The 288,358-nt window shown below is 41.6% G+C and overlaps 6 protein-coding genes and 1 pseudogene across 12 annotated transcripts; 6 read left to right on the forward strand and 1 right to left on the reverse strand.

Annotated features, from left to right (window-relative positions):
• The first annotated feature begins 2,042 nt into the window (after nucleotides 1–2,042).
• On the forward strand, nucleotides 2,043–8,352 carry LOC146568946 (serine/threonine-protein kinase pim-1-like; annotated as a pseudogene).
• A 1,771-nt stretch (nucleotides 8,353–10,123) lies between these two features.
• Nucleotides 10,124–22,903, forward strand: map3k14b (mitogen-activated protein kinase kinase kinase 14b). Of its 2 annotated transcripts, XM_085285380.1 has the most exons (15): nucleotides 10,124–10,651; nucleotides 12,279–12,555; nucleotides 13,205–13,280; nucleotides 13,633–14,440; nucleotides 15,120–15,254; nucleotides 15,393–15,522; nucleotides 15,606–15,734; nucleotides 16,742–16,846; nucleotides 17,277–17,440; nucleotides 17,530–17,680; nucleotides 18,728–19,294; nucleotides 19,776–19,882; nucleotides 20,140–20,260; nucleotides 20,337–20,437; nucleotides 20,727–22,903. In XM_085285380.1, the coding sequence occupies exons 2-15, from the start codon at nucleotides 12,285–12,287 to the stop codon at nucleotides 20,889–20,891; spliced, it is 3,030 nt and encodes a 1,009-aa protein (XP_085141506.1). In that variant the 5' UTR covers nucleotides 10,124–10,651; nucleotides 12,279–12,284; the 3' UTR covers nucleotides 20,892–22,903. The 2 variants fall into 2 exon arrangements, with proteins under 2 accessions (XP_085141506.1, XP_085141507.1); XM_085285381.1 differs by having other exon boundaries at nucleotides 10,124–12,555.
• A 2,384-nt stretch (nucleotides 22,904–25,287) lies between these two features.
• Nucleotides 25,288–34,132, forward strand: arf2b (ARF GTPase 2b). 2 transcript variants are annotated; one of them, XM_085285383.1, is made up of 6 exons: nucleotides 25,525–25,812; nucleotides 26,295–26,354; nucleotides 26,493–26,650; nucleotides 27,453–27,563; nucleotides 29,964–30,088; nucleotides 32,225–34,132. In XM_085285383.1, exons 3-6 carry the CDS (start codon nucleotides 26,503–26,505, stop codon nucleotides 32,384–32,386), a joined length of 546 nt encoding a protein of 181 aa, XP_085141509.1. In that variant the 5' UTR covers nucleotides 25,525–25,812; nucleotides 26,295–26,354; nucleotides 26,493–26,502; the 3' UTR covers nucleotides 32,387–34,132. The 2 variants fall into 2 exon arrangements, with proteins under 2 accessions (XP_085141508.1, XP_085141509.1); XM_085285382.1 differs by lacking the exons at nucleotides 25,525–25,812; nucleotides 26,295–26,354 and adding an exon at nucleotides 25,288–25,394.
• A 3,052-nt stretch (nucleotides 34,133–37,184) lies between these two features.
• On the forward strand, nucleotides 37,185–58,181 carry grb7 (growth factor receptor bound protein 7). Its single transcript, XM_085285384.1, has 15 exons — nucleotides 37,185–37,314; nucleotides 43,261–43,429; nucleotides 45,061–45,178; nucleotides 48,424–48,580; nucleotides 48,655–48,776; nucleotides 50,933–51,007; nucleotides 52,050–52,187; nucleotides 52,282–52,392; nucleotides 53,285–53,383; nucleotides 53,467–53,550; nucleotides 53,636–53,752; nucleotides 55,561–55,618; nucleotides 55,723–55,810; nucleotides 56,638–56,731; nucleotides 56,821–58,181. The coding sequence occupies exons 2-15, from the start codon at nucleotides 43,266–43,268 to the stop codon at nucleotides 56,965–56,967; spliced, it is 1,572 nt and encodes a 523-aa protein (XP_085141510.1). The 5' UTR covers nucleotides 37,185–37,314; nucleotides 43,261–43,265; the 3' UTR covers nucleotides 56,968–58,181.
• A 15,010-nt stretch (nucleotides 58,182–73,191) lies between these two features.
• On the forward strand, nucleotides 73,192–214,147 carry srcin1b (SRC kinase signaling inhibitor 1b). 3 transcript variants are annotated; one of them, XM_085285386.1, is made up of 20 exons: nucleotides 73,192–73,475; nucleotides 129,900–130,207; nucleotides 149,351–149,377; nucleotides 167,808–168,009; nucleotides 174,376–174,505; nucleotides 175,887–176,058; nucleotides 182,447–183,384; nucleotides 184,682–184,771; nucleotides 187,443–187,483; nucleotides 187,759–187,782; nucleotides 190,511–190,671; nucleotides 191,423–191,598; nucleotides 192,001–192,131; nucleotides 196,599–196,746; nucleotides 199,643–199,940; nucleotides 200,244–200,589; nucleotides 200,806–200,948; nucleotides 202,138–202,287; nucleotides 202,400–202,492; nucleotides 205,827–214,147. In XM_085285386.1, exons 1-20 carry the CDS (start codon nucleotides 73,454–73,456, stop codon nucleotides 205,977–205,979), a joined length of 3,753 nt encoding a protein of 1,250 aa, XP_085141512.1. In that variant the 5' UTR covers nucleotides 73,192–73,453; the 3' UTR covers nucleotides 205,980–214,147. The 3 variants fall into 3 exon arrangements, with proteins under 3 accessions (XP_085141512.1, XP_085141514.1, XP_085141513.1); XM_085285388.1 differs by lacking the exon at nucleotides 202,400–202,492; XM_085285387.1 differs by lacking the exon at nucleotides 187,759–187,782.
• A 24,518-nt stretch (nucleotides 214,148–238,665) lies between these two features.
• On the forward strand, nucleotides 238,666–243,093 carry LOC146568951 (uncharacterized). The gene is made up of 2 exons (XM_085283447.1): nucleotides 238,666–238,808; nucleotides 240,816–243,093. The coding sequence occupies exon 2, from the start codon at nucleotides 240,961–240,963 to the stop codon at nucleotides 241,915–241,917; it is 957 nt and encodes a 318-aa protein (XP_085139573.1). The 5' UTR covers nucleotides 238,666–238,808; nucleotides 240,816–240,960; the 3' UTR covers nucleotides 241,918–243,093.
• A 1,926-nt stretch (nucleotides 243,094–245,019) lies between these two features.
• Nucleotides 245,020–282,256, reverse strand: fmnl1b (formin-like 1b). Of its 3 annotated transcripts, none has more exons than XM_085285390.1 (27): nucleotides 281,428–282,256; nucleotides 269,810–269,893; nucleotides 268,783–268,866; nucleotides 267,851–267,924; nucleotides 267,506–267,589; nucleotides 267,236–267,379; nucleotides 266,166–266,253; nucleotides 265,727–265,803; nucleotides 263,809–263,902; nucleotides 260,960–261,034; nucleotides 258,749–258,859; nucleotides 258,484–258,633; nucleotides 257,523–257,624; nucleotides 256,001–256,214; nucleotides 255,314–255,517; nucleotides 254,754–254,878; nucleotides 253,524–253,726; nucleotides 253,180–253,414; nucleotides 252,765–252,833; nucleotides 251,526–251,606; nucleotides 251,246–251,375; nucleotides 249,805–249,968; nucleotides 249,575–249,676; nucleotides 249,375–249,458; nucleotides 248,410–248,524; nucleotides 247,544–247,623; nucleotides 245,020–245,787 (listed from the first exon to the last, which is right to left on the reverse strand). In XM_085285390.1, the coding sequence occupies exons 1-27, from the start codon at nucleotides 281,578–281,580 to the stop codon at nucleotides 245,782–245,784; spliced, it is 3,132 nt and encodes a 1,043-aa protein (XP_085141516.1). In that variant the 5' UTR covers nucleotides 281,581–282,256; the 3' UTR covers nucleotides 245,020–245,781. The 3 variants fall into 3 exon arrangements, 2 of the variants coding, with proteins under 2 accessions (XP_085141516.1, XP_085141515.1); XR_014893673.1 differs by having other exon boundaries at nucleotides 245,719–245,787; nucleotides 247,544–248,007; XM_085285389.1 differs by lacking the exon at nucleotides 247,544–247,623.
• Nucleotides 282,257–288,358: the final 6,102 nt, after the last annotated feature.

The raw sequence follows: 288,358 nt of genomic DNA on the forward strand, positions 1-288,358 counted from the left end.
TCGCTATTTATCTTCCAACAGGAAGAACTGGAACTTCCCTCTTCTTTATCTAATTTTGGTGGTTTTTGATTCGATGTAAAGCGTCTTCATTTCACTCACGCTTGCTTTTTTTGAATTGACACAGATCTGTCGGTTCAGTTTGTCTCTGCATTAAAGGAGTCCATCATCATATCAGTCACAGCTCAAAGTCACAACATGTATTTTATTTGACATTTATTTTATATCAGAATTAGGGGTGGGCGGTATAAACGGTATATGATACAAATGATACGAACTTGGCCAAGAGATTTTGACCATACCACTGTACCGCGAAAGCGCATGTTGATGGTGTCATCAAGCTGTGCCTGTTTTGGTCAAAAGCATTGCAGTGGCTGCAAACAACATGATCTGCAAATTACGCCAGGTTACAGTAGTCGCGAAGAGACGAAGCACATTTTAGAATATGAGGAAAGCCAAAAACGGCGCTTCCTCCACTTCCGTACCATTGATTCATTAATGTTGAATTCTCTCGCAGCTGTTCTATTCCCGTGTTGTTGCAGTAAATTAATGACTAACCTCGTATTGTGGATGGATTATCTCAGTTGTTCTCCTGACTGAAGTTTGGTCCATTTACCAGCATCCTGCCATGCGATTACATTTGTCCCTAACCATCAGGAACCCTCCTGTTAACTTATATCGAGTGGAAACGTGTTAGCGTTCCTCCTCCAGCTTCACAGTGACTCCAGCTATTTTAGCATTATATTGTGCTAAAATTACTTGTAATTAATCTCTGTTTCTCTTCCACAGCATTTCTTTTATCCTGTCTTCCTTCTCTCACCCCAACCGGTCCTGGCAGATGGCCCCGCCCCGTTTCTTCCTGTTAAGAGCGAGTTTTCCCTTCACACTGTGGGTGTGCCGGGTCATATGATTGTGTGGGTGTTTTTTTTTTATTATTGTAGGGTCTACCTTTTAATATAAAGCATCTTGAGGTGACTGTTGTTGTGATTTGGTGCTGGATAAAAAAATGTTTTAGTAATAAAAATAAATACAAAAATAAATGAACGTGAACATATTCGTCTATAGTGGAAAAGTATGTATTATTTAAGCTTTTTCAGCAAGACAATGAACCCAAACACGCAGCCAAGGACACTCTTGACTGGTTGCACAGAAAGAAAAAAAATAAAGCTGTTAGAATGGCTCAGCCAATCACCTGACCTGGATCCAACAGGAAATCTGTGGAAAGAGTTCATAGAAAGGGCCCACAGAACCTTTAGGATTTGAAGACTGATTGTGTGGTGAATGGGCCAAAATCACACCTGAGGAATGCATCCAACTAGTTTCTCCATACAGAAGATGTCTTGAAGCTGTCATCACATATAAAGGCTTTTGTACAAAGTATCAAATACATTTAAGTAAACATGTTAAATAATTTTTCACTGTGTCATTTCTCATTATTACACATAATTTATGGGCATCTGTGGTTTGGTTTCTTTCTATGTGTGGACTGGATAGGTTGTTATCTACATATGGTGAGAATTTCATGTCAACAGAATCTTTAGAAATGTATTTATGCAGAAGAGAAAAAGTCACAGTAGGTAAGTGGGATGTATGTTTTGCTTTTTGTGTAAGGATGACCTCACCAAATTTAATGATCACATCATCAGCCAGGCAGATTTTCTAAAGACGTTTATTTCAGCCTTGAGTCTTTGCCTCCCAACCTGCTGTTAAAAGGTCAAATTAAGATTACAGGAGGAGGAAAAAACAACCTCTGAAAGGAGTAACGTGAACATATATTGCAAGATGGAGCCAAACCTTAAATGAAATGACAGATTACAAGCCATTAGAGTTCTCGAAATAAAACAGCAAACATCCACGAGTACATCAGAAAGGTTGCAACAACTGACAGCGTGCTTAGCAAATACCTTAGGCAGCAGAAACCAGAGAAACAGGAGGAGACATCACGGCAGGACTGTATGTACCACCGGCAGATAAAAGAAGCTGCTAACATCCAGAAACCCAACAGGTGGCTGGACAGAAACCCAGCACAGAGAATGTGTTGAATCATGGCAGCACATGAACAAGCTCTGAGCACAAGCTCCATAGAGGCTGGAGGTCTCGAGTTCAAAATGGGTGGCCGAGAATGTACAAGCTAAGGTCCTGTGGGACTTCCAGATACAGACGGACAAAATGGTGATGGCTAACCTGCTGTACATAGTAGTGGTGGACAAGCAGAGGAAGCCGGCCATAGTGATAGACATAGCTACATCAGGAAGAAGGAACACGAGAAGCTGGAGAAGTACCAAGGGCTCAGAGAAGAGCTGGAGAAGGTGTGGGGGGTGAAGGTAACACTGGTCCCAGTGGTAATCGCAGCACTAGGTGCAGTGACTCCCAAGCTAGGCGTGTGGCTCCAGCAGATCCCAGGAACAACAAGGATCCTCAAACCCCAGGCGCCTGATAGAAGACCAGAGCTTGAAGGATAGATCACCCACAGGGGCGAGAGGGGGATTTTTTTGTGTTCCTTACATGGTGGAGGATGGCTTTGCCTCAATGCCAAAACAGAAAAATATGAACAGTCAGAGGTTAAAGTGGGATTTGGAGAGTGGGGGAACAATAAGATCTGTTATAGTGATTCAGCATGGGGAAAATACGAATTCAAAATCATTTCTGTTGTGAGCTCCAGTAGATTTTCTTAGTGGCCAAGCTATGATCAGCTGACCTGCTGCTTTTTGTAGATTTACACCACTGAATTCAACGATGTCAGCAGATGTTACACAGCTATCTTGCTTGAGTTTCATTTCCTCCACTAACAGTATACTGTATGTTCTCTTCATGCTAAACTGTATAAAGTTGGTATAGTGAATGAATTCAGTGAATGAATTGAAGCATCATCAGCTTTAATGTAAATTAAACTCTACTACACTTGATGAAAGCCAACACTGACAACACTTTACTGACAGTACTTTACTGTGAATTCACCACGTTAATGCAAGCATATTATAGGGATGTATAGCCTTCCTAAAATTGTTAATGATAAGGACTTAGAAATAATATTTAGTTATTGGAAGTCTGATTTTACAAATCAGAATTTATCTGTTGCATGATTAAAATTTGCAGTTTACACACCATGGAAAATAAGCAGTAACTTTGTGGTTTGTAACCTCAGAAGAGAGATAAGATGTTCCATCTCACGTTCAGCACAGAACCATGGCTCGGTTTCTGAGTGTCTAGATGAGTCTTTAAAAAAACTGGACAGTCTGGGCAATGAGCTACAAGAACATTTTCTAATTTAAGTCCAAAGACTCGTGCTGACAGATTTCTTTCTCTGTCACAGCAGCTTTTTCTTCATCACATAGAAAAACAGTTAAATATGTAACTTCTTTACACTGACAGAAAGGGGAGTTTCAGGTTAAAGCGGACTGTTTGGGTGAATGTCTGAGTTTGACACCCTTGATTTACTCGGAAGGAGTGCAGGTGTCAGTGAGTTGTAGTCAGCATCTAGCTACAGAAGAGGAGCATAAAGGGAGTAACTACATGACATGATGTTTTACAGCATTTCTATCAGCTCAACAACATCATCACACGAACTGCTTGTGTGCTAGCTAAAGGTCCAGCTGCTTATTTCACAGAGAGAAAGGAAAGAGAGCTAACTTCACTGAGAGACGGAGACAGATAAGAAAGACAGAACAGGACAGGAAGAAGAGATGATAGATTTAAAGATAAGGACTGCTCAGTGGTGTTTGATAAACTGGATGTTAAAGCTGACATGTAAGTCCTCACACTTAAATCAGATACTGTTTTTCATATTGTGAAACATCAAACTGAAGTAGACTAACTGTGTTTTAAAGGTTGCATGAAAATCCTCTGCAGGGTTCCTGCACCTGCTGAATCCCGTTTTAACTTCCCATACTCATTTTCCTGTTTAGAGGCAAAGTCACCCTCTACAGTGAAGGCAACAGAAAGATTTTTTTTTACATTTTTCTTCTTTTTCTCTGCTCATGTTCAACTTAACCAATTTAAGCTAATTACTTTTAGCAGAATTAAAATTCATACTACTAATATTGTTTCATCATTACATTAATGTAGCACATGGTTCAGTTAGCTTTGTACAAAAATAGCTGGCGCATTGAGGCATTGGTTGTTGTGATTTGGCACTATATAAATAATTGAATAGAATAAAAATGTCCTCCAAGGGGTTACTTTTTCCTTTCTTACTGGGAGTACATTTTAAAGTCTGTCCTTTTTCACTTTTACTTGCGTAAAGAAGTTGAATCAGTACTTCAGATTTTACTGGAGTACTTTGTAACACTAGTATCTGTACTTCTACTTAAGTACAGAATGCCTGTACTTTTGCCACCTCTGGTCATCTCAAGAACTTTAATGGCTTGTAATCTGTCTCTTCATTTAGGATTTGGCTCATCTTGCAAGAAATGTTCCTTCCAGAGGATGTTTTTTCCTCCCCCTGCAGTCTTAATTTGACCTTTTAATAGGCAGGCAAACACTCGAGGCTGAAATTAGCTTCTTCGTCTGATGATGTGATAATTAAATTTGGTGAGGTCATCTGTACACAAAAAGCAAAACAAGCCCACACACTTCCTGTGACCTTTTCTCCCTGTATCATCTAACCCCACCCTCTCCACCCAGCTCCTTCTCGTCATCAAAAGTTGTTATGACGACCTGAGTAAACAGAAGAGCAGAGCAGAGACACAGCTGTGATGGTGGGGGTGGTCTATGTGTGCCTGTCCTACTTTACTTTGAACTTGGAAGGTCAGAGATGCCAGGCCACCTCTAGTGGTAGAAAGTAGAGCAGGGCGATATGACCAAAAATATTTATCACTCTATATACATTTGAAAATTTGCGATAACGATATAACTGACGATAGAATTGACACTAGACAAACTACTTTACAACTCCACAACTTTATTAGTGCAAAAAATCCCATCAATGTATTTTCACTTAAACAAGCAGCTGTTTTTTATGTGCATTAAAGTTATATAAAAATCTAACAGTGCAAATGCAAATTCCTTGCTGACAGTTTAACCAAAAGGCATTTCCAGCTGACATATCCTCAGCATTACCATGTATAATATCCACAAAACTTAAAAAGAGGTTATACACACACAATATTATGTTGAAGCACAGTACGTATCACTCCGCGAGGCTCCGGCTTGCGATAGCCGTAATGCTCCGACAATCCATCAAGCGCCGCTTCGTAGCTTAGCAAAGTCGCACTAAAACATTTGACAGATTTTCGAGTACCACATATACCAAGCTCCTTAGACTCTAAAGACAAGAGTTTATATATATATATATATATATATATATATATATATATATATATATATATCAGTCTTCCCTTTTGTTGACATTCCTTAAAGTGCAAACTCTTGTCTTTAGAGTCTAAGGAGCTTGGAAAGAAAAGCGTCTGGACTTCTTTAAGTTGCTTGAAGACGTTTCACCTCTCATCCCAGAAGCTTCTTCAGTTCTAAGGTCAAATGGTGTCTTTAGACTTTTCGTATTCCCCCTCTGCCTCCCTGGGCCCAAGAAGCAACAGGCACTGCACCCAAAGCACCAAGGGCGGCACAGACGGATACCTTAGGTGTTCTGCGTCACACCACACATAGGATAAAGGCTGCAGTTAGTTTGTGCCTGTCACATCCCCTAATTTTGGAAACAAATTGGCTGGGGTTTAATAACCTTTTGGGGCAGTATGTGGGGATGTGATCACAACTTTTAGTAGCGTGTAGTGTCTGGGCTCAGGGTGACGCGGGGGGAGGAGACTCACTAGGGCGTCACTACAAGGGCCCGCCACCCCGTGAGAGATTAACCACTGGAGCAGTCTCGGGATGACACCCAACTCTCAGCCTTTGACCAAGTGATAGAAATTGATGGTCGGACCTACGTGCACATTGTATTACTGAATGATCCTAACAGAAAAAAAAAAAAGAAAACCAGTTACCAATGCCTTTATAAAAAAACTGTTATATTTTATTTCACATTTGATAGTAACACACTGTTATTGGTTAATCGTTTGATATAATAAGAAAGTTTAATGTAAATAAATACATTAAATCAGATGACAACGTAGCTGACACTGTGTTTATAAGTATTAGGTCAACCAGAACTGTTCAAATTGGCAGCCACACATCAAGTCTTTATACAAACAATATTAAAATATAAAAAAATATATATAATGAAAGAAACAGTTGAATTAATATGAAATTATTGAATTATATGAAATATTATGGCTAAGTGTGCCACAGCGTTTCTCTTTAAACTACTTGGGGACACTTTTACTGGCAGGCAGTGATGTCACTGCAAGGCAAGATTCTGTTGCCATAGTCTGAGTTTATTTTGAAAGCTCACTTACAGAACTCGCTTAAACAGCTTAGAAAAGACAAGCACATGCATTTGAAGAAATATTCACTACGTTTTCCTGTTTGAAAGATTTTAAAAATTAAGATGAACAAGGAAACGAGAAAAAATACAAGTCCAGCAGATAAGAAAGGTCCAGGAGATCAAAGTAAGTAAACAAATACATCAAATCTGTGTAAAATCCCCCAAATAACAGAATCTACATTTCTAAAAATGTTGACACTCTGTGTAAAAATGAATCATTTGAATCCTGTGTTTGAGTGAAAATAGCAGAAATACAACATGTCTAATCAAAGAAAGGTTACTGGGGCACTTTGTCTTTGGTAAAATAATGTGACAAGTTTATTCTTGGACTCAGCAGTAAAAACAGACCAACAAGTGTCATGAAGCTCTAACACTTAGTAGACCTAGTATGGACTGGTGTTGCTCTGTTTTTATCAAAAGGATGAACTTGTTATTAGAATTTAACCAATCCTCATTAAAATGCCATCAAAATCCTTCCAGTCCTGATGTCGAGCACTCTTTTTCACTACTGTGTTGTTGTTGTTTAGGTAAGTAGCAAGCAGCTTGGCTTTTATACTCAGGTGAAGAGCAAAATGAACATTTAGGCTACAGCAGAGAGTCATTTGTGTCACAGCTGTAGTAAAACAACATGTGTGTTTGTCTTTTCAGGTGAATTCCAGGCCAGATACGTGGAGGAGCACCATCTTGGAGGAGGCGGCTGTGGAGCAGTGTTTACTGGCTACCGGATAACGGATCGTTGCCCAGTAAGTGTTCAGATGGTGGGAGTAAGACAGGCAGTAACGCAGATAAGGGTTAATATCGTAAGCTGAGACGTGTGCTGTTTCACACCTTTAGTGATGCCATACGGAGGAAATGCTCACCAATGCTCTGTGTCTTTTAGGTAGCCATCAAACACATTCCAAAGGACAGAATCCCCATCAAAGTGACGGTAAGTGTGCAACACTTGAACTGTTTTTACATTCCTGGACTGAGTGCAGCGTTCACCTGTGGAACGTCTCTTCCTCATCATCCACTTTGTTGGAATATATCAGGGTGAAAACGCGAAGCGGGTCTTGGTGGAAGTGGCCATTATGCTGAAGCTTGCAGCTGAAGTGGATGGACCAGTGGGAGCGTCAGCACCCGTGTCTCTGCTGGACTGGTTTGACCTCGGCACAGAGCTGATCCTGGTGCTGGAGAGACCCGTCCCCGCTGTGGACCTGCATAATTACATCACAGCAAATGGATGATGTTTACCAGAGGAAAAGGCCAAGGTAAGTTGACTGGAAGAGCCTTAGACTGTACAGCATTCAATCAAAATACAGAATATCAGAGAAGCATCAACCTGTTGACTCATTACTGTCTTTTTCATCTTTTCCAGGTCATTCTGAAGCAGCTGGTTGATGCAGCAAAGCACCTGGAGGATAAACACATCTTTCACCGGGACATCAAGAGTGAGAACATTCTGATTGAGACCGGCTCAGATGTGCCTCGTGTTCGTATCATCGACTTTGGACTGAGCTGCTTTGCTAAGGAGCGATCGGTGTGCCGCCTCTTCTATGGTAACATATTCAGCTCCTGCTCTTCACACATGTAGCAATTTGTGCCTTTTGTTTTACAAGAAATTGTCATTGTGTCTGTTTATTAGGTACAGCTATTCACACCCCTCCCGAATGTTACGGACGCAAAAAATACAGGGCTGGACCCACCACGGTGTGGCAAATGGGAGTGGTGCTGTATGAAGCGCTTCATGTGGGGGACTTTAATACCATGACGTTCCTCCAAAAGGAACTGAAATTCAACAAGGATCTGTCGCCACGTAAGAAAACGTCACGCTTCAACATTCACTGATGGCTTGGATCACTGGAACTATCATCTTCATCTGTTTTCTCCTTTCTTTCTCTCCAGACTGCCGGAACTTCTTGGACGCATGTTTAACCAACGTCCCGGAGAAGCACCCAACGCTGGGGGACCTCCAGCTTCACCCCTGGCTCAGATAAGCCCGTCTCTTTCACACACAGACACACACTTCATATCTTATCATATAAGTGTGATACATTACCTAACTTTCTTTTTATTAACTTTTTTACAGGAAAAGTGTGTTTTTAGTTTTTTTGGCCTATTCTAAATTTTGTTATCCTGGAGTTCCTGTAACCCCCCCCCCCCCCCCCCCCCCCCCCCCCCCCCCAGCCATCCCAGGAAAGGGGATCTCTCTTTGAATGGGCTTTCCCCAGGTTTCTTCCCATCGATCTGGCCCCCCGGGGAGTTTTTCCTCGTCTAGAGAGCTTGGGCTGGGTCAGGAGCTCCATCAAAATTGGCCTAATTTGATTAGTCAAATGTAATAAAATACTTTAATTAATCAAATAAAATTTAGTAAAAGTCTGAACATTTAATTTCCATCAAAATAAAACTTGTTTAATTCAACTTTGGTGAGAATACTCTTTTATTACCATTTCAAGGATTGTTTTTTACCCAAAAAAGAAGAAAACTGAAAATGAATCAGGTTAAAGTTTAACTACTGGCCTGCATTTACCAGTAAGTACAAACTCTCCACAAGTACCACTTAACTCAGGTTTCCCACGGCACCTGTGCAGAGTTTCTGTTTATGACTGCGCTCAGGCCTCTCCAGTTTTGCCCCAGAAAGTGGTAAAAAATTATTTTTAATAGATCCTGATTACATAAAAACAGGTTTTATGGTTTGCCCTCATTGGCACTGATTTATTATTTCCATCAGTGAATGAGAAATGAAGACGCTGAAACAGCCTCAACGAGGCTTTTCACTTCTATGTATAGCTGATTCGACCCACCAACAGCAGCGAGGACTGGAGTGACAGTAACCCAGTGACGTGCGAGGAAACTTTCTGCACAGCCTCACAATTGGTCGACCTCTGATTCCATTCACGTGTTGCCAGGGAGAGGGACCCTCCACCCAAATCACACACATAGCGCACTCCCTCCTATGGTATTTTACTAATTCACACAGGAATGCACCGTCCAGTTGTCAAGGGACAGAAGAAACGGAGCTTTTTTTTTACAAGTGTAACTTCAAATATGTTATGCAATCATTATTTAACTCTATACACAAACAGATATCAGTGTGTGTGTATATGTAAGGACATCATATCAACAATAGGGTTCAATTTATCAACAATTTGATTTTGTCTTCTTTTTTGGTTCTGAACAGTCTGTCACCAAATAACAACATGAGCCTCAATTTGATTCTTACGTTTATACAAAGTATGATTTCTACTAAGATTTCTTTTTCACCTTTTCAGCAAATTAACTCCAAGGTTGTGTATACAAGTGGGAAGAGAGTTCGTATGCATAACTGTACAAAACAATAATTACACAATTCTTCACAGCATCTTAATATGTGCATTGTTTACACAACATCTCTATTTAATTATTAAATCATCATCAGTACCTTTATTATGAAACTGCTGATTAAGCTGCATGGTTTTCTTCACCACAATACACAAAAGATTTTAAAGATTTCATTCAGTTTAATTTTATTGTATTTGTGCAGCTCCAATTCACCACAACAGACACCTCGGGGTGCTTTGTATTGCAGGGTAACGACCCTGAGATATATGAGTGAAATGTCCAACAAACAGACGAACCCCTGCGAGCACGGTGGAGAGGAAGAACCTTTCAGCAGAATCAGGCAAGGGGAGGGGCAGATTTCTATGTGGTCTCAGTGCATCATGGGAAACCCACAGCAGCATATCAATGAGGTCGCCTGAGATCTCCCGATCCACCCCTTAATGAAACCAGTTATAGGCCCCACATATGGGTGGGCTGAAATTTGGCGTTCTATTTTGATTTTTTCCAGCATTTTTGAGCCCTCACAACTTCTTAAGCACAGGGGACACGTTTCTATTGCTGGAAAACAATGCTTCTCTTGCTCTACATCTTTTTTATTGAAAATAAGAGCCGTCATACTGAGGCTTAGAGCTGAACAGTGGGAATTTGGCTTTAAACTGTGACACTTGGAGTGGGTTTAAGACCCAAGTGTCATCGAGGACAGCTACGGAATCCATGAAGCGTGTTTGAGGCTGGTGTGGGCGAGTGGGTGGGCCCGGGTGACAGAGGTGCAAGAGCTCGTAACTCACACACATGGTCAGCCAATCAGCAGGGCCTGTGGGGGCAGAAAGCCGGTAAGTTACACTTGGAAACTAACAAACACATAATAACACAGAACGGACAGACAGCAGAAGACAGAAGGAGTCACGAGAGGAAACCTCGATCTCTTCTGCAGGATTTCAGCTGAACCCGAGACCAGCTGACTGAGCTCCTAAGGTAATGTGCTCTGCTGTGACTGGATGTTTGAGTCAGACTTTGCTGAGCTGGAGGTGTCCTCACTGTCAGGTCACAGAGTAAGAAGGACGTTTGAGGCTGATGGAAAGTTTAGTGATAGTTGCAGCATTTCCAGAGTCTAACATGTTGATCTTGCATGTCCTGAAAGTCTGACTGGCTCTTAGATGAAGCTCATCTGTAGATAAAGCCTGGTTAATTCCATATTATCAAAGTAAAGCTCTTCAGGTATCCATTCACGCAGGCTCTGTGCGAGCACTTCCAGGACAAGTGTGGCCTCTGTGAGTGGGAAGAGTGTCTGTTTTGATCCCCCTGTATTCGCTGTCAACATGGCGAGCCCTGAGGAAGAGAGACTTTGACAGCTGGACAGCCTCAGTGGAAGGCATGCAACCGCCCCTCTGTGCGCTATTTATATTCACCTTGCCGGGCTTACAACCGGTGTCCCTTCATTCACACCCCGCCACGGCAAATGCCACCACATTATTGAATTACCACAAGTGCTTGTCAGCTACAAATCAGTGGTTTCTACTACGGCTGAATTAATCAGGGTTCTTGTGTTGCAGGAACCTAAAAGTAAGGCATAAAGGATTATTTTAGACTCAATTACTGCCTGATATTATAACCCGGTATTTGTCATATCATATCTGCCATATCTTGTGTAAATATGACAAAACTAGGGTTGTATAATTAAGGATATAAGAATGAAATAGTTTTCCTGCTTAACATAAAAATGTAGGATAGATATTTAAATAATTAATGAAAAAATAAAACATATTCACATATTCATACATATTTCTCAGTGGTTCCAACTGTTGAAATAAAAACAGAAAAGATATCCAACATCACACATTTCCGTACAGTATACAGTATATTCCTGATCATTTTATTATAGGACAACTCCTGGCTTTAGATGATGATTCATTTGTTTTACAAAAAAACGGATGGATCCATCTGCACATCAGGGAAAGAAATGAGCTGAGCAGCACCTAAAAAATCTGATCTATAGTGACCCCAAGTGGTTAAACTCCTTACCTGTGCAGGTGTTGTCCCTAAACAGTCGATTATAACGAAAAAGCAAACTCAGTCTATTATTTTGTTCTTGTATAAAATTAAAGCAGATTTAGGGATAAGCATTTGCATCTGCTGCCGCTCAAAAAGCTCACATATTAGTTTTCTTAGACAGGCCTACTGATCATAAAATGCTTCTAACCTTGTTAGAAGTCTTTTTAAAGCATTTAGCTTCCTTATACTCTAACTTATTAGCAGCCAAGCAAGACAAATATCTCCCCATTCACTACAAGGGTTGGGGACCAAATTATATTAAAATATTCAGGATGAAACCTGCTAACTTTGGTTATTCTCAGACATTTTATCGCCAAGAAACAACAAATGTATCCATCTTTTATCCGCGCACACGGTCTCTTAACATTATTCTACATAGTGCAAACACACACCTTTAAAGTACTAAAAGAACAGGGTCCATTCTGTGTGGCCAAGTTATCCACACCAGGGTTTTTAGTAGGATCTGACTTACTTCAAAATACTCCATATGAAACTTACTGTTTTGGTTTCTCTTCTTTTAAACATTTTTCCATCTCCTTCTCTCCTCCAGTTCTAGATGCCGACCGACAGCGACAGAGACATGGCCATACCTCGGTTGTTTAACTCCAGCACACCCTTCATCATCGTGGCCGGCGGATCTGAGATCTCGTTTCTCACCAAAGTGGACGATAATCAGGGATGCGAGGAGGAGAAGGACTCGCTGGTCCAAGCCATCGGCCCCCACCTGAGTCGAGTGATGCAGCGCGGCACAGCCAAGCATGTTGTCACACAGGGGCGTGAAGTTTCCGAGGAGAATCCGTGTGTTTCTATAGTCGCGCAGGCTGAGCGTAAGTAAGACTGAGATCAGATCTGAGTCAGGACTGTTTTACATTGTTTTCCTTTTTGTCTTAGCTACTTGCATCCTTCTATTACTTTGGTTTAAAAAAACACACAATGAAAGCACATGTAGAGTACATCCAGCACAGGTCTCCAGTCTATCATGGGGCTGCACAAGACTTAATGCAAGCCCTGAGGGGCCAAAAGACTTCATGTCAGCACAAGATGAGTACTTCTTTAATCAAAGGGCTTTGATCTTGCTTTTAAAGAGTAATGACTAAAACAGGCTTAAAGGTTTTCAATTACCTATAATTGTTTTGAGTTGTACATCAGCACTTTTCAGGTTTGCAGAACAGCTGCTTATGCAACCGAAGATCACTAATGTTCACTACCAAGTAGGTGTATTAAAGAAGTGGTGCATTAGCTCCTGTTGTGCAAAATGACATAATAGCAGCTAAAAGCTTCCAGAGAGGAATGCAGAGAAACCGAAGACAACATTTTTACTGTTACACCTCTGAATGGAAGCATGCAGTTGTAGCACATGGACCAGTTAAAAGGTCCAGGCTTTTTCTCCATTTACACATTTTCAAATCACGTTTATGAACTTTAATCCACAACGAGACTTCTCTAACTCTAACTCCTACTGTTTCTCTGTCCCAGGAGAAGACTTCCAGGAGTTCAGCCCGACCAACACTCAGTGCCCCTACTCTCAGTCTCGCCTCCTCCAAAAGCACAGGTAAAGAACACAACACACATTACCTGTGCACAGGCTTAAATGCCCTCCATGGCCAAAAATATAGGATACAGGTATTATATGGCTTCCATTTAGCTTGTACGTGAGGGTTCAGGGTTCTTTATGTGCCTGGGTATGAAGGAAGCTTTTGTGCTCATGACCAGCTACATATTTGTATTCATAGACAATAACAAGGTTTTAGCTGTGCTTTTTCTGTGTGCATGAGACAATGACCTCTTCCTGCACTTTAAATAACTCATGTGCTCCAAACAACATTGTGATCAGCTGGATTTTAAAGAAAGCATTACGCTTTCTGTGTGAGAAACCAAATTTTCATACTTCTTCTCATTTGCAGGACTCTCGGTAAGGAAGCGACTGTGAGCGACTCAGATGATGAGAACTTTGAAACAGCCACCAAATTCCCGCGCTACCACCTCCAGAGAAAACAGCGCCGGAAAACCAGAACCACACAGAGCCTGGAGGAAGGGGAGGAGCCTCCTATCATCCAGGGTCTGTGGGTGCAGGAGATTGATTGGCTGAAATCAGCAGACAGAGAGACGACTTCATCAGCTGAAATCATACCTCCTCCTCCTCAGTTTACTGACTCGGCCTCAGACCCCTGCAGAGACTCGTGCATGTGTGACAGCTGCAGCTGTGCAGACGTTTGTGACTGTGTGAGGAGATCAGAGGAGGCGTCGCCGTCAGAGGACCAATGCAGATCCGTAGATACAGAAGACACATCCAGCACCGACCACAGAGGAGGCTCGGGCTCTGATACCGACTCCGTTCGCACTCATGAAAGCGACTCAGACTCGTCTTATGACGTTGATGTTGGCACACAAGGCATCATGTCGACCTTTGACCTCATGTATGTGTCTGGATTTACCCCTTCCTCCAATGCAGGATGGAATTCTGACTCTAGAGGAAGTGTGCAAAACTCACTGGGAAATTCAGAGTATTCCCACAGCCTCAGCACTGAGAATACATCCCAGTGTTCCTTTGGGTTTGATGACATGAGTGACACAGTTTTAGATGAGCTGAGGGGCAAAGTGGCACACATACCAAAGCTGCTTGTTTCAGCTTTCTGCAGAGATTTCATCAAACAGATCCTAAACAGCTGGAAAACATCAAAACCTGCAAACGAAGGACTCATATTTCATGACGTAAGACATTCACATCCAGTCTATCCACACTGTTTTTGTTTATGGACAGTAGACAGCAGAAGCAGTAGTATTCAGTCGCTGCAGGCTGCATCAGTGCAGCATTTGGTTCAGCTTCTAAGGAGATGCACATCAGGTTACCTCGTAGCGTTTCACAAAGACTCGGATTTAAGTAAAAATTTCTCTTTAACCAACAATAATGAATAACAATGTTTTTAATTCATAATTTAGTAAAAAATGAATGAAGTGTAAAAATCTGTGACATCTAAACTCTGAATGCAGACGTTTCACCACTTAAAGGTGGAAACTTTTACTTCGTGTACAAGATGTGAATGTTTAGAAGCTAAAGACACATTTAAAATACAATAAAAGTTATGAGCCAAAAGAAATCAATAAAAAAATAAAAATAAATAAGGTAACTTACTGTTAGCAGTTCTCCAAATGGAGAAACCTTTGCTGAAGAGCGGCCTCTGCACCAGAGGGAACAACGCCAGGATGAAGAACTGTTAACAGTAACTTGGTCTAGATTTGAATACTGGTGGTGAGGTAGGTGAAGTGGCCTGAAGGGAAGGCTCATCTGGGATTTCAGCGCTTAAATGAGGAAGACTGGCTGTAAAAGGTTTTTTTTATGGGGGATTTGTGATGTAACTCGTTTCCCTTTTTCTCTCTTTGTTTCATCAAGCATCTCCAGCCCAGCAGTTTTCAGTACAGAGAGGGAGAGGAATACTTTGTCCTTCATCACATCCAGAATGGATCATATGGTGATGTGTTCTGCGTTCGTGACAGAAGCACTGGCTTCAAATGTGCTGCCAAGAGGGTAAGCCAAGATCCGCTGAGTCAGTCATTACAATCCAGATGTGCTCCACCCGGGAGGTTTAAACTCCCGAGAGCTGACATGCTGATTTTATTTAAACTGATTTCTGTTATTTAGCTCATTGTTGGCCGTTCTTCTCAGATTCCACTGAGTCATTTCAGCAGCGAGGAGGTGAGCACATGGAGTGCTCAGAACTCTCCTCGAGTCGTGGAGCTCTTTGGAGCTGTGAGGGAGGGGCTTAACGTCGTTCTCCTCATGGACCTGAAGCCAGGTAACCTAACTACACGCTACAAACTGCATAAAAACCGTCTGAGCAGTCTGAGAGAGTAATCATACTCTCCCAAACCCCATCAGCTTGTTTAGCCCAGCTTCTAAAGGAGATGAACTGCCTACCTGAAGATCTGGCCCTGCATTACCTTCATCAAACACTGGGGGCGCTAGAACACCTACACCAGAGAAGGGTGGTTCATTTGGATGTCAAAGGTATGTGTTCTGTTTTTGTATAATGACTTAGATCTGAATGATAATATGTAGAAATTAAGAGAATTCAAACCCTCTGGACATTTTAGAGTGACCAGTGTGGTCCTAATCATTTTATATATAGGATAAATCAAATGTGCAGGTGTATGCGGATGTATTCAGGCATTTTACTTGAGGAAGTAAAAAAATATCAGCAAATACTCTTAAAAATAATCATTAAAAGAAAACACTGAGAAGCAGGAGCTATAAGCGTCTGGCCTCTTTGCATTATTCACTGAGTAGATAAAAACAATAATGATGTCATGCTTTATTTTTAGGCAGTGCATTTTATAGCAAAATTTTTCTTAATTTATAGAAGTTGCTAAAAAATAAAGGACACAAATATATAGGTAGTACTTTTATCTTTAGTTCATTATACACATTATTTAGGCTCATTTTGACTTTAACTTGCAATGGAGACTTTTACTTGTTTTGGAGTATCTTTCTACTGAGATAAGACGTGCTAAACTCTACCCCGAGTTTTTTGTGAGACCCCAAAGTACCTTTGCAGAGATTTTATATAACCAGTAGAACATACAGAGAAAAGAGCTCAGCGAAGCCTCAAGCTGGTGGTTATGCTGTCAGCTAACATCTCCTGTGATGGTACCTAATCCTAAAGGGACACCTCACCCCTAAACCCTCGGTAATCCCTGCTCATACGATTGAGCAGGAGGGGTTTGCTCACATTAGGCCCCTCTATTGTGCTCTGAGCTCATGTCTAAAAGCTTCGCTCATCATACATCTGTCAAATTACCCACTCTCATCATATCAGATAGCACAAAGTTCCTGTGCTTTTTTTGTAGATGGTACCTCATTCTACCTCGAGATGGCCGTTCACGCTTTAGCCCCCCCATGCACCCATCACTCTTACAGCCTCTGACAGCCTCCTGCTTCTCAGTCAACTGTTTCATAATGAGCACCCAATGAAAACAAGCTGTCCCACTGAATCCTGCGTGTTGATCTTATTCCAGTTGACAATGTGCTGCTGTCTGCAGACTGCAGAGACACATTCCTCTGTGACTTTGGTCTCTCAGAGACTTTAGATGACAGTGGATGGAGCACCAAGAATTTCAGGGGTAAGTTGATCCTCAAAAGTCTGAAATAAACTATGGTGCAGTTTACAGATGACTAACCTTTTGGTTCAAACACCATGATTTTTATTGATCTAATTAAAACACACACACATATATATCACAGCAAACTGTCAGTCTTTTTAAAATCTACTTGTGAAATGATCTACTGCTTAGGTTCCCATAAATACACAAAAAGGAGTTTGCAATGAATAAATCTGCCTTTCACCACCATCTTTCAACCTTTAAACATTCATAACTTTAAAAGATAGCATGCAATATTCTTAGCCTACCGTGTTAGCATTCAAAGATTTGCAACAGTCTTCTCAGTATTTGATTATTAACCACAACGCTGGACATATTTTGACCTCTACATCGTTGTGAGTGGCTTTTTGAGTTTAAAGACTTTTAATTCATTTAACGTTTGTGAATGTAGGAGCTGCATTCCCCGGCACAGAGACCCACATGGCCCCTGAGGTGGCACGAGGGGATCAACTCTGTGCCAAGGCGGATGTGTGGAGCAGCTGTTGTATGCTACTGCACATGCTCAATGGATGCCAGCCATGGATACGTTACTATTCCCATCCACTGTGTCTCCAGGTAAAAATCTCTTATTTGCTGTTTGTGGAAAATCAGACAGTTACAGGCTGAATGGGACAAAACCACACTTGTGTATTCATCTGTTTTAGATTGTCAATGAGCCTCCGCCTCTGTGGGAGGTGCCATCCAAGTGTAACAACTTCACAGCTAAAGTGTTCAGGGCCGGATTCCAGAAGGACCCCGAAAGAAGAGCGTCAGCAACTGAGCTCAGGAAGAAAACCACCAAGGCCCTCAGAGCAGGTCCATGCACCTTATGATCTTCTAATCATTTAAGTGTGTACAGTTTATATTACATTAGAGTTGTGAGAGCAGTGAAATCATGGCCCACAAACTAAAATGAGTTTAAATCACGATACAAGCATTCAAAGCCTTTAGAGAAAAGCTGCATGTAATCACCAAACACATAAAATTAGCCAAAATAAAGCCCATCTTATCAAAACAGCTTTTTGAGACAGTAATCCAGTAATCCATGCCTTTGTTACATGTAGGCTGGATTATTGTAACGCACTTTATTGTGGGGTTAGTGATGCATCCATTAGGCGTCTGCAGGTTGTGCCAAATGCTGCAGCACGTCTTTTAACTGGAACAAAAAAGTCTGAGCACATTACCCCCATTTTAATTTCACTCCACTGGCTACCTGTACATTTTAGGATTGTTTTTAAAATTCTCTTATTAGTTTTTAAATCTCTTAGTGGCCTGGCCCCCCACCTCTCAGAGCTACTACAACCATATACACCTGCCCGTTCCCTTAGGTCCGCCAATCAGCAGCTCCTTAAGGTACCGAAAACTAAGTATAAATTTAAAGGTGACCTTTTGCTGTAGCTGCTCCAAAGTTGTGGAATGATCTGCGCTTGCACGTTACACAGGCCTCTTCTCTTTCTGAGTTTAAAAGTCTCCTTAAAACATATTTATTCGCTGAAGCCTTTGGCACTGTTTAAGGGGGTTGACTCAATTTTTGACTCAACATGTTTTATTTTATTTGCGTTATTTAGTTATTTATTTCATCTTATTTTATCTTATTTTTATTTTATTTTTACTTTGCTTATGCTATTTGCATGTACAGCACTTTGTGAACTCTGGTTTTATGTTAAAGTGCTTTATAAATAAAGATGATTTGGTAAAACAAATAAAACAGATTATATAATATCTCCAAGAGGGAGTATCTCCTGAGGAAAATAAAATAGGACCTGTATCCAAATCCACTTTTTGCCAAAGAAGGGACTCAGCTGTCTATAGATGCCAAGTATTTTAAGCATATTGTGACACTGCAAATTATTTTCTCCACAGTTGGAGGTCTGAGTTCTTGGTCCATGAAAAGCGCCTGTGAAAAACTGTATCATGTCCAGAACCAGAATGAAGACGCTCGCTGCTCTTTGTCCCATCAGATTCAGAATAAACCATCACATACTGGCTCAGCACCTGCTATGTACTGGGTGAGCCCCTGGAGAACTGCAGCAGTAGACGAGGACAGCAACGACTGGTCAGAAGGAAACTCAGACAAAGAATCTGAGTTGGAGACATTTTGCTTAACTGGGGAGTGGGACTCTGAGCCAAAACCACTGCAGGATGATTACATCACAAATGACAAAGACTGGAAGACTGGGTCTGATTCAGAGGTAGATATATACATGGCGGAGGACGAATATATTCAGGAGAAGTGGCTGAAAACTGACAAGGACTATGAGGGGGATTGGGAAGAGGAAGGAGATGAAGAGGAGGAGGAAGAGTGGGATTCTACCGAGTCCACGGAGTATCTTCGTGCTCTCCGAGGCCTTTTCCCTTTACTGCAAAAAAGTCACCAGATAGAAGAGAATTCATGGGGATCAGAAGCAGAGCTGGAATACCTCAGAGATGGTGAGTCATAAAACAACTCATTACTAAAGCCCCGAATCATATTATTATTATAAATGTGGCTCAGATGAGGTTACAGAGCTCTTTGTTCTTCGTGTCATATTCAAAGATACACTTTTAAATGGGACATATTATCCTCTTTCTGTTATTCTGTCATTTATTTGCAGTTACAATGATGGACGCTCGTAGTCTGTTTATGTAAACCTAATCCAAAAATTCCAGCTTCAGACTGCAATAAACACTCGTTTTCATGCATTTTTAAACTCTTGGTTCTGCATGATGTCACAGAGACAAGATATCCCTAATATGGTCATTTCAGGCACACATCCACATGATCTTCAAATGTTTTGTTTATGGGCACAGCTAATCAAACAAAGTCGGTTTAAAGGGACTGGAGCTAACTTGGCTTGTTTCAGACAAGGTTGTCAAAGCCTCATCAGTGTCCGCTAATAACAGAAACTTTTCACATGTTGTCCTTTACTAGATGTGACTAAAGGTACCAGAATCAAGACCCCGTCCCCTGAACCTCGAGATGAACCACCATCCTGCTTCAGCTGCTCTGACACATCGCAGATAGATGCCTCAGAGAAGGTGAGTACCCGTGCACGAGGGATGTAGCCAACCTTGACGTCACTTACTGGTTTGCAAAGTCTTCGCCATTTTAGCGTTTAGAAACCAGACATGACATGACAAGCTTTGCTTAAGGCGCTTCTTCACTGGCTTGAATTTTGAGACTGTTACGCTACGTCCATCTTTTACATAACAAACATGAGCATGCATGCTTCGTGTGTACATTTATGTACAAAATAAAATCCTCCACAAAAGAAAATCTTCTTTCTTATTTTTAGGACTCTGATCACTCGTCTGATGACCTCAGCTCTGGCATCTTTTCCTCCTGCAACAGTCAGACTGATGCGTGCTTGGAGTGGTTAGCTTTAGCCAATCGGCCGTCCTCACAGTGCTTTGAGGGTAAGATGGCAGGGACGCACCTCTGTGCTGATCGAGGGCTGTTGGCAGAATTTTTCTAATGCTCTGACATTTGCAGGTATCGATATCTGGATAGAGGACCCCGAGGGCAAGTGTTTGAGGATACGCGAACGTAGGCGGATCAAAGTGGGCCATGTTGCCATAGGCATTAGTGATCAGGTATGAGAGAGTTTTAAGATGTCCAGAAACCTTTTAGCCATCAGACCGAGGTTTCTGTTTTGTTTCCTCAAAGTGTATTTTGGTTTGCTTTTTTTCTCTTTTCTTATTTCCGGAACAGAAAGTGAAATGTCCCGAAGTACAGTTAAAGAACAAAATTGGGGAAGTTTAGATTTAAATCTGTAACTATCTAATGAAAGAACAAATATACTAAATTATCATTACCACTTTGCAAATACATCTGACACCCAGTCAGCCAGAATCCATATGAATAATTACACCTGTCGCTCAGATCTCAGGGAAAGCCTTCACTTTGGAGACTCTGGACAGGAAGACGGTGTCCTTTGAACGAGAGATCAGAGAGTCTGGTCTGTGGCTTCGCTGTGTTCCTGCTCCTGACAGATGCCAGCACTGGAGGTGGAGAGTCAGAGACGGCAAGCTCGAACTTCGAGAATGAGACGGATATTTTCTGTTCTCTGTTGTTGTTTTGGTCTTTTGCACTAATTTAATTTGTTTTTTCCATTGGGAAAAGCTTTTAAGCACTTTAAAACTTTTCTCAGTGCATTTACACATAGCTCAACATATATAATCCATTTTGACAGAAAAATGGGCAAAAAAGCTTAAACATGGGAAAAACAAAGATACCAATCAAGCACTTTATTAGGAACACCACACTGGGTTCAGGTAGGCCCTCTCTTTGCTACCCAACAGCCTCAGTTTACTTCCTGTGTTGCCAGAGTTGTTCTTCTGGATTCAGACTTGCTGGTTAGGACGACGTCGACGTAGGTCGTCTGAATTCAGTCTCATATTCATAAAACCACATTTAAGATGAAGGAACCATTAGAAGTGTGACTGGTGATTGTTGGTAATATGCTGGCAGAAAGAGACCAAGAAAACATTCCCCATGTTATCCCACTGACACCAGCAGCCTGGGCAGGTTGGCTCATGCTGATTTTGACCTACCTTTTACATGGCGATAGATCCTTGCTGCATTTCTGCTATCTGGACTGTATGTGATAATCTCACCATCCTGTGTTTAGATTAGATTACATGTTTTTAAATCCAGTGAATCACATTATTAACAGGAGCCGTCTGAGACTCCATATTCCTGCAGATCCACCAAGGCTGAAAATTCCCTCCATGCCACACATGAACTGAGTATGCACAGGATCCGTTTTTTGTTTTGTTTTTTTCCTCAAGGAATCCCAACACAATTTCTCATTTTTGTTCTTTTAGTGTGATATTTTTTATGTATTTTTGTAGCTGTAACACAAAATATCCAATCCTTCAAACAATGGTAAAGGATCCCTTCAAAATCTCCCAGATCCAGACCTGAAATGATGACCACTTTGAGGTTGTGCAAAGTCCCACAGCTGGTAAAGATGCACAAACAAACCGAATCAACTGCAAAAATAAACTGTAATTTGTACTTAATAACTACTTACATGTCCGTTACCTTACCGAACCCCAGTACTTAGCTTATACTGCTGTGTTAAACCAATGTCATAACCTACACCCAGCCTGAGCCGCTCCCTACCAGAAATCCAACAACACATTGTAGGAATCCAGACCTCAGCCCCTGTGTTAGGTCTGTAGTGTGAACACAATATATTGATGAGCACAGGAGTAATATTTCTGCAAAATAAAATGTAAGAGGGATTTACATGTACCTAGCTTGCTCATTATGCAAATACAACAGCTAATATGTGGAGATATGTTGTTTACCTCGTTTTAATAACTGTTAGTTTTGTCATGCTCACCTCTTTCCTTCATTTCAGCAAAGTGTTGTTGACATCTAAACGTTGAGCTCTGACAGGATCATCTCTGTTGTCACTGGTGTTAGCAGAGCAAAGCAGAGGAACGAGAATAAAAACAAACATTATGGTCCCATTATGGTCAACCATTCAGCACAGCACTGTAAATGAAGCTTCAGAGTTTCTGCTGCACTGGTGCCACGTGATTGGCTAACTGAATAACCACTATCACAAGCAGGTGTTCCTAATAAAGTGCTACTTGAGAGTACAAATAAAAAAAATTTGATTTTCAGGTTAAACTGTTTCTATGTGTTTTAAGTAAGGATACAAGTAGTTTACACTCCAAGGTTATAAACGTGCTTGAATAAGAAATGGTGTTGGTAGGGCTGTAATAGGTTGTGACATCTGTATTTTTTTATTTTGTGTGTTAAGATTGTTTCCCTCTTTCCGTTCTCCTGCTTTTTTTTTTTCCTTTTATGGATCACTAGGAACAAAAAAAAATCCGTTCTCTGTATCTCTGTTTACTTTCTGATGTGGAAGAAAGAGTTTGTCATGTCATCTGTTTCATTTAGAGTTTAAATGGCATGAAGCTCCTTAAAATGATGTGTGTTTTCCACAATATACAACAAGGCTGGAATCTCTTGGTACTTGAATGTGTCTTACATTTTATATTCTAATAAAAAATGACTCAGAGGCACAAAAGTTGCTGTCTTCTGCTCATTTCCAGCTATTGCCTTTCCCAGTGGTTTCTGACTTGGTGTCATTTGAGAAAGACCAGGATTAGACCTGCTGCACACTGTAAACATTTACAGCACTGATAACGAGGCCCAGCCCTATAAAAACAGATGCTGTTAAACACGTGAGGCTCTTACATATGACCAGGAAGGTGTATGAAAACGGTCGCCTCAGCCTGATCCTGTTCATTCATTAATTGTAATATAGGTATTGATCTTATACAAATTGTTTTTGTACAGTATAAACTGTATTTGATAAATATCAAATATAAAAATGTTTCTGTCTGGGCATGAAATATACAATTTTGTATTATTTGTATTTGAAATAGTTCAGCTAGAGGTTCCCACTGAAGAGAGATTCATGTTATTAAATGAAAGTAACTGTACATGCGACACTCTTTATGACTATAGCAACTAGCTGGCTAACCTTGGCTTGCTTCTCATTGACATCAATGGCAAAAGTGCCATAAACCCAGACCAGTGCTTGCTTTTTGTCCTTGTGTGGTGTTAACTGTTTGTTGACATTGCTAATTAACAGACTTTCTACCCTAAGGTTAGCTGATGATCTCACTGTTAATGCTGTGAACAGAAGAGTGGTATTCAGACAAGGTTCACATGAACAAGCACAGTCTTCTTTAAACTTTTTGTGGAAAATTCAAACTGACTCACTGATGTAAAGGTCACTACAAAGTCCCATTTTTTAGTTATGTTACAAACCCTTTAAACTACGAATAAAAGATGCTCAATAATTTATTATTAGACTTTTTTTTTAATGTATTGCTACTGTAAGGCCCACAAAGTGTAAAAAGATATATGCTTCAGAAAGTGTAGTTGACGTGGAAGTGCCTTAAATATGCATTCTTTCTAATGACCAGCAGGGGGCGACTCCTTTGAATGCAAACACACTTCCTGAAGTTTTTCCTTCCTTGATCTGTACCCTCAGTAAAGTCTTAGCTGGTTGTGCTATGTGCTTATGAGCACAATCAGCTAATTTTAAGTCATACTGAAAAACAACATGAAGTTTCCTCTTTGGCTCATGACTTGTTAATCATAAGATGGCAATCGTTGGCCTGTGGTGTCCACTTTTTTCAAAATACCAAGATGGCAACAGTAAAAACAAAACACTCATCTTGAGTCACCAGCGCTTCACTAGCCAATGGGTGATTACGATGACTACACCCATCTTTTATATACAGTCTACAATAAGGCCTCACATTTCCAGCTTGGTGCTTGAGGAATGTCAAGCTTCTGAGTTTTCTTTAAACATTCCTCCAATAGCAAACACAGCCAATAATAATTGCAGACATCAGGTGCTGTTAACTGCTGACAAGTGTGATTAATTACCATTCTAAAAGTTAAACCATAAATGATTAAAGACAGTGGTTGTGAGACTTGCAGACAATGAATTTATTCATGATAGCCTGCAGCCTTGGACTAATCATATAATAGATAAATGCTAGCATTTCTGTGTCAGCAATTTGAATTAACACAATTAAAATAAGTCAGGATCTAAAAAGAAATGTCAGGATGTCTCTTCAATAGAGTCCACAGGAAGGATTTCACTGGTTCAAGTCTTCAAAAAAAATGCAATTAATCAGATTATGAAGAACGAGATGGACAGTAAGGCCTAAAAGTTGGGATCAGCCAGGATCTTGAGTCCCGGCATGGAAAAACGGGCCTCTAAACAAGTAAATGTTAGAACTCTCCACCTCTCTCACACAATTGGAAAGAGTGCTGGAGAGGCCTTCGGTGACCCCAGTGATCACTAGGTTTTACTCAGAAAATGTGCTTAAAAGTAAAAGCAAATTAAACATCCATAAAGATGAAAAACGATCAAAAAGTAAATCAAAATGACCACAAGCAAACATAGAGGAAAAACAATAAACTAGAAACAGATTTTTCTAATGTTGTGTTTCTGTGTTTTGTTTTTTTGACTCCCTATAGTCCTTGTGTTTATGTGTGGATTTTTTTATTTATTGGTGTCTTTTTAGGGTTATTTATGTTTATTCATGGCCCCATGTACTTGTTGGGGATCTCATGGATCGTTTCCGCTTGACTTGTATGCTTTTTTGCATGTCTTTGTGGTTATTCATGTCATTTAATCGTTATTATCATTATTTGTCTCTTTTGTGGCCAATTTCTGTTTCCCCGTAGTCATTTCTCGTCGATTAAAAAAGGGGAAAAAACAGAAAAACTATGAGGGCCCGGTTCTCAGTGTCTGAAACTTGAATAAACTTGTCTACGGCTCACTTCCTCGACATTTTGTACACTGTGCGCACAGGGCTCTGCCGACACGCTGATTGGACCGCGGCGTCATCTGGGCGGGTTATCCGTTACACCATGCGTGCTACGATTGGACGCGGTATGAGAGTGGGAAGTGGCCGTACGCCGGTGTCTCCCTGGTTGCGCAAGACGCCATTTTGGGGTGACAGTGAGAGATAACGGAAAGATCGAGAAGCTGTCGTTTTAAAGGTAATAACCCACATAAACTCGCTTGTGCTTTGCCTGTAACGCCATTTATTGTACGGCGATTGTCGCGCGGTACCAGCGATTCGATTTAGTTTCGCCTGAGCATGACGTCACGAGGTTCTTTCTCAACTGTGACGCGGCATTTAGCTAACGGCTGTTAGCTTAGCGAGCTACCGTGTATCAGCTCTTTTAATGTTCACGCCACAGAAACCAGGCCTCAGTTTTCCAGGTGGATTTCGTAGCAGGTCGTCGTTATATGTATTAATAATATATGCTGTAACCGGCAGTGGTCTTTAGACCGTTGACGAACGGTGTCGCCTGTTCGTCGCAAGTTAGCATATGCTAGGAAAACTAGCTATCTAGCTGAAGCATCCGCCCTTAGTGAAGCGAACTGTATCCTGTTTCGAGTGCTGGTAATCAGGTAAAGAGACCAGAAAACTTCAGACTTTTCACAGAAAATCTGCGCGTTCACATAGCAGAACGTTTCAGCCTTTATTGACACGTACTGATATGAACTTTAACATTAACTTAGCTTGACCTTATAGTTGAAAGCTAGCGTCTTGTGACGGCTCACTCGTACAGGAACATTATCCTAACCTGCTATTGCAGAGTTTTCTAGCTGGAACAGGCCTCTCTTATCTTTTCATCAGTTAGCTATTCGCTTTATCCATGGTTGTACAGCTTAGCCTCAGGATATGCGATTTTTCTGCTGTTAAATAATTGACACATAGGCAGTTTTAACACTTCTGTAGTGTAGAAGTTAATGGCTGATATGGACGGCCAGAGTTAGCTCTTAACTTAGAGTCGTAGACGAAAGCCTCAATCATTCGTTTGTGTAAACATTTAACTTGTTCTCCTCCGTGTGTCACACAATGTACCTCTTTTTTTCGACTAAATATACAGCTGTCATCGAACTGCTCTAATGTGGTGTGCCTCTACGAACTGACTAACGATAAAACGACGGTAAATCAGTCCAGATGTCAGCTGTTTTCTCTATGATACATTTTCCCTGTGTTCACTTCCTCTCACCATACTGCACTGAAACCGATTAACAGCAGACCTTACACTGTCTTAACCCTGTCTCTGTCTCTGCTTTGACAGCTTCATCACCATGGGGAATGTATTTGCAAGCTTATTCAAAGGCCTGTTTGGCAAAAAAGAGATGAGGATTCTAATGGTGGGGCTGGATGCGGCTGGAAAAACAACTATCCTATATAAACTCAAACTCGGAGAGATAGTCACCACCATTCCCACCATTGGTATGAACATTTACATCTATCACTCCAGTGTCATTGTAAAGAAGCTGTATTTTTAGACTGCTATGAGAAGATTGTAAGTTGTTAGTTATTTCCCATTGTTATTTGAGAGGACAAAAAAAATCCTGTTCAGCAGATCTTCAGGTCTTTTAAACATTTGACTGTTAATTTGTTTTAATTACTAGGGATACACTGTTACGGAACTTAGGGCTATGAATAATATATCTACTTTTTGTGTTTATTTTTATTTTTTTTATTGCAATTTACTTCTTACTTTGTTTCAGGGGAAGTAATTAAATCATAATTAAAATTAACTGATCTATTTTAAAGTCTTTAACCAGGAGTGATGTAATAAATATTGGCCACAAAGGCAGGTGAATGCCATTACCAGTCAACAGGGTGACCAATCATTTTGTAGCTTTAAGCAGTTATGGTAATTTTTGATTAGTGTGGTTTTTTTTTTTTGGTTTTTTTTTTTTTGCGAGGGTCCAAGTTTACTGTGTTTTGGTCTACAGCAGCCAGATGTTTCCTTATGTCCGATTTTTGGGACATTTCATTTTAACAATGGTTTAACAAAGAATAAGTGATAAAATGAGAGTAACTGAAGACCTTTTTTTGATTAAAATGCAGTCAGGAAATGTTGACTTTAAAAATAAAAAAGTCATATTAGGAACAAACAGTGGAAAAAAAAAATATGTAGAAATCTTTACCTGCGTGTAGTGTTTGCTATCGAGTGGTCCAAAGCCTTTTAGTGACTCATCTATGTTTCCTCTCCTTCTTTTTCTTTTTTTTTTCCTTTTTCCAGGTTTTAATGTTGAAACTGTAGAATACAAGAACATCAGCTTCACAGTTTGGGATGTGGGCGGTCAGGACAAAATCAGGCCGCTGTGGCGCCACTACTTCCAGAACACTCAAGGTGAGGTGAAAGGGGGGGTGTGCAGTGGCATTATCTTAGCTGGCAGTTGTGTCAGTGAGCATTACTGCCCGTAGGTGGCCTCGTTGGTGCATAGAGGATATTAAAGAGACCAATGACTCACATGCCATTGTTCCATTCTCAAAGGGCGTATTGTGTGACTCCTCTACTGTTTCCTGATGTGTAACTCATCAGAATGTATAGCCTATGCTGTCTTGTGTTTGCCAGTCATGATCCGGCTTGTAAGCAAACTTAAGTTGAACATTTTGTGGTATCTTTAATCTGCAGAAATTTATTGTGATTGAAGCCACCTTATTTGCTGCTCCTGTGGTTTCCCTGCATGCATTAGATGAACATCACCTTCCACATACTGAGCACCCAAGTGTGAAACTAAATGTGTCAATCATTTCAGTGATGATCTAAGACGCAGCATCATTTAACAAACAGCATGTCTGACTACAGAATTTTCTTCTACAGCAAACAAGGAAAGTTGTGTTTGGGTTAGAGTGCCGAGTATTGGTTAATGATTTCGTGATTAAGGTGACAGAAAATCTTTCTTTCCATCATTTTTCCAGGCAAAAAGATTAAGGCTCTATGCAAAATTAGGCCTGTGGACCATCTCAATCTAGTCTGTCCTTAATGGTCTAGCCTCTCCCCAAGAAATGTTAAAAACAAACAAACAAAAAAAAGTAAAAACACATGATACTTCATTTTTTTTTATGATGACCTGTTATATCTTCACTCTAATGGTAAAGTTCTTAGCATGCAAGTGGCTTTTTTGACAATCTAACAGAAAATTCTGTTTAAAGTATGGCCCTGTTCTTACATTATCTAAGTCAGTATTGTCTTCTGGGGGCGTGGGGGGGGGGGAGCTGCCCATCACTGTTTTAGGTTTTTAACACTGACTGTTTTTACCCTGTAGAGACGTAATTTTCTCTGTCAAATGTGTCATGGTGCTGTGATGCCCTTAATGCTCAGACAAAGTTATTGTATTACAACTGAAATGCTTAGAATATCTAAAAATTGAAATTGTCTCTATCAGTTCTGTCAAAAACATAATGAAAATGGCGATTCTGAATTATAGCTTGATATCTTTATCCCGACATGAAGAGAAAGTCCAAACAGTGATAAATCTCAGTCAGGCCTCCACATTTATGACGTCTTTCTGTCCGAACATCGTGAGTTAAAATGAGTTTGTACAACTTTGTAATAATTAGTAAACATGAGTAGAAAGTTGCTGGTTGGTGTTGTGTGAAATGTTCCCAAGTTACCGCTTCGCTGTTAGCTTCCTCTGCACTATGAAAAACAGAGAACTGAATAGTTCAGACCATATAGCGGATTTTTGTCTCTGATATCTGATCCAGGTTCTGTAGATAGAATTAACCCAATATCTAACCAAAATATCAGATTGGCGTTAACCTAAAAAATGCGTAATTATCTATCGCTTAAGGTAATAAAGAATCAACCCTCAAAGCCAAGAAAAACCAGCATTCCTGTTCTTGATCATGATCCCTCAGCTGAACACCAGCTGAGTCTCAAGAATCCTAAATTTCAGGCAAACTGACCAAATTAACAGCATCACTGTGTCTTGTAGATATTCCTTTCATTTTTGTGCCCTTCACATCTTCACAGAGTCTGTAATGTAACAGGTCAGTGAGGCTGCATACAGATTCTAGCTTCACAAACAAATAGTATCTCAGTTATAGACCGGAGCTGAGCATGTGATCACGTCGTCCCCTGTTACATGAATATAAAAACATCCTGTTTGTACATTCGGTGAGCTGTGGGTATGATGAAACATTTCCTCAAACAAGCTGGCATACAGATCAGGAAGTGTGCTTCAGCCATAGGACATCTAACAAAATGACCTCAGTTTTCTTGGCTTTGTCTTTATTTTTTGTGTTAAATTTGAAGCAGGAAAACATCATTCAACACTGTTGTACTTTCATCCATCCATTCGTGTCATGAAGCTTTTTTTTTTAATACGGTCATTAAACTGTCGGTTGTCTCAAAATACAGCTTTCACATGATCTATGACAACTGAAAATGATTTGGCAGCTTTAAGTCATAAATTAATCTGTACTGAACTTAACAAATGACTGATGTGTTTAACAGCTTCTGGATTTAATATATTCTCACAGTCAGCAGACCTGCAGCTGCCAAATCACAAATTATTACTCATACTTTTTTTTTTTTAATGCCCACTCTACTTTACTGTTTTGGGGATTAATAAATGGCCAGGAGAGCTGGTCCAGACTGAATTATTACTGGAACAGAGTCAGAGCTTTTTATCTGGGACAATAGAGCACGTATTGTAACCAGAATATAAATGAAGACATGTTTCTGCATTTTTTTATATTTTTATGCTGTGTATTTTTTATTTTTTTATTTTTTTGTATGCAGGGCTCATCTTCGTGGTGGACAGCAACGACAGGGAGAGGGTGAACGAGGCGAGGGAGGAACTGTCCAGAATGCTTGCTGAGGACGAACTCAGAGACGCCGTGCTGCTTGTTTTTGCAAATAAACAGGTGAGTTTGCGTTTCAGACACACGTAGAGCCAAGAAAGGAAATGAGCCTCAAATTTACTTCTCAATTGGTTTGGATGAAAAAGCTTTCAGATATAAAGATCAAGACTTTATTTGTACAGGACCTTTCTTTAATTAAAAAAAAAAAAAGAAGCCTCTGCTGGTTCAGAGGCAGAAATACAAGTATCAAAATGGTGTGAACTTCCACCTTAAATGTTTCCCTGTCGGGGATTTATATACTTTGAGATAGGACTGGGGAGCGTGTAGCTAGCCGTGTTAATGTGGGCAGGCAGAAATATCAGGCGGCCATATTGTGGGAGACAAAATCCATAAATTGGTGCATCCTGCTACTAACCTGAAGGTTGCTGGTTTGAGGCCCTGTACTTGACTCCTGGCAAAAATAAGCCAAAAACAATAACCTGACAAAACTAATATTTAAAAAACGAATGCAGTCCATATGTAGAAGCTATTTCATTTTTATTTTTTTACAATGAAGAACAGCTGTCACTGCAGGATCAACATCTGCACATTGATTCTCTATTCTGAAACCTGCCCTGCGGTAGGTCACATGTATTGAGAAGAAAAAGAAAGCATTGATTAGATAAGGAGCTTTGTTAAATGTTAGGCTGCTGTTGGGAAGCATTTAAGTAACAAAGTGTTGCAGGTTACCTTTGTGGTGGCCATCTTGTTTTCCCAGTAAAGAGGAAGCCTGCCTCAATTGCAGCTCTTTTATAGGCCAGTCTGTATTAAGAAGGTGTGTCTTGAGAGTATTTAAAGGGAGCAGGAAATGGATTGGGAGCCATTTTGAGAAGTTGCTGTCTGCATGTGCATGATGTTGGCAAGAGATAATAAAACAATTACTTTAATTAAAATAGAGTGAAGTCTGATGTTTCCCTCACCGCCCCTCACTGTGTAACAGCTGCTCATTCATTTTCTTTGTCAGAACTCTGTCAGTCAAGAAAAATGCAAATGATGATAAATCTCAGACAGATTTAATAGAAGTAACACCTTTTTTTTTCCTCCCTAAATGAACCGTGACTAAAACCACTACAAACCACTTTGTTACTGATCTGTTGAAATCTTAAATGTGCTAACCAATAGACCTAACCACAGACATCAGTGACAGCGGAGAAAAACCAACAGGATATCGTCTCATCTACCTATCAGAACAGGTCATACGTTTGTTTCGGCGGGTTCCTCAGTTCATGTAGATTCCAATGTTCATCTGGTGTTTTGTGTCTGCATGCTCTGTGTCAAGTTCACACCTTTGAAGCTTGGCTGTGTTCAGTTAGCAGGGGGTTCTGTTCAAAATCTTGCAGAGAGGCTGTTGTTGGTCCGTCTTTGCAGACTTTCTGGTCTGTGTGCAGATTTTAGCACAGTATAAGTACAGGATGTGAGGGAACCAACAATTGATTAAATACAAAACTTTCCATTGCTTCTGGCAGGTGTGCACACTTTCATGAGGGTTTGAGCATGTTCAAGGCCTCAAAAATGGAATTCATTACTATTAATTATACTACTATAATAATACTATTAATAACGGCAGCATAATAAAACTTGTATTAATATAAAGTAGTGTATTAATAGATCCCTATAGTAAAATAATAAAATCCAAATGTAAATATTAATAGAAATATGAAACTTAAATCAGTATTACGACTACTACTAAGGATCATTCAGTAAATGAATAATAAATGAGCCTTAGCACATTCAGTGTTCAGGCTGTTGTGAAAACAACTCCCATGATCTGTCACCGCATTATGACATCACTAGATGTTTATTGGCCCCCACCATCATCTATTCTGGATAACCCTCCTCTCTGACTCTGAGAATGATAAAAATAAGATTATTTAATATCACCTGAAACAAATGACTTATACTCAAACTCAGCAGGAAAGTTTTACTGAGAGCCGATCCCCAAACACTTGTATTGGACTGGAAGTTTTTTTTTGTTCTCCCCTCAGCCACTGCTGTAGCCCCCTAGTGGCCATTAAAGAGAGTGCATGATTAAGGCACTTTCACATTGGCTGAATTGTTCAGAAGCTTTTCTACTGTTGATGGAAGCTTGTGGGATTTTTGGTTCAGATGGTTAAAAATGGTTAGAACTGCATCATAACTGGCTGTTTCCTCTCCCTCTAGGATCTCCCCAACGCCATGAACGCTGCAGAGATCACAGACAAGCTGGGCCTGCACGCCCTCCGCCAGCGCAGCTGGTACATCCAGGCCACCTGTGCCACCAGCGGAGACGGCTTGTATGAGGGCCTCGACTGGCTCTCCAACCAGCTGAAGAACCAGAAATGATCCATTCCAGCAGTTTTGAATTATTATTTTTTCGTTTGTTTGTTTGTTGTTTATTTTTTTTCTGTTTCGACACAGCGGCAGCACCGGATTCAGGCCCCCCTCTGCGCCCCTCTAACTCCTCTGCCCTGGCTCTTTCTTTCAACGCCTTCCTCCTGCTTTCTCTTCCTCCTCGTCCGTACTCTTGGGGCTCTAGCCTGTGCTGCTTGTGTGTGTGCGTGTGGCTGTGGGTGTGTATGCCTGTGTGGATGTGTGGGTGTGAAGGCGTCTCTGTGTATGCTGGCTGGGATCGGGAGTAACCCTGGCGTGCCTTTTACACACCTCCTGTGGAATCAGCAGTCTGGTTTTCAAGGCCCCCCCCCTCTCTCTCTCTCTCTCTCTCCATCCACCAAACTCAGTCTCTGCCCTGCTCGGCCTACCCCCCTCCTCACCTAATCTGTCTTGCACGGCCCCCCCCCCCACCATGACCCTGTTCTGCCCCGCCCTTACTCTTCAGAGGAAGCACGGTTTTCATACGGCAAAGAAAGAGCAAGGGTGCAACCCCCCACTCCTCCCTGTAGAATATATCTATGTTGACTAGAAATGCCCCCCTCCCTCCCACCTTCAGTGCTTAGGTGTTCATTTTAATCTGATTTTTGAGACCTCAAACCCACCAAGAGATTCAGTAAATTGCATCTTAACCTGTATCAGGTCGAAGCAAATGGAAAAAAAAAAACAAAAAATGGAAAATTTAAAAAAAAAAAAGTAAGAAAAGAGAAAATCCCATCCTTGATCATTCTGGTGTCATCTGAAAATCATGCTGTTTGTTTTATTAATATTATTATTATATTGGAATATAAAAGATTATTCTTAGCAATGGTTCTCCAGTGAACACTACCTTTCTCCCCTCCCACCACTAAGTGAGAGCGTGAAGCACAAAAGAAGAGAAAATTAAAAAATTAAACTCTACGAGAATATGCAATTCTTGACTTTGGGTTGCTGGCGTTTAAATCCTGGGATTAAATTAGGATTTTCCTTTTTCTTTTTTCTTTTCTTTTCTTTTTTTTTTTTTTTTTGGAGATGACCTTCAGTGTTTCCATGCCAGATACAAGGTGTTGGACATTTCGCACACTTCAGACTGAGGCAGGTGTCCTAATACATTCACAGGCGTCACATGTTATTCCTTTAAAGAGATGTTACATTTTTTTTTTCTGTAACTAGTTTTAGCATTTCTATTTGTACTTTGACTGCTGAACCAAATGCATTTGAGCAGTATGACAAATCCGGTATATGGAAGTAGAAAGTGCATCCTCGAGGGCCTCAGACGAGTTTTTTTCTTCTCACCAACGGTTGGCACATTTATTTTGAAAGTCTGAAAGCATCCAGCTGTGTGTGATCTTTTTTTTTTTTTTTTTTTTTCTCCTTCCTGGTCGGGATGAAGGATTGGCACCAAAAAAAAAAACAAACCATGATAAAAAATAAAATAATGAAGGCTCTCTATAACTGTGAACGGTCCAGACGTCTGGGTGTTTACAGGCAGAAAGACCAACACAGTAAGTACTCTGTCGGAGGCTCGTCGGCGAGCTGGAAGGACTTGGTGGTAGACCTGTTGAGGGGAATGGGTGTGCAGTTAGCTGGTCGTCCTCAGTGTTGAACCATGGGGGTTAGAGCTGGCACTTCTGTCAAGAATGATTGTAAATCTGTAAGTTCCCCTATAAACTGTTTCTGTGGGGATTTCCTGAACACATTAATAAACATGATTTGATCCAACAGCTGTTGGAGAGGCTTTTTATTTTCTCATGTGTTACAGTAGTGGATCTTTGCATTAAACAAGGTTGTAATAATGATGCAATCCCTGTGAAAGTTCAGGCCTTAGATGGCGCCCAAATCTGGTCAGCTTTGTTTTTTTTGTCCACATGGTTCACAGTGTGGTGGTGCACACTACTAGTGTTTAACAAGCAGGAGATCCAGAGAAGGGATGCAAATCCCTTGGAATTTTTTTCTCCAGGAAGGGTGTTTGGTGGGTTTTTTTTGTTTTGTTTTTTAAATGTGGAGCTACTCAGATGACTTGCTCAACATTTTTCTGGTGGTTTTATGGGCACAATTATTCATTTCAAGTCATACTAAGTAAAAACAAAGCTCATTTTTTGAGTTATGCTGATTATTACAGTTAGGAGGATAAACCACACTATGCTCGGTGGCTAACCTTTTCAGTTGTCATAAAGCGAGGAAATATCCATAGAGGCCAAAACCTTTTTGCAAACGAGTTTGTTTTTGCTGTCAAATTAAACGTTTTAATATGGGGTCTATGGAGGTAAGGATGAGTTGCAATGCAGGCAATCTATTCTCCAAAGTTAAATTTCACCTAATTTAAATATTTATGTAAAGTAGGAGTGATTGATATATTTTATCTAAAACATATGACTCTGCAAACTGAAGGTGATGTTATGCTGTCAAAATGTGTTGATGACTGTACAGAGGAGGGTTCCTGTCATTGATGCAAAATAAAGGAAACGCGTCTTAATATTAATTCATTCAGTTCGGCTCTCCTGGCTCTCCATATAGTAAAAACGTCTGTCTGCTGAAGTGGCTGCTGGCTGCAGAAACACTAACCAGGAAAAGAAAGATACTAGGTTGTTTTCTCTTCAGGACAGCGTTTCTGTTCCTGTTGGGTTTACTCAGACGCACTTCTTAAAATTTTCTTTCGCCAGCACAAAGTCTGCGTTTGACTGAACTGTGGGAATTCTTAATCTATCAGGAAATAACAGCAAACCTTTCTAAAAGAAGAGAAAAAGATTTAATAAATGAAGTTGCTGCATTCATGATGTGAAATTACTGTGAAGGCACAGGTTTGCATAATTACCTTGCAGAGGCAGAAGTGTTTCCTTTAAGTTTAAACATGAATTTGTTTATGAAATTTTAACTTTGATTGTTGAATGTCTTCTTTAAACTGTTTCTTGCTCTGACAGCAGTCTGTAAAAATGTAACCAGGACTAAACTGCTGGTTAAACTTTGAACAGAAAACTCCAGCCTCCAGATTTAACCTCTAGGTGGAGACAAACATACACAGTCACGTACATGCAGGCCTACTGCAGACTAGAGTTCCAGTCTGAGTGAGAATGAAACTATAAAATAGAAGCTATTGGTCATAAGTAAGGCAGAAAAAGCATTTTGGTGTCTGGTAAAAACAAACAAGCAAAAAACAAAGTTTTTATTAGTTTATATGAAACACAAAAAAAGCCCAGATTGTTCATTTTTATTCACTATTAAATTTCAGATGTTAAAATATCAAAATAATAAAAACTAAAGTGCCCAAATCTGTTTTTTTTTCTAGCCAGTTATTTTCTTGACTAAATTGTGAGATAATTTATTCATATATTTTTTTTTAAAAAGTTCAACTTTGATAAATGAAGCAAAAATACTACTTTAAAATATAAAAGCCTTGTATATGCAGTAAATGAAAATAAATCAATCCTGAAACTGCTGGATGAAGTTGGATGAACCTTTAAACCAGGGGTCCCCAATCCCAGTCCATGAGGGCCGGTGTCCCTGCAGATTTTAGATGTGTCCTTGATCCATCACAGCTGATTTAAATTGATAAATTGCCTTCTCAACATGTCTTGAAGTTCTCCAGAGGCCTGGTAATGAACTAATCATGTGATTCAGGTGTGAGATCTAAAACCTGCAGGGACACTGGCCCTCGTGGACTGGGATTGGGGACCCCTGCTTTAAACAGTAAAGGCAGCCAATCAGTGACTTTTAATATTAAACCAGCAAAGATTTCTGGTTCCCGCGTGGACAAAGAAGGCCACGTTTTCTTGCTCTTCTAGTTGGGCCTCTGCTCTAAGAAGATTAAAGAGACTTTTCTGGCATACAATTAATGCAAAAAGATGCAAAATAGCTACAGATAAACAGATGCAATGCAAACACAACGACACTCAAAAGTGACCACAAAATTATCCAAGCTAACTATAGTGCTACAAAGAGCTACTTAGAGACACAAAAAACTGCATAGAGCTATAAACGAGCCAAAAAAGGTGCAGAATAACTAAAGTAATGCAAAGCAACAAAACCTGGGTTACACAACTGCATGCAAAATGAGCAGAGAGATGCAAAAAGCAGACACAAAGTAAGGCAGAGCAGACAAAAAGGCCCAAATGATCACAAAGTGACACGAGGATAAAAATATCACAATGAGACAGAAAGAGAGAAAATAATAACAAAACTGATGCAAAGTGATTTAAAACGATATAAAAATACAGAGATGATACAAAACATGGAAAATTCTCAAAACAGATACAAAATACTTAAAATAAAAAAATGAGACCTCACAACTGGGATGCACAGAGGCACAAATAACCACAAAGTGACAGGGTACGGGAAAGATGCATAAAGGAAGTAAAACTAGACGTGGAAAAACTGCAGAGACACTCCCAAGGGACGTGTGAAATAAGTAAAACTATAGTAAAACAAGAGGCTCTGGATGCAAAATGACCATTTGATCTATGAATCATGGGTAAAACTACCCATCAAAAGAGATTTCTCCTCAAATTCTTTCCTTTTACCTGAGTCCACCCTGCTTTACTGGCTCAGAATATTCTGTGTTCAGGTTTGATTCTGTACTCTCTGCTTTATGTAAGTGTCTTGGTATTTTCCAGGAGAAATAAAAATGGCACAAGAGTACATGAACCCGGAAGGTACAGACATGTTTAAACTGTTTTTTTTTAATCCGTAAACGGCAGCAAGGGCCTCGGCGAGGGAGGGGGAGGGGCCACCGTGCACACCTGACGCACTGGCTCCTCCCCCTCTCACCTCTTTAGCACACATACGCAGTTATCGGCTTTCTGTTTGGCTGCCCTGGGTTAGAAAAACGCGAAGCTCAGCATCAGAGTAGGATATTAACAGTATGGTTGACAGCTGAAACCCGCCAACCTAACAGACGGAGTTTACAGGTAAGTCTTCAAAGATGGTAACTGGTTGTCAGAACAGGTGCAGGCTGGTTTTGTAGCACGTATGAAGCTTTATCTTAAGTCAAGGTGTCAGCCGAACTCGGCCGAATTGGCCGTTGGCTCAATTTAAACTAATTACGTATGTGTTTAATTAGACGGACACTTTGTAAAGACACTTGTACCATTTTTTTTTTCGTGGTTTCATTAAAGAGTTCTGGCGCCGTGCCTAGAACTCACCTGTGTCGGCTTGAGTTCGGGCCTTATTGGGGCTTCCAGGGTGCACAGCTCGTTATTTATTGTTTGCAGATGCGGTAAGAAGCGCGATGTGTCGAGAGAACTCAAAGATTCCTGAGTCCATGCTTGAAGGCTTTAAGGTGGACTTGAGAAATCAGTTTATTTACCTAACAAACAAATATTTCCCAAATAATGTTAAAATGACTCGTGTAGTCAACCGAACTTGACCGAATTGATCACTGTTTTTGTCTTAATGAAATACAGCTGTGTTCAATTGGACTGATGTTATAGGAAAGCACGTGGGCGATTATCCCACAGTTTGACTATGGAGTTCTGTGACGGCGCTTACGCCTCACCTGTGTTAGCTGTGATTTGGGACTTAATTGCTGCTGTCAGTTTGTACAGCTGGCTCTCTTTTCATTTACAGATGTGATAAGAGGCTGTGAGCTGACCCAAACATTCCCCGGGATAAGCTTTAAGGGTTTGAGTGTGACTTGTGAAATGAATTCCTTCCCTTGAGCGCACTGTGATTTCGCCAATAAAAGATTACATCTAGGGATGGGTTTAGCCGAACGTGGCCGACTTTATCATTGGCCTGGTTTCAACTAAATAACTGAATGAATTGGACAAAATAAACACGTTTAAGACACTTTTCTTAATTTTAGTATTAAGTTCTAGCGCTACATCTGTACCTCACAGGTGTTACGTTTGCTGGCAGTTTCACTGACGCCTACAGATAAATGTGTCACATTTCTTAACATAAGGTCGAAGCTTTAATGGGAAATTATGAAACAGTGTTTCTTAGTTGGCGGATAAACGCCTACACTGCCAATCAGTGATAAGTGTTTTCCCTCCATGTGTCGGCATGTTTCAGGTACTGTATCTACAAGAGGAGCCTTATCATTGGCCTACTGTAAACTGTACTGTTGGATTATAATTCATTCCGACTTTTAGTAGTTGTAAAGGAAGTTGGACTTATTTATCCTAATAAATCAATCAATAAAATGTCATTTTCACAAGTTAAATCATTACAAGTGAGAGATTTCATAGTAGAACGAGTATATTGCAATGTGTGTCAATGATAAATGATCAATCACATCTGAGGTAGACCTAAATGTGGCAAAAAAAAAAACCCTTAAAAGTCAAGTCTTAAACTGTGAAATGAATAATTTTGCCACTGGTGAAGCATTTATTCGAGGGAAATTTGATTATGGAGAAACAGGGTCACTACTTCGCTAATAAAATGGGATGATTTGCCCCTTATTAATAAGGAATGATACAAAATCAGATATATTAAACTAATGAGCTTCAGAGGTTTGAGACTTTTATCTGTTAGATATTTTAAAGACCCCAGAAAATTGTTGCCAAATGAATGAATTATGAAAATTAGCCAGATTTAAACTGTTATTTTAGTAGTAATCAGTCTGCAGCTGATACAGTTAAACTGCTCTGCTGTATTGTGAGAAGGCCCTTTCTTAACAGTGAAGTCAATCAGACGTGACTCGGTGAGGGTTTGTTTCTTTTGCAGTCTGAAATGAATACTTTGATATTTTAATGTGTAACTCGGGTTTGTGGTACTTTATTTGTAGTGATGGGGATTTTTCGCGTGCACACACGCCATTTCAAGCAGATGAATAGTGTTGGCAGCCCTTGACTTGAAGTTGCAGATTTCATTCAGCTGCTTTGAGGTCCACCGGTGCTTTTCTTCTTTAAACGCGTGTACACCTGTTCACACATGGCTCTTTCAAACTGGGGAGATTTTGCACCACTAACCGCTGCACACTGGGTGTCTGTGTTTGAACAGGGCAGTGTTATTGATCTGCTGTTTTGAGAATAAAGGCAATGTTCGGATACCCCGGCTCTGATGTAAGGATGGTGTTTTTTAAAAAACCTGCAGACTGGCAGCACAGCTCGTCACCTGCTACGCGATCTGCATGGCAATAACAAGGAGACAATAAACCCAGTCAGTGTGCTCTGGGTTCATTGTGTCTGTACAGCGTAGACATTCAGGGCTTTTCTGAGAGAGGACAATGTCTAATTGTTCGAATATGAATCATAAAAAATGCGTGTCAAAAGTGACGAGTCAAGTTTTCAAATTGGAAACAAACCTTGTTTCGAAGGCCTTTAATTGGCAGCTTGGCATAATTTTAAAATGAGAAATCTGATAAATGACAGGAGCGTGATAAAATTCAGATCAAATCTGAGGTGTAAAACTGACAGCAGCGAGGTGGTGGAGCAGGTTTACTGCCGATGGTACAATTGATGGTGGTTTGCTTGAAATGTCATGAAGCAAAACTCTGAACCACAGTGAACCTCGCAGTGAGAGCAGGGGAGACTTCTAGGCTGCTTCAAACTAGAGACGGTGTGTATGAGAGCTGTGATGGTGGAAGTAATAGTGAAATCTTATTTTGGGATAAAATTGTAAGGTACTGCAATGCTTCCTTTGTTGCGTCCTTTAGCAGAGGATATACTGGATCCTCCTTAATGCAAGGAAAAGAGCTGATGCCATCCAATAGTACATATGTTCGCTTTCTTACAGTGATCAGTGACACAGATCATGCAAATGTTAATTTGCAGTTTTGTTTGGTTTCGCTTCCCTTTCATGCTGTGACCCACTGATATGGTTTCAACCTTAAAAATTAGTATTAGTTTTAACCTGAATTTAAGTGTTGCATGAATTAATTGAACTTCAGGCACAGAAAGCTTAAATGAAGGCAGGAGCTGCTCTCGATCATCATTTCTATTTATTTGAAATTACAGCTCTGGCAGTGAAGTGGTATTTTTCACCAGTGGCTCAGGAAAGCCAGTAAAAACTCAGTGGGTAAAGTATCGAAGATTCACCTCCTGGATTTTAGTTTGACGTCAGCAACATGCAAGCGCAGAAAGATTCTTTTCTTTTTTGTTTTTGTTTCCTCACGTCTTTAGGAGTTATCCTTCTCACCTTTCCTTGATCTCATGACTTTTTTTTCATCATGATCAAGGAAAAGTGTTTAGGAGAAGCGTCACAGGTATATTTGTCTGGTCGGTTTGCTGCAGACGGCTTTTTGCACGACACTTTTTGGACCCGTTGGCAAACTGATGCAGAATTATTAAAGTGAGATGTTGCCTGATGTGACTGAATGTGCTCTGGCAGATTATCATTTAAGGAGAAAAGATCGGTTCACTAAAATAAAAATAAACTAGATTAGACGGAGCAACAGAAAGTTGTATCTGATGGTTCAACATAAATCTTGGAAGAAGTATGGAGGAAATGTTTTTAGCGTTTCAGAATAAACAAATGTCTTAGAAGATAGACATGTCTGTGTAAGATGTCTATCACATGGCTAGCGCCTCTCCACCAGCTAAATATGAAACTTAAAAAAAAGAAAGAAACCCTTGTTAGCGGTGAACTCAAAGTAAATACAATGATAGTAAAACTGTATTAACCCTGCTTTTCCAGCTTTTATGAACCTGTAACTCTGTTTTTATATAAGCTTGACTTGTATTTTTTTTTCTAGAATTTGCTTATAAATGATTAAAAATGATTTTTAAGAGGTTTGTATTTGATAAAATCCTAAAGTATCCGAGCGGGTACTTCAATTATTAGTGGCAATCAGTACTAGTTTGAGAAGAGATCTTTGAGAGAATGTTAAACTGTTTTTGTTTAAAATGGTTCAGCTCCAGGAAAAAATGCAAATGCCATCAATCCTCTTCTGCTGATCCTTTTCATGGGTGCGGGGGGGCTGGAGCCTGGAGCCTATCCCAGCTGTCTTAGAGCGACAGGCAGGGTACACCCTGGACAGGTCGCCAGTCTGTTGCAGGGCTAACACACGCACACAGACAACCATTCACATCTATGGGCAATTTAGTTACCAATTAACCTATCCCCAGTAACTGCATGTCTCTGGACTGTGTGAGGAAGCCGGAGAGAATTCACGCAGACACGGGGAGAACATGTGAACTCCACACAGACAGACCCCGTCCTGAAAATGCAAATGATTTAAAAAACAAACAAAACGACACTAAAACTTCATGCTTTCTTTTATTTGATACAAACCAAATCAGTGCTCTCTGTTGCAGCACGGTGTGGGTGTTTACGGAAATGTTCAGCGACCTATAAGGAAATCTGTTTTCATATTCAGACGGTGCGCCGCAGCAGTAGGTGTTTGTGGAAAATCAGGTTCACATTTATCTCGGGCTGTCTGCCACACAGGTTTATTTTCAGAAAGACAAACATGACTCAACCGAGCTGTTGTTCTAGTAGTATTGTATGCTAATGCGTGTAATTGTTATGTTATGAGAGGTATTTTGTTTATCGCCAATTTGCACAAACATGGTGACAAAAAGAGCTTCCGGAGATCAGCAGCAGATCTGAAAAACAAACCTCTATGTGCAGTAGTTTGTCAACATATGGTTAAAAACTAAACCTCCTTTCTAATATTACTGTCATGAATTAAAGAGAAGAGAGAAGCTTAAGTATTCCCTGAGATTATAAATGATAACGTGTGAGGTTGTGTGGTTTTAAAAAAAAAAAAAAAAAAAAAATTTTATTTGGTGATCTCAGTGCAGGCATACACATTTCAGTACTTGTTATTAGGAAGTGAAGCAGTATTATTTTTCTGCTCTTATTATCTTCATGTTATATTGAAGATTTTAATTCAAAACAAAGAAATTATATTTAACTGAAGTGTGGAGATAATTTTTGGACCAGCTGCTCGTCTGTGACGTGTTCACTGACATGTGGTGACTCGCGGTGCTCTGAACACTTCGTAGTCCTGTCGCTGTCTAAAGCCCACAGCCTACCTGAGCACTGATCATGTAACCAAGAGAACCGTTGCTTATTGAACATTTTCTCCCTTTCAGATCATAATCTGTAAATTATAAAGGCTATGTGGGGAAAAATCTCAGATCATCTCCGACATTCAAACTCACTTCCCTTAAATTGCGTCTCTCCCTCCTCTCCCCCCATTCCTTCCCCATTCTGATGCTCGGTTTGAACTTCTGCTGTTGTCTGTGTTAGTGAGGCGATGAGCAGGTGTTCCTAATAAAGTAGGTAGTACCTCTGAATGGCAGTGGCATAATATCTGTCTTTTATTTTGAAAAACTTATGAAAGTAGTTTTGGTGAAATGAATGAAAATGAGGCAGATACAAGAGATTGTTACCCTACAGGCTTAAACTTTTAGAAAAGGCCAACATAAGTAACACAGAAAATGGGCTTGAAATTGTATCTAGTCAATATGTTTTGACTAAACCATCAATATAGAACATAATCCTGAAACAATAGCTAATGAAAAATACTGGATATATACAAAATAATGTAAAGTTTGTCCAAAAACATCCATGATGGTTTAATCCTAAACTGGCTGTAGGTGCGAATGCCGTATGACAGCTGGCTCCAGCCCAACCATGACCCTGATTTGGGTAGTCAAAAATAAATGGATGGAAAATCTGGAATCAGCAGGAAGTGTTTACTGTTTCTATTAATATCGCTCCAATAATGCAGCACAAATGTTGTTATGCTTAATCTCACATTTGTGACGTACAGCTGGCTGATTAAGCTTTAAGTATACATTTAGCACTTGGAACACTCCCTCTGTCTGAGTAAAGGTCAGCAGTATTTTGCATGTGGATTTCACCAGCAAGGTCATTGCAACAAGGACGACATCGGCTATAATAATAAACCTGAGCTCTCGAGCAGCCTGTGACTAAGGGCTGACCTTCACCTTTGCCCTCAGGTAACATGATGGAGGTGGCAGGTTCATGGTCAGAAGTGTTTGAGGGCTCAGAGACGAAGGAGGAATCGTCCGAGACGCTGTTGGGCAGCTCTACTCTCACTCTGGCTCCTCTGGTATCAGACTCGCCATCCATCCGCCACTCCCAACCCATCCTGATTACCTCAAACAGGTACGACCAGCACACACATTAGTCACGGTGACTGCTCAATACACACACCATGGACATGAATCATTAAACTCATGAAGGAGGTGGATGTTGACTCAAGTCAGTGACTCAAGAGTCATCTGATGTTTAAAGAAGTGAGTTTCTGTTCCTCCCAGCAGATGTAATAAATACTGCGAGCTGTCAGTGGGTAGATGTCACACAGGTGCTGTTTGACTTCTTTTCTTTGCTGGGGTTCTTTATCACGGCTTGATGGATGAGCTAAGACAAAGAGAGCGACGTTCTCATGATGCAGAGATGTCATCACCTCGGTGTCAGCGCAGTAAAATGAATAGGTGTTCCACGTTAGGCAAGATCAGGAAGAGGAGACCGGTTCCTCTTTCCAGCAGTGGGAAAAAGAATATAGGCTCTCCCACTGCTGCAGTCCCGTCCCCCCCACACACACACACACACACACACACACACGATTATGAATCATTTAGCTTTATTAGTGTCCATGAGTGGGCTGATATCAGCCCAACAGCTAAAACAGTATTAGATAACAGCATCTGTCTGCCTCTTTCACTTTCCCTCCAGCTGTAAATTATCTGACCTGTCTTCTTCACTCTGCATGAGCAGAAGAGGTAAAGGCATGTTATACAGCTGGAAATCTCACAGCAAATGCAGCACTATGTGAGGAGTGCACTTGGAAAAGTGGCGCATAAATATTTACGTGACTTTAAAACTAAAGGAAAAAATCCAGCTGTGTCAGCTGAGACTTAATAGGGTGACGGGGATGATTCCCATGAAACCTGGGAAGAAATCCAGACTACATTCATGGTTTAATATTCGATTTAATTGATGTGTTGCTTACAAGTTTTAGCTGAGCTGTGACTAGACCTGGCAAGTTTTATAGAAATTCAGGTGCAAGGCTGAGGCGCCCTGTTTTAGGTTTATCATGGTTTTGAACAGTTATCATCTTAGTCTGCACATCTGGGTGAGAGGAATATTCCAGGAACTATGACACCATTTTTTTTTTCCCGATTGATCATGAGATGAGGCTTTTATAGACAACTTGTTCTTTAGCAGGTAGGTCTGCAGTGTAAGTTACCATGGTGATATATGTGGTAATAAGTGAGCACCCATGAAAACCCAGGCTTAAACCTCACTAAGTCTCAAATCCTGCTTGGTATTGCAAACCACCTGTAATCTCAGACTAAAGGGAGACCCAGCTAGGATCTCGAGCTGCTCATCACCAGATACCGATGACTGGCTGCTAATGAATGTTGTCTTGGTACCTTACCTGACCTCTCAATGTCTGATCAACGTGCAATATGAGTGCAGGCCTGCAGGGGCGACCTGTCATGTTGTTGAGTTTATGTGCACGCTGCAGTTAGCTACGTCAACTTCTGTCTCAAACACGTGAGACTTGTTGTTGGGATTCATTTGTCTCAATTCTCAGCACCAATAGATATGAATATAATCGACTTCATTGTGTCTGCATCATGCTTGTTACAGTAGATAATTTTTTTTATCATCAAGATAAATATAGAACATTACTAGGCTTATCATTTAACTGCACAATGAGCTTATTTGTCAGTTTTTCTGAGTTTGCCTCATTTTGATGTCGTTGTGTTCTTTCTGTCTGAATGTTTCAGGGCGAAGGGCGTGGAGTCGTTCTCTTCCTCTGTCCCGTCCATACCAAACCCGTTCCCTGAGCTTTCCAAATCTCCGGTGCTCATCAGTTCATTTCCACCACAGTCGAGTGACAAACATGTAAGTGTCCTTCCTAATCAGCTAATTCAGAGATCCAAGGTAACCCTTTAAATGTTTCCAGTAGTAAGTATTCTTTTTGTGTTTTTAATAGCTCTAAAGTCTCTTTATTTTGACTATTTTGTTAAAGTGACCACTGCATGTTTAATCCTTTCATTCCCCATTTTCAGTTTCCCTGAATTCAAACCTCATTTCAGACTTTCAGTCATGCCTTTTAAAAGAATACGTTTTACAATTCTGCAGGCAAATTATCATTAATCCACCTTTGAAAGCTGTCCCCAGTGGATCCTCCTGTTTTTTTTTTTTTTTTTTTTTTTTTTCTTCTACATTAGGTTGTAATTTCAGTTTCACTTGCGGCTAGAGGAGTTAGAAAGTACGACATGGAGAAACACTCTGTTGGTTTAGGTCTTTTATTTTCATGGGATTTATTGTACTTTTAGAAAGTGTTTGTTTGGGCTAATCAGAGCTTCTACTGAGTGAATTCCATCACACCTGCTTGGCTGACAGGTGCTATCAGAACACGGGGCCTTTACCTGTCTGATTGTGACTGACAGCAGAGCTATGTTGCCATGCCTGCATGGACTTATTTTGAATCACAAACACTGCCAGAGTAAGCATGTCTGCAGTTACATCAGCATGTCAGCGTGTTGCGCGAGCCAGCTGTGGACTGGATTTATTACTTCACTTTTTTTCTGAATATTCCACCAGAAAATATCGATGCTCTTACCTTTTGTCACCCTCGATTTGAGTGACGTCTGCGTGAGCTGAAATGCACTCGGCGTGACTTAACTTTTTGTTCCCCTGAGGCAGTCTTCAGGTCTTTCCAGGGTTCAACAAAATCAGTGTCCCAATAGTCAGTAGACTTCCTTCTCTTTAAATGAATCGTTTGAGGTTAGTGAAACTGAGTGTGACTCTGCGTGGGCTTTAAGATGAAGCTGCAGCCTGCCTTCTTTTACACATGGCCAGCAGCACAGAGGCGCCATGACTGGGACGGTGAACCCAGGTGGAGTGAAAAATTTATTTTCAGGTTCGACAGCAGACGCGCTTCATTAGCGTATCACAATCAAAAACCCAGTGAAAGTCTTTTTGTCACACCACCTGCTCAGCAAGCTTAAAGGGGAAGAAAACAATCTTTTCAGCTGCTCCCATCCATCACCAGCAGCTCCACACACAGCGATAAAATACTGAAACTAAAGCTGATCTTTGCTGCCATCTGTAAAATCACAGAATGGTGAGTTCATCCAGATCAAGAAGCTGAGCGAGAGAGTGAGTCCAGCTTTGAGGCCACAATTTGTGCACAGGAGTTTAGTCATGCAGACACAAGGAATGGCCAAAAGCACTTCCATAAATAATAAATCCTTTTTCCACTTTGCTGTGGAAGAACTTGACTGTCCTGCAAAGAAACCTGAACTCTGTTCCTCCAACACACCGTCTCTGAGCCGGGATGTATCCATGTTGGACCTTGGTAAATTTCTGACTCCCTGCAGCTGGTTAAACATCTGGTGCTGGCACAAAAAGCAGAGGATCTTTGCACAAGCTGATTAATTGGGTTTTAATTTAATTTACCATTTTGGTTTCCAAAAATTCTGAAAATGAAATGATCAACTCAAATGCACAGGTAACATTGAGCCATCAAACAATTAATTTAAAAAGTTTTAATTTAGTAATCTTGATTAAAAATAATGCATCCTGACCTGTTTTTGATCCCATCAGTAGCAGGAAAAACTAAACCAGCGCAGGATGCAAAGTCGTTAATGGAGCATTAACCTGAAAAGAAACAAACGAGGGATGAGATTGAAATGAATCTGGAAACACAAAAGCTCGTGAACAGAGTCGTGAGTCAGCTGCGTGTGGGCTGCAGAAGATTTTCAGCTTTCCAAATGGGCTGTGGCGATCTGGAGGTTATGAATGACTAGCATAGAGGATAATCTTCACTCTTTGCTTTCCATTAGCGCACATGTGCATGAGTGTAAAGGTGTTTGTAGTAAACCAGTGAAACCAGTTCCTTTTGGATTAAAAGATAAAATCATGAGCTTTGTGTCTTAAATACGGAAACGTATGTATTTATCTTTTTCAAATGAGCCGAGTGAATAGTCCGTGGACTGACTGGATGCTGACCTGTGGGGATTTCAGCTAAAAGAATTTTCCTCCCCCATAATCCCACTTGGTCAATGGGTACCTATTATTTATTATGTCTGACGCAGTCACTCGCCCAACCAGTCTGGACTTAATTGATTGACAGGCGCAGGTTTCAGGGGTTTCTGGTCGGGCAGGTTCGTTGTCTTTTGCTTGAAAGCGTGCTGCGAGATCCAGACAGTGTCAGACAGCAGCGCTCTGTCTCATCCTGACCGGTGAATAACCTGCACTCAGTTCACCTCAGCAGCATCGGGAGTGCATGGACACGACTGCTTCATCGGTCTGTTTACTTCAGCGTGTGCAGATGAAGATGGGAGAGGATTGGGTCTGAAGCCTGCGGTGTAGATGCTCAAAGTTAAGATGCAAACAAGATGAAGACTAAAACAAGCCTCGCTCATGTCACACTAAAATTAGGAAGAATTTAAAAGTCCTTCAATTTAAGTGTCAAGGCTTATTAAATACATTGTGGCTGTCTGACGTTGCACAACAGTTGGCAGGATCTTGGCTGCTTGTCTCGAATGCGCTGATGTTGAAACGGTGCCAAAACCAGCTGCAAGACCCGTGTAGCGCACTTGTTTGCGTCTCAGTGCTGTTTTTACCTCGCACTACAGTTGTTCCACAGGTATAGCCAGTGGTGCCAGCAGTGAGCTTGATATCATACTGTGCACGTAGCGTCTAGCACCTCAGTGGTGATACGAGCAGAGCATCTGCAGTCTCTCTCCAGGATCCTAAATGCTGCTTTTAAAAAGCAGTTTTCATTGGCTCATTCCAAATCCAACACTGATCTATTTTCCTCATCTGGTTATTATAGTTTATTTATTGCCTGATGTGGTTGTGATAATTGTCACTAGGTGGTACGGCAAGTGTGTAATTGGAGGTAATATGAACCTCAAAGCTGAGTCTCACACTGAATTCTTAAAACGGAGCGTTCTTCTGCTCCTCCCTTAACTCGGTGACCTATCACTTATCATATGAAGTTAGATTTTGTTTCTAATTTTGTTTTAACAAAGATTAATATTAGCATCAGCTGACTTCATTATGTGTGAAGTATTGGATAAAACATGATGTTTTTGGTAATTTTGTGTGTGTGTGTGTGTGTGTGTGTGGTTCAGGCGATTAAGGTGTATGGAGAGGACAGCCATAGCAGGTCGGTGTGGGTTTCTCCAGGAGCCACAGCCAGGGAGGCGTGCCACATGTTGGTGCAGACGGCTCACTGCAGCGACCAGGAAAACTGGGCCCTCCTCGAAGTCCATCCCACCCTCGGTCTGGGTAAGACGACGCGGTGAACGAACCTTTTAACTGCGGCATGTCGAAATTTCTCATACCTCATCCTGTCTCCACAGAGAGGTGTCTGGAGGACCACGAGGTTGTGTTGGAGGTTCAGGCGACCTGGTCTCTGAAGGGTGACACGAGGTTTATGTTCTGCAAGAACTACGCCAAGTACGAGTTCTTCAGGAAGCCAATGGTATGCAGCTAGCCGTTTGTTTAAAACCATGTGACAATGCAAATCTAAGGAGAGAACTCTAAGATGAATAACCCTTTTTCCTTCTTGCATAACAGCAGACTCTGAGCAGAGGTATTTTCAGCGTCTTTATTAAACAAGTCGGTGCAGTGGATGTTAATAAGGCCTGACGTCATGGTGGCTTGATTGTCAGGTTGCGTGCTGGTGCAGACACACTGACTTAATTCCTCAGATATTTCATTACATCGACTCTGTGCTGTCACCTGTGCTGTTAAACAGAAACGACACTTGAAACGCACTGAAAACAGTCCCGTCCCACAGCTCTCTAACGTGTGCCCACACTGCCTCCAGAAGGCTCAGCAGTGAATAAGATCATACATTTAGGCCTTAAACTTGCACAGTTGCATAAAGCAACAGAAATTGTGAAGCACAGTTAAAGATGATGTTAGTGAAAGTAAGAAAATACTGCATTCTCTGAAGTGTTGCTAAATTATGTCACATTAGTGGCTAACGCTAGCATCCATGCGCTCAAGCTGAATGTGGTTAAATATGAATGCCAGTTTCCTCTGATTAACTTGCAGCTGCACATTTCTTAAAGCCAAAGCACTGCTGGACCACACTGTCCTCACAGAGAGGGGGGAGCTGTCAGGGATGCAGACTGGGGAAACTGTCCTCTCCTCTTCAGTACATGTCAAATAATTGGTGTAACTGCTCCTATTATACATATACAGGGCTTGAAATTCATATTTCATAGTACAGTTGGCTGGAGTTCCTCCTTAAATGTGTAGCATGTAGTTGTGAGTGTAATTGCAGGTTATGCATTTTCCTCTTCTTGCCATAGATTTTAATATCTGCAATCTCTGCTTTTGTCTTTGTTTTGGTAGTTTTCTTTTTGCTGTCCTGTCACATCTGCATCTCATCATGGTAGATTTTACAGATCCAGAAGTGCATTTTAAGTTCAAACCCTGGATATACTCGGGGATATTTTAAGATCAGATTTTAAAATAATTTATGTAAACTTTATTAGCTTTTCTCTTTGTCCTCTTAGCCTCGTGTTATTTTCCATCAGTTGACGTAGGTTGGCGTTTTGCTCCTGCAGCTCTCTGTTGGTGTCTTGAGTCTGATCGCAAGAGCTTTTGAGCAGAGGGTGCACACCGGGTGTTGACCAAGTCAGATGTTGGTCCACCTCTGCAGCACATCTGGCCCATCTTTCTGGATCTGTGAAGTGTTGAGCTGAACACTGTTTGTGGGGATTTTCCCACGTTGTAAATGCTGCATTTGCTCAATGCTGCACTGAAATCAGTCGGTAACACAGTCCAGTGACTCCAGCAGACACTTTGCCTTTCTGGGATTGTGTAAAACGTTTCTGCACGTTAGCACCTGTCAGACAATGGGTGTTATTTTCTTTCCTCTGGTGCTGGAATTACCCATCCAGCCACATTTGTGGCTACAGCACTGAAAACAAAAGCTGCAGAGTAAATGTTCTTTATTTAATCTTTGCTCGGTCACATTACAACATAAATGCTTCACTTTGCAGACTGTTGGATGGTTTCAACAGTTTTTTTTTTTTTTAAAATCTGATGATGAAATTTCTTTTGTGGGTTTTAATTTTGTTTATGCATAATTATCTTTTATAGCAGTTATGCAAGTCCTGCGAGTGCAGTTATTCCTTTATATGAACGAGATTTTAATGCCAATAATAAGAGTTTGTTTCCTCGTTGGTTTTCCATCAAATCTTCACGCTCCGGGCACACTGGGTATTAACCGTCTGCGTTAGTGTTAAATTTAAGTTGATGAACGTGCAGAAACCTGCATGTTTTAAGCTAACAAAACCACAGCAGCCGTCTCCCTCTGGGCACTTTGAAAGTGCCAGTTTGGCACCAGTTTGATTTCTTTGTGCACACGACTGGAAATTTACCTCGGGCTTTTTCTGATCACCTCTCATTTTATTAAATTTTTTTTTCTCTCCACGTCTTGAACAAAGGATCATGATTGGTGGAAGGTGTGGTGTATATTTATCTTTGTGTAGTTTGTCGTGTTCCCTGCTCACTGATTGGTTGGATGATGAAGTCACAGGAGGAGAAGAAGCTTCTTTGTCATGTAAATGAGTGTCTGATCGTTTCAGGGGTATAATGACAGTCCTCTGCTTCTTCTCACAGCTCTTCTTCCCAGAGTCCATGATCTCCGACAGCGCTGATGTCAACAAGGGTATGACGTCATCAGAGCTCATTAAGGTAAACCATCCTGAAATCAGAAGCTCAATCACAACGGCTCGCTGAAAGCACTGCTAGATCTGTCAGCTCAGAGCTTAATGATGTTTAATGTTGCTGCTCAGTGGTTTACACTGCGAAACCAAAACGTCTTAAGATTATAATTGACAATGTAAAATGAAACGTGTATTTACAAAGGTTCAATCAGAATGATAGGGTACAGCCAAAAAAAAGAAATGGGTCCAGCATGAATATTACTAAAAAGTAAAAAGCCAGTATTTGTTTTTAATTAAGTTTTAATAAAAAAAAAAAACTCTTACTGATGCATGGAAAAACCAAACGACTGGTTAAATTGTTTTAATCACATTGAAATTCACATTTCAAGACTTTTTTTTTTCTTTTTTCATTAACTCAAAAGAACCAACAAATCAGACTCTCTGGGTTTCTAAGAGATTTAACTCACAGAAAATCTGTATAAAGTTTAAAGATTTGGGGCTCTGCGTTTGAACTTTAGAAAAAATTGCAATGTGTCGTCTGACCTGCAACGCTTTGAAAATTCTGCCAGTCTTGGCTGGCTGTGCTCTACACTCGGCACTGATCTGGCTTTCTCCAGTTATGATGAAGTATCAGTACCGTAGTGCTGGCGGAGAGTCAAAGCCAAGTTCTGATTTGATACCTGTGCTGGATTAAAAAGCCGTAATCCTCACTGTGAGGAAAATACTAGAATGAATATATATATTCATAGCCTTTCCTTTTTTGTTTTCTTTAGGTCACGAGCAGTTGTCCAAGCATTTCACTACATATCGTACTGTGTATGACTGTGTACGTGACAAATAAAATTTGAATTTGAATATTTTTTAATCTGAAAAGCATTGTCCTTGACTCTGCTCTTAAAACTATTTAAAACAAAATATGAGAGAGATGCTTTCAAAATGCACATTTACTCGTGCCTAAATCATCTGAGTACTTGGAGTCTCTGAGTGCTGAAGTGCTTTCAAAGTATGGAAGTATGTGATTTGAGGTTCCTGCAGTAATGCTGTAGTAATGAGTCGTGTTTACTCATCAGAACCTGCTCAAGTCTGGGACCTGTCCGGAGATCCAGGGTTTCCTGCATGTTAAAGAACCAAGTCGAAAGGCCTGGAAGAAGGTCTATTTCTTCCTGCGCCGCTCGGGACTCTACAGCTCCAGCAAGGGCTCGTCCAAGGTCAGCAGGTCCAGCACAGTCACAGACTTTAGTCACAGTAACTACATGACCTCTAGTTTGAGTAAATCGAGGTTCTGTGTGTGTCTTCGTGCAGGAGCCTCGTCACCTGCAGTATGTGGCTGATCTGGGCGATCTGAACGTCTACACTGTGGTGAACAGCCGTAAACTATACGGAGCGCCGACAGACTTCACCTTCTGCATTAAGGTGAGCTTTTTTTTTTTTTTTTCTTTTCATGTTTGTTCAGTCACCTCTTCAATTTAGCATTCCTCTTGCCTGTGTAGTCTTTGTGGCTCATTGAGTCAATAAAGATCACTTTCACTTGTCACACGAAGAAGGAAACGGGTGGATTAATGATGGCTCTGAAGCCATGACGGTGAACCTGCACGCACAAAATCAGAACTCCTTTGCTGAGATGTGGCATCATTCCTGTTTTCTTTACTGCAGATTAGCCGCTGAATTGAAAACACACATGGGGAAAATTTGGCCTGGAGGCTGGATTGAGATGGTCAGGAGTCCAGTTCCTGATATCCTGAAAGGAAAATTAAATGACACCCAAAAATCGCTACAAGCTGCAGCATGGTGTGCATGTGGAGCAGCTACATTGTCTAAATTTATTAATGATACTAAATATAGTTTGACACGGAGTTGTGGTGCAAATATTGGCTTTCTTGTCATTGAGCTGGATGTACGCGGGCGCCACCATCTTGGACTAGGGTTTGCGAAAATGGAGCACTGGCTCTCCTCCTGCTGCAGGTTCTGGTTGGAGGAGTCCTCCATCTCACAGTGGACGACCATGCAATGAGTCTCACAGCAGCTCAACTCATCAGTCAGCCAATAGCAGCTTCTTATGGCTGCTGGTAGCACTGCATGTTTTGATTTGTTAGATTTACACTGAATCGAATGACGATCTTTTTGTTTGCCATGGAAAATAAAAGATTGGGGAGCTGTGTGTGTGTGTGTGTGTGTGTGTGTGTGTGTGTGTGGCCCAGTCTCTCATATTGAGACATTTATTTCTGTTTTATTCTAAGTTTTGGCAGTTTCTTTCATGTTTCTGTGCACCTCCATTAAATATACCTTTTCACTTGTGTTTGCACAGCCTTCCAAAAATCCCATCCGTGTTCAGGACCTGAAGATCCTGTGTGCTGAGAACGAGCAGACACGAACTTGTTGGACGTCCGCCTTCAGATTGTTCAAGGTATTGTCCATATTTATGCAAGAAACGCCTTGTTTATCATTTTATTTTCCATGTGTACTTACAACCATCTTGTGTGCTGTCAGTACGGGAAGCAGCTTCAGCGTAACTATGAGATGTCCAAAGCAGCTCCACAAAAAGTGGAAGGATCCAAATTAGCAGATGGCAAAGTGAGCTCCTCACACACGATGCACAGAGTTTGAGCCTCTTTGGATCGTCCTCATGTTCATGCTCTTCTTTTATCTGTGTGGGCAGTCAAAGTCGGAGGCTAGCCTGGTGGCCATGGACTTCTCTGGGAAGGCTGGCGGGAGGGTCATCCAGAACCCGATGGAAGCCCAGAGTGCAGAGCGGGAGGAGGGGCTTGCATGGAGGGTAAGGATGGAGGGAGGTGCTGATGCAGGACCAGACCCCCATTTTTAATTTAAAGAAACTATTAATGGAGCACCTTTCCAGCACGTTAGTACAGTTTGGTCCTGGTTGGATAGTGTCCAGTGATTGTACTCACGGGTTTGCAGCTGACGTGTGCTACCTGAGAGCAGTGAGGCTGATCCAGAACAGCTCCGGCCTGTGACACTGACGGCGAGTTGGCCGAGACTCCAGAGCTGATTGGAAGAGTCATAAAATCCCTGTTAGCTTTATATGCAACGTTATGACCCCGTGTAAAGCACAGCTTTTAATAACATCACTGAAGCAGAAACTTTAAAAGGACACTTGTACGGTTTTATATATAGAAACAAAATTATTTTAGCGCTCTCAGATGAAAGTAACCCCCCCACCTCCCCCTCTGAGGCTTCAGAGCTTGCTTTAAAATATTCCAGTGATGGTTGTCAGCATTTCCACTGCTGCACAGCAAACGGTGACTGCTGATTAACTTGGCATACTTTATTTTTCTTAATTGTAAACTTCCCCTTTACAAACACAAGGTTTGAGCAGCAGCCGGGAGGAATGAACATATTTGGAATATCTACTCTCTGACATCCTACAGAGATGTGCTTCGAGCGGCCTCTGAATCACAGCTCGGGTTTCACTCAGTATGTCCAGATAATCCCTGTGTGAAACTTGTGAAACGTCTTTAATCTGAGCATCCATCAAACTTGCTGTAAAGGCTTTAAAAGGAAACCTGGTGAGGATGCTTATGTAATGTGGTTTCAGCTCGACCTCATGGCGAACAGTGAATGGTCACAAAATAACATCAATAATTGTCTTGTTGTTTTGTTTACATTCAGCCCAGAATGCTTGAAATGTCTGCAGCACAAACTAAATGTTGTGGACACTCTTAACCGTTCACCCGTCGCTGTGGCAACCAAGGGAAAAAATGTCAGACCATTATATTCAAACTAGAATCATAAAAAGTTTTTATTGCCTTGCTGAGAAGTTTTACTATTTAAACCTAACAGATGACAACACCATTAAAATAACTAATGGGCTAATAAATAAACATGAGTGGTGAAATGATCCATGGCAGCGTCAAACCTCCGGCATCCAAATGTGGACTTTTTCACGATATTTATTTTTTTTAAAAGTGAAAAATATTCACTTTGTGTACATCGATGCAAATTGGTACATGTGAGATGGGACCAATGGGAAAATTAATGGAAAAATCTAAATTGGTTGCTGACGGAGGAATTTAGACACCACAAGATGTCTTATTTTTTTTATTTTTTTTCCCCGTTCCACAGTGAGTGGGTGCTGCTCGCCGTAAACAGCAGTCAGAGTGAGGTGTGCCTGCGGCAGGAGAGCAAATCCTTCTCTGCACCGTCCATAGATTTTTCACTAGGCGCTCTTTGGAGGGGAAAAAGTCACTAAATCAGCAACTGAAGCCTGACAGCCACTGCTGTCGGGGAGAGAGAGAGATGTCAGGCATCCAAGCAGAGATGGTGCAGGCTTTATTTCCACATTTAATAAAAACATGCATATTTATACAGATCTCTAAAAGGGAATAAATTCTTTTCACAACAAATATCTGGTACAGATGTAGACCTTCAATTCTTCATGATTTTCTCTTCCACAGAAATTTAGATTCCCTGTGTTTGATCGGCGTTTGCTCTTAGCTTGATGTGATAAACCTAGACTACAGCTAACTCACCACCCAGCCTGAGATTACTGTGTTTTGTTTTGGGAGGCGAGGTGACTGATGTTTCAACTGGTTTCTCTTGCTTGTTTTTCCTTCTCTGCCACAGAGGCGAGAGGCCCTGAGGTGCAGTCTGCCTAACCTGAACTCTGCTGTGAGCCCTTCCTGTAAGTTCACATGAGTGGAGATGTGGGTCGTTGTCTGGGGGTGGTTGTGTTTTTTTTTTTTGTTTTTTTTTTTTTTATTTTATTTATTTTTATTTTCTTATTAGCCATCCACAAGACCCAGCTGTGGTTTCATGGTGGTGTTTCCAGAAAAGAAGCACAGAGACTGATAGAGAAGCAGGGGCTGGTGGACGGGTGAGTGATAAAGGCATCACATCTGTAAGAGTGTCTTGTGGACTGATCGTTTGTATTCAAGTAGTTGTGTATGGAGAGTATTTAGCATGCGAATGTAAAACTGAGGTTGTGCTACTGCTATTAATGTTAGCCAAACACACAGATGGGGACAGATTATCTGTCTCATCCGGACTGGGTTAGGTCACCTAGAAGGAACTGGAAAGGCCCACTGCTCTACTTAGCCTGCTGCCACCACAACCCAACCTCAGAGGGAACATGGTGATGCCCTTATTTCTCCCTTTTGTTATTCTCAGAGGGAACCACTGACACTTTCTGCTCATCACTGAGCTGAAAGGGTTCCTGTGCGAAGCGTTACCATCTTTACTTACAATTCCTAAGTAGTCCACAAAGCCTCATTGGTGCTCGATGGCTCACTGGAAGGCTTGCATGCTGCTACCATGTTTTGTTACAGCTCAGCTCCCATGAATGTTTCACCATATTTGCTGGGCGACCTGATTTACTTGCTCAATACAGCTTTGTGGGTTTTTTTTGTTTTGTTTTTTTTAAACATGAACAAAGTTTACTTCTTGCAGTTGCAATCTTTAACCTGTAGAGGTCGCCTCTCATGGTGCTTTTGTGCAGTGTACTAAAATACTCCATACAGCATCCACCCTGTCAGATTTAATAGAGGAAGGTTTCAGTGATGTGCTGAAGATCATATATTTGGGTTTACTGGCCAAGTTGACATAAAGCATGTCCTCTGTGTAGCTCTACCAGTGATCCCACAGGCTGAAGGATTGTCTGTCGTGCATTTCTCTCGCAGTTTTAACTCGAGCTGCTTTTTGCAGGATGTTCCTGATTCGTGACAGCCAACAGCACGCTCAGTGCTTCGTCCTGTCGCTGTGCTATCAGCTGAAGACCAAACACTACCTGGTGATCCCAGTGAGTTCCCTTCATTCAGTCCCTGCTTAAAAGGAGAAGCCTTCTGTGCGTATGACGCGCCCTAATTTTGATCATCTTCGTGTTTGCAGTTTGAGAACAGCGGCAGGAAGTACTACACCATGGACGACGGCGACACGCTCTTTATTGACCTCCTGCAGTTGGTCGAGTTTCATCAAATCAACAAGGGCATCCTGCCAGTGTGCCTCAAACACCCCTGCGTCTGCGTAGCACTATAAACCCACAGCTCCTTCACCTCACCTCTGCCCAGCTGCATCACCACCACCCAAACTCCCCACTCAGGTTGTCAAAGAAAATCTCTCACTGCAGTGTGATGAATTTATCAGGCTGTGGGATGAGGACTCGAGGGAAGACGGGCGAAAAGCATACTCTCTGCTCCTCCTCCCTTTGGTTTTAAACACATTCTCCACATCGTGCGGCTCCAGACTGTAGCGTTTTTTTTTTTTTTTTAAATTTTAATTAACGAGCAGCGGCCCCACCGGAGACGGTTTAATTAGCCGCGTTAGACAGACTTTTTAGCGCTTTGGGGACCATGTTGATGACGTGCACTTTGATTCGGATCCATGCTGCGGCTGCCATGAGCAGTCAGACTTTCACTGTGTCGAGCAGCACCAGCGAGAGGAGATGGTGTGTGTGTGATTCTCACCTGCACAGTAGAAGTGTGGCCAGCAGAGGGCGCTCTGACTCAAAGCTCAGAGGAATTCATGGATTTCTCAGCTCAGCGTAGGAAGAGAGCATGTGTGGATTACTGAGAACATTTAACCATACAATGCACCTGGTTGCAATCATGTAGCATGTAAATTCTCACTCTCCTGACTGCAGTTTTTTTTTTTTTGTACTTGTATTTGTGCCTTAAACAGAACCAGCTTTAATTCGTGTAACAGTAAAAGCTATTTCACTGCTGTATTTGCACAATGATGGTGAAGGGGAATCTGTCTTGTTTTGGTTTTACGAGAGTAAAAAGCTAACTGCAGAGGAGATGCGGTCAAAGCTATACATCAACTCTGTCGTAACCCTTTATTTTATAGGTTGATGATTTCTGACAGTTTTCTGTGTAATTGGGGAAAGTGTAGTTTACACCAAAAAGCAGAGCTGGTGTTGAGGTGGAGAGAAAATGCAATAATTACAAAATGTTTTTCTGCTTAGAATTTATTTGGAAAATATGCACCAGCTTTTTTTTTTTTTCTTTTTTTTAAATTAAAAATCCAGCAGGGGGGAGGGGGGCGATTGACTACACTTCATTTTTGGATTTTATCATGAAGATTTGTTGCTGAAATGTTTGCATGTATACCCACATGGGCATTATTCATTCAAAGACAAATTTAGTTTCCACTCATTTTATTATGTTGAACAGCATTTGTGACTTTTATTGACATGAAATGTTTTCAGATGTTTTATATGTTGAATAAACTTTCATATTAAAGATTCTGAATTTAAAATGATTATTTTTACTACTCAAACTTTGATCAGATTAAGTAAAGTCTGTTAAAGCATAACAAAGGGATGCCAGCCTGTCCAGTTTGGAGCAGAAACCACTGCGAGCCTGTTTCAGCTCCTTTAGTGCAAATGGACGTGACTACAGGTGCGCTGGAGAGGAAATGAGACTACCTCCATGGAGGTCATGGTTTAACAGGTGACCACAGCTTGATGATCGCTCCTCGTCCCTCCTGACTCTAGCTCTTTTGTTTTTTGTCCTTGTGGCTGGTGGGTTTGCATCATGCCTACAGTCCATTTAGGTTGCACATAGTCCAGCTCCTCCAGGGTGGCACATTTATGGGCTGTTACACGAGAAAAGAGCTGATGAAGGACCTTAACCCAGCAGCATGACTGGTACCTGACCTCCAGTGGGCTCCTTCAGCATGTTTTGGCCAAACTGTTAGACACCATGAGGTGACACGCAGACCTGATGTCCTTCAGTCAGACCTGTGCTAGCACACCGCTGTTCAGTTGGCGTCAGCCTGAGAACACACAGAACTGGCAGCTCTGTTATCGGCACCCTGATCTCATCGCAGACAGCAAATTCACACTGAGCATGTGTGACAGATGTGAAAGAGTCTGCAGAGACCGTAGATGAGACCATCATCCAGCATGACCCGTTTGGCAGTGGGTAAGTGACGGTCCGGGGAGGTGTATCCTTGTTTTTTTGTTTTTTTTTTTTTTGTTTGTTTTTTTTTAGGCTCCATTTGTTTCTTGTTCTGTTTCCCATATTTATGACACATTGAAAAACATCAACTATAGTTTTTAATCAATTTCATGCAAAAAGGGGTTAACCTGAATCATCTCGTGCGTTCATGCTAGGTATTAAGTGTCTGCCTTGAGGCTTCTGCAGCAGTAAATCCTATTAATCTGGGTCTGTTATCCACGATTCAGTGCAAACATCACAATGTAGTCATTCGAAGTGGAAAATTACAATAAAATCAAAGCTTGCGATGGTAAAAACATTCACAGCTATCCATTATGTTTGCCAAATGAATGGAAATTCATATCAAAGGGGCAAAAAAGTCGCAATTAATGTTACAAGACACTTTTACAATTTGTTAAAAAAAAAAAATCTCTCTCTCTCAATCACAGAGGGACCTGTAAAGTCATTGCTGAGGTTTAGGTGATGTCACAAAGTCAGCTTAAGATTAATTAAAGACTTCAGTAAAAAACAAACTAAAAAGTACTTCATTTTAATGACATCTGGCCAGTATGGAGCTTAAAGATTATATAACGATACAGAAACTTGGTGGTACATGGGGGGGGGGAAGGGCTCACAGACCCCTCAGAACTATCTGCTGTGTCATTAAAGAGGCCCACACTGACTAACCCTAATGTGGCTTTGTTTATGCATTGATTGATATGGTGTACAGTATCTGTATTGGCAGGAACTCAGATTCAGAAGTATTTCCTCTAGTTTATGATATATTTACATTATGTTTTGTCCATGTTTGATGTAAATATTCAAGATAAGTGACAGAAAATAAGGCAAAGCTGAATAACTCCACTTTATAAGGTAGCATCTTCTAGTTTCTGAATGTTAAACACATGCTGTGAGACACAGGTACTCATGTCTGAACAAAATAACCTCTATGTTAGCTGACACGTCATCACTTCCTTTGCCTGTGCCATCAGACAGTTTTGACAGCCCATCTGGATCCAACGTGACGCATGCAATTTGTCTGCATGACTGACGCCGCTCTACCTGCTCCCTGGTTCTTTTTCATACTCTTGTCTTTGGTTCGTGGTCAGTTTCTGTTCTTTCCCCTCTGTGACGTCTTCCCTTCGTGAATTCTTGCCATCCAGATACTGTAGGATCAGACTGAGGATCTCAATAGCAGAAAAGCTTTTAACAACTTTTTTCTAAGGGAAAATAAGTGCATACAACAGATTAACTAGTCATAGATAACTGTCCCACAGCAAACCAGTGTTTTAGCAAGTTGGTAAAACAATGTAAATGTAAAAAAGCTGCCTGGTGGAAGTTACGAGGATCAGTAAAGATCTGAACCTTCACCTCTGCTGTCTGACACTGAAGCAGAGAGAGCAGCAAGTTTATTCCTCCTGAAGTAAAGACTTAAAACATACATAGTAAAGGAGGGTCTGCCTGTGGTGTCCCTCTGCGGGGACTCTCCTGCTGCATGATGGGAAACCCTGTTGATAAGACGATTCAATTCTTTTTCTTCTTTGAAGAAAAATAGTGTTTTTGATTTATTTTATTCATATTTTTATGTGGCATGGTTTTGCTGACATCTTCAATATTTTCTTTTGCATTTTATTTCTGGAAAGACTTCCGGTGACTTTAGTGCAGAAAAGTCACGAAACATTTTCCTGAAGACGCTCCGAGCGAAGGGCCCGCTCTGACTTAAAATAGATTACTGTGAAGCTTTTAACAGCCTCCAAACTAGATGAACATTAAAAGACAAATCTGGAAGCCCTTTGGTGGAGCAACATGAAAGGCTGCCTTAAGGTTACTGTGCACAGATCCTCTGCTGCTGCAGAAGCTGAAGAGCTGATTTCTCCACTGACCTGCGCTCTCGCTCTGTGTGTGTGTGTGTGTGTTTGTGTGTGTGTGTTTGTGTGTGTGTGTGTGTGTGTGTGTGTGTGTGTGTGTGTGTGTGTGTGTGTGTGTGTGTGTTTAAATACCAGTGTGCTCGGGTAACCCTTCCTCTTACTGCCAAGGCGTTGCTATGGCAACAAATTCTTTTCTCTGTTGGCCTAGATGGGCAGGTAAATTAAAGGGTAAAAGAGACAGAAGGCAGACAGGTCAGGAAGGCTTCAAAAAGAGCCGTGTGAATGAGCAACACAATTAGGGCTACATGATAACTGATTTAATTTCTTTGGAGAGCCCGAGTGGAAAAAAGAAATGAGTCTCCTCAGCTCAAGTTCAATAATCCATGAAAAAGAGACGGAAGAAATAATTTTCTAATCTTTTCAGGAGGGGAACTGAGAGCACGCCTTTAGGTTTTAACACTCAGTGCAAGAGTCAGATATTTAAAAATGAATCCAGCCAAAGTGTGTGATTCAATGGGCCTGTGTTTGATAACTCCTGGTGCGGAAATCACTGAATTTGGATCAGCAGCTTGAAATGATAAAGAAACGTCTGCCATTAAAAGTGCATCTGAATATATGATCAATCAAATCCAAAAATAAATGATCAAATAAATAAAATTAAGCTCCTGATGTCCTGCAATTTTTTTGTTTGCTTTTTGTGTGCATAAAATAAAATTCACTGAATTCATCTATCATGTCTGTGTGTACAATAATCAACAAGGGAAAAACTGATACTAACTTTGATACTTTGTCTCTTTTCAAACTGTTGTCATTTTCTTGTGTCTGCTATGTTTCTAATATTTTTGTGTTGCATTAAAAGTTGCATGAACACACATTTTCTTTGCAGCAGCATAAATGCTTTTGTCGTCGTGGGAAACAGGAACCATATTTTAAAAAGAAACTACTTTGGTTAAAGTTTGGTTAAAAAGGAGCTCGAGTTTACCGACCTGTTTGTACTGTTTTATGCTTACATGTGTTTACTCAGAGTACCTGCTTTGAGCTCGTCTCCCTGCCCACCTTACCCACTCTCACCCTGCACAAGAAGACTTTATCTCATTGTCACTTATCTGACCAACGAACTTTTACTTTGTAGCTTTCTGCACTGTGTGCTGTGCTGGAGCTGATAGCAGAACATGCACCGTTTTCTAAGGTTGTAAAATGCAGTCATTAGATTTCAGTTGAAAGTAAATGACTTTACTGACCTTTCTAAATAATAATTACAAAGCTCTAATTCTCTAGTTTCAGCTTTTACTGCTAATTATCGTTCAGTTGAGTGAACTTTCTGTTCTAAAAGGTGTGTGAGAAGCTGTGAAGGACATTTGTTTACTCTTACTTTTAAAATGTGATGCACAAAATAGTTAATTAGCAAACTGGCTGTTAGTAGGAATTAAAATGCAGACTGTGTTGCTTGGCTGGGATCGATGCTTAGAAAAGAGGAGAAAATTGTAATTTTTCAGCCTTTCATGCACAACTGGAAGGCAGAGAGATGCTGATGCTTCTTAAACTCTTAGCTTTTCGTTTGAAATCGCTTCTCTTACAGGTTTGAATCGTGGCCTTTGTGAATGAAGCCGGTCCACTCTCACCTCGATGTTTAGTCTTTTTTTTCTTTACAGCAAAATGACATGCAACTCAGGTCAAGTGGTGCTTTAGAAATGCCCTCAGATAAAAAATATGGTCATGTTGGCTCCTTGTCAGCCTGACCGACTTTCAGTCAGTGCATGCTGGGATAGCTTTAAGGGACACGGTGACCTTCACTAACACAGGCCAAATGAAACTGCACATTAATTTGTAGCTGTGGCAAATGATACTGAGATACAAATATACAGGATACGGAAAGGAAAAATGTTTCACCCTCATGTTCAACACACTGAAATCCAAACTCTCACAAAAATGATGAGGAAAAAGAGAGAAACAAGTCTCAGACCTTTAAACACCCAGTGTTTGGTTTTTAATATGAATGAACATTCTAGTGGAATGTTTGACATTATTTATCTCATCCAATATGTTTTAGTCTATGACTTCTTTTTTTTTAACAAGTAAAATTTAAATTCCTGAGAGAAAATTATGAGAAGAAAACTCAAATCTAAGAGGAAAAAATAAAAAAATTATATTTAAAAAAACTTTTTCCTGAGGAAGGAAGAAGTAAAAACATGAGAAAATCCTCCACAGATTTATCAGGAAAACATTGAACACAGATTTTGAAGTTATGAAGAATAAATTACATATTTATATGAAAACGAGAAAAAATGAGCAAATTTATAGGATAAAACCCACAAAGTTAAAGGGAAAAACTGTCTTTGATCTACAGGGTTGATCTACCACGGCTGTTAGGCTAACTGGTGGCTAAATTGGCTGTCTCTCTGTGTTAGCGCTGTGACAGACTGGTGCCCTATGACAGCCCCAACAACGCTGAGTTGGGTGTTGAGACTATGAGCCACCCTTTGTCATTAGTCGTTTCTTGCCTTTCACCTTCTATTTACTTACTTATTTTTATCATCAATTTGGAATATGTTTTCCCAGCATGAATGAACATTTGCATCAAGCATTCCAAATTAATGAAGATCTAACACTATTGAAAATGTACAGTCCAACTAATAATAAGTTAGAAGTACCTGGCCAATGAATAGGGTAGGGAAGGATAGGTGAACGCTGAAATAAATGAGCTTTGTTTCATTTGTTGTTGCTGTCTGGACCTTTGTCTTCTTTAAAATAGTAAAAACTTGGTTTTTAAATTGCTGATTAGCTGTTCGCACTAAAAACTACTTTTTAATTAATTTAACTACAAAAATTTGAAATGCATTGCATTCCACATATTCCTCCTTTCATTCATTATATTCAGACTTATGTGTCTCTCTCGCCCCTGTGGGCGGTCTTTATCCTTCAAGCTCGGGTCCTGTACCAGAGGTCTGGGAGTTTGAGGGTCCTGTCTTTCTTTACGAGCGTCGCCATGATGGTAAATGGTCTGTATTTGTATAGCGCTTTACTGATCCTATCGTTCAGGTCAGTTCCTCTCACACTCAATGCTACTTCTTCAGTCATACTTGGGGCTTGGTACGCAATCTCAGGTGGGGGTGATGATGATATCTCCCCCCTGACCTGTTGTCATGGCACCCCCTTGCTGTAGCATATGTGCCGTACCTAGTCAATCTCTAGCTGTGAGAGCAGTTACTTCTTCTTAATATATATATATATATATATATATATATATATATACACACACACACACACACACACACACACACACATTTTCTGTCTTATTTCTTTATTGCTTTTGAGACAGACCCGAGCTCTTTTGTCTTTTTGGCTCGCGTATATCACTGCAGGTCCTAGTTTACCCTTTGGATTAAGCATCGCATTAGTGGGCTCACTGGAATACAAAGTGAAGCTTTGCTATTTAGCTCAGTTGTCTCTGGTTTGCTGCCACCTGTATCCAGCCAAACTGGAAGAAAATCTGTTGATATAATGCCTGTGACAGCAGAATTAGGCTGCTTATGAAGTTTTCTTTGGACCAGAAATCTAACACTGACAAAGCAGGTGATTACTGTTATTTTGTAGCTGCCAAACCCAAATAGAGGTGCTTCCATTAGGGTGAGGAAAGCCAGACAGCTCGTACACAGAGCAATCAGTTAGCAGCAAATTACTTGGGTAGATCATGTGTATGACTCATATTGTCAGCGTTTTGCCCTTTGGGAGCGCTGCAGCCACCAATCATGAACCCAACAACAAGCTAAGCATCGTAATCAAATAAAACCCAGTCCAAGAATACACCGTTGACACATTACAGCATAAAAGTCAAATGTTTTCACTGCTTATGCGCTTCAAATGCTTTCTACATGTCTTTGCATTCCTTACAAAGTCAACTCGCATATTTTCATAAAAATGGGATTAAGTCAACGTTAATCAAATTATTAAACACACTTTAATTTTTTAAGGTTAAATATCCTCAACAGGAAACTCAAATTTGACAAACCATAACCAACAAAGATGGATCCCTTGGACACTGAGGTGTGCTGCATTCGAGGTGTTTCCTGTCTTGTGGATGCCTAATTGGCTGCTACACCAATAAGGTACTTATAACTTCCTTTTGCCACTAGGTGGCACTTTGACTATGACTAAATATTAACATCTAGATGTCTCCAGATTTGGACTCAAACATGTGACATTTGGAACATGTTGGACAATTCACCCTGAGTCATAACAATCTCTGCTGTGATGAATGATTGAAATTCAGCATGCTACAACATCTTAAATTTAAAAGTGTAGACTTCCAGTTGGATTTAATGTACAGACCCAGGAGGAATTTTTTATACATCATAGATTTTACATGATATGCTTGGATTTCATAAACAAAGGTGTAGTTAAGTGTAACGCCACGGCTGCTTCATAAACATTTTGTAGGTGGTGCTGAAGTCATTTTACCACATAAGACCCATAGATGATGAAAGCTCTCATCGTTTCAGATGTATGTTGCCAATTTTCGAGAACTTTTTAAGCCTTTTTGACCCCTTGAAAAGAACTTCCTGTTTCATGGTGAATCACTGTTGAATGAAAACCTTAAGAAACATCACGGTCAGATGATTCTTCCTGACACTTTTCAGGAGGATGTTTCCAACCTATCTCACGGATGGCAGCCACAAATCCATGACTTCAGTACAACCAATCAAAATAAGAATTTGCAGATATCACCCTTATGGAGAATTCTGATGTACATTTTTCCGTTTTACACGGATCTTGTAAAATATGACGAATCCTTTCACTCTTCGTACGTCGTAAAATATTGAAAAGCTGTGCATGGATCAGTGTAGATGGAACAATGTCACCTCCGTCACAACCTTACGTTGTTTCACAATAAAGTGCTAGAGGAATACATTTTATCACCACCAGGGATTAAAAAAGTCCAGTTGCACCTGGGTTGTATGTCACCTAAAGATTTTTCAGTTTTGCCTTACAATAACTGCACCACAAATGTGCCGTACAGAAGACAGAGAGCTCTAAAAGTTATTTTTACGTGTACAAATAGAAAATTTTGGTGTCAGCATATCAGCGTGAGCATAGAGTTTACAGCACTGGTACTGCACTGACGATGTGACCCAAATTTTAGTATTTAGTCTGCCAAATGGAGTGAGGGGGGAAGCTTCAGATCAATCCTTATTTATCTCTTCACTCTTCAAACATCATACTGCACATGATAACTTGAACAGACCCTGAGCAACTGCTGCAAGCTGGAACTATAAGAGACAGAACAACTAGGTCATCTCCTATATTCACATATTTGCTCTCTTTTTTTTTTCTTTTTTTGTCAAATCATAACTGTTCACACTGTAATATTATCAGCATGACAAAGGAAATAATTTGAATTTGACAGGAATTTATTTTCACGTTAAGCAGAGCATCACTGCTCTCTCCTATCTGTGCTCCAACCAGTGGTCATCAACCCGCTGCACTCTTGGTGTCACAGCCTCGCTAATCTAAAGTGGAGGTAAAGGCAAAACAACTTTTTCATGTCAATATATGAAATGTAATACATTTAGAAAAAAACATAATGCATGCAGTTGTTGCTACTACAGATGTTTCTAGACACGGCCCCTCAGGACACGAACATGAACATGGTTGTGTTGGTTTTGTTTTTGCTTTCCATCCTCCTGTCTTTCTTGGTCATACTTGGTTTCATGGTAAAATAGTCTCCTCACATAAATACCTTCCACTCATCCTGAACCATTTGCACCAACATATTGATATTAAATGCACACAGTTAAATGAAAACAATAGAAATGAGTACAATGAAATTATCACGAAGCCACAAAAGCTTCACTCGATTATGATTTTTTGTTATTGAAATATACAGGAAGGAAATTCTTTCATCTCCTTTCATAAGTTTCAGTTATTTAAGATGATAAAATGTACGCCTTTCACTTTTTATGTGTGGATAATTTAAAAAAGGAGAATATCTTGTCACATTGTGCCATGTTGTGAATTTAATTAAAACTGAGCATTGTTACATCTGACATCATAAAATCCCACAGTGGTTGGGCTATAATAAAACGATTTATGACACAGCTGCTGCGCCACTATCATATTTAATTGACGTCTCTTAAAAATAAGGCTCATTTTTGGTTAAATGCCCGTTTCCTTCAACTCCTCTCTGCTCTCATCTCGTCCTCACCTCCTCCGCTTGTGTTTCTGGTAGGAGTTAATATCACATAAAGAGAGGAGTCGAGGATGTGCAGTTTGAGCAATGAGAAAGGCGGCTCATCACTTTGCTCCTCTGTCAGTTTTCAGTTTTCACTGCTTTGTAATTGTCCGCCCCACCCTCACCAGTTTCATCTACACCCAATTAGGCGGTTGCCCTCGTTTGAGTGTGTCCAGCTCTTCCTCGTGTTGACCTCATGTTGTATGACCTCCTGGACTGCCTTTTCCCTGCTTCTCTCACCTGGATTGTTTACACAGTGCCTGCCTTCCTGTGCCTGACCACGGACTCCCCTGACTGTTAAATTGACCAGTATTACATAAAAAATTTAGATATTGACTCAGTGATAACTGAGAAGCATAAAAAAGAACAGCCGACAATTTTGTTGGGCAGCAACAGAAAGTTGAAGTAAAAAATCTATAATATATAGCATCTTAATAATTCTTTGCTGGTACTGCATCCTTGGCTGAGTGTGTTTTAGTGTTAAAATTTGCAAGATTAAAAAGAAATGGCACATACTTGTACAGCACTCATTATTTCTCAACTGTTTATTTTTTGTGCCGGAGCTTTTCCATCCTAATTAATTAGTCAATATGAGCCCTGCTGCAGCAGCTCCCACAGTTCCAGTGGCTGCAACGCTTTCTCTTCTTTGTCTCTCTAAATCATTACATGACATCCAGGAGAGCCATTCAAATCTGTCCGCTCAGTCTTAGAAATGCATTAAAATAACATAGCGGGGTGTTTACCTGACCCACTTTTGGCATAATAACTCACATTCACGCAAGGATCAAAGTGTCTGTCTGCCCGATTCTTGTGAAGTCTAAAAATAGAAGAACTGAATTAAAACCAGAGCAGTGACAAACAAAAGGTGTTTGAGCCATTTAGCAGGGGCAGGGATAGCTCAGTAGGTAGAGTGGTGGCCCCATGACCGGGAGGTGGTTCAAATCCACTGCTCCCCGGGTGCCCAATGGCTGCCCACTGCTTCACTGAGTGAATGGGTTAAATGCAGAGATCAATAAAGTAGACATTCTTCTGAACCCAGATGGATGGCATCTAATTGAAAGGCAGCCTGAGACCGTTTCAATAATTTCATCCGTATTTAATGACAGACTTGCCCAATATAATATGTTAACACACTGATACATTAGTTTTATTGTTTTAATGACAAGGTGTCTTTGATTAATTCTGGCTTTATGTTGTTTTTTCCAGCAGGAGTTTGAAGCTTTTGATTCTCAGTTGCTAAAATACCTCATCTATCAAGCTGTGGATTTAATGACTGTGAAACATGCTTTAGTTCACTCTGATGTTCTCTTCTCTGTTTTTATATCCCTGTGTCTATCCAGGTTTGCCTCCTATCTGTTTAAACTCCAAAAATCCTCCTCCTCCCAAACTACTCAGGATACCTCAGCTCTAAGGTATTGTGAGTTCTGCAGACCTGTACTCATCCTGCATTTGCTAAGCTCATTTTTGGAAATGTCCAGTTATCTACAAGCATCTCTGAATTGATCCTGGACCTGACTGAGTCCTTTATGTGGGCTCTCTGACCTGACCTATAGCATAAAGCTGATAATGGAGGGCCAGAGCTGGCTGCTGGCACACTGCCTACGCCTGCAGCCAGCAATTAAAAACATATATAATTCATGGCTGCTGACCATGTAAAAGTCCACTGTGCTCGTGAGCCATCTTTGATCATATCTGTGGTGCGGTGCCATCAGATTTGCCCACACAAAATGTGGGGATTGTAAAGGCTGTAGCTTAAAGATGGTCATAACCACTGTGACGTTATAGTGACTGTATGCTGCCATCCAGCTTTGCTCCGTGCCCTCACAGGCTTCTCTGAGGTGGAGCACGTCTTTCACTAATAAGGAGGTTGGTGGAGTCGCTCCTGATGCATTCACAGGCGTCTCAATGTGTGTGAATAGATAGAAGTGCTAGAAAGCACTTAGAGACAGAAAGAAGTGGTGTCACGAGTGAACGAGGCATGTTGTATAAAGCACTTTGACTGCTCAATAAAAAAGAAAAGTGCAACACAAGAACCAGTCCATGTACCATTAAGTGACTTCCTCATGCAGTACCACAGTTCCTCTCTTATCATATACTTTCTCTAGTTCCACAAAGACACAGTGCAGCTCCTGCTGACCTTCTCTGCAAGTGGCCTTAATTGGCATGACAAAATAAAGTCACTTGAGTGAGTGCATCAGGCTTTTTGACAGGAAATCATACAGGAATATTTGGAATTATAACTGCTGCATTAATTTTGGTAAAGCATCTGAATAAGATTGATGACCACCGTGATGATAACCAGGACAGCAAACTAACACGACAACTAAACTTTCAAAATAAGAGCCTGAAGGGAAAGTAAAATGAGCACAAATTGTGACAATGAGTTGCCATTTATGCTCATGTGGGAAATTATCTGGGAAATAGTCTGAAAACATTTAGACATTTTCAGCATCATCAAATTGATAAATCTTTACCTTCATGACATTACAAAGGCCAGATTGTGCTTCATTCACTGGGTTTAGTAAGGTAGTAAAACATATTCCCCTAGCAGAGAATCTAAACTGCACTTAAGGATCAAAGAAAAAGAGTCATTTCGTCTTATGTTAAACCCAGAACGTGACCTACTCCTGACCAGATGACGCATTCGGCACACATTACCATAGTGTGTTATTCAAGGTTCAGTTTTTCTGCTGTGATGTGATGCCACCACGATTCTTTTCTTTTGCTGCTCTAAAAGTACAGGTAGACTTTCATGACACTAGTGTAACTTTCTTTGACGGCATGTGTTATCGTGACAGGGGTGCCACTTTTTCATTTTCACCCGTGAACCTTCAGCAGGTCTGTGTACAGCCCTGCTGTCACTGGACTTGAACTGGTGTCCCCTTTTCCTGACATATGGCAGTTAACAGGGACACCGTGAGTCCTTTTGAAGTTCTCTCCACCTGCCTCTTCATCTGTCTGCGGGTAATTGCTGCCGCACGGCGTGGCGTATGTGGGGTTACAGCGCGTGTTTCCAGTATCGCGATTCATTATTCAGCCCCCCTGGCCAGACGTAGCAAGAGAGCAGCTGCTCTTCCTCTCACCGGTCAACCAGGAATCCATGAATCTCTAATTATCCTGTCATCTCTGTCTGTCTCTCTGCCTTTCCTCTCTTTTTCCTGTCACTGCTCTGTATTTATTCCTTCTCTCTTCATCTGTCTGTTTTTCTGCTTGGTCTGTCATTCAGGCCTGTCAGCCTGTCACCCCCTCAGTCTCCTCCTCCTCCTAGTGTTCTTTCTTTTAACCACAATCCCCCCTCCCGCATTCTGCACTGCACTCTCCAAATTTTTGCTTTACATTTAAATATTGCAATCCAGTGTTTATAAAGTCAAAATCTGCTTTTAATCCACCTAAGAAGCATGTAAACAAGCCTTTTTCACCCCTCTGTAATTACATTTCCACTGTTTCTCTCTCCTCAGGGTGCATTTGTTTCTCGCTAAGCTGTGGCTGTGCGCGCTAATTGCTTCGCCACCTATAGAAAAGTGCCTCTGATGTCACCTCTCAATGAGCTTTCGAGAGAGAAATCAAGGCCGAGCATACATCACAATGTTATATGTTTCTATTAGCCACCTGTGACACCTGTGGGGGTGTGTATGTGTGCAGCAAAGTGAGGGCGAGTAGCTCAAAGGCAAAAAGCACACACTCCAGAGCATTATGACAAGCACACGAGCGTCCATCCATCCCCCCAAGGCCCAGTGAGTGCCATCTTTAATTTATAGCTATGTTTTATTTACCAGCACGTCAATTCAGGCCACTAGGCAACAAACAAGGCTCCGTGTTGGCGGGTGTACAGCATCCTGTCCACTCTGTCAGAGCACACATCCCACACTCGTCTCTTACATAAAAGTTTTAGTAAACTTTGTTCTAAGGTGCAGCAAAATTAAGAAGTTCAGTTTACACATCATTTACACACAAGCTACACTCATTAAATTAAATGCAATTATAACTGTGATCCTTTGATTTACATTATTGTATGTAATCATGGAACTGCATCATGTTACTTATCGAAGAAATTTGGCTAGCGAACCAACTTCCACTCAGATATCAGTGTTTCTGCCATTAGAAGCTTTGCACCTCAGGCTCGATTTATGTATTTTCTGGAACACAAAAACTCATAACCACTCACTGATTTATCTTATTAGCTAGTGATAGCACCCATGTACTTATCAGGAAAGTGTTTGCACAGGTCGAGGGAGGTCTTCCTGTAGAGTTTTCTAGGACTCAATCTTTTTGCAAAGAGGTGAGTCACCCCCTACTGGGCATTAGAATGCAGGCCTAAGGGTCTTGTGCACTGGCTTCATTATTCACAGTCAGAGGCTATGCACATGTTTTATACTCTCTGTTGCTGGAAGTGAGAAGTTAACTTTTTCCCTAATTTTCATGGCACCCCTGTTGCGATAACGCATGCTGTCAAAGAAAGTTACACTAGTGTCATGAAAGTCTACCTGTACTTTTAGAGCAGCAAAAGAAAAGAATCGTGGTGGCATCACATCACAGCAGAAAAACTGAACCTTGAATAACACACTATGGTAATGTGTGCCGAATGCGTCATCTGGTCAGGAGTAGGTCATGTTCTGGGTTTAACATAAGACGGAAATGACTCTTTTTCTTTGATCCTTAAGTGCAGTTTAGATTCTCTGCTAGGGGAATATGTTTTACTACCTTACTAAACCCAGTGAATGAAGCACAATCTGTCCTTTGTAATGTCATGAAGGTAAAGATTTATCAATTTGATGATGCTGAAAATTCTAATCTGCTGCTAAGTCTCTTTAATGCCGCTGGAATTACAGCTATTAGAACACAGAACACACACCAAGAATACCTGCTCAATAATTAAAATCAATTTCACTTTATCTGCCGACAGACTAAATCAATTTCCTCGTCTCCCTTATTAAGCTGCAGGACCATGACATTAGATGTATTCAGTTTAAAGTTCCAGAACTCGAATGTGTGCAGTCGTCACCTTAGAAACAAACAGCAGCGCTGAGAGCACACTCGGCGATATAATAATTCACTTTAATTAAAATGTTTATTTTACTGCGCTGTGCGATAAATCCCACGATTAACAATTTTCTGGAGCATTAATGTCTTGTCTTTTTTGAAACAATGTTGCATTTTACTGTTACAGTGGGAGAAATAATTGTTTGATACCCCGCTTGATGTTTCTTGTAGTTGGTCACCGGGTTTTCATGCTTAGGATTGAGGCTGTGCAGGAAATTTTAGGTTTAGTGGAGCCGAGTGCATAATGGAATTTTGTTTGTAGTATAGTCCTCTGGTCATTTGCTGGTGTTGGTGATTAGCTGATGAAAATAAATGTTAAAGAAAGGAAGCTTAGAGGGAGAATATTAGTCACGACTTATTTTAAAGTTACAATCTGTTCAGACACATGGAAATAATAATGATTTCATAGATGATAAATTCTAATCAGTGCTTATCATATTTACTTTCTATTATACTTCAGTGCACCTGTGTTTCCAGGTGAGTTCAGGATTTCTTTCTTACTTTCTCAGATGCTGTTTTCGCTCGCTTTCCTGGAGATCCTATTACCAGGTGTCACAGTGTGTGTGACGTACAGCCTCTCTGACCCTGAACACACACACGCTGTCTCATTAATTCATGGCCTTCAACTGCAGATTGAATTACAGCCGGTGCTGGGCCAGGATTTACTTTGACAATATCCCTTTGTAGTGGACACACACACACACACACACACACACACACACACACACACACACACACACACACACACACACACACACACACACACAAAGATAAGCTGTGTCTGCACTGTTCTTGATATCCTGATATCAGTGTTTTCTATGCCACGCTATGCTTGCTGTTATTCATTATTTATCACGACCATTAGTTTGTCTGAGATACATCAGCATCCCCCCCTTTTCCTTCACCCCCAATTTTCTGGATTCCTTTTCATCCTCCGATCGATCGCTTCCCCCTCCTCAGCTGCACAGGGAAAAGTGTCAAACCCACACAGTGATGCTGAATTACTGATGCTCCACACCACAGTATATTCCCACAGACACATGTGAGCGCACGATTCGGATCCTGTGCGTATCACGACGAGATCAAAGGCAGCGGGAACGGGGTGCAGTCCCTTTAAGAGAAGCAGGACGGGGAGGGCTGTGCATCCATAAAAGATGAGTTTATTCAGTGGCCATGCTAAGACATGGTTAGGAACGCCTCTGCACTCCAGCGTTCTCTCATATCCATCACAGGCGCTTCACACACTCATGCTGACACAGCTCCTGAAGAAGCCGAGACATGGACACGCTGAGAAGAAAGGGATAAAAACTGGACCTGAAGAAGAGAGGAAGCGGGAAGAAACAACAGCAGAAGAAGAGTGACAGGGGAAGAAAGAAGAGGGAATAAAGAAGATAAAAGAGAAAGTGTGCAGTAGAGGAAAGTGAACAGGTGCATCAAGGCGGAGAATGGGCAATTCCTCCTTCCCAGGCATGTCCCCTCTCTCTCCGTCCATTCTGTAGTTGCAGGTATTTCTAACTTGAGTGCCTTTCTCTGACGTGCTGGGGGATGCTGGGAAAGTACCGCTCTCCCTCTTCTTCTCTTCAGTGTTTTGCTGTCTGTGTTGTTTCCGCACATGTATCTTTGCCCTGCATGTTTTATGGAAGAAGACTTTTTTGAAGCTTCTCCAAACTTATTATTTTTTATTCATTTTCGAAACAGCTTCTGATTGAGTAACCGCATCACGTTGGAATAACCAGTTTTGAGTGCTGCAGTCCATTTTGTATGTATCAAAAGTGCCTTTGAAATGCATTTCAGTGCAGATATTGAGAGGACTCTGTGTGTATTTGGGGGTGTGAATGTCTGCTGGTGTCGGTTGCGTCTGGCAGCAGTTCTTGTTTACTGCCTGAGCGGATAGGAGGCTGTGGATGTCCTGGCTCTCAGAGGCTGGCATCTGGACCGGAGTGAAAGAGTGCTATTGATGGATTTACTGAGGCTGCTGTTGCTGCTGATCAGAGAGGAGATGGAAACAGTGATACAAGCAGGAAGAGAGCTGGACATTAATGCAGTGGCTGAAAAATATAAAAGCGGTGGAGACAAAACACATCTAGTAAGCATATGTATCACCACTTTGATTCTTGGGTAGGTGGAGGAATGATTTAAGTGGATTTTTCGCATCTGCATTAAACTCACACAGGTAGCGCTTGGGTTTTTCTTAAAGTCCCTAAATAGAAGTTGGCAGTGAAGCCAAAAACTAATCTCTACATTCCTCGTAGATTTTCAGCCATCTGGAGTTGGGAAGCTCTGCAAATGCCCGAAAGTCCACATACACTGATCAGCCACAACATTAAACCCACTGACAGGTGAAAAGACTAACACAGCTAATCTCACTGTAAGGCAGTGTGCAGCTGGTGAACCTTGGTTGTTGGCCTTCATATGGACGCTGCTGACAGTATATAAACATTGCTGCAGACCAACCCCACCCCATGTCAGCAGCACTCCCAGTTGGACAGTGCTCCCTGCCAAATCTCAAAAAATGGCTCAAGAACAGAGTGAAAAGGTTAAGGGATTAACTCAGACTCCAGTTTCCCACTCACAGAATTTCTGATCCACAGGAAACCCGTAGAGGTCCTGTATCTCTACTCCAGCTCTTTAAAGCTAGCCTAGGATATAAAGTAGGTTGTTTTATTATTGTGGTTAACTGCTTAAAATCTGGCTTTCTCTCCATACTCTAATCATTGTGTTGTTCCTCAGTGAGATAACTGATATAGCTACTGTTATATAGTTACTGGGAATCCCAAATGCGGAAAATATATAACACCGCTCTCTCAGCAGCATCGATGTTTCTAGTGAGATGATGGGAAAGAACGTGGACTATACCACCTGAGAAGACAAGAATAATGATTTATCCTTACCTTAATTAACTATAACCCAGTGGTTCTCAGCTGAACTGCTAAAACTGTATCTATCAAAACAGGTGGGCAAAGGTGGTCCCGTAGAACTTCTAATCATGTCTGTAGTAAAATTATTTGTGACCACGTTTTCCATTTAGTCAGGCAGAAATATATTTTTATTAAAAGTGAAAGGCACAAAATAAAAATAAAGACTTCATCAAGTGACCAAAACCAGCAGGGAATAGCTCCAGCAAGAAAATGGCGATACAGTGCTTCTGTTTAACGCCATAAACACGTCCGGCGGTGTAGTGGTGCTGCTCAGCGATGTGTTCTAATCTTCCACTAACAATGGTGCAGTAAGGCACAGAAGACTAAGCTGCAGACAATATGTTTGTAGGATCAATTCAGTGTTGGGTTTGTTCTTTTGTTTTTGCTTTTTTTTCTCTCTCTCTCTTCATGGGATTTGCTGGCAAGATGCAAAAACAAAGTCAACAACCCTTTAATGGCGTTCGCTCATCCAGATGAGAACATCACATTTCCTGTGATCGTTCCAAAAAGAGAAGACAGTCTGACACTTTTTCATTTTCAGGTTTTTGTCCATTTTAATGAGTTTCCAGTCAAATATAAGTACAGTTTGGACCTGATAGCAGTTTCAAAAAGCTTGGTGCTATGTTAGCTTTCATGCTAGTTGCTAGTAAGAACGCTAGCATAGCATTGAGGACACTCACGGTAAATCTTCATCAGTTTGACTAACAACAAGTTTTTAATTTTTCTCTGTGTATGTGTGTACTCCTCCTACTCCTTTTATACTTACAGTATACTTCCTGTTTTATTTTGTTGTCCTTGAGTGTCATATTTAGTTTTGACCTCCTTTCTTTATTCCACTGAGCTCAGTTCAGCCCTTTTGAAAGACAAAAAAATATTTATTGTTAACGTTAATGTTCACATGGCTTTTATTATATTTCCTTTATCCCACTGAAGTGCTTCTTGGATGGTCAAATTTCCCAAGTTGTTACGTTTTCCCACCAATTCTTTTAAACAAGAATGTAGAAATAACACGGATGCTGCAAGGCAGGTTTATTTTTACTGGTCGGAATATTAAAACAATGCATTGATAATTGTATATATAAGGTTACTATTTACCAGGATTGCTGCTAATAGATTGCTTGTTTAAAGAATGAATCACTTTATTAATTACTCTAGTTTACTCTGCATCAGAGAGCTGGAAAATCTGGATTTCTGCAAACTGCATATTCATGCAGGTGCCTGAGAGGTTCTGTAAGGGTGGTGTAAATACCTCCACTGTGGTGCCAAGTGTTGTTAAATGACCTTCTTGGTTTTTCTAAGATGACCGGGATGATCTTTCAGAGAAGATACTTATCTCTGTGATTCAAATTTAATGATAATGCACGAGAGGCACAGACTGCTGCTGCTGCTGACTGCAGGCTGGCAGAGTGCAAAATGGAGGTCTTCACTATCTCTAATCGCTATTGATTTACATGATACCCTCTTCTCTTTGCTCCCACTCTGCACAAATCTGTGTCGGAGCAAGAAAAGACCCGAGTCTCTTGAACGCGTTGGGAGACGCGGTTTGGAAAAACAGCCAGCTATCTTAAAATTCAGCGTTGGATATTGAGGCCTGTCACATCCCGCATGCCGTTTCACTCAGAAATCGCTGAGAGGATTAATTCTGAAGTGAGCGTTTTGAAACGCCAACTATACAGTCGCCCTTGAACATCTCAAACTTATCTCCTTTGTGCCGCATGACTGTGTGAGTCATGTCACCTCACTGACATGGCAGAGCCCTCCCCAGCTCCCCAGGAGGCTTTGACAGGGGCGGGGTTGCCGGGTGGCGGAGGTGGAGGGGAGCAGATCAAGCGTGCTGGAATCACAAGTGACTGGGGAGCAAAAGAAAAGGAGACGAGAGGCTGGAGGATCTGTCAGGGTGCTGAGGAGCGTCAGCCAAACAGCAGTTTTCCCACGTCAGCCTGATCAAACTTGTTGACATCTGGAAGGAGATGGAAGACAGACAGAGAAGGAGAAGAAGAGATGAAGGGCAGAGGGAGGAAGCTGCAGAGCAGAGGGTGCCGACATCAGAGAGCTGATTGATGCAGAGCCACCAGGTGAGGGTGAGCTGACTGTAATATTGACTCAGGGATGTCTGTTCTCCCGAGAGCTGCCTCGCACTCTGGCATTCAGAGACTCTGCTGCCTTTTCATCCTCGACGTTCAAGCGTTCGACTTCTTTTCATAAGTCAAAACAACATTTTTAAGAAATGTGTTTTCAGGCACTGAAACTGCAGCTTTATAATTGTGGAAAACCATCTGAAGAAATGTCTTCAGCTCACAGATGGCGAGCGGTAAAAAGTTAAATGTCTTTTCATCGTCTACAAACATCTCAGACATGAAGGTCCTTGACCTGCTTTCTCTTTCTCAATCCCTGGATTTACTTTTTTCACACTCCAACTTTTACACTATTTTCCGAGTCGATCTTTAACATCCCCGTGAGCCCGGTTGGACTGAAATGGAAGGACAGATATTTGTTCACTTATTTACAATGAATTATTTTTAAAAAAAGTGCTGAAGTGAAAGATACTCCAGAGATTAAAGAGACTCTTTTAACCCTTGCTTTTTGTCTGGACCAAATTTGAGAAAATAAACCTAAATTTGACTGCTTTTCTTAAAGTGACCCACAAAAAGTTAAAACATGGTAACATTTTATGCTGTTGTACAAGTGCTACAAGTTTTTCAGGCTGTTCTGTTCGCGCTGTTCAGATGGATTTTAGAGCCACTGGTTTGGGTCAAATAAGCAGTCGTAGTTTCTCAGAATTGTGACACGTCTGCGTGTATTTCTGTGGGACTGTGATGGCACCTTATTTCTCCAGGTTCCTGCAGCAAGATGGAGTTTGAAGGCTCCAATAAGTCTCAGAGTAAAACATGGTGCACATAAGAAACAGAGGTCATACAAAGGTCAAAGGGCGCCTCGAGAGTGTGGGAAACACTCATCCCTAGCCTACATGAACAGGGTGTTTTAGTTGATATTGAATATTGATTATATTTTTACATTGTCAGGGGCAGGGTCTGTGACCCAGCAGTTTTGAGTCGGTTTTGTATTTTTGTGTTCTTATATTGTGTTGAAAATATGTTAAGTTCTTGTGTTGCTGCTATTAGTTAGGATTTCGTTTCATTCTAGTTTTGTCTCCTGATTTATAAGTCTTTTCTTCTCCTCTTTGTTGTCATGTCTATGTCTCTCCATGTTTCCTGTTTTATTTTGAAAGTCTTGTCTTTCTGTTCAAAGTCGTTTTTTCCCAGTATAGGTTCTAGTTTTTGCTTACTCCCCCTGGATGATTCGCCTTGTTTTTATACTCATGTTTTCCGTCTTCTTCCGTGTCTGCATTTGGGTACGTTCCATAAACTCACCGGCGTGTCCCGCCGTGACATGCATCCTAAACAGAACAAATGAAAGTTGTTAATTTTAAAAAATGCTCTTCGTAGTCTTCGAAAGTAACGAAAGATTAATCATCAAGTTTTTAATGCCAGATATGTTGTTTACATATTCTGTAGTTTAGACTTTGTTGTAGACACATTTGTGACCAAAACAGCCCCAAACCAGACTGTGAAGGTGTAGAATATCACCAGTATGTAAGGATAAGACTCGGTTTTACTGATGAGTACTAAGAACATTAATACTGTGTATACTGACACCAGCCTCTGGAGTCAGAGTTTGTCTGACAGCTGGCTCACACTGAGCAGTATCACAACAGCAACATGAGCAGCCTGCCCATAAGGAAATATGAGATGCCAAGGATGGGAGGTAGTTGATAGCAACTCCTGAAATTCCAGAATAAGACCAACAATAAATTAATTTTGTAATCTCGGATGTGGAAATAAATAAAAATATGTCACACAGTATATCTGCGTGGCCCGCCCAAGTAACGGCGCTCCAAATCTACCTCAAAGCAACTCAACCCCATAATGCAGACACTACATAGTGGCTTAATCAGTACTAGCACACATTTCACCCTATGATGTGCTGAAGGGGCCGGTGTACTGACAAAACACCCTGCCTATCAAGCTGCCCTACTTGTTGTTACTGCTCAAAAACTCACAACGGCCATGTTTTCAGTGTTAATAGTACACGCCTATTATTTGATCCTACCCCGATCTCGTGCGTGTGAAAAAAGATTAGTATTATATGTTTTACTTCTTTATTACAGTTGATACTTGTTTCTTCTCAAGCCAACATGCGTTTTGTTTTTGTGCAAAAATACTCCAATTTGGATTCTCAGTTGAAGTCATATTTCAGGTCTTGATTTAGTACTTCTGAAAGTGAGCTCAAAGTGGCTTCTACGCTAAATATTTTCAGCATGTAGATGTTACCGACTCTTATCTGCATTGTGAAGGTGCGACACAGCTTGTATCCTAAAGTGTCTTTGTGAAGTATGAATCTTCCTGTTGTCTGAAGAGAGACTCTCCCCTTTGAAAACTGCCTTTTGAATGGAGTTCAGGACGTGAGCAGCACCTGTGGAGCTGGCAGGGAGTCTGTTTCCTGTTCAAGGACACTTTGTCGAAGTGAGCCACACTAAGTCTGCTCTCTTCAGTCCTGCAGAAATGCTGCCATTCATTCACTCGTTCATATAAAATGGATATTGATGGAAGTTCTTTTTATTGGTTGACTGTGTTATCACTGTAGAGCCTGCATTTAAGAGCTGCAGGGCTGAAACGGAGCAAGACTCTTAGCCAGTAAATGTGCATAATTAAACAATCTCGGCCTTCCCTTTGAGAGGAAGCAGTGAAACATTTATGACACAACACATCAGAGTGTAATTAACAATAAATCTCAGTTAATTTGGCTCTGTAAAGCTGACCGAGGATCTCAGCAGCCTGTCTGATTTATTCACAGAGTGAATGAGGCTTAGAAAGCTCATCAAAGCCTCACCTGAGTGGCTCAAGGTGTTCGAGACAGGATGACCTTACTTTGCTTGGCAGCTGAATTCTTGAGTCTTGCGGTGTTGATGCCTGAATAAGCCGCACAATGGCAGACCTCCGCAGTACTCCACCTTTAGATCAGCGCCACAAAAAGAAAGGATGACCTATCTGCTGGTGCTGTGATCTAAATTATAGCACAATTTAGATCATAAAGGCAGACCAGTGTTCAATGAAACTTAAACTGCACACACAGTCTGAACAGCAGTTTGTGGCAGTGATGGTTGACGTGACCTTTTCCTGTTTTATAATGCATACATTTAGTCTTTTCTGGTACCTGGTAGCACATGCTACTTGTTACCTGCCAAATTATTGTCATGGTGAGATTTGATGCTTCTATACAAACAGGAAAAACAAAGGTGACTATAAGAGCTCTGTGTGCCCCTCCAAAAAATTAAAAAAATGAGGTCCAAGACCTGGAAGTTGTCACTGTCAGATATCCAGCCTATTATTGTGTGTTGGGATGAGATTAGATGAGACTGTACAAGCTGGAAAAATATGCAACCAAATAGTGCTCTGGCCTCCAAACTGTGTGGGGAAAAAACAACCCAAAACCAAAAGAGCAAAAAGGAACCGCTGCAGAATGAAACTAGCATGCGACAGGTATGCTACAGCTATTTGCAGTCATTTGGAGAGATGAGTTAAAAGTAGGGTTTGGTGGTCTGTGCTGAACAAAAAGCGACGCACTAGAAAGTTCCTGTTTCTCAGGAACAGGTGCCCGAATGTGATGACCTGGAACCTCCACTGCATCACCCATGATGGAGAGGACTAATGTTGGAAAGTGGACATCACATCAAAAACCAGACATACAGTATTTATCTTACTGGCTTGCTTTGTCTATTACACGGTCAGACATTTACTTATATACTTACAACTACTTGCAGTTTTTACATTGTGTCTTAAAGGCCTTAATGTGACAAATCAGTTCAATTAAAAAAGGTCACGTTGTTTAAATGTGACCTTTTAGAGGCAGACCTTTTAGAGGGAAACCAAATGCTCACAAAATAAACCTCCAAATTGCAAATTAACAAAGAGATTTTATCCTCAGGTCTTGATTTGTGAAACACTGGTTTTGATCTTCCTCATGCTCCGAAGTTTGTTGAACTGGTTGGCTAAAGGTAGCAGTGACAGACAGATGGTTCATCCAATTACCTGCCAAGTATTTAATTGCCAATGATGACTCCTCAGATGGCTCTTTATAAATAAACCATCTGTCCAATCAGGTTAGTCATGATCAGGAGAGTCACCACATTAGACTGGGGTTTCTTTGCAGGGTGTTTCTGTTTTTGAGTCCCACCACACTGTTTCTAGGACACTCTTAGAGCATCAATCCATCCACTTTAAAATTTTACCGACCTGACCTGCTTTAGGGCCCGGGGTGCATGTGACTTTCATCTTGCAAGCTCGCCTAAGACTGCTGCATTAGGCCATGCATGGCAGAGAAGAGACGGAGGATCATTCTTACAGGAGACGGTTGTTATTGGATGCTGATGATCTGTCCTGTATATGAAGATAAATATAACTGGCTAAAAAAGAGGCATTTGGCGAAAAAACCAATCTCAGAATGACAAATAGGAAAGGCAGACAAAAAGCAAAGCAACCTTTTTATGTTTTTGCTGGCGACCGTGTCATCAGTATTTATGCCATCCGGCCTCCAGTTGCTATGTGGAAGACAAATGGTCAGAATAAAGCAGAGAATTGTCTCTTGGGAAGGAGATTCTGGTTGCTTTTGTTATAAATCAGCTTAATTGCAAACTACTGTGTCAGATTTTTCTCAGTAGCAGCCTGTTCCCATTTTCTCTTCCAATTGGCAGTTTCTGGACATAAAGTGCTGATAATGACCTCAGGCCTGCTAATGTGTGCACTCTGGTACGGTATTTTCACATTTAAACTCAGTGAAAGGTTAGACAGTCGACCGTTTATCACAGTTTTCACAATAATTATACATTATTGTGCAAGGCTGGACTTTTTAAATGCACATGCTTGTAGACGTGCTTGATTACCATCATTAGTCAGTAGATCCCTGCAGTATGTATCAGCCTGAGTGGCATTACTAATGTGGCAGATGTTTGGTGGTGGACATGCAGCTCTTTAATGATTCTGCATGTTCTGTGTTTATTTGAAAATGTGTTGTGTACCACATTAAAGAGGCGTTTTTGTCCACCGGAGCGTAAAATATGATTTATTTTCATTTTCCTGCTTTATTGGGCACAAGAGGAATGCTAACAGAGCAAGAAATGGCTGAATTCTTAGGGAAAATTAAGATGTGAAATATAAACCACACCAACAACAGCAGTCATTTAGCACACAGTCGACTTGCTGTACGATTACATTAGAACTCGCAACACACGCTGACAAATGAGAATGTCAACAGTGTGGGAGGTTACCTTTGAAATTACAGAGCCATGCAGCTGCAACAGAGTCCTAATATCTATGACAACAAAGCCCACGAGGACCTCAGAGACCACTCAGTAGGAGTGGGCAAAATTGTAAACCAATTTACACATAGAAGTTTCCAGCAATGACTTAAAAATTTGGTTTAAAGTACTTACTTAATAAGGCTGAAATTTTGGAGCTCATAACTGACAATATCCTGTTGCTTTTAAATCTAAATTATATTACAATATCTAGGATGCACCTACCTCATGTTTGTTCTGGATATTGCTCTCAAAAATATGAAACAGGAATGTAACAATGTGTCAAACTCCTGAATCCAGTTATGTTTACCAGTGTTGGGCAAGTTACTTTGAAAAAGTAATTAATTATAGTTACTAGTTACTAGTCACGTCTACTTAAAGCAAAAGCTTTATTGCAAAGGTCGTTTACTTAACTGCAAATTTTGCAAAGCTTTTTTGTTGTTGCAACATAATTTTGTGTTGACTGCTAGCAGACAGCCTCTACCAGCACATCCCGTCTTTTGCTAATTCAATCGATGTTAACTGGGCAACTTGATCCCCACCGACCAGCCTGCAGTTGTGTTACCCATTGTGGTGGTCTTCAGCTGCATTGTCCTATGGTCAAACTGGTTTCAGCCATGGTTTTGCACTGTACCTGTCATGGGTCATTTGACCCAGCGTTTTGAATTTTGATATATTTTGATGTTCACGGTTTATGTTTAAGTTCATTAGCTTATCTAAGTTCAATTTTGCCTATGTTGCCCTGTTATAGTTCATTGTTTATTAGATTCCCCTTGTGTCTTCACCCCTGTGTTCAAGTCTCCCTCGCCTCTCATGTGTTTAATGTCTGCGTATCTTATGTTGCCAAGTTCGTGTTGTCATGTCTGCGCCCCATTATGTTTCCTGTTTTATTTTAGAGGTCTGGTGTCCCGTGTTCATTGCGTTTAGTTTCACTGCCAATGTAACGTCGTTATGTTCATTCTAATCAGCTGCTTCCCCGTGTGTTTCCACTTCCCCTGATCACCTCCTGTGTGCATTTAGTCTGTGTGTTTTCATTCATTCCTTGTCAGGTTGTCAGTTGAGTTTTCGTCATCTCTCCATGTTCAGGGTTTTATTCTTTGTCTTTTGTGTTTAGAATTTAGTTTTGCCTCAGTGTGCTTCTGCCTTTGGTTTTGTACCTTTTCCCAGCCTCAAATAAACGGTTCGCCTTTTGTTAAATTATATTTTCGTTCCAGTTCCTGGTTCGCAGTTGGGTCCTCTTCCTCCCTCCACACGGTCTGCCAGTGCAAACCGTGACAGCACCTGTTCATGCATCTTAACTTAAGCAAAACTGCCATGACTTTGCAGGGGTGAATCAGGCTGTAGAGTCATCTACTAAGACGTTTGGTGGGTTGCTCCTTGGCTGCTTAAATCCACACCAAAGTTTCCTTTGCAACCCTGAGGTGCTCCTGATGCGTTCATTGGAGCATGAATGTAAGAAAGCACTTAGACATAGAAAGAAAAGTGCTTGTATGAGTGGGTGAAACGAGACATAATGTATGAAGTGCTTTGAGTGCTCCAGTACAAAAGCACTATATAAGAACCAGTCCATTTACTACAGGTAAAACTGCACACTTTAGCTCGCCAGGCTGAATGACCTTTGCACAAAAACTGCACTGCACCAAAACAAGTGTTAGGACAAACAAGATAAATGCTTCTTCGGCCAATGATTCATTGTTAATGGGTGTTAGAGGAGCTGAATTTCATTTCCATTCCATTGTTTCTGGTTCCCATGTTGCCGTGTCTTCCCCTTTACACGTGTGTTGCCTGAGGGCTGCATATGGGTAACTTCTGTGCTCCTCCTGTAGGCTGCACAATCGCTGACCTCCTTTCCTCCTGTGGTTACATTTTCAGCTCAAATATCACTGAACATAAACCTCTCACCCTGCTGTGTGCTGACAATGTTTGTTTAAATGATCATCACTGTCGCTGATGTTCTTCCTGGTGGTTGCTAACCAGTCACTGGGTTTTTGCTCCTTCCTGCCTGTCAAAGATTGTCGTTCTCTCAGGCTTCGTACTCATGCTTTGCAAAGCTGCTCCAAATCTATTAGAACCATTTCCACGTCCTGATTAGCTCTTACTGTGACTTGCAAATTGACTTTGGCATGTAAAATTGGTGAAATGCCTCTTTAACTCCCACCAGGGACTTGTTAAATGTTAACAGCTTGCAGACCTTTTCTCACAGCACACTTTTCTTGCCATTGTCCCTTTCCGTGGTCTTCATATTGTGCATGCTGGAACACTGGAGAGCTCGTAAATGTTATTAGCTATACCTGTAGCTGTAGAAGGTCAAAATGCCTGCCGTGAAAAGGGTCTATTAACTTTTTAACTTCTTTAATATACATGATTATTATATTAAAGTTCACAGTAAGGCTCTCTCTTGTTTTAAATCTCAGTTGTTGTTCGAGACAGAATCCACTGTTACACTTTAAAGGCTCCTTTGAAGCAGGCCCAGAGTTCCCAGCTGTGTATATTTAGTTGATGTTTGATTCCTAGCTCATCAGACACGTCGGCCAATCAGCTCGTCTCTGCAGCTTTCTCGTCTCCCTCAGCAGTCGGGGTAAATTTGAGAGCAGCATATGTTTTTACACAGGTGCTCTTGCATTCTTCCGCACCGTCTCTGGAGACGTAGCTCAAACGGTCTTTGTTGTAGCTTTGAAATGCTATAGGAGAGGCGTTTAAAACCATCATTGAGAAATGTGTATTCGAGGAGGTTATTTCAAGGTCTTCCTGCTGCTGCTGTCACATACTCTCCGGGTGCAGTAGGAAATTCATAGACTAATTTGACAGCGCTCCCTGAGAGACTGACTCAGATATTCATCTCCAGATTTTTACAGCTGTAATGTTTTGTCCTTGATAAGGACTGCTATTTCCGTGGTATCTCAGGTAGAGAACAGCCTATCAGATGGCATTGCTGTCTCACGTCAGGTCACAAAAAGCACAAAGGAATCTGCTTCCAGGAGACGCACACTGTCACAGGTAGTGAGTATGCTGCAGGAAATGCCTCAATGTGTTTGTCTGTCTGTGTGACATTGATTTGGACTACAAGCACAACACCGCATGTTGTTTCATATATTCACAATTAATTGGGCACGCTCAGCGTGTAGCCAGACCCACTCTGACACCATAAAACATATTGCATACTGTTTCTTTAAAGGACAGGATTATATAGTGAATTTTGTAACCTGAATTGCACAGAAATTGATTTTAGAGATGAGAGCGAGTCTTGGTGTGTGACAGTTTGTTTTCTACTCAAAGTGAAAAACAAAAAGCAGCTTTTACACGTCCGCTGCAGATATCTGCGAGAAAAATGAGTGCAAACAGAACATAATGTTAAAGAACAACATATTGAGCTCCAACACAATGACTCCCTGTTCCAAGCATAGACTGCAGTTAAAAGATGGGAATAGGTGCCCTGACCCTCCCTTCTCTCACCAGCAGAGGGCAGATCCTCTGGTTAATAAAGGAAGTTTGACTGCCGAGAAGTACACAGGAAACCACCGCTCATTTGGTTTGTGACCTCAGTAAAGCTGATGAGCTAGTTTCATATCTTATTGTATATAATGTGATATTAGTTATTTAAATTACGATGTTATTCTACGCTTCACATAGGATAAGTCGTTAAAGTAACAAGTTTGGTCTTGGTTTCAGTGGCATCCACTCTGACCAAAAAACTCCATGTAAAACATTTTTTTAAAATGAATAAAACTATTATTTTATTTGAAAGTTAAATACATTTCTAATGGACAGCAGGGGGCGTCTCCTCCATTTTCAGTAAGATATCTAGTTGTGAAGAAGTCACTGTGAAAATTTCTCTCAGTTTCCTTGATTCATGACCTCAGTAAACACTTAACTGAGACTGTAAAATCATCAGTAACAGCTTCAGGTCTGATTGAACATAAAACAATTTCTAAATTATGATTTTTATTAGTGCAGCCTGATGTTTACAAACAAATGGTTTATGTCATGGTGGCTACTTCCATCTTTTATATACAGTTTATAGTTTCAAGTTTTCTGCAGCTCTCAATCCAAGAAATGTCGGCTTTTTGAAACATGACATAACAATTAGAATCTGCTACAGCTGGCTTATTTGTGCATATTAACCTATATGTTTAAAGGTATAATATGGCGCTTTTGTTAGTTTGTTTGTAGAGAAAACAAAGCAGAAAATTATAGTATGGAGTAAAAAAGCACAAATAAAGACTACACACTGCTGTACAAGTCTGCAGAAAGGTGATGCACTGCTATTTGTCTGCTATGCATTGTTGTTGTGGAGTAAAACTAACGAACAACCAGCAGACACTGACACTTAATTAGAGAATTTCCTGATGACTAATGCAGTAGTTGGACAATTCTCTTCTTCTGACAGACTCTTAAAGCAGTCAACATTGAGAACAAGCTTATGGGCAGTTTCAGCTTTGCCCATACAAATATTTGTATGTATTTAAAAGCCATCTGAGACTTTAAGCCACATTCATCAGTAATCAAAATGTGTTTAAAATGCAGCTAAAATCTGAGGCTCTTTGCTTAACATCACAGCTGTAGCTAACATTTCAGTGCCGGTCTTTGCAGCACAGAAATGGATTGTGTTCATTTACGAATCCATTTCCATTCTTACATTACATGCTGGCATGTTTGCACAAGTGAGGAAATGAAATGGACTTTGAACCTGGCAGGTAACTAAAGACCTCAAACTCTACATTGATGATCTCAGGTCACCGTATCTCGGTCTGTGAAGAAAGAAGAGTAAAGAAAATCTTAACAGATTAACTTTAAAGAAATACTTTATCTTCTGAGATATTTGCAGTCTGTGTAAACAGCCTGCTTAGATGCCGCCATCTGCTTGCACACGTCATGCGGTTGTATGTGGAATTGTTGTGAGCAGTTTGTGTTTCTACATGTGCTATACGACAGCTCAGATCTCCCTCTGCTCCTTGGTATCTCTTAAGCTGGCGTGACAGCTCTGACACGTGTCCTCCGAAAGCAAACTCTGCAAATACCGCTCGGCAGCGCTGATGCCTAAATTACAGTGAGCAACAGTTAACGAGCTGCTCATTAGCTGATTACACAGAGTAGCCCTCCTTAAACCCTGATCAGACTGTGAAATGAAAAGCTTCTGTCCTCTGGAATAATGGATCTCTGAAATGAGGAGAGAGACTTAGAGAAGGACAGAGGGAGGAGGAGGTGATATCATTAGAAAAAGGCTGTGAGGTATAAAAAAGTTTAGAAGACAGACTTGGAAAACTTTGTCATAAGAGTTAATACCGGCAAAAAGAATCTCTAATGCATTTAAATCTTTTAAAATGATATCTGCTTGTTAAATGAAGACATATCGATCCAACTGTGCTGAAAGAGGTTCGTTTGTTTAAAAAATGCTAAATGTTGCAGTGCTTTGTCTCTCTTTATATATATAAAAAAAGCTAGCACTAATCAAACATGTTTTTAAGCTAAGTTTGCGAAAACTGATGAAGGTCCGGGCACCGAATATTTAAACTCCTTAAAGAAGAATCAGTTTTTGTCCAACTAAGAGGTAAGATTAGGATCGGGTCATATTGACTGACTTTCTCTTACCTGCATTTGAGCTCATTTTCAGTGGGTGTTTTTCTCACCACATGATGGAATTTCTTCTTGCCAATCACTTTTATTGAGAGCTATGTTACCCTCCTCCTAAATCTTTACTGTGCTGGTGTGTTTATATTATCCCAAACATAGCTGTAGCTAGCCACCGGGTAAAGATGACCATACAGCGCCCCAAAAACTTAAAGGAACACTTTGAAAACACATCAGATCTCAATGGGAAAAAGACGTTGGATACGTTGTTGGATACTGATTTGGACTGGGTAATGGGTTAGGAGTGAAAAAAATGACACATTGTTTGATGGAAATTAAAATGAAAACCGACAGAGGTTTGAATTCACAGATACTTAGAAAATCAATGTGAAAAATAAAAGATTTGGCAGACCTGTTCATTTTGTCGAAATATCATCGCAGGTATTCGGGAGTTCACATGGCCCTACATGCTTGTATCCATCCCTGACAATGCTCCTAATGAGATGATGGATGTTGTGCTGGAGGATCTCCTCTCAGATATTGATCAGGGTATCGCTGAGCTCCAGGACAGTCAGAGGTGAAACCTAGAGGTGTCGGTTGAACCGAAACATAATGTCTCATGGCTGTTCTGGAACCCAGTGGAACCCACTGCATCAGTGTAGGGTCTGACAGTGGCCCAAGGATTTCATCCTGATACCTGATGGCAGTCGGGTGCTGTTGGCCAGCCTGTAGAGATCTGTGTCCCTCCGTGGACCATCGATGATGGTCCAAGTCTTCCTCAGACCCTTTCTAAACCTGCTCTTATCTGTGAAAAACACAGTTCTGCCAATTGTGTTATTCTGTGGAAAATGGCAGTCGGGCTCCACGGTGCCAGACAATAAGCAAAGTTAACACTAAAAGAGGTCGAGCCCTCAGGTTTGGTGAGAGATATTCACACCAGCATCCTGCTAGAGGTCATTTTGCAGCTCTGGCAGTGCACAAAGGAGCAGATATCAGATCTGATGGGTTAAGGACCTTCTACAGTAACTGCCTCTCTCCTGGAATTTCCTCAATGCTCTTGTCTTCTTTCGTTGCTGCTTACATACAGAGTTAGTTACAAGTTATCATCTTTAGTTAGGAACTATCAGCTTTTTCATGGATACATGGATGTTAAGCACAGAGAACATCCACACTGATAACTTTATTGGAGCTTAAAGGATTTGAACTGTTCTGTGTTTGTTTGCTTTTAGGAACCAAAGGAGCATTTGAACCTGGCAAATGACACATTTAAGTTTATGCATTGTTTTGCATTTACAAGTAGAACAAGAGCTTTCATTCCAGGCTGTAATATTTCACATTCTATAGATATACTTAACATGGTGCACTTTCTGTGAAAAAAAGGTGACGCCGTCATTCCCAGTGTGGCTCCAGCCTGTGGTTGTGTCAGTGCCACCCCAGCCTACCCTTCAGCCATGATCTTGGCTGAGAGTCTTACCCAGTTTTCTTTTTACTGCTGGTCAGAAACAACTAGTACCGGTAGTTTGACTGTTACACAAAGTGAAAAAGAGATTTTTCAGTAGAAAAATAATAAAGAATGAGGCCGAACGCCTGATAAGAAAACTAATCAGTACTTCCAGCTTTGAGAAAAGAAAATCTGTTGAAATAAATCACACAGATTAGCAACTGCAGGCAATTCTTTTCCTATCAGAATCCACCTTTAATCATTTGGGGACTTGTGCTGCAGGTTAATTTATGGTACAGCCAAGTCCTGAAACCTCTTAGCATTTAGTCTTTTATATTTCTTTAATGAAAACATCAAACAGAGATTAAAACCACTGATGGGTGAATGTCATCACTCCCGCCGTTACAATGCAGTGTTCTGTTGGGAAATCTTTGGTCCTGGTGTTTACGTGGATTTCTGTTGTGAGCACAAATCTTTTGCTCTAGTTATTCTCAGTGTCAATGTTTGCAGCCAGATTTACATTTGAGGTTATGATGCTGCAGGATGAAGCAGACAGAAGCGCCTCAGTTTACTGCTGTTGCTTCACGGTGCTTCACTGCTTTTCTGGGGCTCTTATTTCACAGCTGTCTGAGACCGTAAGCACTTCCCAGGTTTTATTAGATGCTGCTGCTTAAGGTAATAAACAAAGTTTGTTTTGGCTCAGTTAACCATAGCATCATGTTCGTCCTCAGATACTAACTTTCAGGTTTCGTCTGATGGATGGCTCTGTCTTATGTTTCAAACTATTTTTGGAAGTACACATTCACGTTCTAAATGAACATGAAATTGCATCATTTATTTTGTGCTTTGTAAAGGTTTACCGGAGTTTCTCACTTTTCCACTGCAGTCCAAGCTGGCAGAGAGCACTGGGCAATGAGGCACTTGGATGCATTTGCTGCAGTCAGAATTGCAGGTCACAGGATGCCCAATGGCTTTTTTCCATACATATATAAACAGCTTAGAAATTATTTTTCATGTGTGGAGAGCTAGCAGGAAGTCATTTCCCTCAGCTGGGGAAAAGCTGGATGTAAAATCTTTCTCTCTTTCATTCATTCACCACATCAGGTTTATTAATAGTGATGGCTAATGTTGAGTTTTTGCAACCAAATGCGGTGAAATGACTGTAATCTTCACATCTATAACATGTAGCACACTTTCTGACATAAGCAATGACTTAAAGTGAGTAAACTGTACTTGTTTGAGCGGTTTTAATGTAACATTTGAACTTTAATTTACTTTTAGATCGAACTTTATGCAGTTTTTTTTTTTTACCTTATGAAATGTTAAGAATGAGGCTGGACGATTCTGGCAATTATAAAACCAAGATAATCAAACACAAGTGTTTTCCGTCACAGTGACGTCTTTTCAACTCTCCCTAAAAGCACAAACTCACTAAGAGTTTAGTTCTTCTTGAGCCAAGATGACCCAAAGAAAGCCTTTGGTCACCAGCATCCATCTAGAGGAAGTAATTCACAAAAGCTCGGGTGTCCGAGAGTCTCTCAGCTGGTCTGCTTTCAGCAGTAACATGACCAAGGAGATCTGACAAAACATGGAGTGATATTACATGCTCATTGGCTGATGACAATCCCACAGCAAAGTATAATCCTCCTTTTTCTTCTACTGATTAAGTCAACAGACTGCACGCCACGGATTGCCTGGTCGGTTGCATCACTCGATGAGTCAGGAGAGTGTGACCTTCACGAAAATCATAAACCGGGCAACAACGGAAATGGCTACACGAAAAACATCACTGTGGTCCGTGAGTCTAAAAAAAGCCACATGCAGAGCGGTGGTACCATCGCCTCCATGTCCTCCATTGTTGTGTTGCGTACAAATGTCGTCACAGGACTTTCTGCTGTATTTCTATAACAACCCTTTGCACATAAGGTGGTACTTCATTGTAATGAAAAACAACCAAAACAGAGTAGACAATGAGACCAGCAGGTACTAGTGGAAAAGCGCTATTAGAGTCACCACTTAACCTAACCTCAGTAACTGCGTGGGAAAAGACACGTAGCCACATGGTGGAGTCAAACCCAGGACCTTTTTGCTGTGAGGCAACAGCACTAACCATTGCACTACTGTGGCGCCCGGATTACAAAATAAACATAATTTTGTTGTCAGTAAGACGTGAAACCAACAGGTTAGACTGTATCATGAAAGTATTTACTGAGGTCACAGAAGCAAACAGATGTTTTCACCTCGCTAACCGTCAACATCACAAGAGCCATTTTAGCTCCTCCAATCAAACAACAGGAGTTAAAGCGCAGCACACGCAGGTGTTGGGGAACAGATAGGTGGATGACAGATGTAAATGGGATTGGGAGGATAAATGATCACATATAGTATATGTATTAGTAAGGTTATGGTTAACTCTCATTTTAATGTGTGGCTGCGAGCAGCATTCGGCTGAAGAGCCACATGTTGCTTCATAGAAAGTAGAGTCGCCCCCTGCTGACCTTTAGAGAGAATACAGATGTGTAAGAAAAGAGAATATAACTTTCTTATAGTTAAAACAGGTCCAGCAGCAAATAGCTTTACTACTTTCTCTCATGTGTGTTTGTATATAGAGCTATGTGATTAAAGCAAAACCCATAATTACTATGTATATGTTTTGATTGATAAGTGTAATCTCGATTACTTAAAAATTATTATTAATTACCTTAAAATAAATGGTGCATTATTAAACTTAAAGGACATGAGCATTTCTACAGGGGATTTTCTGAAACTTTAAAATTAGTCTGATTAAAAAAGTAATGAAATAAATAAACAAGGAAGGAGTTCGACCCAGACCTGTAAATGTTTTTGACCACAAGTAATGATTGTTCCACAGGTTTAGGTATCCAAACCTACTAGGACTTAATTGTTATAGATCTTGTTGCGAGTGAGTCTGGACTTGTGGCCAAAGAGTACCTTTAAAAGATGGCAAAAAAAAAGTTAGTCATGTTATGATGCTTTTCTTTTTTTCTTAATAACTGAGAGTTGAGTTCGTAATGGAATCTGATTAATTAAGAGTGTGGTCGATATCTGAGTGCAAACATGGGGATATGACTTTCTGCCACTGCTCTTCTCAATCCCTGCCACCCGTTAATCAATCAAATTAACTGATGGATGAGTTTGGTGTTTGTATATTCTCTCTATGTGGGTCACTTTGGCTCTGCTTCGCTCCGGTCTATTTGGGTCAGGTCTGGCAGGGCTTAGACTCCCATCTGATTAGGTCTTTTTTGGAGGGAGGGGGGATTAATCTATACATGCCAGGACCAGTCAGATTTTCCACAGTAGTGAATCTGCTCATAGTTTGCACATAGAAACAGAATGTAGCGCACTACACAGTAAACTGGGAGGGATTTTGGACACGGATAATGAAGCATGAGGAAGCCTGGGAAGCAGTTTTGGCAGATGCACTTCAGCTGGTCGAAAACGTCCACCGTTGCATATCATCGTCTGTTTTATGGACAACAGCCTTTTGAACTTTATTACATATGCATTTATTGTTGTGTAATATTATCACATCTAAGGCAGTTGTTTCCCTTTCACTCCTGCACTGAAACTAGTCGAGTGCAACTTTCACTGTACTGAACAGCAGATTTTCTTTTTGTTTTTGGATCACTGGGCTGGATGTTTGTTGCTGAATTTCATGTTGTTTGTTCATGTGTGGGAGCTGATTTAAGATTTGGATCTTCAAACACGGAGAAGTGTGAGGGGAAGCATGCCTATAAGCCTCCGCGATGTAATCAGCAAACAGTTTCTCGGTTGTATTTTCTCGGTCTCTTCCACTTGTCTCGCTACATGTCTTGCACATAAACACAGCTACAACCCCTCTCCTCCAAAACGCACACACACACACACACTCACAGGATCTCATCTTTTTCTGTGCAGCCCTCGCTTTCCTCAGCAGCCTTGGAGAATGATTTCATTGGGATGACAAGTGTGCCTCTCCCTCCATATTTCTGCCACCCGGGCCCCCAGCCTGCATCCAAATGCAGCATGCAGCACCATAGGTCCTCTTCTTTTTTTGCCTCTCCCCTTCTTCTATCCCTGTCTGCCCGATCTGATTTTAGCTCTGCTAAAAGTAACATTTCCTTCCAATCACAACAACGCCAGGGTTTACTTTCCTTCTTCTCCCTTCCCCTCACCATCCCACTTCATCCCCCACTGTCCACTAAGCAGAAAATGGGTGCAGGCGCTGTTGCAGGCTATTATCTGTTTGAGATATCTATCTTGATAATTGACCAGTGAGGGTAAACGTGATGGTGATCGGCGTGACGCTAATACATTCTGCCAATTTGACGTACTCATAATCCGCCGGGCTCCAGTTTCCATCCTGCAGCCATCCCAGCGAAGCGAGTGGTTTGACATGTTGGAGCTCTGTAGCATCATGGATACACACAGAGTAGGCTGAGAGTGTGGGGGTGGGTGGGGAGAAACTCTGGGGCTAAATTAGGAATCGGGAGCGTTTGAGTGGGCATGAAGGAAGAGGAAATTGGTCTAAACATGCAAAGAAACACAGACACATACAAATGGATGTAGCTCTGACAAACTGAAAGCCCAGCTAGAGGAAAAAGGCATATCTTAACATCATGACCAATTTGCTCTCTATGCTGCTGATTGCTCTTGCAGCAGTGAATAGCAGTGAAAGTGACTGACATAAATAGGCAGCATGCAGTACATCTGCAGCCAGTGAAGAGAAGATGTCTTTGACTCGTTCCACCTGGCACGACAGCTGGATTTAGCGTAAAAATACCTGAGCAGCTTAAAGAAGGCCTATTCTGCTTTTACTTATTTTTTTTATATATATGCAGCTGCAACGCTGTTATGTTCAAGAGTTCCTGAACCCACGCAGTGATTTCCGGTATAAAATGCCCAAGAGCTTGAAGAGAGCCATCTAAAACGGGCTTTCAGTCCTGAGAATTAACAGGATCAAACTCATTTTACTTCATGGGCCACGCATGTTAGTGGACCAGGCCAGTGGAACAACTGCAATATTGGCCTACAGCCCAGATATCCATAAAAGTTGGGATGCTGTGTAAATGTAAACGAAATGCAATGATTTGCAAATCTCATACGCTCATATTTTATTCAAAACAGAACACAGAAAACAAATGTTTAAACTGAGACATTTTAATATTTTATGAACTATATTAACTCAGTTTGAATTTGATGGCAGCAACATGGACTGGGCCAATAAGAGACTGGAAAATGGTACTACAAAGTAGGATCATAGGGATGTACTACGAAGTAAGATTTGAGGGTGAGCGAGCTGTGTCGAGCTTAAAGTCTGAGCTTTTTGTGTCACAAAAGTGGCTTTCTTTTTACCTTAATCACCATGGAAACTTATGCCGAACACATAACCTGGTCGGGAGCAGTATATTTTCCGAGTTTCGGTTTAAACTCAGCTGGAAGTGCCACATTTTCACTGGTCCATTTATTCACAGCGTGTTGTAAGTGTAGATTCACTGCTGGGGAAATATGTTTTATATGGGCAAGTTAAGCTGTACTAAAACCAGTGAACGAGGCAGAAACCGTGCGTGTATTAATTTAGTGATGCAGAAAATGTCTTATACTTGATTCTAATCTGCTGCTGAGTCTCTTTAACACTGCTGGAAATGCAGCTCCCAGTACACAGCACACACCATAAATACCTGTTCAATCAATTCAATTAATTTCACTTTGATTTGCCAACAACTAAAATACTTTCCACATCTCTTTATTTGGCTGTGAGACTTTAACCTTTAATGTTTAAATGGGTCCAGTGTAAAGTTTGAGAGCCCTAATGTGTGGTGCTCACCTTGGAAATAAACAGCAGCACTGAGAGCTCACTCGGTGCTAAAATAATTAACTGGAATGAAAACGTTTATTTTACCGCTTTTTCTGCAGCATTAATTTCTTGTCTTATTTGCAACAGTGTTGCATTTTACTATTTGATTTTTTTTAGCTTCGTTATAGACCTTTAATCACCGTTTTATCATCTGATAGCATCTCTGATGGTGGCGCTCATAGAGGTCATTTTGTGAGAAATAATACCTCCAAAACAGCCGTTTTTATGTGAGCTCACACAGAGCCTGAAGCAGAGAGCCCAGCTTAACAGGGAAAGTTGATAATCACAGTCAGGATAACAGTTAGCTTTAACTGGGGTTTTAGGTTTTTTCAAGCCAACAACACAAAGACAGTCATGATGAACTTGGTTCATAGTATAACCCTCGGGCATGATTGGGTATAAAAAAAGAGTTTCTTAGAGAGCCCGGGTTTCTCAGAGGCAAGGAAGGTCAGATATTCACAAAAAATTCTTCAACATATAATTATGAATATCTCATCATCTACGTAATCAAAAGATTCAAAGAATCTAGAGACATTTCTGTGTGCACAGGACAATGCAGAAAATAGTTTTTGGATGCTCGTGATCTTTATGGCTGCTTTAAAAACAGACATGATTCTGACATGGAAATCACTGCATGGGCTCAGGAAAGTCCAGTTCGCTCTGCTATTCACAAATGAACATTAAAGCTTTTGTATCGTTATAGATGTTGAAACATGTTTTAATCAAGTTGGTACGGTTGTTGTCCTTAGTTGCAGTAATAAGCTGACAATACACTTTAGCTGTTAGCAGTGCCGTTCATTTTACCTGAAACCTTGAATCTTGCTAATTATGTCCCTCCATCTATTTTCTATTTTGCTATTTTGTTCACTTCATTTTCCTCCGTCTCTTCCTCACATCTTCAGAACTGCTGCATTTATTTTTAGTTTCTTTATGTTGTTTTCTCTCAGCTTTTCAGCTCTACCTTTTGGTCACTTCTTCCACGCTTAACTTTTTCTTCATGGTGCACGAGCGCACAGCGAAGGTAGGGGAGGGTGCAGTCGCATTAAGAGATATGATTGGGTATTCCAGTGTTAACAATGCAAATGAACAAATGGACTGCTGTCACTGTTTGGTGCAGAGGCCCTTCAAGACAGTCCATTAGCCCAAAGTCAGATTACCAGTCCCGCCCTGGGTGGGACTACATAAGTGTTCCTTTTCAAGCATTAGTTAGGAAATTCACTTTGGAATTCTTAGTTTTGAAGATTTTCCCAAAACCTCAGGAACACGGTGGCAATATTAAATCTATTTAACTGCGGTGTACTTCGTTTATAACCCAATTGTGGCATTTTACTACTTATCTTTAAAAAATCACAATGGTAACATCAGTATCAAGTTCTCTTGCTCATTAAAACCTTTAACTGTCTACAGTAATGTGTCTTTAAAAAAGTCTTATGACTTTATGTTATACAGCTCAATATAAAATCTGTCTGCTCTAAAATCGGATTTTCACTGCAGGGATTGGTCCTCATTCAGCTGCAGGAGCGTTAGTAAGATCCCACACTGTTCTTGGGTGATGAGGCCTTGCTCTCAGTTGGTGTAAAATATAATTGCATAGTGTGCGGGGTTGGAACTGATATTAATGATCTTCAAATGTCTTATTTTTCCCCTCCAGCAGTCTCAAAGTCAAATATATTCAGCTTGTTATCACAGAGGAGTAAGAAAACTAGAAAATATAAAATTTTATGACACAGAATTGGATTGTGTGGTGGAAACAAGGCAGAGGTCGCACACGTGTAGAGGAAAGGAGACGCACTCATGCTTTATTATATAAATAATACCACATACAGATGGGGAAATAATTAAAAAATAATTAATGCTCGTTTACAAAGAAATTAACAGTCTCTAATCTTTACTGTAGTTTATTTTTAATGCAGAGAGACAGAAAATCAACCAAAAATATACACTTATACAAACTTAAACATTTATTTGCATGTCATTAAATGAAATCTGTATTTGAATCCTGGCTCTTGAGCTCTTACTCAAGATAGTTGACTTGCTCAAGTCTGGAGTGGTCTACAAGACCATCAGCAAGAGAAGCTTGGTGGGACAGTAATAACTGCTGCTGCGATTATTTGAAAGTGGAAGAAATATAAAGTGACCATCTGTCACGGTATTTTGAGTTTATTGTGTTTTGATTTAAGTTTTCATCAGGGATTGTGTTCTTGTTCTCTTGTCATGTTATGGTGATGATTATGATTTCTATTATTAGAGTTCCATGTTTCTGTTTATCTGGGTTTACGATGTGAGTTTAGTTTCATATGTCATTTCCTGTCTGTCTCTCAGTGTCAGGTCTGCGTCTTGGTGTGGTGTTCTCATTTCCTGTTTTATTGTGAAGGTCTGGGTCTCATGTGAGTGTGTTCAGTTTTACCTTTGTCTCGTCTTGTTGATTATTCCCAGCTGTGTCCACCACCTGTGTGTAATTCCCCTGTGGTTCTCTGTGTATTTAAGTCATGTCTTCCGTCATTGTTGTTGCTGGTCCGTCTGTGTATTCCACCCTGCGTCATCTGTGTATCTACCATGTCACATCCGTGTGCTCTCCCTGCTGTCCATCGTCATTCTCCTCTGCTCGTTCTCATTCAGGTTTGTGCTTTGTAGTTTAGTTGTTTCCCAGTATAGTTTAGTTCCAGCTCCATTTTCCGTTTGTATTTACTTTCATGTTCAATAAACCACCTTTACACCTTCACGACTGCCTGCACTTGGATCCTCCTTCATTTCCTCCACACGGCTCACCTCACTCGCCGTGACACCATCAGTCATCCTCAGTCTGGAGCTCCATGCAAGATCTCGCCTTATAGGGTGAGAAAGATCATGGAAAAAAAATGGTGGATCAGCCCATAAGTACACGGGAGGAGCTTGATTAATGGAGGCTGGAGACAGCTGTGACCACAGTCACTAAGAACAGCATTGGTAATGAATGGAAATCTTGCAGCACCTGCAACATCCACACGCTCAAGAAGGCACCTTTAACCTCCTAGGACCTGGCGTCCACATATGTGGACATCACATTTTGGGACATCTAGACCAAAATACTTTACATTACGAGGACATTATACTGCCACTGTTCTATCAAAATTTGAAACAAATGTCCTCATATGTGGATCTCATTTTTCTCAAAAAACAAAAATTACATTCTTTAGGTCCCAAGCAACCCAAATAGCAAAGAAAATTAAAAATGCATGCCATGAAAGAGTTCGGGTCTTAGGAGGTTAAATGATCCAGAGAAGGCTCGGGAGAAAGTGCTGTGGCCAGATGAAACCAAAATCGAACTCTCTGGCATCATCTTGAGCCGGAAGAGAAATATGTACGATCCAAAGAACACCATCAGCACAGTCACTTGATCTCCATGTTTTTAATTTAGCTGCTGTTGACTTCAGTTCTTGTTTTGATCTACTGTGATCATAAGCTCATGTAACTTCCTTCTCCAGCTACAATTAAGGCGGTGGTCTGACAGACCGTCAGAACCTCTAACTTGAGGGTGTTACAGAAATGAGTAACGGGCCCTTGGCTGATAGGCCACTCCTCTGCTAAGTTGACTGACATAAAGACTTCTTTTCAATGGGTTAACTATCGAACGTTATGGTTTTCTAGGTGGTGCAGTTCACCAAGAACTTCAAGCTTCAGTTCTTTCTGAGTGAAATTCTAATATTTTATTAGTAGCTATTACTTTGCGATAAATCTGTGCAATGCACCAATAACATTTACAGGATGAAGCTGTTGGACCAAGCTAAATGCTGTTAGCTTGTTAGCCAAATAAGACTAAACTTCTAGCTCAAAATATTCAACATGACTGTGGTAAAAATGTGAATGTTTAATCTTCAAAATGTGCAAAACCAATTCAAAATAGGACTGCACACTAACAAACTGATGGTAGATGGCATAATTTCCTCAGATAAATATGAAGCGGGGAAACGGGCTATCCGATTAGCATGAACTGAACTTTCAAAATGAGAATGAAGGGAAGCTGCCTTTGCTTCCAGCAAACCTTTCTACATTTGGTTGAGTTGACCCTTTTAACTTTAGAAAACTGAACTCTGACAACATGAAAAAGTTGGAAAGTTTAACCTCAAGACATCATTACCCAACGCTGTAGCCAGTACCCTCTCTAACACGTAGCATGGAGCCTGTCTTGATACGTTGCCAGACTTTTCCAGATGGGATAAAAGACGGTCTGAGTCACTCACAACATTTGCATAGTGTATCTCAACGTGCTGCCAGAAACGGGTACACAAAACTTCAAATGCAGTTGATGCCGCTTCACAAACAAGCCGCGACTCAAATCAGCCGAAATGACATCCGAAGGTATTACTGCGTCCTAAGTGCTCGTAAAAACAATAAACACGCATGTCTAAATAGCACAGCTGGAGAGACGGTCTAATCACTCGGAGTCACTGCGACACAAACGAGCGCGGTGGCGTCGTTAAAAACCCTAGCAAGTGGGGAGATAGAGTTGTAGCAGTCATTAAGGGCAGCACTGCTCTCTGCAATTCTGGCTTATCTACTGCAAGGTGGAGGCACGGGGAGGGTATTTCTGCTCGGGGCTCATGTGCAAAGCTGAGATACAGAACAAGAGGGAAGTGGAGGGAGAGAGAGGGAGAGCTAGAGCTGGTTCATTTGCAGCTCGTCCCTGTAGACTGTGGAAAGGATTATACTCACAGAGAGAGAGAGAGAGGGAGAGATGCACAGGCTCTGTCTTAGCACACACTGAGTACCCAGCCTCCAATCTTCTACACTGCACTGTGCACTCTCCCCATCTCCTCAACAGCACTCACTTCTCTCTCTTTGCTCCATCACACACACACACACACACACATATATACACACACACAGCACACACACGTGCAGACACAAACCCACCAGTGCCATGTAGCCTCGGCCAGAGGGGGACACCAACCTGCACAGGACCACGAGCCAGGTACGCTGCCTTCATTCATTCAATTTTTTTCGGCTCAAACTGCCACATTATGCACCAGCTGATTTATTTATTTTTTTTTTTGGGAGGGTGGGGGGTGTTGTCGCTTTTAGTGATCCAGCCACTCACTCTCTGCAGAACACTCTGCATGCACCAAGATTATCTGGCTTCTTTGCATAGCCCCCAAGAGAAGCAAAAAGAAGAGATATCAGAGCTGGAAAGAGAGGGAGCAGCCAGAGGGGAGGAAACGGGGGAGACCAAAGTGAGCAGTGCATGTGCAGGGACCAGCTAACCTGGCTTGACCTTCACGTGGACGGCAGCCCACTCACTCACTTTGAGCACCTGTTCAGCAGTGCGTGGGACACTGCCCACTAAGACTTCACATGTAAAAACCAGCTCTTAAAAGGCACATTTAGCCCCCCCTTCTCTCCTCCCCAACACTTTATGTCTTCTCAAGAGGGCCGAGTTAATAATCATTCGTTCTGAGCGTGCTCAGGGGACTCGCTGCGGTTGCTTGAAATGCAAATGGACAAGCGAACTGATTATTCATTCTTGTGAAATTAATTTGTATTTGTCACAGAGGCAGCGTGCTGGAGGGGTGGGTGGGCGGAAGGGTGGGCGGTTGACACATGCTTTCATTCCAATCTGAGGATTCATCTGAGAGATTTCCTTTTTCGCTTTTGCCTCTGCGAGGTGTGTCGAGTTTGCGCACAAACCCTCACGAGAGCAACACCTCTGACTCCCAGTTTGACTTCAGCTTTTTGAAGTGGATGTAGCACTCTGTTTGTATTTTTCTTTTCTGGTGACTCAGAGCGCGGGGCTTCAGAATTCACTTTGATGCTGGTTTCGAGATCAGCCTCGTACATCTCGAGACTGCAGGGGCCTTTTTCTTGTTGGAATATTTTGGAATGGAGTTGCGCTGGCCTGGAGAGGAAAAGGCAAAGCGAATGAAGTTTTAATCTGAGTCATTGCTGACGCTTTCCTTCTGATTTCTTTGATCTGTAGCACTTAGCAGAGAGTCAGGGCTGTCTGACAAATAGCTGCAAGATCAGAAACAAATCCTCGTGTTCGGATGGAGCTTTTCAAACAGCTGCAATTCTTCTTTGTGTTCGGGGGTTATGAAACACTTGGTATTAAAATTAAATGTGTGCAGTTTAAAAAGAATTTTAACATTTTTGACTTTCCTCATTCGCTGCATGCGCTGATTCTGACTCCGATGCTTCTGATGGTTTACTGTAAACTGGCCCGTGGTGTTCTCAGTCTTACAGATTCTCACAGACTCACGCACAAACGCAGGATGACCTCACACTCTGTCAGAGGTGTTAAATTTATTTATTTTTTCTCTCTGCAACAACAGGGAAAAACCTCCCTTTATTGCCACGTACAGTAGCGTCAGATTGTTCTTTTTTTGGTTTTAAACACAGGAGGCTGTGAAAAGATTCACTAACAAAACCATAAGTGCATAACAAAGTTTGAGTGGGAATTACCAAACATATGTACAGTGAGGCTGTGGGGACTTAAAGCACAAACAAGGGCCCACACTCCCACCACACACGCTGGAGCTGCACAGCTGCCATTTAACAAACAATTAGTAATGCAGTCTGAAGTGAAGACAGCAACATGTTTGAGGAAAGTATGGACTTACCACACCGTTGACTGTTTCCCATACGTACGCTCAACTTGAGCAGCTGCCAGGTGTATTATATTCTATCGATCAGAGACAGAGACGCCGCCCGCAATCAGTTTGCTAAACTTAACCTCTCTCTGAATCTACTGGAGAGATCCTCAATATTGTCCAGCTGATTGTGCTGTTGGATCAGAAATGAAAATGATATAAGGCTTTTAAAAGGTGCTGTAGTTGCATAAATGGGCATTGCCCATTGCCAGGTGGTTGCTAGGCAACTTGGTGACATTATAATATGTTATGTATAATTCAGGTTTCTGGACATAAAGAAAAAATCTTCGCTATGGAATTAAAAGGACAGGTTGCTTTCATAAGGTGTTGTAGGTGCATGCGGCAAAAAAAAAAAACAGGTCATATATATTGCTAGGTGGTTGCTAAGCAACCTGAGGGTGTTGTCATATAGTGTAAGTTTTGGAGATGTACATTAGAAGTGAAATAAAAATGATATATTTTTAAGATATTATACGTTAATTCTTTCTAAATATGGGTCATTTGACTCTGTTGATTTGTGTGTCACGGAGGAGCAGGGAGGACTCGGCGCAGACTGAAATCTCAGAAAAACAGGTTTATTTACACACTCCAGGTGCACTATATACAGGTGAAGGAGAAGGGGGCCAGGGTTCCCAGGGGTGCAGAGAGGGGTCGGGAAAAGCGTCCAGAGTCTCCAAACCAAGCACGAGAAATCTGCATACAGAGAACAAGAGTTAGCACGGAACTTTCACGGACAGAGCTCAAAACTGGCTGAGGCTAAAGTAGCACTGACGAGCGTTACTCAATAGTCCAGCGGCGAGGTGCTCTCAGTCACTGCCTTAAGTAGCGGGAGCAAACAAGGTGAGGAGCCACAGGTGATTGCCTACAGGTGGTGGAGGCCAGGAGCTCACAATGAGCTCCGCCCAGGCAGCGAGAGGAGAGAGAGAAAAGACAAAACATAACATGTAGCCACACAGGGCCAGCCGAGCAGGCACGGGGACCATGACATTGTGGTTGCTAGGCAACATCGCAATGTCATAATATCTGATATAGATAAGAACCTTAATGAGTCTAAAATGTGTCTGTTTGCCATTTTGGGTTGTTCAGCCTTTGATATTGTAGGAGTTGGTGTAGAAAGAAAAGCAAGTAGACAGACAGAGACTTCCTGTATTGTACACTAAGATATGTCACAAAGTATAGAAAATATTTGTGCAAATTCAGACTTTCATGATTATTTTAAGCCCGTGTGCCTATATAAATCTGTCACCTGGGAAACACTGGACTAACATACCTACACATATTGTGGTCTCTTCAGCAATCACTGGAAATTGTTGAAACTTTTAAATTACACACCAGCAAATCTGTTTTTCATGTATTCTGCAGTGACCTCGGTTCACAGCTGCAACAACTAGACTGCTTTTAAACAAAGGCAATCATTCCAAAAAGGAAAAGAAATGCAGGAACTTTGATTTACTGCTGGTTGATCTGATGATCTTGTGTCATGGACGCTTGATCTACTGCATATCTGGAAAACTTGTACAGGCAGAAGCCACAGCTCTCCTGAACCTTGAATCACAATCTACAGAAAATTCTTCAGCAGCAAAGGTAGTTGTAGAAGTACAACTTCTACAGGAAGAGGATTTTAAAATGACCTAATACACTTTGACTGGTATTTGACTCTATAGATGCAGGTTTTGTGACTTTGCCAGCTCAAGCCCAAACTACACTGTTGCTGAAATATTCATCGGCGGGGGCGTTTCCAGAGGGGATGCATTGGAGTAGAGTCATGTTAATCTTAAATTGCCTAATGTCATTGATTGAAAACATGGAAAAGAAAAGTGGTGGAAATGTAACTTAATGCTTTAATTGAAGTACTTTACCACAGAACACTTTCAATGTCCATTTGTCTGTTTTCTCAACTACTTCTTCATCCTATACTGCTGACTTCTACTTGTACTCGATCCATGTTCAATCCATCCACCCATCCATCATTTTTCTGTTTATCTGGTTGTGGTGGTAGAAGGCACCGTGCTCCAGTTCCTCCTGGAGGATCCTGAGGTGTTCATAGGTAGATTTCTGGGTCTATCCCTGAGTTTCCTCCTAGGTGTGCATGTTTGAAAAACCTCCTGAGAGCTACTGTTAGATTTGTATTGTTGATTGTCATTTATGCTTAGAAATATTTACTTCTATATGCTTAGAGTTTTGTAATTAGTTGTAGATTGGTAGAGGTTTTGATCCTTGATAGTCTGCAAACTTTGTGTGTATTAGACAGCACTTTGGGAGCATGAGAGGTCATACCGTGTCTTATTGTTTTATGGTAGGATTAACGTAGTTGCGTCTGTTCTAGTCTAAGTGCTCTTTGTTTAGATGAACTGCAGGACTTCCTCACCGTGTTATCTAGGATGAACCATCTAGGGGGAGGGGGAGGCTACCCTCTTCCTGACCAAGGATGTTTGACCCTTTGATCAGCAGTCCCCCCACACACACACACACACACACACACACACACACACACACACACACACACACACACAGGCAAGGTACTCTTTGTGTGTATGTAGACGTCATATGTTAATGAACTTATGCATATTCATGTAACCTCAATAAAAGGGCAGTGGTACGGGAGAACGGACGAGAGCAACTGGGGTCAAGCGAAGGAACGGTGCCTGTCCGGTTCTCTCCCGTGCACGAGAAACATGAAGAAGCTTGCCTACTTGTGTCTTGCTTTGCAGTGTAATTATATTGTCTTCAACGTTCCAGCGGATGGGTTCAAGCTACAAACCTATCAGCTACATCTAGGAGACATACTGGTCGAGATGCCAACCTTTTGACACAAAGGTGCAGAAACCCCTCCAGATATCTGAGTTCCTCACCCTTCCTTGCAGGAAGCTCTTGTCTGTGGCTGGATCTGCAGTCTTATTCTTTCAATAACTACCCACATCCAATCATTAAACTTGGAGTATTGTGCTACTGTGAATGCCAATCCACCTTCCTCACTCGTAAACGCGACCCTCAGATATTTGAATACCCTAGCTTGAGGCAAATACTCTCCCCCAACCCAGAAGAAGCAATACTAGTTATTAAAATTATATTTATTTACTTTTATTTAATTATTTACTTCCTACTTTGCACATTTTAAAATAAATCCACTGAAATATGATCCTTTATTGTTAGTCATCTAAAAGCAACATTAAAGTTATAAACACATGAATGAAATAATCGTTATGATCACGTATGTAATAAAAAGTGCTGTTGCTTTAAGAATATGTCTTTTACTTTACGTGAAATTTTTAAATACTTCTTGTGCACTTTATAAAATAGTTACTAACACAAAGTGATCTTTAAACTCTCTGGGCAGTGCAGCTTTTCCTATAATACATCTGTATGAGGCCACGAGCTGCACATAAAACCCAAAATCATACCTAATGTTTTCTACACCAGCTGTCTGCACTGTATCTGTTTTGATCAAATATTCCCATTTCCATCGGGCTCCTCCTCATTGAGTTACTCGCTTAAAAAGTCCCGGAAACGCCTCTGCAGTAGTGCACCAACTGTGCTTTGTTCCTCAGCTGAAAATAATCGCAGAAAACCAAAAACTGCCTGAGTGAAGTTTGATTAAAAACTTCAGTCATGAGGAAGGCTTTATCTTATGGTGAAAAGTCACTGTGCTAACTCTGCTGATGCAGACACTACACAGTTCAAGATGATTCCCGCGCTGATTTACACAATCACCTGTGAGTGCCTCGCTTCCAGACAGCTATGTAATTGGTGCCTAAGCACCGAGCACCAATCAATGTAGACATTACTGAAGCCTTTAGCCATGCAGCTGGTGTGCAGAAGTAGCTGCTGCTTGTGGACATGCTCAGTTGCCAGTCGGGTTTCAGTCATTAGCTCTACCTCATCGAATATGTAAGAAGGAAAGTCAGAGGTGACACCAACAGTGCTCCAGGAACATGACCCACCGAGCCACCGGGGCACGGCCTCCTGTTAGACAGACCATCATGGTGTTGTTGCCCCTATATCCGCAGGGAGGCTGACCTGGAGCAGACACTATGATCGGCCCTGGCTCCGAGCCCACTGAGCTGTCAGCCTCGCACGCCGAGGGCTAAGTGGAGACGGGGGACATGAACAGCATGGAGGAGATCAGGGATAACGAGCAGAGACGGAGGTAGACTGCAGTCTGTCTGAGACTGCCTGCATTAGTGAAGCTGAAAGAGAGCTGCAAGGCCACTGAACTGAATCATTGTGGGGGTTTGAGATGGTAAAGTGAGACCAGTTTGGGTTTTTCAGTTTTTTTTTTTTTTTTTTTTGCCATAGTGTGATTGTCCTATTGTCCCCGTGTGTCCAGTGAGCTATGCTGTCGTCGACAGGATGTGTAGATGGGGTTAATGTGCACTGTGGAAGCAATATCCACGCTCTATAATGCATAATGTGTAGCCTGAACACAAAAAACACAAGTGAGCTACGACTACTGCTGCTGCTGCGGCTGCTGTGGGAATTCTTTTCCCATACAATAAAGAAAGTAACCAGCATGAGAGTCTCGCTCACAGACAACAATGAATCATGTAGCCACCATAATTAGTGGCTATAAGTGGGTGGATGTCAGCAGAATAGCTCAAACAGCATTAAGTCATAACATTTGCCTGGCTCTTGACTTTCTTCCTCGAGGGTTACAGTTTGACTAACGCCTTCTGTTTTTATATATTCATGAAACGTCTCATCTGTCTCTCCTGCACTCTTCATTGTACCCTCCCCATGCACAGCAGAGTCCTACAGTGACAAACACACGTACACACCCTGTGGAACAACAAGTAAAATCCTGTTAGAAAGAATGGAGCTGAATGTTTTTGCTGTCAGGTGATGATGAAGAGGTGCACTCTGCATTCTCAAAGCGTAACAACTACAGGGTTTGTCCTCCTGTCTGACTCAAAAAATGGTCATAACCAACAAAAATAAAAATAACCTCATAAAACTTAAAACTAGCAGCTGAGGCCAAAAACGTTCAGGAATATGTTTAGGGAGGCGACAGATCGGTGATGAGCGGTGGTGGGTGTATTTCCACTCGCTTCTATATGGTCCGAAGCTTTTTTGAAACTAGAGATGATGCCCCCTGCTGGCCATTAAAGAAAAACATCGCTACTTCCATCCCTTTTACACTGCTACACAGGTTTAAAATAACTACTTTGGGTTTCGTTTTGGTATACAGATGGAAGACATTCTGTCTCATCAGGTAAAAACAAGTGTCAGGATGAGTTGGTGGATGTTTTTTCACGTGGTTATTTCTGGATTTGGCTAATATTTGTATACGTCTGACTGGCATTTACTTCATTATCAGCGACTGTGAGCTTTGAAATTCAAAAATATGCATATGTTGACTGGCAGGCAGGCAGATGCAGACATTACTGCACACAGACTGATTTCTTTGAAATGGCCTCCTCAGCTTAGTGGATTTCCCTCCTGCTTCACTTTTCCTCAGAGCACATCAGTCTTGCTAATTGCCTGGCTCGCTCCACTTTCTCCACACCCGTTGACTTATGGCCATTGATGTAACATGTTGCCAGTTAGGAAGCTGCTCATGTGCAGACCATGCTTGTGCACCATCTGCAGGCAGAGTATATTTTTAGACGCTATACCAGGAGAGGATCGTTTTCAGTAAAGTACTTTTATAAAGAGCACCATCTGGTTATGAACTACAAATTAAAACAAACCTTCTAATCACTCATAGACAGGGCTCTGTATTTTTTGACAGTGTAGGGAAGGAGAGGTTTGGCAGGGAAACTGTTCTCATGATATGTGGTGTGTGTCTCAACCGCTACAGCAAAAAGATGTCCCGTATTTCACATTTTGACAAATCAAACTGGATGTTTCAGTGTTCTAGTTGAGACATTTTAAAGTGTTTCCCAACACGGTCACCTGCATGAGGAAAACACTCAGGACTCTTCCTTCTGTCTAAATCTAAGGAGAACATTACGCACAATAATAAGCCAACAGGAGCTGGGTCAAACCAGCTTGGGGTCCAGTGTTGGGGAATAGAACCACTGTCGGTGGGACATGGACAGGATAATTGTACACTCACCAGCCTTTTTATTAGGTACATCCGTCCAACAATACTCCCAAACAGCTCGGTGTTGATGCGTTAATCTAAATCAGATCCACAGACTGTATATAAAAGATGCGCATAGCTATCACGCTGTTACCTATTAACAATCAAAATTTTGTCTTGAAGCCTCACGTGTAACATTTTTGACTGTTTGTGTTTTTTATGGCACAATAAGTTGCCATGTTTGGACAAAAAGGTGGAGTGCTAATTTATCAGCTAATGCTAGCAGTCTCGGTTCACGCAGAAGCCCATATGTGATCTTTTAATATAATTATGGGCACAGAGAGACATATTTTAGGTTAGTTTTATTACAAATGAGATGCAGTTGGCTCTTAGCTGTTATAGTTTTTACTTTTATTTAGCTTTGATTTTAATCTAGCCCAAAGACCAGTGAGCTCACGCTTTGACATTTGACGTCTGTCCTTCAACAATTCATAAAAATCCTCCTCTATCAGTGAAGTCGTTTAGTGAAACTCATGCACAGTGATCACCTAATGGGTCTTCATCGAAGTCAAAGTCGATAGCTTGTGAAATGTGTTGGATCTGTTGAGTCAGATGAGCTTCTACGTCAGTTCAGTTTAATTTTGTTTGGTTTCCACGGTGGATTTGCTTCTTTCAGTTTGTTTTTCGTATGGGTGGCATTTCTCAGGGGGAAGATTTAAACAGCAACTTTGATTTTTATTTAACTAAAGTGTTTCTTTCACTCATAGTTTGAACTTTAGCAACCTCAGCTATCGAATCACCCGTCACAGAAAGTGGCCACGCCCCTCAAATGAAGTCATGATAGAAGTTAAGCGGCAGACTTTAGTCTCTGTGCATTTGTCATGAAGGGTGAAATTAGCCATAAAGATCAAAACCATTAACTTGGAAGTGGAAGTGGATTGACTCGCTTTAGGAGCCAGCTTGAAGTGGGCAGTCAGATCCATTAATCATCTAATAATTTCCTTTGAAGGCTAAACTGCTGCTAAAATCGTTACCCCTAAAAGCCCCAACCAAAGTGTTCAAACCCTCTGAACTGAATTTTATTCTGAAGGATTTTGACTGTTTGAACTCTCAGCACCTCAGATGCACGTCTAACTTTGTTAACAAGACTTATTTTATTTTAATTGACTTTTATGTTTCGCAGGGTTGTAAAATATGCATACAGTGTCTTTCTGCTCTTATCTTTAGTCTACAAAGGATAGACTGGAGGCCTTTCTCTTTAAGTAAGAAAGTCTTAGTAGATTTTCTCCATAAAAAAGCTTTTGTTCTGATGAAGAATTTGAGCATTTTTAAGCAGAAGTTGTCATTTATACAATACAAACTGATGCCAGTATAGTTTCTAATTGTGAGTCATCCTAATTTAGCACACTCCTTGGTTAAAGCTGCTTGTGTCTGAAAAGAGCCTGCGGGTTATTTTCTCTGCTCTCCACCTAAACGCTAAAAAGAATCATCTTTTATTTGGTCTTTGTTGCGGGAGTCGTCTGGCTCTGTCACTGATATTTATACACAGGGATGCTGATGTTCTGTCCCAGTGTTTATTTTATAAATGAATCATGCCCGTCAGATTTCAAAGACTCGAGGGTTGCCCTAGTTGCAGATGTTTTGAGTTGCATGCATTAATTCTGAAGAGTTTCCTTTTTAAATGAGATTTCCTCACACTGAAAAGAGTGACAGTCAGATAAAACGAGTGTGAACACAAAAAAAGTACTGCCATTATAGGAGGATTTAACCATTTGCGTGCCTCGTGTTTGTTGGTATTTATGTTCAGTGCTTTTGCTCTCCTCTGTTTTCCCTGCTCTGTGACACAGCACAAAGCCGAGCCAGCAAGCAAGCACTCATCCAGCTGGCTGCCTCCCAGAGCCCAGTGTGAGTCTGATTAGTGGCCACTAATAGATCTCGATCCCTGACTCATCTGTCCCACTGTTCGCTCAATGATACCAATTACTCACCTTCAGGATGTGTCCTGGGCTCAGACAAGCCAAAAATATCACTTTCTAATTACCAGGACTTCCTCTTGGGGTCGGAATTGATGTCAGGCGTGGGACCGTGGTTTGGTCTGTGAAGTGGGAAAGGTGTAAAGCTGAGTGTTGCTGTAGGTGCAGTAATTTGGTGGTGAAACCAAAGAGGGATGTGTATTAGCTGTCTGGTCTTTGGGGGCAGAATTCAATCGTCTGTCTGTGATAGAAGGTAGCCGCTTGATAACCTCACTCACATACCTACACTCGCTCTTTCATCTGACATCCTCATCATGCGCTCGCTCGTCCTGCTTTAATGGCAGCAGGGATGGACCCCATCCTGACTGTTGGTGTATTGATGTACTGAGTGACTCCAGAATTGGATACTTTGACCAGGATGAGCTGACATGAGTGTAAAGTTTGGGGAACGAGTAGCAGCCTCACTGAACATACACGGTTAGAGGATCAGAGAGATGACTGAGCCTCAGCTGTCCCCGCCCCTCTTCCACAGACTGTCCTGAATTATCATTCTCTTTGAAGATGGATCATCAAATTTAAGATCTAACCCCCAGTCATGCTCAGAAATCTGCCGATTGGTTTGTTCTCGGCGAAGCAGCTGACCCAGCTGGCTCTGATTTTCAGAGACGACACCCGGAAAGAAAGCGCCGACGTACGTGCGAGGCTAATGTTGATGCAGTGATAAATGTCAATGTTTACTGACCGTGTAACGATGTCAGCTGTGGATAAATGTCACGCTGAAACACCGCGCCTGATTGTTTGTGATATAGATGTACCTTTATCAAAGCCCTCGTTCCTTATTTTCATCAGAAGCAGAATCAGAAATACTTTATTAATCCCGAAGGAAATTATATCAATCCCAGCGTCCCGCCGGCTGTGACCACACAGCCAGGAGACTGATGGGCACGGCGTGTCTTTGGTGGAAAGGCAAAGAGGCCGACGGTGTTCTGGAAGTCGATAAAAGCAAGTTTATGACACCCTGCCATGTTGAAAAGGACACATAAGAGACTTGCAGTGTAACTAGGCTCTCAGCTTTCTGTGAACGGCTACAAAGCACATTATTTGTCTGTGCTTTTACAGTGACACAGAAATCTTTTCTGATGTGAGACAGCCTTTCAGCAATGTTCAGAAGCAAGCGATCCGATGCTTCCAACTGCTATCATCGTGTTTCCCTGCACTCTGACTACTTGGGCTGTCCGTCTGGTTTATTTGGTGATTATTAGAGTAAATCAGACAAAGATGTGATTGATTTTACAGTCTTAGTTATTCAGTCACTGCTAACCAGCTCCAGCAATTTCCCCTGTATTTTTTTTTTTATCACCAGGTAGGTCGGTTTGGGCTCACTAAGGCTGCAAGCCCAAATCATGGTTCAGTAAGTTCCTGCAGAGGATGAGGAACTTACTGGAAGGCAACTGTGGTGTATATGTTATCTGTCAGGGTTCAGATATGTGACAGGCACGATTTGGACCCGAATGCAGGACTCAGGAGACTCCAAAAAGCAGCTTTAATGCTGAACTCTTCCAAAAATACAATAACATAAAATAGCTGAGCAAGAACAAACGATCCAAAAATAAGGAATCTCCAGAGAAACATGGAACAAGGAAATACACAACCACAAGGGATGATGCAACAAAGGGCAATGAAAGACACAGAAAATAAATAGAAAACAGGTGAAAACACAGCAGAAGTCATTGAAATAATGAGTTGAAATGGGGAAGTTAACCTAAAAATGAGGCGCAGCGAACAATAAGTCACAAAATAAACCAGGAAACAACAAACTGAGGAATCACAAAAAGAGATGAAGACACACAAGGATACAGAGAAGGTTGGATTACCTAATAATCCGAATATAAGCAGGAATCAACCTCAACAGAGACCAGCCAAGGTAACAAGAACTAAAGAGAAAACACACCTTCAAGAGCTGCAGAAACGTGACAGTGTTATTTCGTAATTTAAAAAAGTACAGTCTAATTCTATGGGAGACACTTTATGGTCGTTTCTCATAAATACAGCATCTCCGAGGATCGGCTGGATGAGCTTCAAAATTGACACCGCTGTTGCTGATGTTCTGACAAGGATCTTTTTGAAGACCCATTGGGCCCAATTTGTCTATCACAGCGCTGTGATCACAACCCTCAGGGTGTACCTTGTCAGCTGTGATAGTCTCCCCAACCTCACAACCCCCCTCGGGACCTTGAATTGGATAAGTGGTTAAGAAAATGGATGGATGGATTTTTCTGTGAGAATGTGTATTAATTACAGAAGTTTGAAAGTACAGCTTGTAACTGCATTTTCTGAAACACTAGCCATGCAGGCAAATTAGATGGTTGTTTGTAGTGAATTTCGTGCAGCTCGCACACTTTATTCATTGTGTGGCAGCTTTTAGTTGCTTTTCAGTAGCTGGGCCCACGTCCTCATTTTAGGTTTGACAGCGTTTTAGTAGGTAAAAGTGAATGTTTTGACATAAATGGGGAAGGCCTCGAAGGGGACTGGCGATGGCTCCTGGGCCTGGCAGATCCCCATGCACTAAATAGAAATGAAGAAGCTAAAGAATTGAAAACAAGGAGGGACAGTGGGGCACGTGAACGAGAATGAGCAGCTTGCAGAACTGGGGGAACCTATATAGATGACAGCCGGAAGGAGCGTGTTTGGAGGCGTGGTCCTGCTCCTGAAATTCTGATACATAATCTCCAATTATTCAAGTTAGTCTGCTGTAGTTGACCTTAAAATGCTGAAATGTACATTCACATTTTAGTTATGTTTTAGAAGGTATTATGGGGCGATAACAATGTTTGAAATGTGGAGCTCTTTCAGCTCTTCATTACCATCTCTGAACATCTGGCTAGTATGGGACAGATGTCACACACAGACATACGGTAACACACCAAAATGAAAAATCATGCTGGAACACTAAAATTAGGCTCTGATATCCATCTGCACGATCACTTATCAGTACACATTAGTTAATTGTGACTATTTCTCAAACTGCTGTTGGATAATGACATCACTGGTGAACGATCAATAGCAGCCAACAAAGTGAATATTGGCTAATACTTGATGTTTGCACTGATTTGAGTAGAAATACTGTAACTTTGCTGTACTCACAGCCTGTCAGGGTTTTAATTACAGGGAAGAAAATGTGCACTTATATTCTGAGCATACGGCTTTTTCTTTTCACCTTTTCTATCTTTCATTTACAGTTAATCTCCATATTATCAAATACAAGTTGCATGTTGCTGCAACGGAGGTTTGCCTGGTGCCTCAGCGGTCATGTCAGCGGGGGGATCCGGGGGTTTCTCTGTGAATTTCACATTCCCGTGGCAGCTTGCTTGGTATTTGCTCAGTTTAGGGTTTTTTTCACTGTAAAAAGAAGTTTTCTTGCCATGCACAGTGGACGCTAATGCTTTTGTCACTTTTTACGGAATCAAACTCAAAGTAACGTCAGTACTTCCACGCTTTAAACGCTGCACGGTTGTACTCTCCACGGACTCTGCATATTATCCATTGTTGATCTGCACACGCCGCACACACTTACATCATTGCCATGAGACACTCTCACAAACAAAATCAGTTTAATAATGCAGTAACACAGCGTGCTTATGGGAAAGTAACAGTAATCTAATTACTTTTTTGCAATAGTAATCCCTTACTTTATTTATTTATTTTATTTATTTATTTATTTCATTTAGAAAGAGGATCAATACATATTAATGAGCATTTTAACAAATGTAAATATGCCAGATTACAGCCTTGGGCTCATTTCCATCTGCAGACCCTCTGGCAGGTTGGTGTTAAACACAAGTTAGTAAAAACATACAGAGACACTATTTACAGGTCATGTGACAAGGACAAAAACAGTGACCACATTATACTAGAACAAACAATGACAAGAAGAGTGGACACAGAGGACAGTATAGATAACAACAACAGAAACACTTCAATTTTATTGCACATGCCCTGACTGTCCCGATGTTGCACTGACCCATTACACTAATAGTTGTTTCCCTTTTTGTATTACACTAACTCTTTTTCACGTCCAATATAAAGCATGATTATTAAACATGATCACATGTTTGTGTGTCCCTCATCCGCCCCTTTTAAGTGACTCTCAAAGATGAGGAGACTTGTACTTCCCTCACTGACAGTGGAAAACTGTTCCAGAAGCTCACTCCCTGATATGACAGAGCATCTGTGAAAAGGTGCCAGTTCACAATCACCTCTAACAGTGGATCGAGTCAGTCGAGACCCGGCAACACTGCTAAACTTTTGTTTAATAAAATCACTCATTGGTGGAGGCGCCAGACCATGTATAACTTTGTATATTAGACAGGAAGATTTAAATCATTTGAAATGAGTAAAATTTAGAAACTTGTATTTATCTAAAATTTGACAATACGAAAAAGGTTTACTTTACTCGCTACTTGAAAAAAGTAATCGGATTACGCCCATCTCTGAGAGTAAGTGACTGCAACTGGTTGCAGGTCTAGTTCCCAGTAATGAAGCAACCATTATTACTCATGTATGATGCATGCAGGTTCTTCAACCGTGGTCAAGTTGAGTATTTTTGGTGCACCCGTTTGAAATTTGTATTTCATGGCGTTTTGAAGCAGGAGATGTTGTGAATAGAAATGGGAGTGGTAAAGGAGGCGTGGGAGGTGGACAGAGGAGACAGAAGACAAAAGGCCAAACAGATGAACTTGCTTTCTCAGCAGAGGAGAGGACACGGAGTTACCAGAGTGCAGCAGTGTTTATCTTAAGGATGTACTGCTAGACTGCTATCCACACACAGGCAGTGCTGGGCTGTGGAGAAAAACCTGTTTATCAACTCTGAACCTTTTAAAACATCTCTATCGATGTGCTGTCATCATTTAAAGGTAATACGCAACAACAAAGCTCCAAGAATCAATGCAATCTGCTTTTATTGGCTAAGCGGACAGACACTGCAGGTTTGCTTTTTTAGCAGCAGCTGCTGATTTCTACAGCTACACAATTACATAATGTGTTACAGCTGCATCATTGTCCTGCAAATCCCCTGTGTGTTTGAATTCAAATCCACCGTGGGAAATGTCAACCTCTGCCTCGACAGATAAAACTACAATTCTGTAAGTCGACGGTGTCTGAGTGTAAACACATTACACGGCTACTGCTGGGAAAAAAAATACCCTAAAAAGGGGCAAATATTTCAGTTTCATTTAGCAAAAATCTTACTGGCTCTTACATAATTTAATGTCATCATCATCATTAGGAATTATTGACATAAACTGTGGGAAGCTCTAAAACATATATTAAAAAATCTAAAGCTATATTGTCTCAGAGGGGTTCCCTCTGTACTTCCACTTTAAAATGTATGACTTTGAATCAAGCATTAAATAGCCTTAGTGTGGGATTAAAAGTGTCTTAAAAAGGCCAAGTTATATTAATAAATATTTATTAGATATAATTGATTATCTTTCCCAAGCTGCTTGCTTTAAATGCCAGAGGAGCTGATGCAAGAGAAATTTCTCCAAAGGGTTAAAACTTCATATTATATGCATGAAAGTGTCGGACTTCTAAAACTGACTTGACAAAGTCATTTCTAGGGAGAGAAAAAAGCAAAGGAGATTATGAGTAAGAGTAGATGCTTGTTTACTTGTTCAGGACGACACTGGTAACATTTCCTTCTTAGCCAACATAAACATGAAGCAGGACTCGTCTTTGTGTGAATGACTTTTATTTTTAGTAGTTTTATGAGAGATAAAGATGATGTGCAGGTGAATCCATTTTAGCGCTTCTGTTGTGTTTTCACTGTATTCACTTCCAAACTTTACTTCTTCAAATGTCCAGCTTTGAAATTAAATAATAACACTAAAAAACAGTCCCATCAACCCAGCAACCCACTGCACTCATTGTGTCACACTGTCTCTAATATTATAGGGAAGTAAATAAACCACAATGTGAGCAACTGATCTGTACAAATAGTAGAACTAACCATGGCAGAACATGGATACCACATGACCTTTACCCCAGAAAAAATGTTTAGTGTGAACGCAAAACCTCACACTTGCCTGTAGTGGCAGGCAGGAAACTAAGTGTTTCCCAACCTTTTCGAGCCACAGCACCATTTCACATTAGAAAAATCACACGGCACACCACTGGACAAAAATGTGGCAAAAAGCATATTGATCGTTTTTTCCCCGTGCACCAGGAGCAGAATTGGCTCAGTTTGTCCCCAGTATACCGCTTTTGGCCACTACTCTTGCTAGGGCCTTCATCTGGGTAGGAATTTCCTCCAAGATCCAGGTCAGATTGACTACTTTTTCTTTTCAAATATTTGTCTTGTTATTATGCACTGCCTTGTTTCACTCCCAGCATGCAATTTCGTGTTCGTCTTCTTCTGTTTTAGTGGCGGTTGGCAACCCATTTAATTGGAGCAAGCGGGTGTTCTGCCCGTTACTGCCCAAAACACTGCTATTGTCAGCAACTGCAGACTAAAGCACTGCAAACGCTGGTTTGTATTTATTTAACATTGCATGGTTTATCCACCAGAGGGCACTCTGCAGATTGCCTATGGCAATACATGCATTCGGAAAATCACACACAAAACAACCATCTGACCCACGCATAGATGAGCAGAGCATAAACTAGTACGCAAATAACTACACACAACAAATATTAAGGAAATACATTTGTGCGTTATGTAAATATTTGTCAGAATCTGTTCTGCTACTTTCTTCACCTCACCTATTCACAAGCGTTCACCACACCCGATGGGGAAACTAGGAAAATATTTAGAAAACTGATGTTAGTTTGCTAGAAATCCAGGTGCTAGATGGGGTAGCAGCTCAGCTTATGGCAGATCAGCTGAAACTGTTCTTCACGTCCTGCTCGCAAATCTCCCTTAAATTATGCTATTTAATCTGCTTTAGGCTCCAAGCCACTTTGCAACCCACCTCCACAGTAGTCACTTCGTTTCCATGAAATTTCTGCTCCCTATTCTGTCAGCTGATTTCCATTCTGTGGCGTTACTGCTGTTCTCCTCACCTCTCTACTCTGCCACATGTGCAGCTGGGAGGGTAGGGATGTGTTGGGAATGAATATTTAAAGTAAAAATACTGCTTGATATTCCCTCCCAAGATTGCTCATCCCACTCCTCTCTCAAATGACTGTGCATAACTTTGTTTGACATGCTAGCTTCTTACCTGAAAGTTACAATGTGAATATTTTATTTATTCTCAGAAAACATAGAAAAAGTGACTAGAAATGTAAAACTATTGCTCACAGAGATTTTCAACATCAGCTAGAAGTTAAAGTTACTGTGGTACAAATGATAAAGCTGTAATAAAAAGCCAGTTGACAGTGTAGGCTATATTAGATCTGAAACTATCAGCCAATTAATCAGAAGACCTACATGTAGCTATGATAGTAAATGGAAAGATTTAACTATAAAGGCAGGTTATCAACGAGATCACTGCACTCACTGTCCACTTGTTGTATTTTTTGCAATATCATCCTGATGCAAAGCCAGTCACGTTAGCTGATCCCTTTTTCTAGACATACAAGCAACAATTTCTTGTGTTTTGGCGTTTTCTCCATATTCAACCTGCAGTCTCGCCTCTCTTATCTTCTCTATCTGTGCTCATCAGAGAATCAGTCAAAGCTGATGTTGTCTGAGGCTTCACAGAGCAGTCCTGTTCAGGGTTAGGTGTCCTTCAGGTCTATTTAGTCTGCAAACTGACAAAGGGTTTTGCAGCTCAGCTGTATGAAGCTGGACTCAGTGGTGGTGTGGCTGTAATATGGGTGGCTGTAATAGTAGGAAAAATTTTAACTGCTATTTTGAGACACGGCCTAACTTTTTTTTTTTTTTTTTTAGTAAATAAATTATAAAACACTCTGAGGAGTGAACTGGAGTGAACTGGAAGCTGAACTCAAGGTCAGAGAAAGTACCAGGGACTGGTAGATCTTGAAATTGTTAACTCAGGGTCCCTGTGCTGCATGGTACATGCTCTGCTCTGCCACAGTAGGAGTACTACTGCTTTTCCTGATAATAATTGCTGTAATTGCACATCTGAGAATAGTAACACTGTTAAATGTAGGCGGACATCTTACCTAAAGGGACGACACAGGCTGTTCTTGATACGGGTGATTCTAAGGTTAGACGTATGAGGCAATCACCTCGTCTTTTTAAGCTCCACGCAGCCACATGCTGCTTCCCTGTGATCCTGAATGCAGCACCTCGCTGCTGGCAACAGTTTGGAGAAATTTTGTATTCAGCGAAGGCAGAGCTTGTTCCATTTATAGCCTGCTTGGAGTTTGCGTTCTGATCTTGTTTGGGTTTTATTTTAATTTTCGAGTGCCCCGGAGAACTGGATATTATAATTTGTGGATGGAGGAGCACCGTTTCGTTCTTTTTTTCTTCTTCCTCGCACTCATTCCTGCCACAGTGCCTTCCTCTGTAATTAATGGTCTCTGATGAGTAGTGAATTTGTGATGGGGAAGTAGAGAAAAAGACAGAGTGCACTCGGTTCCAGCCACTGGCATCCTTCCAATAGCTCATACTTGGAGTCTGATTGAGATTATGTAAAAATGATGAATGAATAAATGAGTGAGTCACTGGGAGGAGGGCAGAGAAATGAGGGAGAATTGATTAAAGTGGGAGAGAACGAAGGAAGTCTTAATAAACTGTTATTCACTGTTCATGATGGAAATATTTAAGTGATATTAAAAAGCAAACCGAGTACTGAATATTTCAGTGGGGGGTCATGTTTGGCCTGACATGCTGTAATGTGGTTTAGAGATTATTTCGTTTTGGAGCGTTAAAATGGGAAAAAAGAACGTTCCCGACCTATACTGTGGTTTTGGGGTAAATTCTTTGATGCTAATTTAATAAAGTACTCCTCTGTTACAAGTGGCAAACCTACATTGCTGCAGGTGACTCTTAACATTCTCTGACTCTAAAAAGAAGTACCTTACACACCAATAAAAAGGAGAAGTATTTGTCAGACAAACACCTGGCTGCTTATCCTCTTGATTTAGCTGAAAGTCAGTGGTGGTGATAAGCTGCTACACCTCTGCACTGAAACGTGGAGGTTGAATTACTTTGGGCATCTTGCTAGGATGCCTCTTAGGTAATGTTCGGGCATGTCGAGCTGAGACGAGACCCTGGAGACGTGCTGGAGGGATGATGCCTCTGGTATGGTTATGCCTCAGTGCCCCACCTAGAAGAGCCAGAGGAGAGAGAGATCTGGGCATCTCTGCTTAGACTACTTCCTCCACAATAGCAGCAGAGATTGATGGATGGATGGATGGATGGATGGATGGGTGGATGCATGGATGGATGGGTGGATGCATGGATGGATGCATGCATGGATGGATGGATGGATCTATAGATGGATGCATGGAAGAATGGATGGATGCATGGTTGGATACATGGATGGATGCATGGTTGGATACATGGATGGATGGATGCATGGTTGGATACATGGATGCATGGTTGGATACATGGATGGATGGATGGATTGATACATGGATGCATGGTTGGATACATGGATGGATGGATGGATTGATCCATGGATGCATGGTTGGATACATGGATGCATGGTTGGATACATGGATGGATACATGAATGGATGGATGGATGGATGCATGGTTGGATACATGGATGGATACATGAATGGATGGATGGATGGATGCATGGTTGGATACATGGATGGATACATGAATGGATGGATGGCTGGATTGATAGATGGATGCATGGAAGGATGCATGGATGATGGATGCATGGTTGGATACATGGATGCATGGTTGGATACATGGATGCATGGATGGATACATGGATGGATACATGAATGGATGGATGGATGGATGCATGGTTGGAGGTGAATTTTTCTTTGCAGTCTTGCAGCAGATTCGCCGTATAAGATAAGATAAGATAGAACTTTATTAATCCCTCGGGTGGGTTCCTCTGGGAAATTCGACTTCCAAAAAAAGCACAGCAACGACTGAAGTTACAGTTACAGAATTGTTATATACACACACACACACACACACACACACACACACACACACACACACACACACACACACACATATATAAATACAGAGACAAATATAAATAAAATATACAAAGGGGATAAATAGAATAAATAGGAATAAAAAATAAAAATACAAGTGAATTGCACATTTCAAGTATTGAGTCTATTGCACTGTTGACTATTTACAAAAAGTATTGCACAAGGTATTGTACAGTGAGGTGAAGAGGCACTACAGCTTAGTTGTTCCCCCCTCCTTTGTCCTCCTGTTTCCCCTCCCTCTCCCCTCCAGAGAGGAGTTAAACAGTTTGATGGCGTGTGGGACAAAGGAGTTTTTAAGTCTGTTAGTTCTTGTCTTTGGGAGAAGCAACCTGTCACTGAACAGACTCTTCTGATTGTTTATGGCCGTGTGCAGAGGATGCCCAGCATTGTCCATAATGTCCATCAGTTTCTTTAATGTCCTTTTCTCTGCCACTGTCACCAGAGTGTCCAGCTTCATGCCGACCACAGAGCTAGCCTTCCTGATCAGTTTCTCCAGCCTGGATGAGTCCCTCTTTGCTGTGCTGCTCCCCCAGCACACCACAGCATAGAAAAGTACTCCAGCAACCACCGACTGGTAAAACATCCTCAGGAGCTTCCTGCAGATGTTAAAAGACCTCAGCCTCCTGAGGAAGTACAGTCGGCTTTGGGCTTTTTTATACAGGTGCTCTGTGTTGCATGACCAGTCCAGTTTATTGTCCACCCACAGCCTGAGGTACTTGTACTTGTTGACCACCTCCACCTCCTCCCCCTCTATCTGAACCGGCAGTGGACCTTCTCTGGACCTCCCGAAGTCCACAACCAGTTCCTTAGTCTTTGAGGTGTTGAGTTGCAGGTGGTTTGTGTGACTCCATGCGACAAAGTTCCTCACCAGACTTCTGTACTCCTCTTCCTGATCATCCCAGATACACCCCATGATGGCTGTGTCGTCTGCAAACTTCTGAATATGGCATAATTCAGAGTTGTAGCAGAAGTCAGAGGTGTACAGGGTGAAGAGAAGAGGGGACAGCACAGTTCCCTGTGGTGCTCCTGTGCTGCTGACCACTGTGTCAGACGTGATGTCCTTCAGCCTGACGTACTGTGGTCTGTCGGTGAGGTAGTCGGAGATCCAAGCCACCAGGCAGGGGTCCACCTCCATCCTGTTCAGTTTTTCCTGAAGCATACAGGGCCGGATGGTATTAAAGGCACTGGAAAAGTCAAGAAACAGGATCCTGACCGTGCCTTTTCCCCCATCCAGGTGTGAGTGGGCTCTGTGTAGGAGGTACAGGATGGCATCCTCCACTCCGACACCCGCCTTGTATGCAAACTGTAGTGGGTCCTGGGCATGTTGTACCTGTGGTCGGAGGAGGTTGAGGAAGAGCCGCTCTAGAGTCTTCATAAGATGTGACGTCAGTGCCACCGGTCGGAAGTCATTCAGCTCATTGGGCCGGTTCTTTTTGGGGACCGGGACGATGCAGGATGTCTTCCATAGGGCGGGCACTCTCCCCAGTCGCAGACTGAGGTTGAAGACTCGTTGTAGCGGCTCCCCAAGTTCAGCAGCACACGCCTTAAGCATCCTAGGACACACCTTGTCTGGGCCTGCTGCCTTTCTGGGGCGAAGCTTCCTCAGTTGCCTCCTGACCTGATCCACTGTGACACTGGGAGATGTTTGGGAGGAGGGGAGGGGGGGAGATGTCTTGCTGCTGAGAGAGGGATTGGAGGAGGGGGTGTCATGGTGTCAGGAAGGGGGGGAAGCGAGGGAGGCAGGAGAGTGGGGAGAGGACTCTGTAGTGAAGGTGAGGGTGAGGGTGGGGGGGTTGTGGGCTGGTCAAACCTGTTGAAGAAGTTGTTGAGTTCGTTTGCCTTCGCCACAGTCCCCCCCCACTGTGCTTTTCTTGGTGTTGTGGCCTGTGATGGTTTTCACACCATTCCAGACCTCCCTCATATTGTTCCTCTCCAACTTCTGCTCCACCTTCCTCCTGTAGCTGTATACTGCGTTACTAGACTACGACTGCTGATTCATTGTTAATGCGAGGGCTGTTACACACAGCAGTGTCATCACCCTGTACTGCTGTAACAAACTCCGGTTTCTAAATCCAACATTCAGGGAGCAAAAATAATCTGAAGTAAATCTGAGTGAAGCACAGACGAGTATGAATGATTAGACCTCCGCCCAATGAAACCATAAAGCTAACAAATGGCCTCTGTCAGACTCTTTGGCCAGCAGTGGCCAAGGCTGTGCTGCTGACACACACTTTTACACACTTAGAGGCTAGTAATGAGAAATGTTTGGACGCAGCCTTGAGCAGGTTTTGGAATGTGTTCCCGACAGCTGAAATATGGCATCAGTGGCCCAATCACAATCATTCTCTGGCTTTTTAGTCTCCCCTCAACTCTAATGAACACAGAAGAATGAATCATGCAGGGAGGTCAGCATGGCAACTTTGTATAAGCATGTGTGGGAGGAACAAACATCTTGTTCTGTGAGTTTGCATTATTAGCATCCAGTAGAGAATGAAACAGACAATTTAATAGTTTAAGGGGACAGAGGGATTTATGATCTTGATATGGAAGGCCAGAATATTCGAGTCCAAGTTTAGGCTTGGTTTTGATAAATGGAGGTAATTCCTTGGAATTATCCTCAGTGGGCTTGTACACGGGTTTGCATCCATGCAAGCAAGGCAGAAATATGACAGTGACATCAGTGTCAACTTTAAAGATTCAGCAATGTGAGTAAAATAAAACAATTCAAGGGCAATTCATCAGATGGACTGGCAGCACCGATAACAGCTGAAGAGCCGTAATAACAAAGGTGGTGCCAGTAGCAAGCTGGGAGGAGGTGGCAGCCCATTAACCATCACCAGGAGCAATAATAGCATGGTGGAGTTAAGGAGAAAAAACACCATGCAGGGCTGTAGCTGCTTTACACACGGATGAGTAATGCCATGATTTAAGTAACACGAGCTGCTCTGGGTTTTATGTGAACATTTGCCTACTTGAATTTACTAAACAAATGAGATACTAGAGGGAGGACTGGAATAAATTCACCTGAAATCAGTATGCAGTAAAACTGAGGCTCAAACGGAAAATGTCAGCATGTTCAGAGATGCTTTTTTAAAAGGAGATCTGATGAGCAAAGGTCAGCCATTAAAATCTGTCATCGGTAGGAGGTGGCAAAGTTTTGCCAGGGCTTCAAAACCAGTCGAAGGAGCCCAGAGGGGCCGTCAGTTCATTCAGTTATGTAAGAATTATGTAATCCAGCACTCATTACAGATAAAACAAGACACGGTGCTCAATTAGTATATCACCGGTGAATAAATTCAGTTAATATATGCAGGTGCATGTCCAAAGAGGGCCTCTCTTTCAATGTCAGGTTTATCCTCTGTTTTATTTATTTCTAATCAAATTATCTGCTTTCCTGTGGGATCCCCTGACTCAGTCCCCACCGCATCACCCAAATGGAAACTTTGGAAATGCCTCTGAAATATAGACTCACCCAACACTTTTTAGGTACATCTTGAGACCCCCTGGTGTCTCTGGAGCTGCCTTTGTTCTCTGTGGCACAGATTCAACAAGGTGCTGGAGAAATTCCATGTTCACATGAAAACATTGCACAGTTGTTGCAGATTAATCAGCTGTACACCTGTGAAGTGAAACTCTCATTCCTCTGCATGCCAACGGTGCTCTGTTCGACTGAGGTCTGGGGACTGTGGAGGCCATTTCAATAAAATGAACTCATGCATCTAACTAAATGCATCAAATTCCTGCCATGTGATTGGCTCATGACATACTTGCATTAGCGAGCAGTTGAACAGGTGTACCTAATGAAATGGCTCATTCATGTATGTAGATGATAGCATTAAAACCATTGCATTTTCTTCAGAGAAACACAAAAGGAAACATTTTCCACAACTGGCTGTGAATTTGGAGAATTTTGGCCTCCTTGACCTGTTCTGGAGGCGCTCCTGAAGGCACTTCCTGCCATCAGGGAGGGCTGTTACCATGGGGTGATGTTTGGCAGCCGCAATTAGGGATGGGTATTGATAAGATTTTAACGATTCGATTCCTTATCGATTCTTTTTTTTTTAAAAAGGAGAACACTAAAGTCGATTAGCTTAGAACTGTGTTTTATATCTTCTCTTTGAACAAGATAGAAATTTAGGAGTAACATGGCCTTACAAACCCAACAGTGAGATCTTAAGAGATTCACAGCCTACGGCTCTTCAATGGGGTGTCACAGGGTCCCCAGGAAAAAAATGTATATGTAAAATAATAAAATAAATATTCTCCTGTAGCAATAACAAAGTTTAACATAAATTATTCTGTAGCAATTACACAAGAATATCCAGTAATGTCCCTGCCTACAATTAAACACATTCACTTACCAAAGTGAAATCGGGGGCATCTGCTGTGGCAAATGGGTGCAAGCCTTTGACCACAAACTTAGACACTGCTGGGTGACATTCGTCTATCCTGGCCTGAAAGGAGACGCTACCGGTAGACTGCAGCGAGAACTGCCAGCATCTGAGCCAGCCAGACTCTGTCTCTCTCATCATGGTTATCTAAATGCAACGCACAGTAATAGCAGGTTTTGTAATAAGGTAAATCGCGCTAACATAATGTGCAATGCTAATTGATTAGTTACCTGCAGTATTAACGGGAGAGGACGTGGAAACGCTACCGCTGCTGCTGGGTTGAGCTTCGCTAGTCCGGAGCGGATCAAAAACACGACATTCGTTGAAAGCAATCGCGTGTTTTTTGAGCAAATGCTTTTGCATATTCGTAGTGTTTCCTCCCTTTGATGAAATCTCTACTTTGCAAGTATTGCACGTTGCCCTGTTGTCATCCTTTCTCATAAAGTGTAACCAAACTTTTGAGCGTTTGTGCCGCTCAGGCGCCGTGTTTCCTACTGGGTAAAAGACGCTACTCAACGTGATGACGTCATTCGGGGCGACTGGAATCGATAAGGGAATCGTTTATAAAAGTGGCAAACGATTCCAAGGAATTGAAACAGTGGGAACCGGTTCTCAACAAGAACCGGTTTTCGATACCCATCTCTAGCCGCAATGTTCAGGTGTGTGGTAGTAACATTCAGATAACCATGTTTTCCCAGCAGGACCTTACACTGGAATGAGTAGAGGTGTGGGAATATCAGGTTTCTGCAACTGTCTTCCACCCAACAGCTTTGCATCTCCTGCCAAAGACAGAGAGGAGGGGGAGAAGCCATCTGTTGAGGGCTAGTTGAAGGTGGTGTCCCAACATCTGATAAGTACTGCATCAGTTATCCAAATCATTTCTCTCTCACATCCCTAATCTGAGATAATTTAGCACTAACCAGAGTGCAGAAACTGCATTTATGAGATGTGGGATGTCCAGTGATTTTGCCATTAAGAGTTCTTAATTCCAGTTAATAGAGTTTAATATTTTCCTCAGTCCTTCCCACTGTTTTCTTTTTGTGTCTTTTCCTGTATCAAGTTTGTTTTTGCGTCTGAGTTTCCCGAGTTACTGTTACCTTCTTCCTGTTTTACTTTGATAGTTAGTTGCCGTCTGTGTCTTGTATCCAGTTTTACTTCCTCCCTGTGGTTTTATTGATTGTGCACCTGTGTCTCATTTCCTCCCAGCTGTGTCTAATTCTTTTGATTAGCCCTCAGTGTGGGAGTATAAATGGTGTTGTCTTCCCTTTGTCTTTTGTTACAGCAACTGTTTGTGTTCTTTCTCTGTTTCCTTGTGTAACTTCTGTTGGATTTCTTTGGCTTTATAGACTTACTCTTGGACTTGGACACACATATCTGCTTGCCAGTGCTGAGTAATGAATTAATAAACACACGCAGAGAGTCGAGAGGTGCAGTTCAGTGACTCAGAGTAGTGGATGAGGCCTAGCAGACAGCGATGGGTTACAACTACCTGCATGTGGACACCTGCTAAACGGGCCAGATCTCTAAATACAGTTTGGATAATGTACTTTGGGGTCTGTATCATTTTCATAAAGGAATGAACCTTCCACAGAGGTGAAATGTGTATCTTGCAGCAGGCTCTAAACACGTTTGTTCTGCTGTAAGTTTGGACACGTTAGCATGAGACTCATTTTTGGAGCCTCCAATGGCCGTTGGAGGAACTGCACATTTGGCAGCACTAGCTTCACTTTCAGCCCTGGAGGTTGCTGCTTGGTCTGAACTAATTTTAGCTGTTAAGCTTTACTGTTGTACTCTGAGCACCGACTACCAAGTGTGTCTACATTTTGTGATTGAGTCACTGCGCTTTTGTTCTCCGATTAAAAAATAAATCTGATATTATAGCAGGCCTGATCTGTAAAGACTGAAGTTTGGAGGAATTAAAAAAAATAATTAAAGCTTAGTTTGGAGTTGATTGCTTCTGTAACACAATTGTCATCAAACTGAAACTCTTTCCAGAGGAACAAATCTAATCTCGACAATCACACAATCAGATCGTTTCACATCTTTTTTCTTCATTTAGGAAACAAATCAAATTTTATAAGTAAAGACAACTGAACAAAACTGGGACAAAAGAGAATCTTATGACTGGAAAAAGGGTCGGCTGTTATTGCCCACTGCCCCCAGCTGAACACTGGTTTTACTGGGCAGCTCCCAGTTGTGATTGTGTGTATTTATTTGCATGTCGAGTTCACATTTTCACCAAACGGCTGGACCGAATAAGTCACGCTGAAATGTGGGACAGATGTTGTTGCACCATCACTGTAACACAGTTACTGTACAGTAAATCCCAGCAGGTATTGCAGCAGATGACCAGCAGTGCTCAGCCTGGTAAGATACAGCGTCTCTTTGCCCCACATACAAACTCCCACCACCTCCCCCTTTACTGCATATTGTGTTTGCAGAAGGCTTCACATAATTTAAAGTGACAAGCCCCTGTCTCGACATTCCCTCCGTCTCTCCTGATCCCCCCCACCCCCACTGCCTCTGTTTTATAACCTTCTTTTCTTTCCTGCCATGGATACACACCGGTATGTTGCTGAAGAATTACATCTGTGACCACCTCGGACGCTTTTCTTTCAGACAGTACAGCTACAAATATTTCTGTTGCCAGGCTGAATCCACAGACTGGCAACATTTCGGATTCACAGGCGCGAATGCAGACGAGTCATGGTGATGCACACCCCGACCCCGACCATTTCCAGAACCGTGGAACTTTGAACACCATGGGAACTTTCTGAGTGGTGTTTACTCAGCATGGCACTATCATTATGCAGCTTTAGATGGATTTCTAATAAAATAAGCATAAATTATACATGCAAGGGCATCTGTAGCTTCAAGCTGTATGACAGTTTCTTAACTTTGAGTTTATAAAGTCAAAAGTCTTGCTTTAGTGCATCTGTGCTGCTCGGCAGGTCAATAAGAGGACCCGACGGGACAGATCAATAATGCACAGAGGCTCCGGCCGTCGAACGCTACACTACAGGGCCTGTAATTTACAGTTTGTTTGTAGTCCACCGCCGGTACATTATGTGCCTGTGTGTCTCGATGCATCACTCCCATTAGCTGCAGAATAAAGTCAGGGGATGTGGCTGAAAACTCAACAGATAACCTCTGATCAGATTGAAGCTCTGTATTTGATTCAAATACCACGGGGTCAGCGTCCTTGCTGTGTTTTATCAGATCCTCCTGCAGTGCTGCTGCTGTTTACTTTCTTCCTCTCTCTCTCTCTTTAGAGGGTTTAAACACTTTCATCATGCACAGCACAGAGCTGCTATCCCTTAAAAGTGGAAACAAGCACCAAAATCTGAGAGTTTACCCTGATGCCATTCATTAGAAAAATCCCATCAGCAGCTTGAATTTTCTTGAATTGTCAAAATAACCATCGAGCAGCTATTTTACTGCAGAATTTTGACATTTCTGAAGTTTCACTGATGATCTCTCTATTTCTGACCATGACTAAGTCAAATTTATTCCCCAGAGCTTCCTTTACTTATTTCTTTTAATGTAAATCATCACAAACCTGCAATGGATCCATCCTGGGGATGAACCTCCCACCTCAACCCTTCATCATCAGCTGCTCTTTGTTATGCAGTAAGGCCCTCGAAGAACAGCAGCTATCTAAGCGAAGCCTTTCAGTTGAAGAATTTTGCCAACAAGTGGATTCTTTTATTGATTAACTTCACTTTTATAACTGAAACCTGACTGTCAGTGCTGTGCTCTCTGTTAAGGTGGCAGAGCAGATATATTCCCTCAATCCTCTTTCATGTGATTGATGATTTTCTTTGGCACAAAAAAAGGCCAAGACCTCAAAGCCAAAAGCTAAAAATGAAATACTCTGACAGGGTTTGCAGTAAAGGTTGAAATTAGAAACAATTTCCACAAATGAACCTTTTTATTTATATACTGTGCAGGAGAGTGAAATATTTCTGCTTCATCCTCTTACCAAACATTTCAAAACATGTGGTCCGGGTCATAAACTCAATGAGCACATTAGTAAGTCAGGTGTATCCTGTTCTTTATCCTCTCCCTGCACATTATTTTCCTTTCTGTGTCTCCTTATAACTTGTGCATAAATAATGAAACTAAGCCTGTTCACTCATGCAAACAGCGCGCCGACTGTAACGGATCACCTCCACGAGGCCAGCCGTGCTTTATGCGTCAGCGGTCACAAGGGGGCACTAAACTGTTCCCCATGCACGGAGACTTCATTCCCATTCATGTCACTGTTTCCTTGACAGACTTTGACACGTGTGTGAGGCAGCGCTGCTGTCATGTGATAGCGAGAGATTTTGCTGTTCGACAGTTTTTTCTTTCTCCTCTGGGTTCCTGGGATAGTTGCAGTTGTTGGAATAGACAGATGTTCCCACTGTTTTCACACGGGGTATTTTGCCTGAGGTGTGTTTGTGTAACAGAACGACAGCAGTGTGTGTGTGTGTGTGTGTGTGTGTGTGTGTGTGTGTGTGTGTGTGTGTGTATAGGGGGAGAGAACAGAGTGTTTTGTTGTGTACTGTGCAGGTTGCTGAAGGACAAAGTGAGTTTTTATGGCTGTTACTGCAGTATCATCGTTGGCCCTCACATTAACACTCACTGCTGACAAGCCTCAAGGTCCAAACTATTAACTACAGCATGTTTAGACAGTTGGATCAGTGATATCAGAGATAACCACCTCATTCACTCACAGCCCAATGAGCAGATTAAAGCACATCTGCCTGTCCATTCTTTTACCAGCTGACTATAAACAGCATGTACAGTACATGCTACTGGAGTCTTATAATGCTCATGGAATGAAAGCTCGAATGGTGGAATAACAAATTACATTTATTACATTTAATTTTTATTACATTAAAATCAAAAATCTCTTTCATAAGAGTGTACTTTCCAAGAATCATGAGCAATAACAATTAAACACAGAAATGGCCTTAAATTTGTGGAGTTCTTACTGATCTGCTGTTTGGGACAGATGGAAAGAATCTTAAGACCTAAAACAATAACTTCCCACACATTTTTGATGAATGCAATTCAGTAAGCGAGACAAGAATAACCTTATGAATGATAACATACAGGTGGTTGCGTGCAACACATGACACAGCGGACATAATGCATATTGACTGCTATTTTGTTGCTAAATCTTTTGCATTGTTTTTAAGCAGCTATTAACCTCCGAGTTCAAATATCTGTTCGGGTGTAAAGGGATGAATCCGTGCCAGTTCATCCGATGGCTCCCACCTGACCATCACAGACTTGGTTGGGAAAGATGGCCAGAATAAAACAAAGATTCAGGCTCCTGTTGTCATTCCCCCCAAAATGTTAAAATCCCATTAGCTTTAATTATCAACTAATCAAGAACTAATGATTTTTTAGGTAAATCTGTGATGGTCAGGTGGGAAATGTTTTAAAATGTTGATGAACTGAGATGGAATGACTCCAATTTCAAGTGAGTTTCTCTCTCGTGCAGCTGCTTTTCCTGTGGTATCGTGTGTACTGGTGCACATGAGCCTGAAAATCATGCCACTGTTTTCAGATTTCATCGTAAGACATGATCTTGTTACCAAAGACATTTTTCACTGTCTCACCATTCACTCTTTAAATTCCCCTCCCTTCCATCTTCTGGCTGCAGGTCGAGAGAAGAGAAAGGGTCCCATGATCTCTGCCGGCGATGCCGAGTTCCCCCGGGATTACCACACCCTGGCTGCCACTGGTGGCCGCGGGGCCCGACGGTTCCCCGACAACAGCAACGGGGGCTTCACGTCGTCCTCGCTGGACCGCCGGCACAACTCTGTGGCCGCCAAGAGCCTGGAGGCCCTGAACAGCATCCACAAGGCTGACATAGAGCGTCAGCGAGACGCCATCATGGACCTCCAGAAAAACAAGTTCTCCAACAGCCCCAGCAGCATGTCACAGGGCTCCCCTGCTGCGGGCCGACAGGTACTTTCACACTTTCTGCTCTGACGTGAACAAACCAAAAAGAAACAATGAGCAGACGAATACTTCTCTTTGTGACATGAGTAATTATAACTGCAGCAGTGGTGGTCTTGGCACTTTAATCCTTGTTAATTCTACTTATAATGAGCTAAATCTCTCGCATTCACTCCCAATTTCCATAAAAATAGAAGGTGGGATTATTTTCCTGTTTCCATCAATCCTCCTGAGGACGATTGGTGCAGGATACACCACCTTCATCGTGACTCATACTGTTTATCTTAGCAGGCGGAAAGAAGTTTCTAATCAGTCGGCTGCAGTTTATGTGGTTTCTTTTATAGTTTGTCAGGAAATCGAGCGAACAGTCCTGCGAGAATACCTACAGAAGGCAGCGTGCATACGCAAAATGATGAAGGGAACTCAAATGGCAGGTTTTTTAAGTCACAGTAGACACTTTGCTTTCACTGTGAGCTTCTGTCTTGTCACTGATGACAACAGCTGAGGTTATTGGAGTTAACTAAAATGAAAATAAACCAGGCGTGAAAAAAAACCACATTATAAGAATAAAAACTAGAATTCTGAAATCAACAAAAACCACCTGAAACCAGATTTTACTGCCCTGTCACTTTAATAAAAGTCATTTATCAATCCAACTCAATTCAACAACTTAAACATGACTCCATTTTTTTTAACTCCGACCATCCAATCTACCAATCGTTTTTACTCAGAGATCGTGTGTTTAAATTCAGAAGACAGAAATTCGATATTTATTTTTACCTTCTCCTGTATAAAACTATACAAAGGGTCAGTTAAGGTTTGCTCTGCTGCCTTGGTGGGGGACTAATTAAATCGACACCGTATACTTCACCTAGTATGCTCAAACCCACCTCCTCCGGCTCCTTTCGATTTTGTGTAGCAGCTCTACTCCGAGCCTCTCCTGAAGGAGCTGCTCACCCTGTCTCTAAGGGAGAGCCCAGACAGCCTTTGGAGGAAGCTCATTTCTGCCACGATCCTACTCTTTTGGCACGCACAGCTTGTGGCCATAGACGAGGGCAGGAACATGGCTGTTTGTGTTTCACAACTTCCTCTCATTACCACAGCAGACTGATACAGCATCCACACCACTGCAGAAGCTGTGCAAATACATCTGTCAGTGTCCCGCTCCACTCACTTCTCACTTGTAAACCAGAGATACTCCAGGCAGGAGAGGGCAATCCAGCCCTTTCTAGTGGAGAATCACAGCTCAGACTCAGAGGGGCTAATTCTCTTTCCATGTGCTTCACACTTGGCTGCTCCAAATCGCCCCAGCGCAAGCTAGAGGTCACGTTTGATGAAGTCAGGAGGCAAGGATCGTCTGCAAAAAGAAAAGAGGATGATATCCTCTGCCTCTGCTCCCAGCAAATGTGTTCGGTATCGCTGACAGGGCAGCATGTCACAATTCAAATCATAAATATATCCATACATATCCATATCATATGAAAGGAAATATATAAGACATTGGAATAAAATTAGTTTGACAGTGACTTTCATCCATGTAGCCAGCTCCTACGCGAACAGATCAGAAAAAGTAAATGAATTCAGTACAAAAAGCAAAATAATTGGTGGTCATAGGGAACAAAAATACACCATCTGTTAAAGTTATTGATGGTTTTCTGGTCCTGTGCAACATTTTAATTGGTCAACAGATTTCTAGGATTGAACTAGGACTGATTCAGTGGTTTTAGAACCTCCCAGTAAGGACTTGTTTCCTTATGAAGTCCTAATTTGATCAATAAAAGCTCATATCGTGTATGGATTATGACACAGAGCCACATCCACAGTTTTATACAAATCTAGAGGGGGGTGCATCCTCGGGGGAGGTAAGAGTGCTCTCCGAGGGCTGTCGGCTTCTACATGTGAACATTTTCTTCCTGAGAGATAATAGCAGCACATCAGCGGGCCTGCAAACCCAAACAAGAGCATTATGTGGCGAGACGCCTCTGGGGCTTTAGACACACGGATGCAGTGGAGGCATGTTTACGACCTGCTCGCTGGGCCAGAAATGGCCACCTTCTCAGCGGTTATTACCTGAAAAACGTCAGCAATAGAATATGGAGAAAAGAATTGAAGTGAGACAGCGAGCGAATGTCAAAATGTGAGACACCTCCCTTCATCAAATCTCCTCCCTCCCTTTGCTCTGTCTTTTTTTTTCTTTGCTTCATATTCTCAGCTTCACTCTGCCATCCATCAACGCATGCTCTCATTTGATACCTGTGACAGATGGTCTGCTGCAGCTCTTCTCTGTTCGGCTTTAGGGAATAACATTCAGCCATAGGGGCTTATTTTCAGTCTTTCTCAGAAGGAGATGATGTCATATCTAAAATGCGGGGCTGGAGCAAACAGCACCTGCCGGGGCTACAAAAATAAAGAAAAACCGCCGTTCCTCTAATGGCCACTTGAGTCTGGTTTCAAAAACGAGTCAATCCCGACAGACTTAAAATGTTAAAATGTACAACTTTACAGTGTGTCATGTCACGTTGCTATGTCCATTTTTCATAGTCTGTAGGGTCATTTGTGTCATTTGTGTCATGAATAGATTCATTTATCAGTTTTCTGATTTTTACCTCTGGTGGCTGGAACATGTACACTATCTATAGAGACCAAACATACTTTTAGGGATGTAAAGTTGAAAATTTTAACTTGGGGTTTATTTTGGTTTTCCAGAAAACCTCTGCTGGCCATTAGAGGAACTACAGTTTATTTCACTTCCATCTTGACTTTTTTTGCATTTATCTTTATTAGCACCCAAGGTTTCTCTAAGTTATAAAAGCAATAGATCCAATAAATTTAGTCCTTTGTCAGGACACATCGTCATGTAAACTTTAAAAAGATCCTTCTGTACTCAATCCTGGTGCCAACCAGTGTGATGCTGTACCTTATTAGTGAAGGAAGAAGCCTGAATGACTCATACGAATGGTCAGCTGAGCTGACCTGGATCTGTTGCCTGAGAGAAAGTCAGAGGGACTAAAATGTCTCTGGGTTTCATGAGAGGCTTTTCCAGGGTCACAGAACTGGACTTGGCCTAACTTTGGTTTTCTGTGCAGGAGAAATGAGGGCAAATCCAGGTAGGGTGCAAGCATGCCATCCAACTCACTGCAAGCCGAGTCGCTCTGACCGGCTGTTGTTTAAAGAAAGCTCCAACATATAAAGGAGGGCCAGAATCCAAAGTGCTTGTTGAACCCCCAAGTTAAGGTCAGGCTGTCCTCATTCTTATGGGGAAAAAATGTGCAGATTTGTCAAAGGCTCTAGTGTGTCCTAGTTATACAGAAGACATTCCTGCACCGAGTTCTGGAATTACTGAGATAGTGCTGTCAGTTTTAACACATTATTTTTCTGCAGCAAACGGGTGCATTTTACCCCAAACAGGATTATTATATAGGCCAAAGTCTGCATTTGGAGCTTTGCAGGCTGGTGGTGACATCAGTTGCAGGTTTGTCTGTTAGGTTCCCATCCCATCAGAACATTTACTTTCCACGTTGTTTGGCATTTCTTTCACTTGCCAATTTTAGTTTTTCTTTCACTTCTTTTTAGTGCTTTAGAGACTAAAACTCGGTTAGAATTGGAAAAACATTGTGGTTTTTATAAAAACCTTCAGGAGAGAAATGAAAGAAAAGACAAAAATCCCTTCACAACAATATCCCTCCTTATTAATAAATGATGGTTTGGGAATGACGATCCCACCTACCAACACTATAACCCAGTTTGTGAATGAGCCACGCCGGCGGTTGTAACAAAACAGCAAAGACCAACCTGGTTGTTGACCATCAAACATCTTTACATAGGCTTCCTTTGTCTCTGAACTTGGACTGTTATCGCTCTGCATCCAGTGTTCCCATTGGATGAAGGCACTTGGTATATAACGGCGTGATGAAAGCTGGATCTGACCATAAAACATCCTCATCTGATTACAAAAAAATGGCTAACAACTTGATATTCACAAGTTGTTGGACAATAAGCGCCGCCTGCTTTAGTGTTTTATTCAAGAAGATATGAAAGTAGTGATTGAGCCCATAAACAAAAGTGTTTCCTGAGGTCAAAGATTCATAGTTTTCCCATAGACTTCTATAAAGTCTGATCACTTTTTGCAACCGGACCGATAACCGCCCTGCTAGCCATGAGAAAGAATGTGTTATTAAGGTAATTCTGGATGGGCTTGACTTTTGAGACTCAGAAGCAATGTTCCCTCTAATTTTTCACGTGTCTGAGCGAACACACAAACTCCCTGAGCGTCCCTTGGACCACTGTGAGCAACAGCAGACGTGTGCACTGTGGTCACGCCAGCATCCAATCCATCCAAGATACATGGTTTATTAAAATAATCAAATTACAGCATTTACATTTATTTTTTAATTAACTGCTTTAGCCCACTTACAATGAAAAGGTAAAAAAAAACTTGTTCATGACCTGTGTAGCATGTTAACACCATTGGAAGTAAAAATAACTTGAACTCCAATTTTGAAAACACAACTTTCTTTTTTTTTATTTTTTATTTTTTTATAAAGCTCTGACTTGTATTATGAGTCTGTGGTCTGGGAGAGAGTCTGTAACTCTGCAAAATACAGTATATATTGACCAATGTTGGGCAATTAATTATATAGTTACTTCTTCAAAAAAGTAACTGAGTTATGCAAACAAAGTTTTTTGCAGCTGTTTACCTAAAAATGCAGCCAAGGCGTTTTTTTTAAAATAAACATTTCAAACTATTTACAGAACAATCAGCTGTTCTGCATCAAATTATTTGTGCCACTCCTAAAAATAATTTCTGTCCACTATGAGATGAAGGACAACAACAGCCTGATACCTGCAGGCCTGACAGCAGCAGATGTATCACTGCTGTAACACCTGTAACACTCAGCAGTCACCTCATGGTGTCTAACAGTTTGGTCAGGACTGGACTGGGACAAAAAATCGGCCCGGCCCCCCAGGTATTATAGGAAAAGCCATAAAGCCTTTGAATGAAAACAGACACTGTTGTGACAGTGATGTACAGTCTTGTTGGTATATGTATGATTTCTATACATTTTACATCAGATAAAAACTTTGGTTGTAAGCTTCAGATAATTATTTAATAAAAGTGAGACATTTTAAATGAGAATAAGAAAGAAAACTATTTCCTTGTGCCCCCCTTTTCCCTGTTTCCCTACCTGCCCCCCTGGCAGCACTTTGCTAGATCCGCCCCTGCACAGTTACCAGCTGTCAGCTACATAAAAAAAAGGATCCTGGTGTTATTTGTCTCTCAGAAACAGTTCATAACTCCCCTTCAACTCATTTATGTCACCTAAAAGGTAAACCTGTTTCTCCATCACCTGTTCAGCTCTGATGATTCAGTAAGGACATCTCCTGGTTTCATCTTCATGTTTCCCTCTCACCACATATCCAAACCGACATCATGACCAGCAGCTTTTACAGCTGTGGCTCCAGCAAACATCAGCTGATACTAGAAATTAATATTAAATAAATTCTAACAACAGTTGATTAAGCTTAAACGTGCTGCTGTTGTTTAGCGCCACATCCACCGTTTCCTCTTTCTGGCGCAAAGTGGGATAAACAAACAAGAGAGGAAAGCCGATCAGCTGATCATTAATCAGTTTCATGATTGAAGTAGCAACAGGAGAGGGAGGAGGAGAGAATGAGAGGAGAAGAGGCAGCTGCAGCGTAACAACAGAATAACTCCAGCTTTGTGTCTTTTTCCATTGTAGCTGAAGTCCGGGACAAACTGTTCCTTTTCACCTCAACACGAAACGCGTAATATTTTCTCTGAATACGAGATGATTCCGTCTTTTTACGGGATGGTTGGCAACTCTACTAACTAACCTTATGAATAAAATAAAGTTCACTATCAGTAACATAGCACCCACCCAGCTGTATAGAAACTCTGTCATGCTAGCTAGTACGCAGTACGAAAAAGTCAGCACAATGAAAATAAACCTAAACTTGGTTCATATCTGACCCAGATAGACTGCAGTCATAACTTCTTACCTGAAGTTCAGTTCACCTGACGCTCGGACCAGCGGCTGCCTCGGGTCTCTCCTCCTGCCTCCCCTTTCTCTCATCCTGCTGGCCTCCACCACTTGCCAATGTTACTGAATCTGAGGAAGCACTGCCACCACCAAACAACTGAGTTATTTTTACACTCCGACCAGCATCTGGCCAATCCACCACCTTTAATTGTTTATATCGTTACAAAGAAAAAAAAGTCACCGGGCCACCGAGCAAATGCCCAATATGCCCGATGGCCAATCCAGCTATGGTCGTGCTATCAGGTAACCCTTCGCGTACCAACTGTGGCACGCGTGCCGAGGGTTGCCGACCCCTAGTATATACGAATGTGAATCGCATTATTGGCTGGACTATGGGGTAAGGTGGCATTGTTCTAATCTCATACGGGAGCAGCCAGTCACTGACTAACACTGCAAAACAGAATTGTTAAAGTTTTAATTTTAATTTCAATTCAGGTTAGATTTTTTTTTGTGCGCAACACAGATTTTCTGTGCGCAGAGACAGTGCCAGCAGTGCGCAATTGTGCACATGCGCAGCTTAGAGGGAACATTGCTCAGAAGCATGCCCTTGTTTTATCTACAGTCTGTGGTTTACTGTAACTTCAGAGTCAGCGTCTGACCATTTTCCAAACCAAGTAAGCTGGGTTGTTTTCAGATGTTTGAATTGTTTTCAAATGCTCCGTATTTTCCTTCTCCTCAGTTGATTGTTGCGTTGAGAATACCCCTTCAGTCTTATATCTTCCAAAAAGAACCAGTCTGCATACTGTATCATAATATTAGTGTGGAACGGGTTATTTAGTATTCGTATGTACATCCATCCATCTGATCGCGTGGGCAGCAGTTTAAGCAGAGACAGCCACGCCTCCCTCTCCCCACCCACCACTTCTAGCTGTCCTGGGACACTGAGGCATTCCCAGGGCAACAAACTCAATCTCTCCAGCCTGTCCTGTGTCTGCTCCTGGTTCTCTTGCCAGATGGGTATGCCCAAAGCACCTCACCTATAAGAACGTGTCCTCTGTGCCCCTCCCAAATGCCCAAGCCTATCTCTTAGCCCAGGCACATTTATGTATTATCACCTAAAGCAAAGAATTGCTGAAAATATCACAAATACTTTCAGATGTATTCTAGTCCCGACCTCATGAACTTTGTCTGTTGAGCAATGAGCAGCTGTGCTATTAATGTCTCCTACAGTCTGTGGCGTCATCCCTGTTTACAGCAGAGGAGTCCTTCCTCCTCTTTGCTCTGTGGCGGGCGGCTAATGCACAGACTGATTGATTACCTGTCCTGATTCCAGCTCTGTATTTAACACAGGCTGAAACTGATCTTCTCACATCACCCCCCTCCATGTGCTGCGTTTATTTACCCAGACCACACCTTCTTTCTACTGATGAAACAGGGTGGACCGAGGGAGAGGGAGAGAGAGATGGAGAAACAGGTGGAGTCTGCTGTCGTCATGGCAACCCACCGTTTCCCCATATAAGGCAACTGAGTGATATCATATGGTTGGCAATGCCTGGGCTTTGGAAGGAGGCACACGCTGTACTGAGTGAGAGGCGGCAGCAGCGGGAGAGAGAAGGAGCGACAAGGAGGGAGGGGTCGTTTTATCGTCTCTGTCCGGGATGGAGGGGGGCGAGATAGAGTGACAAACACAAGAGGACAGAGAGAGAGAGAGAGAGGAGGAAGAGGAGGGTGAGGAGGAGGAGGAGGAGGGGTAGGAAGACGTGCTAACTGCCTCTTAGGCGCTACTACGGGCACCGGCGAGGGGGGACTCTGGCGGATTCTCGGGGCAAGGGAAAGACACACACACCAACACACACACACACGGAGAAGCCGCAGTGGAGAAAAAATGGAGAGGGGGGAGGAGGAAGAGGGAGGCGTGTGGAGCGGGAGGATGCGCCGTCATTAAGTAGAAACGGTAACTCACTCTTTTTCCTGTGTGGTGCTGCCATGACTGTGACGCTTGGAAGGTGATGGAGAGGAGGGTGGTGGAGTAAAAGTAAAGGTGTGTGTGTGTGTGTGTGTGCTCCTCATGTATGTGGATGCAAAGCCAGGTAGAGCTGATGAGTGCACACACCTCTTGTGTGTGTGTGTGTGTGTGTGTGTGTGTGTGTGTGTGTGTGTGTGTGTGTGTGTTTTTAGAGGGGAGGGTCCAGTTGTTGTCATGTAGTCAGGTGAGGGTCAGGTGTGTCCGAGGTGCCGCAGTGATGCATGTGTGGACGCGTGTGAGGCTGGGAGTGCACATGTGTTGATGTGTTTGGGCTTGGAGAAGGAAACAGAGTGATGTGAGGGAGGGAGGCGGGGGTGACGGGGGCACAAAGATGGCTAGTTGGCATGCAGGTCAGGCGTGCACGTCTCTCTCTGCTCATCCCTCTCTTTCCTTTCTACGAGTCCTGCCTGTCTCAGCGTGTATGTGCGCCTTGGGATTTCAGCTCAAGTGACTGAGAAATATTGCAGGCAGTAATCACCGAGTCACAGTGCATAGGGGGCCTGTTTGCGTTAGATGAGACAGGTTTTATGTTCCAAAAAATGTCCGCTTGTTGGTGCATTAAATTATCTGTGGAGTGACTTGGCGGTGGATTCCTTTTCTTTTCTTTTCGCCACTCCAATTTAAGGCGAATAAACGTGGCGAGCAGGTGATTACCCAGCACACAGCTCGGTGCGAATGGGAACGTGTCAGAGATTAGAACACAATGGGTGCTTGACTTTGCAATTATCAGATGTTTGTTGCTGTTGCTGTAATTCACACGAGAACCTGGGAGAAGGACGGTGACATTAACGCCTATTTTCCTCCTGCTGACGTGTAATTATGAAGCCGGCGCGCAAAAGTGCCTCCGAGCTGAAAATGTGAAGCCAGCTGGAGGTTAGAGGTTGTAAGCTCTACATATAGAGAAATAATCCTTGACAGGATTAAGTTTCTTTGGAGAGAAATAGTCAGAAAGTGAAATTGGGATACATGAATTTTATTTTGATGCCAACCTTTTGATGACGAGAGGGTAAATTCAGGCAGGATGGCGATTAAACCAGAGTTTTTCCTACATCCTCTTCCTGCTGCTTGCATTGTAATGAAAAGTTTTTACTTACTGGGGTTTAAATTACTCGAGCATAGCAGACATTTCTGCGTATCAAATAATCAGAAAATGAATAACTTTTATTATCAAATAAAGAAACCACACTCGCTGGAGTTTTTAGGAGAAAAATATGCATACTAAATGTGCTTATGTGTGCAGCTACCCCCCCATAAGCCCATTCTCAGCCAGGAAAACCCCTGTGTATGAGATATATTGCAATATTTTATATGAAAGCAACATGTGGGAGCAATAAAATCTGTACTGATTACATTTAAAAGCAGTTTCACACAACAGAGCAAGTGTTGAAGAGGATAAAGCTTTAGCCATCCTTATTTTCTTCATTTTTATGGGCTAAATTTCAAATAAGCCAGTATTTAAACACACATTTAATCACATATTCTACCTGTCATATGATCAATGCTAAACTTGAATGAAAATGGAAAAGGAGGAAGTTAAAAGCTCCCTCTGAGATTTCTTCATTTGATGAAGTTGTAATATTTGAAGATGTGTTATGGTCAGTATTGATATAAAGGTTTCTTCCTTCCATATTATACTGGAATATTGATTTCTATCCAGTATTCTATATAATTAAGCTGAAATCTCCTACATTTTGAATATCAGACCTGTAAGTCACTGAATGGTGATTTAATGGCCACAAAGACTGTTTGGGAAGAAGATTCAAGGGTAACACATGAGGCTGATGATGGGAACAGGCTTTATTGAGTCATCAGTGATATGAGGTGATGATGATGTTCTTTAGTTATACCAACATAGCTGCTCATTGGCTCATAGGAAACGCCAGCAATACAATAGGACTCATTTCTAGCAGATGAGGGGAAATGCAATCCAAATAAATCCAACACCCTGATTACGGCTGGATGGGGAGAATGTAGGACGGCTCTTTGCGATGGGAACAAAACTGTTCAAACCTCTATTGTAAGTCTTTATGAACAAAAAGCAGCGCTGCTTCTTGAACTCAGCACGATGTCTAAATAGAAAGACGAGTAGGTTCAAAATTCTTCCCTTGATTTCTGCACGTTGAACCAATAAAAACACGAGCTGTCGGGCGTTTTTTTTTTTATACCATTAAGCATCTTACAACTTCAATCAGAGCACACCAGAGGAGAAACGATGTTGCCTCTGTAGTTTGTTGGAGTATATAGTCAGTATTACACACATGGCTCTTTTATGCTCCATGTTTTTGAAAATTGCAAACGACTGCCTTCTTCCCGATGACGTCGTGTGCGTTGTGTAAGACGCCCTGCGTGCTTCGCTGGGGAGGAGTGAGCAGTTTACCAGATCGCTCAGGCACGATGTTATGACTCTAATATGTCACAGTGACCTTTAACAAATAAGGCCAGGAGATTAATCAAATTTGACTTTCAGTTCTGGTTTCTGGCTTCAACTGGTTATAAAATCCAAATAATTGTGATTAAAGACTTCAACTGCAAAACTAACTGTAGGTAAACCTGTGGAAGGGTTAATAAGAGTTGCATTTGTCTCCTGGTCACTTGGGGCCTTTCACCTAATTTGAAAACTGACAGCCAAATCACCGCTTTCTATTGGCTTCCCTTTGCCTCCATCAGTATGACATCATTTGACAGAGATGGCCACCTTCGCCAGAAAGGCTTTATGGTTAAAAAACAGGTGCTAGTCTTTGCTTTTTTGCTCCCTATCAGAGTACTCTGTGTCCCCAACAGAGCTTCTTTTATCCATTTACTCTCCAAACGAATTTTATTTAAAATGATAAAATGCTTGTGCGTCTGTCTCTTGGATCCTTCTGATCATATAGATAAGATAAAAAAGCAGAAGAGAAAGCAAAAAAACGAATACATTTGGATTAAAAATGTGGTTGTGTGAGTGTTAAATGTTTGATTGGAAGTGTCTGAGTTAGGCTGAGGCACACTGAGGCTGGGTGGCATGAGATCAGGTACAGCATGATGGCTCTGTTTTGGTCACCAGGCTTGGAGAGCGGCCTGGAAGCCTCACACTGCTCAGAAATCTGGGTCACGACAGCCCACAGGCCTGTTGAGGTCTTTGTTTCCTCTGCCCTGCTTCCTTCACTCCATATTTAAAAACAGCGAGATGAATTTTGCAAAGTTTAAACTTGAGTTTCCAGGAGAGACAAGAGAAAATACTGGGGATCTATACAGCTCCCAGAACAGCTGCTCAAACAAGAATTAAGTTCCACCTACACCTTCATTTTAATTATTAAGGGAATTTGTTATTTCAAAGCTCTCACCGCGTTTTAATGAAGTTTAGATGCACCGACAGAAAGAAACCCACCTGTGCTTTATTAAAAACACCCCAAACTGCAAACTGCAAATTAAAAGCCCTGAAAGCACATTTTCTCAATCAGCTTCTGACTGGGAACGAAGCGCTCCAGAGTGAACAGTTTCTGCTTTTTACATGACAGATTTTCTATATTTCTGTTTTGTTTTTGCTCCGCTCATCTCACTGGTGTTCAGTGTGAAAAGGTGCTTCCACGTATGTCCACCCACCAGTCAGTATTTTTGGCAGCTTTTTAAACAGAAATGCCAAATGACAGTTGTGTGCTTGTTTTTGAGAGTGGAAGTCTCAGCAAACTAGAGGTCATTGTGTTTGAGGCTGAGACACCTCTGAGCATGTTCACATTCCCACTCATGAGTAGTCATTGTGGAAAAATGTTCTCATAAACATATCTGCTGTGGCAGGTACCAGCACAAAGGTCATATTCGGTATTTTGTAAAGTCTTTATACGTGGCAGGTTTGGGGATGAGTGCGATCCAGTCACAGACTGTATGAAAAAGATGGTTTTGCAGATTTTCACCACCGTATAAGACTTGTAATTCTGCCTCAGGGTCACGGGGGGTCTGGAGCCTAAGCCTGATGCCGGGCTACACCCTGGATAGATCACCAGCAGGGTCAACCGAGAGAATTCAATTCATTTGGATGCAATTCAGTTTTACTTTCAGTGCCAAACCACTACAACGGTCAACTCAAGGCTGTTTATACAATACAGTAATAAAGAGAAACCCAAAACAAACAAATAATCAAGTGAGCAAGCACTTGGTGACAGTTGGAAAGAAAAACCTCGTTTTAACAGGAAGATCCTGGCTCAGGGAGGGGCAGCCAGTTGGGGACTAATCACCAATCACCTTTTTGTGTGGAGTTCGTGGCTTCCTTCCACAGTCCGAAGACATACAGGTGGGGTTAGCTTAACCAATCATTCTAAATAGTTGTCTATGCCTTTTTTTTTTTTGCCTCTCATTGTGTCTAATAAGCACCAATACTGGATTTTCTTTTATGTTTCTTTGTCCATTCATTTCTGGAGGCAAACAGTGATGTAAAAAAAAAAAAGCTCCCCTTAGTTGTCTTAAACCTAAAGTAATGAGTCTGTAGGGAGTAGAAGTAAAACGTTCTCAGAAAAGCAGATACTCAAGTAAAGTACAAATTCCTGGAAAAATGAAGTATTTGTTAGGGTCCACCTCTGCTGGAAAGCTGTAGTTTTTTTTTTCTAGTTACCTGTAACTGGTTAACTGGTTTTCTAGGGTTTCCATCTCCCTGCTCCCTCCCATCCTGCTGTTTCTCTCATATAACTGCTTTACTTCAGTTATGATTGATTGGACTGAACGTTTGTTTAATTTCACCCAAGTTGACAGATCTTCTATGAAACACAGTCTGCACACTAAATCTGTAGTGTGGTTTTTTTACAGTCTTCCTTACTTCACCCCAAACCAGTCACTGCAGATGGCCCCGCCCCTCACTGAGCCTGGTTCTACCAGAGGTTTCTTCCTGTTAAATAGGAGTTTTTCTTTCCCACTGTCACCAAGTGTTAGCTTATATGGGGCCATGTGGTTATTGAGGTTTATACTCCATTATTGTAAGTTCTTTAGCTTAGAATATGATTTCAAGGAGCAACATGGCAGCTCATAACAACAAGCTAATTACTGCATAGACACTCCAGCTAAATGCTGAATGAAGCAGTTGCTCTCTGAGCTGTTGTTTTCACCATTTCAGGTGTCCTTATGACAAAGATGCATTGAAGAGTGAGAATAAATAGCGGCAATTCGAGCCACATGTGTGATTTTTTTTCTTTCTAGAATTGTACAATGGGTAGCTCAGTGCAGTTGGAAAGATAATTATTGATTTCATCTTCTGGAATCAATAACTCATATTTGAAATATTGTAGAAATACAAACAATGTCTCTTTCCAGCTGTAGACAACGAGTTGTAACATTTTTCATCAAAATTCTCTGATCTGGACAATTTGATGAGAAAGTGTGCAGAATGAGAGATGTGTCCTGAAGTGCAACATCAGAAAAACTGAAAAAGTACAACAAACTTCTATATATGAGATAAAATCATTTCACACATCACTGTTGGTCTCCTGCTGTTTATTGTAGAAAACTGTTGGGGGAAAAAAAAAACACTTTTTCCCATTTAATTCCATTTAGGAAAATATTTGTTACACTGTATAACTTCAGTTATCTAATGTCATTAAAATGACTTCACACATCAGTAGTCTTGTGAATATGCCTGCCAGATTAGGCCATAACATCTGGAATCCCCAAACCCTCCTCACACACTAAATGGGGTGGCTGTAGCTCAGGAGGTAGAGCAGGTCCTCCATGAATTAGAAAGGTGGTGGTTCTATCTTTGGCTGCTCGAGTGTGCATGCCAAAGTGTCCTTGGGCAAAATACTCAACCCCAAGATACTCATGTATGTGAATGTTGGATAGAAAGCACTTAGGTGTAGAAATAAGCGCTTGGGTGAATGAGGAGTGTTGTACAAAGTGTTTTGAGAACTTATGTATAGTAGAAGAGTCCTGTATAGGAACTGGGATTTTACCATTTAAATAGGAAGACCTAGTCAAAGAGATTTTTTTGAAACATGCTGTAAACATGTTGGACATTTTAACATGGAAGTCTTTTGGAACCGGCCTCACGTGACCATTAGAGGAACTTTTTTGGCTTTATTTTTTCATCTGGGAGGTTGTCAGATCCATTTTCTGCTTGTCCAGCAAGGGGGTGTGGCTAATTCTAGGTGTCATTGATGTCATGGGCTGTGAGGTGGGGCAAACACAGGACAATTCACCTGTCTACAGTAAGCATGTAGTTTTTGTCATGTTTTCTGAATTAGGTGCAAGTGCAACGAATTTGATACTCTAGTTACGTGAGAGTTTCACGACTCTTCTGTGATCCTGACTTTTTAAAAATAAAATCTGTCCATAATCTGGCAGACAGGCATATAAAGACCTGGCAAAGCATTCAAAAACACCTCTGTGGTAGATTCAGCTACAGCAAGTGAACCTAGGATCACATTTGTTTCGCACTGTGTTGACTTTTTCTCTGGACTTTAACTTTGTTGCTTCCTTTTGTAGTCATGAATATTTGATGCCATGCAGCAGTGTTGTAAAGCGCTGGGGCAACTGCATTACTATGATCAGTTCTGCACACTCACTTCTCCTGAAATTGTTGCAAATCGTTTGTTGTCACAGCTTTTTGTAGATTTTTTAGAGTTCTGTATTGAAGACAGTGCAAACTGTCCTGATCACAGATCTCTGCCAACGCTTTTTAATTCTCTCAGTTCGTTATTTAGATACTGGAAAATATCAACATTCTTCAAGTCCTCCGCTTAAATGTTTGTTGTTGCTGCTTCAGTGATCTATGAGGGATCTGCTGCTTGGTGCTTCTGGTCCAAATGCAATTATGGGAATGACTTTATTTTACTTCATTTGACAGAAAGCTATTCCACCGTGATTTTTGACCATTAGATAAACAAATGTCTCTGTAAGTGAATGAAGTCCTGATTAACAGCATTGGTTAGAATCATTTCTACAGTTTTAGTTTGAAAATTAAACAAAAAAAGGAAAATTCAGGTGGAAAAAAACATGAATTGGAATCAAAAAAATAACTGGAGAAAACTGAAATAACTTTAATGTAATGTAATATGCTTTGTTCATATTGTTTAACATACTGTCATTAAAAATGTCTTAAATGTTAACTTTTTTAAACATTTTACGTATTTGAAGTAGAAACAAACAAAAATAAACTCGAAATAAACATTCAAAACCAATGAAAACGACAAAACTACGACGACACAACAAAAGTTTCTCTTTGTAGGGATACCCCATATTAACCACATACGAGAGTGTTTCTATTTTAAAATATCACCAAACTGCTCATTAAAAGACAAAGACAGATGACTTTTAACCAGGAGAGCTGAGTGCACGATGCACGGGGGACTGTTGAGTCATTGCTGCTCGCATGTTTGGTTAAGCTTAGGCACTAAAATGTCTCAGATATGGAAGAGACTGTGATTTGGTTACAGACAGAACATTTCGTGATACCAAACACATGCTGGTTAGTAGCTGACAAGTTGACAACAGCAGCACATATTTTGCTGCTGAAGGCAAAAACAGCCTGTGGAGAATCAGCATCAAATACACACACAGTGACACGCTGCTAGACATTTTTATTGGGTTATTTTTCATCTACCCACAAGTTCAGTAGTCCGTGCAGTGACGACTTAACTGTTGTCTGTTTTTTTTCCTGCCAAATATTAAAACAATTGAAATAAAAGGTTCCTTGAAATAGAAAAAGAAGCTACGTGTCGAATAACAGACTTTTCATACACTGCAAAGGGGTCTTCAGAGTACCAGCATCCTTTATGTGTATTGTCTTTCTCACTATCATAAAGATTTGTATGAACATGCCTGACTTTAGTTCCCTCATTCAGCCAGCATCTACATATAAGTGAAAGTTGAGGAAAATAGTGGCCGGTGATTTCTCTCTTCGTTCAGGAAAGACTGGCTCTGATATCAGTCATCATCGAGCATAACATTTATTCAGGCAAAGGTGTAAAAGCTGTGGGCTTTACTTGAGTGGTTTCACCCTTTCTAGCAGATGTTGAACCTGCTGCAGGGATTTGAATTTCCCCTTCGGCTACAAGAGCAGATGATGAGGTCTTCAGTCAGTGTTCGAGTCCATCCTGCAGGTTTTTAATGGGACCTGGTGTTTAAGTTCTTCCACATCAAAGTGAGAACATTTTGTGCGCAGCTGGTTTTGTGCACAATAGTGTTTGATCGCAATAGGTGAAACTGTTTTAAACTGTTTTAAAAAGTAAGACTTCGTAAATTAGCTCATGCGTCAGTTCAATAAGGAAGATCTGGATCCCTCATCTTCCTGTTTGCTCGGGTGTTCAGCTGCCAGTCTGTTCTTTACATCACTACCACTTTCCCACGCTGTCAAACTCAAAGCTGTCATCATTTCATTAATCCAGTCGTTTTCTTTCCTGCCTTCTTTTAGCCAGTCAGCCTCCAGTTTGCATCCTTTATTCTTTCCCTCGTAAAGACGAGGCCTGGCGATGTCCATGGTACCCTTAAGGACGAGTTTTGAAACTTCAGTATACATAAATAAGGACCTGGTTTGAGGACTATTAAAATAGTTTCCAAGGGTAGCTCCAAAGCTAGAGACCTAGACCCTATACTGCAGGTGCCCAGTCCTAAATCCTGTCACCACTGGGATTCCATTCTGCCACAATGGATCATTGGAGTCTAATTGCCAAATACATTCATTGATTTCTCTGTCTCAATAAATCATGTTCAGTTCTTCCAGATGAACTAACAATTGCTAGTTTGCTGAAATCATTAAGTAAATGAGGAGATTGATGATGCTACTGAAGGGTTCCCTATAAACATCAAAAATAGGATTGGTTGTAAGGGATTGGACAGTCTGCCTGTAAGATCACTAATAACCCAAACAGTTACCACCATGAACTTCTTAAGGTGGAGCAGTTCACCCTTTTATAATGCGTACTGTGCTTCTCAAACATAACAACAATACAGCTGCTGCTGAGAGATGGAAAAGCACTCTGGGAAGTTTATTTCTCACTTCCAGTTTGGATAAAAAAGAAGGTAGACTGTCGGAGAGCGTTATTCACATACAGTAATGAGTGATTTAGCCGGCTGTAATTAGTGACCATAGAGAGATGGATGTCTGCTAAATGGCTAAAACAGTATTAAATTATGGTGTCATAGCACAGACGTCTTTCATAGACTAACCCATTCGTTTGGACGAGATAATCCAGTGTCTCTGAAAACTGCTAAACTACACACACGTTAATCTAGGCAGATTAAATTTATTGCACATCTAATAATATTGGAGACAATGCTTTAACATAAGAATTCCTTTGCTTTGCAGGCAAGTAACGCTAAGTTATCCGCTAATCCTAGCTTGTTTGGGCTGCATTCATAAAGTTGAATGAGAGGAACGCAGAGATGCAGATACCTGCTAATTAGTGCTAAATAATCAACTGTTGCACACATTTCTTGGACAGTCTATTCTTTGATGGCTGTTTTAATCAACAATACTATTGAATATTCACTGGGAAGTATTAGACTGTACTTAAACTATCCTCAAATGTCCAGCACGTCTGTCTCCAGTGGATCTAATTTTTCGTCTTTTGAACTTTTTGACAACTATCATCTTTTGATTTGCATATTTTTCCCTTTTTTGGAGGAACGTGTCATCTCAAAGACAGATGACGTTTACTGATCTGATGCCTGGTTGTTAATGAGTTCTTCTTCCATTACTGCCACCTTCTAGCTGTAGGAGCAACTTACATCCCCCTTGTACTGAAAAACCAAAGAAAAATATATATATTCAAGAGAAAACATAGTTGGTTAAACTTCAGTATTTTCTAGCTAACTTAAAGGAAATGTAAACATTTGAAAATCATGGTTCTTCCCATCTGTACCTCAAGTTATTTTTCAGATAAACAAATAATCAATAACATGCACACGTGCATTTTTCAGCAGGTATTTAACCTATCTGTGTATTGTACAGATTGAATGCTCCATCCTGCACGGTTGCCTTAACAGTATCGTGCAGGGCGTGAGAGGTGTTGTCCAAAATGGACATTATCTTGGCCAACAGATTTCTGGAACACTCTGTAAGCTTGTCAAAGGAGCTTGCAAAGAAAAGCGTCTGGACTTCTTTAAGTTAACTTCTTTAACTCTGTAAGCATGTTTACTCGGGAGTTTATGAGTATTGACTTGCTTTTGGACTTAATTTTTGACTCTTCACATTTTCGTATTTCATTTTAATTTCCCAGCTCGGTGTCTTTATGCTTTACCACCTTGTTGGTTTTGTCTTTTTCATAGAGATTATTAGCAATACCAAATCAAATCAAACATCAGTGCAGAAAGGTGGCAGAAATTTGCCCTGACTGGGTCATTCAAATACTTTTGAAGGGTCACACAGGGTCGTACTATGGAACGTATCAATTCATGGGCTCTGACTGAAGGTGACGGATCAGTGCATAAACGCTCTCAGTGTCTGCATCTTCAGGAATCAAAGTAATGCTGACCTGAGCACTGGCTTCCTTCCAGATCAAGTAAAAATGGCAGCTTGTTAATCCAGTGTCTGTGCATTGCTTTAATCCCGGTCCTGGGTACACGCCAGCAAACTCTGCAAGTGAGCCTGTGGGGCTGGTTTTAGGAGCTGCCTGGCCCTGCATCATTAGTATGTGTGAAGTCACTGTAAACATTTGATTAATTGCTGAGAAGCAATTACAAGCAATTAAAGTCTTATTATGATGGCAGTGAAGGACAACGCAAGTTAATCTGGCTATCATCACGATAATTAGCTCATCATTTCCTCACCAGGCCTAATGTACAGAAAATAATAAATAAAAAGGGCAATTTTTGGTTTTCTTGCTTAAGCTTTGCTACAATGTGTGGTCATTTTAAGCAAAGTGGCCTTTGTGTTTTGGGGCATATCATTCTCGCTGTGTAAAAACGACGTACCATTAAACCTCTCAAACTTCATTAGGCACACTTTGCGGTATCACTTGCAAATCTTCGCATGGCGACTGAGTGACAAAGCATTTTCTCTCTCTGTTCTGGTTCTAACCAGTCAGTTTTGTGCTTTGAGCATTTCTAGTGTGGCATTTGCAGAACAAAAAGTCTCACACTCAGTCGTTCTTTTTCTCCCTCTTTCACCCTCCCTGCCCCTCTTCTGTCTCCTTTACTCTTTGTTTTTCTTTCCTCCCCCTCTAGCAACAACCAAACTACTGGAGCTTCAAGGTCAGTGCCAATATTGTGTTTGTGTTTCAGCGTAAATCTGTGCCTCTGTGTGGATTCGTCTCTTAATAGGATAACTCCATTGTGTCTTTGCATGCCTGCTTCTCCACTGCATTAGCGCTGGTCACACGTTGGCACTCACTTCTGCATTTAACTCTTTTAACACTCTTGTGCTGCATGCTGCGACATTTCTCCCTCAGAGTGTTCACATAAGAAAGAAAAAATCCCTGCATGAATCAAATAAGTGCTTTGGTTCACTTTAAACTATGCAAGTAAGATTTCTGATATGCAATTATTGAACACAATATGCCTGTTTCATCAAATATGAGGCAAGAAAAGGTCCAGTTCAGCCTGAGAGCTGCTGGCTGGAGCTTAACTTACTGCTGCTGCTCGCTAAAATTTCCCTATAAAAAGGCACTGTACCAAGCTTGTTATTGGCTGTCTCCAGACCTGCAGATCCCTGCCTACAACTCCCATGTTGTCTGTAATTCAAATTAAGCCTGGTGTTGGTCTCTGATGGTAAAACTAAATCAATGAGAGTTTAGCAGGCAGGATGTGCAGTGGGATTGTCATTAGTGACAGAAATATGGATCAGATTGATTCTGTTCTGCAGGTTGTGCAGATGAATTATTCACCTGTTTGATTGCTGTGATAAATATTTGTTACTTGCATCATAACTAAAGCTAAGATTCCCACAGATTGAGATTTGATGTATGATATGCAAATATGTGCACGCATGTGTGGGGCTAGTTTTGCTGTGCACAGGGTTTTTATCAGCAGTCTTTAGATATATTACCTCTCTGAGTTTCTTCTGTGCAGGTAATGTAAGTGCCACGCACTTTGTGACAATCAATATTTGAGCAACAGAATTAGCTGTTGCTCCATCAAGTTTTATTATCTTGTGAAAGAACTTTATTGCCAACATTTTGGACCTCATCTGTTGAAGGTAGTCTAATTCGCCAAAGCAGAGCGAGGGCTATGATAAGCAGCTGCAAGATGGTGAAGTATAGGGAGTAACTAATTCAGGACCGCCACAATAGCAATGTGGCCATCGGGGAGGTTGGTAGACAATACAACAGCAGTCCCCAACCTTTTTTGCGCCACAGACCGGTTTATGTCCGACAATATTTTCACGGACCGGCCTTTAAGGCGTCACCGATAAATACAACAAAATAAAACCAGTACCAAAACATAGAAGATTTATTCATAACACACAGGAAAAGTCCCAGGGAAACCGAGTTAACGATAAAAACCGTTAAAAACCGATTCACACCCAAGCCTCAACTCTTGTGGACCGGTACCAAACAACTCACGCACCAGCCGGGGGGGGACAGCTGCGATACAAGACAGCTGGTTTGCAACCGAAGACCAAAAGGGTTGTTTTTTTAGTAACATGGATAACTTCATCCATTCTCTGAGATGGATAAAGAAGATCTAAGTCTATAAATAGGGGTATCCCACCGAAGTAAAGTCTGTGTGTAGGAAACATGAAGTGCGATCGTGGCTCAAGAGTTGGGAGTTCGCCTTGTAATCGGAAGGTTGCCGGTTCGAGCCCCGACTCCGACAGTCTCTGTCGTTGTGTCCTTGGGCAAGACACTTGACCTGTTGCCTACTGGTGGTGGTCAGAGGGCCCGGTGGCGCCAGTGTCCGGCAGCCTCGCCTCTGTCAGTGCGCCCCAGGGTGGCTGTGGCTGCAATGTAGCTTGCTATCACCAGTGTGTGAATGGGTGGGTGACTGAATGTGTAAAGCGCTTTGGGGTGCTTAGGGACTAGAAATTGCACTATACAAATACAGGCCATTTAAATGAAGTGTCAGATCGGTCTGATTTTCAGCCTAAGCCTGACAGGTTGTTGACAGACACAAAATTCCTGGATTCAGACTCTGAATCTTAACGACTCTGATGATATTTGCACAGATGCACGTGCACCTGTAGGCAGGGCACAAGGTTTTTAGCACCAGAAGCTTTCTGGTTTTCATTTCCAGTCCGCTTTGTTGTCAGACTTCTTTTGACCATTTGTGTTTGAGCAGCCTCAAAGGTTAACCAGCAATCTTAAAATGTATCTGCATTCATAAACGATGCTTTTATGGTTTTGGCCCGTGTAAATTTTTTGCTTTTTTTAAATTTGTGGTTAAACTCCTTTATTTGAAAAATAGTCTCATTGAAGCTTTTATGACTACAGTGATGTCTGTGTACTGATAGTGTTTTGGTTGTACTGTGGGCCAGCTGCTTGTAGATACTGCAGAGACATAATGTCTTTCCTTATCTGGACAGTTGGAACAGGGTCATGAAACTGCATGATCACAGCTGCTGCAAAATGTCTCTCCCATTCTCCTTGGTATCGAGACAGTTCCCACAATAATGTTTGCTTCAATTCATCTGCATCTCCTCAACAATTATTTCTGCACGAGGTTAATCCTGGTCTCATTGTAAATTCCATAACAACCTTGATACCTGCGGGCTATCCCAGAAGCCCTGAAAAATTTGCCTTTTAGGCTTAAGCAGTCTGAAAGGCGTAGTATCCTCCATCAGTAGAGAACCCACTGATCTGGGAACCATGCATCTATGTTTTAATTTCTCTGTTTGGTCATTGTTTCTGGTCCAGCAAAGAAGTGCATAAACGTAGAGTGTTTTGAAATATACTGTAAAAAGATGCAGACTTTGGCTACCATATTTGCTTCAACAGTTCATGTATTCAGATTACATACTCAGTAAGAAAAATGGTGCATTCCATCCATCAGTCCTGTCACCACAAATACACCATTAATCCTCTTACGTTTCCTTTAATACAACCAAGAGGCCAATTTAACATTTTGAGTCTAATTTCTTAACATCTAGCGCACAGATTGTCTTTAAATTTCCAGCACGTTTTCATTTCCCTTTTTATCAACTTTCAGCAGAGTTTGGTGCCTTTAAAGGCTATGTGTACTTTCTGTGCAGGCATAGGCTGTGAAGGATATAAGACTACCTCTTGGAAGTGTGAACTTTACATTTGGCGTTCTCTGTAGCGGTGAGAAAGGGATGAATGTGACCTAAAGCTGGAGCATATTACCTTCTCATGCATGGATGGATGGATTCAAAAGAGTGATTCGGACCTCAAGCGAGCAGCAGAATCATTTTCTCGTAGAAGTCTTTACACTCACGGGGTCGCCCTCTGGTGGCCCTTAGAAAGAATGAAGGTGTAGCTCTTTACACCTTGAAACCTTGCATCAGAAGGTAGTGAGGGTGGTCTCCAGCTGTGCAGTTACCCTTGGAAATACAATGGAAACTATTCTAACCTATTAACCAATTAAAAGGTAAGAAAACTACAGGTGCAGACGAGGTCATCAGATGTCGTCTTTATGGGGGAAACAGTTAAGGGCTTCAGAGCCCATGTTCATATTTCCCTGTGATGGGCTACCCTGGCTTTTACCCAGTAACATCTGGGATAGGCTCCAGCCCTCCCAGGACCTTGAACTGATTAAGCAGTTCAAAATACAGTTTGATGACTGCATTCATCTTTTAAATACAGTTTATACACAATTCAGGAACCTTATATAAGTGTAGTTAGTAAACCTTAGTAAACCTTTAGGTGTCATTATCAGGCATCCACTCCCTTAAACGTATTTATAAGACATTTTTAATCAGGTTATTTCAGTTCAAGGTGCTTTAAGAATGATTCCCATGAAGAATAAATGTAAAACAAAAGAAAAATTCTAGTTTAAAGTAGCATATAATATTTTATTTAACATGCAGCAACTGAAGTAAATAAAATAAGATAAATAAAAAGAAAAAAAGAATAAAAAAAGATTAGCTAAATGGAAGCCGTGAAGTCATTAATCATGCCCTTTTATTCTTTGTGGTTTTATTGAATGCAATCTGGACTCAGTTACACACTTAGTGACAGAAAATATTAGAGATAGGATTAGTTGACATGTAGCAAAAATCCAGAGCCAAATTTAAACCCACGCTATCACAAACACGCGGTCTGCTATCCAAGATTTTGAAAACACTCAGAGACCCCTGAGTGCGCCCTTATTGAATCCAGCCATCGGAATGAAACCTTGTTTCCGGCTGGAGTCGGAAATTTCACCAAGCGCTGGCGAGGCTGCAATGCAAATAGCATGACATGAAAGGATTAATTTGAAAACAGGCCCATTAGTGGTCATCACTCACTGCCAGCTTCAGCGGCTGTGGAGCTACCAGCTGGTTTCAAACCGAGGAACTTGCTCCCACTCTGTGAAAAATTATATAAAGTGACAGAGCGAGTTTACATCCAGCATCTGCAGACAGCGTTTGTGCCTTCAGCTGTGTTAGCACAGGCACGTTTGAAGAATGTCACTTAAGTTCAAGTGTCAGCTAAATAATAAGAAAACGGATCATTCAGGGCGAGCTGGAGTGTGGGCAGACTCCAGGTTTGTTGTGCGTCTGTTGTTGTGTGCAGTCTAATCATAGATTGTTGCCACTGTGACATCACCCATTGGTTCTGAAGCCTCGGCGTTACCATTTTGGCCCCTGCTATGTTGTTGTTTTAGAGCTAGTAGCAACCATATACAAGTTATTAGCTGAGCTTGGTTAGCAAGGTGCATAGCTGTAGAGCACAGGTATCTAATTATTGCTAAATACAGACTGATTGGACAGTCTTTACCACACAGAAAGCCGTATTATTTGTCACACAATCCAAATAAAATGTTCCAAATGGCACCAGCAGCACAAAAACCTGTTGGGAAATCTAGTTCTGTGTCTCGAATTAGTGGACATGAGGCAAATCTTTAACTTTTAAGACTTAAAAATACAAAAATGGGTTCATTATAAAAATCCTCATACACCATACAGATGGTCATATGTAAAACTATCCATAGAGGCTAAAGCTGCTTTTGGTCCCAGGCTGTGAACATATTTATTTCTGCTGAAAAGTTGGACATTTTAACATGTGAAGTATTTGGACGGACTTGGTTTTGGAGTCAACCTCATGTGGCCGTTAGAAGAACTGCAGGTCCACTTTGGTTTTTATTTTTTAGCCCTGGAGGTTGATGACTGGGTGTAATAAGTATCACATTTCCTGCAAATATGTCCAGAGGATCAGCAATTAAAACAAAAGTCACAATAATTAATGAGCTGATCTTACTAAATGAATTTCAGGTGATTTAAATTGAGCTGGAGGCAGCTGCTACAGGCGGCAGATGTTCTGTGTGAACACTCCTGCTCCTGTTTCTGGCCCCAGACAATAACTTACTCTGATGTTTGAAGTTTCCTTTAGCTTTGAATTTATAATTTTGGGTATTTTTATGTTTCATTCTTCACCTCATGCACATTTCTGTACCTATTTTGTGCATTTTGCTGTGTGTGTTTCTGTGTGTTACTAGTCTGTGCAGCCACCAGTTGTACATCTGCGTGTGCTGGCCAGGACACTCTTGCAAAAGAGATTTTTAATCTCGAGAGTCATAAAGGTTTAATAAATAAAAAAATGAATAGCGATAAATAGATTCCGCTGAGGATTTATGTGCCTCAGTTCTTCTGAGATATTAAACTTTAATAGCAAACAAAGAAAGTGTCTCCTATGAAATTAGTTTGGAATTGGGATGCTGTTTATGAAAAGAAAGAGTGCTTTTGGCCCCACAACAAACCATTTTAACCTTTAGTATATAGATGTGGATTCAAGTTCTTCAGCTCACATAATCATATCAACACTATTAATGACTAGATAAACTGAAAGTAGATGAGAAAACAAAGCAGTTTTTTCAGACTTGACAGTTGGAAAATAGAAAAATGCTCAAAGTTAAGTTGTTTTGTGGAAGAAGAATCAAATTTCTTTACATCTCGGCCATGTAAGGATCAACATGGGACTAAAATGCATTATTAGTTCCACATCAGGCTTGAATAAATTATGCATATTGAACGGACCCATGTGACCCTTACTTTCATTGAGCTTGTGTTGTGTATGTGCTAACCTAAGCACTTACTGCAGCTTACATCATCTTAACCATAAAATTACTTGATAATCTGAAAGGCATCCTTGCATACCTACTGCTGATGCAGCAAATCTGAACTCTGCTCAAGGATTTTCTGTAATGGAACAATGAGAACACTGCTGCTTTTTGAATTAAATGGGATGTGAAATGTCAAAGGATAAGGTTGAAGGGATAAAACCAAAACTAACAATGAACTTGTGTGTCTGCATGTGTGTGTGTGTGTGTGTGTCTCGTTCCTCTCTGCAGTGGAGCTCCACCGCTGTCCAAAACAGCTGTCCTCTTTACCATGAACACAGCAAACTGTAGTTTATATATAGCACCTGCACAACATTACACAAATATTGTTGTCAATACAGCAGTAAGTATGCTCTGAATTAAAGTTTCTGGCCCTGGAGCAACCTTAAAAACAAAAATCAAGGTCAGTGAAATTTTATACCTTCATTTGTAGAGAAGTTAAAGGTTGTGCTGCTAGTAAGTCCAACTCATTCACACCAGGTAGCAGTTTGCAACATGACAGAGCTGACCACGACGGCTAATATGTTCATACCCTCCCCTATGGCCACAAAATGTAGGTGTGACTGCAGGGCAGACCCAGAGTGGACTTGCGAGGTTATCTCTAAGGTGGCTTTGGAAAAACTCAGCATTCCCTGGAAGAGCTGGAGGCAGTGGCTGAGGAGAGGGAGATCTGAGAAGCTGTGCTAAGATTCCTGCCTGTAGGACCAGGACTCAGAGACCCTGCAGGATGGAGCTGATAAACTATCTTTGCTCTGTCCAGCAAAGCACCTAACCCATAAATAACCCCCAAGAAAAACACTGTGCAAGTGCAAACAGTTACTTCACTGCTTCTCTTTGCATTCACTGAACAAAGATGACACGTAGAGAGGTGTGCCTGCAGCAGGACTGCAAGACCTCACACTTCCAGGCTGTATAATGAGTCTTTGTCCAAAAAATATCTTGACTTTTTTTTTCTGAAGTCCCTACTTTTACAATTACCTAAAAACGCTGTATAGCACTACTTGTTGGTAGAGAGGAGCATTCATGGTTCCATCAGTTACAGCAAGTCGTGCAGGTCCTGACTGTAGGACAGCAGCCCCAACATCATGTTTAACTGTTGCGGTGATGTTTTTTATTAAATGTTGTTAGTTTTAGTCCAGATGGAACTCAAAAGTTGAACCTTTTAGAAGATTTGTCTCTTTTCAGTCCACAGAATATTTTTCCCCCCAATTTTTTTTTCTTTGGCAAAAGTTGAGCTGTTGTTGTTTTTCATCAGTCTCTTTCTTATGGTTGGATCATGAACTCTGACCTTAACTGAGGCAAGTGAGGACTGCAGTTCTTATTCTGGGTTCTTCTGCTGGGTGATGCGTTGATGTGCTCTTGGAGTAATTTTGGTAGACAGGCCACTCCTGGGAAGGTTCACCTTTTTTCCAAGCTTTCTTGGAATTAGCCACCTTAAATAGCTATTTTGCTAACTACATTAAGGGCCATGCCTGCATGCCTGTCTGAGGTTGCCTTTCTCTATGACCATAATGTTCTCTAAGACAGCTGTTTGTACATCAAAGTACAAGCAGAAATTTCAAGCCATCAGCCTGTATATCATCATACACTTTGCCAGTTTTCCTTCTCGTCCCATTTGTACTCACCACTCAGTTAGCATACATCTTGCCTGGACCTTGTCAGACGATTTAACATAGCCTACCAAACATATTGTTGCTTTTGGTTCAGTGAGGACTCTTTCAAAGGAGGTCAAACTTCTCTAAGAACTATGGCTCTATAGCTTACCTGGCACTATGTTAGCATCCACAGCATGTCTTTATCCCGTCTTCCTTCTCTCACCCCAACCGGTCGCAGCAGATGGCCCCGCCCCTCCCTGAGCCTGGTTTTGCTGGAGGTTTCTTCCTGTTAAAAGGGAGTTTTTCCTTCTTACTGTCGCCAAAGTGCTTGCTCATAGTGGGTCATATGATTGTTGGGTTTTTCTCTGTATGTATTATTGTAGGGTCTACCTTACAATATAAAGCGCCTTGAGGTGACTGTTGTTGTGATTCAGCGCTGTGTAAATAAAACTCAATTGAACTGAATTCATCAACTTCTGCTAACAGGTGATGTGCTCTGTCCCTGGGCCGCCTGAAGCCCTAAGACATTTAGCTTTCATGATATGGTGTCCTGAATGTTGGGAGCTCTTTTGGTCGCATAATTCCCACTATGGGCGCTGCACGCCGTTACCTAAACCCTCTTTGACAGAATTTTCTTTAAGGATATTTAACAGGAAATGGATACTGAAGCAGCAAATTAATTCATTCATAACTTATGTGCAGTTTTTCATTGCAGAATGTTCAGTGGTCAAATATTCCCACCCTGCGAGAACCACTGCTCAACAGCTAAATTCACTGTTGTGCTTTTTAAGAGAGCAATAATCTTAGAATAAATACAATTATTTTGTAACAGGCGCTCAGTTAAGTCACAATGAGGCAAAAGCATCAAATTGAAAGGCACTGGAATTATCCTTGACTATACATGAATACACAAAACAAACTATTATTAGTGTCAGACGATGTGGGAGGGCTTACGGATTGATTAAAAAAAACATCCAAGTTGAGTCATTTGCAGAAGTAGCACACAAAAATTGTCGATTAATCCACGGCTGAAAATAGTCCTTAGCAAATCGAGTATTTCCTCCTTTGTGCTATAAGTGCCCATCTGTTTGTAAAATGACTGTGCCTGTTTTCATAAAATGAAAGTGTATATTTAGGAGTATTTCTTAAAGACTTCCAGAAATCACTGAGCTTGAGAGCTGAGCATCAGAGACAGGGTAGGGACAGATGGGCACATTGTTGGTTTGGGTTTTTTCAGAGGATCGTCGACAATAAGAAATTAGAGTGACGACTTTATCCTTTAACGGGGCGACCGTGGCTCAGGGGGTTGGGAATCGCATCTGTAACCGGAAGGTCGCCGGTTCGATCCCTGGGCTCTCTGTCCTGGTCGTTGTGTCCTTGGGCAAGACACTTTACCCTACTTGCCTACTGGTGTTGGCCAGAGGGGCCGATGGCGCGATATGGCAGCCTCGCTTCTGTCAGTCTGCCCCAGGGCAGCTGTGGCTGCAACTGTAGCTGCCTCCACCAGTGTATGAATGTGAGAGTGAATGAATAGTGGTATTGTAAAGCGCTTTGGGTGCCTTGAAAAGCGCTATATAAATCCAATCCATTATTATTTAACACAGACAGACAATAACAAATGCTCGGCTGTGCTGAAAGTGCTTGAATATCGGTGCTTAATTACATATACATCCAGCATATGTACTTTGCAAAAATAGCCTCTTTTATTTTGATATATGGCTAATCTCTCGTGTTACAGTTTGCATCTCGTGCTCCTTTCGTCATGTACGTTCACAGTAGCTCTCTCGCTGCCTCGTCTGTTTAGCTGGTGACAAACACACATGCTGGCTTTTTTCCCATTCTCCCCCTATTTGTTGCTGGTCTGCTGCCCATACAGGATTGGTTATCGCTCCTCTTCCTCTCAGGGAGACGGGGAGTCTCGCCTCCTCTTCTGATGCAATAGAAACCCCTGCAGCAGTGCACCGCTGTGCTCATGTGTGTGAGGCTGTGTATGTGTTTAATAGTCCCCTGCTATTCCCCCTTTGATGTCTCCAGCTTGCTAAATGCACACAAACATCGGTGGCGCTCGTACTGATTGGACGCAAGCAAATGGGAATATAGATTCTTATATTATATCACACATTTCCTCTCACACGCTCCCCTTGCATGAGGATTTTCAGCTCGTCACCGGGGCTGAACATGGATTCAAACACCAGGCAGCAATTGCTGCTGACAGTGTCAAAGACACAATGGAGCAGAGTGCTGCATAATTCTCCTCTTTTCATCACTCCCAGCCTCACTTATACAAATATTAATGCTGCATTTTACATCTCTTGTCCGCTTGTCTTTCTGTCGAGAGTGGCCAGAGTAATCACTGCCTATTGTCGCTTTTTCTTTGCCTTGGTGTTTAATTTGGGGCGGGGGGGTGGACCATACTGTGGGGCTTAGATAGGGAGTGGGGATCCTACTGAAGCTGCATCCAGTATTGCACTTGTTCATCAGCCTTCTTCGTTACTGAGGGAATGATAATGGGGCCTACTGGGATTATTTTGTAACCATAGTGACGAAGCAGAGGAAATGTTTAAATATGCATACCTGGCTTTATTACATCTTGTGTTCCTCGAACCTCACCGATGTTTATCAGGTTATGTCTGTGTAGCTACTAGATTTTGTCATTTTTATAAAACGGATCAAAAATTTGCATGTTTCATGTGAACAGAAATATTTTTCTGTGGATCAGTTTTAAAAATATAACGTGTACATGTGAACGTAGCTCAAGGCTGAAGTGGCAAAAACGGCAGTTCCTTCGGTTGTCGTGGGCATGGTTGGTCTTATTATTATTATTATTATTAAATACATATATTATTTGTCACATAAACAATACAACATATAGTGAACATGCAGTGAAATGCTGGTGTCCGAGCTGCGGGCAGGATGCAGTCGTAGGGAGAGAATTTCATTCATTCAGCAGGGGTCCAGAGAGGCGCTTCTCCTCCTTAAAAAGAGCCAGTTGAGATGGTCCCCTCCTGGGTCAGGTGTTCCAGGCATGTCCTCCCAGGAGGAGACCTGCTGGAGAAATTATATCTCTCATCTGGCCTGGGAATGCCTCGGTGTTCCCCAGGATAAGCTGGAGGAGGTGGTTGATGAGAGGCAGGTTTGGACCTCTCTGCTTAGGCTGACCTGCGAGTCGTCTCGGGATAGGTGGAAAAAAATGGATGGATGATTTGTTTGTTATTATTTTAGATGTTTTTCCTTTTATTGGGATGGTTGTCATATATTATAGAAAAATTATATGCACAATGCACCACACATTTCAATGGCAAATTATTAGTTTTTTGCATGATAACTTGTGATAATTTAATAATGTGTCTTTGTATTTAACAGCTTATTTCAAGCGTTTTTCTTCTTCGCTATCATTTTAGAGTTAACGTGTTCATAAGCAGCACTTAAAGGATGATAAAAGATGATTAAAGATTAAAGACAGTTTTTGATATTGTCCATAAAAAAGTAATCAAAATTTATTTTGATATGTGAGTGTTTCTTAGTTTTACACTAGTTGTTTCATTTTTTTCACCAGGAGCATCCCTGTTAGATTAGTGTCTGCTAGGAAGCTAATCCTTTTTTAAAGGATTTGTCTCTTTTGGGAGCCCAGAAGCATTGCAAGACACTTGTTCATCTTTCATGAGTCTTACACAGAGAATATGGCAGACAGAGCAGTTTCCATACAGAGACATCCCCAGACTACCCGTGCCATATTTGTCCCAGTGAGCTAGCTCATCTCTAACGCATTCAGACAACTGCTTCTGTGGCCCTCGTGCTGTTTGGCTGTTGATATGATGCTTGGTGGAAAATCGCTATTCCCCAATCTGACTCGGAGAATAGCCGGAGCGTTTTCCGCCGCTAAAAGGCTTAGGAGGCCGACTGCTGCAGCGCTCCCCGACTGGCACTGCGCTGAGGCACGTGGCCAGAATCACTTATTGACACTTCACTGCCATCTGCCAAGACTGCAAGGTTTGTTTAACAGGCTGAACTCTGTGGAAAGCAATAACTGGATGAGAACTTCCCTCTAGATTTTATGTGAAAGAAAATGATCCTTCACTTTAGGCTATATAACTGAAGTAATGTAGAGATGAAAGGCTGTATTTACACCCCAGACTTGGCCGGCTGTAGGGTTCACAAGGGTTTTTTTTTATTATTTATTTTGTAAATAAACTAAAATCGGGTCACATACACTTTGATGCTAAAGTATAAAAGCTCAGATCAAAATACTTCAAAATTGTCAATAAGGAAAATCCGAGCAGGGAAATGAGCAAAAGGCTCCCTGCTCTCATGGAGGTTTTGCCTCTAACTCGAAAACAAGTGCCCTTGAGCAAGGCAATTAACCCCCAGCTGCTCCTGCGAAGCTGCTCTGTGGGAAATAACAGAAGACTGCGGCTATATCGGGCAGCGCACCACTGAACACATCACGCGTGCTCCTCCTTCACCTGCCTCTCCCCCCTCGGGCTGTTGTTGCAAAGATGTGTGGCCTGCCGACTCGCATCTTCCAGCCGAGGCTGCTTTGTAAAAAGTCCTCGTATGATGTGGCACCCAAACATGCCGTTAGGCGGGTAGGGATTGGGATGCTCTCATTTGTGAGTCTCACTGGAAAGGAATGCCACGGCATGTAGAGGTAATGTCCATGAAATTGCTGGGTCCAGGGGTGTGGCAGCTGTGTCAGGGGTGGGGGCTCTGCACAGCTGTGCACAGCTGCATCTTAAGTCAGTATCTTGTGTGTTAGCTGGTAGTAACCATTCAGAGTTGCCACACTGAGGTTTGGAAAGCATCAGAAAGAGCTGTGAATATTTTTACAGAAGCCTCTAAAGAGATCAAGGTGAGGAGCTAATGAAGCTGAAGCTCTTTTCATGCTTTTAAACAAGAATCTGGAAGTAGAGGTAAGGGTCAACTGTGCTGAATAGAACATGATATTTAGTGTAAATCTTTTCAAAAACTCAGTGAGAGGTTTTTAAGTTATAAGTAGCACGATATTGTGTTTAACTTGATTCATACTCTTAATAACACCACACGTTTTTTCTGCCTGGTATTAACTGAAATTGTTTAACATTAGCTGAACTGAGAGTCATGTTTCAGCTCGCACTGAGGTAAAAACCTCAATCTGCCATTTTCTTTCCTACAAAGAATAAATGTTGCTTTCTATAACACTTACAAAAATGTCAAATGCACACTTGCCACCATGACACCAGAAAGGCTGTTAAAAAAGATTAAAAATCAAAATATTCACACTCTGCTCCTCACTTGATATTTTCTCTTTTTCAAACTGTTCTCTGTACCAAGAGATGGTTGTGTGGGAAAATCCCAGTAGATCTGCAGTTTCTGAGCAGCCAGTCTGGCACCAAGAACCACGCCCCCCTTCAAAGTCACAAAAAATCACCTTTCCTCTCTATTTCCTTCTACTTAGCAGGTCCTCTTGACCACTTCTATATGCCTAAATGAGCTAATTAGTGAGAAAATGTTAGTTTTAAGGAATCCTGGAGTCCTGCCAGTCATGTGACAGAGCTCGAGGGGCACCTTGACACTTGAACTGTCTGCATTCCCACCACATTCGCCCAGATCCCTGCAGAGATTCCTGCTGGTCTCTGGAGGATCACTGGGGGAGTTTTAAAACAGTAGAACAGCACAGGAATGATTAAATATGGTGCTCAGGTGGGGATAAAAGGTCAGACAGAGGTCTGAGGTGCCTTGACACAGAAATAGTTGAGCCAAAATTGATATCCAACAATAGCCAACCAAGTCACCATTTTTCCCACATCATTCTTCCATTTTAAATAATCAGGGTGATTGTGTTGGCTCAGGATTGTTGCCGTGATCATAACATCGCACAGAGTTCACCTCTCCCCGTGCTGGCAGTAGGAACAGACCTGGTGAGCAGCCAGCTGCTTGTTTATTGTCATGGAAAAAAAGACACAGCAGATGACTAATGTTTCAAGATATTAAATTGATTTCCACTTAAATTAATATATCATATTTCATGTGACAGATAAGAAGTGGCTCGTTACTGATAAAGTCAGGGAGAAAGCAGGTTTTTTAAGTTACTGCCTCGTGTTACAAGCTGTTGAACCACAGACTGTGTTTCACACAGGACCGTAGAGTCCTGCGCAGGTAATGCATCATGGTCTGAATCTGGTGTTTTTTTCTTTAGTCATTAAATAGTGATAAAGCCCACACATTTCCATCTGTGCTGGTATCAAATTGTTGGTTTGGTGCAATTGAAAGCCGGGTTTACACGAGTACATTTAAAAAGACATGAGCTCAAACTGCAGGTGCCTGGAATAAACCAGGCTATCCTTTGCAGTACAACACCGAGGAGCATTTTCTACATAAAAAATGTATTAATGGAAAGTTGACAGTTTTATTCTGTAACGGCTCATATAGTCTGACAAAGGTGGAACAAGTGAAATTATCCACGTTGTCTTCCTTCAGTGATTACAGTTCAATTTGAAAGAGAAAGCCATGTGATTATGTGCACCGCCCTTCTGTGCTCATGAAATTCATTGAATCTCTCATGCAAGAAAACGTATGCACTGGATGCTTCAGCTTTCAGGGAAGACTGATGTTTAAAGCACTCTGTGTAGCTGGATCGACTTCACAGACCTTTGTGTCCATTGCAGAGTAATAAGACTCTGAGAATGCCTCCTTAAGCAAGGAGCCTGAATATATTCAAGCTAAACAGAGATAAGGACAAAATTTATTGACTGCAATTAGTCAGTCCAGTGTCTCAGCAGGGCTGGAGCCTGTCCCGGGTGTCACTGAGCGAGTAACCCATTTTATTCATATTAGGAATCATTTTTTATGTAAAACAATAGCTTATCCTTATTTTGAAGAGCTAATGCTAACAAGCTTGATTAGCAAGCTGTGTTCATGAATTGTATATGAGCAAGCCACAAACGCCTGCTAATTAGCGCCGAGTTGTAAACCATCCTTCCTTCCAGGACTTCTGCTGTAATTTCTCCAGCATGCCCTGGGGTCTCCTCCAAGCTGGACATGTCTGAAACACATCACTGTATAAACACATCACTTTATGAACACATCACTTAATAATTCATTCACAGAGCAACAACTTGGGGTTCAGTGTGCTCACCCTCTGGCCAGGAGGAGCAACGCTCTTCCACCCCTGCTGGAGCCCCGCTGCTGACACCGTTCCCAGTGTGTGTAATAATAATCATTCACAGTTTATTTGGTGTGTCCTGCACCTCTGCAGGGAGGATTCATAAACTGGTCACTTAGTTAATGCAAAAACAATGTAAGTAGTGATACACGATGGCTAAAAAAAAGAATCTCTGTTGGAGTAGTAGAGTAAAGCAGCAGCTTGTCACTGAGTCAGGCAGAAGGAGAACTAAAGATTATGTGGTTTGTGTATAAGATCAAGTCACTGAACTGAAACACTCTACTGTGTTTGCACTGATGGTGCTTTCTGGAGCATTTTAATGAAATTATTTCACCATTCCTGTGGGCTGCTGTGTGAAACAGACCATCCAAGAGGTTTGTGAGTCAGATTTAGTGAGTCGAATTATTGCATTTTATTATTCTGTTGGGGATGAGTTGGTACCCCGAGTATCACGGGGCCTTGTTCATGAATTGGGGGAAGAAGGAAGGAGAGACTAACTATGTGTTGGTTCGGCATCTGCACTGATGTGCTGATGCAACACTGGTCTGCTGTGGTGAAGAGCGGGCTGAGTGTGGAGGTGAAGCTGTCGATTTTTGTTCCTCACTCTCAGTTATGGTTATGAGCTCTCGCTAGTGACTGAAAGAAAGAGATCACAGACACAAGCGTCCATCCAGAACGTCTCCCTGGATTATGGGCGGTGTTATTGGAATGGAGATGGTGTTTCTGCCTCTAAAGTGTTTGTCAGTATGCAGGCTGAACCTTTCTCCTTCAGAACCCACACATCATTTAGCCTTTGATGCTACGCCGTGACATCAGAAATGATTTCAGTAAAGCACGAGATGAAAAGAGTTGCTTTTAATCACTTCAGTGTAAAAACGAATCACTTGGAAGAACAGGCAATAAAAAGAGCACTTGTCATAATTTCAGAATTGCTAAGAGCACTTTTCTTTGAAATATCTGATTTTTTTTCTTTATTTATATATCTGATTTAGCGTTATCCGACCTTTCAGAGGTTCTCTGGCTCTCTCGAGGCCTTAGCATTACACAAATCAATTTTATGTACACTTCAGATTTGAAAATTGATCACGCTTTCCATGAGATTTGAAAAATATATCACTGTGCATGTGTTTCTTTGCCCAGCTTATCACTGCAGCCAAAGTCATTTTAATGAGTCTTGTGAGGGGAGTGTGAGGGAGGAGGTCCTCTGGGAGAGATCCTGTGGGAAGCTTTATTGACTGTTACTGTGGAAAATAAAACGGTGGAGTTAAACGTACAGCCAAGCTTCACGTCTGTCTGTTAACCGAAATTAAAAGAGAAAATCTTTTTTACTCTGTTTACTCTCCTCTTTCTCTGGTGAATATACGCTCTGTTTCTAACCCTTATCTGCTCTTTTTCCCTTCTTCCCTTCACGATTCGCTGAACACAAACTTTATAATTCCCGGCTCTTTTCTCCCCGCCAGCTTGATTCTTGTGCGCTGGAAGGCAGAAGGTGTGCAGTGTCTGGCTGTCGAGCGCACTCCGAGACCATAAATCTCCAAACATATGAGAGGAGGCACACATAGTCTGTCAGCCTGTTCTCTGTGTTAAAAGACATGTGGGTGCATGTGTTTCGCCATTTTTTTTAAATTTAAATCAGAATCAGAAATCAGAATACTTTATTGATCCCTGGGGGAAATTATTTTTTGTTACAGTGCTCCATTTTAAACCAACATTAAGACAAGACAGACAATACGCTAACTAAGAATAGTACAATATATACATATATATACATACATACATACATAAGTCACTTATAAATAAATAGTTGGAAAAGAAACATGTGTAGCTGTAGCAGCAAACAGTGTGTTAAGTGGATGCGTTGTACAGGGAGATGGCCACAGGCAGGAATGATTTCCTGTGTCGTTCAGTGGTGCTTTTCAGTAATCTCAGTCTCTCACTGAACGAGCTCCTGTGACTGACCAGCATATCATGGAGTGGGTGGGAGGTGTTATCCAACATTGTCTTTATCTTGGACAGCATCCGCCTCTCCGACACCACCTTGAGGGAGTCCAGCTCCATCCCCACAACATTGCTGGCCTTACGGATTCGTTTATTAAGTCTGTTGGCATCTGCGACCCTCAGCCTGCTCCCCCAGCATGCAACAGCATAGAGGATCGCACTGGCCACAACAGACTCATAGAAAATCCTCAGCATTTTCTGGCAGATGTTGAAGGACCTCAGTCGCCTCAAAAAATAGAGACGACTCTGGCCCTTCCTGTAAAGTGCTGTGGTGTTTTTAGCCCAGTCCAGTTTATTGTCAATGTGTACTCCAAGGTATTTATAGTCCTCCACAATGTCAACACTGACCCCCTGGATTGAAACAGGGGTCAAGTGTTTCCTGGTCTTCCTGAAGTCCACGATCAGTTCCTTGGTCTTTGCCACGTTGAGCTGCAGATGATTCTGCTCACACCACGTGACAAAGGAGTCGACCACAGCCCGGTACTCTGTCTCATCATCCCTGCTGATGCATCCAACCACCGCAGAGTCATCAGAAAACTTCTGAAGATGGCAGGTCTCTGTGCAGTGGCTGAAGTCTGTGGTGTAGAGGGTGAAGAGGAAGGGGGAGAGGACAGTCCCCTGTGGTGCCCCTGTGTTGCTGATCACCTTGTCAGACACACACTGTGGGAGACGTACATATTGTGGTCTTCCTGTCAGGTAATCAACAATCCAGGACACCAGAGAAGCATCCACTCTTGAAGGACTCTTGAAATGATATTAATGAAGAAAGAGCAAACCCCCAAGAGATAATTTAGTGGAGCAGACTGTAAGTGTGCATTTTATCCTCAGATTTGATGTCTTTTGACGTGATTGTTGGCGTTTCCTACATGTTTGCGCACACATGCGTGGCCCGCTGTAGCCTCCAGAAATCAAACAGCACCCATAGAGTGTTAGTGAGGACTAAGCAAAGAGCACGGATGCATAAGACAATTGGGGCTGGCTTCACGTGGCACTGTGGGAGCTCATTACTGTAGTCTTTGGGCTGGAAAATGTCTGTCAGTAAGGATTCATTAAAAGCCAACCTGCTGCAGGAGCTCCTGGTAGGGCTGTAATGAGAGGTCCTTCTCAATTTGGGCTTCCCAGTGGTTTCAGATTGGACAGGTGAAATATTAGCAGCAATCTGCATTACAGATAGAGGGGCTGTCCAGGCCAGAGTTTGGATTTGCTGGGGTCATTAGCATCACAATGCCCCAGTTGGCTCAGTTTTTTTAGGAGCATTTGAAACCACCAGGCTCTCGGGCACGTGCTCTGAGCCACCAGCAGAATATCATCCATTTATTTCATCTTCAGAAAGATTTCAGTCAGCACCAGCTGCTGCCTCCTACATATCAGAACATTTAGTGGAAACATTGTTTGAATAGTTTTTTGTGTCCCATTAACGCAGGCGGCCCTGAGTTTGACTCGTGGGTTTGTTTAACCTGGCTGTCTGAGCTGCTCTAATTTTAGGGTTCGGCTCACTTTGTTTTGAGTCTCTGTGCGTAGATGAAGACGTAAAGCTTCTTTGTCTGAGGTTAAATGTGTGTATTTGTGCTAAAAGCCGGTTTTTACAGTCTCTTTTGTTTCTTTGCATTGATTTCCCGAGGCCAATTTTGTTTGCTTTCTGTTCTGCATGTGTTTTTGGTGTCAGCTCATTGATCGCTCTGCATCATCCGTGCTTTTATTTTTCTCTCCTGACTTCTCGACTTCTGTCTCGCAGACTCGCACGCCACGTGTGACACGACTCAGCCCGACACAGCCAGCTCTCGCTGACCAGGCCAGCAGGGTATCCTTCGCGTCAGCCGAAAATCTGGAGAACATGTCAGACCCTGATATTCCCATCGGCTTCAACAGGATGAACCGGCTCCGCCAGAGCCTGCCGCTGGCCCGCTCGTCCAGCCAGGCCAAGCTGCGGGCGCCAGGTCAGTCCGCTGTCTTTGAGTAAAATTGAAAAATTTCATATCTCTCATATTTAGATTGTGTCGAGGCCCATCTGTGATATCCACTCAGCAGAAATGACGAAAACGACTTGAACCCTTCTGATTCTGTGCAATAAATGAGATCATGTAGGGGTTAGACATGTGCACGTACAATCTGCTCACGGCGATGATGACTACAAACTTTCTACAATAAAATCCAAAGATGTTTCAGGAGATTGGAGCCTTCAATTATGCAGACAGCTTTTAGTTTCATTCAGCAAAATTTTTATTCAGACTAAAGTTTAAAATCTTGACATTTTAGGGTGTGGTTTTCCTTTTTCCTGTTTATTCATAAAGTCTCTGTAATGTTGTTTTAATAGTAAGTTATTTCAGTGGGAAAAAAACACCTCAGTTGTCATTTTAAACTCTGTGCGGGTGAAATCTGTTTCTCATTTCTTTGAACCACAAATGAGAAGTCGGGACAGGATTCATCTCCCAGTAATAACATTTACTTTTTTTTAATGCAGTCACACTTTCAGACTTCTTTGGCTGATTGGTCAGAGATAACAAGCTTGTTACTCCAAGGATGGTTCCCACTGCTTCTCCAAACTCTGAGTTAAATTGCTGACTGCAGATTGATGATTACAAAGAAGTGATGCTTGAGAGAAAAACACTGTTACAAGTACTGATTTTTTTTTAATGTTAGCTCATTTTATTTGAGGCTTATTTTTTACTTCTAGACTAACTTTTGAGATTAAAAACCTTTATTTGTGCTGACATCTCTGCTGGTGGCCATTACTGAGACTCCTTTGATTAAAGGGGAGCTTTGCCAACAGCTCTTGGCTTAAATTTGCCCACTGCTGCACCCATTGGCTCAGTGAAATCCCCACACCAGAGAAAAATGTAGAGCAACTGACTCACAAGACATTTATCGATATCAATGCTCCCCCAAGATGTTTTTTTTCACCGCCCAGAAACTCTGACGCAGGTGTGATGTGATGATTGACCTTGTTTCCGAGTCATTGGCTCCAGCCCCAATAATGCTGGGAACCGGAGATCTTACAGCCGATGCAATGCAAGTGTAAAGCAGGACCAATGGAGTCAAGGGACTGTCCTACTATCTTTATTGAACTATATGAGGGTCTGAAGGTTAAGTCACATTTGGTGGTGCGCTCAAAGGCACAAGTCAGAACTACTGTGCCTGTCACGGTCCTGGGTCTCCTGACCCAGCGTTTTTAGTTCTTTGTGATTTTTGTATTATTGTACTTGTGTGTGATTTATTCTATGGCTTCTAGTTTTGATCCCTTGCCCTTCATGTCTCTCTGTGTCCCCTCTGTTCTGTGTAATTGTGTCTTTGCATGTTTGAGTTTCTTGTTTTCTGTCACTCTGCATTGTGCATTATGTTCTCATGGTTGGTTTTTTGTTACTCTCTCTAGTCTAGTCTCTTGTGTTCCCAGCTGAGTATTTCCCTGTGTATTTTGGTTCTTAGACCTCTGCCTTATGGTTTATGTCTCTCCGATCTGTCAAGTTCGCGTCTCTGTGTGATACTTCCTGTTTTACTTTGATGGTCCGTGTCTCATGTGAATGCGTCCTGCTTTGCTTGTCTCGTCAGTCCTGATTTCTCCCAGCTGTGCCCTCCTTCTGTGTCTCATTCCCCTCGTTACTTCCCAGTGTATTTAAACCCTGTGTTTCTCTGAGTCAGTGTCGCGTCGTCCCTCATGCTGTGTGGATCTCCCTGTGTGTCTCGCTGTGAGTTTTCCAAGTTCCCAGTTTAGATTAGTTTGTATGTTTTTTCCCTGCCAGCAAATAAAGCTGAGTTTTGAGTTCACCTCCCTGAGTCTGTGAGTCCTGCACTTTGGGTCCAACTCCTGCCTGCCGCACAGCGATTCATGACAGTGCCAAAATTCAGCAGTGTCTGTAGCTCAATCTTTAAAAAAATAGTGTGGTTTCACAGACTCGCACAGAAGGGCTGGGACTGGAGGGATGTTTGGCTGCCCACCTCTCATTAGAGAGTGATAACCCGAGCCTTCAGACATGCACTGCACCCCTGAAGCTTCGTAAATATTACCCAGGGGAGCTGAACGTGAGAATAGAAGTGTCAGACTCGGTTGGATCAAACATTAAACGGTGTTTAATGTTTGATCCAACCAGAGCTGGAGCTGGTTGGAGTACTGTGTGGTGTCTGAATGAGCACCTGTATGAATAGAACAAGTCATTATCCACAGAATTTATGACAAACAAGTGGGTATCGTGTGTCCTCGTGTACGCTCTACCCGAGCATATCCCTCTGCTAAAAGTATTTCCAGGAGTCACAAAAATGTGTGAAAATGTTTGTAAATGAGTCCCAAATCACCGTTAGCACTGGCTTTGATGTGTTCACTCAATTTCAACCCATCAACCCCATTCAACCCTTCTAAACTGTTGTAGTTTGAGCTTAGCATAAGCACATCCTGACCGAGCCACTGCACAGCTGTGGACACAACTTACCTTGACTTATGAAAAGTTTCTGACTACAGTTGGTTACTTGCACAGCAGCTTCCCCTCCCGAGATCCTCAAACAAACTACACGTCAGGTCCTTTTACATGTTTGACCTGTGAAACGCAAATTTTAGTGCTTTCGCTGCGATTCGATACTGTTTTCTGATTCCCTTTAACATTTTATTCTCACCATTCGTCTCCACTTTCTTCCTGGTTATGTTTGGAGCTTGATATGAGAGTAAAGGTTGTCTGATTCCAGTCACTGATTCAAATCTGTCCACTGAGGTTTCATTTCATCAGCAGTCAGCACAGCAGGCGGAGCTAATTGACTCTTATTTTCACTTCTTCTATCAGCCTTCATTTGTGGACGTGTATTGACAACCTCACTTTGATTGATACGTCGGGCGGCCATCACTCGCTTAATCTGATTTGATGTTTCTGACAGGCAGCCGTAAACAAGACACATTAGCTCTGTTCCTGTACGGCACTGTCCTCCTTCAGGTAATGTTTGAGTTGACTGAAGGCATCGAGTGTTAATCTAGTGAAGCTGGCAAGGCCCTCTGAGTGTCAAGTGAAAGTCAGACTTCAGTGCACTGCCTATAGGAGTGCTGAATATAAACAGAGCTGTCTAATGCCTCCAAATGATCTCGCCGAGTTACCTGTCGTCTTTGATTAATGGCCGTGGCAGCAAGCGAAACCATTTCCTCCTTAAAAGCATCTTTATAGCATTTGCAGGACACAGAAAATGTAGGACAAGCCAGAAAAATGTCAAGAGTTTCAAATGTTTTATACCACATAAACAGCATATTAAGATAAGCATCAACTCTCTGTGAAACGTTCTATCATTTCATTTCATGTTTGCTCTTCTTCATGCTTTACCAGGCGGTAGCGCAGGCGTCAGTTTTTTTTTATATTATCCTCAATCGTGAGCTAAAACCCCAAACGTGTAAGTTGCCTCCATCCTTAGGGATATCTCACCATCACCTCCGCCCTTCAAAAGGTTTAAACTGTTCTCTAAAAACGAGCCTTTTACATTATAACACATCTGAGTCAGTGTTAATTTTACTTTCTGCACTTGGAGTCGGTGAGAATTTCACTGCGTCCACTCGGAATTCCAGCTTCCATTTAAAGTGAGGCTGATAATTATGTGTTGCTCTCTTCGCATTTCACAGCACAGCAGTGTGAGCCTTAGCTATAGTAGCCTCTTATTAGGTACATCAATACATTTCGTCAACTGTTCTGCCATCACATTCTTTTTTTATTGATCCACTTTCAGTTACATGTTTTATAACAGACATCACAATCTCAGAATGTAAAGGAACAAGAAGAACAAACCATTAGAAATATGTCGAAATGTAATGTTGTTTTTATCCCAGCACCACTGTAAACAGATATGTTCTTTAAGTGAGAAACTGCAAAATGAACAGGAGCTGGGGTGAAGGTGGGTTGCAAAGATGCTTGCATATCAACACCAAATGTGCACAGGCTGAAGCAGCTTGAATTATGGTCCATGTTTAAGCTACTCAATTGGATGTGCATATGGGCATCATCTGAACTGTCAGCTAATATTAGCTGGCACTGACATCAGCTGATCTACAGAGCTTATCCCAGCTGAAACAGGGCGAGAGGCGGGGTACACGCTGGACATATCGCCAGCCTGTTGCAGGGCAAACACAAAATAGACTAGTCTGAGCTCAATTTAATGGACAGTGTGCTTAAAAGAGCTGTTTGAACCCGTTTTTCAGCCATAGAATAGTATTTTTAAAAGCTGTTGAAATGTGTGTTATCACACACACAAAGGCATCAGCACCTTTCCTTTCAAGTTAATGACCACACACCTGTGCAGGCTGGTTATGCCAAAGAAGTGCTGATTATTGACATCAAACTTGGCCAGTAGACCCGAAAGCATAGCTCACTGTTGAGTCTAAAAACCAAGTCATGACGTCTTGATGCTTAAATCCATCTTTTGCACTGGAAGACCCACAAATTAACCACCCAGCGTGTCACAGGCTGGGTCTCTGACCCAGCGCGCTGAGTGTAGTTGGTATTTGTCTTATGTTAGATTTGTGATGATGGTTCATGTGGTATTCTTATTTAGGTTTTAGTTGAGGTTAAAATCAGCCATTATGTATCATTGTCTCCTTGGTTTCTGTGTGTGGGTCCTCGTCTAGTCTCTCATATGTTTTAGGTCTGAGCTTGTATTGTCACATTTACGTCTCCGTGTTTCCTGTTTTATTTTGAAGGAGTCTTATGTTCTTTGTTCATTGTATTTAGTTTTACTTCCCCTGTCCTGTCATTAGGCTCATATCAGCCATGTGTTCCCACTTCCCCTGATCACCTCCCGTGTCCTCTGTTTTCCGTATGTCATTGTCAGGTCGTCTGTTATCGTCAGCACAGTCTTCATAGGTTTTTCCTCATAGCTCTCACTGTGTTTCACAGTAGCCTTCGTTTACACAGTGTTCATTCTCATAGTGTCCATAGGTCTGTGAAGGTTCTCAGTCATCCAGGTCATCGTAGTCAAAGGAGCTTGCAAAGAAAAGCGTCTGGACTTCTTTGAGTTGCTTGAAGACGTTTCACCTCTCATCCGAGAAGCTTCTTCAGTTCTAAGGTCAAATGGCGGAGAGTCCCAGATGTAAACCCAGTGGGAGTGACCCCCCAAAGATGGACAAAAGGACCCCACCTTATCATGCGATTTCCTGGTGTGGGTGGGGCCAGTTTTCACAATGAGCTCACCCGAAACCCTGCCTGATTGGGACCCACACCCGTTTTCACACCTTGGCTCATGTGATTAGAGGATCATCAGGGGGTCCTTTATCCCTCTGTGGGGGGTCACTCCCACTGGGTTTACATCTGGGACTCTCCGCCATTTGACCTTAGAACTGAAGAAGCTTCTCGGATGAGAGGTGAAACGTCTTCAAGCAACTTAAAGAAGTCCAGACGCTTTTCCTTGCAAGCTCCTTTGAATAGTGTCCATAGGTTTTTCTTAGTTATATATTTTACCACTGCTTACAGCCAAATAAAGGCTCGCCTTTTGTTAACTCCTCCAACTCCTCTCTGCATCCACTTCTGGGTCCTATAAACAAAACACACCGGCGCACCCCGCTGTGACACAGCGTTTCTTTTGCCCAGAAGCAAGAGCATCATTGGCAACATTGCTGGCAACATTAGATCTGCATCAGATTAACTTATCCTGGGTCAGTTATTACCACCGAAAAAAATCGCCTGTGTCTATACATTATGCACTTAATAAATTATCGTTGACCCTACGGGTTTTATTGTAAAACAAGTATGAAATGCCTTTGTGTTGCATTAAAAGGTCTCACAAAGTCTTGAATTTAATTTGGTAAACACTGCAGAAACCCTGACTAATGGTGAGCAGGAGGAACATTTACAATCTGACCACTGACATTTAGATCAATCTGCAGCACAGCATACAGGCCACGTATAATTAAACAGGAACTTAACACTAAAATTCATTAAATCATTTTGTGTAACATATCGATTTTGACCTCAGTCTTCAGTATTTATTCCAACTAATTTAGTTAATTGCCTTTTTTTAACAGTAAATTAAGCTGAACAAAGTAAAACATGTTGTACTCTCACCCTGCTCCCACATATGGGTTTCGTTGAGATGGAGAGCTTTAGATCGGAGGTGGTAACGAGGGAAGTGCCTGCTGTATAGACGGTAAGAGCAGCGCAAACGGAGGGATTATGCCAAGCAGTGTGCTTTCAGCTAAAATGGATGATTATTAGCTGCTTCTACACTGTTGAAAACTTTGAGGTGAAAATTGTTCGTACGCTCTCTGCCTTCATCACCGACTCCAAACTTCACCCCACCCCCATCTACCACTGTGAATCTCCCCCATTGCTCCTCCCCATCCATAAATGCAGGGATCTTGTTCCTCCAGCTTGGGGAGGAGACTCGCAGGGTTCACCTGACCCACGAGCTGACCAGCCTGGACACTCTGAGGGCCCTCATCGTGCACATGTTCCCCCAAAGGCTCACCATGGCCATGCTCAGGTAGGTCGATATCCACAAACGCAGGATATTAACACGTCTGCATGTTTATCGATCTGTTTAGATCTTTTACAAACGTTCTGCAGTGCAATATTTACACTTCATTTATGGCATGTTTTATAAATCAATCTCAAGGTCAGAGGCTGTCGGTGATTCATTTCAGCTCCATCCTCAACCAGCCACACATGAAAATTCATTTCTTTAAACAGATGGGGAATAAAAGCAGGAGAGGGCACTGAAAATGACGATGACTTATATTTTTCTTTAAATATCCTTTAAATGCCACATTTCATTTCCAAAAATGTCTAAAACAACCCTCAATTTAATGTTTTTGGTTAGCTTAGCTTGCTAATGCTGACTACTAATTTCTCTCCATGTAACCAGAGAACAACCCCAGAATTGAACTCATCATATATCATCATATTTTTGGTAAAAATGAGATATGTAGCTTTATCAGCTAGATTTAAATCAACCTTATTTTTGATCTATTTTCATTTTAATAACTTTTGATGGTGAAGTTCTACTAAAAAAATGTGAAAATATGTATTTTAAGACCAGAAATGATCACAGAGAATATTTAGTTTTTATATATGATTTAATAACTGTTTGAATATTTGAAAACCGTGACCATCATTAGCTTGTCGTGCTGCTCTTTTATCGCTATGTTCTTTAACCAGAAAGGAAACGGTTTGGCTACCATAAGCCATCTCTAATGGGTTTTGATGTGATGGTGGAAAGTGAGCAGACTGTAAAAAGTCAACGGTCCTTGTGTTAATCTTGTGTCCATCCACACATTTTGCAGAATTACTTAAATAAAACGACGCGATTCTGCACCAAGATCTAAAGGATTCTTCTATTTTTCATGTTAAGCCACTAAGTTTGATAAATTCAGCCTATTTTTTTTATCAACTCTTGTCTTGGTTGCAGCAAATACATATAAATAAAAATCTCATGTGGTGTCTTTGGTTTGAAAGTTGCACTGCTGACCAATAAGCTGCCCATTCATTTAATCTTAGCTGCAATATGTTTTTGAACACATGTGCGTTCAGGACAAAGAACTGGGTCAAAAACATCAATAATCATTTTCATTAAGTTCTAAATTTTTGTTTCTCTCTAGACTCTCCCATGTTAGTTATCCACAGCACTTTTTTACCTTTAAACACTGAACATTAGATTTCTGATTAACCTAATATCAGTCCGCTTCCAGCTGATTCTCTCATTACGAGCACCTCATGCAGTTAGAAATCCTCCTCCCACTCTCCAAGTGAACGTACATCACTGTATCATATTAGTGTGTAACAGATGCTGAAATTGTCTTTGCATGGACTGTTTATCAGTGTTTGCGTCTTTTTTTGTGTGTGCGTTGACAACTATTGATATTCAGGTCTCCCAGCACGGCTCTGTTGATTAAAGATGAGACCCGTAATGTCTTCTATGAGCTGGAGGACCCACGGGACGTTCAGGACCGCTGCGTAATTAAGATTTACTGCAAAGAGCCCATCTACAGCACCTACCCTGGACATCACAACCCACACCTGGCAAACGGAGACCTGCGGGTAAGTGTGAGTCTGCGTGCACACAAACGCCTGGAGGAAAGAGACAAATAAGCCTTGGTGTTCAAAACACAGAGAAAGAGGGTTAAACGCTACAGGTGCATTCATGAACAGCTTCTCCCATTTTTCTCCTTCTCTCTGGCCGTGAGGACTGCATGTGTCTACAGAACTAAAAGAATAAACTTTGCCAAGGTCAAACACTCATGTTTTTTACTCCTCAGCTGTTTTTAAGCCGCCAGGTGAGAGGCCAGGTGGGCAGCGTGGACACCCAAGTTTGTGAAGGCGATAACTCAAGAACGAGGCGGCATCAGAGTTTCATATTCATATCATCGGTATACCTACTAAAAATCTTGGATCACTTTGGGTCTGGCGAGGTGTTGTAAAATTTTGAAGTTGATAGCGGATAGCATAAGTGTTTCTACCATGTGGCCGCCAGTACTTTTATTATTTATTGTTCATTTAGATGAGGAGATTTTTAATGCTGGATTTTCTGCTTCCCTTTAGGGTTAGAAATATGATAAACATTCATGGGTAGAGAATATTTCTGCTATTTAAAATTGCAAAACACCAGTAGACCAGGAGGTTGAACAAAGCCCTAAACCAAAAGAAATATGGAGTTTGGAAATTTGCCTTTAAACGTCTTTAGAAATACAGTATCCTACTTTAATAGAACTGGTCTGCATTGGTGCATCATATCTTTATTCTCTTCCCCCTCCTGCCCCCCCCCCTCTTTCTTAAATAGATAACTATCATATCTGATATCATATCTCACAGTACAATAATATTGAATGGGTTGCATTGTTGTATTTTGTCATGTTTCTCAGGTCTTTGTCTGAATTTCTACGAACATTATTGCTAAGGATTGTCTTATTGCATTGGAGTCACACTGGGTTAAATATGTACACTTGGGTTTTAAGGGGTATTTATTATTTTCTTCTTTTTTTTGGGTTGTATGGAAGCCCCAAACGCAATTTCATTGTTCTTGACAATGACAATAAATAAATAAATACTAAATACTAAAATACTAAATACTAATAATCAGTTCTCTGTTTAAGTGTTTTACCAAAATGCAAAGTAAGGGCAGAAGATGATCCCTTTTCTTCATTGCAGACTCAAACTCTGTGCAGTCCTGTCATAAATAATGTTTCATAATTCCCTTTGAAAACTCTTATTCATATACCCTCACGCCCACATCAATCTCCCATGAAACACTGATTTTATATCTTTTTACACATGCTAGTTTGCATTACACAATGTGTTCAGGCTTAAGTTAGTTTCATTCACTCGTCGAGAGTGAGTCATGTGACTTTTTCCCAACACTGAGCCTGGACGAGCGCCAGTCTTTCACATCTCCCGTGCTGAGTGGGCTGCATGCCAGCAGACTGCAAAACTGCAGAAACACTTCTCTGAGATGACACTCGTACTCCAGTTCGTCTGAGGACTGACTCGTGGATGCAGTCTTTTAATTGCTGAAGCTGAGGTATTATTTCCCTAACTTCAAATGAAAACAGTTCCCACCGACTCACCATATGCACATGCAAGCTAGTGCTGTTCAAATAGACCAGAGAGCCAAACTACCATTACAGCCAGATTAAATATGGCATTGCTTCCACAGGAGAGCAAATGAATGCAGTGTATTTCAACCTAAACACGTCTAGGAAATAAATAATAACAATATTAATAGAAGTTCTGCTTTGGGAAACATGGGAAAAATCTCCCCAGTAGTCAATCATTCAGTCAGAACTGTTAACATTTCAAGATTTAGGGATTTCTGGGATTCTGAGGGGATCAGTCTGGGAACCCATCATCTAGTCTGCTGGCTTGGCCTTTTGATGCTTTCTTTCAAGGCTTTCTGGGTGGCCAGCAGTTATCTGGAGGGACACTTCCTGTTGTGTCCACAAGTTTAATGGATTTAAAAAGCTAAAATCTTCCCAAACAATAGCCATTTTTTTTACACTAAACACTATTAATAGCCGTTAGACTACAAATTGAAAGCATAATGCTAATAATCTTGTCCTTTATCCAAAGATAATGAACATCTATGCACAGATACCTCTTTGGAGCGATTCATTTTGACTCATTTTTAGATCTTCCAGAGTATAAAAGATGAACATACCTTACAGGTTTGAAAGGTGAAGCCTTGATACCTGAATCCTTCAGGAGGAGCAGACTCATCTGGTGGCAAAATAAGTTCTGATTGTGAAGAAGTCCTTCGAATGTCCTTTTTTTCCCTGATGAGTTTATGGAATCAGTCACTAGATTCAAGCATAAGCAAGTATTTTGGAGACGTTGGGAAGGAAAAACTCCCTTTTTTGCAGGAAGAAACCTCTGGCAGAAGCTTGGGATGTGCAGCCCTCTGCGAGGGGAGGAAGACAGTACAAAGACTGAGATTCAGTAATGAAATATGAAGTTCATTTTGTAAATTTTGATCAATGTTTAAGTAATAAAGGAGGCTGATGCTTGGTTAGGGTTTGTGTTAATGACTGGTCAATCACAAGTCATTAACCAAAGTGTCCCTCGGTTTCTCAGAGAGGTCTCAGTTTTCATTGTGCTATAAAACTACTGGTGTATTAAAATGTACTTATCAACCCATCTTTATTTGAGCTGATGATCAGCCGCCTGTAAATCACATCCTCCTGTCCAGCAGCCACAGTGGGATTTATTTTAACACATCAATCAGTTTCTGGCAACATAAATGTGGCATCTGCTTCATTAGCATGATTACTAATGCTTCATGCATTTTGTTACAGCAGGAGCAAAGCAAACCTTTGCATGTCATTCACTTTTCGCAGCGTTGCCATTTTCAGCACAAAACCCCGAATGCATTTTGTTGCCTCCTAATTACAGTGTGATTATGGAAATGAGGATCTGCAATTTAAAGTGTTAGAGAACGCTCCTTTTATAGGATAAAGCAAATGATGAACTAGATAAATTACATTACAGGAAGGCAGACATATGCAGCGCACATGCTGTGAAAAACGAATCTACGTATTTAACAGCTGAAGTGAGGCGAGTGCCGTCGGCAGCGGCGTGTTTTCTGACACATTTCGGTGTTTCAGTTTGCTGTCTATGAAACATCCTGGGGCTTTTTGTTTGCGTGTGTGCATGCGATTGGTTTACTGTCTGCCTGTGTGCGTGATTTGCAGCTGCCCGTTAATGCGCTGGAGGTCAGCTGTTCCCAAGGGATTGTTCCCCGTCTTCAGCTCTGAAATCTTCGTAGCGTTTTACAGTCTTATCAAACCAGCAGGCTTACCTTGAGCTGGATGTGTGTGAGGTGCATTGTCAAGGTGAGGACGAGGACGTGTGTGTGTATGTGTGAGCTTATTGAACTCTTGCCAGCATAGCCAAAGATCACTCCCTGATTGCAGGCCACAAAAGCATGACGAGGATTACTGAAGCCGGACTGTGTGACTGGAGGACAGAATGAAGAGGAGATTGATTGGTAGATTTCCCACAGCGGGAGAACGGGCAGTTTTGAATGGCACAGTGGGATGAAGCTTTCAGGAGCGCACCTGCGATAGGCGTCTTGCGACTTTAGGGGGTGGAATGAAATGTCTGCATGTCTTCGGCGCACTTAAAGGATGGTGTCGATACGAGGCTGTTGCTAAGATACAAGATGGAAGATGATGGCCCCAGAGTGCTGCGAGGCTGTCCACTGGGTGTTGTTAGAAAAGACCCGAGGGTTATTATGTGGAAATATTGGCTTTTCAATTTGCATCATCTCCAGGAGAGATAGCTCTGTGCGTCACAAGCAATTACAGCGTCGTCTTCTTTTGTGCTTCTTTGCCGTATCTATTACTCTTCTGTCTGGTCGCCTTCAAAGCACGGCTTTTACTCACACCCTCCGCTCCCCGCTTTGTTTTGTCTTTCAATCTGACATGTGGGTCTGATGCCAAAAGATTATCCCTTCATGCACAGCCTGTCAATAAAGCATCAAGTGCAACTTAAACTGCACTCAGAGGGGCAATTTAGAGTCCTTCCTGTCAATCAGGAAGTGGCATCTATGAACTACTGGCTGTTACAGTAAGTTGCCCTTTTTTAAAAGAAATAGCTAGTTGTCAAGCTGATTGTTGAATTTCTGAAAAGTCAAAAACTGACAGACGTTATGGGTAAAGCATTCTAGTATCATTGTGAAATCTCTGCCTCTCCTTAACTGTGTTCAACCACAGTGAGAACAAATTGTATCCCTTCCCCAAAGTGATTAATGCCACCAGTGAAATCAGACTTGGACGTTCAGTCGCTGCTCTTCTGATGGTGCAGCTAAAACCATATACAGTGTGTGATCCTTTTCCAAATCTACCCTAATACCTGCCATCAATAGATCTCTTTAGCTTGAAAACTGCCTCAAAAACTTCTGAATTGCAGACAAGAGGTTACCTCCTTTTCCCGTCCAGAGATTTGGAGAGATGTGGATAAAAGAGAGGTGACATGCTGCAGAATATGTAATGTCTTTTATATAATAACAGTGTGATGACGTGCTATAATCATCAAGTCTTCTTCATTTTAATGCTGAACTCCGCAACAACTAGCTCGCTTTCTCTGGATGCTTTTATAACATGATTTGATTGGCCTGCAGCAGCTAAATAACATTTAATCTTCTGTGTTGTGTTTGATTGAATCCACTGTGTACAAGCGCAAAACACGAGATTAAGAATATTTTGTGAATGAACTGATTAATCTCATTAGAGAGTCAGGAGTCAAGTTTAGGTTCTAAACTTGTTTAGTTTGAATTCATGATTATTATATGAAGTTACCCTAACAGAAGCAATAAATAATAAATATAATAGCACTCTTCATGGCCTGTAGGTCCATTATGGTTGCTGCGTTTCATTATTCATGAATGTGAAAATTTTTAATCTCCCCGGCTCAACATCAAATTCCTTTTTTCCTCCACAAATCGCACTTTTAGTATAACTTTAAATTTTAAACTGTTACTTTAATGATATTTCTAAAGAATCTTGTTATTGGATTTGAACAAGTCGTTTCAGACCTCAGAGCTCCATCGAATTATTAATACTGTAACTATAATGATATTCAGCTAGGTGACGGACACCATCCTCAGTTTCACTTTCTATTTAAACCTCACTTCCAGGCCCATGACAGCTGTTGTGGGATTGGAAGTGTGGACTAGAGATAAGATGGGGAAAGGACATAAAATCAGTAAAGCACTGATTCAGTCTGTTAACAGACTCACAATCTGTCCAACAACCTGTGAGATTGCAGCAACTTCCACCAAAGAGTTTGTGACTATTTTGCCTGTTCATGTTCAGTAACACCACGTCTCTGAGTTCTCTCTATGCACCACCTCACTCATGCAGACTCCCAACATGTGACGTGGTATCTCTTCCCTTTGACTGGGTAAGAATGGATAAATGGCTTCAATCTCATAATGTCATTTACCAATAAACCATTTTCTTTAGTTGGTGAGTCAACATTGGCGAGCCTCCCATGTGGCTTGAACAAAAATGAATATAGATCATTTGGTTTAGCTGCGTGACAAATCCCTCTTAGCCCTATCCAAACACTTAATGTACATTGCCTATATTATGAACACATCTTAGTATTCAATGACTTTGCTAATGATCTAAAAGCACAGTTGCTGACTTGTTTAGCAAAATTTACTGTGAACAAAAACAGTGGAGCCGCTATGATTTACACAGGCCAAAAGAGTTGACCTTTATTTTTGCCACTGTAATGTTATCCAGGTCTGATTCACTGAGGCAGCGGTCTAAATAAAGATGCCCAGACCGACCTTCTCGCCTCCAGCTCATCTGGGGGGATGCTGAATCATTCTCAGGCAAACCAACTGACATAATTGTCTCTAGTATATCCTGGGTCTGCCCTGGGGTCTCCTTTTAGTTAGATATGCCTCAAGGAGGCCTTCTAGTCAGATATGTGAATAACCTCAAATGACTCCTTTTGATGCAAAAAAAGCAGCAGGTCTACTCTAAACCCCTCTTGAGTTGCTGACCTCCTCACCCTGTCTCTGTAATTCTAGATCTCGTTTGGAGGGAGGTCATTTCCACCACTTTATCATTGATCTTAGTCTTTTAGAGACTACTTTCAATTCATGGCAATAGGTGAGAGTGAGTCGACTAGTAAATTTACTTGCAGTGGTCCTAAAGCACCCCCAAAAGGATTCCCCAAGGTTCCACACAGTCAAAAGCCTTCTGCAAGTTTAACAACCACTTGTGGACTTGTTGGCAAAAACTCCCACACGCCTTTGAATTTTCATGAGAGTGTAAAGAATAGATGCTCAACAAAGCCCACGATGTTCTTCCCAAATTATACTTTTGACTTGTGGGCAAACTTTCCAGCACCCTGTACTGATCTGTACTCGATGGACATGTGCTATGTATCCAGGAATAACAGTTATGTTCTTTGTTTGTAGAGGGAGATGGTGTATGCACCCCAGGACTCTCCACCCAACCGCCGCCTGAGCAATCCACCGATGTCTTCCCAGCATTCATCTTCCTCTGCTTCCCCTCCCCAAGGCTCACCCTCCCGTGCTCGTCTACTTTACAGTGGCGGAAGGCCTTCTTCCTATGCCGGGCCACACCACCACACCCACTCCCTGCCTCACCCTCACTCCCAGTCCCACCACTCCTCTCCCCACCAGCAGCCCCAGCTCCACCAGCCCCACCAGCCCCACCACCCCCAGCCGGCCTTCTGCGCCTCCTCCAGTGCCATACTTGAGCGCAGGGACGTGAAGCCCGACGATGAAATGGGGGGATCCCGAAGCATGGTGCTGCTGAGGGGGGATGATCGTGGTGGGGGCGGGATTTACGCAGACCCCTACACTCTGGGTCCAGATCCAAGTCGGCTTAGCCTCGCAGGGGGTCCTCACTCTCCTTTGCCAGCAAGAGCCGACCCATACGGCTCCTTATACCGCCGTGGTGGAGGTGGGGGTGGTGGAGGTGCTGCATCAGTGCGTTCACTCACCTCCTATTCAGCAGCTGCACTACAAGGAGAACTGATGGAAAACAGCGCTCTCTACAGGCCCGGAGGACCTCTTTATAACGATGCCTATGCTGCGTCTCTGTTGGCCATGGGGTTGCGGGTGCCTCCACCCTCCTCCCCGCAGAAGATACCTGACATGAGAGATTCCTATGGAGCAACCATGCCCAATCGGGGTTCTCCAGGGAGACAGAGTTTGCGAAGAGACTCTGTGACCTCTTCGGTGTTTGGGGAAAGTCCCAAAGCCCGGGGTCAGGGACCAGGACTGGGTCTCACCTCAGAGCAGCTGTGCCTGTTGGCTGGTGCCGGAGGGGATGGAGGTGGACCTGGAAGCTTCGGCTCACCTCTGCTGGGGAATGAGACAGAAACCAGGTACTTATCATTTTTTATTAATTGCTGGCAATTCATATGTGTATGTGTGGAGGATGTCTACTTTGTTTTCCTATGGTAATGTTAACAGACTTCATGAGTGATTTTGATAATTTTGCCATTAAAACTAGAAATTACTCGCACCATACCAACAACCAGTTTGTGCTCAGAGCTTGGTGATCTTGCATCTCTTCTAATATGAGAATGTCAGTACTGTTTATCACTGGTAGATGTGCAAATTTATGAATCACTCCCCAGCTGCTTTATTCTTATGGTAGAGATTAGTGATCCTGAGAAGCTTACATAGAGAAACACGTGAGATGGCAGGTGAATCACAGGCAAAGATGAGGACTTCAGGGATATCTGCTTATGTACAGTTTTAAGCAAGCGCACAAGCAAGAAATTAGATATATATGAAGACAAATCGTATACAACAGTTATGACCAATCTTAAGTACTATAAAATTTGTACAGTTTAGCAGAACTGATCAATATTAAAAATATGATTAAAAAAATGATGCTACTATCATAGTTATGTAGTGGTGGCAATGTGTTTTTAAAAAAAATGGATGCAGATATTTAGTTTTGTTCTAAAGCCTCAATTGTGGCATATTGCCCACTGCCATGTTTGTTTGTTTGTTTTGAAGTGATGAGAGTTTGATGGTGATATAATTTTATTTGCTAACATCAGCTAGCTTGGCTAGCAAGCTGCATCTTTAACTGTACGAGTGCAATGCAGAGAGACCTATATCTGCCATTTAGTGATAGTTTATAAACTAATGAAGTACTAGAATTGTATTTACTTCACAAAATGAAAGCACACACTTCTTAAATGTTCTGGTTTAGTGTAGAGCTCCCAGTGATGACACAAGTGTTGCTCAAAGTGGCCACGCCTCTAATTTCAAGTCTTAAAATACAAAAGGGCATGCTAAAACAATGCATCCATATTGCAGTTGTTATAATGTAGCAAACTATACTTAGAGACCAGAACCATTTTTGTAGCATTTAGCACGAGAGTCTGTGGCAAATGATTCACTTTGGAGCCAGCTTCATGTGTCATTGGCATGCGACACTTATTTGCTTTTTCAGTCCTGATAGCTGCTGTTTAAGCAAAAGTAGATTTATTTTTATGTGAGGAGGTAATTTCATTGATTTCATAACACAAAAAACTCAAAAGTAATTACACTTGACTTTACATTTTAAATGAGGACTAAAAACTGAGAAACCTTTTAAGTTATGTTTTATGTAAAATGTGTATGAAACATCTGTTAGCCACCATTTCTGTGCATCTTTGAATCCAGGGAGCGTATGGAGGCGATGGAGAAGCAGATAGCCAGCCTGACCGGGCTGCTGCAGAGAGTACTGAGCAAAGCGCCTGAGGCAGAAAGCCCGTAAGACACACACACACACACACACACACACACACACACACACACACACACGCAACAAACATGCATAGAAATTCTGTGAAAACACTTCATTTATACACACAAACACAGACACACGTTTGTCTGAAGCGAACAAATCCATTTTGTAGTTGTTACCTAGTGTACGATTTGTTCTTACACTTCTTTTGAACTAATCCAAAGCCCATTTACAGATCCATTCCTTACACACTGCCCTGAAAACTTGGAAATACAGAAAAGTACATGAAGTACGACCTACCCACATCCATAAAAAGTCTGATAAGAATTCAGTTCAGTTGATAATGTGTTAGAAAATATCACATTTACAACATTTGTAGACTGCTGGGAGATTTGCAGCGTGCAGTTTTAGCATTCAGGTTTAAAGTTTTATGTGATCGAAGTTTGTAAGATATTAATGAAGTGGACAGAAACATATTGTTAGTGTGATAAAGGCTTTTTAACAGGCTTTACACGGCAGGCTGTGGCTGAGAGGGAATGTCAGGATGCTTCTTCATCAGAGGGTCAGGGGTTTGAGTCTTGGCTCTTCCTATCAGCATGTTGAAGTGTCCTTGGGGAAAACTTTGAATTCTTCATTCAGGTACTCCCTTTAGGGCTCACCACAGCAGATCTCTATCATCCTCCTCTGCTACACCAAACCTCTGCATGTCCTTCTTCATCACACCCATGAACCTCCTTTCAGGCCTCTTCTCCTCCTGCCTGGCAGCTCCATCTTCAGCGTCCTTTGTCCAATATATTCACTATCCCTCCTCTGCACATGTCCAAACCATCTCAGCCATGGCTCTCTAATTTTGTCTCCAAACTGCTCAACCTGAGCTCACCCTTGACAATCACCTCCACCCACTCCTCCCCGCCTGCACTCTCTTCTTCACCTCTCTTTTGCACTTGCTTTGGATGTTTGACCCCAGCTTTTTAAACCCATCTACCTTCACAACCTCTGATATTTATAGTTTCATTGTTACACCTGTCTCGCTCTCAGTCACACGCATGAATTTATTCTACTTCTACTGACGTTCATTCTTCTTCTCTCCAGAGCATACCTCCACCTCTCCAAGCTTTCTTCCACCTGATAAAAATGTCTGCAAACATCATAGTACACAGAGACTCCTGCATGACCTCATTGATCAGCCTGTCCATCACCACAGCAAACAGCTGATCCCTGATGTAATCCCATCCCCACTTTGAATCCGAGTCGCTTCAACTACACCCCTCACCTTTGTGTTGCTGTCCTCATAAATTTCCTACACCAGCCTGACATACTTCTCTGCCGCTCCTGAAAGTCAGTACCAGTACCAGTACACTTCCCCTCCATTCTTCAGGGGTCTTGTGTTAAACATTCAGGATTAAAAAAAGCCCACTAGAGAGCTCAATACTTCCTAAACTCCAGTCATGCATCAGTCAGTGTTCCCATGACTGATAAAAACAATTTAAGGCAAAGTGGTGTGTGTGCATGCAAAAGTGCAGCACTTTCTAAGTACCAGGCCAAGCTGTGAGAGAAACAGGGAAAGACTTATCATTGCATGTTTTGGTTATGTCGAGTTGTTTGACCAGAGTTTGTGGTGAAGTCAAAAACTTTTGCAAAGATCCAGAGAAAAGCTGTTTGTCACCAACATTAAACACCTCCAAACTGCTGACCTTTTGCCGTGAGCTTCCTCCCTGCTGTAGCAGCCAGCGCACTGCTGATGTGCTGATGAAGTTAATTCAGTTCACCCCGGGGCCACCGATACCCACTCGAGCTCTCTGAGTAGGATCGGGTTGATATTCGATCCAAATGTTGGAGCCGAGCATCCTTAATTAAGTCCTTTAATTTGTCTTTCAGGGATTTTGTATTAACAGATGAGATTGGATGGATATATTTGGTATTACTGGAGCCAGAGACATGCTGACAGATGCTGTTTTTTGGTTGTGTGTTTCTTGGTGTGTGTGTGTGTGTGTTTCTGGGAGGCATTAGAGACTCAGCAGGATAGCATTTGGAAGCCCCGGGAAGCCTCAGATTTGCTGTACCCCAACATCATTAAAACATAAGACAAATTTAAACACTGTGGGAAAATAGAAGAAGGGCAGGTTACAATCCAAGTACTGTTTATGAAACTGAAGAGAAACTGTTTTTGATTCTGTGTTGTGCACTTTATTGCAATGTCATATTAAAGAAAATGAAGCTGCTGGCTGGAACCTTAAAGGCGAGAAGCCCTACTGATGCTTTTAGTTTGTAGCAGCCAGGATTCCTGTGTCCTGAACCTCCCACATTTCTTTTGAGTCACTATTGTGGGTGTTCATTTCAACATCCAAAAACCAGGGAAACCTTTTAATAAATGCATATATTTAATAAATAACTGCAGGCCTTATCATCTCTGTTGGTTTTCCGCCTTTTTTCTGGTTGTTATGATGTGGAAAAAGCTTTAAAATTCATATGTGTTTTGCTTCAGCTGAGGAAGAAAAAATGTAAATTTATGTTAAACAGCGATCTTCCCACTACGGTAGATCATGTAGGGAATAGTGAAGGAGCGAGGGAAAAAATCCCGACTACAGCAGCACGCACACTACATTCACACATTTTCCACCATATATCAATAGCTTCTCAGTAGCTCAGTCGATAGTGTGTTCTGGCTGTAAGTACTTTAACACTTGCCTCTTCCAGGGAGAAGATTGAGTCAGCCAGTGACTGCTCAGGAACTGACAGTAAGTCCTCACTACCAAAAAAAAAGAAAGAAAAGGAGACAAAGTATTTCCTATCACTGCCTGTCACTGCTTCACACTGCTGCCTGTTTGATAGCCACATAAATTAGCTCTTTTTCCTCACACAGAGCTGCTGCTATTTCATTTTCTCTGCATAATTCTTAAGGAGCCTCATATGTGATTGTAATGGCTGATTCTGCAAGCTTCCTCATACTGTACTGTACTGTACACGCTGGCTTTTGCTGCTCTGTAACTGGTGCCCATGCTTCTTGTTTTAGCTGGACGAACTATAAAAAAGAAAGGTAGCTACTGTATGTGTTCCTGAAGTGTCTGGTACCCCCCGTCTCACCCCTTCCCTGTTTTTATCTGGAGTCCCATGAGTTCCTAGTACATGTATACATGTCATTTTGAAGGATCTGCCTCTCTGACACCTTGTGTCCTTCACTTTCCCCTTTGTTCTATGGAGGGCCTAAACTGCCAAAATTAGAAATGATTAAATAAACAAATAAATAAAACTGGCTTAATAAAATTTAAAATATGTGATATTTCTGTTTTATTTGCATTTGCATAACATGTTTTTTCGCTAGTTCACCTTTTTATTTGCTCTTCATAACCTCAGGAGACTTTTATACCTGACTATCAGTTTACTGATGAATTTAACTCGGACTGCCCATGCCAAGCACATTGAGTAGCTAAGTAATAGCCAGCTGGGTAACTGCCCTCTGTTAGTTTGTATTATACAAAGCAAATGTTAAGTATACAATCATCAGCCACTTTTTTAGGGACAGCTGCTCATTAGGGCAAAATATCAGCCAATCATGTGGCAGGAACTCATTTAGGGATGTACATATGGTCACATGGAACAACCTCCTGAAGTTCAAACTAATCATCAGGCAATTTAAGTGACTTTGAAGGTTGTAAGGTTGTTGGTACCAGACAGGCTCTCTGAGAGAAACTGCAGATGTACTGGGAGTTTCACAAACCCACCTGTAGGACTTACAGAGAATGTCTGAAGAAAGAAAATATCTATTGAGCTGGCAGAATAAGGTGTCTTCTCTCAGAAAATGCTTTGCTGATGGTAGTGGTCATAAGAGAATAGCCAGACTTCTTCAGGTTAATAAGACACTTTAACACACTATAAGTAAGACATGAAGCGCAGTGTCTCTGAATGCACCGTCATGGGAGCCACTTCGCAGTGCCGTAATGGCATAAGGAGGGTTTTCTTAGAAGACTTTGGGCTGCACTCCATCAATCGAATACGTTTCTGTTGTCAATCATAATTTTAACCTCACGCCTAAAATACTATTTATATGATAATCCAGACATATTACTCGTTGCAGTAGCTGACTAACCTTAGCTCGCTTGCTCACTAAGTTGTCACTGGCAGACTTTTGAATTATCTGATGATATGATGATTGGCTCAGAGAATATTTTAATTCCTGTCATCCATTCTACCATCAGACAACAGATGGATCCAAATTCAACCTCACGACACTTTTTCAAATGACAGCTGTGCTCAAATGTTGCATGGAAACAGAGATGAAGAAAGAAGCCAGGGAATACATCTGGAAAATTATAATTAAATGATTCGTAAAACTGTCTATAAAAAAATAAAATGTATATTTAAAAAACAGAATCAAATAGGAAAAACAATATGTGTGTGTGGGTATAACATATCAACTACAATAAAAAAAATTTCTTTAGTGGATTATTCCTTACATTATGCACATTTTTAAACTTGAGCCATTTATTTTTTTTCTTTATTGCATTGTAATTTTGGCAGTTTTGGTCCTCCATAGTTTCCTGTGTTTTTGAGTGAGAAATCGCTGAGTTGCATTAAATTGGACACGACAAACTCTTTGCTTTGTCAAAGTTTTTCCCTTCAGCTTTTCAACTAAGGATGAATTTGCAGGCGATCAAAAGAGTTTGATGTTTGAACGTTTGTGCGTCAGAAAATTAGCTGCTTGTGGGAAACGCGGAAACATCTTTAGAAACATTGATTTCTTCACATAAAGTGTTCAGTTTTAGCCTCCTTTTTTCCTATTAAGGATCTAAAAAGATGATATTTTGCAATTTCAAATCATATCTTATTTCATCGCAAATTACAGATAAGTCTGGATGTTCTGAGTCCCTTGCGACTTGAATTAGACTCTTCTGAAGAGTCGTTTTAGTTGTGATTTTTATATTTTAACTTCTCCCATTCACTCCAGCTGCTCCTTTTTTCTCCTGTCAGATTTTTATCTGCGTGTCTCACTGAATGATAAAAGTTAGTCCGATTTGCTTGAGCTCTTATCTGTGGACTCTGTGCTGGCAGTTAAAAGCTTACAGAAAGATGAAGGCTGTGCTGAATTCTGGTTGACCGGGAGAGCTGCAGCAACTGTGCCCATAATCAGTTATACACAGAACCATTTCCTCACCTGTACAGGTGTCAGCATTGGGGTGTTACAGTCTTCCTCCTTGGTGTGGACAGCTGTAATTAGTTTTAAAAGAAGCCTTGAAATGCAACTCTTACACCCCCTCCTCTGTTACTAACTGACTGTCTTCCAGTTACTTTCCTTTGTCTTGTTCTGCATGATGCGTGTGTCAGAACGTAGCACTCATCGCCATTCAAGAGGATTTTCTCATTTAGAAACACTCACACTTTGTGGCTGTCTGGGAGACGCCTCTATAACGAGACTCTCGGATTAAGTGGAACTGCTGTTTTTCACTCCCGATCCTGTTTGTCCCCGAAGCCTCCCCATGCTGTTTATCACTGTTGAGTCTACATAAGACTGTAATCTCCACCTCTGACCTGCAGCACAGATAGAACTTGTCCTGGATTTCTGTTTTCAAATGTGCAAACATCCAGTATATTCTGTATTCATGCAGTCAACCAGCAGATGTTTCTCAAAATGCAGATTTCATTTGAAGCCTCTGATTTGGTAACAGTACTCTGGGACAATTTTCTATCAGCTCTAAATGTGCTCTAAAGGATCCCAATACAAGGAATGAATGAGTTCCCTGAAATGAATATCACTTTCTGCCGGGCAGCTTTGACACCATCTGCTCCTCTGGCCCTGATGCCTCCTCCACCCTCGGGGCCCAACCAGCCTGTGACGGTGTCCCGCCTGCAGATGCAGCTCCACCTACAAAGCCTGCAGCAGAACACCAACGCCCTGCGCAAACAGCTGTCACAGCTACGCAACATGCAGGTTTGTAAACAGACAATTTTGACTGAAAACTATTTTCAAATATGCAAACTAGCGTGTCACCCACACTTTTCCCCTCCCGTGATGTCATATTTTTTGTCAGCAAGGTTGTGCAAGCTTGGACCAAATATTAATATTAATGCCCCACTGTACAATACATTGAATAGCGTTGATCACCTGCTTCCCTCCTTTGCTCTCTGTTTCACTGTTGGTGGGTCTCCTCGGCTCTGCGCCAGCAGCAGAGGAAAAGCAGATTTTTTAGAAAAGAACTAAAGTGAAACGAGTTCACAAAGATTAGGAGAATAATATACATTTATTTTCATCATTTATTATTATATATTGTTTAAAATGTAGAACTTATAGAATCCTTTAAGAACTACTTTTTGATCCATGTTTCATATTATTGCACTTTATTTAAAAGAGCCTTGTAACCATTGAGTTAAGAGGGTTTTATCTATGTGCGGTAGCCTCAAAGGGGGATATGTAATATGTGCAGCTTGCAGTACTGTTAGAGTTGAATCCCTCGATTAAGATAAAGGATTACTGGGGAGTTTTCCTCTAACAGAGTAGGAGCTCTTTTTGCAAACAGACCAACACACCAGATGTTGTTTGATCCCTCAGGAGAGTAAGTTTTAACTTCAGTACATTTACCTCATAAACTCACAAATGCAGTTTGAATATTTGGGTACGTGCACTCATCCAATAGTGTGAATGGAAACCAGTTCAAGTTTTAAGCTGTGACTCTGTTTCCCAGCTGGAGAACCAGGACTCGGTGCTCGCCCTGCTGAGACAGACGGAGTCTGAACTGAGCCTCATGATGCTGGATGCCATGCGCACCCAGGAGGACCCGCTTCAGAGACAGCGCCTCCTAGTGGAGGAGGAGAGGCTCAAATACCTAAACCAGGAGGAGCTGCTCATCCAACAGCTGCAGTGAGTTTGATCTTAAGTAAGAAGCACAGCAAACAGTCAGGTGGTCTCGGTTGGTTCGGTGAGGTGAACGATTCATGATGTTTCCAGTTGTTTACGCAAAGTGTAGACAGTGTTTCCTGGTATGTTTAGCTGAAGTTTCATTATTTCCTGGTTTAAGCTTCACATCAAAATCAAACCAAAAAAAAAACTTTTTGCATTCATCTGCTAAACGATGGTGCTGGCAACAAGCACAATTTTGGGACTATTTTGTAAATGTTTTGGAAGCCAGTAGTAGATGAGTAGTAGTACATGAATAAAGTCTTACACTCAGTTTTAAAATTTGCAGGGCATCCACTGTGAATTCAGGTGTGAACAGTTACATTTTCAAAATAAAAGACATTTACAAATTTCTGTCCTTCACAGCGACCTGGAGAAGTCTGTGGAGGAGCTCCAGAGGAACTCGTCCGTGAATCACGGGCTCGTGACGGAGCAGGACGTGGAGCAGAAGAGCAAAGAGCTGAGGATGCTGGGAGAGACACTCACTGAGCTAAAAAGTAAATGCTGTCATGACCAAATCTGTGATGTTTTATTTGTTCTTTGAATGTTCGACGCTTTAAAATCCTCTCAGTTAACGAGACTAGAGGACATAAACTACATCTGCCATTACTGATCAGGAAGCCCTTCCCTAACCCCTGGAGTGTTTAACTCCTTGACCTTTCACCTTTTGTGTTACGTCTCTGTGTTTCAGTCTTTGATCCCTCGATCCCGTTTGCTTGTTAAGTGATGATGTTTTGACCTCGTTTGCAGATGCAGTCATGTCCTGCGTTGGATGAGGCTCTCATTTCTTTAGTGCGCTGTTTATATTTTATCAACATGAAATGAGACCCTCAGAAGTTTCCAGCTGTCTTTCTGTCCATCTTTCTAGTAGCACTATTCATGTGCAGTGCACCTTTAAGGTATTTTAATCACACGGTGCACACCACAGTCTGGAATCACTCTTAGTGTGGACATTAAGCTTAGCATCAAGACTCATTCATAGAAAGTCATCCAAACCATGGATGAGCATATTAATAACTGTTGTCAGACATTCTCTCAGCTGAAGTTTGATGTTTATTTCGTCTTCCTGCCGTTTGTTGCTGCCCACCAGGAACATTTACCTGTTATTGATAAGTTTAACCCTCATCCTACATCTTCCCTCTGATAATCTGTTTATATTAGCCCGGCCATATCTCTGTAGCTTTATGCCACATAGAAAAATATTATATGTCAAACATGCTATGTTCCAACTTGCACTGAGGAACTGTTGGCACCATTGTCTCGCAGCACAAAAGCTATTTGTTTAAATCTGCTCTCCCGAGCTCTTGTGTGGAGTTTGCATGTTTTCTGTGACTACCTCGCACAGTCCAAAGAGATGTGTGGTAGGTTAATCTGTGATAAACTAATCGTGTGATTAGGCAGAGGATCCATAGTGGGTCCACGACCCTCTAAGGGACACTTTCAATAGGGCATAAAAACCTGGGATTCTCCACCAGTTTCTCTTAGAAGTGAAGAAGCTTCTAAAGAAGTCCAGGTGCTTTTCTTTCCAAGCTCCTTTAGTCATCAGGAATAGAAAATTGCTAAATGAAGATCAGTCTATTTCCTTGTCACCAATCCTCCACACAGCGCTGGTGTTTATTTTTACATCGTTGATTACGTCCATCGTCGTGCTTTACCTTTGAGTTTCTTTTTAGAATGAATTCAGAGCATGCAGTATCATTTTCAGATGTTAATTAGTGACCTACCGTGACTTCCTGCTGACTTCTAACTGCTAATTGTCATAAATCCTCTTTTTCATGAATTTCTGGATATTAAACTGTATTACAACAACTGAGGGAACGTTCATGCTGATCTTTGTATTGGAACTGATTTGGATGCTTTAGTGGAACATCTGTACTGATGACTGGTTAATGAAATTAACCACTTAGTTAAGATAATAGTTTTTTAATTTTACTGCTATATGCAAATGATACCCCACCGCTCCGCTGGTGAGCAGCTCTGTGTCTGTCGGTGCTTTTAACTTTAAACTGCAACAAATTCAAAGGAAAAAGGTTTCAAACACCTGCCAGGCTTAGCTGCACTTTCCAGCACTGTTGCTTCACCTCTGCTGTAGCCCAGCGAGACATTAACACATATCTTTGTTTACAGGATGAGACTGGATTAGCTGAAGTAATCTCCCTCTGAAAGTGGTCCCATACAAATTCATTTTTACACTTATTTGTTTTGCAAAAGGAAAAGTGCTGAGACGTGAATCTAAATGAAGCTGAAACACTTTGTTTTTAAAGCTTCGTATCATCATAATTGCGTCACTGTAATTGCAAATATTTTGTGGCTGAGGGTCCAGAAGCCAGATTTTTAAAATTAATTTTAGTGCCATGAAATACAACAGATAAATTCCCTGTAATATTTATTACTACTGCTAATGTACTTTTCTAGAAAAGCCAGCGTGTGATGGTGTAAACACTCACTAACATGACTTTACAATCAAATGTTTCATACAAACACTGATCATCATGAAATCTCCCCACGTACAGTACTGTAGTTACAGGTCACAGTTCAGGTGCTAACACTGCCAAAATACCGTGTTTGTCCATTTTCATGTTATGCAGACATGCAGATTAATATTTATGAGTCTTATTGTCCTTTAATTAATATTCATGAAGTTCCAGTTGGCCTCTGTTCCTGCTGCTTTGACCTGTGTACTTCTTTCTCTATCCTGAATATTAACAAGCAATTCCAAATCTCTTTGAAGCTCATTGTGTTGTGAGCCTGGATCCTACAAGTTTAACAGTGTCCTCCACTATTTTATATTTAATGTGAACTTAGAAAATGGAAAAATAGTTTTTATTTAGTTGGTTTTATAAGTTCTTAGTAGGACAAGACAGCAAAAGGAAAGGGACTGAAAATAAGGAATTCTTTTTTTAAAAGTCATAAAAAGTGTTGCAGGTTAGACCATAAACAGGAAGTTACTGAAAAAGAAAAGAAAATCCAACAACAGGGAAGATGCATACTAAATACACACTAAGCAGAGAAGCAAAATAAGGGGCAGGTGAACCCAATCAGACCTTAATACAAACTCAACTTGGACGTCTACCTCTCCTCCCACCTTTGCACACTGAGGAGATTTTATTTATGATTCAAATGGAAGAATTACTTATGTGTAAACCAGATACTCAGAGTTGATTTAATAAGGGATTGGGATGCTTTCTTCAGTAATACCATAATATGTCTCAGAAGCAGTTCAATTTGATTTCAATTCAGTTTTATTTATACAGCTTTAAATCACAATAACAGTCGCCTCAAGGCGCTGTTTATCGTGAGCTACAGATCGGCCAGTAATAGAGAGAAAACTCTGAAAATCAGACAACAGTGACAACATTTATAAAAGATGGAAATCGCTTGGAATCACTCACTAGTTGCAAGTTTTAATTCAATTAAGTTTTAATTCTGTAGCACCAAATCACAACAGTTGCCTCAAGGCGCTTTGTATCGTGAAGTAAAGATCCTACAATGATACAGAGAAAACGATGAGGGGCGGCCGTCTGCCACGACTGATTGGGGTGAGAGGAGGAAAGCATGACAAAGACATGCTGTGGAAGAGAGCCAGAGATTAATGATAACTAATGATTAAATGCAGAGAGGTGTAAAGACACATAATGAGGGGGAAAGTGACTGAAGAGAAACACTCAGTGCATCATGGGAATCCCCCAGCAGCCTACACCTATTGTAGCATTAATAAGGGAGGATTCAGGGTCGCCTGAATACATGCTTTAGCAAAAAGGAAAGTTTGAAGCCTGATCTTGAAAGTAGAGATAGTGTCTGTCTCCTGAATCTAAACTGGGAGCTGGTTCCACAGAAGAGGGGCCTGAAAACTGAAGGCTCTGCCTCCCATTCTACTTTTAAATCCTATAGGAACAACAACTAACTCTTTATTAGGATGATGCGGTACTATGAGGTGGTAAAGAGGAGATGGGTCCTGATTAAACAATGGGCAGGATTTTAACCTTGATTTAGCAGGAAGCAAAGATCTTTACTCTCATCCAGTAAGATGTGGAGGTTATTTATTTAACTTGTTCTTGGTCATATTTCTTTAAAGTGACCGTTGTAGCAGTCGCATCATCTTCAATTTCCCATGTGCCTCACAGCCTCTAGTTTGTTCTTTATGTTTATGTTTTTATGGAAAAACAAAAACCAATAAATAAAATAATATTTTTTAAAAACAAGGGCGGGAAAAGAACAAAGGAGGGAAGCAAAATTATAGAAAACCACATGAGGAACTAACCTCCAAAATAAAATGGGAAATAAGAGGGACCAAATGAAAACACACAAACATCAGACTCAGATGAAGGGGAACACACTTGGAAGAAGCAAGAAGTGAGAGAACAAAACATAATCAGTAGGCAAGAAAAACAGAACAATGGATAAAACAAAGCTAACATATCTAACACTTTACTTCAACCAACATCCATCCATTCTTCTACCTGCTCATGGGTGGAGAACGACTTTGTCTTTTCTGCATTTCTTTTATTATGAAAAACAGAAGAAGAGTCTGAATCTGAGGCATATACAGCTTGTTACCAACACACACCCAAACAGGACATATAAATACTACAAAGAATGAAACCTATGTTAAAAAAAGTTTATGTACAGATAAGAAGACATGGCCAGGACACGCCCCTGAGGCGCCGCCATTTCTGCTGAAATCCAACATCTCAGATGTTACAACAAGCTAACATGTCCTTACTTCTCGTTTAGCTGACCCCCGCTGAGCCCTCCTCATAGGAATCATCTGGATATGACAGGAAAATCCTGGGTGACAGAAACAGCATCCCGTCTTCCCTTTATGTCCCCTTCCCTGTAATCCGCCTCCTCCCGCCGTCCCTGCTCTCCGGCCCTATTTCTTCTCACATCAACATTTCAACATATCTCTCTGACACACAGCTTTCTGTTTTCACTGATGCCTCTTTCCTCCCCACCCTGTGCAGACCAGTTCCCGAGCCTTCAGAGTAAGATGCGCGTGGTGCTGAGGGTGGAGGTGGAGGCTGTGAAGTTCCTGAAAGAGGAGCCTCATCGTCTGGATGCCCTGCTGAAGCGCTGCAACACCATGACAGATGCTCTCAGCACGCTGCGCAGGTACTCGAATTAAAAGTGAAATGAACCCTCGCTCAGTTATTAAAGCAGCTCAAGTATTTTCTGCAAGATTTACATCAAACCACACAGTCAGTCATCATTTTTTAGTAATTTGGTTTAGATAATACAGCTGACGTCAGTCTTATCAGGACCAATCAATTATTGAAATTTTTTTTTTATCATTTGATTATTATAAAAAATAGTTTTTTCTTTATTTACAGATTATAAAAGGACTTAAATAAGGATATTAAACTACAATATATACACAACATGTGATCGAGGTTTTAGGAACGAGCCCAGATAAATCAAAAATCGTACTTGATCTCCTCTTCATGGTCATTTTCCCGTTCACCTCTCAATTCTTTTCATCACAGCTGCTCATTTGAGATCTCTCAGTAGAAGTGTCCTTATGCTTCTCCCCCTGTGATGTGTTCTGGATCGGCTCCATCGTCTAAAAACAGCATCTTGATTTCAACTTGATTTTCATTTTTTGGATGGAGCACAGGGATGCAAGTCTGGTGACAGCAAAATGCTCAGAGTTTTTCATTTGCCGTGTCACCGTCACTCCTAGAAGTTCCCCCTCAGACACTTCAGCAAGTTACAGTAGAACAGCTGGCAGTTCCACCTGGGTGGATGAATTTAATGCATTAGACTGTGAATGTTTAACGTTGCTGCAATATGAGCGGGTGGTGTCCTGACCATCTTTGGTTCGCCACATCTGGTTTCAAACATCGAGATGGCAAAAGGCAAAAATGGTCACCTTCTGATGTCAAAAGTACGACTTTATAAACCAAGTGAGAGTGACTACATCCATCGTTTATATACAGTCTATGAGCCAAAAAGAACGATGAGCTCGTGCCACGCCGAGGCGCCTGTCCATCTGTGTGTTCGCGAGAATCTCTACTCCCCCTTTACCTGTACTCAGAATTTAACTAAGCTTGCACAAACTGCTCAAGATTGAGGTTACACTCATTTTAGAGGCAGTAACTGCGATGAGCTGATGCATCTGTTTTATCAGAAGGTCTTTTCCAACCACTAAAAGGGACCTAGTTACATCTTGGTGCCAGATGCCAACACAATATCAGGCAGGTGGTCATTTTGTTTTGCCTGATTGGTATATATTAACATCTACACAGATTTAATAGAAACAAAGGCTTGTGCGGTGCTAATGACTACATAAAAGTTCTGCAATTTTTTTTAATTTAATTTCGTGTTTTATCCAAAACAAAGGTCCAGGATTGAAAAAGGATTTGTTGTAATGTGGAATCAGTGGAATGCAGCTTATATGGGATTCCCAATTATGTGTTTAAGATTAACATTTAAGGAAGTAAAATCAGAATTGATGCATGACTGCGCTGCCAAACGCTGAATAATGCCCGTGAGTCCTGTGTGAACACCGAGAACATCAGAGGAGAGCTGACGGGCGCAGCAGTCTCTCCTTTCCACTGTTGGTATTTCTGATTAATGGTTAAACGTTCTGGTCATCAGACAGCACGCCTCGTTTCTGCTGATATCAAAATGATAACATGTCATATATCGAGGTTTTTGTATTTATTTTTAATTGAAAGAAAAAGTTGAAAGTTAAAAACTGTCTAAGCAGCCGTTCGGGAACTTCAGATTAAGACGTCTGAATCCTGTAAACGGGATTATAAATCTCAGAAAAATGTTGATGCCGGTTTTCTTGGGGAGCTGCAGGACTTTAATGTAAGATCAGTAGGATTAAAATATGTGAGAAACTCCTCTCCGGTACACCAAGTATGGCCAATTATTTCAGCTGTGTCATCTTTCTTCAGTTCCTCATATGCGGTAATTCAATCGTTCATGCGATGAGTAATATATCACTTACCCTCGGTGGTGATCTGCAGTGATGTTTGTTTTAATAATCCTTTATCTAACTAGGTAAAAAAAGTCTCATTCAGACTGAAAATATCATCTTGAAGATGGCAGCAAACATCGTTACATTTATAGACACAAACAAACAGACAAATAAAACTGTCACACAGAACAGATGAACCCGGGATGTGCCGGGCGCAGCTGTGTCGCTTTCAGGTTCCGACGTGGCCACGGGAGCTAATGGCGCCCGCCCCGAACGGTGATGGCACGTCTGGCAGACGTTCCAAAAGCATCTGAGGAGTAGCTCTCAGCAGCAGAGGGAAGGGCAGGAAGATATACACAGAAGTATCATAGGGAAGCCAGTTAATTTCAAAATAAAAGAACCCATTCAGAGTCAGTGCTTTACAATACGCCTGGTTTGATTTGAAGCTTTGTGTAGATGTGACATCATATGACATCCTGATCAAAGCTCCAAGTTTGAACGGGTTCATGTGCAAACAAACTTTCAGAACCATTTTGTTCTTGATCTTTACTTGCACGATTGTCAAAAGGCAGTCAAAACATTTAATAGGAGCTTTGGGTTTAATAAGTTTGCCTGAGCTGACCCAAAGGTGGCACAACCAGGAGCAGTGTGTATTTACTTCAACATTTACAGCTTTGTGAGCCATAAACAGGATCAGACCATAAGGCCTCGTTCTGCTGTAACATCCTGAGACACGTCGAAGGCTTTCTGTCCGACGCAATGAAGGTTCCTCTACAGGTGCTCAGAACAAGATTTCCAGGAGCGATCTAATTAGCAGGAGTGCTGGAGCCAGTGTTTTACAACATAAAGAAATGGTCTGGCCAAACTTAAATCTGGCACCATTTTTGCCTTTTTATGGGTTCAACAGTTCAAGTTTTTGATATTTAAGTTTTTGCAGTCAGTCAGCAACAGTTTGGATCATTTATGATTCATTACCAGAGTTTGTTAAAGTAAACGTAATAAAAGCTGGTTAATCAATGACAATAGACTTCATTGTGTTAGCTGATGACCTTACCGTTATTCTGTTGTCCCCTTTGTTAAAAGACAAGTCACTGAGGGGGTGTGGAAGAGCCCCGAGGACCTCTCCAGCCAACCGCAGAAACGAGCCGATGACCTGAGTCGTACCTCTGATCTCGACATCCTGAACAGTCCTCCTCTCAGCCTCACCGATCTCAGCACCAGCGCCGGCCTGGCCAACTGGATGCCCGTGTCTGCCGGCGACGCGGACACCTCGGGCCCCGAGCAGGACATCCAGCCTACGATGACCTTTAGAAATCGAGTTCTTGATGAGCTGCCAAGCCGGCGTCCTCCTGATAAGTCTGTGTCCGCCGAAGTGCGACTGGTAATGAGCTGCTCATTATGACTGTTTTTCTTCATCTTACTGGTGTGAACAATCTTAATGTGCACGTTGTCAGGATCGGCCAGATGGCAAATATCCATTTACATTTGAAATTGCATCTGAAGGTACTTAAATCCCTCCATGAGACCGTGTTCACACGCCAGCAGTTTGTTTATAATTCCATTTGTCCATGCAGCATTAGAAAACAAACTGCTTCTCTCTGCCTTGGTTATGTGTTTCCAGCTCTGCCTCTTAGTAGTTTGCATGTTAGGGCATATCATTTGTCTATATCTGTATTTATGTCAGGCGGCCGAGCGGGACTGGGAGGAGAAGCGTGCCAGCTTGACCCAGTTCAGCGCCCAGGACATCAATCGCTTGCTGGAAGAGACTCAGGCAGAGCTGATGAAAGCCATCCCCGACCTTGACTTCGCTGCCAGGCACATAAACAAGCCGGCAGTGCCCCCAAAGCCCCAGATCACCATCCCAATAACGTCCGCCGCAGCTACCTCTGCAGCTGGGACCACTGGGACCACAGCCACGACCTCCACCACTACAAACACCACACCCAGCGGGGACCAGCAGCCTGGAAAGGTGCAGCTGGCTGCCCAGAAGCTGAACAGCATGGAGGGGGCTGGTTCGCATCGAGGCTCAGGTCAGTTTGTGTTTCAGATTTAAATCTGAGCTTTCAGCTTTGACTGAAGTGCCTTTGTGCCGTCTTCCTCCCCTCACCCCCAACCAGCTGGGGTGGAGGGGGGGGGGGGGGGGGGGGGGGGGGGATATTACCTTACAATATAAATAAATAAATGTTAAATAAAGTTATTTAAACAAAATGAAAGTTAAAATACTAAAAATCTGTTTATTTTTAAAGTGGACCTCAACGTGGCCAAGTATCGAACAGAAAAGCCCTCCAAGTCTCCTCCTCCGCCTCCACCTCGCCGAAGCTTCCCCTCCGCTCACGGCCTCACCACAAACCGTACTGGAGAAGTCATCGTCACGTCCAAGAACCTGAAGGTGAGACTCAGTCAGGGTTCAGTATCCAGAACCACATATGAGTCATACCTTGATTGTTTTTTAGATAACAACCACAGAACCAATCACTTGATCATGTTTGAATACATCCATCTATTTCCTGAGCCACTTTTCCAATAAGGGTCGCATGGTGGCTGAAGTCTATCCCAGCTGTCGAGGGGTGAGAGGCGAGGTTCTCCTTGGACCGGTCACCAGTCCATCACAGGGCTAACATGGACACACGTGTGCTTATAGTCATATCTTCTAACTAACATGTTTGAGTCTTCCACTTTACTTACCTGAGCGATCTTTGAGTAATGCAGGTTTCCCCAGATTAGTGCGAGTTAACCAGGCTTTAACAGCTTTAACAGCACTTTCAGGATTATTGCCATGCTGCTACGTCGACAGGTTTTTACCACACAGCTTCAGATTTTGGCAGATCTCTGCAGACTTTGCTGCAGGCTCACAGCAGCATGCTGCCTCTTTCAGGTCACACTATAAATCAAGTTTCTGTATTTGCCCTCTGGTCCACAGTGTTGTTAATGCATATGGATTGTTTTGGTGGGAACTTTTCTACTTGTTTTTTTAGGTATATGCTGTAAATGTCTGCCTTTTCTCAAATCTATTAGAAATAAACGTCTCTATTTTCTTTATACAAACTACCCCCACTAACCAGAGTCGTTTCATCCTGTCACGCTTTCATAACTAAAGCCTCTTGTCAGAAGTGGACTTAAATCTCCGTCTCTACAGTGATACATGTGGCAGCACAAAAAAAACGTAGCTCCCTTTTTGAGCAAGCCAGTCATTTCTGGTGCAAGTGCTCTCCATGGTGGTTCTATTATATTCTGTTACATACAGTAGATCTCCATCATTGTCTTGTCTTCTTCTCCACATCCCAAACTGGGCGTGTCAGATGGCCGCCCCATCCTGAGCCTGGTTCTGCCAGAGGTCTCATCATGTTAAAAGGGAGTTTTTCCTTCCCACTGTCGCCAAAGCTCTGCTCAAAGGGGATCATATGATTGTTGGGGTTTTCTTTTGTTTTCATTGTAGAGTTTTTACCTTGACAAACTGCAATTTGGTGCTATATAAATAAAATGGAATTTAACTAAATTAAATGAAATTGAATTTGACCTGTTTGCCGTGGCAGGTCAGTCCTTAGAAATGTTGTTGTCTTTATTTTGTCCTTTTGTAGATGGAAGAAGATGGTGACCTGCCAAAAACCCTTGTGAAACTGAGGCGGACCCCCTCCGATGCCCCCCGACCTGCCTCGACCCCTCCCGTGATCGCAGCCTCGGCCGTACAAGATGAAGACGACGAAGAGAAGATTATTGCCGAGCTGGAGGTACATTAGTCTGGATTTTTAAGTGAGAAGTTATTCATCTGATTTGTGTTGCAGATTTCTGTTAATACATGTTGTCTCGGTGTGATAACGTGTCTTTCATAAAACTACAAAGATATTTCAGAGAATGCCTGTAAAAGATTGTAATAAAGGGTACAGCAGCCCAGCAAAGGCCACCCCCACCCCTCCCTGCATCATGGGCAGAAAGGTAAATTAAAAACCTCCAGCTGCCTTCTGTCTCCGCCACACCTGTGGGCTCTGCTTCTGTTTCTGCTCATTCCCCCTTTCTTTGTATTTCCTACTACTGCTGAAGCTTTTGTAGCGACTAATACAAAGAGTCAAAACCTTTTTCAGGGTCACACTGAAATAAGCAGCGGAAACACAGCTGTAAAAAGCCAGCAGACTAAATTGTAGACAGCACTTTAATCTGGTGGTTTTCTGACCTTGGTTTAAAAAAACACCAGCATTTCCCACCATTTATACATTCTGCTTTCATGTAATCAGCCTTATACTGTGAGGTTTCTGTTAGAGGAGAAAAACACACGACGAGGAAAATCTGGTGATTCATCTCAGCGCGCTAGCAGTGACTGAATTTATTTACTGATTATAATTCAATTTAAATACAATAACTGGCTTTACAGGAGCGAGGAAGAGAGAGCACCGTGGGCACCATGCAAAAGTCTTCTTTACATTTTGCATTTTGTTTCTGAGGAGCGAGACTTCCTTATATTTGTTTCGCTTGTACAAGTCGTGCAAACAACGGTGAAGGATGTCATGTGACTGCAGCGTCACAGTGTTTTCTGTCACTGTGCACGCAGTACTGCGAGCCGTGACTGATGGCATTAATCTGTTGTTTGCTGCTATGTGGATAAATGACTGGGGGAGTAACGATGACCTGTTTTAACAGAAAACTAGATAAAGTGTTAAAATCTATTAAAGTTGCCATGTCAACAGCACTGTATGTGAATCAGATTGTTTCAGTTTGTTTGGTGATGCTTAATTACTTTTCTGTGATAATGTAAGCTAATTAAAGTGTATGCTATATTTAAAACATCCTATTTAGTTTTTTTTAGTTTTTTACTCCTATGTGGGATCAACAGACGCTGAAATATATCAAAGATTAAAAGAAATAACTGGATTTTCTGGTGGCGTATATTCGAATTGAAAACGTATGTGTGTTTTCCACATTCATATTTAAAAATCCAGTTGTAGGCAGAAGGCTGAATATAAATTTAAGGTGGCTGAACTTTTCTTCTCTTTCTAACCCTGTTAATGTGTCCTCTCCTCTGCTGACTTTCAGTCTTGCATATTGTGATGTTTGTTTATAAAATGTGCATTAAGTCTCTGTAACCGCTGCAGCACCTCCTTGTAGCTGACGGCGTGATGCGATGTGCAGTGAGTCAGCACGGATCGAAGCAGATCATGCATTTAGTTTAGAGTGCTCTTTATGACAGCTCTGCTGGCACGTTGAGCCGAGAAAAGAGGTCTTGTTTTTGTTGGAATTATCGCACAACGCCACTAAGCAGGTAGCTGTCAAAATAAAGGGACGGTGAGACGAGGAGGGAGGGCGAGGGAGGGGATTTCAGGTTCAGAGCTGCAGACAGAAACGTTTCTCTGAAAGAATCTATTTTCTCACATGCAGGTGCTTTAAATTCAGATCCCGCTTTTGTTTGCTGAAGGCGTTTCAAGCAGCGTGGCATCTTTAAAGTTCCTGCCAACAGTGATTAAAGTCAGCAGAAATAAATTGTCTCTTTCTAATACTGGTCATTAAATCTGTGCTTTCCTGTGGTAGAATATTTTTACTGAAATTTGGTCCAGAGAGACGCAAAAAAGGTTAAAGGTTAAAACTCAAGAATGGTGAACACCGGCACCTAGATCCTCTGTGTACAGCTGCTCTCTACAGACGTGTAGACATTATGCAATCATTCGTCACAGCGCAGCACTGTAATAGATGTAAATCCAGTCATCAATGAAGATTTTTTTGTCACTTTTTAACAATTTAAGCTCAGTCAGAATCATTTTATTCAAAAGATGTCCTTCCACAGTACATTGATTCACCACCCTTCACTGCACATGCACGGAAAAGAGCGAACGTCAGTGACAGCAGATGTAATTTTAATGAAGACGTAAGGATGCAAGGCTAAAGGAGCTTAAACAGGAAGCTCTGCATGAGATGGGCATCAGCTGATGCAGCCTGGCACAGAAAACAACTGATCTGAAGTATTTTTTACAAAAGTCTGGTATACAGATCTTAAAAGTGTATGAAGACCTACTTTATTAAGTACATTGTTCTAGTGTGCAGTTTGTTCCATATTTCTGTGATAACATCACAAAGTTGCTGCAGATTTGATGATGTCAATCTCTCGTTTCACCACATCCCAAAGACTGGATTAAAATCTGGTGACAGTGGAGGTCATTTGAGTTCAGTGAGCTCGTTTTCATGCTCCAGGAACCAGTTTGTTGACGTGCAGCTGGATGGATCCATGTTTTTATGTTGTTTACATCAAATTGTCACTCAACCATCTGATTGTTACAGCAGAAGTCGCCTCAGACGAGGAAACATTTTTCTAAATCTTCTTTTGCCCAATTTGAGTGAGAAAATATGAAATGTAGCCTCAGTCTCAAGACGTTAGCTGACAGTAGAGGCGTCTGGTCTTCTGCTGCTGTGCCCAGGCTGCTTCAAGGTTCAATATTTGTGTGCTCAACGATGCTCCTCTGCATACTTTGGTGGTCAGCTGAGTAGCTATTAGCTTACTGCTATCGTCTTAAAGCAGTTTGGTCCTCTGACGTGAAAACCACATTGCTTCTCTTTTTCTGACCAGTCTCCGTAAACACTAGAGATGGTTTTTAGGGAAAATCTCAGCAGATCACCAGTTTCTGAAATACTCAGAATAGCCCAGCTGGTACAAACAGTCATGTTACATTAAAAGTCCCTTAAATCTAATTTCCTTGTCGTTCTTGAACATGTCCGTGTGCTTAAATCGGTACACTAACAGATATTTGTGTCAATGAGCAGTTGAACAGGTGTGTCTAATAAAGTGGCCGGTGGCTGCATACAGCATCACTATAAACTGTAGTAGCATTGTGGAGTGAATGGTTCTGATCGTACAAGTATTTGAGATTCCAATCAGGACAAGACAAAAGTAGACACTGATTTTAGGACTCACATATCTTAAATATCCATAAGATATGTTCAGCATCTGTTGCCATGGTGATCTAGTGAGGTAAAAGACTTAATGATAGCTGCACTGGTGGAACAATACTGTGATGTTGGGATATCGGATTGTGCAGAAAAAAAGACCCATTAATGAAGCTATTCAAAAACAACAAATATAATCTACAACACATGGCCAAAAAAATAAGTACACTTTCAGCATGTGCTGTGTTTTCATTTGGAGGGCTTGCAGATCACAGTCACGAATCATTACAGTATAGAGAGGCTGTGTCTGATTTCATGCCAACACTTGGCTGGTTCAACATGAACACAAGCCGAAATAAGTTAAATTAAAATGACGTTGCTCTCTCTCTCTCGGCTCCCACAGTACAGCAGTAACTCTCCCGGCCCGACGAAGGGACCCTCTGTCGCCGCCCGGCTCAAACACCTCCAGCAAGGCAGCCTGGAGAGGCCCAAAACCCGCAGGCAAAAAGAGGAGATCCCCAAAGTCCAGGGTCAGCAGCAGGTATTCCACTTCTAAAAAGTCCACCTCTGATGCTTCGTCTGCCTCTGCCTCTCCTCTTTGCTGTCACTCCAAAGGAAGTCCCGCTCCCTTCCTCGATGACTTCTGCGAGATGAAAACTGTATAGGCCTGACCGGCAGACGACACGAGATCAAACACAAACCAGTGGGGGAGAATATCTACAGAAACCTTGGTTTTTTTTACCAGTTCTTGATGTGTGTTTTGAGTTACTGGATCTAACCTAGCTTGCTTAGAGGTCAAGTTTTTGTCGTGCGAGTACGTCAATGTTTTGATTTCCTGAGGAAGGTCTCGGTGCTTGTGACTGACTAAACTAGCTTTATTATGATAGATCTATTCCGATACGTCATCTGCCTCTGTTGTGTGAAATAAGCTTCAGTAATGCCACGGAAAGACTTCATATCTCAGAGTCACAGAGATGATATTTCACCCTGATCCAACCATGTTTTCTCTCACTGAATCCTCCTCATCTTTCAGTCTGTTCATCCAGTAATGACCACATGCTGCTCTTTTTCTATTACCCATCATTTAGACCTCAAGGTCAGCAGGCAGGGCTGCAGCAGGCGCTGAAAAACCTGAAGGGTTCACATTCCAGCCGCTAGGCCAGTCCATAACGCTAGCTTACTTGCCTTTTTTTAAAGCCAGGATGCTATGATTATTTTGCAAGACACCAAGCGCAGAACACAAGGCATAAGGTCAGCAGAAGATGGTGTGCAGGTTTCAGTTTAGTGTCTGCAGTAAGCAGAGTTAAAGTAGCACCCTTAGCAGTGATGTTAAAACAAAGACGAATCGATGGAAAGAATGGAAGCAAGGACCACAACCCAAACAGATAATGAAGATGAGCTGAACGAGAAGCAGCGAGACAACAGGCTGCAATTTGGGGAAGACCTTAGTGAGGAACAGATCCCCAAAGAAAGCCACCTTCCCCTGGAAGCAGTGATTGAGCGTTTTGCACATTTTGAAAACTGTAGCAGTTGTAAAACTGGTAGAAGCGACCGTGACTTTGAATAGGTTGTGTGGGAATCCTTTGCTGAAGGCCGACGTGGTTGTTCTACTACTGAAGGAGGGGCCAGGTCAGAAACCAAACCTCAGCAAATTCAAGACAGTGTGGGGACTTGACTTTACAGAGGGGAAGGAACCAGAATTGGATGGGCAGGGCTGTGATGGAGGGGTGTGTGGGGCAAGCAGACATTAAAGATATGTGACAGGAAGAGGAGTCTTTGGGGTGTCGTGCTAGTGAACTTCAGATAAATTATTTCCAATCATTGATCTGAATATAAAACGGGGTGTAAGGAAAGTTTCAGGAAAAACTTTTAAACTAATGTCAAGTTCTCTAAAAGTTATTTTCATTTCAACGTCTAAAAATTCAACTTAAAATTCAAACTTTCTCGTTAGCTTCTATCCTTAGACTGTATTTAAAAGATGGACACATCAGTAAGAAGTCCTGTTTTGAAGCCTCGAGGTTAATTTTTCACCGCTGTCAATCTTGGCATTTTAAAACCAGATGTGACAACTCAGTAGCCAATGAACACCCCCTACATAATCCTCCTTTCTGACTCTAATAATGACAATAATTTACAAAATTATTTACAAAACAGCCTTCATGTTTATTTAACTAAACCTGAAATGATGATTTAATGATCTGAAAGTGTTTTCTGAGATCACAAGGCTGCTGTCCCATAGTCTCCTATCAAAGATGAGTCACGTGAGTCTCCCCCTGCTGGCTGTTAGAAGAATGCAGGTTTTTATGTTGGCTTCACCTATCAGACCTGAGCATTCGGTCCATCTTTTATACTGCCTGTGGCTCTATTGGTCATGTGACCCAGTAACCATCTGTCATTTTAATTACCACTGACACTAAAGGAAGTGGGGCTGAATATCAGCCACTTTTATCAATGACCGGCGGCAAGAAGTGGTCGGGTAACGAGTTAAACTTTTCTTAACTTTGAAGCGAGCGACAGGCGAACACTAACTGGAGATGAACTAGATATACAGAAGCAACAGACTGTCGGCTGTAAAGCTGAGAGCAGGATTTGTCATTTTCAGTTAATTAAGCTGCACGTTATTTTCCCAGTTGATAATTTGTTTGAACCTTTTTATTTGCTGTTGCTTTTGACCTTGATAAACAGGTGAATTATTCAGTTTTAGCTCCAGTTGTGCTTGAATTACAAAACCAGGCATTTATTTGCTTTAAAAAACTCTCTAACACTTCTTTCTTACCACAAACACAACCGCGACCTTCCTTTCCGCAAGACAAACTTGAGACTTGTCTTGGTTCCCTCAAATATCCTTAACAGGCAAGTTTGATAAGAAAAGGAGGCATGAGAAGCCAATATTCAGGATGGGGGAAACCTGGAGTATGTCCGTGTGACAGAAGGAGCAGAACTGGGACGATTTACAGTGCACACATTCAGGAGTTATCTGTAGAAAATGCAGATAAAGTAAATTTTTTTTGTGAGTTCCTGGTTGCACAAAGACTAAAAAGTAAACCTTACAAATTTTTTATGGACTCCTGCAGTGTTTCATTATTAAAGTGCTGTGATGGCTTTGTACAATTCCAAACTACTTAACCACGATGTTTGTTGGCAAATTAAACCTCCAGTTTAATCACTTTTACACAGAAAGAGGCTTCTGAGCTAATCCAGGCATCTTGAATAAATAAAAATGCCGCGTACGCTAGCACGCCTTTCGCAGCTGATTCTGAATCTGCCACAAATTCCCATCCGCTATGTCGCCGTGCACCAGCACAGTACAAAGAGAGAAATCGGTGAGTAAATCAGCAGCTCGGTGTAAAACACGTCGCCTCCTCCTGAGCGTGTCTGTGCAAACGGGAGGTTAAAGTTGGCTGATGAACCCTCAAACACGGCCCTTTCGCCACGGAGCTCCACTCGCTCTTATCTGGTCCTGCAGGCGCTCCGGGCTGCCCCTGACCTGCTGAGCGTAACAGCCTTGACCCATCCTTGGCTACGATCCTTTTTGAGTAAATACTGACAATGAAAATAAAAACGCATCCAGCTGGTGCCTCTCAGGCAGGCAGGCAGCGGGTCACTGTCAATCATCCTCTCATTTGTCAGCGCTGGTTTTGATTAATGATTAATGATTTTTCCATGAGATATCCGTCATTAACTCAAAGCAGCTCCTCCACATGAGCCCAGATATCTTTATAGACTTCGCTTTCATGTATGCGAGCAGGCCAGCGTCTTTAACAATGCCTGATATTAGCAGTAACAGCCGTTCACATGCGGCCAACATGGCTGACCTCCAGTTGACACGCGATGCCATCTGGGCGCTCGTGGACGAAGAGGCCGTGAGGATTAGTATTCAGCTCCAGTGCCATCTTGTACCGGTCTGAATATTAACTCACTTTTTTTTTTTGCACCTCATTTCCCTTATTGCTTTTTAAAAATTCATGATTTTATAACCACACAGCCTGAAAGCAAATGGTCAAATAATGTACTGTAATTTTTCTATTACGCAGGCCGGAGCCAACGCACGGCTGAGATAATGTCATCGAACGTGCTGTTAATATTATGCACAAACATGTTCTCTTATCGCATCCGGCTAAATTAACTGTAGAGCATCACTTGTAATGGAAACGCTGGGATAACAGCGTGGCTCATCTGTGTCATGTCAATGTCAGCCTCTACTGTACATACAACCATGCGGCCAAATGAAGCCTCGTGTAAACGAGTTAATGTAAAGAGAAGGGAGGCAGTGAAGAGTAAAGAATACACAACTGGGGGAGGCGGCAGCGAGTTTACTCACTGAAGCTAGGAGCTGGAATTAGAAACCACCTCACAGGAATGTTAATGTTTTACCTTCTTCCTGTTGATGGACAAAGATGCTGTTCCAAACTCAGTGGCTGCCTCACTCCTTTTGGCTTCTGCTCTACTTTAAATTAAATGAAAATGGGTCAAAATTGTGTTTCAGATCTGCAGAAATCTACAAAAAAATGTGGTCAAAGCCAGAACGTAGGAACTAAATTTGAACTTTGTTGTCTGTAAACTGAAGTCGCGATCGCTCTTTCTGCCACGACTCGACAGACGCTTCTTTTCCCTCAGGATCGGTGACCTGGAGCGAAGTCTGCCTTATGACAAATGAACAGAACCAAGGGTTCAGCTCTGCTTCTTACCAAAAAATCTCTCACTGCTGCTGCTTTCACTCATTCTTTAGGAAAATGGCAGGAAACTCCTGCAGTAGCAGCTCCATACCTGCTGACATCAGTGGTTCCAGCTTGTTTTTCTTTTTTTGCTGCAGCCAGGTATTTAGCAGCAGTAGCAGCACGAAGCTTTTATTGGTGGACGTGCATGATACTATATTTGGTATCAAGATGAAAAAGGGCTAACCTCAGCAAGGCCTCGGCCACCACTGACAAAGTGTGGCCAGCCGTTTATTCCCCCTACACGCAGCCGATGAGGACGCCTGTTAGGGGGCCGTTCACGTGCTCATAAAGCTGACTTTACATCCTGTTACTGATTCCCCAGCAGAAGCGATTATGTACAGATATGATTCAGTAACAGTAACAAAGAGGAACTGAAGCATGTAACTATGGTTTATCTCAAGCTTATACACCACTGGTCCAAAAAAAAGGTCACACATTGATACTTCATTGGCCACCGTTAGCTCTGGCACACGTTCACTGTGGCATCATTGCAGTAAGCTTATGCAATGTCACATTTATTTCTGGGCTGCTGTCTTCTTTTGTTACGGCTGGGAGAGTCAGACCGCTGCGTAAAGCCTTCCCCAGCACATCCCAAAGATTCTCAGTGGGGTTCAGGTTTGGACTCTGTGGGGTCCGATCCATGTGTGGAAATGATGTCTCATTTTCCCTGAACCACTCTTTTTTTACAATCTGAGGCTGACGAATCATCTTGGATAAGCCCATGCCATCAGGGAAGACAAACCTGGTCATTCAGTGCAGGATACCTCACATATTACTGAGTCAGACCCCTAATCCAATGGTGGGCTCCCACCCACAATGCCCTGCCCCCAAGTAGTGATTTTTTTGGGGGTTTTTTTTGCCAAACACTGAGCAATTTACATGACTTCAAAGCCACATTATAAGTTCGAGAGTATTTGGCAAATATGGAATTTTTGCACATTAAAGAAAATAAAACAGCAAAATAAAGACATCCAGATGAATCAAACTGTAGCCGACCTAACTAGCTTAGCAGCTCTCTGTAGCTGCGATTACACCTTTTAAAAAGTGAATCGATGCTTAAATCACATAGTTAAATCTATTAAAGTCTATATTTTATTATATTGGCTTACATGTTAATGTGATGAGTGTTAATAGTATTCAGACAGATGGAACCAATTCCCCATAAGCTGCAGTTGTAAAATAAGGCTTATTCTCTTGAAAATTAAATGGTAAATGGTAAATGGCCTGTATTTATATAGCGCTTTACTAGTCCCTAAGGACCCCAAAGCACTTTACACATGCAGTCATGCACCCATTCACACACTGGTGATGGCAGCTACATTGTAGCCACAGCCACCCTGGGGCGCACTGACAGAGGCGAGGCTGCCGGACACTGGCGCCACCGGGCCCTCTGACCACCACCAGTAGGCAACGGGAGAAGTGTCTTGCCCAAGGACACAACGACCGAGACTGTCCAAGCCGGGGCTCGAACTGGCAACCTTCCGATTACAAGGCGAACTCCCAACTCTTGAGCCACGATCGCTCAATTAAAAAGAACAAGACAGTTGAAAGAGCAGTTTGAAGATGAAGTGTCCATTTCTGCAGTTTTAGGTAGTCTGAAGGATCTGCTGTGTAAAGTTATGAAGGTGAAAAGGAGGAAAGTTAAACCCTTTTCCTCCCCACGCTGCTTCTGTTTTTGCTGCACTGCCGCTGTAGGCGGGTAAACTTCACATGATGCCCGCGTCTCCATCAGCTGAACTGGTGTGATGTTGCTCCGGGCAGACGAATGCTTTTAGATTCAGAGTGTCAGGCATCGGGATCTGCCAAAATAATGTGAAGCGATGCAACATATTTGATCTCTTCTTGACTAGATTTACTCTTTTGCTTCACTGTTTTGGTTTTCTTGTGGTATCGGCTGCTGTTTAGCATTCTTCAGTTTGACGGAGAAGCTGCTGTGCTGCGTAGAGGAGGCGGTACGCTTTTAAAAATCCCCTCCGGAGTCTGTCTCTGCTCGTCCTTTTGTTCCCGAGAGCGCCTCAGATGTACCTGTGTCCCCCCCCCGGGGCTCCAGGCAGCACCTTGTCACCACAAACAGTTTTCTTTTATTGCTGAACTTAAGCTGTTGTCGAGTTGGATTCTTCCCCCTTTGTACGCCCTGTTCCAACAAGGTTACAGACAATACCAGCACTCACACGTTTTATCCAACCAGCCTTTTATTGGCCTAAACTGATTTTTCCATTTGCTGGTGTTTTGTTCCGTTGCACTGCATTTGACCTCCCAGCGCAACCATAGTTAGGTGTTTAAAGAAGTCATAAATTGACAGAGAAAGCAGATTTATCTCAAGCTTCTTCTTGCTGCCAGATTATGCCTCCTTTGGTGGCATCTTTTATATAGAGTCTGTGGCCAAACGTTGAGATAATTCTAGAAAACACCAGAAGTCCTTTAAGTTTGCTGCTACTCAAGTACGCACCGAGTACCCATCCATCAGGTAAACAAGAGTCGCGACGACGTTCTTGGCACATGCATCAAATTTCTCTTTACACACCCAGTGCGGTAAACCATCTCCATCGTCAATCTTCCTGAACGTAACTTGTTTGTCTTTCGGCCGGCCGAACATTTGGATGGACAGACCATTTCGGGCCGTGTGTGGCTCATAGAGGTGTAATGGGAGGGAAAATCTGTAGCCCACTCATGTGCAGAGCCGTTCATTAGCAGTGGCAGCAGAGGGGGCCGGGGGACGGCCAGCCGCTGGTTGTTTTTCCACTTGGTTTATTTATTTGGCACACAGAGGAGCTGCAGAGGCTGCTGCTGCTGCTGAAGGCGAGGTGTTTAAAGTGAGAGCAGGTCAGAAACATAAATGTTTTCTCAGGAACACCCCAGAGCCCCGGCTAATACCGAGCTGTGGTCAAAGGAAAACTTGCTTCTGCTACACCTTATCTTTCCTCCTACGTCACGTTCCTTTCCTCGTCTCCTCTGCCTGTCTCCTTTTCTTTTTCCACTGCTCTACTCTCTTCATTACGTTTCCTTTCATCCCTTTTTTCTTCGTCCAGTCGTTCCTATCCTTATCCATCCCTTCTTTATCTCCCTCATGATTTCTTCTCCTCTTTCCTTATCTCCCCTTCGTATCTTCTTCATTTTTCATTTCCTCATTCCCACTCATTTCCACCTCTGCTTCCTCCTTCCATTCCCATTCTTCTCTCTGCTTTCCTTTTCTTCCATCTTTTCTCAATCTGTTTTAACCTGTTATTCCATCGGCCTCATTCCCATGTTTCCTTATCCTTTCCTTCCTTTCCCTTCCTATCTTTATTCTCACTCATGCCTTTCTCCCTTATCTCTTCTTTTTGTTTCCTTCCTTATCTCCTTTCCATCCTTTTCTTTTAGATTTCTCTCCCTCATTCCTCATTTGATCTTGCCGTTCTTGTTTCCTCTATTTTGTACTTCTCATCTTTCCTTTTTTCTTGTCCCCACTTCCTCTTTCCTTGCCTTTTACATCTCTTTCTTCCTCGTCTTCTTTCCTCATCCCTGGCTACCTCTCCTTTTCTCCTCTCAATGTTTCCTACTCTTGTCTCCCCTTGCTGTTTATTCTCCTCTCCTTTTTTAGCTTCTCTGCTCATTCTGTCTTCTTCCTCCCTGTCCTTCTTGTCTGATGCATTTGTTTCCTTGTGTCATAATCTCATTCCTCCTTTCCTTGTCACCCCTCGTCATTTGTCGTCTTCTTGTTTTCTCTCCTCGTCTCCTTTTCATCCTCCTTCCACTCCCGTTTCCTCTTCCTCCTGTCACTGCGTCACACACAGAAGAGGAAGAAGAGCTGAATAAGGGCAGATTTTCTGTCCCTCGTCTCTGACAGCAGCAGCTCTGTGATCATTTCTGCCCGTCTGCAGCCCAGCGACAGCTTCGCACTCTTCTCTCTAGTCTACCCACAAGCACGAGGGCTGTCACGCCGATGCACCAAAAACCTGACGTCCCCGGCGGCCAATCACATCGAAGCGGAAAGTAGTGGTAGCGCAGGAGGGGGACAGGGAGGGGGAAGGGGCGGTGGAGGAGATCATAAATCATGGATGATTTAACAGAAACTTGAAATACATTTGTCTGTTTGTAAAATTTGATTTTTGTCTTTTTTTCTTTTTTCCCTTCCCTTTCACCGCTTCTCGTTTCCATTCTAATTTTTTCTTCCTTTGCTCCCGAATCTTCCCTCTCTGCTTGCTTTTTTGGGGCAGTGCTGAGCTTTTGTCACCGCTACAGCAGAAACGCCGCTCATTGATCTGGGCGATCATCATCACCACATCACCATCAGTTTCGCTGACGTTTTCCCCTCGCTGCTTTTTCGCACATCATTTTGGTCCGTGAGCCAGTCTCCTTTCTTCCTCCTCTCTCTCCTTGCTTTGCCTTTTTTCATTCTCTGTCTGCTTCTCAGGTCTCTCAGGCCTCAGCTGGACTAATAACGTGAGGAGTGAGTACTCGGATCGTTCTGGTTTTGGACTCCTAAATCCTAGCTCAGACCTTGAAGGTGTGACATTTTGTCATTAGCGTAATTTGTCTGACTCTCTCGGCTGCTGTAGAGGTCGTTTTCACATTAAGGAGCCAAATTAAAAGGGTAAAATTTATTCTGCACATTTGGAGGTTTTTCCATCGGCTCCAGACCTGCGTTGTGAAGCAGTGCGAGGATTTCACCTCTAACATGTATGTCGCAAATCCATCTTTTACCATAACTAACAGCTAAACACAATACCTGTGTCCCAGCTTCGCACCGGCTCAGCTACTTTAAAAAATAACTTTTACGCTCAGTAAAAAAATGCTGCTTTGGGGGATTTTTGAACAAGAATATACAAACAAAGCTTAAAAAGACAGGGCAAAAAAACCTAAAATTTGTGACTATGCCGAAATGCATATGATAAGCAGTAACACAGCAACAGAACCATAAAAATGTCAGAGCTTTCAGTGAGGGAGGATAGATTTGGGTGCCTAGCCGGAGCTTGGAACGTCCACGATGAGTGACCAACAGTTAGCTACAAAGTGATGCATAACAAACAAACTTTTACTACTTTTTTAAACTTTTACTATTTAACTAGTCATGCATACTGCGAGTTTTATCCTCTCTAACCACGCCCCCTTTTCTAAGTCACACGCCCAGTGACTTTAGCCACTCCCACTCATTCACTCCCATTTGTAAAATAAACAATGCGAAATATTTGCAACTCCAGTCAAAAATAAAATGATGAAAATGATGATCATTACTAAAATAAACTCTCCTCTTCGCAGGTGTGTGAAAGTGTGAAACTGGGACACAGCGAATCGTGTTACCCTTACCTTTTGTCTGCAACACGTGTGTTGTCAGAGTTTAACCCGTTCCCAAATCGGTGTGTTATAAAAGTTTTAATGAATGTGACAAGTCGAGTTTGGATTAAAGCGCAGAAATGCAGCGAGCTGAGACGAAAGGTTTCATGTAAACCGAATCTAAAGTGACAAGATAAGTAATCCTGCGCGCACCCGGTGCTCGACGCGGTGCGTGACATCTTGCTGGAGGGAAATCTGACACTGACTGTGTATTTATACCACCGGCACACAGTAAATTACAAGCAGACATTTTATTATATAGTTAATACATTTATGGAATGTATTAGTAGTGTCAGAAATAGCATTAAAAGCTAGCACGCAGTTAAAGTATAACCTAAACCACTTCAGATATATTGTATGTATATTAACAATCATTTAGTTTAAATTTGGGAGAGAACATGTAAAAAAGAAAAAAGTGTCATCTATGTTTTATATAATCAAGCTTTTTTTGTATTTTTATACTTGAAGAGGATTCATACGCACGTTTAACACATTTATTCTGTAAATTTTTATTTTTCTGCGTTAAAGATTTCTTTATTTTTTCTGCTAACCATGAAACAAACCATTAACACATTGTATCGTAGAGACCAGGAGAGGCGCCAGATGCTCGCGGCGGGCAGGAACATGTATAGAAAGCACATGAAACAATCACCTCTCTGATAGGATGGCCTCATTTTGTAGCTGTTTTCCTCTACTATAACCAATAGTGTGCATACACTACACAGATGATACAATTCAAACTGTTTATCGATGGTTTCTTGATGAATGTGTGATTGTTCAAACCATTTGTGGGTGTTCAAATCATGTATATAAACCCAGATAATATATAACAAAATGGATTTTATGTGAAACTTTTATAGAAGGAATTAAAAAAAGAGGAAAAAACTCTCCAAAATGGCATGCATACTGTATACATTCCTGGAAATCTGCACGCTGGGTCAACAGAGGTCTCATTTTCTTGTCAAAAATTCTGTGTATACTTGTGAGTGTATGATAGAGTAAAACAAAAATTGTACAGTTACTTAGATTTTTGTATTATGTTCCAAATGGCAAAGTAAAGCCCCCAGAGAAAAAAAAAGAAAAGAAAAAACACGACTATTATACCTTCAGAGAAATGAACGATATTGTATATCAACTAAATGATGAGTGGTGCTTGCTGTGTGGGGTAAGTGTTGTTTGTGAATCGTGAAGAAGAATGATAAACTACTACAAAGTCAGTATAACTAAAGACCAACTAAACAGTGCAAAAACACTGCGCAACTTTGTGTGTGGAAGCTAAAAGTTGCTGCTTCGTGTGAGAAAAACCAACCGAATGAAAAAGGTTGCTGCTTTTGTACATCCTGTTGTGTTTTTGTGACAATAAAGGTGACCCTCTTATAAACGACGAGTGTCGGCGCCTCATTTATTTGACTCGGGCAGCTCATCCTTAATAATGAATGATAAATGTATTACCGTGTAACGATGAGAGGAACCGCTTTAATCTTGTTGATTCTGGAGCCTTCCCTCTGGACAAATAAAGGTCTCAGATTAGTTTAAACACTAACCAAATATGCGCTCGGTTAAACCTGAGCTGCGGTGTGATGAGGTCGGATCAACTTTCATTTAGATTAGATGAAAGTTTAATGAATTATGAAGGGAAGCCGAGCGTAATGAAGAAGATTAACAAAGAGAAGGTGTAAGCCTCTAAACATGCTGGTATTTATGTGGCTAGAGTCATCTGAAGGTGCTTTACTAGTTCATACATAGTACAAAAGAATTTGGAAAACCATGAAAAGTTTATTTATTTCACAATTCAATTAAAAAGGCAAACTTTCACATTTACTCATATATTGTGTAAATCCCCCTTTTTTGCTTTACTTTGAATGATGGTGGTTTATAGGTTAGGAAAAATCTGAAATCCAGGCATCAAGTTATTAGAATCCATCAAAAAAGGATATGTAATTGTAGAATGTTTAGCTGATTTTAGAGTTTAGAAATGTGTTAACATAGAATGTAGAACTATTGTAGAGACACTGCCCTCAATATAATAAAGGCCTCACTGTGTCGTGAACTTAGGAGTAGATTGTAGGAGACCCCTCCCCCACTTGAACTGTGAGAGTAAAACAGAGAGGAGTTAATGCTGAGTGGACTTTCCCCAGAGGATGTTTGGGTGGGGGTCTCAACATTTGTAACTGGATAACTGTCGTCTGGAAGAGAGATGGGTTTTATGACCTAGGGAGTCACCTACACCCACAGTGTTTTAACTGTCACGCACACACATCCACACGCACACTCACTCATGTGCACTCATACATACACACAGGTGTGCATACACAGTCACACACGAGCACTCACATAGACACGCGGGAATGCGCACATGTAGGCATTCATGTGCTCGTGCACATAGACACAGACAGAGTTTGCAGCACACCGTGGGGGGTTTTATGATGGGGACGCCTCTATAAAGCTGGCTGTAACTAACAAAGGGGTGAAGATTTGGAGAGGGACACCGGCCTCGTCTTCCCTTCTAGAAGTGCATGCTTAAATGAAGATGAATAAAGGTTTTGTGAAATGACTACTGAGTCCCGGTGCCGTCTCTGGAAGTTTCGACGAATAAAAGAACCGGGGTAAAACTGATTTCTCAAACGTCCAACTTATGAAGAGCATGTCTGTATTTTAAGGTTGGCTGTTTCTAATCTTCCAGGTCCAGTCTGACAACAGTCAGCAAACCGTTTTCTAGTTATTCGACAATATATGGAGGCGCTAAGTCCTGCCAGACAAGTTATCAGCAAACGGAACCACAAAGTGCTCTAAAATATCTTCCTAGACACGGTGTTGACTTTGGACTTGATAAAACACAGTGGACCAACCCACACCAGCAGATGACAGATGGCCCAAAGTCTCACAGATTGTGGAACATTTACACTGGACTTCACGCACCTTGGATTCAGTCTGTCTCCAGTCTTCCTCCAGACTTTAGAACTAAATAAAATGAAAACTTTACCTTGATCTGAAGAAGACTGTTATGCTATTATTCAGAGGTGGTTTGATATCAGTAAGGGGACAGTGAGGTGGCCCCTGATGCTCTAACACAAGCCTCAGTCTGCTGCTTGTGAAGCTCTGCTGAGATCTTGACTCAACTTTTCCTTAGAGTCCTACTTTTCCCTTTGGTAATCCCCAACTTTCCATTAATAAGCTTCAGTACTGTCTTAAAGCACTGTGTGGCAGGCAAGATACGGACTCAAAATGCACGACTCAGGAGACAGAATGTGAAAAAAAGGCAGTTCTAATGCTGAAGACTTTCCAAAATACAAAAATAGGGCAGGGCTGGAGCCAGGAATATAAAACTAGGAGTCTAGGGAACGCGACAGAACAGAGGAGCACACGGCGTTGAGTAAGGATGTGACAAAGGACAAGAGGAGATTCAGAGAATAAATACACACCGGATAAAGAGGGGAGTGGAAACAGCAGACAGCACAGCTGGAACAAATCAGAGATAACAAGACAGGGAAGTCAAACTAGATAGAAATCACAAGAGACCATCAAAATAAAACTGGAAATAACCAAGACAGAGACTCAAACATCTGAGACTGACAGAGACATAATACAGACATGGAGACTAAACGAACAGAATAGGATCACAAAAGGGAAATACCGAACCATATTTAGCTTAGAGCAAACAAGGCACTACAGACACACAACCCAACTCGAACATAACCCTGGAAGATATAATAAATCAAGGGAAACAGGAACATTAACACTGATGTAACAAAACGAGAGAAACAAATGTCTTCAAAACAAACGGTATCACAAATCCACGGAGAAATTCAAGACCCAGGGGCCAAGACAAATACAGCAAGCCTTTTCAGCTGCGCCCTTCTGTGGCTTATTCACATCATCTGAACAACTGTCAAGTTCTTTTTTGTATTTTATTATCTACTATCAACGTTGCCTTTGCCCTACATATTACACCACGTATAAAGACTGAAATTACAGTCACACCTACTCTGGTAAGAAAATCAACTGAAAACAAACAAACATTCAAAATGAAACAGAAAAATGCAAAACTTGTCAACAATTTGCACAGTTACAGTGTTGTCCAGGTCCTTTTTGCTGCCAGAACAGCCCGGACCTGTCGAGTCATGGACTCCATCAGACCCCTGAAGGTGTGCTGCGGTATCTGCACCAACATGTTAGCAACAGATCCCGTAAGTTGAAAGGTGGGGCCTCCATGTTGGACTTGTTTATCTAGTTCTGTCTCTACCTCACTTGTGGACTCAGCTTCTATTTTTACTGATCCCCCTTTTGATTTACCGCCATTTAGTTCCTGCAACTACTAATGGTTAACACAAAGAGTCCTTTTTCAGGGTCACAGTGAAAATAAAAAAGGAAACACAGCTGTATAAAGTGTTGGCTAAATCATAGACAGCTTTAACTTGGTAGTTTTCTCATCTGGATTTGAAAGGCCAACGTTTCATATCGTTTACACATCTGGATCCTTTCATACGCATTTGTTTGTTCAGGCTTTTACTGTGAAGTTTCTGTTAGAGAAGAAAAAACTGAAAAAGATGGCCAAAGATCAGAAATAACAAGATGAGTTTATATGCAAATTATATAAAGTTTTTTTTCTCCAGAGGCCACACTGAACTTTCACACCTTGCATTGATGACGCAGTCATGTATAATTATATCTTCACATATTTAGTTTTAGTTTTTTGCATGCTGTGACTTAGAGTCCGCCTTTATCTTAACTTTGGCACTGTTTCCTTCAGCATACCGAACAGGCTACATTTCAAAGTCAAGCTCTTGTCAGGCGTTCCCAATCATCTGCAATTTATTCATATAGAACAGGAACATAGCTTCATACCAGCAGCCCTTCCCTCTTACTCCGATCCTTGACTTCCTGATTCCTGCTCTGAACTAACCCCAGCCTAATATTCTCTTTTACCCACTTCTGTGAAAGTGCTGTCTGTTTCAAGAAGAAAGAACCAAAAGCATCGTTGAGGCATCGAAAGACAGATAACAGTGAGTATGGATGAGCCTCAAAATTAATCTAAGTCATCATGACCCTAAATATAACCTGTGAGAATATGTCATTTTGTTTTAAATTGCTCTCCTAAGGCTGGGTAACGACACGGGGGTCAGGGTTTGGGATAGAGGTCAGGTTTTTTTTTTTGTCCTTATTATTATTCATAATTAATTTATACCATGTACAAATGTTTACTACGTACGATACAATACACATCGAAGACATGCATATGCACAAAAAGTGCTGTGGGAACGTATTGTTATGTGCAGTGTTATGTTACCACATGAATTTAATGTCAAACATTTCAATAGCAACTTAAAAGGTTGTCAAGCATTTGGGAAAAACAGAAGATGCAAAGATAACTGATTTGAAATGTGACAAGGCTGTTGTACAAATTTAATCAGTCAGATGAAGGGTGATAAAAAAACAACCTTCCTGAAAAAAACAGGTTTGTTTTATCACTCTTCATCTGACTGATCAAATTTATGTGGTTGAATAAAATCTAGTCACTTCAGAATGTATTCAAATCTCCCCTCTTCATTTATTAGACTGTAGATTTCATAAACAATGAATGAGATTGTTTGAGACAGTCATGGCTGAGTCATCCAAACTCTGGGGACCCCTGACGATTGCCCCTTTTCCACTAGCACCTTTTTGCCTCGACCAAACTCTAATAGGTTTTTAGAGTTTTCCATAGAGTTTACCAGGTACTTTTTTGTACCTACTTTCCCAGGGTTCCAAGTGAGCTGAGTTGGGTCAAAAATGTGATGTCAGCAGATGGAAAGTCACCGATTGGCCAGGGAGTGACAATCACTGGCTAGGTCATGAAAGCAACCCGTTCACGAAGAATCAAACCCTATTTTTGAAACGAGAGAAGTGGGCACGCACAAACCAACACGGTGGTCCGACACTGAGGAGCAGGTATACCATCACCTCCATGTCCTTCATTTTTGTGTTGTGTTTGTGCGGCAGGCAAATGACATCACAGCTCTTTCAGGCTGCCTCGCTATAACAACCCCACCCAGACTGAGGTGTGACTCGGTTGTATTGGAAAACAAGCAAAACCAAGCAGAGTAAAGTCGAGCCAAGCAGGTGCTAGTGGAAAAAAGGCACGACATGATCATTTTCTCATTACGACGTCTCCAGCTAACAGGTGGGCTATTGGCTAACTTTTACAATTTTGTGTTTTCACAGCACAAAATACTGAATTTTAAGGCAGTGCAAAATTAAAAAACAAAACAAAAAAGGTGTTAGGGGTTCATTAAAAAGAGTTTAAAAAGACGTGAATCATCTGGTTTCACGTCCTGTTATTTTTCTTTGCAGGGAGGAAAATACTAACATCGGCCACTTCAAGGACAAGAACTTGATTTATTTATCTTCTTCTAAACAGCAGTTGACTTTATATTTAGCTTGAGGTGGATTATTGTGCAGCGCACACATAAAAATGGAAATGTTTTGGGCCACATTTGGATTCACGGCTTCAACTGACCTGGATGAAAATGGCAAAGCACGTTTGGAGAGATTTAGGAGGCTGTACGACCAACTTGAAGATGGCCTTGGGCGAGATTCTAAGTGCTTTGTACAGGCAGCTGCTGCAGATGATGCAAATCTGGAGGGTTCTCGGAACGAGGTGGTCCAAGCTCCGTTTGTTTGGTTTGGAGGCACTTTTAGTGGAACTTTTGGAGGCATCATTGGTGCAACATGTGCCACTTTGGGAGCGGTTTGCGCAATGATTTACTCCAAACTTTGTGGAGATGTTGATACAGTTAGTGCAACGGTTGGCTTTGTGAGCAGCGTATTTGGGGGAGTAGTCGGAGGAGCGTTTACCGGTGCAGTTAGTGGGTCGGTGAATGCGGCAGCTTTAGTAAAAGATAGAGAAGATTATGGCTTTTTTGGCGAAGTGTTATGTTTCACTGTTGGCTGGGCAATCGGTCACGGAATCGGCCGCTGTTTTGGTCGGCAAGTAGGTGCAGCAGGTGGTGCTATAGGTGGAGGATTTGGGGCTTTGTATGCAACGAGAGCCACAGTTCGTTTAAGCAGAAGTTTAATCAAATATAATTATAAGAAAAATCGAAAAGCAGAAATGATGAGGAACGCTAGGGGAGACAAAAGCTTCCAAACACTTGTAAAAGAGTTGAAAACAATAGAAAAGACTGTCAACAACATGTTCTCCAGCGATGCTGTGAAAGACGTCGTGGATTAGGGTGCAAAGATTCTGACTGCTGTGACAGGGATGGAGAAGTGTGTGACGAACGGTCAGTGGACGGCAAACGGTCAGAGTTCCTCTCCTGTTTTTAAGAAGCACCAATCCCAGAAGAGCTGCAGAGGATGAGCGAGGGAGTGGAGAAACTCTGAGGCTGTCGGTGAAACAGCAGCTCTGAACATTTAGTGTTTATATTTAGTTGATTTTTTTTCTGAGTTCCTAAATTCTCTTTTTGATTCATTAATTTTTCCAAAATGCTACAATATCGAAACTCAACCCTTTTCTTGTTAAACATGTCAGTGGGATTTGGGGATGCTTTAACAACTGCTGTCAGATTTCTGTGTAATGTTGTTTAACTACTGTTGTTCTTTCTACTTTGTGCTCTTTATGATGCTTGTTACCCCCACAGAGAGGGGAAATCCCTGCCCTCTCAGATACTGTTCAAAGATGAAGGCAAGGCAAGTTTATTTATATTGCACAATTCAACAACAAGGTGATTCAAAGTGCTTTACAGAGACATTAAAAAACAAAAACAATAAAAAGCATGATTTAAAATTGATAAAAAAAAACAGTAGATAAAATCAGTAGTTAAAATATAAGTTTTGAGATTTAAGCTTAAAAGTGTGGATTTTGTGTTTTTATTCAAATGCAGCTGAGAACAGGTGAGTCTTCAACCTGGATTTAAATAAACTGAGTGTTTCAGCTGATCTGAAGCTTTCTGGGAGTTTGTTCCAGATATAAGGAGCATAAAAGCTGAATGCAGCTTCTCTGTGTCTGGTTCTGACTCTGGGAACTGATAAAAAAACGGATCCAGATGACCTGAGGGATCTGGAAGGTTCATGGGTCAGAAGGTCACTGCTATAAAGTGACTGCTATAAAGATTTAATTTATAGCTTTATACAAATAAAGCTATAAATTAAATCTATAATGATATTTTTACACTTTTTAAATGTAAAATGATTTCTGGTTAACTTTTGCTCATTACACCTCTGCTTCTTTTTACAAAGAGGCTTGTCTGATGTTTCCTTATTTGTCTCGTTGTAATCATGTGGAATTGGCACAGTTTCACAGCAACAGGCCCGCCCTCCTCCTCTGAACACTCCCCAACCTCAAACATTACTTTCACTATTTCTGTGCAAGTGTAGTTCATTTTGTGAAGAATGCACCAAATGTAATGGAAATGTCTCTCTGTCAAGCTGACCTTACTTACTGAAAGGCTACATAGTTTGTTAATAGAGCTCCAAAGACATACCACATGTTGATGTACAGCAGAAGGTTTCACACACTGCTCTGAATTTGTTTGGTTAACATATCAGATAAGTAACTCGTCTCTGTTGTTTAAATTGTTTGTAAAGGGATAAAATAAAAATATTCATGAATACCTGGTGGTGTGCACCTCGAGCTTTGTGTCAACAGTGGGCTCGACTGGCTGATTGGATATGGGGCCTAAACAAAAACCTAGAACCTAAACAGGGAGGAAACTAGAAACAAGTATAAAGTAACTGAACTTGACACAACTACATGGGAAATCAGAGAAGGCCAGGACAAGCTCAACATGGAGACACGACTGGGAAATCAGAAAGGGATCACAGAACATAGTAACTAAATATTACCAAAAACCAAGCACAGGTACTTTGTTACTGTGCTTAAGTAGAATTTTCAGGTAACGGTACTTGAGTTGTTTTTTTCTGACAACTTTTTGATTTACTCCCTACATTTTAAATCAAATATCTACTTTCTACTCCTTACATTTTCAGAACAGGCTTGTTACTTTTAGTTTAAGGTATTTGAGGCTAGTTATTAGTTAGTTATTCAAGTCACTACGAACCTTCAAACATCAAACTGATTTGCGCCTAAACAGTAAAACATCAAAGGGAATCCTGTTTGTGTATTAATCACCAGGTAAAAAGAGATAAAAGAGGCAAAACTGTATACAGTGGTCCTTCGCTTTAACACGGTTCACCTTTCGCTGCCTCGCTGCTTGGCTGATTTTTTTTTTCGGTGCAGTTTTGCATGCTTTTTGTTTTTACAGCACGTTGTGTTCTCCGTCCTGATTGGCTGTAGAACATTGTCAATCAATCTTGTGCCGTGTCTCCTGTCCAGTACAGAATGTGTTCAGTTTGTCAAATTTAGATAAATCTTTGATTGCTAGCAGTGTGACTCTGAAGTGCTGCACTGTATGTTTGTAAGTTTTCCCCCCAACAAACACAACAATGTCGAGGAAACGTTTTGCACTGTCAAAGGCACCTGCAGTAGCACCCAGAAGGCAGAGGATGATGATAACCATCGCACAAAAAAATTGGACTTCTGGACATGCTAAAGGAAGGTAGAAGTTACCGTATTTCCCAGACTATACGGCTCATTAAGCGAAACAAAACATTCAGATAAGTCAAACTTTACTCAACTCATTCTTCTTGCTTCCTCCACTTCAGTACCATTGATTCATTAATGTTGAATTCTCTCACAGCTGCTCTATTCTCATGTTCTGGACCTGAAAACAGGGTTTGATCTTTGGTTTCATTCTATAATAGTGGACTTATTTTTCTACGAAGGTTTGACTGAGGGTGTGTAAACAAGAGAGAAAAGTGTGTAAATGTTCCTGCCTGTCTGAGAAAAGTGTATAAAGTGTGCAGTGAGGGGTTTTACAGCCTTAAAATGGTTAATAATAATAATTGTAAAAAATGAAGTCGGCTACTTTGCGGATTTCACCGAGCGGGAGCGTAACTCCCGCGATAAACGAGGGACTGCTGTACCACAGTCAGGGGTTAAAGTGGGCCGGGGGGTTATTTATCAATATTTAAGGACTGCAGGGGTCCATAAGTTGCGGTACTTTGGCATGAAGGGAGTGATATTTTTTAAATCTCAAGTTATTTGAAATGCAACCTTTTTATCAGCTTGAGACACATTAGCAAACACACAACCTGTTTGTGTGCAGTCTGTCACACAGTGTGTTGTTAGCTAAAGGTGCAGCTGCTGTATTTTACAGGAAGAGAAAAGAAACAGTGAACTTCACTCAGAGATGGAGAAAGATAAGAAAGGCATGACAGACCAGGAAGAAGAGCGCTTCGATTTAAAGATAAGGACTGCTCAGTGGCGATTGATAAACTGGAAATATAAAGCTTAGATGTAAGCCCTCAAAGGTTCAACGAAAATATTCAGGAAACTACTGCAGGTTAATGCAGGATGAACAGGTTAGTTTGCTGTACTGTGATGGACTTAAAGTTTCTCCCACTGTAACCTCTTCTATACTCAAGTCACCCTCTACAACGGAAGCAACAGAAAACAGAGTTTTCTCAGCTCATGTTCTACTTAACTGATTAAACCCAAGAAGATTTATAAGAAATAAAAAAAGGTTTGTATTTCTATGTACTAATATAATTTTATTGTTACAGTACTGGATCTGCAACTCAGTGTTTTGTGTATTTTAGTTTTATTCTTTGATTATTGTATGTTCTGAGTGTTTCCTGTTTTATGTTCTGTAAAAGTCTGTTGTGTCGTTATCATTGTTTTTAGGTTCCCTTCGGCTGTAACGTCGTTAGGCTCATTTGTGTCTGCTGCTTCCTCATGTGTTTCCACTCCCCCTGATTACTAGGGCTGGGTATCGTCACTGATTTCTAGAATCGATTCGATTTCGATTCACAAGGTTTCCAATCGATTCGATCCAATTCAATTCGATTTGAATCGGGTCAATTTTGCCTCAGACAGTCAAAAATATTGTAATTCTGATCGCGTATCAGTACATTTCCATATCTTTATTTCTATAAAAAGAAAGCTGACACTTGCGAGACTTTATCAAAGGTGTGAGCATCACAGCAGATGCTTTTGTGTCAAAGTAACAGGATAAAACACAGAAAAACATGAAGGCGACTTTCCTGGCCTGATTTTATAGCAGATGGCCTTAAAATATTCTGCAGTAGATCAAAAATGAAAGAAAACCATTAATCAACACATGAACATTACCTGATGCTGCTGAAGTGAATCAGAGCAAAGTTACAGAGGTTTTATTAGAGACACAGCTGAGCCTTTTGCAATTTTGCATAATTTTAAAAAGTTTAAATTTGTTCAGTAACCTATTAAACAGCAGAAATGAGGTTTTCTTTTCGGAAGTAAGTAAAAGGAAAAAAACATCGGCCGACAGCCTGTAAACAACGGTAGACTTGTGCGTAACAAGCAAGCGAATAATGTAGAAAACTGATTTTTAGACGGGAAACTGAGAGAAAGAGAGAGAGAGACAGCAAGCTCTGCATGAAGTGTGATTTTATTGTGGTGGAAGCAAAACAGGAAAAGTAAGAGTGAATTCAGGATCATTTGTTCCACGGGCTGCACAACAGTCAGGTGCGGTGGTAAGGTGGACTAATGGGCATAATAATGCCCTTTCACAAGCTTGCCCACACACTCAAAAACCAAATCACAACATAGAAAAAATTCAACTCAATTTAAAGCAAATTAGCCAGAATTAAACTGAATTAATATGGAGTGAACTGAAACCAAAATACAACAGCTTACCTCTTAAACTGACAGTAACAAGAGAAAAGTTTTCAAAATAAAATGCAGCAGTATTCACCCAAATAAACTGCTCACAAAGCCAACAGTCGCACCGACCGCGTCAACATCTCATCAAAATCAGCTGAAAGCTGCTGCACAAACTGCCCCCAAAGTGCCACATACTCCACCAATGCAGCATCCATAAACTCCCCTCCAACTGCTCCACATATAGTAAATAGTGCTTGGAGCCTTTTCACAAAACTCTCCTCTCTTTCTTTGTGTGGAAACTGACTGGTGAAGATGTTTGCATTCACTGTAGAGCCACATGTCGCTGCTGCACACAAATCCACATGTAACTGAAAGCACGTCTGCCTGAGTGGGAATGAGAGGTCAGGCTCAGAGGTAGTTTGACATTAATAAACAGAGTTCTTCTCCTTGAAGAGATTCAGGTTAAGAGTCTTTCCCTGAAAATAAAAACAAAAAGATTTGAAACTTGTCCATCAGATTCTGATTTTTCTTTTTCCAATTTTGCTTTAAAATCTAACATTGTTTACCGTCTAAAACTTGTCAATGTGTGAAAACCCCTCAGACTCTATTGAAATGGTAGACAAAGCCACTAAATAACCAAAGACAAGCTTCAAAATCAGAAAGGTACCAAAGCTTGGTGTGCACTGTGATGATGTGTGCTGCAGCAGGCAGGAGGAAGGACCCAAATGCAGGACTCTCATAGAGCAAAAGTTAAACTCAAAGCGGCAGCTTTATTTGCTGGGGAAAACTCGAACATGAATACAAGGAAACAAAACTAGAAACTCGAAGCAATAAGCACCAACTAAAAAACTGGGAAACTATAAAACAAAACTGTGAACAGAGAACTCGAAAGCCACCATTAACACAAGGAGAAAACGCAGCACGGAGAGGGTGTGACACAGCAACGATCAGGGGAAGACTAAAATACACAGGCAGGAACATGACAGGATGGGGAACTGGTGGAAACACTGTTGGGCCTAAAAGACAAAATAAAACAAGGGAAAGAAAAACTAGATACTAGGACAAGGACTATGAAAACAAAACAAGAAACACACAGACCGAAACTTAGACTAAGGACACACAAGCTTAACGCAGTAACTGGGGAGAATTGTTCATAAACATAAACTCACAAAAATCCAAACTAGACACAGAAAATGACAACTAGAAACAAAACACTGGAAATGAGAACTAAAACACTAAGAAACGTGGAACTAACACTGAAAGCAGTTACACGGGGAGATGTAGACACACGCCAAGATAACTACTAAGGGGGGAAAGGACTACAATCACCAAGAGATAAAGAAAACCCAAACTGTGAACAAGAATAATCGAATAATAAAATGACAGAGTCTGAAACACAAGTACAGTGACATGACCCATACCAAGAAGTGGCAAGACTGTCCAAGGGTCAGCCAGCCTGTCAGTCCCTGAGAGCACGATACAATGTCTGTTGATTGTCATGGTCCTGGGTCGTGCGACCCAGTGTTTTGTGTTTTAGCCTATTTTGATGTTTATTCTTTGTTTAGGGTCACTAAGGCAGTCCAGCCATTTGTACATATTACCCGTGTATTAAGTCTCCCTTGCCCTTCGTGTGTTTATGTCTGCGTGTCTTATATTGTCAAGTCCATGCTGTCGGTTATGTCATCTCCCCTGTACTACATCTCCCCGGTTCATGTGTCTTGTCTAATCTCCATGTTTCCTGTTTTACTTTGAAAGTCTGTATTCACGGTCAGTGTATTCAGTTTCACTCCTTCTGTCCTGTCGTTAAGTTCATGTGTGTCAGCTGTGTTCCCATGTGTGGCCACTTCCCCTGATCATCCCTCATGTGTATTTAGTCTCGGTGTTTCATACAGTCTGTCTCGCGTCGTCTGTGTTACCACCTCCTGTGTTCTGTACCTCCAGCCATAGTCTTTCCTTAGTTTTGTCCAGTTTAAGTTTTCTGTTGAGTACTACACGTATGCTGCCCTCATTCTGTTTTTGTTCTTTTCATCAGCCATAATAAAAGGCTTGTTTTGTTGGAATCCACTCCTGCATCCTCGTTTGTGTTCGCACCTGGGTCCACCACACACCTTTCCGCACGGTCTGCCTCCGCAGACCGTGACAGTACGACGCGAGCATGCCGGACCCAGCGACACATGACATGGAGATCGTCCGGACAGTGGAGTCGCTATGCGACCGATGGCTGCACTGTCCCAGAGAGGGGGAACGGGAAGAGTTAGCCCGCCAAGTAGGGGTGTGCGTGTCCGTGTTCCCCTGGTTATGGGAGACGCTGCACCCCCTCGTCAGCGACTTTCTCGTCTCCACTCTCCGACTCCGCCCGCAGCAGCAGCAGCCCGGCGAGCGTGAGTCGTCACCAGAGCCATGCTGTTGCGGTGTTACCCCGCTACCTCATGAATCAGTGGCGGTCAGAGTCGGAACGGTGAGGCTCACCACCGACACACACACTTCATCGGCTTCCGCATCTTCGCCACCGCCTGTCTGCACGGAGATGCCCGAGGCTATTGACTTCGGTGAGGAGGAGCGGCAGCAGGTGTTGCGGGCGTATCGGGAGGACGAGCTACGCTGGAAGCCCTGGCTTATCTCCGAGGAGGAGCTTCTGCCAGCCGCCCCGCCTCGGACCGGCCGCCCGTCCTCGCCGCCTCGATCGGACTACACTTCTCCCGCTTCTTATCTGGCGCGGATGTGGTCGGAAGACGAGGAGCCGCTCGCCACAGAAATCCAAGTTCCGTCCGCGTCCACTTCAAGACGGAAGCGACGTTCACGTCGCCGTCGCTCATCGCTACGGCATGTGTCGCCCTCCACTGAGCTACACGAGGAAGCTGTGGGGGGCATGGATTCCGACCTCGAGGGGCGGCAGCGTGCCGCATGCGCGCAACTGCAGGAGGAGCTACGGGAGGAGCCATGGCTCGCTCCTCACTACGGTGAGATCTTCCGCGGGACACGCCTAGCCCTTGGGGGCCCCCGGAGTTGCCTGGAGCTCCCGCCTGCCGCCCCGCCAACACTCGCCGCCTCAGCCTCTGCGACGCCGCAAGAGGCTCCACTTTCCACGTCAACGGGACCCACGGCCAAGAAGAAACGGCGTTCGCGTCGCCACCGCATCGCCCGACGCTCGGAGGTTAGTGACGATGTTTTGTGTCCACCTAATCGCTCTGGATGTACTGAGAGCGAGGGGCTCGGAGGGACAATAAATGTCTCAGAGATGAAGACCCCGTGTACCGGTACTGTTAACTCTGTCACCCCCCCAGGCACCGTGTCACAGTCTGTTTTCTCGGAGGCCAGTGAAGAAGCTGTCTTTCCCGTGCCTCTGGCTACTGATATTGAAGGTGTTACTCTCGTGCCTACGTTTTGTATTGACAATAAAGCTAAGTTTTCTGGTGTTGGGCATGCTGTTTTTGGGGACGCCACACTGCCCTCACAGTACTGTGAACCTGACACTGCCAAACCGGCCATAGGCACTTCGGTTTTGGGGATCAACCCGTGCGATGTTCTGTTAAACCCTGTTATTGTGAGTGTGCAGGCTGAGGGGGAGGTTAGGGAGATAGAGGATAGAGAAGACGCTGCACACCCAGGACATGCGTCTTTCGCTAAGGAGGCTTCTTTTAAGACTGTTACGGCATCTGGAGCCTTTTCGAAGACTGTGTCTCAGCCCCTGCTATCCATTGACTATAAATCACGCGAGAAAACGTCTGATCTGACTAGTAATAAGACTGTATTCCCTTTGACTAGCACCCACCTTTTGGGGTCTTTTTTCCCTGTTCCCAAGCCGAATAATGAATGTTCTGCTTATGTAACTAGCCCAGCGCAAGAAGGAACGTCTGGTGTTGATCGGGAAATTGTATGTTATGTTCCGGCGCTAATCGGGCCCCAGGTTCCTCACTCTGCTGATGATTTGACCAGAGTGAGTGCTTTGGGGTCCGACATCAGCAACCGCTCTTCTGCACCAGTCCGCCGGGGCTGGACGAGTATTAAGGGCCTGCCGGGTTTTCCTATGTCTGTGAATGGCATTGTGATTTCTGTTAATACTAAAGTGAAGGTCTGTTTATGTTGTGCTTTCCCCTTATCTAATGACAAGGCTGTATTTTGTGTTTCCAAGACTGTCGGGGGGCGCCACGCTAATCATCACAAACCAGCTAGCCCTTTAACCGCACCCCTGGGCCAGGGCCTTTTGACTGCAGTTAATGAACTGGCCGATCTAAGGACAATTCAGCCGGATTGCTCAGAGCCAGTCCACTATGTTTTCTATGCCACGCCAAGTCCATGTGCATCCCACTCACTAGCTTTCTACAGCCGCCTAGTGTGTGGGGCTGAACCCCTCCTTAACTCAGTCTCGCCAACAGGGCTCTTAGACTCCAGTAAGTGTAGTTGTCTCCCATGTGACTGCCAAATTATTGTGTTCAAATCATCTGCACCTAGTCCTGGTTGTGTTATGTGGGTTCATGCATCGAGTCTTGGCCTTAAGAGTCATGCTTCCTGGGACAACATAACTGTCACTTGTGTCACTGAGCCACCTTGCTTCTGGTCTGAAATATTGTTTGAATCGTGCTCCAAGACAGAAGGAGTGTTTAGCTCCCCAAGAAGGGCAACTAAGGACAATTCGGACTGTGTTAAGGACTTAGAGACATCAAGGTCCTTGTCTGTCGTTGCTCCTCTGCTTACATCTGCCAAGGACAGTGTCCGGAGCTTCGTGCTCACTCCCAGGGTGGCTGTGGCGTTACCTGACCTCTCACCTGCGTCTGATCTCCAGGTAGAGGCAGTGGACACCCAGCCAGCACCTGAGCTAGCTCCCACCACCAGGGTCAGGGCAGCCGGAGGTCAGCCATATCCTGCGTTTACACCCCAGGCGGGAATGGCTGCCGTCCGGTTTGTTCCTACACCCAGGTGGGTTCCCAAAGTTATGCCAGTCAGTACACAGCTGAGCTCCGCACCCAGCCTCGGCGCTCAGGTGGGAGCGGTTGTCGCTCTGCAGGCACCTGCACCGGCTCATGTTTCCATTGGAGGCTCAAGAGAGTCATCGCCACCACGACAGCCTCCTGCTCTGCTCCCTGTCCAGGTGGCAGCCCTGCTCCCGGTCCAGCCAGGGGCCTCCTTAACTGTTCACCCTGCGCCTGCTGCTGGATGCCCGGGTGTGCCTATCCGGCATCCTGCAGCATCCACACCACTTCACGTCATGCCAGCTGGAGGGCCCGAGGAGCCCCTCCGGCCTCATGTCTCGTCAGCTGGAGGGTCCGAGGGGCCCGTTCAGCCTCATGTCTCCGCTGGAGGGTCCGAGGGGCCCGTTCAGCCTCATGTCTCCGCTGGAGGGTCCGAGGGGCCCGTTCAGCCTCATGTCTCAGCTGGAGGGCCCGAGGGGCCCGTCCAGCAACCTGCCACGTCTGCTGGAGGGCCCGAGGAGCCCGTCCAGCACCATGCCACGTCTGCTGGGGGGCCCGAGGAGCCCGTCCAGCACCATGCCACGTCGGCTGGGGGGCCCGAGCCGCCCATCCAGCCACCTTCTGCGTCGTCTGCTGCAGCCTCAGAGTCGTCGTCTGCTGCAGCCTCAGAGTCGTCGTCTGCTGCAGCCTCAGAGTCGTCGTCGGCTGCAGCCTCAGAGCCGGCGTCTTTGTTTGGTCCGGCCTCATCGGAGTCGTCAGCCTCGTCTGGTCCAGCCTCATCGGAGTCTTCAGCCTCGTCTGGTCCTGTGTCCACCGGGCCTCGGCCAGTGCGCCTGACACTGCTCCGTCACCGCTGCCTTCCGCGCGGCCGGCCCCCTGAACTGCTCCGTCGCCTTCGTCGCCGCCGCTGCCTTCTGCGCGGCCGGCCTCCGGACCGGCTCTGTCACCTGTGCCGCCCGCCTGGTCGGCCCCCCGACCATGTGACCCGTGTACTCTTGTGCCTGTGGGCTCTGGGTCGGCCCCCTGAACTTTGTTTTGACTTTGGTCTTGTGCTCCTGTGTGTTCTGTTGTTCGTTTTGTTTCCTGTTCTGGTCCCTCCGTCCTGGTCCCCCGCCTCCCGCCCTGGGTGGGGTTTTTCTGTTTTTGTTTGGTTTCTCGGTTTTGGGCTGTCGGGAGCCAGCCCTTGAGGGGGGGATATTGTCATGGTCCTGGGTCGTGCGACCCAGTGTTTTGTGTTTTAGCCTATTTTGATGTTTATTCTTTGTTTAGGGTCACTAAGGCAGTCCAGCCATTTGTACATATTACCCGTGTATTAAGTCTCCCTTGCCCTTCGTGTGTTTATGTCTGCGTGTCTTATATTGTCAAGTCCATGCTGTCGGTTATGTCATCTCCCCTGTACTACGTCTCCCCGGTTCATGTGTCTTGTCTAATCTCCATGTTTCCTGTTTTACTTTGAAAGTCTGTATTCACGGTCAGTGTATTCAGTTTCACTCCTTCTGTCCTGTCGTTAAGTTCATGTGTGTCAGCTGTGTTCCCATGTGTGGCCACTTCCCCTGATCATCCCTCATGTGTATTTAGTCTCTGTGTTTCATACAGTCTGTCTCGCGTCGTCTGTGTTACCACCTCCTGTGTTCTGTACCTCCAGCCATAGTCTTTCCTTAGTTTTGTCCAGTTTAGGTTTTCTGTTGAGTACTACACGTATGCTGCCCTCATTCTGTTTTTGTTCTTTTCATCAGCCATAATAAAAGGCTCGTTTTGTTGGAATCCACTCCTGCATCCTCGTTTGTGTTCGCACCTGGGTCCACCACACACCTTTCCGCACGGTCTGCCTCCGCAGACCGTGACATTGATAGGCAGAGGTGTGGACTCGAGTCACATGACTTGGACTCGAGTCAGACTCGAGTCATTAATTTTATGACTTTAGACTTGACTTGAAAAAATGTTCTAAGACTTGTGACTTGACTTGGACTTTTACACCAATGACTTGGGACTTGAATTGGACTTGAACCGGTTTACTTGAAAAGACTTGATATTTTACCCCAAATATAAAATTTAACATGCATATTATATAGAGATTGAAAATGTGACGTCATTCACGGGTAGAACCGCAAAGGATTCTGGGAACTCGTGGCAAGCGGTCAAGCGGTACTAGCGCACGCAGGCTTTCAATTAAAATCAGTTATACAGCGATAAAAAGAAACACAAAAATGTCAAGAAGCTGTTGTATTATTAACTGCAATAGCCGGTCGCATGACAGCCACGGGAAGCCGACGGGTAAAGAGATCGGTTGTTATCGGATTACCTCGTTGAAGAGAAATTGTTCGAGCCATGTTTCCGAAGTAACAAAGACGCGACGGATGGCCTGGATTGCAGCCATTCAAAGATCAAATATAACGTCCCAGAACACTCCAGCTCACAGGTTAGTCTGCTCCAAGCATTTACACGAAGGTCAGTGTCTTTTAGTAGTTAATACGTCATTTTCATAACATAATTGGTGATATAGGTTACAAGCAAGTCTGGCGCTGAACAGAAATTGTCGCGCTATGCTCCTTTATTTATTGTGCATAAATAGTGAATTGTCCTGACACAATATTGCGTTTCGCTTCTGTTATTATGGTACATTGACAAAAACATATACTTTTATTCACAGAATAAAACAGGTTTTTTGTATCACTAATTGTCCAGTACGATTACAGCATACAGTATTATTGTCACTGCTACATTTCTGTGACGGGTACCAGAAATGATTTCCACTGCTAATTAATTACCATTGAGCTCAAAGGTCCTATTAATAAACGGTTAACGAATGTGTATTTATGACGACGATTTGTGAGACTGGTAAACTTATGATACTTACGATGGTCTTTACTTTCTACACGGTGCATTTCAAGGTCCTGCACCCATCCGTCGGTAAACTGTACCTGGGCTTGTTGCAGTGACCTGAAGTTACTAAACTTCATGAGTGTATGCACTCACTCCAAGAACCGTATAATTATAAATATGCATATAAATATGCTACGATGAGATAGCTGACTTCATCTAACTAGCAAATGTTGTCCAGGCTACGTTGGTGATACAGTTTTTTTTAATGTGTATGATATTTTTGTCATGCGATTTTAAAGCTGGTCCTACAACCGCATCCAAGAATAACATGCAGCTTATCTCAGAACTGTCGGTGAAAATTATTCTTGGAGCTAGGTTTAATTGAGCTGCATTTTAAAGAGGTGCAATTTCACAATTTGTGTATATTTTCTAAGTTCACTATTTTGTCATGTGTTGAGAAAAACACAGATTTAAAAATTACATGGTCTAACATTTACATTTAGCATAACTGCAACATTATTTTTTCTTTTTTTTTTTTTAAAGACTCGAAAGGACTTGAAATTCAAAGTTTCAGACTTGTGACTTGACTCGGACTTTTACACCAGTGACTTGAGACTCGACTCTGACTTGCCTGACATTACTTGAGACTTGACTTGAGACTTGAGGATAAAGACTTGAGACTTACTTGAGACTTGCAAAACAATGACTTGGTCCCACCTCTGTTGATAGGTAGTCACACATGTGTCCAATGAAAAAAACAAAAAAAAAACTTGTGAATTTCTTTCCATTGGCATGAAAATATGTCTTTTTTTATGCAGATCAGCTGTTGGATGTGATGCAATGACAAAATGAGTAAATGAACACACTACAGAGTGCATATCACTGAGTGCCAATTAAGGGACCAACGCGTGACTGAGGTCCATCCACATCAAACTCTTTCTGTCATGTCTGGTGACTCCATGTTTATGTTTTGTGTTTATCAATTTTTAGTGTTTTCTAGTTTTTTGGTGTTTGTTTTTTTTTCCAGTGTTTAGGTGTTCTCTGTGCGCCCTTTGTTTTCATGCTATTTTACTTGACGGTCCCTTGTCTCATGTCTGTGTCTCTAGCCTCCCCTTGTCTTGTCAAGTGTGATCAGTCCCAGCTGTGCTCTCCTCCTGTGTCCATTCCCTCGTTATCCCTCAGTGTATTTTAGCCCTGTGTTTCTCTCTGTTAGTGCCGCGTCGTCTCCTTATGCTGTGTGGGTTTCTCCTGTTGGGCTCCCTGAGATCACCATCCCTAGTTTCCCAGTGTTTTGCTTTTAGGTCCCAGTTTCTAGGTTTTAGTTTGGTTTTTTTAAGTGTTTTTTTTGTGTAAGTTGCAGTAAAGCAGCCTCCTTCAGTTCATCCCCGTGTTTGAATTCTGCACTTGGGTCCTTTCTCCTGAGTGCCACAGCAGAAAAAGGACGGCAGTGACTACATTACATTCCTCCATGTAAATTCCAATTAGTAAGTTGTGGAGCAGGAAGTGAGCAAAAAATGTCCGTTTACATTCCTGCTGCAATTTTTACATTTTCCAACAGCTTTGTTTGTTTTTTCATGACAGAGTTCTAGGTTGACATTAAAGTGTATATTAACTCTCTGAGGTCTAACTGGTAATAACGAATGTGAAAATAAAACCAAAAAATCCCCCAAACGACATATTTGGTTTTATTAGGATTAATGTTTGTTTCATTGCTGATGAAGACTAAAACCTCAGAAGTTGAACCCGAGCCATGACAAAGTCGGTGTGGCAGCTTATTAACTAAGGTACCAAGCAAAACGTTCTTGCAAATTAGGAGTAAAATCTGATGTTTTAGTGCTGTTCACAAGCCATTATTTGCAAGTCTCAAGTCTCTAACGGCTGAAATTGATGTTCTAACGTCCAATAAACACCAAATGGTCTCCCCAAAACAACTTGTGTTATGTTATATGGTTTGTGCTGTATTGATGCTCCACAATTAGAGCACACTCACTTAAGAGGACTGTTTCAATAAACATGAATAAAAACAAGTAAAGTGAAAACTTGCTCAGTTGAAGTCGATAAATTTGAACTTTATTGTTTGTTACAGCTGGATGCAAGACTCGAGTCCCAAACCTCGACTCTGAGTCTTTATTGTACAAGTCCAAGTCAAGTCTGAAGTCTTTGGTTTTTTGAAGTGTAAACGGTTTTCAATGCATACTAGAATTGTTATCTCTATTGTACACTGACTGAAATACTTCAGAGAACAATAAAAAATAAATAAATGATATATCCTGATATTGTTATTGCAACAATGATGACTTAGACCTCCAAAAGTCACACTGAGTTTGCAATGTTTACCTGTACGCAGTGTTTCAATGAACCAGCAACTGTTTTCACCTCGGTGATGCCTTTGGTGCTTAGTTTTTAGATGATTCTCACACAGAAGGAGGCACAGTAATATCTGAGTAATCAGAAAGCTAAAGAATGGAGTGGAAGGGCGGGACTATTACTGTTCCAGTTCAATATGGTGAGAGGGCCACAAACAGGGACTGCCATGATTCAGCCTCTATAGAGCTGTAGCTTTAGTAGAAAGAGAACAATGGCACATAACAAATTTGGAGCCATGTTTAAACATTTAAAAAATTAAAAGTGTGAAGAATCATAACTTAATTTTACAGCGTCATTTATTTCAAATCAGAAAAGAAAACTCCACTGAAATAAGATCATTTAAATCGTCTCTATTTGCTGCAGCCCAGTTGTCAAAAGGGGAAAAAAAAACATTACTTGGTTATCTCTCCTCGACTTCCTTCTGATTTGCTGATCCTCCAAAATAAACATTGTTTTGCTGGTGGGCGGGGCTTCAGTGGCAGGGATATTCCCTCTCATTCACATTGTACACAGAGTGGACAAAAAATGAACCTTTATAATACAAACATCCTCCAGTGTAACAATATACATATATGATAGAACATAATGAACGACACAGGAAATCATTCCTGCCTGTTGCCATCTCTCTGTACAACTCCTCCATCTAACACGCTTTTTAAAATAATTTTGGAAAATTGTGGAAAAGTTCAAAAACCTGAGGTGAAAAAATGCACATGGACTGAGATAAAAAATCAATAAATAAAACAACTATTTCTGACGCTTATTTTTGAAAATCATTGTAAAGCTCAAGCATTCACCTGCTCATCAAGTCTAACCTTGGTAGCATCTGGTAACATTTACATTGAATGCATTTATTCATCCTTTTGTATGTAGATGCTTTTACTCAGTTGATCCTTAAATTTTGGGTCTTGTGCGTTTTCCATTTCTGCAGGAGATCAGTGAATTAGCCAAAGACCTGTATTCATTTATAAAATGTGTCTGCGCACTAGTTTTGCCTTTTTAATGAACTGAAGCTGGGATCAGAGTGTCAGTGGACACTAATCAGTGTTAAAGAGCTCTTTGTTTACCTTCAGGGACATGAGCTGGAGGCTTAAGATGATCCGCGACTCAATCAGCTCCACAAAGAGCAGAAAGTGAATTATTATGCAAAGCAGACTTCAGCTTGACCTTCATCCTCTGCTGTCAGGCGGACCCCTTCGGCTCGACTGGACTGATTTTAGACACTCAGTTCCTGAAAAACACACCTTATAAACCTCTTTATTAACATTATATTCTTTTACACTTTTATTTTTTTTTAATGCTTAAACGTCACTTACAATCAACTGTTCTCCCCTTTTTACTTTTGCATGCTGAAACACGCCCCATTTTTTTTCCCCTAGAGGCATCTGGGACTGTTTTAGTAACAGCCCGGCCCTGCTTTCACTCTTCCATTTCCTGCTTCCTCATCTGAACAAACCTCACGCTCTGCATACGTTACTTTATCTGATTCCATATGAACGACGCATTTCTAGGCATCGCTGAGCCGACAGCAGTCAGAGCTTCATTGAAATAAGTGGGGCAGCCGACAGACAGTGAGTACAGATGAACTTACAGAAGCACTGAATTGAAACTCCGGCTTCCTTGTCAGCGGCACGTCAAATTTAATCCCTCATTCATAACAAGTTCATACTTTGTACACTTATTTTCCACACAAAAATGTGTCACTTCAGCTCGTTGACTCAATTTAACACAAAACTATCAAGTTAACTTGTTCAGTGATCCAATAGCAGCTTTGTGTGCAATTATATATGTCAAAAGCCAAGCTGAGAAAAAACATATTCTGAAGATTTATTGCCACTTGCGTAACTTAATTCCTTGCATACACTAACACAAAAAAAGCCGTCACATAAGTAAAAGTGCCTGCTATGTGAAGATTCATAATTTTACAGGTACCTCTGCTCTCAGAGCTGCTTGCATGATTCAACCTTAATTTTGACATTTTGGAGAGCGTCGGTCAAAGGAAACCCGTTTTAAACCATATAGTTTTCAGAGTCCACAGTTATTGGTTGCTTTGTGAGATTAGTGTAATGTTTAGGAACTGTGGATCCTAGGGACAGCCTCTGCACTCCTGTCCCATTAGTCTGTGGTACAGTGTCATACCTTTTTAGATTGATTAAAAAGAAGAAGAAAAAAATTATAACAACGATCTGGAAAGGAAGTTTGTGAACAGAAGTTAACAACAGCGTTGGCCAAAAGAAGGAAACTTAAACAAAAATGCCGCACATCGTGCAGCGAGCATGTGTAGTTGCACATACTGCTGAAAGTGCTTTAAAGCATGAATTCTTGAATTCTTCAGCTGTTTAAGATTGTTTCAGTATCAAAGTGAAGCCACTGATAAACCAGTCCATCCACCTGTGCAGAGCTGAAATAACAGCTAGAGTTAAACTGGCAAACTTCTCTTTCAAAAAGTCAACAAGAGATATCTACGGATGTGCAGCACAGATCAAGTCTCATTCATTAAAAACACGCTATTCAGTGGGAAGTATTTTACTCTGAACATCTCTACTAATCATAGATGAATAATCATAATGTCTTCAATATTATTGTTAATGTATATTAGATATATTAATTTTTATATTAAAATAAATATATAAAAAGTTAGATTCCAGTTTGTTTATATAAATGGGGAGTTCTACTCACACACTAGTGTTAGTTATGGGGTTCCACAGGGTTCTGTGTCGGGACCAGTTGTATTTATAATATTCGTGCTTCCCTTATGCTATGCCCTATTAGAAGGCACAGCATGCAAAGCAGTCCATATACACAGGACTGTGCAATAGTTTCAGGCAGGTGAGAAAAACATGCTGTAAACAAAGGGTGCTTTCAAAAATGGAAGTGTTAATCATGTATTTTCATCGATCAACAAAATGCAGTGAATGGATAAAAGAGAAATGTAAAACAAACTCGATGATGTTGAGATGTTAAGATGTTGTCTGTGGGGGCCAAACCATCACTTCCAGTACTCCTTGTTCTTCTTTACACTGACGATAGTTCTTAATGACTTTGGCTGTGTGTGTTTGGGGTCGTTGTCCTGCTGCAGAATACATTTGGGGCCAATAAACAATCATTTATATTTCTGAAAGCTTTCTTTGTTTACAGCATTTCTTCACACCTGCCTAAACATGGACTTTCTACCAAGAAAAAGTTTGTCTTCATTTTATTTCTACTATCAATTACCAGTGTTATGACATCAGCGTTTCAGCCACATCTGCTGGGTGTTTATGTTTAAAAATTGCTTATAAAGATTTGGTTTTAGACGGTGCTGAACAATGACATGTACAGTTTTCTTCTTTTAATTTAAATCTACGTTTGCTAACAATATTTAGAAATTCTTTAGAGAATCTTGGCAGTGCTCAGCTGTGGCAAACACCTAACAGTGGCATCAGAATTCAAAATCCCCTATGACGAGTTCCCCAGTCTAGGCCAAAAAGTTTAGATTCCCCAAAAGATCAAGTTGAAGCATTTTTTCTGCACAGAACTTTTTAGATGATGATAGTTTATCTCATAAGTTTCAGATCCTTTTTGTTTCTGACTTGCAGGAAGAAAAAAAATATTAACCTCGGCCTTTTCAAAGACAAGCCTCGATTCACGCATCTTCTACAACTTCTAAAGACCTGAACTCTCGACTTTGCTCACCAAGGTTTCTTCAGGTGTTTTTTGGGGGGCGGCAGCAGAAACGTAAAAATGTGGAGCACATTGAGATTCAACACTTCGGCTGACATCAGTAAAAATCTCAGAACAAGTCTGGAGACTTTTGTGAGGCTCTATGGCCAACGCAAAGATGATCTTCAGCAAGCTTCTGAGCATTTCATGCATGCAGCAGCTCTAGTTGATAAAAAGCATGAGGATGACAAGATGGCCCAGGCTCTGTTAGGTGTGTTTGGAGGGGCTATTGGTATAGTCTTTGGGGGTGTTACTGGTGGTGTATGGGCTGCTTTGGGAGCAGTTAGTGCAGCAACTTATGCCAAGTTTTGTGGCAACGTTAGTGCAGCAAGTGCAACTGTGGGCTTTGTAGGCGGTGTCTTTGGGGGAGTGGTGGGAGGAGCATTTTCGGGGTTTATTGGTGGATCAGTTGGTGTTGCAGCTCTAGCAGCGGGTATAGAAGCTCATGGGATCGTGAGTGATTCATTATGGTTTACTGTTGGCTTCGCCACTGGTGGTGCAACTGGTAGCACATTTGGCGGGTCAATTGGTGCAGCAGGTGGTGCTGTTGGTGGTGGTTTTGGTGCTTTGCATGCTACAAAAGCTGCAGTTTATCTGGTCAGAAAAGCCATCGATTTTCCTTCTAAAACAAAAGTTCGAAAAGGAAATGGAAAGCTAACGAAAGAAGTAGTCACCATGCAGAAAACTGGAGCAGATTTCATTAAAAGCATCGAACCGCTGGTGGACGAGCTAAAAACGGTGCAAGAGATTTGTGACCAAATGGCCTCCTGTGATGCTGTGAAAGGCGTCGCTAATCAGACTGCAAAGACTCTGGCTGCAGTGAACGCAATGGAGAAAACGATGAACCACAGTCAGATGGAGGCGGACGAGTCAGAGTTTCTCCGCTGTGTTAAAGAAGCATCGAGCCAATGCAAGATAATCCCTGTGGAGCTGCAGATGATGAGAGAGGAAGTGGAGAAACTTCTGGTTTCACTGTAGAAACACTGTTGCTGTCGGTGAAACAGGAGCTGTTCTGTTGTCTTGATGGTTTCATCTGTTTTACGTAGCTGTTCATTTGTTATTTGTTTAGTTTCTGTTTTTAACTGATCATTTTGTAGTTCTTATACGCTCTTCATACAGAATCAGCTGTGTTAATATGTTGGCTGTCTCATCTTTATACAAAATACTGTTATACTAAATTCTAAATTCAGAATCTGCACGTTACACTGGCAAAAACATAAAAAAAAAAACCTCTAACAAAAAGCTTAAAGTGGAATGACAGAATGACAAAGTTAAAAGAAATTAAAAATAATTACAAAAATAAATTATCTGGATCTAAAGCAGTTATACAGTAAAGTGAATATTTAACATACAATTAAATAAAAAAGATTTATTTATATATATATATATAGATAGATAGATAGATATTATTTTGTTATAAACAAAGATGTTAAGATTTCGCAGCGCCCCGCAGCCAAATCTTAATCTCCTGGCAGTCGTGTTGAAAGAGAAGTTTTTTGTTTTTACATTATAGCAGCAGTCAAACAGGATCTATAATACATGGGTAAACCTGTTTGTTTTTAGAACATGTAAGGATTTGTTAAGTTTGTTTAAGTGTATGAAGCTGTGTTTCAACTGGATTAAAAATGTCACTGGGGAGCTGCATTGATTTTATTTTTCTGTCTAGGATTTGACTGTAATGGTTGTAAATTTCCTCAATCCTGTTTCCACTTCAGCTTTATAAACTGAGTCACTGTGACCATAGTGCCACTGCCACTGAAACATTTTTATAGCCACATTAACCAATTCTTTCCCTATAAACTTTAACCACTTTAGAATCACCACCCTCCATGATCTCAATTCTTTAACTTCTTCATTTCTATTCAGTGCATGGGGATCTGCCAGGCCCAGGAGCCATCGCCAGTCCCCTTCGAGGCCTTCACCGAACCGCAGCTCAATTAATGTCAAAGCATCACCTTTACTTACTAAAATGCTGTCAAACCTAAAATGAGGATGTGGGCCCAGCTAGTAAATACCTATTTGTCACACTAAGGGTTTTCTGAATAATAGGCTGTGGGTTCAAATTCTGACCAGAGCATGTAACCAGTAGAGGTCTCCAGGCTAGGCCCCTGCCTAAAGCCTACCTATGAGTGAGAGATATAGAACTGAAGCTATGCGGGGATGGGCATCCAGGTACACACCGGCTCACTCCTGGTGGGTGCTTGTCGGGACCTGGAACCTGGGGCTCGCTTGGGCCCCTTCGGGGGTGGGGTGCCCTCGACCTCTCAGCCTGGGGCTCGGTCACTCTGGCACAGATGGCTGCTGGCGGTGCTCACGGGCACTAGGTAGAAGTGAAGATGTAAATGCAGCATCACAGAAAATCCTTATGATCACTGAAACCGACCAGCTTATCGATTTCACAACAACAGTTATCTTTGGCTACAAAACGAACAGACGCAAGGAGCAGTACCAAGTTGAAGCAACAACTGTGAAATGTGCACAACCTCAGATTTCTTAGATTCATCAACACAGGCTGGGAACCACATCTCACATGGACACAAAATAACCATCACAGCACTTCTGAAAGAATTAGTCCATTGTACAGTTGCCATGGTTCTGGATCAGTTGACCCAGCATTTTGAGTTTACTGTGTTTTTGTGATTTATTTGTGTTGTAATGTTTCAGTTTTCTATTGTCGTTTTTATCCCTACAAAACTAACTTTATTTCTCATGGCACTGATCCAAAATTCCCCAGAAACATTCTTGAGTTATTCAGCTTCAAGCTATAAACAAATATTGGAAATTTGCAGGTTGCTCATCCAGCACATTCCAACAATGCCGTAGTAGATTGAGATCTGACGATTGTAAATGCCTTTGAGCACAATGAACTCATAGTCATGAAACCAGTTTTAGATGAAGTGAGCTTTGTGATAACTCATGTTATCCTGCTGGAAGTAGTCACCAGTATATGTGTACACTGAGTTATTAGGTAGGGGTGGACTAAGTGCTTGTACAGTAGTTGAAGAAGAGTGTCAGTATTTTTTAAAATAAAAGGAAGGTTGGACACTGGCCTATAATTACTTAACACAGCTGGGTGAGGGGATGGCTTTTTAAGTAATGGTTTAATTACTGCCACCTTGCCATTAATAGCAAAAGTTTGGTTGTATTTTAGATCAAAGCAATAACTAATGGAAGGATTTCCTTAAGCACTCTGTGGTCTAATAAACAGATGGTTTAGAGGAAGGACCTGTTGAAGTTAACTTAAGGAGTTGCTGTACATAATAATATATAACATACAGCAACATCTGAGACAGATGTGAATAACCTTTTTCTCTAACCATTTTATTTTAATCATTGGTTGTGCTGAAAAGAAACCTGATGAATATTAAGATAACCCAGCTTTACAGAGTCCTATAATGTAGAGCAACAGGCACTTTGAAGCTCTTTAAAGGCTTAATGAAGCCCTTCAAAATTAGTAAGATGCTATTTCCTCACCAACCTATGAATCATGTGTTTTAAGGTGTGTTTTTGTGAGTTATACCAGGCACAGCACAGCAGCCACAGTATCCAGGGTCAAACCGATTGAAGAGATGACACTTGTCAACCCAATCACAACAAAGTGTGTAATTTGATGGGATGTTACACTTTGCCTCTCCATTGGGTGAAATGGACACACATTGATATATTTTTATATTATATATATTTAAAGTTAAGAACTCGTTAGTGACCAAGGAAGGTATGAAGTCTCTAATTCAGGCTCCTTGTACCCCAGTGTTAGTAATGACTCTAAACATTTTTAAACATGATGATTTTCACGTTTGCTTGAAATAAAATATCTCCCTCTGCTGGTACAGCAGCTTAGGACAACTTGCAACTCCAGCATGTGTGTCCATTTATTGTCAACCTCTGAGGGAGTAGAGTCGAGGTAGTTGTGCTGTACTGTACAAGCTCATGGCGTTGAAGATGAAGAAATATATCCTTAAACTTGGAGCACTTTTAGAAAGACATCTACTGTAATGAAATGTATTGAATGTATGAAATGTAAGCATACAAAAGTTTGAGTTTTAGGATAGACACAAATAAAACAGACAAAAACCCCAGAACAGTATAAAATGTTTTATTTGTTGAAATGCAGAAGCAAAGTAGAAGCTTGCTGTTTTTGTACTTACACAGTAATAAAAATAAATTAAATATATTATAAATCTTTCCCATAATTTTTGAGACCTACTGCAGACACGGAAAGAGTGATGGGACGCTGCGATTAAAATTCTGTTTAAACTAAAACTAATAAAAAAATATCAAAATGATCCACGAGTCTATCAGCTTTTTGCCTTTGAAGATGAATTTTCTGGTGAGGCTCTGATGTCTTAGCGGCAGTAATGAAGCGCTCGTGTTACCTCTCAGCTGAGTGGCTCGTTCTTCCATGTAATTGTCTTGATTACCTCGGATGGCATCCAGTGTCATTAGCGCTGAGTACAGCTAATAATTCGCCCTCTTTAACATTTAATCACTCAAATCACAGAACATTTCTACAGTCAGTTTGAAGTTTATCCAGAGAGGCGCCCTAATGCAGCAGAAATGTGCGTGTGTGTGTGTGTGTGTGTGTGTGCATTAGCTTATGTTTTTGTCTCTTTAGGGATCTTCGTGCATGCATTTCCACCCCTGCATTCGTCCACATGCTTGAGAGTGATAAGACTGTCACCATAGTGAGTCAAATGCGTTGTGCTTGTAAAGCCACGATGATGAACCCAGTCCACGTTGTTGTGTTTCAGAGGGAGATGTCTGAGGATACCTGCAGCTGTTGCCCTGGTTTCCACTTGGCGCTGCGTCGGCCGACGTCCCCCCGTCTGTACGGCTGATTTCTCAGATCTGACGAAAGAGAACAAACACGAATAATCCACGTGAGACAAGAAGCTTCAGAACAGCCCGCTGACATATGTCAAAGGCAAACTAAGGGCCTGTTGGGCTTTATTTACTGAGCCATAAAATACATATTTCTACTCATCAAATTGGCCATAAAAAAACAACAACACAAAAACAAACAGGAAAATGCGAAGACGTCTGGTATGAAAGAGTCACTGCCAAGCCATTCTGGCTCTTATAAAATCTTAATTAGAATCTGTGTCAGACATGGATAGAGTGTGGGACAATGAGCCCCTCAGCATAAGCTTTTAAAAGACCCACAGAAGGCACCAGCGTGTTCTTTTGCATTTCACTTTTTGTCTCTCAGTTGTTTTTCATGTCTTTGTGGTATTTTGCACATCTTTGTGGGTGTGTGAGGCTGCTTTGTGGTAATCTTTGTTGTGTTTTGCTGCTTTAAAAAAAAAAAAAAACACCTTTTAAACCTTTGTGTCTTTCTCACCTTCGTCTCTTCACAGGTGTGATGTGATGTACGATCAATCTTAAAAGGAATCTATTACGCTGATTTCCAACTTCGTGTTTTTGTTGTTGGACGTTACAGGAGTAACTTTACAGCATTCACAGCTCAAAATAATCATTGTAGAGAATTATATGAATGTACTGTGATCAGCTCATCTAAAGATATACTTCAGCCCCTCCATCATTTAAGCTTTCTCTTTTCTGATTGGCTACACAGAATGTTTTTGTGGGTACTGCATAGAAAAAACTGTAATTGTAATTTAAGTGTTCAGAGCAGGCTGTGCTTGTGATGACTGATACATACACTGACCAACATGAACCTTCCAACACTTTTTAAACGACTGGTAGAAGTATACTTTTGGACAGCATAGCGTAGTACAGAGATGTCGTACGTCCTGCACCACAGATTGAAATAAAAAGGGAAGAGCTTTGACAGTTTTTGGGTGAGTAAATTAGTTTAAAAATCACTGTTATCAGTCTAAGAATTAGCGTATATCTCCATTACCGTTGTTTGTTCAATTTAAATTCAGCCTCTAAGTCATTAAATGATGTTATTTAACAAGCCTGTGAAATTCTTGAGATAAAGTCTTTTGTGCTGCGGGCCTGCATCAGCAGGATTAACTACAACTCAACAAACTCCACACAGCTGGACGTTGTGTGGCTCTGAAACCAGGACCCATTAACAAATGAGGCAACAGTGCTAAATGTCCTTTACTTTAGTTCCCTTTAATATATTGAATATATCTTTATTATCCAAGCACTCTAACAGTACTTTTATGACTGGAAACAAGGAAAACATAATAGATCTCCTTTAACCTTCAAATCCAAGACAAGCATATTCTACAGCATATTCTTGTGTTTTAGTTTGAGCTGCTCTCCTTCTCTTTGAAAGCCATTTAAAGTGTGTCAGAAAACCTCTGGAGAGAACTCAGTCACGAGGCATAAATCCAATAAACAGCACCCAAAATATTCCTTCAAGGGCAGACTGTCTGGGATACAGTTACATTGGGAAGGCAGAGCAGGACAATTTCTATGCAGTTTTAGTGCCATATAATGTGTTTCTAATATTTTGTGTTTATTGTTGTTATTCACTGTTGAGTTTGTCTCATGTCCATGACTGGAGCAGAAATAGAAGCTGGGCTCAAAGGATTATAAGTGACCTCTACACTCTGTATCCACCATCTCTTCCTGGTTATAAATACAATGACAGTGTCATGATCAGCAGGAGCGGATTTGAAAACATCACCTCTTCACTGAAGACAGAGTCGCAGAAGAGACGAGAGGAGCGTTTGGCAGAGCGAGCCGTGAAGGGCACGGATTTAAGAGCTGAAGACAGAAGAGAAAAAAAAAACAACAGGGACAGGAAGAGAGGAGGGACAAACAAGGGCACAGGAGAGGGATGTAAGCCTTAGTGAAAGTTTGTTGAACTAAGGAAATTTAAAAAAAGAGCACTGCTGGAGAGGAAATAGGATAAAATGTTAATGAGATTAACAGCTGCTTAGATAAGAAAGTAAAAACACTGAGGACGATTAGTGTGAAAAAAGTGTGTGACAGCAGAAGGTACAGAAAAATAAAAATGAATGGACTAGAGCGTCCATCAAAACTAGAGCTGGAAATCAGGAGATAGTTAGCTTAGCTTAGTCAGCGCTCAGTGACGAGTTCTTGCTGTTGGGAAAAATCTGTACTCTCCAATCGGTTGGGGAGTGGTTGCTGGAACACAACATAAACAAGTGCAGAGAAACAGTTTGTGGCTTATGTTGATTTAGCTGCTGCCTTTCAAAGTTTGTAGACAAAACAAACAAAAAACAAAACAAATTAAAAAATCTAGTTCTAATCTATGAAAAAGTGATCAGTTTAGTTGTTAGCTAGTTAATTAGCAAGCATTAGTGTGTAAGTGTTGCTATGTTAGCAGCTAAACTTCACTTGATACAATGTTTGAACTTTAATTACGTAGCTGTCACTGTGTAGCTTTAGCACCACACGAACCTGTAACTGCATAGCTGCATCTTTCTGTTGCCTTGGCAGCGTGAGCTCTGTGTAACTAACCCCTCCTGATAATTGCTGATAACGGTTCACAACACATATACAAAAAACAGACAGTTTGTTGTGTACCTGTGATAATGTCCTCGATGGCTCCGTCTTTCCCCTCCCTCACCAGAGGAGACATCTGCCTCTTCTTCAGCTCTGCTATCAGGTCCATCTGGGGCGGTCTGGGCATCATGGGACCCTGAAACAACAAATCAGATTTAGTTGAATGCAACTTTTTACAACATGCTTTGAGAGTTTTAGTTCTTTTTATGTCCAATAGTCTGGTCGTTTTTATGCATGAAAGTTATAATCTCAAGGAATGTCCTTAAAGTGTGGAAGTCTGATAGGTGAAGAAGTACAAGCGGTCAGCAACACAGAACTGATCAAATGTTTCAATTCGAAAATTAAAACTAACTAAAACAAAAAGAATTGACCATTTTAAGAAAGAAAAATATTGTCTTATTTTGAATTTGATGGCAGCACGGACCATGTTTACCACTTTCGTTAATAACAGTTCATATATGACTGGGAACTGAAGAGAGCTGTTTGGACATCGAACAGGGCAGTCCAGCTCCAGGCTTGTTCCAGATCCAATACCTTATATTATTATATTTTATGGTAGTTTATCTGTCTTTGTACTTGACATGGCTGACTGGAGCATCACACTAGTTTTTGTTGATACTTTGACCTTTTAATGTCGTGGGTCTTTGTACACATTTCTCTAAAAGCAAAGCAGTTTTCCTCTAAACTGAGATCATTAATGTCTCTACCAGAGGAAAAGGGCTTTCAGAAAAGAGTATTTCTCTCTGTCCTTCACTGAGAAGAAGTACTTTTTGAAGGGTGGTGTTTCCCTTGCTGAATATCACTTTAAAAAAAATCAAAAAAGAAAGGGCCGACAGATAAAGTCTGAGGTCTACTGTCAGCTTTTAAAGTGTTGTTGCAAAATGACACAGTCTAATTATTCAGGAGAAAATCATCTTTATGTGCTTGGAAAGTTTGTAGACACACTTGAAAGTACTTTTCCTGCACTGACTGTTTATCGTTCCCACCTTGTTCCCCATGACTTCAGGTTTAGGAGGAGTTAAAGGAGCCTCGTGTTGCTTGTTTCTCTGCTCGATGTCCAGCTCTGCTTGCTGGCAAACACAAAACCAATGTTTCAGAGGTCAGATTATAAACAGTCACTGATGGCTGCAGGTGTAATGTAAAAGCTCTTGGTGCATATCAGTGAAGCAGCTGTCTGTTATCTGACCTTGTACGCTTTGATGAATCTGACAAAAATAGGGAAGAACATAGAGGGCGGCGTTGTTTTGGGGTTTTCTCCGAAGTACTCCACAGCTGAGTCATAAGCATCCTGCAAAAGAAGGTCATGATCAGCCATGAACTGACAAGTACTTCCTGTTCCTAACATTGACAGAGACAAATTTGGATAATTTCCTCAGGGATTAATAAAGTATTCTGATTTTGATAATTAAATCCGACCTGTGCGGTCTTTCCATCGGCTATGAGACCATTGAGCAGCTCCACGTTGGTGTTGAGAAAACGCTGCAGCACTAGATTGTCTTTTTCTATGGAGAACTCCCTCTTCGTCCCCTCCATGCCTCTCTCCAGAGCCTGAAGGTCCTGCAGGATACTGTCCACAGAAACTAAAAGAGACAAAGACTTCAAGGTGAAGTTAGAGCTTCAAATTAACATTCTTATCATTGCTTATCAAACATCAACTAGATTATGATGTACTTTAGAAGACTGAAGGGTTATGCAAGGTGTTGCATGAATAAAGTGATTCTACTGCTGTCATAACACCTTGTAAGCATTTGTCATTTTATCATCAGTGTATTTACAATCTGTGGTATTAGTTTAAACTAAAATGTATGTGATTAAAGTTTGACCACATTTAACGGTAATAATAAAAGTTTCAAAAGTATAGCCAATAACTCTGGCTTTGTGTAGGTTTTATCCTCTTGGTCATCTCAGACATACCAGTCAGCATCTCCATAGAAACTTCTAGGTGTTCTCCAATTGTTGGTGAGCGGTTGCAGTAGTTTCATGTCAGTTACAAGGTGAAAACATGGTGCTACACTGAAAACGCCCCATGACTGCTTTGGTTTCTAGCAGGTTGCCTTAATCAAGTGTAGTTTACAAGGGAGATTCAGGCTACATCCACATGTACACGGATATTTTGGTAAACACAGATTTTTCTGTGAATTTTGTCCTTTTGTCCTGAGGGTCACTAAAAATAAAGCTTTTCATTTACAGAAACTCTGCTGCATTTAAACGTGGAAAAGAGAAACAGCGATTTTTGTCTCGTAAGATCAAAGTTATGTGCCTTCACCTCCCTTTTGACTACACTCTGTCTTTTTATTTGCCAGCATTTCTTCACACTTAGGATTATATCACCACCTGTTTCTTTGGCATGCACTTGACAGACTTTGAGATCTTTTTGGGGGGCTTTTCATGTTCATGGAGATATTTAACATTTTTTTTAAAACCATTTTTAAAAAATGACCTCAGGCCTACACTCACAGCATCTTGGACACACGATTTAAAAAAGGGGGGTCAGGAAGTCAGAAGTTAAAAAGGCAACACAGGTCAAAACATCCGATTATTACAGGGCTACAAACCACAAATACAGTTAATAAAAACAAGATTTTAGGCCAAATGTTGATCAGATCAAATGCTAGTTTTTCTTTTTGATTTTTTTTTTTCTTTTATAGCAGCAACTCTTGAGCTACTGTCAGGAATCATACTGTGCTGTGCTTTATTTCTTTATTTCTTTGCAGCTTTGTTTCATAGTTTAGAGTTTAATCTATAATTACTTAATTTGGGAGGGAAGTAGTGGATCTGCTTGGATCTTGGACCTTTGTAAACTGTGACAGGAGTTCAGCCATCATTAATCACTGTACACATGTGAGGATGTGCTTACCAAGTGCCGCCTTATCCAGGAAGTGCAGCTCTGTGGGGAAGGATTGCAGCTCTGGGTATCTCTCCTGGATGATGTTGACGATGAAGTGCATCAGTGTCTGTTTTCGGTCTGTAGATTTGGTGTCCAACAGCTTGGGAGAGCCAGCAAAGAATGAAAAGTCTGACATTAGATCGATAAAAACAACAGGTTGCACAAAATATTTTTGAATTATCTACAGAAATAGCAACCGAAGCAAAAAGCCATCTGTAGCTGCAGGAAAAAACTGCATTAATTTTCTCACCAAGTCTAAGCTTTGCAGACGGAAGCCATATGCTGCTCCTCGCTTGCTGCTGTTCATGTAGTTTCCAAATGCCAAGATGATCTTTACATCAGCAACAGACAGAAAAGTATGTTGTCAGATGTGACACAAAGTGACAGCATGTGTGATATGCAGCCCACACAGACTCAAAAATAAACCTGCAGTGAAAAACAAAACTTGAAATCTGTCACAGAGGTAAAACACAAAACCTCTCCCTTTCCAGAAACAACTCATCGTTGTTTTTATGCCACTTTAAATTTAGGAGAAAAAACAACAACCAAAGTTGAAGGAAAAAAATTCCTCCGGGTTAAAGACACAGCATGTTTGGTCTCATATTACACCAGCTGTGCTCTTGCAAGCTTTGGAGGCTATTTTCCCAGAACTGCTGAACTGGACCTGAAATTATTTCCATCAAAGCCTGAAAACACTCTGGCACAGAATAATGTGAATGGGTGAATGAGGCTCATAGCAGAAAGCAGCGTATAAGTACCAGTCTGTGAGACAAATTACAAGGCTCTGTTTTTCTAGTGTTCCAGGTTTCTACCATTAACTAATATCAGTGTTTGTGTATTGCATGTATACAGTGCACTGATACAGCTCACTAACCCAGTGCTGTCCAAACCCAGGCCTCGAGGGCTGGTGTCCTGCAGGTTTTGTGTGTCCTTGATCCAACACAGCTGATTTAAATGGCTAAATGACCTCCTCAACATGTCTTGAAGTTCTCCAGAGGCCTGGTAATCATTTGATTCAGGTGTGTTGACCCAGTGTCCTCGAGGCCTACAGTTGGCCAAGCCTGCACCTACCTAAACTAGTGTTACTTGACATCTTACCACTGTTACTTCATCTAAATATGGTCACCTCTGGGAACAAAAAAACACCACAAAATGCTAACGTTGAGGCTCCATTACAAACGGATGGTCCATCGTTTATTTACAGCTTATGTGAGATCTTGGCTGAATGTGTTTCTGTTGTTTTGCTGAGAGCCCCCCATCAACCAGTATTTTAAAATGAAATTAGAAGAACAATAAACAAATTAAAAATGTTATAAGCCAGGATTTGACTGTAATTTTTAATGCTAATTAGGAGGTCAGTGACTTTGATTCCATTTTGCCGTTGCTGAGGATTCACAGGAAGTCACAGAGAAGCAGTCCTAACCAGTAAAGGTTATTATTTAGTCATGAACTGGAGCTCTTTGACACTTAATATAAAAGTAAGAATCACCTCGAGAATTTTCTTCAGCTTAGTGGAAGACTTGATGGACATCGAGGCCGCGATGATGGCATTCAGTTGCTGTAAGAAATAATGCAAAGATCAGTGCGTGCACATTACAGTATACACTAACATTTTTATTTTAAAGGACTAGTTCTACTTTTTTGTAATTCTCGCAGAGTCAGAGGACAAGAGTGATTCCACTGTAAATATAAAGCCAGAGTGCTGATAAGGAGAAATTTCCCCGTGTTAAACCTCAGTACCTGAATAAATGCCTTTTATTCCTAGAAGTGGGCTTTTATTCAGCCCACTTCTAGGAATAAACTCTAAGAGAATAACTGCCTTTTCCTCGGCATGACTGTGAAATCCCCTGTTGTAAACTTTGCTTAATTCTCTTTCCTCAAATACAGTTCAACCGTGGACTCACAGGCTGTATCAGCTGGACGCTCTCAGGGAAATTGCCCATGAAGGTGAGAGTGCTGATGCGCTGGGAAAGCCGCGGGATCTTGCTAAAGCGCACCATGAAGCGGTCTTCCTCGCTGAGCTCGTCCAGGGGCCTGCCCTCGCACTCGTAGTTGTGGATGAGCTTCATTTCATACTCTGTGGGGATGAAACGCTCCAACAGCTCGAGGAAGTCCAGGCTCAGAGCTTTCAGGTTGTACCTGCGGGGAAGGTGCACGTTCTGAATATAAAGTGTCTTTGCAATATATTCAGATTTTCTTTTTATTGCCGTATTATTCAGCTGATGCACAAACAGGGTTTAACACATACGTCTCAATGACACAGCAGATATCAGAAGCAGCCATTCCTTCTTTACGCAGGGTGATGGCCAGGTTTTTGGCCCTGTTGGGCTCCATTAGAGACACTTTACTGGGACTCTTGTGGGCCATTTTCTTCTTTAGGGTTCCCAGATCTACAGGGGTCGACTGGGCTTTGGTCTTAAACTGCTCCTCAAAGGCAGCCATGTTTAGCTCCTAATAACAGGGTTCAAATACAGAAACAGAGACCATTAAGATTTTTTAATACTCAGATTAAACTTTCACTTTTGTTTACTGTAAGTCACGTAGCAGCCTATTACAGACTAAACTACTTCCTGATAAAGCATGTGACTGCTGGAAAAATTCCTGGAAAATTTGTTCTAAAGATTATTGTAAATTTCGTTTTATTCTTTTTAAAATACTCACAAAGGTTTGCAAATGGAGAAAAGCATGGAAGAATATCCATGGATTTAAGTGATGTAGAATAAATGCAAGTTCCCATGATAATACATTACTGCTATTCCAATGTAACACAAAAACACAGTACTGTCTTAATAGGACTGATTGCACTAATATAGAAGAAAAGAAATGCATAGATTGCATGTTGTTGTTTTCTGCTAAACGATTTGCACCACAATTGGATTAAAACCCAACCTGCAACCTCCACGTCTGAAAATGAAGCCAGTGCAGAAATACCAAAACTACTGTAGTTCCACTTATGGCCACTGGAGGCTGACTCCAAACCAGTGCTCATCCCCATAACTCTCATGTAAAAAATGTCCAACACGTTGCAAAGTGTGTTGACAGCCTGGCACAAAACACTGTTTGGGTCCCTACGGGTAGTTTCCACCATCAACTGTTCAGGAGGTGAGGGTTTATTTGTTTGTTTGTTTGCTTGTTTTTTTAAATAATTCATCTGCCCAGTGTTTGCGATGCCTTTTGTTGGATCTTTAATAAAATTATCTGACAAAATGACTTTCCAAGAACTTTGTCTTCCACTTTAGTGACTTTTCAAGCATAATTAGTCTGTTACTTACTAATTAGCTAATTGTCTGTGTGCTGCTTTTCCTAACCAGACTAGCTAGACTTAGCTGAAAACTTAGCACAGTACCCTCTGACTCCAAAATGCAGCAACAAAAACCAGCAGGTGTGATCATGTTGGCTGCGTGCATCTTGTAAGTACTGTCCATGAAGGAACCCAGGTCCAGATGTTTTTGGGACAGCAGAGGAAACATGAACAAACCTCTAAGATGCACTCGTCGTCCACCTCACTGAAGATTGTTCCTGCGACCTGGTTGGATTTGAGGGCCTGCCAGTTGAACAGCGGCATGCGGTATTTGGTTTGAATGGCCTTCTTCTTTTTACAGTCTGTAAGAGAAAAGTTCGTATTGTAACAGAGATATCTTCCTAAATATTGCGTTGGGGAATCTGCCGTTTGTTACTTTCACAAGAAAAGACACTGAAATCATTACTAAAAGTTCCCAAAGTGGAGCTGGAAATGATTACCAAGGCAGGAAGGGGGTAAAACTTTGGTTTCTCCAACATGTCTCCTCTCTGTGGTATTTCTTGATTTTCTATAAAGTTCAACATTTTTTTAAATCTCTACAATCAGTTCGATAAAAGCTGGAAACTTTTGCTTGTTGTAATCATTCTTCATTTTCAAGTTTGATGTATAAAAAGAAAAAAATCATCTCTTCTTTAAGATATCAAGGACAAGAAAATAAAATATGAACCAAAATTGCTAAACCTGATTGTTTTTAAAGACTTACTAAGACCTTCATTTTGCTCTGATTGTGGACTCACTTGAGGTCCCTGCTGACGCCTCCGTCCTACCGCCTCCAGAAGGCAGGAGAGCTGATGGTGGTGGAGGAGGTGGAGGTGGAGCTGTGGTTGAGGACGGAGCTGGAAGTGGAGGAGGAGGGGGAGGAGGAGCTTGTACCGACTGTGGAGGAACTTCTGTTGTAGGAACAGCCTGAAGGTTGTTTCCTGTATCAACCTGATCTGCAGCTGTCAGGAAATAGTCTACACATCAACTTGCAGTTACAGTGTAGCTGTAATTAAGGAATAAATCTGATTACACGAATCAATATCCCATAATGATGCCCGTCAGGGAAATACAAAGAGCTTCTAATTATCCGCACACCAAGGTCTGAAGTATCATCTCGGACTGGCGATGCACTTTTCGGACTCAATGGCGGTTTCAGATCTTTTGATCTCTTATCTTGAGTTACAAAAACAGAAATTGGAGGTAGGCCTTGTCTGTGTGCAGGTAAGTTACCATGAAGATGTACCACCAGCGCATCACCTTTGTAATGCTGTAAACCCAGAGTTCACCCTGACGTTACCTGGATAGGTGCAGCACAGCTATCTGGTCACTAAAAAAAGGGAACTTCTGAATCCAGCTCATAAAACTCAAACTTGAATTGTTCACGCTGTGAGTGTATGTGTGGTTACTGAGGATTTAGGAAGGTGTGATAAAACATTGCCGACCTTTCTGCTTCTTGTTCTGCTGCACCACCTGAACAGCTAGGTGTCCAGAGGAAGAGCGCCCCATTTGGACAAGACCCTGGTCCACCAGAGCCTGAACTTTGACCTCGAGCTCCTTCAGGGCCTGGGTGTCTTGTTCTTTCTCCTGCTTGAGCTCACGTTCTTGCTCTCGCTGCTGCAGCAGAATCACCTGCGAGCGAGACTCCCGCAGACTCTCCTGTGACACAGAGCATAAGTGTCTTTAATCAGGCTGGACCAGTTCTGTCAGCTTAAAAAAAAGAAATATGTGATCTGGTGTGATCGTCTTGGCAAAAGGACATGCGTGCTCACAACACTTTGGCTCATTAATATGCAGATTTATGCAGCTGCAACACTAAACTCTAATCAGATCATCTTCACCAGGTGGGGTACCTGCGGTGAGAGTGCTGCTATGTGCTTTTTCTTAACTAACGTTCACAAGAACAATCAGTCTCTCCCTAATTAAGCCAATTAGTTCCTCTATTTTCAAAGCTGTACTTCAACGCCAACACGTTTGTCTCTGCATGCTACATGTCTGCTACTAATTTGAACTCATCAGCCTGAAGTGAGAAAGAGAATTCAGCATCTCAGGAAGCATTTCTTTCCTCGTTAGCATTCAAATATATGCAGAAAGGTGCTTAAAAATCAAATCACATCTCTTCCATGTGGCGGACATGTGGTGTAGGTGTGAGGTTTCAGTATACTGTAGTTATCATAGTGGGTCACAGCTTTGGGACAGCAAAACAGGGAAAATTAAATTTGAGCCTAATGGAAAAGAACAAACGGCTACAGGTTACTGAGATACTGGCAGAGCTGAGCGATTGATTTTTTCCTCTCTGTAAAACTCAAAAAACAAACAAAAAGACGAAGATCGCTGCCTGAGCTTTTGCCCTTCCTCGTGTTGGAACCACAAACAAAAATATCAAGCAGCAAAAAAACTCTATAAAGCAGAACTGAGTGGTTTTTAAGTCTTTATCAGTAAATGGATTTGAACTGAGCCCTGATCTAAAAAACAGGTTCAAGCAACTCTGAGTTTAACTTTAAACTCTGAGTTATCAGTTCTAGAAAAGCTGATCAGTTATTTCAGACTATTATTAAATTTAGCAAAACTGCACTTTTTATTTGACTTTATCTTCCGCACAATTTAAAAACAAAGGAGTTCAAATATTTTCTTTTTGTTAATGTTTGGAGTAAAAACCATAAATGTACTGTACTCTTTAAAAAGTGATTACTTGTGAACTATTTCTCTTCTGGTGTTTAAGAGAAGACACAGATAAAAGCACAGAAACATGAAATGGATTATTATGTCTCTATTTAAGGCCTTTTTTTCTGTTACTAAGCCACATTCGCCCATTTACCTTATTCTAGGAACCTTTATCTGTCAGGTGACACGATGTGGATTCATGTTTGATATGTTGGCTCTGATGTTTCTGCTACCATCTGACTGCTTGGCACAGTCTGTGTTTCTGTATGAAAAACATGTAAGCATGAACTTGCTGTTCTCTACCTTCAGGAGCTCCACTTCTTTGGTGGTCTGAATGAGCTTCTTCTCAAGCTCGGAGGCTTTCTCCATCGCCTCAGTCTCGGTCTCCTGAAGTCTGCTGGTGAGCTGTGACACCAGAGTGGTCATGGGTAATGGGTAAATGTATTTTTACACAGAGAGCAGCAAACATAGAAGAAAACTAACACTAAAGTGGACTTATAATGTATTACATTTTCTCTCATGTATGTACTGCTTGTGTAATTTTGAATTCCTACATGATTAATATCACAGTAATGTTTAAAGTTTTCATTTACCAGACAAAGTCATGAAATTTCACCCAAACATTTTTCTGTATAGATAATCTAAATAGCAACCGCATGTTGCTGCTGGAGAGTTTAACACATAGTATGATTTTTTTCTTCGGTAGCTTAATTAAAAAAAAAGAAAAAAAAAAGTATTTTACTAGAGAAGGAAGCTAATGTGAATAAGCTAGGCTAAGGTAGTTAGCTTTAGAGCCATGAGTCTATCAGCTTCCTGTTAACTGCATCATTCAACAGATTCAGCTGCTGCTTCATTTGTGTGATACAATGTGGCAGCCGTGAAATTATTTAATTTCTTAAACACAAAAATGGAGGAAATGTCTCAATTAGACTTAGACTTGGATTAACTAATAAGCTAGCTGCATTTAATAAAAGAAACAATTACAGTTTTGCTTTAAAGCAATAAAGTTGGAAAATATTCAGGTTTATTTCAGCTTGATGTATTTCCTGTCATTCTGTAGTGTTTTTTGAAAGGTGAATAAATATCAGCTCTGACAACGACACTGCATGTAGCAGGTCCATGTGACCATTGCACCTGTGAGCGTGCTCATCCACACTCACAGGTTTATTTGCAAACCTGTCCTGGCCAGACTGATAGAAATCATGCTGATATGATACAGACTGTCTTTAAGGTTAGTTTGTATTTAATGCATTTACATCCAGACCTGCGCGTTGTGTTCCTGCAGTTCCTCCATGTGTTCTAGCAATGCGTTCTTGGTCTCAGCGTCCTCCAGCAAAGCGCCAACATCGAACACGTTGTCCAGGTAGGCCTGAATCTGCACCAGCAGCCTGTCGCTCTCTGTGAACTTTAATTTCTACAAAGAGAAAACACCAGAGTAAAAAATAATCAACTCAGTTTAACTGAAAGCTGTGACTCTGAGTCTAAGATAAGTTTAAAGCTGTTAATTTGGCAAACAAGTTTACACTTGCCTCCAGGTATTCATCCAGGCCATGCTGCGTGAACTCGTACTGGAGGTGGACTCTGAAGTTCATGTTTTCCACTGAGTGGACCACAATGTTGATGAACTGCATACAGGCAACCTGGTGGCAAAAGAATTCATTTGTGCAACAGGAAGCAGCGTCACCTACTCAGACCAGTGTCCGACACCATCACCAGGACCATCACCAGGACAGGGGCTACAAGTTTAAAAGTTTACCCGCGCGACGTAAAGAAAGTCTGCTTACAGAGAGCAGAACGTCAGTAGAGCTAATGAAAGCGAGGAGGCCAAACTGCTGACACGAGCAGCTGCTGCACAATATTAGACACGAGCTTCAGAACACAACGTGTGAACAAGTACCGCTGACATAAAATGTTTCACACAGGCTCAGTAATGTTCACTTTGGTGGAAGGCATATTTTGTGACCTCAGACCATCTGCTTCTCAGTGAAGTTGTTGGTAATTGTCCAGAGTTTCCCACTTTGAGTTTGTTAAGTTTAAAGAGGCCAATTAAAAGTTCTGCAGATTTCAAGCGGACTAAAACGCAGCTCCAGACAGCTGGCAGCCGCTCCTGCAGCTGACTGAGGAAACACTGAAAACCGTTAAAACTAAACTCGCTAATTGTTCTTTTTTTTCCCAATAAACAACTGCAGCAATAATCACTTCTCAGGGGTGAAATTGTGTTGCGTTTCTTTTTGTTACTACAAACTCATTAACTTTAGTTATTAGATTGTTATCTTGGGCTCCAGGAAGCTGCAGTTTGCATTTTTCTTTTTTGCTTCCTGATCGATTCGTTGATTAGTCGAGGAGTTTTGTTTCTCCCGTCTCCTAAAGTAACCTTAAATAAACGCCTCTCCTGCAAATTTACGACATCATTAAATTAAATTCTGAATTCGTGGCAGACTTTGGATTACCGTCCTCAGCTGTTCTACTTACAGCTCTGATCTTGTGTAAAAGAAAGTGGAGAACAAACTTTTAGGAATACACAAGCCTTCTTCACAGCACTCTGCATATTATATATAATTGCACACAATCTGTCTAATTAAAAGAAAAGCTGTCATTTTACAAAAGGCTCAGCCTGAAAGCTTTCAATTATAAAAACTAATTACCCCTATTCTTTATTATTTTAGCTTGTTTTTGTAAATTCTCACACAAAGGAGGACTTTTTGTGTCCCAGAGCAAATTGTGCACATAAATAATAGATTTATTCTTTTTTTTCTGGCAGTTACCAGTATTAGAAAAACACCACCAGTCAACTCCAACTGAAGCCCCATCTCAGGTCTACAGTTAATCAATCAATCAACAAATGATTTACAACAATCTGCTGCAGCTGTACAGACACGAGGAGAGATTGTTAAATCACAGATGTTACAAACACAAACATTTTTCAAGGGAATTTCACATCCCTGATGATTATGCATTTCTTTAAAAAATCATATTATTACTGCAGAGTAAAAGCAGGTTTAATTTAGGGCCTTTTTTCATGATTTGCACACCAAATTCAAAGAAAATGTTCATTTTGAAATGACGCTGACAGAGCATCAACCTGGAGGGATGTAGTAATGTCAGTTTAGAGCTGACCTTATTCAACCTGAGGATAACATCGACACTCATTAAGAGGCCGGAGACTGACCAGGTAGATCACAGAATAAACGTTATTCCTGATGACAGGAATTGTCTACCTCTGTCAATTGCTTAAGGGGACTCAACATCTGGCAGCTCCACATGTTGGATTTGGCAGTTTTTATGCCAGATGCTCTTTCTGACACCGCCCCAAAGGGATCTGTGTCTCCTGCTGGGAATAAATCTGGGATCTTTTGCTTGTTAGACAAAAAACTGAACATTTGCCAAAAAGACAAATGTGACGTATTTTTATAGATCAGCTGAATCTCGTTGCATGAAAACTTTAGGACAGCTTATAGAGCAGGTTCAGAATAACAAACGTATTACTTTGAAGCCCTGCACAGTCTTGCTCTCACATTATAGATTTACCTGATATTTAAATCCTGTCGTCTTCCAATTTAATCACACTCTTTTTCTGGTTCTATGTCATGTTTTTATTTCCTGTTCTTTTGTTATCCGTGCACTTTTCTTTTTTATGTTGATGTTTTCTACTTTACATATAAATGTTCATATGTTGTCATTACATAGTGAACCTGAAAAGTGTTTTGCATGCATGTATTTGAATGCAATTGCTGCTTTACCATGAAGTCGATGTTGCTTTCTTCATTGTGGAAATACTCAATGAGCTTCTCGAATCGGTTTTTCTCCCCACAAACCTGAAAACAATAATAATAATAATAAAGATCAGATCAAACAGCAGCTGAGTATTCAACCCTCTTATTCTTTTTATTGTGCCCATTGCAGGTTTATAAATCTAGGTGACGTCCGTGGAGATTTGGAGCTTGCTGCCTTCCCCGTGTGTGCACACATGGGGGCAGTGTGCTCACACAGAAACATTGTTGCAGCCGTAACGATGCATCAGGATTTCAGCAAACATGCGGTCTAATCAAACAGCGCAGCGTTGAGAGAGAGGAGGCTCTGTCGGCTGTTTGTGGAGAAATTCAGCTCATTTCAGGGACAAACAGAAATAATGGTTGTAATAAAAGCAGCACAGGATGATTGCAGCTCGCTCTGCAGGTGTAAACAATCCCCGGTGTTTGTGTGCCGCATGATTTCCTGGCAGAGAAAACGTGGCTTCTTTATGACTGTGTTTTCCTAACTGCTGGCATGTCAGCAAGTTCCCTGTCTCATCCGTTGCTGTGTGGTAATCTACCTGCCCCTTTCTTGCCCACTCATGTCCACTGAATAATGCACCAGGCCAATCGAACAGCCAGCACAACCCTAAACAAAGCCCATGTTCTGCTGCTGAGGGACACATGAGCCAGCTCCTGGCCCCGCGCCCGGCCGCCTCTATCGCTCTCCCCATCTTCTTCCAGCTCTCGCCCACACACACATGCCGACACTGCTGCGGCACCGACGACAAGCTCCGCTCACGGTGACACTCGAGTCACAGCTCTGATAATCAATGCCACATTAATCAAACGGGTTAAAGCTGATGCAGCCAGAGGGTTTACAAACGGACGGGTGTTTAATTCATCACTTCATTTTTTTTAACATGTATATAGAAGTCTTTTTAAAGAAACTCCGCAAACACCAAAACATGAAAGAATGGCATTGACCTGAACACACAGAGCTGCTTTAGAGATGACAGGGGTCTTATTTTCTGTCTTAACAACTTGACGACTGGCCAACCAACCAATTCCCAAGGATATTGCGTGGTAGGTGAGATTTCAGAGCATCTAAAGATCTCCGAATGGCATCCATTCATTCATCCATGCATTCACAGGAGGACAGACCCATGTCTCCTCTTCAAGCTGTGCCCTGCAGGCCCCATGGGTGAGGCCTTGCCAGTAGGCACTCCCCCTCGCCTGCTCCTGGCTCCAGGGTGGTGCCCCGGTTACTCTATGCCAGGCAGGGTAAACTGGATCCTGGATTTTTTGTTTTTCATGTCATCATCCGAATGACTCTTCATTTGCCCCTTCACCCAGGACTAATTTGCCTTGGGAGACGTAACCAAGTGCAAAAAGCCCCGAACAACATGGCCTCAGAAGCAGAAGATCAATCAAACTCAGTACAAGAGAAATAGGGATTATTTTAAACTGTGAATGATGCAAAGCTACCGTAATCAGATCCTTTAATAAAAAATGCAGAGCGAGAAATAGAGAAAAGATCCTCTTTAAGTATAAATTGAAATAAAATTGTTCTGTGTTTTGTACTCCTCCAGGGTAAATCCATTATTTAAAATGAGCTCAAATGTGAGATGTGCTTAAATTTGAATATTTAAATTAACATAACAGTGACCAAAGAAGCAATTTAATATGAGGGGTCAGTTTAGCTCACTGTAAGCAACTGAAAGAAATACTTAATGGGTGTCTGCTTGTTGCAGAGCAGCTTTTGACTTCCTGAATGTTTTCTCCTGGTTCAGGTTTAAGCTTCTGTCTCCACAGCCACAGGAAGCAACAGGTGCTGCTTTCTCAATCAAAGACAGAAGAAGGTCAAGGAGAGGTGAGAGGCCACTCAGCAAGTGTTTCACATATTTATACCTCTTCGGTCAGTGTTGTTTGGCAGAGGAACAGCTGGACGGAGCAGCTGACGGCGGACAGCTCGACCTGGGGTTCCCCCATAACCTGCTGGTATGTGAGTGCTGTGCCATAGATCTATGTTAAGCTTCTGATCCCTTAAGTGTGAATGTGAGATGAGTCATCACTGCTGAACACAGAAAGAAGGTCTAAAACCATGGTTGGCTTTGCACGATCTCCTTGTTCCTGTGTGGGGTTTCTCTGGGATTCTAATCAGTCCAAAGACCTGCTTTTAGGATAATCTGTGATTCTAAATTGGCTATAGTTATGTTAGACCTGTGATGGATAAGCAGTCCATCCAGGATGTATCCTAATAACAAGGTAAGCCCTAGACCTCTGAAATGAATATGTGGTTCAGAAAATTGGAAAACAAAGCAGATTTTTGCAGCACAAATTATTTACTAAATGACCTAAACTTTAAATTTCAGCCAGATCAGCGGATTAACTGATATTTTCCATTATATTTTAAGTTATATGTTCATATTATTTTGGTAAGAACTCATAAAAACTACATATAATGAATGTGAATAAAAAAATAGTCATTTTAAAATCACTAAATATCCATATGAGTCTTAAAAATCCTAAACTTTTCGTGCTGTAAATGAGATACTGGTGGAGAAATCCCCTTTACAGCGAGCACCCAGCTTAAATCTAACGTGCATGTTTTAGTATGGAGGGCCAAAACTTCAAAAATTAAATAACAAAACACATCATTACTACTAGAAGCTGTCTCAGCTTATTTCTGGTCATCTTCTTGTTCACCAATGTTGATTAAATCAATCAGAAGCTCAAATTAATTCAGTTAATTAATGTTCACACAGAGAGCAGGAATCTCCTAAAGCGGCAGCTACCAATGACACACCTCAAAAATACATGTGATGACTGTCAGCCACTGCAATGACTCTACTGACCTCTTTGAAGTTGTCAAAGGCGGCGAGGATGATGTCATGACCTCCTCTCACCAAACACACGGCCGCCAGCAGCTCCAGCACCAGAGCTTTAGTCCTGAAAAGACGATTGACATTTATGCACTGCCCAGCAACTACTTTAAGATAAGATAAGATACCTTTATTAGTCCCATGTCTAATAAAGACGCGGGACATTTAAAGTCCGTCCTGAACACTAACACCTCGCAGATAATCACATCCATAGTTCTTGTACACTTTTCAGCTTATAGTTTAGTATACAGGGGCTTGCAAAAGTATTCGGCCCCCTTGAACTTTTCCACATTTTGTCACATTACAGCTACAAACATGAATCTATTTTATTGGAATTCCAGGTGAAAGACCAACACAAAGTGGTGCACACGTGAGAAGTGGAACGGAAATCATACATGATTCCAAACATTTTTTACAAATAAATAACTGCAAAGTGGGGTGTGCGTAATTATTCAGCCCCCTGAGTCAATACTTTATTGAACCACCTTTTGCTGCAATTCCAGCTGCCAGTCTTTTAGGGTCTGTCTCTACCAGCTTCGCACATCTACAGACTGAAATCTTTGCCCATTCTTCTTTGCAAAACAGCTCCAGCTCAGTCAGATTAGATGAACAGCGTTTGTGAACAGCAGTTTTCAGATCTTGCCACAGATTCTCGACTGGATTTAGATCTGGACTTTGACTGGGCCGTTCTAACACATGGATATGTTTTGTTTTAAACCGTTCCATTGTTGCCCTGGCTTTATGTTTAGGGTCGTTGTCCTGCTGGAAGGTGAACCTCCGCCCCAGTCTCAAGTCTTTTGCAGACTCCAAGAGGTTTTCTTCCAAGATTGCCCTGTATTTGGCTCCATCCATCTTCCCATCAACTCTGACCAGCTTCCCTGTCCCTGCTGAAGAGAAGCCCCCCAGAGCATGATGCTGCCACCACCATATCTGACAGTGGGGATGGTGTGTTCAGAGTGATGTGCAGTGTTAGTTACACATAGCGTTTTGCATTTTGGTCTCATCTGACCAGAGCACATTCTTCCAAATGTTTGCTGTGTCCCCCACATGGCTTGTGGCAAACTGCAAACGGGACTTCTTATGGTTTTCTGTTAACAACGGCTTTCTTCTTGCCACTCTTCCATAAAGGCCAACTTTGTGCAGTGCACGACTAATAGTTGTCCTATGGACAGATTCCCCCACCTGAGCTGTAGATCTCTGCAGCTCATCCAGAGTCACCATGGGCCTCTTGGCTGCATTTCTGATCAGCGCTCTCCTTGTTCGGCCTGTGAGTTTAGGTGGACGGCCTTGTCTTGGTAGGTTTACAGTTGTGCCATACTCCTTCCATTTCTGAATGATGGCTTGAACAGTGCTCCGTGGGATGTTCAAGGCTTGGGAAATCTTTTTGTAGCCTAAGCCTGCTTTAAATTTCTCAATAACTTTATCTCTGACCTGTCTGGTGTCTAAATCCAATCCAGAATCTGTGGCAAGATCTGAAAACTGCTGTTCACAAACGCTGTCCATCTAATCTGACTGAGCTGGAGCTGTTTCAAAGAAGAATGGGCAAAGATTTCAGTCTGTAGATGTGCGAAGCTGGTAGAGACAGACCCTAAAAGACTGGCAGCTGGAATTGCAGCAAAAGGTGGTTCAATAAAGTATTGACTCAGGGGGCTGAATAATTACACACACCCCACTTTGCAGTTATTTATTTGTAAAAAATGTTTGGAATCATGCCTGATTTCCGTTCCACTTCTCACGTGTGCACCACTTTGTGTTGGTCTTTGATGTGGAATTCCAATAAAATTGACTCATGTTTGTGGCTGTAATGTGACAAAATGTGGAAAAGTTCAAGGTGGCCGAATACTTTTGCAAGCCACTGTAGTTTCATGTTCAGGCTGTGCGTGGTGTTTACCTCGGGTTTCTGTCGTTCAGGCTGAGCGTGATCTCGTTCACGCAGGAGGGATGCTTCATCACTTGGTTAAACCCCGACTAAGTAAAAAAACACAAAAATCTGCCAACAGTTTGCCAAATAAGATTAAAGAATGAAATGAAACATGACCAGATTAAGTGGCTCTTGTGTGGACCAGAAAACAATATGAACTGCTGAAATGAAACAATACTTTAAAATTGAACTGAACTCTGACCTTACATATGGCATTTGTTTCTTAATATGAATTTAAAACAGCAAAGGACAAGTGTATAATAAGTGAATATCAACATGAAAAAATTACATTACCTATTCTGACATTTTTTGCTATCTTTAGAGAATGACTGATGGGAAATAAAAGTTAAACTCTAAGGATCAATTAATAAATAACAATAATACATAGTGTGTAAGTGGTTTTAGATACCTGGTAATTCATGATGGCACGCAGACACATGATGCAGAGATGAACATCATCTTTCTGGCTCACAACACGCGAGTTCCTCAAGGCTTTTCTGTTTTAGAGAGGTAAATCAGCCAGGTTTAACTGAGGCTTAACTGAAGAGCCGCTTTAATAAGACCTAGAATAGCACTGAAAATAAAGCCAATAATTATTACCCATTTACCCACTTTTTTAGAAGAATGTGCCAACTAATTCTTAATGAATTAATTTAGAAATAAATAAATAAATAAAGTCCATCGTCAGAAACTGCAGACTCTGTTTTAAGAAGCTCAAAAACTTCTGCAGTAAATACTTCAAATAATACTCATGCCAGCCATCATTCACCAGATGAAAACAAAACCACTGAGAGCATGCTCTCATAATTGTATTTTGCGTCACTTAGCGACATGTTTCACATTCACACCTAAGCACACCCCGTCTGAACAAAAGGACCCCAAACACCTACGTAAGGAGGCGTACTCGCTATGAGAGGAATGCAGCCACTTCCCATCAGAAAGATAAGAAGGACACGTCTGCAGCTGCTGAAGGTGAAGGCTAGGAGGAGATCATGATTTGAGTTTAAAAGCATGTGACCCTGCTCATTCCCAAATGACCTGTTAGGAGTGACCAATCACTCTCACTTATGCATTAAAACAGCGCATCACAGCACACACTCCAAAGGACACTTTACGTGTAAATTAGCCACATCGGCAGCTTTTTAAAGTGGTACTAATTGAGTCTCCAGGGTTGAGAATGAGCTCCTACGACTACATCAGCTGAATGGAAATAGGTCCCTGCAGCCAGCTTTAAGAAATCCTTAACAAGTTTTGCAGTGAGATGTGGATCATGGGCGTGCTGTCGATATACCCTCGGCCATGTGTCTATTTTTAGAAAACTTGTTTTTGGATAAACACTTAAGTCAGTTTAAAATGTTACTTTTCTCACTTTTCGGAGTATCAATAACATCAGTAAGTCATTTTAATGTAATAATAATGAAATAAATTAAAGTAGCCCATAAATTTATCACTGTGCTTTTGGTGTTTGTCACACTGTACCTGACTGTGAAGGCCTTGCCACCCTTCAAGGCGCTGTGTGTGGGTGAGTTGCTGGCACTTCTTTTCAGATCTTCCCCTGGTTTGTCAGTAGTTTTGCCTTTGTCTGTGGGCAGCGTGCCGTTGTCCACAGTCTCCACCTCATACCTGTGAGTATCACCATAAAAAGCAATGTTAATTAAATTTTGTGACCTTCTTGGACTAGTGAGTGACTGTGTGGCTGAGACACTTCAGCAGCGACTGCTCTGAGATATCTTGTAAGCTGATACCTACGTGACAGCGCTGTGGGCGACAGACAGATAATCCACAAGAACGTCCAAACCCTGGTTCTCCTCATTTAAGAACTCCTGAGCCCAGCTACAGCAGGACAACACAAAACAAATGTAACTCAGAGGCAGAGCATGGCAGGAAAAGTTAGTAAAGAAGTGTTTTAAAAACATGAGTTAAAAGTTGTAATTTTGCTAATACTCACTATATTTCATTAAATGTGTTACAGGTGGTTGAAGAATTCACATTTTTATTTGAATTCATTTCTTCGGTGTAATTTTGTGTGCTATAATCAGCTTCTTATCTCTATCAATGGTACAATCATATTGTACCCACATGGGAGAGACTCACCCGATGTGATTGGTCCTCAGGGAAATCTCCAGCTCTCTCAGGACCTGTGTGGATTCCTGGACCCGTCTCCTAAACTGATAAAGCATATACAAGGTGAGAATGAGGTCAAAAAAATACTTAAAGATATCTTATTATACTCATTATAATATATTAAGTAATTGATCATTATGTGCCTCTCTGCTCTTCATCCATTTAAAGTAATCCACCTAAAGAACCTGCTTTTTCAGGTTCGAGAAACTGATAATTCAAAACAAACAAACAAAAAAACAACATTACTAAAGTTAAAGGTGGTTCTGCGAGCTACGGAGCTATCAGGTGGTCTTTTAGTTGCATGGACTGGACTGGACTGGATTTAGTTTGCACTTAGTTTGTTGGATAAAACAGCTGAAATACCAATATTTGAAATACTTTTAGATTACAGGTGATGAAAAAAGACTGCATATTGCCAGAAGGCTTAGCTGGAGGTGTGTCACTGCATAGCTACTGACTAACCAGAGGAGTTTGGAGGTTTTCTTTTATTATTTTTAAAGAATTAAATAGAAACATTTCAGTTTTTCCAAACATATAGCCAAGGCTCTACAGTCTATGAACCTTGGCTTATCCAGGTGTTGGCTTTACATAACATGATAAAGGAATGCTGGATATATTTGCAGTCAGGAACAGGGGTGTCCTAAATTTTTTTAATAAGTACAGAACAGTAATCACAGCACACAAAGTAACTCTGCCTGAACAGACAGGGCCAACTTCAACCCACAAATATTTCTTACAGTAGAATATTTGTGGTGCCGTTCTATTTCCTGCCTCAAAAAGCTCAAGAATTTTATCAAAAGGTCTAAAATCAATGAGGCTTTTTCAAGAAGTTCATGTTTACTTTTCGAAAACAAACAGAAGCTTGAAATTAAAATGTTTGATTTGAGTTTGCTCCGATATACCTTTCGACTGACTCCTCCGTGATCCACAAAGCTCTTCAGCTTCTCCAAGTAAGCAGATGGTGGATTCTTCACTTGAAAGCGCTCCTAAAGATGGAGGAAAGAAACATTCAGACCTCTAATTATGTTTGATTGCAGCGCTGCAGCGATGGGGAAGGCAGGGCAGAGCTCAGCCGGGGTCTCACAGGAACAGGCTGATTACACCGCCTCAGTTATGCAAATGGTTGAAATGATTCGACTGCCATGCAGCGGCTACGTTCTCACACACACACACTTTTCACTGTTCACGGCCTTTAGTTAAACCGAAAAACTGACACTTTCTGAAATGTGCCAAACTGTTTACTTGAGAAGCTGTATGACAGCAACGGGTTTATCTATCGCTCTCGCATCAACACACAGGTTGTTATGGACTCTCTTGTAGTTGCTATGGTGGTGTACAATATTGATGAGCTTCCTTGTGTTAGTGTATACGTAAGTCTGTGTTGGTTTCTTAACTTTGGCATTCAGCCATCTTACAAGAAGTTCAATTCGATTAATTGATTAAAACCGTCCTTTAACGTTTCTTCTTTTATCTACCTTTAATGGCTTCTCATGTTTGTTTACACTCCAAGCCTATTAACATGTACTTTACTACAAAGCAGAATCTCTTGCTTAGCGAGGTAACTTTACATTTACCTCATTGTCAGTGTTTACATTGCTGTGGTAATTTGTGCTGTATCACTGCCTGCTGAGTATAAACCCCAGTGTGCAGGTAGAGTAGTAGGAGGGTCTGTAGGATTTTAAAATCTTTGTCTTTCACTGTTATGACTATAAAATAATAAGAAATGCATGTTTTTAGGAACATCTTTATTTCTCCTTTTTTCTGTTGTCTCCAAAACATTTGTATTTTCTTAAGCCTTATAGACTTCTCCTTGCAGGCCTTTTTTGTTCTTTGCAGCTCAACCCACTGCAACAGAAAAACTCAGTTACAGTTTATTAGAATAAAAAAAAAAAAAGTAAATAAGTCCTGAACAGAATATTGAAAGTCTACCTGGTCACAGATCAGGTCCCACTTCTTCTCACTGTCGTACTGGCTGAGGATCTTGACCTTGTCTGGAGGAAGATTCATCGTGTTCTGGCAGCAGAAACACATGAAATAAATGTTAAAAAGTCAAATCTGTCGATTGGAAGCAATAACCTGCAGAACTTTTTCACATTGTTCACTTTTTATGTAGAGGTAAGTCAAAGAAAGTCAGAGATACAAACGCTGTTGATGGTTCACTTATGTACGAGCACTTATGTTGAATGTGACATGTGAAACAAACACAAATGAAGGGTGTAACATGATATCCACAGGGGAACGATGAATGAAAATAAAACATAGGAAAATCAAAATAACTGGGATTTACCCCATTGCAGAGCAGACAGTACACATAGACATTCATATGCGTACACTGCGATCATTAGAATCATATAAATGTTCCACATTTACAGTTTGATTACACTCAGGTCCATGTGAAATCACTCATTTTGGTAGTCAAATGCTAATTTGTATTTTGAACAAAGGTGTGTCCTAAAGGTGTGTCGGAGCTGCTGCACCACTGAAATCTACAATAAGACTGCAAAGTAAATAACTTCAGCATTCTTAGTGTACAACTACAACAACTACAAGTACAAACTAGGTAAATGTTGCTCAACACAAGCAAGTTACAGTTCATATACTTAGCCTATTATGATGCAACAGCAATTACCACAAAAAATGAATAAATAAAAAATAAAATAGTGAGGTACATGTTCTATTGAGGACAAAAGGACAATTTGACATTTTTTAAGAAATGCTATTTACGATTAATATTGATCATTGTGCTAATGGCTCACATACATGCAAGGTGTGGTCAGACTGCTCTTCTGGTTGGATGTTGGAGTAACTGAGGCGTTTCTTGTCTGAGAATGTGGAGACTTTAAATGCACCCGTTTATCACAGGCTTTTGTAAGTGGTCAGTGTGTACTACGCTTCACCGCCGCTAGCTGGAGTCACTAAACTGAACTTCTCCACTGTGTGTGGGCTTTTTAATGACATATTTAAAAGAAGAACAGCATTATTGTGTAGTACAAACCATCCAAATTCTAGCATTTTAGCGGTGTTACTCAACACTAAACAGCAGATATCTGCATTGCTCTTCTATTTTGTTGTTTACACAGTCGATTACCCTCATCCTCTGGTCTGTAATTTATTTATTTATTTTTTATCTACAATGGCTCTAATACCCATATATATAATTCTACCATGCTACCTTGTAGCTCTTTCTTAAAGAGGCTTGTGAAAGAAGGCCTACTGTGCGTTATTTTTCATTTTTAAACAGCATCAGACCATGCTGCCACAGTAACCTATATTCTCATTGATCTCTCTGTGCTCTGAATTATTTACAGATACATTCTGTGTTGAAAAACAGTCATGTGAATGTGTGAATATGGAGATCTTCCAGGAACCAACATGGTCACAGGCACGGGGTCCTCTCAAGCCCCTTTGACGACATCTTCAATAATTAAAGACTCTGCTGCAGGCCGTTATAAGTCTGGCAGTGAGTTACTCTGAGAGTCACAGGTCTTTGTAATTATCAGCTGTATGCTGTCATGTTACACTACAGTTTAATCACATATAGCCTACGTCTCAGAGCGGGATTTTAGTTCACATTGTGTTTTGAAGAGTGTGTGCTGATCCTCCCCTCTGATAAAGTGCAAGTCAGGATGCTGCTGGCTCTATACTCCTGATGTCAGCTGTTTGACAGATGAGTCAGATACTGTCAACCAGACATTTGCTTTTGTTTATGATAACTGATATCAGATTATAAAAGTTGCTGAGAAGTAAAGATAAAAGATTGTCACCACATTCCTCCCATTTTCACAACTGGGTGGTGTCCCAAACAACAAACACAGACACACGAGCGGCACCGACTATAACCCACAGAGTTGTGAAACTAGGCTAGTCGACAGGAGAATCCCGCTCAAGCATGACACACAGCTCCTCGTATCTTATCTGGTATCCTGAGCAACTCGGGCATCACAACCTCAGCATGGTGTCAGTGACACTGACTCAGTCTGCTCAGGAATGTCCCTGTCATGTCACCAACAAACAAATTCACACCACTGTCTGAATTTGAACTTCTCAAAAATTTAAGTCAGGCTTTTTATTCATCCAGAAGTAGAGGCCGAATCCCACTAAATGCTAAAAGATGGAGAGCTGCTGTCAGGCATGTCAATCTGGAAAATGGGTCAGTAGATCAATGCTGGATGTGCATCTGATAAATCAAGCCTGATGAATGAAGCTGGTGGGTCAATACGTGCTGGTTATGTGTGGCCGGATGGAAACTGAAAGAGAAAAACAGCACTGGCATTTTCCAGTGTTGGGTTTAAAATACAACATTAGCAGGACACGACACGGCTTTGGCTCCAATATAGTAACATAACACAGACCTGTGTGTGACCCACAAACACAAAAACCTTGTAAGTTATCAGACTTTAAATCACATTGTGTGTGTGTGTGTGTGGGGGGGGGGGGGGGGTGGCCCTTTTGTCATCTCTTCCCAGTCTCTAATCTACCACATCTGATGAACCAGTCGAAAATGCCTGACATGGTTCAAACTTATAGTCAGTCTGAGACAAAATCCCTGAAGGAAGTCCAGTCTATTTGATTATTATCCTGAACTACATGCAGTACTTGTTTTCTAAAGCAATATGCAAGGGGTTTGATGTGTTTTATTCTCCACCGTCATGCAATACAATCACCAGATGTTTTGCACGAGGGCTGCAAACTATGTGTATGAAATTTCATGCCAACTAGGAAGCATAAAAACTGCAGTTCACTGACAGGTGTGTCATCACAGCTCACTGTGCTTGTGCTTTTCTAGATTCTGTGGATTGTTGTGGTTAATTAATCAGACCAGTAAAACTAGAAAGATTCTATCCATCTCTTAAGTCTGATGTGATCAGCCATCTGGTCTAAACTCTTCTTCGATTCCAAAACTCAAACATGACTGAGAGCTAAAAATGGCCCAACTACTTTCATCTTCAATGAATTGTGAGCATGGCTGCTCTCTTAGGTGTCACACTGAAGTTCAACAACATGGCAGTGATGAAAAAAAGGATTTAGAGGTTAAACTGACTTAGACGTTAGCGGGAAGTTGGCTTGTTAGTTTCCATCTGTGGATGAAATCCCACGTTATGACTCAGAGATTTATAAAAACTGAAACGTGCAGCTGTATTGCTTCATAAATGAAGACAGAAAGTTAAACAGCAGCCATGTTTATGGGGTTATTGAAGATGGGCTAGCTAGCATATAATGGTGTGCTACTAGGTGGCTGCCTACAGACCTATGGTTAGGATAATATAGGAAAGCAAAGATGGAGGATGAATTTTAGACTTTTATCTCTCAACATAAACCAGTGTGAGGGTGTAAAAGAGATGAATGCAATCATATGTCAGAGAAAAGATGCTGAAAACGAAGCAAACTTCAGTCCAGAGAAGACCTGGGACAACCAGTCAACACGCTGCTGTGTGGTTTGGATTACTCGCTATGAAAAAGTCTCATGCTCACTCTTTTCTGAAGCATTTATATGTTTAGTGTCCGGCAAACTATGAGCCCAAGAGTTGAAAAAGACAACAGTTAATGAAAGCAGCTTGGAGCACAGAAGAGCTAGCTTAGACCTTCATTCGATCCTCTCATCTAAACACTAAGCACTAGCAGAGGCTACTACAGATGTGCACCTACACATACGTACATGTACAAAAAACACGAGCGAGGTTGTTATGTATTGATTTTGTTGCAGTAAAATAATAATATTCCTACAAAATGCTAACATCTGTATTCATACAGCTGCTTTTCCATAACAGCTGGTTCAGCGATGAAATGCTTTTAAATCTTTAAAGCCATTTGCCCCCAACTAATAACATAAACTGACAACAGGCAGCCTGCAGTGCTAAACATGGAAGCAGGGAGAGGCTATAAAAATACTTTACATAAATGAGCCATTATAACCTGTATGGAAATCTTCTGATGGTCTAGGAAGATTATGAGAGGCATATAATGATGATTATAAACAGACATGGTGTGTAACTGTAGACTTTTCCTTCTGCAGGAGGACACAGGCAGTCTTGCTGATGGTCGATTCAGGTGCCGGAGATAAAAATTCCCCTTTCAACAAACAGCAACACAGACAGGATGAACTTGTTTTACATGTAACATAAACCCCAAAATAAATGATAACAATTACTTTATTTTTAGGTTTCTTGCATATTTCAGTTTAATAATGTTGAGCTTAGCGTAGAGCTTTTGTAACCTGTTACCTCTTTTTAATCCCTTAGATTAACAAAACAGTTATTATTTTGGCAATTTTTGACATTTATGACAGCAGGAGGTGCTGTTAAAGTTCAGTTATCTGATGAAATTAACTCTGCTATGGCTTACATATCTTTTATTTTTTATTTTTTTGCTTCTTGTATTTTATTTCTTGCTTTTTCCTTTTTTTCTTTTAAATCGGTTCAATTTTCTTTAAACATTTCTAAAAAATAAGAATTTAAATTTAAATGAATTAATGTATTTACTGTGTCACTCCTGGCACTCTTGGAGCCTTTTTCTTTGTTAATTCTTGCCATTAACTCTCTGTTGTGACAATGCTAATTGTGTGCTTGTTGCTGTATACGTTCACTTTTTCTCTTAGTAGGACGAAACTATTTGTTTCCGTCTTTACACGTGATTTAGTTATAATACCAAGAATATTACTAGACGTGTGCTCCAATTTAGGCAGAAACAATGAAGCTGGCATGCTGCAAAGCTTGTTTTCCAAAAGACTTTAAGGTTGTCAGCAAACCCCATTTATGTCTAAATGCTCTCTAAATTAAGATCATCTTTTTTTTCCACCGAGTATGTTCGGATGCACAAAGAAATATTCTGTGCTAGCAGCTGATCACATAATCACGTCCCCTGTGTGTCGTTAAAGGCGCGATCTTCTCTAACATCATCAGGTCAGCAGGGAGTTGTGCATGTGACAGTAACATAAAACACAATCTGTGAGGTGCTGCAGTCATCAGGCTTCACATGTTAATGAGTTTAATTTTCATCTCGAGCTTGCTCTTGGCTGTGTGCCCTCTGCGGCTCATTTTTATTTTTTAAGACCTGCTAAGTGTGAAGGCATGTGGCAATCTCCATGGCAACCTGCACCGTAACTGCCTCAGTGCTTTGTAGGCTCACGAATCCCCCCGGCTATTTTTTAAAATTAAGTGGCGTTACACAATAAAATCAGTGACCTTTACACCTGCTACTACACCACCAGAGAAGCGGTGAGACTCAGAGGCTCAAAGCAGCAGCAGAGATGGAGGACAGGGTATCATTTCTACAAGCAGAGTAAAGCTAAATGATGCATGATGCTGACTTCCTCAATCCCTGATGGTTCTGATTGTCCCAAAAGGATGGATCAGTGAAATTATTATCTTCACAGAAAATGAATAATTACTTATGATTCAGTGCTTTTCCTATCTTTTCCTACTGGATGTATATGCTTTCATCTTATGCTAAAGGCGATCATCACTGCTCACTAATCTACCTTTAAGTAATCCCCCAAATAGCTAATTAGAAAAGTAGAATTGGGAAAAATACCCCAAATGATTTTCCAAAGTTCAAGATGACATCTTCAGATGATTTGTATTTTTTGACCTACAACTTCCTGACATTCTGTTTTCATTCTGTTATCAACTACCTGCTGCAATATTGTCACTTTATGATTTGTTCACAGTTCCTAAATATCAAGATGTTTGAGAAAAACTACAACATAGATTGATGCAATACAAAAATGATTGTGAGGGTGCTGGGAATTCCCCAATTTGGCACACGTTTCGTTATAAGGAGGGCCTGAATGGAGTCCCCCAATTATCCACTGTTAGTGGGGTAAACCATCAGAGAGTTGAGGGTTGTTTAGTTGATTGCTAGGGTAATAATCACACAATAACAGGATGATGGGAAAACTAGGCTAGTATGGCATCATTCTATCACAATATACAAAGATGAAGGTAGAATTCGAGATGGCAGGATTTCCACAAATACAGGCTCTTGTTCATTTTCATTCTGTTATTATTACATTATTGCTGTACTGAGTTGATGCATGATAATGTTCTGCAAAGTGCGTGACACCCCAAGCTGCAGTGAATTGCATCCACATCTGCTCTGCTTTTAATGTACTTCCACAAATCTCTTTAAAATGTCTCATGGAAATACAGCCAGTGTTTTCTATATTTCGTTTGAAACTGATTGTGGGATATTGGGTATAGATATCAGTGGGGTTACAGAGGAGACAGATGATGAAGAAACAGAAATAACAACAAAACCCCACCAATAATTAAAGAAAAGAAGCTGGTTATTCTATAACGCTGCTCAGATAAGAAACAATAGATTGATACTGGCAAAATGTGATTATGAATTGTTGAGTTCACAACGCTACTGAATCCACTGTGATAATCGTCGTGATTCTGGGATTTCACACAGATTGCCAGACACAGCATCTTTGTATTTTGGTCGGAGATAATGATTCTAAAAAAATTTCAGATTCATTGGAGTTACAAAAAAGTTGTTGTTTTTTTTATAGCTTTACTTGAGCTTTAATTATAATGATGAGGAAAAAAGAAAATGAACTAAAGGGAGGGACTGAATTCACACTTTTATAGAGGGGCAAAAATACAGCACATGGGTGTGCTGAAAGGTGAGATGAGCAGTGCATCACAATAACTATTTTATCTTAACTATATTGTTTTGATAAGGATGTGCCCTGAGTTAAAATGTGATTAACTGCACAGAACTGAAACTTACTGCAAAAATTGAATAAGTGGAGTTAATGCCCATCAATGCTTAAAAGAACCCAACACTTATAACTTATAAGCCTGTAGAAAAGTACAGACTATCTAAAAAAGAAACTGAATGTTCTTTTCTCTGCTTCTTCCTGACTTTGTGCATCAGTTTATAAGTACAGTACACAAATCCGCAGATGTACATTTACAAATCCACCCACCTGCCGCATTCCCTGTTGGGAAATATGCAAAGTGTTATGTAAAACACTGAAGGGAAAAGTACTAACTGTAAATTTGGACGTGACTGAAGCCTTTGTGCAGTCACTTTGTCATTCTGTGCTCTATGTTCTCTGCAGGTTTCTGCAGCTTTAGCATTGATTCTTTTATTGCGGATTCACATCAAAGCATCAAAATGTGAGTAAAGTATCATAAATGCTGCCTCACAAACAAACCTGCTGGCTCATTTTACAAACAAATACATGCAAATGCGCACGTGCTGAACACACAGAGCACTATCCACCTCCCATCTCCGAGCCCTCTGACACACTCTCTCCGCTCGTCCTTCTGAGCCACTGCGGAAGGAAACCAGCAGCGCTTTGCACACCAACAGGCAGAAACTGGTTTGTATGCAGACAGAGTATCTTCAACACTGAGCACAGGAGATTCAATTTATTATGCACACTCGGCAGAAGACATAAGGGTGGGAGGGATAATCTATATTTGGTAGGATAGAGAGGTGATGTAGCAAAAAGACAGAGAGATTGGGGGGAGACGCGGTTGCAGGATTTAGGCTGTTATTATTATGGAGACACCTGAACATTCATACAAAGTGCTGCAGCTCTGCGATCAGTGACGCCTGCAGCAGTTGGCACAAGACGCTTGCTGCTGGCACATTAATTCATTGCTGTATCTTTCACACAAATCCTTCCACTGCAACACTGGCCGAGTTTACTCTGATACTGTAAACACATTCAAATGAAAGCAAAGACTGCAGTTTAGGCTTAGAAAAAAAAATATTGAAATAATGAAAAAAAGGTTTGTAATTCAACATGACTTATTTGATAACTGGAGTGTTATTATGATGTTATTATTATATTCTGCATGTAAAGTGACAAAAAGACTCACAGATTAAAGGTGGGGACCCTATAATATTTTTTTTGTGAAACATCTTAAAAAATAAACAGAATTATTATCATTTTGTGCTGAAAACTATCTGAAAATACAGGGTAGTATGCAAACTGGCAAAACGCTGTAGTTTGCAGCATTGTGGTGAAGTTTATGGTAATACGTCATGTTGGACTGAAGATGCTGATTAGACTCAGAGCCATGAAAGCTTCTGAATGAACAGGTTCAATCCAAATAATCTCAGAGCAGCAGAGCAGGTCAGCTGATCACTGCCTATAAACAAATCTACTGGAGCTCACAAGGAAATGATTAGATGACGTTCTTTTCTCCACATTACAGTACTACATCAGATTTTAGGATTTTCCTGCTTGCCAGACGCCCCTGGCTTCACCCATTAGTTTGTGAACTCACATTTTGAAGCTTAGGATTCAGGATTTTGGTCAAAACTTCTGAAAGCATTGCTTGGACAGTGCTTACGGCTCAGCTCTGAGTTGGTAAACCCTGACATCACTTCAGAATCGAAGGTAAATTAATTGGAATCTCAGGGCTCATGTGATTCTGCTAAATGAATTTCATCCCGACTGTCCACTAAATATCAAAGAAATCAGCTGAAGTGGTTTGGAGATATCCCAGTGAAGGAAAATAAAACATTATCTCCTCAGCAGAGGAAATTACAACTCTGCCTCTCACAGGCAGCATTTTCTGCTCACACACACACACACTGACTGAAGTGCTTCACTTGGAAGGGAGCAGCATTTATCAGGGCGTTAACTGATTGCCTTTCACCTTTAGGAGCCGGTTTTGCTAAGTATGCTCACTGACAGCATGTCTGGGGCCTGTTAGCTGTGTTTCACACTATCAATTCTTCAGTGTGCAGCCCATCATTATGATAGGACTCAGAAAAGAGGAATGCGGTTAATCATAGAAGAAGCTGTCTGACCACATATTGATCATAGCTGCCGTCTTTCACTTTAGCTGTCACTGTGTAGACACGAGTTCAGTCACTGTTGCTGCACATGTAACAGCTCAGTCACAGCTGGAGTTGCACTCAAGCAATGCTTTGAAGACTTAATGATTCTGTCATCCACCCCACTGGGTGGTGTGGAAAACAGGCGGGCTTTTCAATGAAAACACAGTATGCTGCTGAAGTTGGAGAAACATCACAACAACAGGCTCCCACTGTCACGGGCCGCCGGGGCAGACCGTGTGGAGTGAGTGGAGGACCCAAGAGCAAACAGAGGTGAGGACACAAAACCGGACTTAACAGAAGGCGAGCCTTTATTTAGGGCCGAAAACTTAAGGAACAAGGCAGCAAAGCAACTGAGGGAAAACCTGAACATAGACTGGGAAAACTATGGCTAAACAAAGTACAAACTAGGACTAGTTAAGGCTGGGAAACTATGACAAGGGGTAGGGGAGATAACACAGATGACGCGACGCAGACTACATGAAACACAGAGACTAAATACACATGAGGGATGATCAGGGGAAGTGGCCACACATGGGATCACAGCTGACACACATGAACCTAACGACAGGACAGGAGGGTGCAACTGAATACACTGACAATGAATACAGACTTACAAAGTAAAACAGGAAACATGGAAATTAGACATGACAAGAACTAAACATAACCACGCAGACAGGACTCATGACCCAGGGAAACTTAGTACAGGGGAGATGACATAACTGACAGCATGAACTTGACAGTACAAGACACACAGACATAAACACACGAAGGGCAAGGGAGACTTAATGCAAGGGTAATATATACAAATGGCTGGGCTACCTTAGAGAACCTAAACAAACAATAAACATCAAAATAGGCTAAACATAACACACTGGGTCACACGACCCAGGACCATGACACCCACCTTCTGGTTTCTGCCTTCCTACTAAAGTTTTGCTTCAGGAATTTGCTCCACCTCAAGCTCATGAGCAGCACTGAGGTCGGGGCACAAGCGTGACCTCCCCTGGAGCAAATGTCAAAGTAATGTTATCAGCAGAGGTGCTTTAATTGCTTTTACATCTTTGTGTTCAACATCTGGTCTTGGGTAGAAGAACTGTTCCAACATCTGTGCAGATGTTGAGGACGACTCCCAGTCCTAACCTGTAACCCAGGGGTGTCAAACTCAAATACACAGTGGGCCAAAATTCAAAACTGGAACAAAGTCGCGGGCTAACGCTAATATTTATTGAAATATATTTATTCCTCCAGATATAAGAATGAATCTTTTCTTATGGACTCAAACACGTTTTGCTGAAAAACTGAATATGGAACAAGCAAAGCTTAATACTAAACAATATATATATTAGCTGTATAATACCAGTAGGCCAGCTCTGATAGTAATTTGGTATGGCTTCGCGGGCCAGAGTTTGACACCTATGCTGTAACCGCTTTCTTATTATCTGAACTAGCCGGGGGTTTATAATGCTGAAAACGCAAGGAGGATGTTTTCCAAAAGTTAAGGCACATTAAGTTCACCATGCAACAAATGAGGCACAATTTAAGTGTGGATAAACAAAAAAATGGGTGTTGTCCAAAGAAAGGCTGTAGCGTATATGGCGAGGACACTGTGTGACCATCTTTTTTGCAAATCAAAAGTTAAGAAACAAAGGCACGTGTCTGCATGTCGGTATTTCATGCTGACTGTATCTATGTTGTGCATGGAAAAAATCGGGGCGATAATGCTGCTGTTTCAGGTGGATTTAACTGTTTTGCTCATTTCAGTTTACTTTCTGTTTCTAGATTCTAGATTTAATGATTTAAGCAGATATGTGGGCAGGTGACAAGCTTAGTCTTAGACTGTTGTCTGGTAGGTAAAGTAATGAGGAAAGTAATGACCTGTTTTCAAAGGAAGTTACTTTTATGAGCCCAACACCAAAAACAAACGTTGTTGTCGGCGAGTTCTGTGATGCCGAATAAATCACAAGAAAATCATTTAAGATATCCCAAAACACCTGAGTATCTAAAGAAGGACTAAAAAACACACACTGACAGAATATATTTATGGCCCCTGTAATGATCTACATCCATTCAGTATCACAGTGTCGTTAGATTTCAGTGATGTAGCTTCTGAATTATTATCTATCTCTCTGATTTTCTTTCCCTTACAGCTACGCTCCTCTCATTTGAGCTTCTTTTTCAGAGCTTAAAGTTTACTTCTGTTTACTAATTCTCTTGATTTGATAAGCGCCCCCTACAGGAATAATAAAGTAATGACTTTGAGAAGACTAACGAGGACCAACTTAAGGCACCTGCATTTCACTAAATATAAAATCAAACAACAAAGGTGATGCAGCATATGACCTAATCTACATTGTCTCTTTCCTAATATCCAAGCGTATTTTTGGCAACGTAATCTTCTCTCATTGGTAAAACTTTGATACATGAGTGATTTATAAGTACTAGTATAAGTACTGAGATAGGGCAGTAAAGAATAGAGGCACCTTTTACTAAGCTGTAAACAGACCTGACTTCCTCGTATCATTCTTTCTCTAACAGGGAGCAGTGAGCCTAAAGCTGCGGTAAGCCTGAGCATAAAGGAGCTCTTATGTATCTTTTCACAGCAGCTTTGTGTACCTGGCACAACGATAAGCTTGTCCCGAGGACGTGCACATTTTCAACATATTCCACATTCTTTGTTTCTTTCTATTGTGGCACTCTTGCTTTTTCCACTTGCAGCACAAAGTCATGCATTCGTGACTCACCAGCACAGCGTTGAAGCGTTCCTCCAGCTCTTCTTCAGGTGGCATCGGGAGTTTCGCTCCGGCTGTTTGTCTCTGGGGCCCTGTGGACCCCGGGCCAGATGGCTTGCCATCCTTTCCCTGAGAAACCTCAAGGCTTCCTGCTGCATTCCCCATGACTGGCAATCCAATAGATCCAAAAAACACACATATGCACAAAACTCAAAAGAACAGTCACTGCCAGAGTCTCAAAAAGGATCAAATGTGGGTCTGTCTGCTCATCCAAAGTTAGGTTCTGTGTAGCTTGTGGCCTTCCATTATCTCCACAACTCCTCTGTGTTGGTTAACATTTATTACTTGTCAGCTTTCAGTTTTCTGACAAACAGAAGAATGAAATCCACCCCAGCCTCTGAATGACAGCTCAGACCTGGCTCAGGTCCTAGTGTATTATGAAACCCTAGAAAGAGGGAAGGGGATATCCTGACAGGGACGGACGGACTGACAGCTGAGCGAGTGACAGAGGAAAGGGGGAGGAGGGAGACTTCAGAGCCTGAGGCAACTGCTGAACAGCAGGCTGAAATAACAACAGGAAAAAAATCAACAGAAGAAGATAAACAGCAAAATATAGGCAGCACTTTGGTGTGGAGGAAACTCAGGAGGAAACTACTCCCAAAGCTGCTGCAGGTAAGCACACTCAGCTGGAGCTCCAGGTGATCTGTGGAGGTTCTTCATCTGCTGCTGGATGCTGGTAGTCGGTGGACCTCTGAACTCCATATCCAGAGTAAAAGAAAAAAAAGAGGGGAAAAAACAGGGAAGAGCAGAGAACCGGCAGGCAGCTACTCTGTCTATCCGACAGGAGAGAAACTGAAGGCAGCAGTGGCATTAGTTAATAGCACAGAGCACTCTGGGTCCTAATGCCTCCCTATTCAGGCTGCACCTGACCATGGGAGCTTTCAGAGAAGGTGTGTCAGATGCATTTTAGTTCATAGGCCACATGACACTCAGTCAAGTTCAAGTGGGCCGAACCAGTTAAAGCCAAACAATATACAAAAATATCTTTAGTTCATGAATGCAAAGAAGTACATTCTGAAAATCACATTTTTTTACTTTTAAAGAGGAACTCGTTTACAAAAATTTGATCAACAGCTACTAATCTCTAAGAAAAAATGAGATTGCTGCAGTGAAAACATTAAACTCAACCAGAGCAACAGAATAGCTTAAACAAAGAATAATTAATAAATTAAAGGAGCATCTCAAGAAAAAATGAAAGAAGTTACAGTATCATATGATTGTTGGGTTTTTCTCTGTATGTATGATTGTAGGGTCTACCTTTAATTTAATTTACAATCTAAATAACATGCAGTTCTCTGACGACTCTGCAATAGTCGGCCTCATCACTGATGGGGACGACAGGAAGTACAGAGAACTAACACAAGGCTTTGTGGACTGGTGCCAGCAGAACTACCTCCAGATCAACACTAATAAAACCAAGGAGCTGGTGGTAGACTTCCACAGGCACAAACATCCTCCTCTGCAACCACTGAACATCCAAGGTATGGACGTCGAGGCTGTGGACAGCTACAGGTACCTTGGTGTTCATCTGAACAATAAACTGGACTGGACTCATAATTCAGACGCCCTCTACAGGAAAGGGCAGAGCAGGCTGTACCTGCTGCGGAGACTCAGGTCTTTTGGAGTGAAGGGCCCACTCCTGAAGACCTTCCGTGACTCTGAGGTGGCCTCAGCCATCTTTTATAGTGTCGTCTGCTGGGATGGCAACCACTCTGCCGGGGACAGGAAGCAACTGAACAGGCTGATCCGCAGGGCCAGCTCTGTTCTAGGATGCCTTCCGGCCCCAGTGGAGGTGGTGAATGACAGGAGAATGGAGGCTAAGCTGTCATCCCTGTTGGACAACATCTCCCACCCCATGCAGCAGACTGTGACAGCACTGAGCAGCTCGTTCAGTGGCTGCGGCACCCACGGTGTGGGACGGAGAGATTTCACAGGTCTTTCCTCCCCACTGCTGTCAGACTCCATAACAAAGACTCCAACTGATCAAACACACACATCCACACATGTGCAATAAGACTAAGTGCAATACTCGTATTCTATTTTTATCCTATTGTATATATTATTTTATTCTATTCTATTCTGTACAGTTGTGTACAGTATCTTATTCTTATTGTATTCCAGTGTTCTCTAATTTTTGCTATATAACTTTGCACTGTCCAATTTCTGCTGTGACAAAACAAATTTCCGATGCCTCTTCATGTGATATATTACTCGATGTGGTTTCTTGATTTCTTTAGACCAAGCACTGAAGGTCAAGATCAAACACTGAGCTCATCAGTCGCATACCTGCTGAAGTTCAGGGTCTGGCTGGGCTGGGGTCAGCAAACATTCAGTGTCAGCATCACTCTGGGTTCCTGGCTAGCTTAGCGTTAGCATGGTGTCTGTGCAGATGCTTGCAAAGAGCCAAAGTGATGTTAGCTGAATGATGCAGCTGTTTTGCTCGTGGATGTAGTGTACCATTTACCACAAGTGCTCTCGTCCTTTTGTGCAAACGAGTAAAAGTTATGTTCACATCCAGGCTGTAGACTGCATCGCTATTCTCCTCCTCAGACACATGAAATGAAAAGTGCAACTGTAACTGGTAAGCAGGATCGACAGATAAGCAGACTATCAAACATATTGCGAGAGCAGTAAAAGGATAGAAAAACACAATGAAACTATCAGTCATGGATTGGCCTCCTCAGAGCCCGGACTTCAATATTATTGAAGTATTCTTATGACAGATAACTAGTATAAGGTCCAAAGAGATATCAGGGCCAGTGCAGGAAAAACATCATCAGACCAAAGACCCAGAATAAAGCATAAACTTTAAGAGTAGCCAATTCAAGAATCTGGCATATTCTTAAATAAGATGAAGGCACTGGCCTCCTCAGCAACACCAAAGGCAGAAGACAACCAAAGAGTATGATGACATGGTCAAGAAAAACAATAATATAACATGTAACCACATCCAGAAGACTTTGAAGGAGGCAAGCATATCATTGTCTACAATGAACAGGAGGGAGCTGCTTTACTACAGCATTTGGTGACATTGATCGATTCAAGACTGCAAGCAATCATTGTCTTCATCCAAGTATTACAAACAATTCTGCATCTTAAATGTGCATAAAGACGAATCTAATTCTTGAAGAGTTCATGTGAATGTTTTGCATAAAAAAACAACAACAACAACAAAAAAAAATAACCCTCAAATTAAAGCTCAAATCTGCACTTTGATCAGATTTACAAAAAAAATTCTTTGTCAATTTTATGACACTAAATCCATTCATGTCTTGTGTCTTGCATTGTTTGAACAAAGGAGAAATCCATCCATTCGCTTCCGCTTATCCTTTTCAGGGTCGCAGGGGCGCTGGAGCCTATCCCAGCTGTCATAGGGCGAGAGGCGGGGTACACCCTGGACAGGTCGCCAGTCTGTTGCAGGGCCAACACACAGGGACAGACAACCATTCGTGCTCACATTCACTCGCACAAAAATAGAAATAATTAGAAAACACCTCTTTAGAGGTCACACTATTCTTAAACACCACATTTTTAAACATCTGTACTGACAGAGCTTCACCACCACCGCATCCTGAGGAGCAACAATAAAATAGCTTTTATTATTATTTTTAACTTTAATGGAAAACTCCAAAACAATACATCAGCCTTAAAATCATAAACACTGACGTGATGTGTAATTTAAAGCCACAGACGTTGGAGGACTGGTACTTATATAAGTCAAAATAAAGCAGTTCATGAGTCTTTCTAAATTAATAAATAATCCATCAATCAATAGTACAAATGGAAAGTGAGTTTACAGATAAACATTAAACACTCATAAAAAAAAAACAAAAACATTGTTGAATTCAAAATAAAAACAGCATTTTTTTACAGAATGCAGTAATTAAACAGATTAAAAATTCAAATTAAGATGTGTTGGATGTGTTGCTCCTCAGCATCACAGAGCAGTTTTAGAACAACTGAGAGTCATAAATGCTTGTTTATTTATTGTGTATTTGCAGATACAAGCCCAGAACAACTTTGGGGTTTTTCTTCCACCAAAGTTTTAGAGACTTTTGTCACCACAAACACACCAAACAAGTGTTCCTTCAAAATCTGTGCATCTATTACTCATACCTGCTACAGACAGAAGTACTAAATGCTTAGTTTCTAGGGTTTTTATTAAACCAAGAACATCACAGTGCTGCAGATTTATTAAAACAGAGATGGTCAGTGTGGAGGTGAGATCCGACTTACTCTTGTCTCACTGTGTTAAATCAAAAAGGGGACTTAGATTATATTAAATATGTTTAACTTTCCTCGGCTCTGTACCTGTACGCTTTACAGTGTCCTGTCATCTAAGACTTTGTATCAGGCTGACATCTTGTGGGCAAAACTGTATTACAGTTTTCAAAGAGTGGGCTAAAGATGACACGCAGCAGTGAAATGGACCCAATCAGAGCAGTTGGTCAAAGTCAAAGGAGCTGCTTTATTTTTTTTATATCACCTTTATTTAGACAGATAAATCTCATTGAAACACAAGGTCTCATTTTCAAGAGCAGCCTGAATGTGTTAAACACACTATAGTCATTACATTTCATAAAACCAACTAACTGGAAAAATTCAACTAAAAATAAAATAAAAGACAGTAGAAATAAAACATTACAAACAGGAACAGCCATGCAATGATGTTTTGTCTATCATCCTTACAATTTATTAAAAAACCCTTCAGTTCATTTAAGCTGCACAACTTCAAGTACTGTTGTAATTCGTTCCAAGTATAAGGAGCATTGTAGGAAAATGCCTTTTTCCAAGCTCTGAGTTTATAGTTAGTTAATAAGGTGGGATAGCCACATTTTTCTAAGGGTAGTGTGAAAGCTGTTTTCCAAACATCAGGAACAGTATTAGTTTGAGTGGAAATATTACAAATATGTGACACTGGTTGGGCTATAAGACCTGCAGCGAGGTGTAAGAAATAGGGAGGAATGCTATCAGACCTACTGATTTTTTTAGGATGGGGAGAAAGTTTACAGGAGGGGAGGAAGAGAAAGATAGAGAAGAAGAAGAGGGAGAGAGGAAAAAACACTGAGAATCTGCTGAAGAAAAAAAAAGACACACCAGAGAATCCACAACATGTGCCTAAAAAACAGTAAATAATAAATAAGTAATGTTACTGAACAGCACACAGTACTAATAATACAAGCAACAGCCACAGTGCAGAGCCCACAAGGGGCTGTGACGTTGAGCCCACAGGCTCTGCCGTGGTCCACACCAGAGATTGGACACCCAAGGGCACCCCACCCCCAGCAGGGGCCCTGGGCAGGCAGCCACAAGTGAGTCAGTACACAATCACCTGGCACTGGACACCGAGAACCACCAATGCCACTGGCAGGGAGTGTGGTCGGGGGAAATAGACCCCACACAAGGGGAGTCAAAACCCTATCCTGACACACAGACATATACAACAGACTCACAAAGACACAATAGAGAGAGGGAGAGAGATGCTATAGATCTTTTAATGGTATATTTATGGTGTCTTTCCGTTTGGGTTACTTCATAGTGGAAAGCTGTTGTTTGCAAGAGAACATTCATATGTTAGTGTGTGCAGAAATACCAATTTTTTTGTATTACTCTGATTAAAATGAGATCAAATATGTATGTTCTAAGTCAGATCAAATCTGTTGTTTGTTTATCATCTAAAAAATAAACAAAGTTTCAAGTACAAACAAGAAGTTAAGTCTAAGTAGGAAGTGAGAAAAGGGCCCACAGACCGAGCATGACCTCGAGCTTTTAATCTGTCCATTTTGTGTGTGCAGGATGCTCGGGGAATTTTGGAGGGTTGTGTTTGATAACAGCTCAGCACAAAAGAGGCTGAATAAACGAAATCAGTCAGTAGAATTCCGATTAGGTCAGCAACTTTGGTTTGGTTTTGTCCTCTGAGCTCAATAAAACTTTGAAAACTCAATCAACTTTTTGCTACTTACATCAAAACAAACAAGCTCTTATTTTTGTTATTATACTTTGAAATAATAAAAAGTATGACACAGGAACTAAAGGCCACCACGGTGCGAAAAAACGTTGGCTTCTCAGACATTTTTGAATTGTATATTTCAGCCATTTTCATACTTACAGAACATGCTAACATGGAAATCACTAACCTGGCCTTCCAGGCTGTAAAGCTGAATTTAAGGATAATTTTTGTTTTAATTCTACTACCATTGAAAGACAGTTAGAAGAAACCCTTGAAACTCTTCATATTTCAGGCCTCCTTTAAGACAATTAATGACTGGGTGTGTATCAGAAGCCAGTGAGGCTGGAAAAACCTGGAAACTATTTTAATGGGCATCACACCACATATTTATTGACATATACTGTGTCAAAATTCATCATTAAGAGTAAAGAGGAGGACGTCAGATATCACATTTATAAGGGAAGAGAGTTAAAGTTAGACAGGTTGGACAGATGGATGGTCTCGTTTGGTTCAGAATTCCAAAGTTTTCAAATATGAGCAAATTAATTTGACAATGCAGACAAACACCTGGATTTTCTTGTGTCAAACTGTCTTGTTGTGGCTTTTTATTCATGATTAGTGAGTTAGCCGTCCAATTAAAGTAGCAAACATCTCTATTAATTAATATGGGAATAATACTACATAAATAAGAAACAGCATGTGCCAATTTGTCCAAAAACACATTTGCAAACACTCGTAGGCTCCTCTCACTAAGGGAACAGAGCGGCCTCACGGGCTGCAGCTCAGACGTGTTTACAGAAAGATGCCTCAGCGGATGGGTGCTAAAACCACCAAAGCTTTCTCCGAAAAACATGCAAGTACCGGAGATTATAAAGAGCAACACATACTGGCACAAACAGACCTGAGACGTATGAATGCACTGAAAAGGCAAAG

Source organism: Mchenga conophoros, linkage group LG8 (genome assembly GCF_057382185.1).
Source record: "Mchenga conophoros isolate Kocher_MC1m ecotype Shallow Benthic linkage group LG8, M_conophoros_male_GT1.1, whole genome shotgun sequence".
Lineage (NCBI taxonomy): Eukaryota > Metazoa > Chordata > Actinopteri > Cichliformes > Cichlidae > Mchenga > Mchenga conophoros.

What these genes read in the sequence shown, in the direction of transcription:
- map3k14b (XM_085285381.1), top strand. Translation starts at nt 12,285, where the DNA reads ATGCCGACCGACAGCGACAGAGACATGGCCATACCTCGGTTGTTTAAC. An exon ending in CACCAAGGCCCTCAGAGCAG is followed by an intron (nt 17,681 to 18,727) that starts GTCCATGCACCT and finishes TTTTCTCCACAG; the next exon opens with TTGGAGGTCTGAGTTCTTGG. An exon ending in GCTGGAATACCTCAGAGATG is followed by an intron (nt 19,295 to 19,775) that starts GTGAGTCATAAA and finishes GTCCTTTACTAG; the next exon opens with ATGTGACTAAAGGTACCAGA.
- arf2b (XM_085285382.1), top strand. Translation starts at nt 26,503, where the DNA reads ATGGGGAATGTATTTGCAAGCTTATTCAAAGGCCTGTTTGGCAAAAAA. An exon ending in CTACTTCCAGAACACTCAAG is followed by an intron (nt 27,564 to 29,963) that starts GTGAGGTGAAAG and finishes TTTTGTATGCAG; the next exon opens with GGCTCATCTTCGTGGTGGAC. An exon ending in TTGTTTTTGCAAATAAACAG is followed by an intron (nt 30,089 to 32,224) that starts GTGAGTTTGCGT and finishes CTCTCCCTCTAG; the next exon opens with GATCTCCCCAACGCCATGAA.
- grb7 (XM_085285384.1), top strand. Translation starts at nt 43,266, where the DNA reads ATGATGGAGGTGGCAGGTTCATGGTCAGAAGTGTTTGAGGGCTCAGAG. An exon ending in CACAGTCGAGTGACAAACAT is followed by an intron (nt 45,179 to 48,423) that starts GTAAGTGTCCTT and finishes TGTGTGGTTCAG; the next exon opens with GCGATTAAGGTGTATGGAGA. An exon ending in CCAAATTAGCAGATGGCAAA is followed by an intron (nt 53,551 to 53,635) that starts GTGAGCTCCTCA and finishes CTGTGTGGGCAG; the next exon opens with TCAAAGTCGGAGGCTAGCCT.
- srcin1b (XM_085285386.1), top strand. Translation starts at nt 73,454, where the DNA reads ATGGGCAATTCCTCCTTCCCAG. An exon ending in GGGCAATTCCTCCTTCCCAG is followed by an intron (nt 73,476 to 129,899) that starts GCATGTCCCCTC and finishes TTCTGGCTGCAG; the next exon opens with GTCGAGAGAAGAGAAAGGGT. An exon ending in TGACTGCTCAGGAACTGACA is followed by an intron (nt 187,484 to 187,758) that starts GTAAGTCCTCAC and finishes TTCTTGTTTTAG; the next exon opens with CTGGACGAACTATAAAAAAG.
- LOC146568951 (XM_085283447.1), top strand. Translation starts at nt 240,961, where the DNA reads ATGTGGAGCACATTGAGATTCAACACTTCGGCTGACATCAGTAAAAAT.
- fmnl1b (XM_085285389.1), bottom strand. Translation starts at nt 281,580, where the DNA reads ATGGGGAATGCAGCAGGAAGCCTTGAGGTTTCTCAGGGAAAGGATGGC. An exon ending in CTGAACGACAGAAACCCGAG is followed by an intron (nt 263,903 to 265,726) that starts GTAAACACCACG and finishes TCGTCTTTTCAG; the next exon opens with GACTAAAGCTCTGGTGCTGG. An exon ending in GCAGAACAAGAAGCAGAAAG is followed by an intron (nt 255,518 to 256,000) that starts GTCGGCAATGTT and finishes ATTTCCTGACAG; the next exon opens with CTGCAGATCAGGTTGATACA.